This window comes from Alternaria novae-zelandiae (assembly GCF_023758075.1).
Source record: "Alternaria novae-zelandiae strain BMP 2774 chromosome Unknown scaffold_10, whole genome shotgun sequence".
NCBI classification, from domain to species: Eukaryota; Fungi; Ascomycota; class Dothideomycetes; order Pleosporales; family Pleosporaceae; genus Alternaria; species Alternaria novae-zelandiae.
Window position 1 is genome coordinate 655,117 of NW_026056970.1, and position 271,079 is coordinate 926,195.

General features: G+C 50.3%; 85 protein-coding genes and 1 non-coding gene across 86 annotated transcripts in view; 38 read left to right on the forward strand and 48 right to left on the reverse strand.

Annotated features, from left to right (window-relative positions):
• Window positions 1-2,074: 2,074 nt before the first annotated feature.
• Window positions 2,075-6,144, reverse strand: J4E88_005582 (uncharacterized protein; the record flags this gene model as incomplete). Its single annotated transcript, XM_049399217.1, has 5 exons — window positions 2,075-2,087; window positions 2,146-3,493; window positions 3,546-3,712; window positions 4,200-6,006; window positions 6,057-6,144. The coding sequence occupies 5 exons, from the start codon at window positions 6,142-6,144 to the stop codon at window positions 2,075-2,077; spliced, it is 3,423 nt and encodes a 1,140-aa protein (XP_049255008.1).
• Window positions 6,145-8,493: 2,349 nt separating this feature from the next.
• J4E88_005583 (uncharacterized protein) lies at window positions 8,494-9,417 on the reverse strand (the record flags this gene model as incomplete). The annotated part of the gene is made up of 1 exon (XM_049399218.1): window positions 8,494-9,417. The coding sequence occupies one exon, from the start codon at window positions 9,415-9,417 to the stop codon at window positions 8,494-8,496; it is 924 nt and encodes a 307-aa protein (XP_049255009.1).
• Window positions 9,418-10,538: 1,121 nt separating this feature from the next.
• Window positions 10,539-11,818, reverse strand: J4E88_005584 (uncharacterized protein; the record flags this gene model as incomplete). The annotated part of the gene is made up of 6 exons (XM_049399219.1): window positions 10,539-10,679; window positions 10,761-10,901; window positions 10,977-11,194; window positions 11,244-11,412; window positions 11,478-11,618; window positions 11,738-11,818. 6 exons carry the CDS (start codon window positions 11,816-11,818, stop codon window positions 10,539-10,541), a joined length of 891 nt encoding a protein of 296 aa, XP_049255010.1.
• A 1,219-nt stretch (window positions 11,819-13,037) lies between these two features.
• On the reverse strand, window positions 13,038-15,107 carry J4E88_005585 (uncharacterized protein; the record flags this gene model as incomplete). Its single annotated transcript, XM_049399220.1, has 2 exons — window positions 13,038-14,731; window positions 14,792-15,107. The coding sequence occupies 2 exons, from the start codon at window positions 15,105-15,107 to the stop codon at window positions 13,038-13,040; spliced, it is 2,010 nt and encodes a 669-aa protein (XP_049255011.1).
• Window positions 15,108-15,281: 174 nt separating this feature from the next.
• J4E88_005586 (uncharacterized protein) lies at window positions 15,282-16,580 on the forward strand (the record flags this gene model as incomplete). The annotated part of the gene is made up of 1 exon (XM_049399221.1): window positions 15,282-16,580. The coding sequence occupies one exon, from the start codon at window positions 15,282-15,284 to the stop codon at window positions 16,578-16,580; it is 1,299 nt and encodes a 432-aa protein (XP_049255012.1).
• Window positions 16,581-28,801: 12,221 nt separating this feature from the next.
• Window positions 28,802-34,569, forward strand: J4E88_005587 (uncharacterized protein; the record flags this gene model as incomplete). The annotated part of the gene is made up of 5 exons (XM_049399222.1): window positions 28,802-28,901; window positions 28,953-29,077; window positions 29,138-29,287; window positions 29,338-33,231; window positions 33,280-34,569. 5 exons carry the CDS (start codon window positions 28,802-28,804, stop codon window positions 34,567-34,569), a joined length of 5,559 nt encoding a protein of 1,852 aa, XP_049255013.1.
• Window positions 34,570-35,076: 507 nt separating this feature from the next.
• On the reverse strand, window positions 35,077-35,957 carry J4E88_005588 (uncharacterized protein; the record flags this gene model as incomplete). The annotated part of the gene is made up of 2 exons (XM_049399223.1): window positions 35,077-35,561; window positions 35,618-35,957. The coding sequence occupies 2 exons, from the start codon at window positions 35,955-35,957 to the stop codon at window positions 35,077-35,079; spliced, it is 825 nt and encodes a 274-aa protein (XP_049255014.1).
• A 212-nt stretch (window positions 35,958-36,169) lies between these two features.
• On the forward strand, window positions 36,170-36,847 carry J4E88_005589 (uncharacterized protein; the record flags this gene model as incomplete). The annotated part of the gene is made up of 1 exon (XM_049399224.1): window positions 36,170-36,847. One exon carries the CDS (start codon window positions 36,170-36,172, stop codon window positions 36,845-36,847), a length of 678 nt encoding a protein of 225 aa, XP_049255015.1.
• A 2,649-nt stretch (window positions 36,848-39,496) lies between these two features.
• J4E88_005590 (uncharacterized protein) lies at window positions 39,497-40,249 on the forward strand (the record flags this gene model as incomplete). Its single annotated transcript, XM_049399225.1, has 1 exon — window positions 39,497-40,249. The coding sequence occupies one exon, from the start codon at window positions 39,497-39,499 to the stop codon at window positions 40,247-40,249; it is 753 nt and encodes a 250-aa protein (XP_049255016.1).
• Window positions 40,250-44,688: 4,439 nt separating this feature from the next.
• J4E88_005591 (uncharacterized protein) lies at window positions 44,689-49,345 on the reverse strand (the record flags this gene model as incomplete). Its single annotated transcript, XM_049399226.1, has 4 exons — window positions 44,689-45,558; window positions 45,583-45,872; window positions 46,243-48,327; window positions 48,382-49,345. The coding sequence occupies 4 exons, from the start codon at window positions 49,343-49,345 to the stop codon at window positions 44,689-44,691; spliced, it is 4,209 nt and encodes a 1,402-aa protein (XP_049255017.1).
• A 1,447-nt stretch (window positions 49,346-50,792) lies between these two features.
• TVP18 (Golgi apparatus membrane protein tvp18) lies at window positions 50,793-51,412 on the reverse strand (the record flags this gene model as incomplete). The annotated part of the gene is made up of 4 exons (XM_049399227.1): window positions 50,793-51,093; window positions 51,147-51,239; window positions 51,306-51,321; window positions 51,376-51,412. 4 exons carry the CDS (start codon window positions 51,410-51,412, stop codon window positions 50,793-50,795), a joined length of 447 nt encoding a protein of 148 aa, XP_049255018.1.
• Window positions 51,413-51,869: 457 nt separating this feature from the next.
• On the forward strand, window positions 51,870-52,910 carry J4E88_005593 (uncharacterized protein; the record flags this gene model as incomplete). Its single annotated transcript, XM_049399228.1, has 3 exons — window positions 51,870-52,106; window positions 52,196-52,509; window positions 52,565-52,910. 3 exons carry the CDS (start codon window positions 51,870-51,872, stop codon window positions 52,908-52,910), a joined length of 897 nt encoding a protein of 298 aa, XP_049255019.1.
• Window positions 52,911-53,162: 252 nt separating this feature from the next.
• J4E88_005594 (uncharacterized protein) lies at window positions 53,163-53,772 on the reverse strand (the record flags this gene model as incomplete). Its single annotated transcript, XM_049399229.1, has 2 exons — window positions 53,163-53,229; window positions 53,282-53,772. The coding sequence occupies 2 exons, from the start codon at window positions 53,770-53,772 to the stop codon at window positions 53,163-53,165; spliced, it is 558 nt and encodes a 185-aa protein (XP_049255020.1).
• Window positions 53,773-54,373: 601 nt separating this feature from the next.
• On the forward strand, window positions 54,374-56,317 carry J4E88_005595 (uncharacterized protein; the record flags this gene model as incomplete). The annotated part of the gene is made up of 3 exons (XM_049399230.1): window positions 54,374-54,583; window positions 54,637-55,209; window positions 55,259-56,317. 3 exons carry the CDS (start codon window positions 54,374-54,376, stop codon window positions 56,315-56,317), a joined length of 1,842 nt encoding a protein of 613 aa, XP_049255021.1.
• Window positions 56,318-56,602: 285 nt separating this feature from the next.
• J4E88_005596 (uncharacterized protein) lies at window positions 56,603-57,515 on the reverse strand (the record flags this gene model as incomplete). The annotated part of the gene is made up of 2 exons (XM_049399231.1): window positions 56,603-56,815; window positions 56,871-57,515. The coding sequence occupies 2 exons, from the start codon at window positions 57,513-57,515 to the stop codon at window positions 56,603-56,605; spliced, it is 858 nt and encodes a 285-aa protein (XP_049255022.1).
• A 1,562-nt stretch (window positions 57,516-59,077) lies between these two features.
• On the forward strand, window positions 59,078-60,270 carry SFH5 (Non-classical phosphatidylinositol transfer protein (PITP); the record flags this gene model as incomplete). Its single annotated transcript, XM_049399232.1, has 2 exons — window positions 59,078-59,781; window positions 59,838-60,270. 2 exons carry the CDS (start codon window positions 59,078-59,080, stop codon window positions 60,268-60,270), a joined length of 1,137 nt encoding a protein of 378 aa, XP_049255023.1.
• Window positions 60,271-60,529: 259 nt separating this feature from the next.
• Window positions 60,530-62,173, reverse strand: J4E88_005598 (uncharacterized protein; the record flags this gene model as incomplete). Its single annotated transcript, XM_049399233.1, has 2 exons — window positions 60,530-61,805; window positions 61,857-62,173. The coding sequence occupies 2 exons, from the start codon at window positions 62,171-62,173 to the stop codon at window positions 60,530-60,532; spliced, it is 1,593 nt and encodes a 530-aa protein (XP_049255024.1).
• Window positions 62,174-62,670: 497 nt separating this feature from the next.
• J4E88_005599 (uncharacterized protein) lies at window positions 62,671-64,698 on the reverse strand (the record flags this gene model as incomplete). Its single annotated transcript, XM_049399234.1, has 1 exon — window positions 62,671-64,698. The coding sequence occupies one exon, from the start codon at window positions 64,696-64,698 to the stop codon at window positions 62,671-62,673; it is 2,028 nt and encodes a 675-aa protein (XP_049255025.1).
• Window positions 64,699-66,795: 2,097 nt separating this feature from the next.
• J4E88_005600 (uncharacterized protein) lies at window positions 66,796-68,648 on the reverse strand (the record flags this gene model as incomplete). Its single annotated transcript, XM_049399235.1, has 5 exons — window positions 66,796-67,479; window positions 67,533-67,966; window positions 68,019-68,072; window positions 68,120-68,485; window positions 68,555-68,648. 5 exons carry the CDS (start codon window positions 68,646-68,648, stop codon window positions 66,796-66,798), a joined length of 1,632 nt encoding a protein of 543 aa, XP_049255026.1.
• A 1,807-nt stretch (window positions 68,649-70,455) lies between these two features.
• J4E88_005601 (uncharacterized protein) lies at window positions 70,456-71,963 on the forward strand (the record flags this gene model as incomplete). Its single annotated transcript, XM_049399236.1, has 2 exons — window positions 70,456-71,505; window positions 71,556-71,963. The coding sequence occupies 2 exons, from the start codon at window positions 70,456-70,458 to the stop codon at window positions 71,961-71,963; spliced, it is 1,458 nt and encodes a 485-aa protein (XP_049255027.1).
• Window positions 71,964-73,109: 1,146 nt separating this feature from the next.
• J4E88_005602 (uncharacterized protein) lies at window positions 73,110-74,954 on the forward strand (the record flags this gene model as incomplete). The annotated part of the gene is made up of 4 exons (XM_049399237.1): window positions 73,110-73,352; window positions 73,401-73,436; window positions 73,498-73,822; window positions 73,873-74,954. The coding sequence occupies 4 exons, from the start codon at window positions 73,110-73,112 to the stop codon at window positions 74,952-74,954; spliced, it is 1,686 nt and encodes a 561-aa protein (XP_049255028.1).
• A 1,023-nt stretch (window positions 74,955-75,977) lies between these two features.
• On the forward strand, window positions 75,978-78,709 carry J4E88_005603 (uncharacterized protein; the record flags this gene model as incomplete). Its single annotated transcript, XM_049399238.1, has 6 exons — window positions 75,978-75,981; window positions 76,037-76,285; window positions 76,338-76,746; window positions 77,083-77,626; window positions 77,674-78,063; window positions 78,128-78,709. The coding sequence occupies 6 exons, from the start codon at window positions 75,978-75,980 to the stop codon at window positions 78,707-78,709; spliced, it is 2,178 nt and encodes a 725-aa protein (XP_049255029.1).
• Window positions 78,710-79,079: 370 nt separating this feature from the next.
• Window positions 79,080-81,261, reverse strand: J4E88_005604 (uncharacterized protein; the record flags this gene model as incomplete). Its single annotated transcript, XM_049399239.1, has 4 exons — window positions 79,080-79,910; window positions 79,960-80,565; window positions 80,633-80,872; window positions 80,932-81,261. 4 exons carry the CDS (start codon window positions 81,259-81,261, stop codon window positions 79,080-79,082), a joined length of 2,007 nt encoding a protein of 668 aa, XP_049255030.1.
• A 1,592-nt stretch (window positions 81,262-82,853) lies between these two features.
• Window positions 82,854-84,576, reverse strand: J4E88_005605 (uncharacterized protein; the record flags this gene model as incomplete). Its single annotated transcript, XM_049399240.1, has 8 exons — window positions 82,854-83,065; window positions 83,123-83,170; window positions 83,217-83,725; window positions 83,779-84,026; window positions 84,075-84,157; window positions 84,209-84,246; window positions 84,322-84,353; window positions 84,403-84,576. The coding sequence occupies 8 exons, from the start codon at window positions 84,574-84,576 to the stop codon at window positions 82,854-82,856; spliced, it is 1,344 nt and encodes a 447-aa protein (XP_049255031.1).
• A 169-nt stretch (window positions 84,577-84,745) lies between these two features.
• Window positions 84,746-85,553, forward strand: J4E88_005606 (uncharacterized protein; the record flags this gene model as incomplete). The annotated part of the gene is made up of 3 exons (XM_049399241.1): window positions 84,746-84,776; window positions 84,828-84,950; window positions 84,997-85,553. 3 exons carry the CDS (start codon window positions 84,746-84,748, stop codon window positions 85,551-85,553), a joined length of 711 nt encoding a protein of 236 aa, XP_049255032.1.
• Window positions 85,554-86,629: 1,076 nt separating this feature from the next.
• J4E88_005607 (uncharacterized protein) lies at window positions 86,630-88,386 on the forward strand (the record flags this gene model as incomplete). Its single annotated transcript, XM_049399242.1, has 5 exons — window positions 86,630-87,066; window positions 87,115-87,206; window positions 87,417-87,875; window positions 87,925-88,036; window positions 88,083-88,386. 5 exons carry the CDS (start codon window positions 86,630-86,632, stop codon window positions 88,384-88,386), a joined length of 1,404 nt encoding a protein of 467 aa, XP_049255033.1.
• A 622-nt stretch (window positions 88,387-89,008) lies between these two features.
• On the forward strand, window positions 89,009-90,316 carry RMT1 (type I protein arginine N-methyltransferase Rmt1; the record flags this gene model as incomplete). Its single annotated transcript, XM_049399243.1, has 6 exons — window positions 89,009-89,085; window positions 89,144-89,157; window positions 89,210-89,229; window positions 89,287-89,396; window positions 89,458-89,789; window positions 89,838-90,316. 6 exons carry the CDS (start codon window positions 89,009-89,011, stop codon window positions 90,314-90,316), a joined length of 1,032 nt encoding a protein of 343 aa, XP_049255034.1.
• Window positions 90,317-90,842: 526 nt separating this feature from the next.
• J4E88_005609 (uncharacterized protein) lies at window positions 90,843-92,999 on the reverse strand (the record flags this gene model as incomplete). The annotated part of the gene is made up of 1 exon (XM_049399244.1): window positions 90,843-92,999. The coding sequence occupies one exon, from the start codon at window positions 92,997-92,999 to the stop codon at window positions 90,843-90,845; it is 2,157 nt and encodes a 718-aa protein (XP_049255035.1).
• An 831-nt stretch (window positions 93,000-93,830) lies between these two features.
• Window positions 93,831-94,607, forward strand: J4E88_005610 (uncharacterized protein; the record flags this gene model as incomplete). The annotated part of the gene is made up of 3 exons (XM_049399245.1): window positions 93,831-93,907; window positions 94,246-94,304; window positions 94,363-94,607. 3 exons carry the CDS (start codon window positions 93,831-93,833, stop codon window positions 94,605-94,607), a joined length of 381 nt encoding a protein of 126 aa, XP_049255036.1.
• Window positions 94,608-95,158: 551 nt separating this feature from the next.
• On the forward strand, window positions 95,159-96,166 carry J4E88_005611 (uncharacterized protein; the record flags this gene model as incomplete). Its single annotated transcript, XM_049399246.1, has 2 exons — window positions 95,159-95,305; window positions 95,363-96,166. 2 exons carry the CDS (start codon window positions 95,159-95,161, stop codon window positions 96,164-96,166), a joined length of 951 nt encoding a protein of 316 aa, XP_049255037.1.
• A 358-nt stretch (window positions 96,167-96,524) lies between these two features.
• Window positions 96,525-98,114, reverse strand: J4E88_005612 (uncharacterized protein; the record flags this gene model as incomplete). The annotated part of the gene is made up of 1 exon (XM_049399247.1): window positions 96,525-98,114. One exon carries the CDS (start codon window positions 98,112-98,114, stop codon window positions 96,525-96,527), a length of 1,590 nt encoding a protein of 529 aa, XP_049255038.1.
• Window positions 98,115-100,161: 2,047 nt separating this feature from the next.
• J4E88_005613 (uncharacterized protein) lies at window positions 100,162-101,424 on the reverse strand (the record flags this gene model as incomplete). The annotated part of the gene is made up of 4 exons (XM_049399248.1): window positions 100,162-100,243; window positions 100,395-101,098; window positions 101,149-101,267; window positions 101,325-101,424. 4 exons carry the CDS (start codon window positions 101,422-101,424, stop codon window positions 100,162-100,164), a joined length of 1,005 nt encoding a protein of 334 aa, XP_049255039.1.
• A 232-nt stretch (window positions 101,425-101,656) lies between these two features.
• Window positions 101,657-103,131, reverse strand: J4E88_005614 (uncharacterized protein; the record flags this gene model as incomplete). The annotated part of the gene is made up of 4 exons (XM_049399249.1): window positions 101,657-101,884; window positions 101,937-102,328; window positions 102,382-102,846; window positions 102,930-103,131. 4 exons carry the CDS (start codon window positions 103,129-103,131, stop codon window positions 101,657-101,659), a joined length of 1,287 nt encoding a protein of 428 aa, XP_049255040.1.
• A 653-nt stretch (window positions 103,132-103,784) lies between these two features.
• Window positions 103,785-105,426, reverse strand: J4E88_005615 (uncharacterized protein; the record flags this gene model as incomplete). The annotated part of the gene is made up of 3 exons (XM_049399250.1): window positions 103,785-105,050; window positions 105,104-105,362; window positions 105,413-105,426. The coding sequence occupies 3 exons, from the start codon at window positions 105,424-105,426 to the stop codon at window positions 103,785-103,787; spliced, it is 1,539 nt and encodes a 512-aa protein (XP_049255041.1).
• An 833-nt stretch (window positions 105,427-106,259) lies between these two features.
• J4E88_005616 (uncharacterized protein) lies at window positions 106,260-107,781 on the forward strand (the record flags this gene model as incomplete). Its single annotated transcript, XM_049399251.1, has 2 exons — window positions 106,260-107,299; window positions 107,352-107,781. 2 exons carry the CDS (start codon window positions 106,260-106,262, stop codon window positions 107,779-107,781), a joined length of 1,470 nt encoding a protein of 489 aa, XP_049255042.1.
• A 2,628-nt stretch (window positions 107,782-110,409) lies between these two features.
• On the forward strand, window positions 110,410-111,476 carry J4E88_005617 (uncharacterized protein; the record flags this gene model as incomplete). The annotated part of the gene is made up of 2 exons (XM_049399252.1): window positions 110,410-111,136; window positions 111,208-111,476. 2 exons carry the CDS (start codon window positions 110,410-110,412, stop codon window positions 111,474-111,476), a joined length of 996 nt encoding a protein of 331 aa, XP_049255043.1.
• A 1,229-nt stretch (window positions 111,477-112,705) lies between these two features.
• J4E88_005618 (uncharacterized protein) lies at window positions 112,706-113,131 on the reverse strand (the record flags this gene model as incomplete). The annotated part of the gene is made up of 3 exons (XM_049399253.1): window positions 112,706-112,824; window positions 112,935-112,995; window positions 113,051-113,131. The coding sequence occupies 3 exons, from the start codon at window positions 113,129-113,131 to the stop codon at window positions 112,706-112,708; spliced, it is 261 nt and encodes an 86-aa protein (XP_049255044.1).
• Window positions 113,132-113,951: 820 nt separating this feature from the next.
• Window positions 113,952-117,213, reverse strand: J4E88_005619 (uncharacterized protein; the record flags this gene model as incomplete). Its single annotated transcript, XM_049399254.1, has 3 exons — window positions 113,952-115,163; window positions 115,212-117,032; window positions 117,085-117,213. The coding sequence occupies 3 exons, from the start codon at window positions 117,211-117,213 to the stop codon at window positions 113,952-113,954; spliced, it is 3,162 nt and encodes a 1,053-aa protein (XP_049255045.1).
• A 674-nt stretch (window positions 117,214-117,887) lies between these two features.
• Window positions 117,888-122,698, forward strand: J4E88_005620 (uncharacterized protein; the record flags this gene model as incomplete). Its single annotated transcript, XM_049399255.1, has 4 exons — window positions 117,888-118,383; window positions 118,475-122,198; window positions 122,251-122,355; window positions 122,413-122,698. 4 exons carry the CDS (start codon window positions 117,888-117,890, stop codon window positions 122,696-122,698), a joined length of 4,611 nt encoding a protein of 1,536 aa, XP_049255046.1.
• A 1,888-nt stretch (window positions 122,699-124,586) lies between these two features.
• On the reverse strand, window positions 124,587-125,222 carry J4E88_005621 (uncharacterized protein; the record flags this gene model as incomplete). Its single annotated transcript, XM_049399256.1, has 3 exons — window positions 124,587-124,759; window positions 124,819-125,050; window positions 125,103-125,222. 3 exons carry the CDS (start codon window positions 125,220-125,222, stop codon window positions 124,587-124,589), a joined length of 525 nt encoding a protein of 174 aa, XP_049255047.1.
• A 7,375-nt stretch (window positions 125,223-132,597) lies between these two features.
• J4E88_005622 (uncharacterized protein) lies at window positions 132,598-134,180 on the forward strand (the record flags this gene model as incomplete). Its single annotated transcript, XM_049399257.1, has 5 exons — window positions 132,598-132,601; window positions 132,805-133,426; window positions 133,482-133,777; window positions 133,833-134,030; window positions 134,086-134,180. The coding sequence occupies 5 exons, from the start codon at window positions 132,598-132,600 to the stop codon at window positions 134,178-134,180; spliced, it is 1,215 nt and encodes a 404-aa protein (XP_049255048.1).
• Window positions 134,181-134,853: 673 nt separating this feature from the next.
• On the reverse strand, window positions 134,854-135,812 carry J4E88_005623 (uncharacterized protein; the record flags this gene model as incomplete). Its single annotated transcript, XM_049399258.1, has 2 exons — window positions 134,854-135,745; window positions 135,796-135,812. The coding sequence occupies 2 exons, from the start codon at window positions 135,810-135,812 to the stop codon at window positions 134,854-134,856; spliced, it is 909 nt and encodes a 302-aa protein (XP_049255049.1).
• Window positions 135,813-136,793: 981 nt separating this feature from the next.
• Window positions 136,794-138,121, reverse strand: J4E88_005624 (uncharacterized protein; the record flags this gene model as incomplete). The annotated part of the gene is made up of 3 exons (XM_049399259.1): window positions 136,794-137,420; window positions 137,468-137,782; window positions 137,924-138,121. The coding sequence occupies 3 exons, from the start codon at window positions 138,119-138,121 to the stop codon at window positions 136,794-136,796; spliced, it is 1,140 nt and encodes a 379-aa protein (XP_049255050.1).
• Window positions 138,122-138,877: 756 nt separating this feature from the next.
• J4E88_005625 (uncharacterized protein) lies at window positions 138,878-140,153 on the reverse strand (the record flags this gene model as incomplete). Its single annotated transcript, XM_049399260.1, has 3 exons — window positions 138,878-139,048; window positions 139,103-139,857; window positions 139,955-140,153. 3 exons carry the CDS (start codon window positions 140,151-140,153, stop codon window positions 138,878-138,880), a joined length of 1,125 nt encoding a protein of 374 aa, XP_049255051.1.
• Window positions 140,154-143,384: 3,231 nt separating this feature from the next.
• J4E88_005626 (uncharacterized protein) lies at window positions 143,385-145,212 on the forward strand (the record flags this gene model as incomplete). The annotated part of the gene is made up of 4 exons (XM_049399261.1): window positions 143,385-143,660; window positions 143,713-144,339; window positions 144,393-144,820; window positions 144,870-145,212. The coding sequence occupies 4 exons, from the start codon at window positions 143,385-143,387 to the stop codon at window positions 145,210-145,212; spliced, it is 1,674 nt and encodes a 557-aa protein (XP_049255052.1).
• A 426-nt stretch (window positions 145,213-145,638) lies between these two features.
• J4E88_005627 (uncharacterized protein) lies at window positions 145,639-147,859 on the forward strand (the record flags this gene model as incomplete). The annotated part of the gene is made up of 4 exons (XM_049399262.1): window positions 145,639-146,190; window positions 146,246-147,588; window positions 147,636-147,765; window positions 147,815-147,859. The coding sequence occupies 4 exons, from the start codon at window positions 145,639-145,641 to the stop codon at window positions 147,857-147,859; spliced, it is 2,070 nt and encodes a 689-aa protein (XP_049255053.1).
• A 436-nt stretch (window positions 147,860-148,295) lies between these two features.
• J4E88_005628 (uncharacterized protein) lies at window positions 148,296-149,709 on the forward strand (the record flags this gene model as incomplete). Its single annotated transcript, XM_049399263.1, has 2 exons — window positions 148,296-149,172; window positions 149,237-149,709. The coding sequence occupies 2 exons, from the start codon at window positions 148,296-148,298 to the stop codon at window positions 149,707-149,709; spliced, it is 1,350 nt and encodes a 449-aa protein (XP_049255054.1).
• Window positions 149,710-150,596: 887 nt separating this feature from the next.
• Window positions 150,597-151,945, forward strand: J4E88_005629 (uncharacterized protein; the record flags this gene model as incomplete). Its single annotated transcript, XM_049399264.1, has 3 exons — window positions 150,597-150,600; window positions 150,672-150,773; window positions 150,822-151,945. 3 exons carry the CDS (start codon window positions 150,597-150,599, stop codon window positions 151,943-151,945), a joined length of 1,230 nt encoding a protein of 409 aa, XP_049255055.1.
• A 3,384-nt stretch (window positions 151,946-155,329) lies between these two features.
• Window positions 155,330-157,158, forward strand: J4E88_005630 (uncharacterized protein; the record flags this gene model as incomplete). The annotated part of the gene is made up of 2 exons (XM_049399265.1): window positions 155,330-156,178; window positions 156,232-157,158. 2 exons carry the CDS (start codon window positions 155,330-155,332, stop codon window positions 157,156-157,158), a joined length of 1,776 nt encoding a protein of 591 aa, XP_049255056.1.
• Window positions 157,159-157,792: 634 nt separating this feature from the next.
• Window positions 157,793-158,161, reverse strand: J4E88_005631 (uncharacterized protein; the record flags this gene model as incomplete). Its single annotated transcript, XM_049399266.1, has 2 exons — window positions 157,793-157,864; window positions 157,916-158,161. The coding sequence occupies 2 exons, from the start codon at window positions 158,159-158,161 to the stop codon at window positions 157,793-157,795; spliced, it is 318 nt and encodes a 105-aa protein (XP_049255057.1).
• A 28,786-nt stretch (window positions 158,162-186,947) lies between these two features.
• Window positions 186,948-187,075, reverse strand: J4E88_005632. The gene has a single exon. It is a non-coding gene; the product is annotated as a tRNA-Thr (tRNA).
• A 1,181-nt stretch (window positions 187,076-188,256) lies between these two features.
• Window positions 188,257-190,339, forward strand: J4E88_005633 (uncharacterized protein; the record flags this gene model as incomplete). Its single annotated transcript, XM_049399267.1, has 2 exons — window positions 188,257-188,397; window positions 188,594-190,339. The coding sequence occupies 2 exons, from the start codon at window positions 188,257-188,259 to the stop codon at window positions 190,337-190,339; spliced, it is 1,887 nt and encodes a 628-aa protein (XP_049255058.1).
• A 302-nt stretch (window positions 190,340-190,641) lies between these two features.
• On the reverse strand, window positions 190,642-191,415 carry J4E88_005634 (uncharacterized protein; the record flags this gene model as incomplete). The annotated part of the gene is made up of 1 exon (XM_049399268.1): window positions 190,642-191,415. One exon carries the CDS (start codon window positions 191,413-191,415, stop codon window positions 190,642-190,644), a length of 774 nt encoding a protein of 257 aa, XP_049255059.1.
• A 661-nt stretch (window positions 191,416-192,076) lies between these two features.
• Window positions 192,077-193,294, forward strand: J4E88_005635 (uncharacterized protein; the record flags this gene model as incomplete). The annotated part of the gene is made up of 1 exon (XM_049399269.1): window positions 192,077-193,294. One exon carries the CDS (start codon window positions 192,077-192,079, stop codon window positions 193,292-193,294), a length of 1,218 nt encoding a protein of 405 aa, XP_049255060.1.
• A 92-nt stretch (window positions 193,295-193,386) lies between these two features.
• On the reverse strand, window positions 193,387-194,755 carry J4E88_005636 (uncharacterized protein; the record flags this gene model as incomplete). The annotated part of the gene is made up of 3 exons (XM_049399270.1): window positions 193,387-193,538; window positions 193,596-194,564; window positions 194,620-194,755. 3 exons carry the CDS (start codon window positions 194,753-194,755, stop codon window positions 193,387-193,389), a joined length of 1,257 nt encoding a protein of 418 aa, XP_049255061.1.
• Window positions 194,756-195,172: 417 nt separating this feature from the next.
• Window positions 195,173-197,253, reverse strand: J4E88_005637 (uncharacterized protein; the record flags this gene model as incomplete). Its single annotated transcript, XM_049399271.1, has 3 exons — window positions 195,173-196,425; window positions 196,478-196,911; window positions 196,964-197,253. 3 exons carry the CDS (start codon window positions 197,251-197,253, stop codon window positions 195,173-195,175), a joined length of 1,977 nt encoding a protein of 658 aa, XP_049255062.1.
• A 506-nt stretch (window positions 197,254-197,759) lies between these two features.
• J4E88_005638 (uncharacterized protein) lies at window positions 197,760-199,297 on the forward strand (the record flags this gene model as incomplete). The annotated part of the gene is made up of 6 exons (XM_049399272.1): window positions 197,760-197,789; window positions 197,848-197,868; window positions 197,920-197,934; window positions 197,990-198,137; window positions 198,212-198,957; window positions 199,004-199,297. 6 exons carry the CDS (start codon window positions 197,760-197,762, stop codon window positions 199,295-199,297), a joined length of 1,254 nt encoding a protein of 417 aa, XP_049255063.1.
• A 703-nt stretch (window positions 199,298-200,000) lies between these two features.
• J4E88_005639 (uncharacterized protein) lies at window positions 200,001-200,693 on the forward strand (the record flags this gene model as incomplete). The annotated part of the gene is made up of 1 exon (XM_049399273.1): window positions 200,001-200,693. One exon carries the CDS (start codon window positions 200,001-200,003, stop codon window positions 200,691-200,693), a length of 693 nt encoding a protein of 230 aa, XP_049255064.1.
• Window positions 200,694-201,302: 609 nt separating this feature from the next.
• Window positions 201,303-203,663, forward strand: J4E88_005640 (uncharacterized protein; the record flags this gene model as incomplete). Its single annotated transcript, XM_049399274.1, has 3 exons — window positions 201,303-201,338; window positions 201,391-203,387; window positions 203,450-203,663. 3 exons carry the CDS (start codon window positions 201,303-201,305, stop codon window positions 203,661-203,663), a joined length of 2,247 nt encoding a protein of 748 aa, XP_049255065.1.
• A 328-nt stretch (window positions 203,664-203,991) lies between these two features.
• On the reverse strand, window positions 203,992-205,581 carry J4E88_005641 (uncharacterized protein; the record flags this gene model as incomplete). Its single annotated transcript, XM_049399275.1, has 1 exon — window positions 203,992-205,581. The coding sequence occupies one exon, from the start codon at window positions 205,579-205,581 to the stop codon at window positions 203,992-203,994; it is 1,590 nt and encodes a 529-aa protein (XP_049255066.1).
• A 373-nt stretch (window positions 205,582-205,954) lies between these two features.
• J4E88_005642 (uncharacterized protein) lies at window positions 205,955-207,808 on the reverse strand (the record flags this gene model as incomplete). The annotated part of the gene is made up of 5 exons (XM_049399276.1): window positions 205,955-206,398; window positions 206,468-206,694; window positions 206,755-207,223; window positions 207,319-207,518; window positions 207,583-207,808. 5 exons carry the CDS (start codon window positions 207,806-207,808, stop codon window positions 205,955-205,957), a joined length of 1,566 nt encoding a protein of 521 aa, XP_049255067.1.
• Window positions 207,809-208,569: 761 nt separating this feature from the next.
• J4E88_005643 (uncharacterized protein) lies at window positions 208,570-210,305 on the forward strand (the record flags this gene model as incomplete). Its single annotated transcript, XM_049399277.1, has 4 exons — window positions 208,570-208,577; window positions 209,032-209,206; window positions 209,314-209,614; window positions 209,665-210,305. The coding sequence occupies 4 exons, from the start codon at window positions 208,570-208,572 to the stop codon at window positions 210,303-210,305; spliced, it is 1,125 nt and encodes a 374-aa protein (XP_049255068.1).
• Window positions 210,306-210,514: 209 nt separating this feature from the next.
• J4E88_005644 (uncharacterized protein) lies at window positions 210,515-212,088 on the reverse strand (the record flags this gene model as incomplete). Its single annotated transcript, XM_049399278.1, has 2 exons — window positions 210,515-210,861; window positions 210,912-212,088. 2 exons carry the CDS (start codon window positions 212,086-212,088, stop codon window positions 210,515-210,517), a joined length of 1,524 nt encoding a protein of 507 aa, XP_049255069.1.
• A 1,563-nt stretch (window positions 212,089-213,651) lies between these two features.
• On the forward strand, window positions 213,652-215,404 carry J4E88_005645 (uncharacterized protein; the record flags this gene model as incomplete). Its single annotated transcript, XM_049399279.1, has 4 exons — window positions 213,652-213,679; window positions 213,733-213,854; window positions 213,899-214,435; window positions 214,493-215,404. The coding sequence occupies 4 exons, from the start codon at window positions 213,652-213,654 to the stop codon at window positions 215,402-215,404; spliced, it is 1,599 nt and encodes a 532-aa protein (XP_049255070.1).
• A 241-nt stretch (window positions 215,405-215,645) lies between these two features.
• Window positions 215,646-217,844, reverse strand: J4E88_005646 (uncharacterized protein; the record flags this gene model as incomplete). The annotated part of the gene is made up of 4 exons (XM_049399280.1): window positions 215,646-216,678; window positions 216,729-217,324; window positions 217,376-217,501; window positions 217,554-217,844. The coding sequence occupies 4 exons, from the start codon at window positions 217,842-217,844 to the stop codon at window positions 215,646-215,648; spliced, it is 2,046 nt and encodes a 681-aa protein (XP_049255071.1).
• Window positions 217,845-218,721: 877 nt separating this feature from the next.
• J4E88_005647 (uncharacterized protein) lies at window positions 218,722-219,297 on the reverse strand (the record flags this gene model as incomplete). Its single annotated transcript, XM_049399281.1, has 2 exons — window positions 218,722-219,035; window positions 219,084-219,297. 2 exons carry the CDS (start codon window positions 219,295-219,297, stop codon window positions 218,722-218,724), a joined length of 528 nt encoding a protein of 175 aa, XP_049255072.1.
• A 2,142-nt stretch (window positions 219,298-221,439) lies between these two features.
• Window positions 221,440-223,090, forward strand: J4E88_005648 (uncharacterized protein; the record flags this gene model as incomplete). Its single annotated transcript, XM_049399282.1, has 2 exons — window positions 221,440-221,625; window positions 221,681-223,090. 2 exons carry the CDS (start codon window positions 221,440-221,442, stop codon window positions 223,088-223,090), a joined length of 1,596 nt encoding a protein of 531 aa, XP_049255073.1.
• Window positions 223,091-228,447: 5,357 nt separating this feature from the next.
• Window positions 228,448-228,819, forward strand: J4E88_005649 (uncharacterized protein; the record flags this gene model as incomplete). The annotated part of the gene is made up of 1 exon (XM_049399283.1): window positions 228,448-228,819. The coding sequence occupies one exon, from the start codon at window positions 228,448-228,450 to the stop codon at window positions 228,817-228,819; it is 372 nt and encodes a 123-aa protein (XP_049255074.1).
• Window positions 228,820-232,473: 3,654 nt separating this feature from the next.
• Window positions 232,474-234,753, reverse strand: J4E88_005650 (uncharacterized protein; the record flags this gene model as incomplete). The annotated part of the gene is made up of 4 exons (XM_049399284.1): window positions 232,474-233,475; window positions 233,524-234,300; window positions 234,564-234,656; window positions 234,748-234,753. 4 exons carry the CDS (start codon window positions 234,751-234,753, stop codon window positions 232,474-232,476), a joined length of 1,878 nt encoding a protein of 625 aa, XP_049255075.1.
• A 1,614-nt stretch (window positions 234,754-236,367) lies between these two features.
• J4E88_005651 (uncharacterized protein) lies at window positions 236,368-237,833 on the reverse strand (the record flags this gene model as incomplete). The annotated part of the gene is made up of 2 exons (XM_049399285.1): window positions 236,368-236,581; window positions 236,632-237,833. 2 exons carry the CDS (start codon window positions 237,831-237,833, stop codon window positions 236,368-236,370), a joined length of 1,416 nt encoding a protein of 471 aa, XP_049255076.1.
• Window positions 237,834-238,331: 498 nt separating this feature from the next.
• On the forward strand, window positions 238,332-240,213 carry J4E88_005652 (uncharacterized protein; the record flags this gene model as incomplete). Its single annotated transcript, XM_049399286.1, has 3 exons — window positions 238,332-238,432; window positions 238,483-238,618; window positions 238,672-240,213. The coding sequence occupies 3 exons, from the start codon at window positions 238,332-238,334 to the stop codon at window positions 240,211-240,213; spliced, it is 1,779 nt and encodes a 592-aa protein (XP_049255077.1).
• A 482-nt stretch (window positions 240,214-240,695) lies between these two features.
• Window positions 240,696-241,787, forward strand: J4E88_005653 (uncharacterized protein; the record flags this gene model as incomplete). The annotated part of the gene is made up of 3 exons (XM_049399287.1): window positions 240,696-240,706; window positions 240,771-241,000; window positions 241,054-241,787. The coding sequence occupies 3 exons, from the start codon at window positions 240,696-240,698 to the stop codon at window positions 241,785-241,787; spliced, it is 975 nt and encodes a 324-aa protein (XP_049255078.1).
• A 451-nt stretch (window positions 241,788-242,238) lies between these two features.
• Window positions 242,239-242,807, reverse strand: J4E88_005654 (uncharacterized protein; the record flags this gene model as incomplete). The annotated part of the gene is made up of 3 exons (XM_049399288.1): window positions 242,239-242,276; window positions 242,324-242,374; window positions 242,423-242,807. 3 exons carry the CDS (start codon window positions 242,805-242,807, stop codon window positions 242,239-242,241), a joined length of 474 nt encoding a protein of 157 aa, XP_049255079.1.
• Window positions 242,808-244,499: 1,692 nt separating this feature from the next.
• Window positions 244,500-245,291, forward strand: J4E88_005655 (uncharacterized protein; the record flags this gene model as incomplete). The annotated part of the gene is made up of 1 exon (XM_049399289.1): window positions 244,500-245,291. One exon carries the CDS (start codon window positions 244,500-244,502, stop codon window positions 245,289-245,291), a length of 792 nt encoding a protein of 263 aa, XP_049255080.1.
• A 2,411-nt stretch (window positions 245,292-247,702) lies between these two features.
• Window positions 247,703-249,163, reverse strand: J4E88_005656 (uncharacterized protein; the record flags this gene model as incomplete). The annotated part of the gene is made up of 1 exon (XM_049399290.1): window positions 247,703-249,163. The coding sequence occupies one exon, from the start codon at window positions 249,161-249,163 to the stop codon at window positions 247,703-247,705; it is 1,461 nt and encodes a 486-aa protein (XP_049255081.1).
• Window positions 249,164-249,429: 266 nt separating this feature from the next.
• Window positions 249,430-250,011, forward strand: VMA7 (H(+)-transporting V1 sector ATPase subunit F; the record flags this gene model as incomplete). Its single annotated transcript, XM_049399291.1, has 4 exons — window positions 249,430-249,489; window positions 249,545-249,580; window positions 249,638-249,775; window positions 249,871-250,011. The coding sequence occupies 4 exons, from the start codon at window positions 249,430-249,432 to the stop codon at window positions 250,009-250,011; spliced, it is 375 nt and encodes a 124-aa protein (XP_049255082.1).
• Window positions 250,012-250,674: 663 nt separating this feature from the next.
• On the reverse strand, window positions 250,675-251,327 carry J4E88_005658 (uncharacterized protein; the record flags this gene model as incomplete). Its single annotated transcript, XM_049399292.1, has 3 exons — window positions 250,675-250,761; window positions 250,811-251,027; window positions 251,128-251,327. 3 exons carry the CDS (start codon window positions 251,325-251,327, stop codon window positions 250,675-250,677), a joined length of 504 nt encoding a protein of 167 aa, XP_049255083.1.
• A 543-nt stretch (window positions 251,328-251,870) lies between these two features.
• Window positions 251,871-252,999, reverse strand: J4E88_005659 (uncharacterized protein; the record flags this gene model as incomplete). The annotated part of the gene is made up of 4 exons (XM_049399293.1): window positions 251,871-252,101; window positions 252,163-252,486; window positions 252,543-252,897; window positions 252,947-252,999. The coding sequence occupies 4 exons, from the start codon at window positions 252,997-252,999 to the stop codon at window positions 251,871-251,873; spliced, it is 963 nt and encodes a 320-aa protein (XP_049255084.1).
• Window positions 253,000-253,393: 394 nt separating this feature from the next.
• Window positions 253,394-254,638, reverse strand: J4E88_005660 (uncharacterized protein; the record flags this gene model as incomplete). The annotated part of the gene is made up of 1 exon (XM_049399294.1): window positions 253,394-254,638. The coding sequence occupies one exon, from the start codon at window positions 254,636-254,638 to the stop codon at window positions 253,394-253,396; it is 1,245 nt and encodes a 414-aa protein (XP_049255085.1).
• Window positions 254,639-255,071: 433 nt separating this feature from the next.
• Window positions 255,072-256,055, forward strand: J4E88_005661 (uncharacterized protein; the record flags this gene model as incomplete). Its single annotated transcript, XM_049399295.1, has 1 exon — window positions 255,072-256,055. The coding sequence occupies one exon, from the start codon at window positions 255,072-255,074 to the stop codon at window positions 256,053-256,055; it is 984 nt and encodes a 327-aa protein (XP_049255086.1).
• A 406-nt stretch (window positions 256,056-256,461) lies between these two features.
• J4E88_005662 (uncharacterized protein) lies at window positions 256,462-257,951 on the reverse strand (the record flags this gene model as incomplete). The annotated part of the gene is made up of 4 exons (XM_049399296.1): window positions 256,462-256,979; window positions 257,307-257,375; window positions 257,432-257,614; window positions 257,660-257,951. The coding sequence occupies 4 exons, from the start codon at window positions 257,949-257,951 to the stop codon at window positions 256,462-256,464; spliced, it is 1,062 nt and encodes a 353-aa protein (XP_049255087.1).
• Window positions 257,952-259,660: 1,709 nt separating this feature from the next.
• Window positions 259,661-260,613, reverse strand: J4E88_005663 (uncharacterized protein; the record flags this gene model as incomplete). The annotated part of the gene is made up of 2 exons (XM_049399297.1): window positions 259,661-259,695; window positions 259,908-260,613. The coding sequence occupies 2 exons, from the start codon at window positions 260,611-260,613 to the stop codon at window positions 259,661-259,663; spliced, it is 741 nt and encodes a 246-aa protein (XP_049255088.1).
• A 292-nt stretch (window positions 260,614-260,905) lies between these two features.
• J4E88_005664 (uncharacterized protein) lies at window positions 260,906-262,856 on the reverse strand (the record flags this gene model as incomplete). Its single annotated transcript, XM_049399298.1, has 4 exons — window positions 260,906-261,993; window positions 262,046-262,075; window positions 262,122-262,608; window positions 262,659-262,856. The coding sequence occupies 4 exons, from the start codon at window positions 262,854-262,856 to the stop codon at window positions 260,906-260,908; spliced, it is 1,803 nt and encodes a 600-aa protein (XP_049255089.1).
• A 1,186-nt stretch (window positions 262,857-264,042) lies between these two features.
• J4E88_005665 (uncharacterized protein) lies at window positions 264,043-266,649 on the reverse strand (the record flags this gene model as incomplete). The annotated part of the gene is made up of 5 exons (XM_049399299.1): window positions 264,043-264,162; window positions 264,419-265,315; window positions 265,365-266,304; window positions 266,351-266,495; window positions 266,547-266,649. The coding sequence occupies 5 exons, from the start codon at window positions 266,647-266,649 to the stop codon at window positions 264,043-264,045; spliced, it is 2,205 nt and encodes a 734-aa protein (XP_049255090.1).
• Window positions 266,650-267,860: 1,211 nt separating this feature from the next.
• J4E88_005666 (uncharacterized protein) lies at window positions 267,861-268,643 on the reverse strand (the record flags this gene model as incomplete). Its single annotated transcript, XM_049399300.1, has 1 exon — window positions 267,861-268,643. One exon carries the CDS (start codon window positions 268,641-268,643, stop codon window positions 267,861-267,863), a length of 783 nt encoding a protein of 260 aa, XP_049255091.1.
• Window positions 268,644-269,864: 1,221 nt separating this feature from the next.
• J4E88_005667 (uncharacterized protein) overlaps window positions 269,865-271,079 on the reverse strand; it is a gene marked incomplete at both ends in the record, with an annotated part of 1,458 nt that continues 243 nt past the window's right edge. The window contains one exon of the mRNA XM_049399301.1: window positions 269,865-271,079. This exon is cut by the window's right edge and continues 243 nt beyond it. Coding sequence (XP_049255092.1) covers window positions 269,865-271,079 — 1,215 coding nt within the window.

The following is a 271,079-nucleotide window of genomic DNA, read 5'->3' on the forward strand; positions in this document are numbered from 1 at the left end:
CTTATACTACTTCTCTTTATAGATATTATAACGTAAACTCTTTTTAAAAGTATTTTAATAGTATTACTTACGCCTACTTCTATATTAAGAGAATATAAGATATTAGTATAATATATTCTAGATAGAAACTACGCTTTATTAGATATATAGATATAGACTAAGTAGAATATAAGAACTTATATTACTTTACTACTAGCTATATATTTATACTAGCTAATAGCTCTATTTTCTAAGCCTTTACTAAATAGAAAGTTATTATATAATTTACTTATAAAGCTAAATATATTACTTTAGATAAAGCTATTAAGAAAGCTATTTAGCTTAAAAGCTTTATTAATAACTTAGGCCTTAGTATTTACTTCTTTACTATTCTAATTTATATTAATAATTAGTTTATAATTAAGCTTTTTAAGAATTCTAAGTTTTACTACTATAGTAAATATATTAATATATACTACTACTTTCTCTAAGACTATATCTAAAATAGTACTATATTAATTAAGTAGATTAGTAGTAAGAATAATTCTACTAATATACTTATAAAGCTACTTAATATAATAAAGTTTAAAGCTATTTACTAAACTCTTAGCCTTATTCTATAGTATTTTACTTAGCTTACTCTTAGTGTATTTATATATTTACTATAAATCTATATATCTAATAAGAGTAGAAATATTACTTTATAAACTATTTTTTTCTAAAACTTTTATAAAAATACTAACTATATAAATACTCTTACTTATATATAACTACTTCTACTCTATATATCTAATATTAATAAAAATATTATATTATAGTGTTACTTTCTTTAGAACTTATATAAAGACGCTAACTATATAGAAGCTTTTACTTCTAAGTAGCTTACTATTAACTTTAGTATAACTCTAGAGTATAAAAAGATATAAAATAAATATATAAACTTTTATTTATACTAGATATACTAGAAGAAGCTTAAGAATTATAAGAAGAAAAAGCTTATTACTTTATTTAGTAGTATCTAGACTAACTTATATTTTAAGTATACTATATTATATAAAAGTAAAAATAGCTATATATAGTAGCTCTACTATAGTAAGTAGCTAAGTAATATTTATAACTTTAATATAGACTACTCTTACTATAGTATAATACTTTAAAGTAGTCTTATTTTTAGTAACTAGTTTTTTCTTTTTTTTTTTTTTTTTTTTTTTTTTTTTTTATATATTTACTTTATAATAGGTTTTAGAAAGGCTATTAGTTAGAATTTTATTACGTAATTTACCTACGCTAGCACTAGCGTTGCTCTAGTATTATTTATACAGGGCTTCCTCTCTCTTCTATAGAACAATTACATCTTTTCTTGTTCTACACTCTAGGTCGACCGTAAAAGCCAGAAGTAAGATTTAGAACAACACAACCTTATCTTCTTTCTCTGCACAACAACGCGACACACAAAAAATCTAAAAAATCTAATATATAGAGTAAGCTACTGCGAATAATTCTATCTTTTTAGAATTCTCTTAAAAGATGTTGTTGTAGAGTTATTAGGGTTGCCTACCTTCTCGCTATTTCCGGCTTTCACGGTCGACGTAGAGACGGCATCTCGGCAGATACATACCTCTTGACTATCTAGCGCTACCTTCCCTAGGGCTCGGTGTCCACGTTTGTTGCCTCTACTATAGCTTAGTTGTAAAAAAAAAAACGATTCCTCTCTAATACTACGATTGCGCTTTTCTCCATGGAATCCAACCCCGCCTCGAACCATCCTGCGCATGCCAACCGGTCTTTGGGGCGTCTACCCACTCTGCTGCATCTCTGCCCCCAACAACCTCAATACCCCAACGCACCTCTCCGTTTCTGTCTTTGAACCACCCTAGCATGGTTTTGACGTCATTCGCGTTCTTTAGTGCTACACCTCGTTCTTCTACCAATCGCGAAAGATGATCGCTCCCTGCGACAAGTACAAGTACGTCGGCGATGAGTTGCACGTCTCGAAGCAAGGGACTCGTGCATCTTCTCTGTAGAGAACTGACTACGGCTGTAGTGCCTATAAGCCAGATGATTATTGCCACCGACAGATACGTAGCGATTGCATTCATATGAAGAACCTGGGTTCGGTGGGATACCAGTGCCTCAACTGTTCGATTGGTGTGGAGACTTGCGTACTTGCGTCGCGGAAGAACCCTGCCATCCAATGTCAATGGCTCTCCTAACGCATGTGTACTGTTGTCGCCGATCTTTTGGTACCCCCAACCGCCTTGCTCTAGAGATAGACCATTGCTGATGAAGTGCTGGAAGAAAGTTTGGAAGGTATGGTTTGCGTGTGTGACAAGTGTTGCGTAGTCGAGCAAAGCCTGCGGATCCTTGTTGGCGAGGCTATACATGCTGTATGTCATCAGGTCCATGTTCATGCCGGTTTCAGCGTCGCGCATGATGAAGGCATTGTCGCGAAGAGATTCCATGAATAATGTCCCTTCTGGCCCAAGATTCGGGTCAGCGGCCTTGAACATGGATCCCATGAATAAGACCCCATAACTCGTGGTGACGTTCAACGGTCCTCGGTATTTTTTGTCGTATTGCTGCGTTGCGTTGCCATGGGTCGGCGCGTGTCGGACAAACACTTCGGACCATGCTGATTTTGCAGGGCCGACAGGGCTGATGATCTCATAGGATTGGACCATGCCCGTTTCCACGTCCACGACCACTTTGGCATCTGACGTCTCCACTATCGGCATGCAACGAGCGGCTTGTAAATCGGGTACATCTTTGAAAAGCAGCATTGGTCCTTGGTTCTCGTCTCTGCCTGGTACTGTTACAGGCTTACCAACGATCCATTTCGTAACAAATGGAACCGGCCACTGACTGTCTGCGTTTGGAAACTCTTCGACATTTACTGGGGACCAGTATCCTATCACTGCTGAGTCCGGATCGTCTTTGGTTCCGTTTGAGCAACACGACAGCATAGCGCTGGTGCCAAATGCTGAAGTGTTTGACGGGCTGCCGCCAAACATCGTATGATTGAAGGAATAGTAATTTCCCAGGCCCTCCAGATCCGTCGGTGTGACCTGGGAATCAATTTCATCGGGATGAATGAGCCATGTCGATGTGTTCGCTACTTCGGGTACTTGCTCGCATTCTAGCCGAGCTCGTAGAGCAGATGTTGTGATTGTTACGTTATTCGGAAACGTTATCGTTTCTTTGGCATCCACTTGGGAAATACTGGTAAGATTGAAGGGTATGAAACTCCAACCATCTTGAGTCCAAGAAGGCTTAGTGCCATTGAGTGATAGCTGAATGGCAGCGCCGGGAAGCCAATTTTTAGGCGGATTCAGCAGAAGATCGTTGAGTACTTCAAATGGAGGCAGACCCGGAATAGCTGCACCCATTCGTTGTTCGTAGGTCTTCACCGTAGTTATAATGGGTATCTCTCGAGGTTCCAGCGTCCTCTCGATAATCGCTCGATGCGATACGTTCGCAGCTTGTCGTTCGAAGAGCGCTGACATCGAAACGGTGACTGGCAAATTGAAGTCAGCAAGCTAGAAGACCATCGATCATGAAATTCTTACGAATTTGGCAGAGAACGCTTCCAGTAGCGACTAGGAACAGCATCCAATGCTTGTTGCGGGCGGCTTTGATAGCCGCACCAGCCCAGGTTTTGGAACGGTACGTAAGACCCGCTCCATTGGTGATGGGTGTTGGCCGTTGCGACATCGCAAAATAGGGTTGGAGGATTCTGAATGTCGAATCCAATTGATCCCACCACAAGCCGATCACAATACTGACAACTGTGGGTGCGATAGATATAGGAGCAAAAGTGGAGAAGCTCAAGCCCAACTTAGAAACATCGGCTTCGTAAACGAATGCAAGCTGAGAAAGTCGAGATCTCGCAGAGAAAGCGTTCAGTACTAACACCGCAACCAGGATCAGGATAAGAAAGCTTGAAAGAGCAAACAGCATACGAAGTCGGATGACCAACGGCTGCCAAAAGCTTGAAGACTTAGTGGTTGTGGGAGCTATTGAAGACATTTATCAGCTCACGGCTTCGATTACATGGCATTGCTGACTTACATGTGCTTGCGAGGCAATCACTGCTTGCAGTATGTATAGCACCATCCCGCATGTAAAATGTGTCGTTCCTTATTCTTTGGCGGAAATCGTGATGCGCTATACGATGACCTTCTCGAAATGTTGATGATTGTGTCGGATGCGATTGAACTAACATAGCATGTCCAAGGGTACTGCCGGGGTCCATGCTGAGGTCGAGCGGCCGAAATGATAGTCGTGAGACCCAAAATACCATGATGAGTAGCAAGAAGGAGACCAAGAAGAGGGTAGCCAAAGCGATTCCGATCTCTTGGAGTACCATGATTCTATTTTCGACCACTGTTGCCTTCCCTTTTGTAACTTCGACGCGTGTTACGTCGGGGTCGTTCAAGGCCTCGCGAAGACACTCCGTGAAGAATCTTCCTTTGACTCTTTCTGCGCGGGAAACAAACTCCCTGTCGTTCAACATTTCGGTAACGTTGAATGAATAGAGAGCGCCAAGCAGCGGACCAAGCCCAAAGAACTCTGGAGCGTTGGTCGTCATGTTCGGATCGGAGTAAGGGCCAAGCTGGCCGCCCAGAGCACGGTCCGCATCAGTCGCTATGCTTTCGGCGTTAAAATAGTATTTCCAAGTGTCTTGTAGTGCCATCTCTTCAAATTTAGGGATGTCTATCATATCTTTCGTGATTGACACGGGCTGAATATGGTCCGACTCCATGGACGTAATGTTCGGCTCTTTGCCTTGGCCTATTGAAGTAGAAGTGTTGTGTGTTTCCATAGAATACTGAGATTTGCAAAGCAATGCCTTCATGCGAAAGTCAGGCGAGCGTTCATAGGTCCTGTTGAGCTCAAGTCCTGTCCCTGCCGCTTCACTCAGCTCCAACCTGACGGGCTTGGTCCACGGGGTGTTGAGAATGATGATATCCCGGTCTGCACATTCTGGAGAGGCATAGTGGCGCGCATACGGACTGGTCGAGGAGACGTTACTGGGAAACGGCATTCTACCGAGGGGCAGCAGCTCATCCTCAATGTAAAAAGTAGAAGTGTTTGACCATGTCAAGCCTCCACGCATTGCCAGATTAACCGCAGGGTGAACGGTTATTTCGTGTCTGCAACCGTCGTCCGATGCTAAAGCAAAGACTACCATGGGTTCTACGCCCTTGTATGGCCCGTGGCCCATGATATCGTACTCTTTGTATTCCATCGGCACAAGATCAGCGCTTTCTAGCGTCATGTCCCGACAACCTAGGTTCGCATGTATTGTCGTTGTCTCTGCCGTCCAGGAGTTGAAGCTTGATACCAGATCGGGGCCGAGTTGTGCTGTATCTGTAGACGGCCAATTCGGAAAGGTGATAGAAGTATCTTTTATCCATGCTGAAGTAGAGAGATTCCTCATCAGCGCAGACGTAGTTCTGAAATAGGTTTCTCTACTGGCGACAATGGGCAGTTGGAGACCAATCCTAGGAACGCTTCTGCTGATGTCAAGCGCTTTGGTGATTACAATCTCTTCGGATGTAAGAAGGGCGGATGACAAAGGAGATATAGCGAGAAGGGCCACCACATTGATTACAGCCGTGCAGATGAGACACCAACTGGTTTTACCGACCGACTTGCGCTTGAGGACGATATCCAGTAAGATAGCCCACCAGGCCCTGGGCGTTTGGAGTAATGTACCGTAGGCACTGGCGCCTTCTGAAGGTGCTCGAGCTAATCGAGCGAACGGCTCCGTTCTCTTGGCATCTTCAAATAGGATAACCGTGGATTGTGTGTACAGCACTGCTAGCAGAGTTGGTGTGAAGCGCCATCCAAACAGTACTGCAGAAGATCCGTCATCGGCACCGAGTCCGTAGTGGTGTTGCGAGTACCAAACAAGTAGCGATATTGTTATGCCCAGGATGGCGGTGGCACTTATCGGGATCAATAGAGAATACCATCTAAAGGTAAATGGCAGCCAGCTCCCTTTCCGATCCGTTGGAGCTTGTGCTGGCAAGTTTGTTAGCCGCCTAGATCTTCAGAGGTAATTGATTACTAACCTGTGCCCAAAGTCATGGTATCTGTCGTAGACTGAGCAGACGAGTCCGCTTGGACTGAAGGCACATGACCTCCTAATGTTCGATCCATAACGACAGATGCTCCAAGTGCGCTCAAGCGGGGTTGGCCCAAAAGAAAACTCACAGCGACTCGGTGGCTGTATCCAAGGTTATCGCACAGAGAAGCGCATACATAGAGGCTACTTAAGCCATCTTCGTCTGCTGTTCAAGCTGTACCTGCATCGATCGTCCACGCAGATAGATTGCGGCACAGCACTGCTGATGCCACTTTCATATTTGATCCGGTACCGACATAGCGGATGCACGGAGTTCTTGAGGCTATCGTGCAATAACATAGTTGGCTAAGCGCCCGGGTGGACATTGGGATTGTTGCAGCGGTTCGCGCCAACACTTCAGCGTTAAGCACGCGCCGCGGTGGAGGGATCTTCCGTAAAACCTTCGAATGGGCGGCAGGATCTGGGATCCCCGTTGCGCATGACAGAGAACCAGTCGAAACGCCAGGTAAAAGAATGCAGGTAGACGCGCGATTGTCATATGAAGTGAAAGCCTGCCCCGAACCTTCCGTCGCGTCTTCCGTTCCCCTCACGGGTGGGAGCTCCCGTTCTTCACGTGGGGGCTAACTAACTGTATCGGGAGTAGCGTCGCGATTGTGATAGGGATAAAATCGATCCAATCATACGTGATTAATCTGAAGGCGCTGTAGCATGAAACAATTACCCCGTTTATCTTGTCTACATATGCGAAAAAAAAATTAAGTTCTGGTGTTGAAGCCAGACACATTGTAGCTGGAGGTTTGGCCACCTGGACAAGATCCAATGCCTACTACCTAGGTAAGCTAGACTCTCGCTAAAGCCGAGAGGGAGAAGGACGCGATGTAGACAAGCATGTTGTATATCTGATATAATGAAGTCTCAATAGATGGGATGAGCAGTGTCTGCTTAGGCAGGCATGCCTAAGTACCTTCCAAAGTTCTCTCTTCCAGGGATGTGAGCAAGAGTTTTAGTCCAAGAACATTCGTAGAGGCGCATCTTCAAGATGGAAAAGACCGATGTCGTTTCATTCAGTCCAATTTCTAGCCGGCTGTCGAAGGTGTTTTCATATCTCAAGAGTCACTGTTCAAAGGTGCACCGCGTGCGACTACCTGTCGACACAAATACCTCGGTACCCCTGCCTTGCCTACAGCCTTTCCCCTACCCCGTTGTCTACGCCAGGCCGCTGCCGCCCGTCACTTACATGCGTAGCGAGATTCCAGCAACTTACGACTCCGAAGAACATCGGTCCGCAACGCGTCGTCTATCTTCGCCTACCCCTCTCGAACGCTACTCCCAATGCAGCGCCATCAAGCGAGTCTGCACGCGAATGATTGGTGGGTGCCTTTCTACAGTCTACCCATTATACCTAGGTACGTTATCAGAGACAGGGGTGAGCGAGAAGGAGCATTCGGGCATGTGGTGGGCTCAGGCGCCCTCGCAAGGGTAGCCGATTCATAGCATGTGCAGAACCTTAGGTACGTAGGTACTTGGATACGTGGCTAACGTGTCGACAAAGACAAATCAACGTAGAGGGCGGAACATCAGCCACGTCCGCTTCGAAATCTGTGGGTTTGATGTGCGAATGGTATATTCCTCGCGTATCCATGTGTCTTCAGATTGGGCGACTTACAGCGCCAGGATGTTGCTTCGGATCGCAACGTTCGCTTACCCTGGTTGCTGCACATTCGCATCATTTGCCAAAGTGTACGATGGAGTCAAGACGGTATTTGCATCCGCTTTCTTTCAAATTTCTATCACTCGTTTTGGCCACCAGCTTCTTTGACGACTGAAAATACATGTACTCAACTACTTGGACGACAGTGTCCTGAAGATTGCAAACGGGAGAGGGGAATATCAGATAATGTAAGCTTACACCATGCTCGACTCTATGCCGTGGAACTCAGTTTTGCGCGCCCTTTCGCATCCGATCTAAGCGGTACAGCAACATCGTTACACCGCCCGCTACACTTAGCCGCACGCAATTAACCGATGGTCATGCGTGAACAGCGAGCGTTTTTCTCACTATACTCAATGTTTCATAGTACAGAACCCGAACGCCTTACGCCTTGAATTCCAATACTTGAGACCCAAAAACACGATACCCTTCCGCTCGGAACTCCATTCTTATAGCACAATGTGTTGCTCGGCACTCGATTCGCTTGTAGCAAGGCGCTACGAGAGCTCGCTCGTAGAATCTAGCTGCCTCGCTAGTACGATTCAGATAGCTGCGAGGTCGTTGAGTGCACAGCTCAGCTCTCGTCTCGCACCGAGCTCATCAATGCCGTCATGCGGCCGGTAATGGTGTGCGACGATCCGCACCGTGGCCCGGTAAGTCTTGTACCTATTACGGTCAGCATTGCGGCCTTCTAATTACCCGCACTTGGTACTTACATCAGCATCCTGACCCTCGCGCCCCCAGTCTTCACAGGGTAATCTCCCAAGCCGGCGAAGAACGCTTCATTGCCATCCGCGATACCGCCGCTCATGAGAGGGTCGCCCCAGATGACGTTCGAAAATCCGACAAGACCTATGACCTGCTTGGTACGTTCGTCGATGAGCACGTTCTCCGGGTCGCAGAGATTGAGCGCTACAAGGCGCGGTTCGGTAACTTCTTCCAGGCAGTGTGCGTGTTTGCCAACCCAGAAACGTATACTTTCGGAGTGTGCGTTAACAAGCATATCCTCAGCATCGCGTAGTGCGGCTTCGAGGAGAGCAAAGAAAGCCTCGCGCCAGGAGTTGCTGCCCTTTTTGACGAAGACACGGTGTGTCATACCAAATTGGGTGGCAGATAGTGCAGTCAGAGCGCGGACATGTGTGCCTAGTGTGTGGTCGATGGAGTTTCTCTCGCTGGTCGAGATGTATGGCGCGATTTCCGAGAGCTTGCGACCAGGCATGTGGCTCATCATAAGAAATGGTGCACCAAGCGGTCCACCATGGCTATCATATTTGATGATTTGGGGCACAGGTACTTGTGTATACTCGTGCAGTGTCTCGAGTGCTTTGCGTTCTGTCTCCAGGAAGTGCTTCTCATGCCGGAGGAGTCGGATGTTATAAGCTGGTGGGCATTTGAGTATCAAACAGCTGCCATCTTGAAGTCTTGCGAGATAAACCTGGTGTATGCACCCTTGCTGGACTTCAATTTGCTGAACATTGATTCTTGAGGACCGAAAGACTGCTCTGATGACTCTTTGTATGCTGGGATAGTCGACTGTTGTGATAGCAGTCCGCGAAGATGCTGATGAAGACGAAGATGAAGACGAAGTGGTCGAAGAGGGCCGAACGGGCTTTAGAGCGTACGTTCCACGGCTCATACTGGTGAGGGGAAAGATTGCAACATCCAGTGGGGGAAGATGCATTATGAAGGGCCGAGCAGCGACGTCCTAGATTCCGGCGGGGAGCTTAGCGTGATTCGATAGTGGAGGCCTGGAGCTGACTGAATGCTGCATGTCGAGGACATCGCTATGCATTAAGAATGTTTTGACGATTGCGCAAACAAAGTCAATGCCAGCTCTTTTCTCATAGAATCATGGATGCTCGATCTGAACGCAAAAATGTCCCGACGAATGTCGGAAACAAAAGCATAGTAACGCCAGCCCGAGCAAGACCGACTCTGATAGATCTCAATTGATGAAGCCATCTCCTTGGTTCGGCCATACCGAATCGCATGACAGTCGACACTTAGTAGCACATCTGAAAGTCCCAACCAGTCCCCGAGCCATATCGACTATCCTCTCGCCGATGCACTGCTCAGCCGAAAAGCAAAAGTCTATCATGCGCGTACGGAACTGGTAAGTAAGCGGCGTATTCTAAGCGAATTGTTTAGCGAAGGCGGATGTAGAGGCGGAGAAGGACGCGTGAGGCGTTCAGATTGGCGCTCTCAGCGTTCGTCAAGGATACCCACAAGTGGCTAGGCACCCGATGAGGATATCGCGTATCGCGAATTATGATTGGTTCTGCCGAGAGACGGCTGAAGGATACCATTGACCGACATCTTTCGATAGCATATCCTTAGGAATCTGAGAGACGATTGGATGTAGGTTTGACAGTGCAAAAAATAATGCTGTGATTAACGCAGTGTCATGTCTGTACGGGCCCTCAACTCGCCCGGCCCAATATTTTACGTAGCTAGTCAACTACTTCCACACATCCCACGCCTGTGTGCCATTGCTGTGGCGGCTATGTAAGCCCGCACCCAGTATGCACCCGGCAGTTCGGAGACGAGTAGTAGCAACACGCCGGATGTCAGGTCGATGAGTAGGTGGCTACTGTGCTCACTCTGATGATCCACTAGACGTTTGCCTCATCCCGCGAGCAAACGTATGCAAGCCACGGTGGTCCCGATCGGAGATTTTTTCAGTTTGTGGAAATTGCTGCGCGAGGCGTTCTAGCACCACGACGGCTGCCCCACGCACCGATTCCACTCGTCTCCTTCTCAGACACGTCCATTCTCGATGTTCCCTGACTGATCATCGACCTGAGGTTTGACAGAGTGCAACGGCTGACGAAGCTCCTCGATATTGAAACGTTTGAGCTGCTCGAAGTCAGGACCGACCACACTCATACCTAAGACATTCTGTCGGATGTAAGCAGCTGTCAAGATCTCATTATGCGGTGCATGTGAGACGTGTGATCACCACGTGGGGTATGACTATACCTTGTAAATTTCCACGAGAATGAGAAGATCGTAGTTTTTCAGGTCGACCTTGTGCCCAGGACCAACTGCAGCTGCGATTGTATTGATGACGCCATCTCTCAAAAACTCCTTATTGTTGCGGATCGATGGGCGTATCGCAAACTTGGGTAACCACACGTTAGCGGAGATCTTTGCACGACGACACTACATCATCTGATAGAAGAAGCTAATGCTCACTTTTTTCCCCGCTTGATCTGATCCATGGAAGTGAGGCGCAAGGACTTGTTTTGCAACAGCCTCAAGACCCTGTGGCGTGGCTTTGTCGGTCGCAGTAATTGGTGTTAGTCGCTTGACATAGCGCAAGTTTTTCGGCTGAGCGCCATCTGCAATATCTTGACAGATCTTATGTACGAAGGAGACAGGTTCGAGAGGTGAGCGTGTCCTAAAAAATATCACTTTCTTGGGTCAGCCCGAGCGGTCGGAAGTGTGATTGGCTATCCTCACAGCACTGGGTGTCGAGTTTGAGAGATGTGAACAAGGGTTTCGTAGTCGGCTTACGAATATCGGCGAGCTCTTTCTGGATCTCAGCTTCGATATCACCTCCTTCCGAGTCAGAGCTGTCTTCTGCAGCCGTCCCATTGGAACCGGCGGCGCCGTGCAGGGTAGTAGCGTACTATCATGAATCAGCATCACCAGCACTGTCGCTCGCGGATGGTGCAGCATCAAGATATCGCTAACCTCTTGGAATAGATCCCGCAGATCAGAGACAGATTTTGCTTCCTTCTTCATAGCGCATGTTGCCCATATGCCCGCATCACCGGGTTTGATAGTACGAGACTGACTGCCGTCCCTGCGGGGCATATCCCAATTTCTTTTGCTCTGATGTCTCGGATCAGCCTGATGAATCTCACTGCAGCTGCATGACGAAAATGGAACTGGGGAGCCAAGAATGCAAGTACGGGAGGAGTTTTGACAGTGGTACGAAGAAAAGAACTCACCTTAGCTCGTTTGTCGCCGCCGTCGTGCCGCTCGCGGGGCTCGGCTTTCCGCTTCCTCGGGTTACTCTCCGCTCCGGACATTTCAAATTATACGGGTGAAGCTGTAGGGTGGGCGTGATGTGATGGTAATTGGAAGGCTCGATCGAAGCCACCTGCACCCGACATCTGGATGCACGGGAAGAAAAAAGAGGCTAGGCTTGTTTCGTCCACTAGCGCGCCTACTACCGCGTTGGCTAGTACCTAGGTACCAAGGGACATCTCCACCCACCTTGCAAAGTGCCTCGCTCTCACCAGCGCATGCAGCCTCGCGCGGTCTACCCTCTAATGTCTTCTAGAGACACACTCGACGGGTGGCGTCAATTCTAATTTTACTTTCCGGGATGCATGTCGGCGACCTTGCACGTCTGGCGGTTCAATGACGCCTCTAATTAAGCCTTCACCCTGTCCATCGATTGCCGCAGCAATGCGACCTACCATGTTATCGCTGATCATCCCGTCGTTCTTGTGTCAGACGAAAGCCAGATCCTGTCCACTCAAATCGCAGATGCTGTCAGATGCAAGCCTGCTGATTATATGGTCCACGAATTCAAGGGTGCTCGTCGACGGCTTGCGCCAAACGTTCAATTTATTCTGCGCTTCTCAATCGCCGTGTAGACAGTACGATATGGGGGTGTTCCGTTATATTGGAGAGATGAGCTATCAATAGGAATGAGGATCGATCTCAGAGATGACTAGATAGGGATCCTGCGCCATCTCTGGCTGTCTTTGCACAGCACGAAGGAGGATTCCCAACGACCTAGTTGACCGCCGAGAAGTAAAGGGACTATGCGAACAAGTACGACATGCCTCTATTGGAGCTCACTACTAGTTCTAGGGAATTCCAACAGTCTTCAACATTCTGACACCTTCGATCTCATACAGAGACACGACAGCTAGCACCCTCGGCTTTGTGCAAGAACGGCAACCCAGCTGCACCGCTTTGGCGAGAAAGCTCCAGACCACAAGAGCTTTAATAGGAGGATACTCGGAGAAGGTTTGTACAAAAATTTTCCAAATTGGAAAGTAAGAAAGCTCACTTTATGGAATCAAAGCTGCTCGAGATATGCTCACCCGAGAGGGCGAGGTAACAAGGCGTAAGCTCGCTCTTGTCATTGCAATCGGTTGCCAATATGCACACCATGTTGTCGGAGACACTGTTACACACGTAGCGTGATGCTGAACTTCAGAATGATCGATACGATATCGTGTTGTACTTGTGTCTCAAAGAAGCAGTGACAATATGATGTGTATTCAATATCCCTCATCGATCCGCAGACTGTCCAATCCACGTTTGTCCAGCATGCTTGTACTTGAAGTACTGATTGCTATCACTGCCTGGCTCTTTGAACGGCCAGGTCCTGTACGCTTCCACAAGCTCCAGAATCATCTCGGATGTTAGCATCCTAACCCTGAGATGCTCCATTTGCAGTCTACCACCTTTCTTCGGATCTTTCAAACTGGGACAATCTTTTATAATGTCGCTGAGGCCATGTTGCAGCTTGTCGAGAGCATGATTGATACCATCGGAGGGGTGCGCGAAGAGTCCGAAGATAAAATCTCGCGCCCACTCGTAGAAGTCGGGGGATCCGCCGACAGGCCTAGGGAAGGGCTCAGCAGAGACGAGGGCCAGCCGGCTCTGGGGCCAAGCCTCATTCTTACGCATGACGAGGGGCTCGAAAGGACGGGAGTCGGATTGGAGACGAGGTGAGGGCGGCGAGCGTATAGCGAGGCGGTCATCGATCTCTGTTGCAGGTACCTTAGCATAGTTGGCATTTTGACTGTCGAGGCCCTGCTTCCACTGAGTTTCAAGATCGCTTAGCTCGGCCATTGCAGCAGCTTTTTCAGGGCCGTCTGGCATGTCAACAATCTTGCATTCGAGCTTGTATATAGCCTCGCCAATGTCTGCTATGGATGCTGCCAACAGTTTCTTTCTCTGAGTCAGCGCCATACCAGTACTTTCTCTGTAGAATTTCCGTATGTCGTCCTTGTAAGGGTGGTCAGGGGGTACCGGCCGTTTGGTTCTTTTGCCTTTTGCATCTGTCGGATCGTTAAGATCGACTTGTGGAAAGACGTTGATTACACGTCTCATGAAATCGTAGTACTCGATGAGACCAGGTGAAAGCAGGCCAATGGGGTTTCTACCCGCCAACTGTTGCGTGCGAAGGTAATCTTGAATTGTTTGAAAACTGGTCACGCCTGTGCCATTGGAAATCTGGTCGACTTCTTCAGCAAAGTCGTGGATGTGGTCGCGCCGATGTGATGGTAGCTCCATCCCATTCTCTTTCCCTTTCTTCAGAGCGCGGACAATGGCCTCGATCTCGTACTGTGGTTCACGGCCCGAAGAGGCTCTGCCCGTGCTGCGCGAGGCGCGCTCTGGTTGGATGAAGAGGGTTGTGTCTTGTAACATTTGCATGAGGCGGTTTGTTTTGGTCATTTCGTTGATAGATTGGGCAATCATGCCGCTAAAGTCGTCGTGCTGTACCCACAGTAAGGTACGAACCATGCCATAGGCATGAAATAGATCGTTTGTCCAAGCAGCAGAGGCAAAGTGGTAGGCGAGCTGTTTCGCCATTGAGTCAAAACCAAGGCCGGGAAGTCTTGGATCCCATGCCAGAGAGCCAGTCACTAACAGGGTGTTGTTTGGTTCCTGTGCTTTGGGGTCTTCAGCGTCCAGCACAGTCTGGTGTGGGAACACACCGTTTGCAACCATGTCCCGGTATGTCTGGAGTACGGTCGGATCTTGGTCGACGAGTGAATACTTGGAGCCGGGTGCAGTGAGAAGAGGGTCAAGAAAGTCTTTAAACTTTTCGTGTCGCGGTTCGAGGAGCACGTGGCTGCGCGGTTGGAGGTATTCGTGCAGCTTCTGTGACCAGAGCCCGGCGCCAGGGTTGATGTCGAGGATATCGCAGCCTTTGTGCTTATCTAACGTATGGCCGGCGTATTTGAGGACGTCATCTAAGGGTATCTTGCGTTAGTCCCGCTCAGCGAAGATGGTTGTTCCGGGACTTGACGTACCGCATAGGTCGGGACTTACGATCTGTGTTCTGACGTGAACGCCGCCTTTTACTATCGCTGCGCCTTCGTTCCGTGTTCTCCTCTTCTTCGGCGCTGCTTCTTCCTTGTTGGGATGTATCCTTTCCGCCATGGCCGCACTCAAGGGATACTCGGCAGGTGTAGATAGTTTCTCATCGGTCCAGTAGTGGTGCTGCTCCTTTGAGCGCGCCCGCTTACCGCCAGGTGCAGTGGCGACGGAGCGCGCCTGGTTCCATTGGCGGACAGATATGTTTCCTCGCCAGACATTGCGCGGTATTATAGGGCGTATGCGCATCATCAGGGGGTACGAGGTTGTCGCTCAGCCATCAAAGTACCATCGCGCAAGTTTCGCCGCGGGGATCCCAGCCGCTTCGAGATAGCGTGCTTATCTCCACGTGCTCACGCGTCCTGGCTTGGCAGGCTTCATCGTCGGCTAATGTCATTCTCGATGACGCATAGCTGGGCGTCCACCATGTTGCCGACGAGCAGCAATATCCTCATCGTAGGTGCTGGAACATGGGGCTGCTCCATTGCCCTCGAGCTCGCTCGTCGCGGTCACACCTCCATCAAAGTCCTCGACGGCAGCTCCTTCCCCTCGCCCATCTCCGCAGGAAATGACCTTAATAAGATCGCGGAAGAGAGTAACGACCCCTCCGAGTCTGACTCTCTCCAAGACTTCTTCTGGAATCGACTGGCCCAGCTTGCAATGCATGCATGGAAATGCGATCCACTGTTCTCGCCCTTTTACCATGACACGGGTTTTATCATGGCCGCTGTTGGCGAGGAAGCCTACCAGCGTTGTCTAGAGTATGCCAAAGGCGAGAAAGAATTCCCAGCAGGTCTAAATACGAAACATGATTTCCAGCAAACGATGCCAGGAGGGTTGCTACAAGGCGACTTTCCAGGTTGGAGGGGCTTTTGGAAAAAGAAAGGCGCAGGGTGGGTGTTCGCTAGTGGAGCTCTACGAGCTATGCATCAAGAAGCCGTGAAATTGAGTGTGGAATTCGTAACCGGCAGCATGGAGGGCAGTGTCGAAGAGCTACTGTATAATTCGGACAGTAGCGCAGTATTGGGGGTGAAGACGAGAAACGGCACAGAGCACAAGGCTCAGCACATCATTGTATCCGCTGGTGCGAACAGTGACCTACTCTTAGACTTCGAGAGTCAACTTCGACCCACAGCCTGGACACTTGCACATCTACCCCTCTCAGCCGAAGAAGCGAAGCAGTACCGGAACCTACCTGTGCTGTATGGTGTGGATCGCGGTTTCTTCATCGAACCCGACACCGAGAGACACGAAATAAAGCTCTGCGATGAACATCCGGGATACATCAATCCAGTCATCAACGACAGTGGCAAGATGCGCTCCGTTCCGTTTGCGCGACAACAGATTCCGAGAGAAGCAGAAGCACGTATGCGCCTTCTTCTCTCTGACACAATGCCACAGTTTGCAACCCGAGACTTGAGCTTCGCGCGTTTATGCTGGGACGTAGATACTGTGGATCGCATCTTTCTCATCGACAAGCACCCTAATGTCCAAGGCTTGATTGTAGCGGTCGGAGGATCTGGAAACGGCTTCATGGCATGCCCTGCAATCGGCTCTCTGGTTGCAGACATAGTAGAGAACAAGAGTGAAGGGAAGATGAGGGAAGCGATGCGTTGGCGACCAGAGATTTGCGCCGAGAGGGATTTGTGGGATGCGCAAGGGAGATATGGTGCTGAAGGCAAGGTTATGGATATCCGACAGGTAACAGAGTGGACAACGATATGAGTCCAGCAGGCCTTTGCACGTCTCAGCTGCTCAAGTGGTTTTTTTCTAGACATGGGTTTTTCTATCATAGGCTTCTTGTCATCACTGATGCTGGTGTATAATCAAGAGAATGGCGGTGGAGGGCCCGAGAACCACGCACTTTGATCTAAGGTTAAAATCGCTTTCTCGACCAAGCCTCTCGTGCACCGGTGGGTATCCATCAGACCGTCTCGGGGGGAACTGGCGCCCAAAAATAGAGATTCCTACTGTGATCATGCATATTTCACATTCTTGTCATGGATGTTGCCTATCAAGCCGATGCTGGGAAATTGGTCAACTCGGTGCTGGATGGAATCATCAACATAGCCTCTAAACGTCATTGTGTGAAGTTTAATTGCAGATGTGAGGCTGAAGGTTTCAGGCATCCTGCGGTAGAATTTCGCCGCTCGCATCTTAGGCATCCCGTCCCATCATCGGTAGTTATCACGGTGTACCCACCGCTACGGCTCAACTGCGACTCCCAGCATTGACATGCGTTCCCACGTGGGAAAGATTCCTAGCGTTGTAGCCACTGTGGGGTCCGATGCTGGATGCTGGGGATTTTGTAGGTCGGCGATTATGGATCTGCAGGTCGGCGATTGAAGATGATGTCGGCGATTTGAGGCTGTGTTAACAAGCACTGCCACGTTTCACCCCTCGACATTCCTTCCGATTTCCAACGCCTTTCGAAAGAAGTGTTTGCTGTAGAGTCGCGATACCTAATAATAGATTTGGTAGGAATGAAGTTAACAGGTTGGTGTGAATGAGGGAAGCCGGCCCTCTTCGACAGTTAGATGAAGACTGGAGGCCCCACTAACCACACATCGTACAATGTCTTGGGTTCTGGCTAGAAATGGACTGATGCAGTATACAGATCCAGAGCTGCGATGTTGGGACCGAATATGCTTCCTGGTAAGTACATTCGGCTTATGCCGCTGTCGAGTATGGGATGAAGGTTCCTAGGGCCATTGCACGCCATTCGGACGGGACGTTAGGTCTTGATGCTTGACATACTGGGATAGCCGGTAGTCTTGATGGTCGCCTAGACGGTCCATACCGGTGCGGCATCAACAAACACCCCTGACACTTTATTCATCCAATCGTATGACATCCTCAGTATGGTTAGTCTCATTGCATGATCGACTTCGGGCCGAGTCTTACAATGCTTGAACATGAGTTCTAGAAATGTTGATATGACTGTTGCATGACTCTTTAAAGAAAGTTGTCATGGAAAGCCTGAGAGCGGTTCAAATCCTTCGTTTGCGTGTATGCAGATCATCGCCTGTCACGGTGACTATTGCCAGCTAGTCTTCACATCGAATGACAGCTTGTGCCGGGCTCCTCGAAACAAATGATGAATAGAGACTAGTGTTTGTCTGTCGACACGGTGCAGGCTTTTGTCGGCTGTATGTTAGATTTGCGATGACATTCTGTCCTTTGCAGAGCGGAATCAGCCTTGCCTTAGTGCCTGATGACCACCATTTGCACTGTCATTGACAGCATCGTTCGATTGATTGTCCATGGCCCCATCACTGCGACACACTGGCTTTGTTTAGCTTGAGATCAAGTGCGTTAGTGGACGCTGTCTATTTCTGAGCGACTGCGGATGAACTAGCGTGTGAGCTGTTGTTGGTCCATACAGGCAGTGCGGATGGTAGCTCCCGTGTTGGACATGTCACTGGACAGTGGAGCTATGGAGGCAACGACGGAATTGAGCGAAGATGAAGGTGACGAGAATGTGCAGTGTGACGCAAGCCCCGATTCTTGACTGTCAGTCAATTTGCAGTGAGTGCTCGCCTGGCAGTCACCGATCGAGTACATGGTCAACGCTACCTACCGCAAGTGTTGTCTGGCACTCGACCGTTCTTCCGACTGGTAAGGAAGCGGAGGTGATTGTCAGCCATCCCGGGCCTTCACAGTGTTTGAAGAAGGCAGTGCGTAGGAATATACAGCCTCCAAGTCGTCGCTCTCCATACACAGGTGTGTTGGCTTGAACATACGGTCCATATAGCGCAGTGTCTGAAGCGCCGGACAGCGCATGCTGACTGCTGCTCGCGATGCAGCCCGGGTACTGCCTGGGTATCCGTTATTACACGGGCGTTTTCCGTGCTGTGATGGGGCCGTCTGATGTTTGACATCCAGACCTCCTTGATCATCTGGGAAAAGCTTCTCCGATCCTGCTCCTCGACGTGTTGCCCAAGAGTCTTGATGCAGATCTCGGACGAAACAGTCTACGTCCGGCGGTCCGAAGGCAACGCGGTGTAGATACTTCGTGGTCGCAAAACCCGATCAAGAAGAACCATGTACTAGTCTTTGCAAAGCAAGTTTAACCGCTTTGGAACAACGGGCGCTTCGAAGACTGTCGTTGGCTTTGGCCAGCATGTGGATCCGTCTTTCCATCTATCACGCTCGTTGGTCATGTTTCGTCCTTCGCTCTTTAGCCACGTCAAAGACAACAGGCTCACTGCATGCTACGCAGTGGAGCTAGGTGTCCAGGTCGAGAAACGCAATCAAACCGTTGCTGTCAGGAGCTGTCTTGGCAAACACGGCTCGCTTGTCTAGAGCGCGACGTTGGTGTTATTGGAGGGACAAAGCTGGTGAAAGCTGTAGAATTGCTGGCAGACAGACCGCTTGAAACGTCGCTTACTCAGACCCTGCCCTATGATTCCTGGCTGTATGTAGGTTGCTGTGCTCCAGGCGGCAGGGGTTAAAAATATCTCACGGCACCCGGCCCAAGAGTAGCGCGGGGCGTATAATCCCCATGCGCTACGCCCAAAAATTTTGCCGGCGTAAGCGACCACCCAAGGCCGCTTCTCGTCGCTTTGCTACCATGCTGCGATCGGCAGCCCATCATCTCCAACGCCATGGGGAGCGCTCATTTGCCCCTCATCTGTTACCGCCTCTGATGTTGGTCCGCAGCCCGTGGGACTAGTCTGAAGGGTGCCCAGGTGGCTGTCGTTGTGGTTGCGCCCTGCACACATCGCCCGGTCGCTCTGTACGTACCATCTCAGCCCAGACGAGACATCGCTGGAGGTTGCAGAGAACTCGGTAGCCGAAGCGCTGCTGGCCGTTTGCAAGGTATCGCATTAATCGCTCGAAGGATCGTTCACAGGCGAAAGCGAAACGGCAGAAGCTTTCCTGGGACTAACCCTAGTAGGCCACTCCTCAGACCAGCGCTAGAGCGGTGCGGTCGCCATGTTGGCGGTACCTTCACCCACAAGGATTAGCTAGCCGGCCCGCGAGGCTCACTCGCTCTCCACCGCAATTGTGAATGGATTATGCACCCGGTCTGAACTGGGACCATGAACTACGGACGGTATCTCATTGGGACGAGCGCAGCAAGCGTTAGTCAAATTACCCACGTCCCATTATGACCAGCAGCAGCGACTACTCCTCTATCGGATGTCTGACCCGACGTAGCTATCTATCCTCTTGGGCATTGCAAACTTCGTCTGCGCCCCGGATCTACATTGACCAGTCGATGCCACATGGTCCACCGCTCAGCGTTCGCAATTTCTAACTTGGTTCCTTTCAGGCCGTCCTCCAGGGCCCGGTGGAGTTTCAGGCACTGCAAGATATGACAACACCGCCACTGCCCGCTACGCTTTCTCGACAAATCTGACGCCCCAGCCTTACCGTTGTGGAGTGGTCCCTAGTGCGCTCCCGGGCTAATCCTGTACACCCCGGACTAGCAGCCTTACCATACCCTAATCCCTAGAGTTTGGGTCTGTGCCTTAAGACTGGTCATTCTCACCCATCTGTTGTACTTCCCGCTTAAGACGCACTGGCCTTCTCTCTGCATGATATACAACCCGTGTTGGCTTCGACTTGCGGCCACTTGACGACCACCAGATACCCCTTCCTGTTATATCACCACCATCCTGCGAACCACTCCAGAACAACACGACACCTGGCGTCACCCACGATGACTTTCTTTTCGTCCGAAGCAGAACTAGCACTCATGGCGCCGGTTGACGGCATGGGTCACCTCTACCCCTCTAGCACATGTCAATCACCCCCCAGCATCATGTACTCACCACCACTACACCACATGGCTCATCGACCCCAAACGACCATGTCCGCACACGCAGGAATGTACACTCCACCTCAAGATTACAGACCGGTCATGGAGTCTCCATACCCACCTCACGCACTCTGGTCGACACAACCATCATCAATACCGCTACCTCAAGTAACGTCGTATTCCTACCCATCGTTCTCCGAGATGGCATCTCCTCCGATGCTTGCGCATGACTCGACGTTGCTCTCACAATCTTTCGGTGCGTCTCGACCGTCAAGATCGCACTCCACATCGTCGTCCGTAGGTCATGGCATGCCGTCCAACGTCCCCTCTGAAAGATCACCACCTGCACTGTCACGGTCGCTCTCTCCTTCCTCGCCGGATCTTCGATCCTATGGTATCCCGAACAAGAATGGTACATGGAGCTGTGCTTTCCCAGGATGCACTTCAAGAGCAGTTTTCACCCGCGGCTGCGATCTCAGGAAGCACTATAAGAGGCATACAAAGTCCTTCTTCTGCCGCCATGGCGACTGCCCACAGTCTACAGGAGGAGGCTTTTCGAGTAAAAAGGATCTTGCGAGACATGAGGCCAAGCACAACCCGGGCGTGTTGTGTGACTGGGACGGATGCGACAGGGTCTTCAGTCGTGTGGACAATATGGTAAGTCTGACATGCTTCACATGCGCAGAGCATTACTGACAATTTGCAGAGAGATCATGTCAAGCGGATTCATCTTAAAGCGTCCAGGAAATCTTCGACAACGTCCTCCTAGTTGTTGCGCTTCTGATACGACTACCGACTGTCACGTCCCACAAAACCATTGTTTCATCGCCTACGTCGTCCATACCTCTTACTTTGGTTCGAGTCATCGCCTTAAACCTTCGCTAGGAGCGTCTACGGCGAAAGACAGGAGATTTACTCGCCAAGAAAAGGTCACAGACCGTTAAGACCACAAACCCTTCACTTTCGTTCATGATACCCTTATTTTGCATTTGCATTTGCGTTCCCATTCTCATTCATCTATCACTGCAGCATTTTCTGCGTCGTCGCATTGCTATGGCGTTTCTTAAAACTAGAGAAGTTTGAGCAGAGTCAATTGGCTCATCCAAGGAGGATACAGCACGGTTGGAACGCTTGTTGGGAATTGGTGTGCATAGATGCAGATGGCGCCGCTGTTGCCTACACTAGCTTGGAATGAGTGTCGGTCAATAGCGACAATGATTTCAACATTTGGCTCATACGATTCTTTGCAACTCTTCAATTTTTCGATCGTCTCTCTAAATACGACGTCATACATAAAGCCAAAACCCATTCTCGACAACATGGCCGGCGCGATCGAGTCTACCACAGGTTGTCACGCCAGATGTCGACATGGTCGGGGGTTAATGGTCTGCGACTCCGGCCTGCTAGTGGGAGGCCTTACGGCCTTAACAAGGCTGACTTGCGGTGCCGTCCACTCATGTGGGCCGGGACCCTGTGACAAGGTGGCTGGAATGTCTCTGCGAATCACCTCTGTGCACACTACTTAGGTACGCAGGGATGATTGGCGGGCGTTCTGCTCCGTCCAGCATAGGATCGAAATGCGAATATGGCATGTTCAGCGATCGAGAGCGATGGTCGCCCCACATCGGACCAAACGACGGCATGCCGCAAGCATTCCTGTTTCGCAGCCAGTTTCGAGGAAGATGTCACCCGATGACATGGCGGTGCTATGCGGCTGCACCCTATATTCGCGATGGTGGCTATCGTCATGGTTCAGCACCAAGCCAAGCTGTTTCAAGAGTCTGGTACATGCATGCTTCCAGTCAGACCTGCACGTCAATGGATCAATAAGACGCATTACGTTAGATGAAGGCTGTTGCTACAGCTTCCAATCACATTTCATCACATGCATTGGAAGGCAGGACGCCCAAGCGGTTCCATCCCGCGAGCTTACATACGGCAGAGGACCACATGCACGATGAGGTCGACCCCATCGCGGACGCCGAGCATCCATCGATCAAAAACTCATGGTGGTTGCTCGTGACAAAAGGTGCGTCACGCTTTGCTGCTTCTCGTGCCGCGCTAGTGCACAAACAACACGATGGAGCGACTAAGTCCAATAGATTCGACGTTACGGTAACGCTTGCATATCCTGTTATTGTCTGAACATATGCGAGCTTACGGCATATGTTCCGAGCGGCAATCCTGCGGCCCTGACATGGCGCCGTTTGATGCGGCCGTTCAGCAACCAACCACGCGATTTCCATGGCCGCGGCATGGCGACGGCATGGGAGACAAGGGTCCAAGTCACAAGCACTCTGTCATTGCTCGGACAAATTGCGACCCGTGAAGTTGGATCTGCTCGACATGGTGCTGTTGCCAGGGGTTTAGCTGTGCCGCCACGAGGTGGCTGTCCCATCTCGACATGGAGCTTACCGTACTTGTCTCCTTGTCAAGGTGTCCAACTCAAGGTGATCGGGTTGGATGCTTTCCCCTGTTCCACCGGTCAAAATTGTGGACAGGGACGTGGACCACCAGTGGCTTAGTGTGCTCCACTCTTCTCCAGTAGCTTATCTTTCTGCTGGGAAGGGTCGATCTGGGTCGCGCTACAACGAACCCTCATTTCTTCCCTCTGCGCCCTTACACGGCCCCCACGATCCGTTCTAACCTCCTCGTTACGCGCATATAGCCCTGGACCTTTGCTTTCTAGTGCGCGTTTCATCAAGGTCCCGTCACAATTGCAAGGCGCACACGACATGCCTGCGATACCGTTATTTTGAACAGCTCTCTGATGGCCTGCTCCTTTCCAGTCAACAGGTTATTGTCCGAGTGCTCCAAATCCTTCGCGGGCCATCTGCATGTTGAGTGGCCTGGCCAGTCAACCGACCGTGCATGAATATGGGGTTCCCAGCATCCTCTCGGACCCTGCCGATGATCAACGGCTTTGGGAAGGCATTGCGATGGTTGCACCGTGCGATCTTCCAGCCCTTGACGAACCAGCGTTAATCTCACTGCTTTCTAGTAAGACACCACCATGCTTCATGACGTATCCGTCTGCCTTTGTTTCTGTACTCCTCCTACATCGAACGTCGGAACTCAAGAAGAGAAATAGAGGGCCCCGTCGATACTGCTAATACCCACCAGAATCCACATTTTACAGGCTGACAGATATCTTTCAAATCACAAAGCACCTATTACCATCGGATATAATGGAGACGAGTCAGGAGCCGACCCGAATTATCCAACAACCCGATTGACTCGTGCACCAGCCAGACGGCCCCAAGTATCGCAATTCCGCGCTCGCACGCTACTAGGCTGTATGTACTAGATGTTACGCTACAAAAGACGTTTAGTGTACGCTTATAGGCTTATTAATTACTAGTCTATACTATTAATCTTTCTATTATTTTCTCTTAAATTAGAACTAAGATACGTCTTACTTAACTTAATACTTCTCTTTAGCCTTATACTATAAGCTTAGTAATAATTAGCTTATTACTAGAAGTAGTAGTATTAGTAAGAACTCTCTTATAGAGTTATTTAAAAGCTTATAGCTTTTTACGTATAAAAAGCTTAATATTAGAGTTAATAAAGATATTAGCGTAGATAAAGATAGTAGCTACTATATCTAGAATAACTATCTAAAGCACACTTATTTAAGTATAATTAATAGTATTTATATATATAGTAGTGTATTTTACTAGCTTCTATTTATAAAAGTTAATAAGTATATATTTAATATATTTAAAACTACTAAAATATAATAATAGCGTATAAGTAGCTTATAGAGTAATTATTATTATTATTACTATTTTAGAGTATATAGATAAAGATAGAGAAAGAAGAAATAATATATAAGTATAAAGTTTTTATACTTCTATTTTATTTAAGTATTAGCTATAGTATATAACTATAGTGTACTTTAGTTGTTAAGTTAAGATTTTTCTAAATTTCTATAGTTAAGAAACACTAAAGCTAAGGCTTACTTAGACACGTGATACTAGGCCGTAGTGAAGTTGTGGCGCTGGTCTGAAGCGGAAAGGGGCGGCATACGCAAGCAAAGCGCGGAATAGCCGCACTCGTTCCTGAATGCTAACCTCGAAAGTCTCCTGCGCCTGCAGACATGCGAGCTAACGCTTTGGTGATGCACAATGGCACGGACATCTGCATCTTGTCTACAAAGGAAGGTGCAAGGGGAGGGAGTCGTGATCTGGAACACCCAACTCCGCCCGGCAACGTATGTCTCAAATTGTGCATATCGCGCGATCATGACAACCCAACGTCGCCGACTTGAGGGCGCTATAGGCAGTGCTCTGAATGGTCCTCCGAAGGTGCATGCAGCCGCGTGCATCAGCCCTGTACATTGTTCGGACCGAAACGAGCCAGGACCTTGCAACATCGAACGGCAAAAATTCGCCGTGCGTTTTCCGATCGTCAACCTGACAAGAACGCCCTTTGGATGTGTCTTCACATGCTGTTGGAAAGAAAAAAGCAAAGACAATTCAGCATGAAGAGTTCATGCTCTGTCCAATCAACCAACGGCATTTTGAATAATACCATCTTGCCGGAGTCAGCATGCTTCCCTAACACGACGGAGAAACGCAAAATTCGACAGCCCCCATTGTGATATTACGAACGCGTATACTATGGAGAACTATGTCTCGGCGCCTGAGCTGTACCTTCTGCTTCTACGTGTGTCCCTTGACAGAAGCTACGAGGCAATTGAAGGTAAAATCTGGAAGCCTCTCTGCATGTACTTCGAGAGGTATAAGCATGTTTTTGCAGTACAATGTACGATACGGCTTTATCATGGAGCTTTGAATCTAAAACGCATAAAAAGTTCAAATGGCTGATACATAGCAAATATGGCAATGACCTACGATTCTATACCAAGTACAACAATCTTTTCTCTGAATGTCATTGAAAATGAGCCCTTCAAAACCATTCCGTGTTACATGACGAAGCACTTACAAGAGAGAAAGTTCTCGGGGTGTCTGCAAAGAAGCGACATTGGTCTTGGATAAGATCCAGATCTTTGACAGTATCTAGAAGTTGCGGTTTCCCACTGTCACCGTATTGATGAGATTAAAGTTGGATTAAAGCTCGACGACTTCGTTAGCGTCTTTGCATATTTCGACATCGAGGAATCACTCGACTGCAGCATGAGATCATATCATGCCATTTTATTAGCCGGGGAAGAGGACGACACGGTGTAAGATCGGGTATAATACCACTATCTAGAGTGGACGAATCTGTGTTTCAAGGACAGAACAAGGCCTTTGCGATAGTAGACCTACTACCTGTTCGTCACCCTCACGAACACCTGGTCTTGGAGCGAATGTGCCGCCAGGGGCAACGGCACTTACCACACACGAGGTGAGCCATTCGGTGCTTTCCAAGCATGTCTAGACACAATCCAGTCTTCTCCGTTTGCACAAGATGGCTGAACCCCTCCACCTCCAGAATCATACACACGATACCCACAAGCAAAGTCACACTACGGTTAAACCCAACGGTCGGGATCCCGGATCACGCACCGAACTAGCGGTTAGTGTAGCGCGGCGTGGGGTCCAAAAGCTGCGCCAGCACGCGCCTCCGAAGCTTTCCTGCTTGGAAGAAAATCCAGCTGAGCCGTGCGGCGTGCTAACCCCTGCTGGCGTGCCCTGGCCGCGAAGAATGCCGCAATGGGTATGATGCTGCGAGCCAGGTGCACATGTGGGTTCTGACGAGCAGGCTAGACTCGAGTGGATAATGCCTGCGCACTCGATGGGGAACTGCACTGGGTACAGGGGTAAGCGGAGCCCGCGTGTCGTGAGTTCCGATCCTGGAGCGCATGCTTGTTGCCGCCTTGGATCGTCTTTGTCGGGATGGACAGGACTGGGCTGGGACCGGAGTTAGGTTTGTGTGAGCGAGATTGAAGTGGTCGGGATTTTTCTCGGGCACAGGCGGAGGGAGCGTTGTCGGGTCGCTTGTCGCGTATCGCTTGGACTTGCTTGCGCAGGAGGAATTTAGCTTTGCTTTGTGCATGTGGGATACTTCTTACTGTGATTGCGTTGGTGCAGTGTGTGGATAGCAGAGACACACTTTGCTGTGTCCACTGTTCGGAGAACGGCGACTTGAGATGTGGCGTAGTCAGGTAGTGGCTCTCGCATATTCGCATAACGCATATCTTCAACAACAGACGTACCTAGGTACCTCGCCGATACTCAGAGTTCGTCCAACATGACCATCTCCGACAACGAGTAGCCTTTTCGACGGCGGATCGGTCCCAAAATGGGAATCCGTCATCCAAGATCTACCACATCGACTCGAAAACACACTAGAACATCATGCACCTTCTTCGCTACACATGTAGTCTAACAAGGACCATAACTCTGTCGGACAGACAGCACCACTTGGGCATACCCAACTGCGACATCAACGCCAACACTATTCCCGGCGCCACACTATCAGGAACCACCTACCAGGCGGGCGTGCGATGAGCGCCGCTATCCTCGGCCACGCTCCGCTATGGTGTAGAGCTAATATACGACTGAGCCACTGACCTTCGCTTCTTCGGATCACGACCGTGTGGCTCAAACTCGCCCGCACTCGCCCGCTAGACGCGTAGCTTGAACTACGACGCCAGATTTAAGTTTCACTTCGATATACTATATCTTCTAGCGAGCGTCGCAGGGATTGGTACACTGGTTCTGTAGAACAGCATTTGGGAAGCATATAGGCCCGATGCAGAAAGCCATGCGTGATGAATCGCGAAATCGACATTGCAGTAGTGTGAACAGACGCGAACGATGGCCTTTAGGTTGTATGCTTGATCTGTGCTAACATGACGAGCGCAGTGTTGAAAGGAGGGGTTGGAACGCAGGTCTGTGATAAGGTTCAAGGGAGTAGTTGGCGAGTTTGCAAAAGATTGACGATCGGGTTCGCAATCGCTATATTCATGCCCTCGTGATAGTAGATTCCACTTCACATGCATCCTCGCATGTCTAGTTCAGCTCGTTAAACTCCCTATCTTCAGTCCGTGGTGAGCCAGACGAAGCAGGCCAACGGAATTTAACTGCAGGGTGTGCAGTTACAATTGCATGTGAACGGAGCTAACAAATTCCTGCATGCAATGGTATGTCTGTCACATGGAGTCTCCCAGGACCATCGACAGAAACCACTTCAAGGAACTAGGAACTGGCACCCTTCTCCTACATGGACCATGTATGAGTACTGGTCCTGATACGCGGCCCAGCATCCGCCTGGTCAACAGCTGCTTCGCCTGAGTGGTTGCTACCTCGCTGGCTCCTTGTATCTTTAGATATGCCCCGACGACCTGTTCGCTCCTTCCTTGGATGGCCGTGCTAGGGCGTGATAGCTGTTGCGCATGATAGGTATGTGTATCTTCGGACAACCGACGCCTGCAAAGCGGCAGTCTGTTGTCGTCGTGGAGAACGAGGTTGTAGGTTTGTTATTCATCTGCGTGACTTCAGGTCAAGTGCCTGACGGTCTGAACCGCCCATGGCCTGGCCACGGCTCAGAAGGTACATCAGGCGCGTTGATGAATTCCCAAAATCCGTACATGAGGCATAGGAAGACAAACACGACCAATACCTGTCCGAACCATTCTGGTAGTGCGCGATGTGTGGATTCGACTTCGCTGCTCGCTATCGAGGAATCATCGCTATACGGTCGGAACGTGCCATAACCCGGGGGTGCACCCGTTAGGCCAACTGCGTCGTCGTAGGAAGGTGGAGGCTCATCATATGGGGGATGTTCGGGAGGCGGCACATGGATGCGTGGATCATGGTGAGGGTGGTGGTGGTGATGGAGATCAGATGCGAACGTGTCGGCTGGTGGGGCAGATGGCGCATCATGTGAGGCCTGCCACAGTCAGTCATGATAGGCAGAACATGACAATCACGCATGGTTTACCGATCCTGCGTCGTGCATATTGCGCTGGCCCCGGCGGTATCTAGGGCAACTGTAGAGGCTTCATGGTGTTGCAGTCGGGCACTTGGGGTCGCGTGCGGCGCGCGTCATCACGCCGGAGCGAGCATGTGAAACGGGCCGTCAGTGCTCCGTGTCGGAATGCCATGTCTCGTAAACGTAGGCAACAAATGAAGCGCCCAACACCACCACCTGGGCACCACCAAGAGCAGCATGTCCAGCGCGCTGTCATTGATACCCGGACACATTATTCTCTGCCAGGCACAGCATGTCCGCTGATCCCACTGCTAACCCGCAGGTCTTCTCCCCAACGGCTTCTGGCCGCTCCAGTCCCGTACCACGGTCCGCGCGCACTGCTGTACAAGAGCGTATGTTGTCGCATTGTGCATGCAATCCCAGGTTACTGACTCGGAGAACAGCGCTGTATAAAAAAGATAAAAACTTCCGTCGCTATGCCGCCGGAGTCGAACGCGCCCTCGCCCTCTGGGACACTGCACAGCAGGAATGGGCCGACTACATATCTTTCCTGGGCCGGCTGCTGAAGGTCAATCCCGCCATGCTACCGCGACTATGAGACAATGCGCTTATACAAGTTACCCTCCAGGCCCTGCAAGCGCACCCTCCAGAGATACCCGTCATACCACATAGCGATACTGTCGCACTGCGATTAGCGCAGTGCTTGAATCCAACATTGCCCTCGGGCGTTCACCAGAAAGCCCTCGACGTCTATGACTACATCTTCTCCACCATCGGTGTATGCCCGTCTCCCCCAAGCCAGCTTATGCCAAGCTGACCCATGTCCAGAAAGATGCCCTCGCTCGTGACCTCAACCTCTACTTCCCCGGCCTTGCCTCTGTGCTTTCCTTCGCCTCGCTCTCGGTCCGCCCACTCTACCTCTCCGTCTTCGAGAAGCATATACTAAAGCTCGACGGAGCCGCACTTCGCCCGGCCTTGAAGGCCATCATACTGTCAATCCTGCCTGGTCTGGAAGATGAGACAAGCGAGGATTTTGAGCGCATGGTCTCGGCAATGGAGAAGTTGCGGAGCGCAGTGCAGGACAACTCGGACGACATAGTCGAGGCCAAGACTGCGGGTGCTTCATCTCACTTTTGGCAGTGCTTCTTCCTGGCGACCATCACCAACCCATCCAGGAGGCAAGGTGCACTTGCTTTCCTCGTACGACGATTGCCTAAATTCGGACGGCCAGAGAGGCGCAGCTCTCCTCCAGATGTCTCCAGACCTTCTGACGCGCTATCGGGCGAGGCCGAGGCAGCGACTTCCCCAGAGCCAGGTCTCCTCATTCGCTGCTTTGAATCAGGCCTGTCGGACCCTCAGATACTCATACAGCGAGGATTTCTCGATCTTTTGGTTAGTCATCTGCCTCTCGACTCACCCGTCTTGCAGGAGCGCGTTGGAAAGGGGGATTTGGAGCGACTAGTAGCTGCAGCCGCAGGCGTTGTGTCGCGAAGAGACATGAGCTTGAATCGCCGGCTCTGGGCATGGTTCCTAGGTCCAGAGCCCACTGCGTCTGAAGTAAACGACAGCACCACATCCCCAACAGCAGACAGACACAACGTGTCTGCAGATCCGTCGGCACATCAAGCTGCTTTCTTTTCGCGGTACGGTCTTGAAGCGCTTACCAACAGCGTCCTCAAGATGATCAACCGTCGTAGTACATTACCTTCCGAGCGAGCACGTCCTTTCAGAGTCTGTCTATCTCTCATGGACCGTTGGGAAGTAGGTGGTTTGATTGTACCCGAGATATTCCTGCCAGCGTTACAGAGCGTATATGCGTACAGCGAAACTGCATCCAAGGAACAAGTCGACGAAGTCATGAGAAGTGCGAGTGCATTCTTCGATGGCGTCGATAGCGGCCTCATCTGGGGCAAGCTCATTCATCTCATAACGTCTTCCCTGCAGACGGATGATGACGAAGCACTACAAAAGATGAAGCTGGCCAAGTTTGTTCTGGCCCGATTCAATCTCAAAGAGGAAGACATGCTATTGCATCACATGCCTCTAATGGTACTATCGACACTTGTTGCTTTGAATGAGACCTCTGGCAAGACCGACAGCTCATCAAAAGACGCACAAGTTGTGAGCCTTGCCCTCGAGATCACAGACTCGCTTGTTCAGATAGTCCCAGATCGGTCATTTCAACGTGATCAAGCAACGGAGCAGCAGCTATTGGCAACTCTCAAAACACCGCGAGCCACAGTGTCCAGGAAGATACGTGCATTCTATGAAGAATCTCAAGGAAGCTTGGATGCAGCTGACCCGCCTTTCGATCCGCCACTGCTTGGTCAGATTGCGCTTCGTGAGGCCTCTTGCATGTTCACCGCATCTATGCAGTCGAACGATTCCAGTATCACTGCCGAGATGCCTTCCAAAATTCTATCCAATTTGGTCTTCAAAACACAGTGTCTTAAGGCCGTTGAAGACATTGACCTAGTCACTATGCTTGCAAATGTCCTTCAGACATCGGACAAGACAGACACAGATCCTTCATTTCCGCACCTGGGCGCTATAACAGCCGTCTTACTCGCACTCCAGACCGCACTCCCATCAAGACCTCACATCGCCTCAAGCCAATTACCTGAGCTCATCCACCCCTTGGTTCGATACTTCTGGCGGTACCTTTCGCCAACATCACCCAAATACCATGTCGAAACAGCGCGTTCCTTGTTACAATTACATGCCATTGCACCTGCCAGTCGGATGGTCGAAAGTGCCATCGCTTCGATCATCGTAGAGCAGACCGGCCAAGATTCCGTTTCGAGGAGCTCATCAGATTGTGCCCGACGTTTTGCGACACTATGGACGCATGTTATGCACGAACTGAATCTGCAGTCAGAAAAGCGTGTTAATATTACTCGCCGACCAAGTGGTAACATTCTACAAGCCTCGTCAACAGCAAGCGACTTCCACTCTGTCTTGACAAGGCCGCTGCTCTTGCTCCTTGACACTCTCGCAGAAGAAGGGTCGGAAACCTCTACGTTCTTGCAAAATTGGCTACCAGATACGCCAAGCTTGAACAGAGTCTTTGAGATCCTTGCAGTTCACATCCAATCACTCAACTGTTTGGCAGCTTTAAGCAATTTGGCACCTAATACGACATCCCAGGGACCACCAGCACGTTCCAGAAGAGACGACACAAAGGAATGCCTGTACTACCTCAGGCATGTCTTTAATGTCATCAAGCGGCCATCACATTTCACGTGGGTAACTCTTGCTGAGGTCACTCTGTCCTGGCCAGAACCCTCCTCACCGCGTATCTCCATCCAGGAGTGGCTCACACGTACATGTTTGACGACACTGTCACTTCAAATCGGCTCGTCAGATACAGTTATAGGGCCTCACATACATGAGCTACACCGGTTATCGGTCTCTATGATATCGCAAATTTATCGAAGTCCATTTGCTGCACCACTTCGAGAGTTGGAGCTTGAAGTACCTCTAATGGCAAGGTTAAGATCAGCGAGTCCGCCCTTGCAGAGTCTCTTGTTAAGTGCAGAGTTGGCGGCACTGAAACTCCGCCTTACTCGTCCACCAGAACCAACAGCAGAGCCAAAATCTTCGAATCATCCTGCCAATCGGTCGCGCCTTTCACTAGCGATCAACAGAGACTCGGAAGATCAGACACCTGCGCCGATTCCTCCACCTCCACAACTTGTTGAGTGCTTGAAGTTCGGATTCTCCTCCTCTACCAGTCGCCTAGTCCTTGACGACTGGATTCAGTTCCTTGTTGAAGTTCTACCAATGTTTCCTGATACGATATTCCAAAACCTCCTGCCACTTGTAGAGTGTCTTTGCAAGCAGATCAATCTTACATTCGAGCAGCTCAAGGTTACGTTCGCAAAGACACAACCCGTACCTACTGTCTCTCCCGAGTCGACTCTGATCTCGCTCATGAACGGATTAGAGCAGATCTTGGCCAAGGCGCACGAGCGTTTGACTACGCAGGAGACAAAAGTGTCTGCCAACAAGTCTCCAGAACAACCCCAGGGTTTCTTCAGCAATGTCGTATCTGGGCTGATTTCCTCTGATACGAACCAGGCTCGCACTCCGACCGCGAATAGTAGACTCACGGTTTTGCTTTGCTTCCAAGACACTGTTCGCATATGCTTCGCGATATGGTCTTGGGGTGGCTATGGGAATATGCTCGAACTACAGGATCACACGTCAGCGTCATCATTCGCTTACACCTCTTTACGCATGCGCAATCGGGCTCGCCGCACGTTGGAGCATCTCTTCGCTGCGGAAGCTTTGGAGTGTTTGGAGACGTTGGTAGTTCTATGGGCGCATGCGGAAGTTGACGATGTGCGAGGAGCAGCCATTACAGGGCTCCTAAACGTCCTCAATGGCTCAAAGCCAAAGCATACCATCCCAGCGATATTCAACGCTGTATACAGCCGGACGGATCCTGGGGCGTTGGACACCAATCGACTATCAACATTGACCTCTGATCTTACTGATGCTGAACTGGTCGCCTTCCTCGTCGAATATACGAACTCTCTGGAAGATGACGCCATGGACGAGATCTGGCAGGACTGTACTTTGTTCCTGCGAGATGTGCTCGCAAACCCCCTTCCTCATCGACAGATATTACCTACATTGCTGGAGTTTACCGCCGTCATAGGGCAGAAGGTTGATAATACCAACTTTGGGGAGCAACGGAAGATGAGACGGGAGCTTGCCGTGAGTGGATATGTTCTTTCGAGTGAATTGTACTGACTATTCCAACAGGATATATTTGCCAGGATATTGACTGCCATTTTCACAACGCGTTCCATGGGCTATCTACAAGACACGAACCACGCGGTAAACGAAAAGTCAGCTGCTGTGACAAATGGCAATCGCGCGCAGAAGCGAGCAATCGATGTCGTTTCCATTCTGACTACCATCGTACCGAAACTATCGATCATCCTCGTCGAGAATGACCGTGTTGCGAAGGTCGTCTCAGACATATCAGCATCCGTCATCGGACCAACCTTCCGCGCCAAAGCATTCCCTGAAAACGTATCGAGAAACACGTTGGATCTACTCCAAGGCCTGACCAAGATCTCGCCAGGCAACAAACTTCTCAAGAAAGACATCTTTGATGCTTTCAATGACCCCAAATTCTTCAACACACCGCTTCAACTGTTAAGAGAAGCTTGGCTGCCTATACTTGCGCAATGGACGCAATCAGACAAGGAGCGACTGCCTGAGCTACTTGCACGACTGTCTGCGCCAACAACGGCTGGCATCATGTTTGGAGTTGGTGCAACATCTGCGCGGCAGGAAGCCGACCGTAAAACCCAGCTTACTTTACGTCGCATTGCCCTGCTCATCCTTGCGAGTCCCGAAGATGCTTTCACACCAAACATACCACAAGTTCTGGAGAAGGTCGTCGAATTGCTTACCGCCACGCCAGCGTCGTCTCCGTCTTCAGTCACCCGCACAGACGTCATCGTACTACTGCGTGCCATCATCTTGAAGACGTCGCCCGTCCACCTGGCGTCGCTTTGGCCCGTCGTCAATGGCGAGTTGACATCCGGACTCTCTGCACTCCTACCAGACGCTCCAAACAAGGAGCACTACAACAACGCCGGCATCATTCAGACGTGCAAGCTGTTAGACGAACTCGTCGTACTAGACCCTGACGACTTCCAGCTCATGGAGTGGCTCTTCATCTCCGACACCATTGACGCGGTATACAAGCCCGATACCCCGCCAACACTCATATCTCTTACCGATGAGATCAACGAGGTCCTCACAAGATCATCGATAGCACCTCCGGCTCCTGTAACTGCACTGAACGGGTCAGACACGGATGAGCCCAAGAGGACGTTATTCTTAGACCCGCTTATCGAGGCTCTTGAAAAGGAAGAAGGTGCTGCGGTGTTGGAGATGACCAGGGGAGAGCTGGTGAATCGGTTGGTGAGGCCGTTCTTGGGCAATCTGGCAATGAACGCATTTGAGGCTAGGTATGGGGGTGGAGAAGCGGACTGGCAGGGTATTTGGGAGAGTGTGGTCAGCGACTCGGGGGCTTGAGCTCGATCAAGCTTGCTTTGCATTCATGGCATGTAGTGATATCGTAAATTATACAGCTGATTCCATCATGCATTTCATGACCCAAGATGCTCGAACGGTTACACTTCAATGTCCTCGGTCTACCCAAGTGTCCTGATATCCTTTTGTAGGAGTGGGACAGATATTACGTATATCTGTGTTGTGAGGCTTTGAGAGCTGCTGTAACGTCGACAAGCTTTTAGGCAACGGAGTCGCAACAAACATGCGTCTCTTGGTGTGCAGGTGGTGGCCTTCTCATCCAACCTTCGGGTTTACTTCGTCCAGTATGGCCAGGTACAAGACAGCCAGATGGTTGCAGGCATCAAGCTCGACATTGAAGCGCGACCATGGGCGACACCAGCATACTATTCCTTCTGCGCCTTGGTCTCCGGTATAAGTTGGGCCAGCCAGCTAACCAGCCAATCTCGTGGGCAAGGGTACGCGGCGCAGTCAGGCAGAAGTCCGAACTTCCGTGAGTCGAATTCGAGTTCACTCTGAGTCGTCCTCCTCTTCCTCTTGCATAATAGCTTCGCACTGCTCCCTAAGCTCCTGCACGCCAGCAACGCCCTTCCATTTATCCAATATCCTGCTAACCTCTTCCCACTCCTTCTCCGCCTTCTCGTCTTGTTCCTGGTCTACCATGTCCTGCAGCCGTCGTGGTGTGTCCAGAACCCATCTTACAGTATCCTGCTGTCTCCGCTTCTTATCCGCATCTGATTTATCTTCGTCGTCCTGCTCGACCCGTATGCTTATGCCCAGTCCCTGTTCTTTGGACTGGTGGCTGTCCTGTAGCGAGGATGACAAGGACGCAGCTGTCTCGGCGATGTGGGAGATGGCAGGACCGAGGGTGTGGGTTGTGGGGGCGAGGGGGTCCATGTTTCCGCGCATGCGTCGGATGGTGCTTGTTGCGGAGAGGAGTTTGGAGTAGTTGTCGTAGACGAGGGACTTGCGGTCGCTGTCTAGATTTCTGATCTCTGTTTCTATGTCAGCACTCAAGATGTCCGCTTATATGCGTCGAGTGACTGCTTACGAGACACCAAATCTGCTTCGACCTTCAATACGCCTTTCAGTCCCTCTTTGGCAAGCAATGCCTCTACAAAGGCTTCTGCATTGAAGTCGGCAGCATCGAGTTCTGTGAGCGTCTCGTCTTCTTCTGGCCCTAACTGTGTTCTCGAAGATTCTTCGGATATTCTGGCATCTGGCGTGGCATCGCGGGGCGCGTTCTTGAGGCCATAGAACTCGCGAAGGGCCGCGCGGTTTCGGCGTGCAGCTGGGGGTGGGCGATGCGATGAGCTGCTGTCGATTGAGGTACGAGTCAAGGAGGGGCTGCGGACCGAGGAACTGGCGCGGGGTGAGGCTATCGTCGACATGCCGTGGTATCGTTCGCTATGCTGTTATCTGCTATGTTGTGAGGTTTGGTGGTTGGAGTGCTGGAGCTTGAGCTTCATGTGAAGGGCCGAGGCCACCGTTGGCGAAAGAGCGCCCCACGTCATTCGGCGCGTCGCGTCTCCCACATCGCGCCGCCTTATTCGCGAACAAGCAAAACCGCGCATCCCCAAGAAGGGTGCAGTTGATCACCAACATGGCAGCTAATCTCGCAGCCGAGCTAACGCAGCACCTACATGCCCGCCATCTATACCCTACCGCCGCCTGGCTGCAGGGCTTCCTCTCCACAACCCGACCCAATACGCCGTTGCCCGCCGTCAAGCAGACAGCCCACTTCCGCCTACTAGCTACCGACATAACCACGTCGCTAAGCCAGCCTGCAGGCTCCATATTTCCCGACGATGTGCTAAAGGGTACTACAAAATCCCGCATCCTCCCTGGTCCAGTCGTCTGCCAAGTGCTCGACGTCGAAGATATAGGCCACTCGCGCTGGTCGCAGGTCGAATCTATCGAAGCGCAGGAGCGGGGCGAGATGACAAAAGGAAGGGAGATTGTGCGCGTTGTAGAGCAGGAGAATGAGGGCACTGCTGAAGCTGCGGCTCCTGTGCTGAGCAAAGGGCCATTCAAGCTGCTACTGCAAGATGCCAAAGGCCTCAAGATCTACGCAATGGAGCTGAGAGGCATAGACGGGCTCAATACCAACATGGCTATGGGTGTCAAACTCCTCCTGAAGAACTTTGACGTCAGGAGAGGCGTCATCATGCTTGAGCCCGGCAATGTGCAAGTGCTAGGCGGAAAATTGGAGGCACTGGATAAGGCTTGGAAAGAGGGAAGAAAGGAAAGGCTCATGGCAGCTGCCAGGGTGACAGGGTAGGCCGAGGGTGCTGGTGTTGTATGTGTTGAACCACTATATAGTTTTAACAAAGTATCTATGGGTTGTCGTTTTCCATCTCTTCTTACATAGAGGCCTGCCGTATGGCAGCGAACGATCAAAACCGAGGCACTTTGTTATATATCCTTCATGCTCTAATGAAAATAACACCAATTGCTACGTATCTGTTTAAAAGTAGTCTTGTTGATATCAAAGCGTTGGTCTCGATCTTACTAAGCGCTGTCATGCACTCCTCATGCGAATGTCGCGTCATAGAGAGATGTTGAGAAAGACGCAAACATCGGTCATCAGCAGCAGCGGCATCGCTGCTTACTGATGCATGAAGCTACTCGGCTATTTGCTTAGAATCATGACGGGAATATGAAAAGATATCGTGCAAAGTTAGACATGATGTTCTCGGAATTGGCTCGGACTTGCGAGGCAGGCGCTGATACATGCGAGCCAGCGCGGTCGTCGTTTAGTGAGTGCTTTTCCGAAGTCTTGCGGACCGGAATTCTGCTAGGGGAGAGGATGGTGAAGTCGATATTCCCGCAAGTGTAATGGTATATGCCGCAATTGAGTCTAAATGAATATGCCTCATTCGAAGGTATACCCAAAGCGGTAACGTTGTAGCGAAGACCCGCGTCGACGTTAAGCTAAACATTGTGGAGGACAAAGCGTGGCTGAGCAAGCTTTGGTCTGCGTGAGGCGTACACGTTTGCAACGCGTCGCGAAGTGAGCTACTTACGCGGGGTTATAGTGATTGTAGACGTGTGGTGGCTGAGGCTGTTGATAGCGCACGCTGGGCTTAGTACGTAGTCGACTCATACTCTCTCAGTCGACGCGGAGTCGCATTGCAGCATTGCGTTGCCATGGCACCGCAGCATGCATATATGCCACCGCCAGATTCGCGGCGTTGGCGGTCTCCTGATCAGCCTCGTACAGCTCAGCGGTGAAGTCGACCCGACGGAAACGTGTCGAACCGAGTCGTACCTTGATTGGGCCAATGTAAATCGGACGACTCAAGGGCAGCAAAGGGCTGTGCGTATGTAGATGAAGGTAGACGGTAAACGCAATTCGGTATGCGTAGCGACGGCTGAGAGCGCCACGAGATGCACTTTCCTCTTTTGGGATCGTTCGTCCTGGAAGCACGCCCTCACCGGAGCCGGAGTAGTGGAAAAGGGCGGAGCGGAGACGGATGCTATGAACGCACTGTTCACCGTTTTTTGTTTGTGCCTGACAATAAACGCACAGATGCCATAAACTCAATACCTTGGACAGTCGGGCTGTAGGAGCGCAAAAGTAATCAAACTGTTCAGCCATCAGGCATGACGACGGTGCAAAGTTGCTGGTCGCAGATTGACTGCCTCGGAGCACGCAATAGCGACGCTCCAGAGAAGCGCATGATCGTGTCATCAAATTATACTGGTTCATGCAGGGTCGTTAGCGGGTTTGTCAGAGAGTATTTTTCAGCATCTCTGACAAAGCCAGCTTGATCTACCAATGGCGCAATTGATGCCCAGGTGTGATTGGTACCCTGGGTCATTTCACGATGGTTTGCTTGGGCGCGGGGGTCAGACTGAGCGACAGGTCCGCGTGGCCCGCCCAGCCAGACATCGACGGGTCGCTTGTGACGACGCGGACGAAAGCTGTGAGGGAGCGAAAAGCCGATGTGCTAGGCAGCCGGAAAACCAAGGTCCCAAGGCGTCGGCCGAAGCGACGACTCTATACGACGGTACGAAGGGTGCCGGACGTCAGCCTGTGGCTGAACTGCTGTCGTGAGCCAAACCAACCTCGCGCAATGGAGGGATTGGTGACCCCTTAGGCGAGACGGTGGACACGTTTGACAGGCACAGATTCAGGGCTGACCGCTCTGCCTGTACAGAGGTCCGTGGCTTAGCCCTGACGACAGCGCATCCTGGAACCGCAGGCAGCCAGGCAGCGCAGGTTCGCCCAAGCACCCTCTAGCTCGAACAACGCACCGCGAGGATATTAGCAGGGGAAACGCGAAAAGCGAAGAGCCCAAAAAGAAAAAACCCTGACGGCGCGATGTGGGCGGACGATGAGTGATGCAATGCATCGTGGGTTAGTAAACGCCGACAAGAGCGAGACCCCGATTACCCAGCGCCGTGGCATGTGAGCATGGGCAGACTGTATATCCGCGCAACGTCCGGCGTCCGCTTCGTAACGCCCGTATGTGCATGCGGGCGAAAGTCTCTACGACCGACCGGGCTGTATCGTAAGCCGCGCTAGCACCCCTGCAGTCGTGCCCAGGTGTGAATCATAGTGTGTTAGCTCACCGCATCCGTCCTTGCTCGGCCAAGAGCGGTGGAAACATGCCAATAATTCCGAGCACCCGTTATCCATCCTCCATGCGCCAGCGAAACATAAGAAACACGCCTGTCCTCGCTTCAGATTCCATCATCATCAGCTCACACACCAGTCCACCACTCCTCGGCGAATTATAACATCACTCGACAATCAGAGTCGATCAACATTACATCACACATCTCGGAATCTAACTACGCTCGGATCACCTTCCCTCCATTGGCTGCTGCTTTAAGGTTTGTACCCTCGTTCTCGACAGTCATAAAACCAACCTGACTCACAATTTTTAGGCTCTCATATACTACTGCCTTATACACACCAAACATGCCTTCTTCATCACACCTCCGCATTCAAACTTCCTTCGAGCCCTTTACGGCTGAGACTACCCGCTCCCACTTCATCTCATCACCACCGCAAAAGAAGCAGAAGATGTCTCTCACCCAAACCTACTACATTGCTGCCTCTGCCCGCTCCAAGCTCGGCAAGGAGGCATGCAGGGCCGACCACAACCTCCGCCTTCTCGTTGGACACGCAAACCTCCTCGACAGCCTCATGGTCGAACTCCAAGATGCCGAACGCCAGCAAGAACAATGGTTCAACCAGACCATGGCCAAGGCCTCCAAGACTGAAGAGTCCCGACACATCCAATGGGCCGACAGCATCGCTGAGGAGGAAGAGGACGACGACTCGGAATCAGACTCCGAGTCCGAGAACGAGGACGACTTCGACATGATCGCACTCCCTCGCCGCATCGCTCAATCACCGGTTCAGATCAGCACAATGGAGGTGGACGAGGATGAGGACGACGAGGAGGAGTTCTACGACGACATGGAGGACGACTCAGAACTGGCTCTTACCCGGGTACCATCGCAATTACAATCACCACCCGAGCTCACCTACGAGGAAGAGTCCGACGACGAGTCTCCACCCACATCGCCCCCGCAAGCGTCCTTCAACTTCACCGAGAAAGAAGCCATGCTCACAACAACCTTCTACGACGCCAAACCACAATCGCAAAACATCGAAGACCACCCGCTATTCATGGATACCACCGCTCCGCTCATCTCAAGTTATTAGGCCAGCACACCACCATGTTCCGACCTTTTGATTTTTGATCCAGCGTTTTCAGCGAGCGAGTCCTTTACAGCATAGCGTAGCATTTTCGAGCATTATATCCTCTGTTTTCTTTTGTTGGCATATACCGCAGGGCGGTCGGGATCTTCACGGAGCATCTCACGAACAACTCTACTCAGAAATTATTGGATGGATACGGGATAGGAGGATTTGGGATATTGGTCTCGAGCGGTTCGACGTCTCCCGAAGGCAGTGGTCGAGACTCCCGCCATAGCTAGAAATTTCAATGATGATCATTACACCCACAAAAACAATCTCCACGCTTTTCTCAGGTGATGCGCTGCTATCGCTGCAGGCTGCATGCTAATCGACCCTTAGCAGGTCACAGGTACACTCCCCATGCATGACTGATGAACTGTCAACAGCACACGACACAGTAACAAACCCCACGCATTACAGTTTCCTGTCAACATGCCCAGTCACACATTTGGTGCTGGGAAATTCCTAGGGTTGACCGACTTTTGGCCAGTGCGTCAGACCCTGGCCCCTCGCATGCATCCCGCATAGGGCGGGCACTTCGCATCGCGGACGCGGCTGCTTTTCGCCGAGCGCGCCTTGCATGGCTGAGCGATCTGTCGTCGCAACGCTTGCCTGGTGAAAGTGCACTTCCGGTCAATCACCTTCGTGTCCCCGCATACACAGAGCAGGCGTTGCGAGCTTGATTGCGTACACCGATCGCACCGCCCCACGCACCGCCGAGTGACCATCTGCGTCTGCCTGGGAAGATCTGGTGTGTATGCAAGGCATGCAGCCGCAAGCAGCCGGGTCAACTCGGCGTTTGGTTCTGCCCACGTCCGAAAAGTGTGCGCAGGCAGACAGGCTGCTCGGGGTTTGAATGTATCCGATCGGACACAACAGGAGCTCGCGTACGACGGTCACGTTTGGTTCCGCTCGGGCGAAACGCGGACACATGAGCCAGACTCGAGCGGATTAGCTGGAAGTAGACTATCCGTCGCATGCAGACATGCATCCTCTATTCGCACTCGCATCTTGATGCACTTGACAGCTGTAGGATGAGCGGTCTATGGCAATCTGTTGCGAAACCCACTCGTCGAGGGCTTCTGGACCGCGAAAGCTTTGATCTGAGCAAGGTCTCCCGTCTCCACACTGTCAGAAGTTGAAGACGGAAGTTACAGCGTCGATCTCTCCTTTTCCCCACGCTCCACTGCTGTCGCGGCGATACCGGCACTGACCCTCCACGATGCTCGTCTCGAAACGCTACCATGGCGCGAGAGATGATCAAATCTCATATCAGACTCGGTACCAAACATCGAGTCAAAACATGTCCATGCCCGCAATCTCGAGGTTTCAACATCTCGTTTCGACATGGCGGTGGACGAAACGATTCATACAGCTAATCTTCTCATAGCCATCGTCGATTTTGCTTTTACTAAAGACGGACTGCCTCAGTCACACCCGCTAGCTGATGCTGCGCTGTGGTTCGCGAGGCCTAGTGAAACAGGTACGAATCTAGCTTGCGCGTAGCCCGCTCTACGCAATCCGCTTGAATGAAGCGAAACCCTGTTTCCAAGTTACGGAGGTTTCTTGCGATAACGTGTCATCTCGAACATTGCTGAGCTGGCATGCCAACTCAACTCCTTGGATGTTTCTGGGCCGCGTCGTGCCTAGCAACGCCTCACGTCCCAAACATGCTGCCCTGTTCCTGAGCGTTCTCCCATCCAGGGAAGTTGGGGCTCAAACAGGGAAATGGGGCGCGCCTTAGGCAGCCACGATCTGACGATCTGATCATCCACGCCAACATCGTCCGCGGTTACGGCGTGGTGGCTGCGCAACCAAGTAACACAATATTGTCACTGAAACCTACCTTGGTAGCTATCATCAACAGTGTCGCTGATGTCATGCGCACGACCTGGACCCCATACAACTTGGACCCTATGCTGTGTGCATCTCACTCAGCACGATATGCTGGTCATCGTTTGACAATGGTGACAGAACGGTGAGTGAGTGAGGCTTTAGATGATCGTCAATAGTTCACCAATAAGAGTGAACCATGCTGCGATGTTGATCATCCGGGGCGGAGCGGACGTATGTAGAAAGCCGGCGATAAGATAAGATAGATTGAGCCACATCATCAGCCACGTGCAGCATCTAACGAGCGGTCATGGCCTCCGTATTTCCCCTTCTCTCGCAGGTTTGCGATAACCGTTGCTTTTCTTCCGAGGTTGCTTGCATCATCACTCCCTGATCGAGTTCTGGACTCATCCGCTTCGATAAGCTGGTTCATATGATGACGCTATCAACGGTCAGGGCGGAACCAGGGTCTATGACATAGTCATGTCGAGCCGGACTCCTCGGACGCGCTCTCCTCGCGCGCCGGGGAGCGGAATCTTATCTTTCCATCTCGACGGATCGACGGCCATACCGGATACGGTGCGCATCATGCCGATCAGTCTCGTCACGACAGCAACGGCTTCCGCGATTTGCCAAGCACTCCGTCGTACTTCGTATCTTTGTCCCAGATTGCAAACGCAAACCTCTCTCACACAGTTTCGAGATTTCGAAACAGAGTCTTCAACGGCCAAGTTGCCCGTCGGCTAACGCTTCCCTTCTCAGCGCACGCAACGTATCCAGAAGCGGACGTACGTCCGGATCCGCTCGAGAACCTCGCGCCGACCCGCACCGAGGCAGCACATGTTGTGCAGGAAGCTTCTAGCAGCTAGCACGGAACAAAAGAGCCCTGGAGTCGTTTGGGCAAACCCAACGGCCACAGGAAGAAAATTTGACGGAAAGAAAAGCCATGGCAGATGGTGACTACTATCCAGGTACATCCCAGCTCCCGAGGTCAACGCGTTCCCCTCATACCAGCACGTGTTCTGTGAGTTTGCCCATGGAGAATTTTCTGCCTAGTATGCCCGGTACACCAGCACCAGTGGACAAGGAAATTCTTACACAAATCTACGAAGATCCACGAGGGAAAAACTTTTCTTCGTGTGTGCGAGTACCGAAATCTGCACTTAGCGTATTGTGTAGGTGTCACGCCATGGTCGGGGCTAGCACCTCGGGAGGCTGGTACCTGGATGTTAGCCTCGTCCGAGCCTCGGGTGGGGTACACCGTATCATCGTGACATTTCTGCGTTGGTGTTGAGGCGCGCGCATGCCGTGGTGTGGGTCGGTCTGCGGTAGCACGTGCCGTGGCAATGCAAAGGTAAGTAGGTAGTACGCGCACAATACGCTTGGGGAAATTTGGATACGCAGCCTGGTTTCCCGTTGCTGCTGTAAAGCGGCGAGGGATTCAGGGTCTTGCAGAAGTTTCTTCTAGCAGCTTATTCATACTTTCGTATTCTTCTCGAATGGTCGGTAGTATGGTGTGGTACGCTTCGGCTTTACCGACATGAAGCCACTGTGGCGCCTTGATCAGGATAAGGCGTTGTTGAGGTCAAGCTCAGCTGGTCTTCACGGCAAACACCGTTTTCAGGGGACTATTTCGAGCTGAAGAGTGAAGATTAGCATTGCCTGCTTGGAGAATAGTCTTCCAATCTGCTTTTGAGCCCATTTCTAGCGGAATCGAATGTTTCAGGTACGCGCAGGTTCCGGGAACGTATTTGATATGGTGCAAGTTATGAACCAACGCTGCCAATTTGATCACTATATCTTGTTTATCTGGCATAAAGTTGAAGACTGTGTTTCTTAACGAATACCTCTCTTTCTGACACATGCTGCGTTAACCGGTCTGCTAATAGATCATGCGTATACTGTACGATGCCTATATATATCTGCTCTTATAAAGGCTAGCAGTGGCTCATAAACAGTCTGATTCAGGTTATCTATAAATCGGTATACAGTGAAGACGAAGTCTTGGGCAAGACCGACATTGTCATTTGTACAGCGTGCCTTCTCACCACACCTGTGCACCTACCGGATAGAATAACGATGGTAGGATTTGATGCTAGTGTACAATGATTTCGTGACAGCACACATATTCGAAATTGTATTCTCGAGATATTGGTCAGCTGATGGGCTTCTACCTTTATTATGTAATGCTACAGCGGCGTACATTGGGCAGAGAAGAATGGCATTGGCCTAGAACACTCGCACATCAAGACATACGTAGGCCATGACGTTTTAAAACAAGCATATCGCAATCAAGAAGCTACAGATATGCCATGACTCCAGTGGCTGGAACAGTATTTTATTGCAACTGATAAGAAACTGGCTACGACACGAAGAAATAGTACAGTGATATCTCCGGCTCCAGCTTGTCAGAGGAAAAGAAGGTAACAAGCTTGCCCTTATATTCCATTTCGAGTGCGTGGAATAACAACCTGGGTGAGCTATTTAGATCTGGGATGCTAAACCCAAGACACTAAGATCAATTACAAGTCTTCTTCCGTCGAAGTAAATCCAAGCAATGCATTAATCAATCACGCATACTTATCCCATGGTGCCGGTTCCCGTTGGTTCATGAACCTCTGGAATTCGTAGTCTATCCTGGCCTGAGTCATCCCCGGTGGTTCAGGGCGATCGTCGTATAAATCGCTCTCAGACATATCGTCCCATGTACGAAGGCATCTTTCGCATCCGCATTCGCTGCCGTTGCTGTAGTTTCTGCAATACAGGTCGTCGCTTTCATGACTCCATTCTTCTTCGCTGCCGGTGTGTTCTTCGTCTTCTTCTTCGTCGTCTTCTTCATCTTCTTCAGAGTCTGATTCTTCAGTGGCGTCGCTTCCCGAGTCATGTTCATCGGTGTCCTCTTGTATACAGGACATCATTAGCCTTCCCGGTTTCATCAGCCTTCCCACCTGGCCCATGAGGAATGTAGTATTCCATTCCATCCTCGCATACCCATTACCCAAGAACCATATTTTCAGATCGCTCCCAGTGTACCTTAGGCTCACGATCACGGGGTCTAAGCTTGCATATTCTGGTCTCTCAAAGGGATAACTCGTAGCTATACCAGGTGAGGCGCTTTGCTTCATCCAGAATTGATCCACCACCATTTGCTGCTTTGTGGTCTTCACACCCGGTGCTTTTTTCTGGAATACGAGCATTCGTTCATCCTCGGGATTAATCCAGCAGTGGTCCGGGCCAATGTATTGCTCCCAATACTCGCGGCAGGCTACGTGCCATTTCGTGTTGCCAAGGCTCCCAATGGGTATCTGCTCGCCGGCCTCCAGACGTGGGGTGACCTGCTCCAGCCATTTGTCTACCTCCGCTTCGAGTTGTATGTCTTCTTCCAGGATCTTTGTCTTGAACGCATCGTGTGCTCTGTCGTCGTGGGGAGATGTACAGAGCTGTAAATATTGTTGATCGCGCACCCTGCCACTCGTATGTCTTGATAGATCCTTGATGGGGAGGTTGAAATCTTTGAAATGCAAAGTATTGGTACGCTTGTCAGTGGCTGCTGTTGTGCCATGTTGGTCGTCGTGTGGCCGCTTCCTCTTTAGGCGCCCAGGGTCGTTCGCAGGCTTGCAGGAGGACGTTAAGTGAGGCTCTGTCATATCTGGAGAGCGGACGGAAGAGATGGTAGTTTGAGTGAATGAGTGTTTGATGATGGTCTGCGAGCCATAGATAGCTTGTCTTGAAGCTTGGACGACGTTCCTGACCGCTAATTAGTCAGTACAGAATAGCCGATAACAGTAACCCTCGGAGCGACAACACAGACAACCAACACAACACATTTGATAGTTTGCCTATCGCGCCGACAACATCAAATGGGCTTCAGTATGGGTGCTCATGCCAAACAGAGTGTGTACAACGGATTACTAGCACACAACAACGTCGCTATCACCTTGCACATAAAGGCACACAGTCACAACGCACAACTAAATATTGGAGGCGTATTCTAACAACGAATTGGAAAATATCTACGTGCACACTAGTACTGGAAATGTGTAGCAATACAGCCCATCCTACCACTCAACTCGATCTTTTTTGAAGTATTGCTTAACAAGCAAGAGTCTACAAGGAACTCTCACCCTCCTTCAGCGAGGTAGATTCATCAACCTTCTTCTCTTCAGTGGAAACACCGACGGGCTTGTCCTGAGATTGCTTTTGTTCTAAAGGTGCACCCTTCACATCAGCGTCGTTGTCTAGGTCCGGACCAGAACCAGGGAAGGCACCAGGCGCATCGGTAGAGCCGGGTGCAGTCTTGGAGACCAAGGGTTCTTCTGGCGAGAGGGCGGCTGATACCTTGGAAGCGACGGATCCAAACGCTTCCGACACTTGAGAAGTGGCCTGCTCGAGAGTCGATGGGACTTTGTCCTTACCCGCTTCGGTCGCGGAAGCAGGTTCACTCCCCTCCTTTGACGTAGTCGGTGCAAGCTCGGGCTCTTTTGGCTCTGCTGCAACATTCCGATCCGCTTCACCCTCAGTGAGAGTAGGTTCGGCTGGCTTGATCGAAGCACTGAGTGACTGCTGAATCTGGGCTGCCATCTTCGCAGCAGGCACCTCGAGATTACCATCCTGTCCAAAACTCCAGACATGTGTCACAGGACCGAAGCTCAACGACTGCCTTGGTACAGCAACTTCAGCAGTAACAGTAGCGGCAGCAGCGGGTGACGGAGATGCAGCAGGCTTCCTCCGTTGCGGACCCTTGGCCCTACCCTTGCGAGCATCTGGAAGTGGTGCTGTTTCTCTTTGCGCCTCTTCTTCTTCCTCGGGTTCACGGACCTTAGGCGGTGGATGAGGGCCAACTCCAAGTTTGCTGTTGAGGTCTTTCAGGAAACCAGCCTGGAGGGCCGCAATCTTCGAGCCAGCAGGTCGGGCGGGAACGGGCGGTTTCGCCTTCGTCTGGGGAGAGTCGTTCTCGCCAGTCTGCGAGTCGACAGTTGGAACCTTCTCCGCAGAGCCAGTAGATGGCTTGCTTGGGCGTGCAGGTATCTGTGGCTTCGGTCGGTCTGGGATAATGGGTGCTTTCTTGTCATCGGCAGATGGTTCCCTCTTGGCTGGTCGTGCTGGAATACTGGGGCGAGCCGGCACCGGGGGCTTTTGGTCGATTGGGGAGTCGTCGGCATACTCATTCGTATCCTCCATCTGAGGTGTGCTAACAGTAGTCTCGTATAATCCGTGGGATGGCGCATCCTCCCAAATATCTTGACTTGGGAAGCGTTGCTGCATTCCAGGGCGGCCCATGGTCTCGTCACGTACTTTTCCGAGGATCTTGTTGTCTGCGGCGAACTGTCTAGTGTGGTCGGGGAGGAAAGACTTCTGGTCTTCCTTGTTGATCTGAGTCTTACGCTGCTCCTCGGTGTTCGGGTCTTCAAAGACCTTCGCAGGACTCACGCTATCGTTACCACCAGCAGTCTTTGGCTCTTCTGGCTCTTGAGGAGTATCCACAGTAGTTTCGAGCTGTAAGCTGCCAGGGGTATCCTCCCAGACATCTTGACTAGGGAAGTGGTGTCGGGCGACACTGGGACGCTTGAGCTTGTCGACCTGAGATTTGGGCTTCTTGGTGTCCTCCTCATCCTCCGGAAACAGGGGCTCATACTCCTTGTGCGACTCTAGTGGAGTACTGCCACGATCGTATTGTGCTGGGCTGGGAATAACACGTTGCTGCTGCGTGCTGTTGTTACGACTCGAGCTCCTGCTGTGCGTGCGCGGCTTTGTGACATATTGCGGATTGCCATCTTCATTGAGCGTGTATTCGTTGCCATGGCGCTCCATTTCAGGCGATACAGCAGGCTGTCTCCATTCGGCGTCTGGGTGTTTCTTCAGCTCATCGGAAGCTAGAATGGGCGTGCCATATCCGCGCTCAGTAACCCATCCACCTTTCTCAGCTGTGTTTCCGCCCTCCGGGCCAAGGTCTTCGGTTGGTGGGTCGTAGCCTCCGCCGTGAACCTTGCTGGAGCGATGCGCAGGAGGGTCGATGTGGATGACCTCGCCTTTGTCATTGACCTCTTGGCCAGCTTCGTTACGTAGGGGTGAGTCGACGTAGCCGCCCTTGATCGAAGCAGGGCGACCCGATGATTGTGGTCGAGGAGAGGCCATGCGCGAAGCATATTCCTCTGTGGCCCTGTAGCCAATCTGTTCGTCAGGTGTACTGACTGCATCCCGACTCGTGCCTGTAAAGCATGATCAGCAACAGCTGATGAATAATGACGCTGCAATCAACTTACCCATTCCAACATCCTGAGCCCTAGTGTGTACCAGCTTGTCGAGGTTATCGGCACGCCAGTGGTAATCCTTCCTGTTCTCCTGGATGTGAGGCCCGTACTCGCCGGCCTTCTCGCGCTTCAGATCGTCCGGGTGCTTTTCGTACCACTTTTGCTCAAAGTCGTCTGTTGAGATCTTGCCGTGGCCGTGCATGCCGTAGCTGCCAGGAGGGCCATGGAAGATTTCACGGCCACTCTTGGTGCGCCCGTGATGGCGACCACCGGCCTTCTGGTGGAAACCTATTCCTTGAGCTCCGGGCTGTTGCGCATAGGGCGAAGGGCTGGGTGCTTGAACGTCTCCAGCATTTCGGAACATGGGTACTTGAACACCAATTTCAGGAATGCCATGTTCGTCCTTGTCATTGTAGAGCGAGCTGGGGCGCGATCCAGCGGAAGATCCTGAACGTCCAGTCTTGGCCTGAGAGACCCTATCGTCGACGGACAGCTGCGAGCCGACGCCAGCAGCGAGCGCTGTCTGTGAATCGGTCCGCGTCACCGCCTGGATCCTACTTTTGGCAGTCGAGCTTGGGACCGAGGCTGTAGGAGCATGCAGAGGCAAGTCTCCTGCCACGTTCTTCATATGTTGTGGAGAGCCGCCCTGGTTCTCCGGTGTGAGAGTCTTTGACAGATCCTCGAAGCTGGCGTATTCATTGCCTTCTTCTCCGAGGGAGGGCATGGACACGCTCGGTGGGCGGGAGGGCAGATCGGTGCTAAGGCGACCGCCCTCTCTAGGCGGTCCACCATGTACGTAGGTCGGGTCGTTGAGCGGGGAGCGGGCGTATCTGTCTCCCGCGGGAGAGACGGAGCGTTCGACACCGCGCTTCGGGCGTGGAGGAATCTTGGGGACATCCATATGGGTACCCTGCGCAGGAGAAGAGCTGTTCTGGGCCCGCGCTGGGCGTGGAGGTATTGTTGGTGGAGCACTCATTGCTTCTGTGTCGGTTGCTCGGCGGGGATGTGGGGTGTAGGTGTGGTAGAAACTACAAGTCGTTCAATGTCAGTGACAGGTCCCGGCCATTGAATGATGGAGATGTGCAGCGCGAGCGAGCTGAGAAAAGTGCTCAGGTCTGGCTCGGGCAGTTTCCTGCACGTCAGGCCAATAAGCGCGGCTGCGACTTGAGAGCCCAATGATGCTGTACAAAGCGGATGTGCTGTACTGACCTCGGAATCCGCAATTGAAGTGGAGACTAGAAGTGAGGCTGGCAAGAGGGGCAGATAGCTTGGTCGGATACAGCCAAAATGGCGCAAATGAATCGGTCCTGGAGCTGGGACGGGGCACTTATGTAGCAGAGAGCTCCAGGGCCTGCGACCCGCATTATGGCGTATGGGCCTGCACGCGGCCATCATCGTCACCCCCACAACCTGCATAGGTACCTACCACACGTTGTTTGACTGCTTTCTTCCATGGTCCAGTAGTCGTTGCCACACATGCAATTGTTGTAGTGGAGATGTTTGACACGTCCACGTCCACTTCGCTGTTGACAGATGCATTGAATCCATGTCCCACATGCTCGCTGACGCTATCCTAGATTGGGGACTATGCGACCGCATCAACGTGTTTCGCAGCCTGGGACTTCCAACATTGATCAAGAGTCGCACAAGTCAAATTGCAAAGCTCAGCACATCACATGTGCATTGTTTGACTTACATCCATCAGCTGCGCTTGGTGTGGCAGGGTGGCAGGATCTTCAACGCCTCGCAAGCTCCGGCACGCTAGCGTTCCCCGCGCCTAACAAGTGTGGTTCCTGGCGAGATTCTGGCAGCCAGTTATCGTCATCCTAAAAGCGAGCAGATGCCAGGCCAAGTTTGGCGTTTCCGCTGTCGTGGTCTGACACTGCTTGTGCTTGTCACGGCTTTTCTAGCAGCGATAGAATCGCATTCGAATGGTTGCTGAGCAGACAAGTGCTGCACCCTACAGAATGTACGCTTGAGAGAATGACACCCATAGCTTCTAGAACATCGTCATAGGGACTCATGTGGGTCCTGCGCTCGTCTCTATCAATCAATTTCTGTGTAGAATTACGTAGATGCCCCCACACAGCAAGATGACATCGTACACGACAAATGCACAATTGTCACGGGAACGCGATGAGTACGGAGAAAGCATGTCGCATTGAACCGCCTAGCAGTTTGGCCAAGCGCTTCCATATCCAAGAGGCTCTCTTACAAAACACGGCCCCAGAACGCCCAGCTGCTGAATGATGCTACAAAGAAGTCAAATCATCTCCTCTAATCGCTTTCCAATCGGCTAAGCTCATCATCTCCGTCCTTGTGATATCAACCGGCTCCTCCGTCGGCCCTTCTTTCTATACGCGTGTCGTTCGTTCGGAATCGTCGCACATGGCTGTTGCTCGTTGCCTAGTTCTGCCTCCACTTTATATGATCATCTGTGCGACTCCCTGTCCACCGAGCGTCTTGCTGCCCTGGAATTGCTGGCCCTTGAAACCGGCAAGCGCATAGAAGACGGCTGCGAGCAGAAGGAAGACGGCCGCGACGATCAGACTTGTAGCCCGGGCAGCGATGCTGGCCCATTGTATGGCGCTCATCGCCGCGTAGATGGCCGCGCGCATGTAGTTGGAGCTGAATTTGCGAATAAAGGTATCGAACTTGGGTGAAGTCGGGCAGATGCGGAGGAGCAGCGGTATTTCGATGAAGATAATGATGAAGGAGCACACTCTGCGAACTGATTAGCCATATTCCCAGCGAAGATATGGGCGCGGAGAACGTACAAGCACACGATACTAAACGCGATGACCCAGTTGGCGTTGAAGATGTTGGCGATGCCCAGCGCAAAGCAGAGGACTATACACAGTACTCCGGTCCTGCCGAAGAGTTAGTATGACATGCTGCGAGCCGTGGGCATATGCATAGCAGCTGGCGTGACTGACCATTGTCCGTAGATACCTGCAAAGATGCCAAGTCAGCAACAAGTTACAGGTCCAGCAGCGGGTGTCTTACTGAAATTCCTCGACTTGAATTCTTCTGCGAGCGTCATCTTCGCGGTGTGATTGACTGCGGTATGCTTCTAGCTTTTCGAGGTTACGCGCAAAGTGGTGGTTTGGCGATGTGTAGATTGCGGTTCCGGTAGCTTTGTTGCTGGCGCGGGCTGAGTGAAGCTCTGGCACAAAGTATCAGGCGAGGTTTGATATCCTTTGTTGGAATGCCGTGCGCCGCGTTGGTGTACGTTGCGCTGCGTAATGTGATTGTGGCTGTGCAGTGAATCGGATTGGGTCGAGTGAATGTTGGTCGGTGCCTGGCGTTGCGATGGCAATGGCTGCGTTGCGTGCTTCTTGGTAGCTCAGCCCTCGGTCGGATCGCGGCTTCCACGTCTACGTAAACTACGCGCTAGTGCTTGCCGAAACCGTCTTGGGCCGGCACTCTGCGCCTGAGAACTCGGACCTGCACCTTCAGTTTCAGAACATTGTGTATGGCCGCGACTGCCTCACCTTGGAATGACTGGAATTTGGAAAGCGAAGGAATCATGGACGCCTCTCGTGCTTGCGTCTGCCGCGCTCGGGCTGGCGCTTTACTACCTACATGCCCAGCAAACAGCCACTTTGACAACTGCGGACCCTGCGCAGGTGAATACAGAACCGTGCCAAGACGACGAAGCGATTCACGTACCAGACGCCATGGATCCGAAGGAGAGAGCGTATCATGAAGGCTTCATGCGCGAGGCTATTGCCATGGTGAGCCACGTCCTTCACTTTGTACATATTCAGCTATCTGCTGAGTTTACTCCATGTTTGATCCCTCTGCTGACTCATCATCACTGCAGGCTGAACTTGCACTCAAGAGCGATGAGACCCCCGTCGGCTGTGTCTTCGTCAAGGACGGCGAGGTCATTGGACGAGGCATGAACGAGACAAATCGGACCCTGAACGGTACCCGCCACGCCGAGTTCGTCGCCATCGCTGGCATCTTGTCAAAGCACCCCATCAGCATCCTCAACGAGACAGACCTCTATGTCACCGTTGAGCCATGCGTCATGTGCGCGTCCATGCTGCGCCAGTACGGCATTCGAGCCGTCTACTTCGGATGCTGGAACGAGCGTTTTGGCGGCACCGGAGGTGTTCTGAACATTCACTCTGAGTACGCATCCTTCTTTTCGCACAGATACATGCATTGCAAGTACTGACTTCAACAGTGCTAGCGTCGACAAGCCCTATCCAGTCACCGGCGGCATCTTCCGAGAGGAAGCAATCATGTTGCTCCGGAAATTCTACGTCCAAGAGAACGAAAAGGCCCCCGAGCCCAAACAGAAGAAGACGAGGGAGCTGAAGACAGAGATCCTGCCCATGGACGTTCATCAGCCCAAGTCGACCCCATCACCTGCTATTCGTGCTCCGGCTAATGCGACCTCGACCGGATCCATCCCGACACTGTCTTCTTTGAGCGCATCCGCCGCCGCTGCAGCTGTCGCGGTCCCCAAGACTGTGTTTCCCACGCCCGGCCAGGCTCGACCCAGCTCTGCCAGCACAGCTCTTGCTTGAAGCACTTACGATAATGCATACTTATACCCAACCATAGACGCTAGGATGAAGGAGTGAAACCGAATGTATAATACCTTATGACTTTTTACCTCAATAAAAACTTGTTGTTCACCGAGACACGTAACTGATTTGAGATGGCTGAGAGTACAATACCTGCATCGTGATTTTGAAAGGAAGCAGAAACGGCAATAGATGGTCGGTACTGAGTTTGGTATTGAAACGGGATCGGGGAGGCTTTTATCCACCTGTATCTTATTTCTCTCCTCCACCACCTGCAACCAACTGCACTACCATGAAGAGAGCAATGGCCCACCAGTATCTGTATAATAATCAGCAAAACCTCTAATAATGAACCTTGTCCCCCTACGTACTTTTGCAAGAAGGTCTTCTCCGGCTCTTTTCCGTCGAGCTTCCCCTCCGCATTGAGCACGATGGGCTTGTTCAAGACCGGCTTTGGCCCAACATTCCTCTTCCTTATCTCCACCTCCACTTCATCTTCGCTGCCTTTTGCGCTTGTTCCGAATCCAATATGGAAAGGCTCCCCCTTCTCATCAACGTGAATGATGAACTTCTTGTGGTATTGGTCGGAGAAACTGGCCGCTGACGTGACAATGCCTCGCCATGAGCCAGATTTAGGGTCGGTGAGGCCAACGCGAAGAAGGTGATCAGAGGCGTAGGAGCCTGTGGGTGGTGTGAAGGAGGCTAAAGTGCCAACGGGTTGGTCTGCGTCGTATTCGATCTGCGCAAGCGGAATCGGCGAGGGGATGACGGCGCTGTCCCCCGAGGCTGGAACGGGGGAGACGTAAAGCGTGACCGACGATGCGACCGCAAATGGCAGCAGTAGAAGTCTTGACAGTAGCATCTTGGCGCGATGGTGCGGTCTGTTGCTATCTGTACCAATGCAATGGTGTTGGTAACGGGAGCTGGCTAGCCGCCCGAGAGCAACGGCGAATTGTATCACCGATGGACATTCACTCAAGCGAGCCGTGCTTCCACAACCCCTCCTCCTCAAACCATATCTCCTGAGACTTACATACGGTAAAATAATCCTGCACCTCCGCTTGATCCGGAATCGCACCGATAGCCATGATCAGCCGTGATCCAAGACCTCAACTTGCTTTGCGTGGCGTTGCTTGACCAGCCAACACTGGCCCAACAGCATCCGGTATGCCTGAAAAGGTGGATCCGGTGCTCACGATGCCCACATTTCTCAGTCTGATCTGTGAGCAGATCGACGCTCAGGCTCGAGACGACCCTGACGACTGGTAGCCCGATTGCACAAAGGCTGGGGTTGCTGCCCCACCCCCACCATACTAGAGCTCCCCAGAGCTCTTATGAGCTCATCCCGCATTGACAGCTGTATTGTAGCTCAACATTATTTCTCGCGTCCTCGGGCTTTCAATTAGCTTTTCTTCAATTCAAAATACCACACCTCTCTCACTTTCCCATACTCATACGCAGCAATGTCGATTCCCTTCCGCCAGACCCAGCGCAAGCAGTCGCGTCAACTGTCAACAGATCCCCGCAATGAGCTCCACCCTCAAGTCGACCACTACATCGGTATCGATGTTGGTACCGGTAGTGCCAGAGCCTGTATCATGAATGATCAGGGAGACATTGTTGGACTGGCCTCAGAGAACATTGGCCTATGGCAACCACAGACTGGCTACTACGTATTTAACCCGCAACAGGCAAATTGCGAGAGTCAAAACTAAAGCGAACCCAGGAACAATCCACAACAGACATCTGGCGATGCATCTGCTCCTCAGTTCGCCGAGCCATGGATCAGCACAACATCGACTCAAGCACTATCCGTGGTATCGGTTTCGATGCGACCTGCTCGCTCGCAGTATTCAGAGACGACACAGATGAGCCTGTCGCCGTTACTGGACCAAACTTTGACAACAAGGACGGCAACGACCGCAACGTCATTCTGTGGCTCGACCACCGACCTGTCGAGGAAACAAACAAGATCAACGCCACCAAGCACAACCTGCTTCGCTACGTCGGAGGCAAGATGTCCATCGAGATGGAGATCCCCAAGGTATTGTGGCTGAAGAACAACATGCCGAAGGAGCTATTCGATCGTTGCAAGTTCTACGATCTGACTGATGCTCTCACACATCTGGCTACTGGCAGTGAGAGCAGAAGCTACTGCAGTGTGGTCTGCAAGCAGGGCTTTGTACCTGTTGGAGTCGATGGTAGCGTCAAAGGATGGCAGGAAGACTTCCTCAAGGAGATTGGCCTCGAAGATCTGTGCGAAGACAACTTCAAGCGCATGGGAGGCGTTGACAATGTGGTTTGTCCTTCGCTACTATTCTTGACGGTCCCGGCTAACAAGCACACAGAACGGACGCTACCTCACTGCGGGCGAGCTCGTCGGCACACTCAGCGAGAAGGCGGCACAGGAGATGGGCCTGCAACCCGGTATTGCAGTCGGAAGTGGAGTCATCGACGCCTACGCTGGCTGGATCGGTACCGTTGGCGCCAAAGTCAAGCTCGATGGGGATACTCTTGACATGGACCAGCCTAAGAACGATGTTTCGCAAGCCTTCACGCGTCTCGCAGCCGTAGCTGGGACATCGACCTGCCACCTTGCCATGTCACGCGAGCCCGTCTTCGTCGACGGTGTCTGGGGCCCATACAGAGACGTCCTACTACCAGACTACTGGATGGCAGAAGGAGGGCAAAGTGCGACAGGTGAACTACTCAAGCATGTTATTGAGACACACCCAGCCTTCAACGAAGCCGTGTCTGTCGCCGAAACGTACAACACCAACATCTACGACTACCTCAACGAACATCTCCGCGAGATGGCAGACGCGGAGAAAGCCCCACACATCGCCTGGCTTGGACGTCACTTCTTCTTCTATGGTGACCTCTTCGGCAACCGCTCCCCTATCGCCGACCCCAACATGAAGGGATCTGTCATCGGTCTGAGCTCCGACAAGAGCCTCGACGGCCTGGCATTATACTACTACGCGACCATGGAGTTCATTGCCCTCCAGACACACCAGATTGTTTCTGCGATGAACGCCTCTGGCCACGTCATCTCTTCCATCTTCATGTCCGGTTCGCAGTGCCAGAACAGTCTGCTGATGCAGCTCATGGCCACTGCGTGCGACATGCCGGTCCTGATTCCACGATACGTACACGCAGCTGTAGTGCACGGCGCGGCTATGTTGGGTGCAAAGGCGGCCAGTACCGACAAGGACGGAAACAGCGAGCCGCTCTGGGATATCATGGACAGACTGAGCAAGCCCGGTAAGACTGTGAAGCCACTGGCTGATAAGACGGTCAAGAAGCTGTTGGACGCCAAATACAAGGTGTTCTTGGAGCAGTGTGAGGGCCAGCAGAGGTACAGGAAGGAGGTTGATGCCGCCATTGAAGGATGGGCTAGCAAGTAAATATCACAAGTGGTAGTAGTCAAGGACACGACGATGAAGGGGATGATATCCATCATTAATTAGAAATTTGTTCCGGCCACAAGACACTTGCCGAGGAGCTCGTTGGTGCATGTTGTTTATATAACCCAACTCCCCGCTTATGCCATCGGATACGGAAACTGCATGGCTGCTCCGAGTGTTGTAAGTCTTGAAACGCGGCTGCATGCAGTCTGCTCGTTGCTATCGTCTGTAAAAGGGTATATCGTACAGGGGAAATTGAAGAAGATGTGTGCCGGCCGTTGAGCTCTAGTATCGTCGGCGGGGTCCACGTGGTGGTTCTCTGCGACTAGCGTCGTTGAAGCCGTATCGTCCATCTTGGAAGCTACCAGCGCGTGCGCCCGCACCGGTGTCGATGTCCATGTCATCCATGGACTGCGTAAGGCGGGCAGGCGGTGCTCGTGCCACGTGGGTGCTCGCGGGGACATCCTTCATGTAGACGTAGAGGAGTCTGCCATCAGCCTGTTGATGGAGTTAGTTTCAGTCCAGCAAAGAAGAAGCTCGCCGGAACACTGACCTTCTGGTTGTTGAACGTCGCGATGACATTCTCGGCGCCCTCCCTGCTCACAAACTGCAGCTCGACCATGACCGTCGGGCTGGAAGATAAGAGCCTGCAGCCCAACGTCTCTCCTCCAATCGGGGTCATGACGGCCTCGATATCAGCGGCCGTTGTTCCAGGTGCAAAGTTGCTAGCAATGACGGTACACGGACCGCCCGTCGCGGCACCTCGAATGCTGATGCCCGGTGCAGCGTCATTGCTGCGTGTAGCCGCAGCGCGACCAAGGACGGGAGCAAATTTGGTGTACGCTTTGCTGTTGCGCTCGACCTGCGATGCTGACGCCGTCCGAGCGAGGTTGTTCCTGTTGTTGGCGGCACCGCGGGGGTTGTTCAGCTTGTGCAGATCGTGTTGCCATTTCCCGTCGACGTTGCCGGCTGGCTTCGCGCTCGCTGATCGCTTCTGGACGCCAGCACCACCGTTTATCCGACTGAGCAGCGATGGCTTTTCAGATTCAACTCGCGCGCGGCCGCCGGCGCCTGGTGCATTCGCTTTCCGGCCTCGGCTGCCAGCTCCGAGGAACTGTTGCGCGAGGGCTTCGTTCTTCTTCTTCTCGCGGGTCTGCTTGACGAAACTCTCGAAAGACGCGGTGGTTGAGGCGACCATGTTGAGCGACGGTGGAAATGGAGAGTAGTGGTGGTGGTCTGGTATCGAGTGGAAGCGCGTAAGTGTCGGCCTAAGGACAACCAGCGAGCGCGTCTACGAGAACCTTGACCCGCTTGGATCAAAGCACGGGCCACGACCCGCCCGGCGAAATGAAACACCGCCGCGAAAAGTTCCCGTACAAAACTTGAGCCTGCAGCTTCTCTCTCTCACTCCAACAACGCGCCCAACTTTTGGTAAGTCAACACACCCGCTCTTCCTTTGTTTCCTGTTGCTATCATGATGAACACTTGTGTCGCCCCTATCATACATTCTATGGTGATCCGACCACTCAAGCCAAACGAGAATACTGATCTTTCGCAACATCTATCAATTTGTTACTAGAAGTTTTTTCAGGACATCAGCTAACAAATTATAAAGGTCTCAATGTTCTCAGTCACAGTATGACTTCGCGATCATGATGCGCCATTAGATGCGCTGCCGCCGACGTGCGGTCCGTAGCTCCACGAAGCCTTCCGTCCATCGCATATCCTCTACGTCCGTTGGTTACAAGCGATAGCAGACCTCGACATGATATGGTCGAAACGGCAAGGCTTTCGTGGGCTGCGATAGAGTTTGAAAGGTTAGACCACACCCCCGTACCCCAAGCACCCATCCTTAGATGATGAGCAACAAATGTATTATCAAATACCGACCACTTCGTGGGGAATAAACTAGTTCGATTACCTGAATATCTTTCCACCATCGAGCCTTCGTCAAAACGTCTTCTTCTGGAATCGTTACTGACATAGCTCTAGGTATGCACTAAATAGAAAGTCTACTTGATACAGCTACCAGCTTTCATTGAAAAGGTACATAACCATTCTCTTTTCTTTCCCTTTGCAATGATGAACACCAATTCATGCTAACTCAGACGGGGTTCGCCTCACTGATTGAAAACACATTCGAGACTTTTCATCTTTCGGCTGATTGCTCTCTCACCTGCATCTTTGTTCAGAATCATAGTCTACGTTCTATGCTAACTGTCAATCGCAGATTACTCAATGTCGATACGATCCATACCAACTGCGCTCCTCTGTCGACCGAACAGGTGGCATCAACGCGAGATGAATGATGTCAAGGGATTGTTTAGGGACATGAGTGGAGACCAGCTCGTTCGGTCGATGGACGTTCTTCGGCATGTATATAGCTACATATGTCCATCACTCTTAATTAGTATGAGACATTCACTATTGCAAATCTTCATGTGATCATGCAACCGGTACGCTGAGGACGTAAGGTTCTCCTGCATGCTGTCCATGTATTGAGATAGTAGAATGAAACAGCTAGCAGACAATCCAGACATCTGCAGTAATGCTGTATTAATTCATATGGTTACTTTGTTGTCGTGAAACTGCAAAAGGAAGTTACGCGGTCTCTTCCTTGTCCAAGCGGATACCAGGACTGGGGACGCGCAGCGGTTCCGGAGTTTGGGGAACGATCTCGAATGATCTCCGGACACTTGAAACAATTCCCCAACCCAACGTTGACAGCACAGTTAACACGCACTCGTAACGCACATCAAGATGGCAGCGAAGCCCGAAGACGTAAGCACAGCACCCACGGAAGGCGCCGGTCTCTTCAGTGGAGCAGGCCCGGAGAAGCAGCCCGAGCCTAATCCTGTAGCCGACTCTGCCGACAAGAAGGACGATGGAGATGCCGTCGACAGCGCAACCGCAGCGGTAGCGGATCTTTCGGTCAACGAGAAGAAAGAGGAAGCAAAGCCGACAGAAGTCTCACCTGAAGTTACTGCCCCAGCTCCCGAGGCCGCTCCCGTCGCCGCATCCAGCGACGCCAAAGCCGAGCCCAGCACTGTAACACCCACCCAAGGTCCCATCTGGCCCGAGACCGCACCCGACCACCCGCTCACGAAGTTCTACGATGCCTTCGAAGCCCTCACCACCGAAGCTCAGCACAATGAAGTCTACGGCATCGAGCTGAGCAAGTCGAAGCCTTTCCATACCAAGCTCATACTACAAAAGTTCCTCCGGGCCAACCAGAATGATTTGGACAAAGCCAAGTCACAGCTGCTTGACACGCTGAAGTGGAGGAAGGAGTTTGATCCAATCAAGGCAGCAAGAGAGACATTCCCGAAGAACAAGTTCGATGGACTAGGATACGTGCTGGACGTTGAGGGTGTACCGGAGAGCCCGAACAAGAAAGACATTGTTACCTTCAACATCTACGGAGCTGTCAAGGATAACAAGGCTACCTTTGGCGATCTGGATGGGTATGTTTCCCCCAACCTCATGCAATGAACAAGACCATGCTAACAGAAACCCACAGCTTCCTCCGCTGGCGCGTAGGACTCATGGAGAAGTCCGTCCAAGCGCTCAACCTGCCCGCCGCCACAACGCCCATCCCCAACTTCGGCGAAGGCCCCGACCCATACCAAGGGTTCCAAATCCACGACTACCTCCAAGTCTCCTTCCTCCGCCGTGACCCCCTCGTCAAGACCGCGACCAACAAGACTATCGAGATACTAGGGCGCCACTACCCTGAGACGCTGAGCAGGAAGTTCTTTGTCAATGTACCTGTGGTCATGGGCTGGCTGTTCAATGCGATGAAGTTGGTTGTGGCCAAGGAGACGAGCAAGAAGTTTGTTGTGTTGAGCTACGGTAATCAGCTTGCTGCTGAGCTGGGCAAGGGTGTTCCGAAGAGCTATGGTGGTGAGAGGGGGGAGTTGGCTGAGTGTGCTGAGGGTATGAAGATGGAGTGATCACACGAGTCGCATACACTGGTGCTATGGGGAGGGGAAGATCGTAATGGTAGGAGACGAAAGAAAGGGCTCAGCGTGCTTGTTTGACTTAGGCCTAGTTATACCCCACTCACAATTGTTCAGTCCTTTCGAGAACAATGTAGTCAAGAATAAATGTTTTCATACTAAACTAAAATACTGCATATGTACTTGTGACTTCGAAACGCATTGTCATCATGCTCAGTGAGCAAAAGCTGTATGCGTAAACAGCTGGATATCATTACTCTTCTTTGCCTTCATCTTCTCTCGGCACCACCGCTCTGTCAACCCAGCCCTCACCCCTCAACACACCCAAGCCCTTCCTCGCAACGCCACTATTGACCGATCTGGGCGATACCTCGTACAGAGCATTAACCGTCGCCAAACTAACAACAAAGAGCAGAACATCCCCATTCTTCATACCCTTCCACCACCCCCTCTTAACACCCACCTTCCACATGGAATCAATCGACATTCTCGCTGTATAAAGGAAGTTACTTCTTCCACCTTTCCTCTCCAAGAAGGCCCAGAGTCCGCCTATGAAACCACCCAGGAACCAGCGTTGTGTTGACAAGAAGGCTCGAGGAAGTATGTTTTGGAAGAGACAGATGGATCCCCAGCTCGTTCCTATAGCGCCAGAGAGGAAGAGCGACATGCGCAGTATGCGCTTGGCTAGACTGTTCAACGAGGCAATGGGAGCGGAGAGGAAGGCTTTGTATTTCGTGATGCTCATGGCTGTGAAGAAGAGCGTGAAGAAGCGGGCGATTTTGGGGAAGGCTTGGATCCAGTATTGGACGTAGGTGCGTAGACAGGACGGGTCTTGCGGGTGGAGTAAGGCGCATGACAGGGACTTGATCGCTGGATGCGCGGGAGACGTTATCGGAGAGATGGATGTCAACCGTTTTGGTAGCGTTTCAGCGTTGGGGAAGAGAATCGGCGAGACGAAGGGTGGCCAGCGCTGTCGCGAGATCTCTGCCAGGTTGTCCACTATGTCAAATGTGCCTGGCCAGGGTGCGGTGCTGGGATAGTCTTCGGGGCGTTTCTGTATATACTCTGGCGAGTTCTTCAAGATATGGTCTCCGAATCCAGAGGGGAAGCAGTCGCGGTCGAAGACAAAAGCGTGCAGTAGCTGTCCGCAAGCGACTGGCATGATCATCCAGGAGCCGAACCAACTGGGCCTGTTCTTCATGTATCCCAGCTCATCCAGGTAGTTGTAGCCAAATTCCAGGGCCCTTGTCATGATGTAGATGGCGATTGTGACGCGCAGCTGATCCCCTGGGTACACGGCGAGGAAGAAGCCTGCTAAGCTGGATCCAATGGCCGGTGCCAACTTGGATGTCAAAGAACGTGCTATGCGTGGGTTCCGCCGCCGGAACGACTTGCCTTCATGGCTGAGTAGGCTCTCGCGGATGCGCACGAAGATGCGCCGGAGGAGGCGGTGGAAAAGGAGTATGAGGGCGAGGGAGCTGCTGAGGCGGACGTTGGGTGACTTGAAGACGGAGGTTCTGGGTTGGTTCCTAAGGGGTTGTTAATGCACGTCGATTAAACGTGACCAGATGTATGCCCACCTATTCGCTGGCCCCCGCGACAGAAGCCTGGTCTTCACGACTTCCCATGCCTTCAGCCCCGAGAAGGTCACGATGCCCAAACGCAGTGCCGCGCGGAAGGCGGCTACATTGTAATCATCCGGGCCCTTGACAATGGCGTCATATCGCTTCGGGGTTATGGTGCGCTTCTTGACGACTGGGGCGCGCGAAAGGAGGTATTGATGCAGCAGCTGGTACTCCTTTGCTGAGATGGTGTAGCGGAGCGCATTGCGCAGAATCGGGTCGATTGGTTGCGATTTAGCGGGGCCCGGCGTGGGCTGCGATGCGCCAGACGACATGGTGGGCGTCTGCGATTGTATTCGGGCTCATAGTTTGAGGGGCTGTTGTTATTGTCATTAGACGGCACACGCGGAGTCTGGGGAAGCTAGCATTGATGACGATCCCTGGAGGTTGCGCACAGGAGCCGCTCTTGACGGACCTCGGCAGTTTGGCCATGTACCCCAATCTTCTCACATGCGAACGACATTTCTTAGTCTGGGGCTACCTTAGCCTAGAGAGCTATCCCGTGGTCCACAAATTGGTGTCTAATAAGACTTGGTTTGTACGCGCATCTCTTGGTACACGTTGCGCAAACAAACACAATCACGATATGGGCTACGGATTATAAATCACATATGTATACTTGTCTATATACTCTATGGTTCCAAGGAAAACCCATGTATTACACCATCGCTTCTTCAGATGCGGACTGTGTATCATGTTTCGCACCAACCGCTAAATACAAACAGTGAAGACATAGAAAAGAAAAGCTGCACTACATTAAAATGTATAGCGTCTACAATGCGAACAAGGCAAGAGCCGCACCGAACAGAGCACCCTTGGGCACGACGTTGAAGGGCGAGGCGGCGCCAGTGAACTCGGCTGGCGAAGAGGGACGGACGGCACCAGTACCCGTGGCAGTGCCCATCGGGACAGTGGCGGTTCCCATGGTAGAGGGGATGGGGTATGGCGCACCACCGGCAGGTGTGGTGGCAGCTGGGGTTTGAGGAGGCTCAGCAGTGCCGGGCACAAGAGCAACGGGCTCAGTTGGGTTGGCGCCAGCAGAGGCGGGCTGAGTGGTGAAGTGAACTTGAGGGACGGTGAGGGTAGTTGTGCCGAATGTGATGGTAGTGCAAGGTGTCTCTTCAGCAGGGGTCTCGCCAGCAGCAGTGGTAGTGCCAACGACCTCAGTCATGGTGACAGAAGAAACAGCGGTAGTGATGGCAGGAGTCTCGCCGGCAGCAGTGGTGGTGCTAGCAGCGGGAGTCTCATCAGGGTAACCAGGGCCGTACGCGCTGGAAGCAGGGGCAGAGGGAGCGGCGGAGCTCTCACCACCAGCAGGGGGAGCGGGAGGAGCAGAAGGAGCAGCAGGAGTAGGGTTCAAAGGAATGTACGAAGGGCAGTCTCCGACAATGGAAGGGTTTTCGGGGACATGCTGGGCACAGATACCGATGAAGTATTGCAGACCCTTACTAATTTCGTCGTCACTACCGCAGCGGGCAGAGATACAGTCGATAACATTCTTGGTGAACTCAGGCTTGAGGCAGTAACAGCTGGAGTCGGTGTTGTCCTTGCAGTCTGGGGCAGAGATCTGGAGCCACGAGTTCATGCACTTGGGAACCGAGTCGGTGATGTCGACGGGAGGGTAGCTGGGGCTGGAAGGCTGAGGAGCGGCTGAGCTGGTAGCAGGGACAGCAGATGTGACAACGGCAGACGAAACAACGGCAGAAGAGACAACAACGGAAGAGGCTACAACAGTGGATGACTGCTCGCAAGACTCTCCGTATCCGCAGCCAGCAGCAGCAGAGCTCTCAGATGTGGGTGGCACAACAACAGTGGAAGACTCCGGTTGGGGGGTAGCGGTGCTGATGGAAGGAACCGACGCAGGGTAGCTGGTGATCTCCACGGCGGAGGAAGCTGGAGGAGTGTAGGCGGGCATGGAGCTGTTGGTGTAGGGAGCAGCTGAAGAGGCAGGGGTCTCGGCGGGTGGGCATCCCTCTCCACCGTACTGTCCACACTCGTTGGCCGAAGTGGCGGGAGTCTCGACAGCGGATGAAGAAGCAGGGGTCTCAACAGCAGATGAGACGACGGTAGTCTCGATGGCAGAGTAAGCCGTAGTCTCAACAGCGGAAGAAACGGCGCTGGAGGCTGGGGCAGTCGACGACTCGATGGCGATGGTGGAAGACTGAACCTCGCTTGAGGCGGGGACCTCAGGTGGAGGGGGCGGCGAAGGGGGCGAAGGAGGAGTGTATGGTTTCTCAGCGTCACAGTCGAAGCCGATGTTGTGGAAACCGATCTCGCAAGACTCCTTGTCACCCTTGTAGTGAGATCCAAGGTAGACCTCGACGGACTTTGCGCCACCACACTGGGTGTTCTGCAGTGTTGATCCACCAGCCGAGCAGCTGCTGTGCTGCTTGCAGATGGATCCGTCTCCCATCTTGTAGTGGAGCTCGAGCTCAGCGTCGAACTCAGCCGAGACGTCCATGTGAGTAATGGAGAAACCGCGCTGGGCACAGCCAAATGCAGCGGGCTTGTTCTTCTGGATGGTGTTCTTGATGCACTTGTTTCCAAAGGTTCGCTTGCTCAGAGAGTCCCGCTTGCCGAAGGAGTTTGAGCATTTCCAGCCCCCAGAGAAGTCGAAGTCTCCATAGTTGCCAACATCCTGGCCATCGATGAGATCGGCCCAGTTGAAGCCGCCCTTCTGCTTATCGTCGCAGACGTTGTTACTGTAGTCGGGAGTGCCGAAGTTGTCGAAGAAGTTCCAGGTGGCCGCGGCTTGTTGAGCGGCGAGGCCAGTGACCAAGAGAGCGTAGGTAGACTTCATGGTGATATATGAACGTCGAAATCGAATTTAGGTAGTAAAGCGAATATCAATGTATGTTGTAGTTGGACCTTAACGAATGACGGTCTAACAAGAGAACAAAGTCAAAAAGAGTGCGACTATGTTCGTCTTGGGAAGCGAAAGTAGCAGCAAATGCAATGCTGAGATTAGAAAACAAAGCGTGTGTAGATGCACTGAGGGGAAGGACGAAGGGTCAAGATATACTTCTACCACCAGCGCTCGTTCGAAACAAGCCGTCTCGAAACATTTCTAAAGGATTGGTCCGCCGAGGGCCTCCGACTCGCGTGCTCAGCCACGATCAGAACGAGTCGCCCAAGGAGGTTCCATGTCGGTCGTTGTCGCGCGCTCTGCAGGCCCACTCGGCAGTAGGGTCGTCGGTTACAAGATGGCCTGGCTAAAGATGGTGGATCCCAGTCAGATGGCTTTGGCGTGAGCACATCGTAAGCGAACAGGGGCGCTTTCCGAAACGCCCTAAATAGCCCACCGGAGTAGACTATCATGCAGGTACGAGCCAATGGCGTTGGCAGTGTGTATTTTGGCAAGCCAAGAGCGTCAAGTATATTGTGCGACAGGCCAACGACTGGTCGGGGTCCAGTGTCAGTCGTACGGGTAGAAACGCAGAGCCGCAGGCTGTCGACAGGTCATCGCACCCAGCTCTGTTGCCTTTCGGATCACCTTCAGTAGCGATACTTCGAATGCGCCAATGTCTTACATACGGGCATCTGGAGGGTTCCATTCTTGCCCACCTCCTGCATCTTCTCCACTCCGTTCATTCTCCTGCATCCGTCCAGAGCCGTATCGCCTAGCCAAGTCGATCTCCGTTGCCTGTATTTCCTTTTTGGGCGGAGCCGCCGACCAACTATAGCCATGACGCTGTCGTTCTGAAGAATATGCACGAGCGTGTTTCATGGGTGTTCCGCCATCGCTGCGGCCAACGAGCGTCAGGAACAACAAGCTTCGAGTGACATACATCCTAGGCCCATCGGAAGGTCGTGTCTCAAAGGCTTGGTTGCTTTATTGGAAGGAGCGCGGCATGAACGAGAGCTTTGGAGTGTCGTGGGAAAGCCATCGGCTCGTAGTGTTAACACCTCAGGTACTTCTTGTCGAGTTGGGCGGGCAAGCGAGCCCATGTCAGGAAATGCGCGATTCATCGGCCGCAAACAACTCAACATCCCTCTGCAAATCAATACTGTGCACTATCGAAAAGCTGATCTGACTTCTAAATGGAGGTTGCGGTTGCCTGCCTCTCAGACATTGCGCATCATGCAAGGATAAGACAACAAGCTTTAGAGACATGGCGCACGGGTACCTTGCAGCGTGTGGAACAGGGCAAAAAGATGTCGTGAACGGCCGGGAGTGGCGGTGTCAGCTCGGAACACAGGCGCAGACGATTGCTTCGTGAGCGCGGGAATGACGGCACCACCTTGTGTTCGCGACTCGCGATGGACCGTGCTACGAGCTGTCACGACACGAGTACACAAGCGAACTCGGCTATGTGATGAACTTGGGTTTATCGAAGGCTTTCAGAGTATTATGAAGTAAAATAGCAGATGGCAACAACCCTCCATCCTTCAGCCGAAAAGCTGTTTCGATTACATCTCACTACCTCGGGGTATTATTGTCGGGTTGCCCTTTCGGAGAGCCCTGACACGTTGCTATTCTCGTATTCCCCGTGTCCATGGCATCCCAGCCGTTTCAAGAATTCATCCGTGATGGAGGACCTCGCATGAACGACTGACTTTATGCTATGTTCTACCCTAGTGCTCTCAGCTGCACACTCGACAACGGCAGTTACTGTGACTTGGGCCTGTGGAAAATGTGTCGTATTGTTCTTGTTGCAAATCATGTAAATGGTAACTGTGATCTATGCCAATGTAAATACAGTAAACGCCAAAAGACCTATGCTAAACGCCAATGCCTTGTATTCTGGTATCGTTGCCGTTGTACCCAAGACGCCGAGGATCAAGCTCGCTTTTTACAAGCAAGTCGATATGGAAAAACGAACAAACAAAAACGCCATGCCAACTGCTCGTCTATAATCAAACTGATGCTTATCATGCGCGAGACCTGCTGCACCGATTACTCTTGATCTTCTACTACAATGCGAACCACTTCGCTCCGACGACGCTCCTTGGTCAGATAGTCGCTAGCCACGTTACGCACTCGAGCGTGACACTCATGCGCTGCGCGATTGAGAAAGGGCACCTGAAGAGCTCCGCAAATTGCAACCAAAGCGGAACCCCACCAAGCTAAAGGCGTGAAGTGAAGCTCGAGAGAGAGGCCGTAGAGCAAACCGGCGATGGGACTTGCTACTGTGCGGCAGGCAGCACCGGTAGATGCAGCCAACCCGTTGATTCTTCCAAGATGCGATCTATCGGGCGTAGCTTCTTTGATCATGATCAGAAGGAGGGGGAAGGCGAGAATCGACGTCAAGTTCCGTACGGTCAAGCAAGCGAACAGACCAGGATAGACCAAGTTCTCAGGAAGAAGCTGTAAGAAAGGAACAATAAAGTATGCGATCGGATGTGCCAGTGTGACCATGAGAAGCAGACGCCATACACCAAAGCAATCCGCCAGTAGAGGGAAGACGAAACCCTGGATCACGAGCTGGATGATGCCGTTGAGGGATAGAATAATGCCCACATTCTGGATGGGTATGCCAAGCCCACCTCCCAATGACGAAGGCGAAAGGTCGAGCGCGTTCATGTCATCGTCGGCGCGTTTGTCTTGGAGGAAGATGGGGAGCAAGTGATCGTATGTCATCTAGGATACAATTAGCCGGCTGTTCGTTCGTTGTGATGGACTAGGAGACTTACGGAATGGTACGTGAAGATACCTAGGGCGACGACGAACATGATGACTGGACGTGTGAAGACCTTCTCGCTCGTCGGAGATTCAACCCAGTCGCCGTTGGAGCGCACCCGCCAGATCTCGTCGTGTTCGACTTCCACGGCGTTGAAGGTGCCGTAAGATTCCGCGGTCAGGTTTGCCGACGCATCGGCCGTCGCGCCTTGAGCTGGCAAAAGAGGTGTCTCTGCGACGGCCGCATCGTATTGTTCGAAGTAGCCTCGTGGCTGCTTGTCCGGGTGAGTTTCCTCTAGAAGGAAGTATGCCATGAAGATGGAGAGCAGAAGCAAGGAAGCGCAGATGATATTTGGGAGTAGGTAAGGGAACTTCGCAAAAAGGCCTGTGGGGCTGAAGACAGATGGGAAGTTACGAGCGGGCTCAGCAAAGTATCCACCAATCGACGCTGTTGTAGTTAGTACAAATAAGCAGGAGTCGATGGATTGATCTTGTCTTACGGCCAATGATAGTACCAATGCTCCAGACGAATGGCATGACTGCGTACGCCTTTGCTGTTTCTAGTTAGCAACGCCCGACAGAAGTAGTTGTGGTCACTTACGTTCATGCTCTGGTCGCTTGACCAACTCTCCAACCATGGTCTGGATGACGCCAATGTTGCCATTGAGTGCGCCGCCGATGATTCGCCCAAGGAGCGCGACCCAAAAGTTTGGAGCTAAGCCAACAAGTAGCAACGAGGACATTGTCCCAAGACATCCAAGTATGACAACGGGTTTTCTACCTATACGGTCGGAGACTGAGCCCCAATACATGCCTGAACATGCCTCGGCGAGCGAGAAGGCAGAGATGAGCAGACCGGCAAAGAACGGTGCGCTCGTTTCGGACCCAACTTGGAAGTTGGTGACGAGTTTCCAGGCGTATGGGAGTATCGAAGTAAGGGCAATTGGCTCTGCGACTCGAACCAGCGCTGGAGTGTGTTGTCAGTGCGAGGCTCGGGCGAACAACAACTAGTGTCGGTGGCATGGGAAAACCATACCTAGGAGGCCGAGCTGAGCGGCGGGAAATTTGTCTTGGGTGGCTTCGGGGGCATCTTGAGGGCTTGTTCTTCGGTTCTTGGTAAGAAATGACATTCTGCAACCTGATTTGGTTCTTACGGCTTCGCCAACACGCAGTCGTCGTCTAGCTCGGGGGTGGCTTGCTATGTGAGTAGAGCTTTCTCTGCGTTTGGCCTTGAATCACCCAGTAACAAACAAAATGAGACGCACGAAGGCCGTGAACAAAGGTTGTGCGATGGCGGTGTGTGGTACAGAAAGCAGAGAGTAGAAGAGGGAAAGTTCTGGCACCTGGGTCGGTGCAACCTGCCGTCCAACCAGCGGGTGCACTAGAAACGGGACGATCGGCAGTCCTTGGCGAGCATATTTCTCTGCTTTTTCATCTACACTCATCGGCCTGCTCAACACAAGACCTTCTCCCTCGCGATTGTCCATCTCGATGTCTACTTAACTTTCACATACCCGCTGATTTTCCCGCAAAGATGCCGCTGGAGCGACATTGGGGAACCTTGTTGTTCTATTCCCCGGTGAGCCCCACAAGGCGCGGTGGCAATAGTCAAACGCTAAACTTGGAAGCGACTTAGTGTGAATGGCCGTTTCCGCGGCTCAGTTTGTTCGGGTGCCATCAACTGATCATCCGTCGAACGTCATCTTTGCTATGACAATCGCTTTCCCAGTTTTGCATCGTCTCCCGAAGTCTTGTCTCCAGGCATTCCACGAACCGGGTACCACGCACAACGTGGAATGTCCAGACACCAAAACCACCCTCAGGCCCCGGACGGCCAAGGACGAGCTAATTCTTGCCCTGCATTCGAGCCAATCAAGACCCAGCCGTACCTTTTTGCAACACCACCAGCTTAGATGTAGTGCTACCGCCTCGATACGCTATCTTCTCGCGATGAGAAGTTTGCATACAGTCTCCCAAACATTTCGCAGCCCTCGGAGCTGTACCATCATGCGTTCGGGTGTCAACGCAAATGTGTGCGCTTGCGAGTGATCGCAGCTACCAGCCACTCAGTTCAACGGACGAGAAGCTCTCATTGCAATTCGTAAGTGTCGTGTTAACATTGATGAGTCAGAAGGGAGGCTAGTCCATCGAATCCGCTACGATAACTACACGTTCTGAAAGTATTGAATTCCGTGCAACAGAAAGCATTACGACTGCGCGCTTTGTCGCGTGCCTCGTGCCGCCTCACATGCAGCCTTGGTGGGAGCACCAGCCTAGTGTCTAGCGCCCGCTTTGGTCCCCACCTCCCTCCCGCTGACCACGGCATCACCTTGTCGACTGCATCTCTCACACTACTCAGACGAACTCTTTGATGACAGACATCTAGCATGCTCAGCTAATACGTCACACCTAGCACCGCTTTTCGGGTGGCTCCAGGACGTTGCCAAGCGGCCAATCCCGGCACGAAGAATTTCTCGAAGACTTTTACGTGATATGTGGAGCTCGCGACGACACGGTCACGTCTCAGCGCAAACTATTACTCACGATGACCCACACTTCTCACAAAAGTTCAGGACCCTTTCTGCACTGGCACTACGCAGCGAGGATGTTTTCTGATGCCTATGCCGCATGTAGCCTCCTCGTGCTCATTCCCCCACAAACTACACTCCGCTATGGCAGGCTTGACAGCGGATCCATTTGAGGTGCGTCATGCTACCCAGAATTCAAGTCAATATGTGCATTAGTCGCCGGGAGGCGATCACCCAGGATCTGCTCGGCCACTAGCACACGTTACGTCTTAGGATGATGACCCAGAGGTCCGATACAGGAGGCGAGGAGATTCAAAAGACCCAGCGTCGCCGCTCTTCGCTACCGAGCTATATTTCGTTCATTGCATTTTGAGACCCTGTAACACGTTGTTACGGTCAAACCTCAACCATGGGTCTAAAAGCCTTTCTCAAGAAAGAGCCCCAGGCGCCTTCCAACGGCGATGTTGCTTCTCACACGACCGCATCGGATAAAGACGATATGGAGGCATACGGACACAACACCGATATAACGACCGGATGGACAGGCGACGGGTTTGCCGGAGCGACCGAGTATCCCAATGCTCCGGGAGAGAACTACCGTACGCTGGGCCGATGGCGAGCGTGTGTGATCCTGATCACCATCGAAGTCGGAATCGGAATCCTCAGCTTGCCCTCCGCTTTAAAGACGCTCGGTCTGATCCCCGGAATTATCGCGATCCTCGGATTCGGTGGTCTGACGACCTATTGCGGTTACATCCTTCTTCAGTTCTACAGAAGATATCCCATGGTCACGAATCTGGTAGACTGCGCGTTGTACGTCGGAGGCAAGCCATTCGAGTGCTTCCTTGGAATCGCTTTCGTTTTCAACCTCGTCCTTATCTGCGCTTCGGCAAACATCACTTTGTCGGTCGCACTCAACACGCTTTCGCGTCACGCCCTCTGCACGGTGGCTTTCTTGGCTTTCCCTCATATTCTCTGCTGGCTGCTCTGCATTCCACGAAAGCTCTCTTTTGCAGCCGCAGCTAGCTGGGTCTGTACGATTTCTATCGTAGCTGCAGTTCTGATCGTCATGATCGCGCTTGGTGTCGGTGGACCACAAGCTCCGCCAGGTTTCGAGGCCAAGATCGTTCTGGTCGGAAAGCCTAGCTTTGTCGAGGCTGTCAATGCTCTGCTCAATGTCGCCTTTGCTTTCGCGGGAAACCAAAGCTTCATCAGCGTTATGGCCGAGATGCGAGACCCATCCAAGGACTTCGCGCCTGCTCTTTTTATGCAGAAGTCCTTCGAGGTCGTAATCTACATCGTGGTCGCCTGTGTCATCTACGGCCTGGCAGGCGATGCAGTTACATCTCCCGCGCTTGGTTCTGCGCCAGAGTTGACAGCTAAGATTGCCTACGGCATTCTTATCCCTTCTGTGCTGGGAACTGGCCTGATCATCGGTATTACTGCCATCAAGTTTATGGTACGATCTCTTCTCCCATGAGAAAGAAGACAAAGCTGACCTCAATATAGTACATCACTATCATGCGTAACATGAAGCCCGAGGCTGTCAACGTACACAACGCCCTTACATGGACCCTTTGGATTGGCCTCGGTGCCCTCTTCTGGATTGTCTCCTTCGTCATCTCCAACGCGATACCCATCTTCTCATCTATCCTCAACATTTCGTCTGCCATCTTCATCTCGTGGTTCACCTTTGGTCTCACGAGCATTTTCTGGCTACATCTGAACTGGAAGACACAATGGAGTTCACCACGGAAGAAGGCGGTAGCCGCTGTCAACTACGGCATCATGATGGTGACGTTGTTCCTAATGATAGGAGGACTGTACACATCATTGAAGGCTCTCATTGACATCTACAATGATCCCAACAGCACTTTGAACGGACCGTTCACTTGCGCGGATAATAGTATATTCTAGATGATACCACGTAATTAAACTGATGATCTGTCAGTACACACAAAAGTACTCACTACACACGATCCACGGCGAGTTCTTTCGAGACTGATTTGATGTGTGATGGAATAGACTCGAAACAACTCTACATTATGGGCTATGCTTCGAAGGGACCAGCGGCCGCTTGTAGTTCGGAGGTACATGGGGTCGGCACTCCAAGCTCCCTGGGAGAAGTAGGCTGGCGGAGCCCTCACCCATTCTCATGCGGTCGCTACCCGGGACCATTGATGGCAAGCTCAATCAAAACGCCGCATATGTATCTGCCTGTGTCAAGTCGCACGGATGGTAGACCGAATGGAGTTGTCGCGGCGACAAAATTCTCACCCACCGAATGAGGAGAAAGGACTAGGACACTTTTGGTGAGGCGGTTCTGGATGGATCGCGATATGTACCACAATTACCAATACTACCGAGTAAGGACCTTGGCGATAGCATAGAAAGCTGAGTCGCTAGAAGAGCCTCATGAAGCGGACTCCTGTTCCGGTGGTAGAATGCCGTAGTGCCTCCGATGGAATTGCCGAGTGCTTTTGTAGACCTTCTGTCTTGTGTATTCATCGCAGCATATACTGCGCATTTAGTATGTGCGTCTTCACTCAATGCCATGAGAGTATCTCAAAGATCCCGTGTATCGTGTGCCGTGATCAAAGTAGAAAGGAGAGGATTTCTGGGGACCAAAACACCGGGGAAAGTCTGAGCCCCAGACTCAGAAATGCCGTTGGCGTGTGCCTTTCCTGCACCCCACAGCATCGCCCAGATTGCTACGCTAGGAGACATCTAGAGGTCTGCGGGTAAACACCGGGCTGGAGCAGTCCAATAGCAAGTCCGGTCGCGCACGCTTCTCCACCTCCCGAGAAAACCAACGAGCGTCACGATGTCATGATCCCCGCAAAACTCCATCCTCGGTTCGGACCATTTTCATTTTTGGCGTGCAAAACCGTCATACCCCGGATTCAAGGACGGAGCGGCAGATGTCTAGTCGCGCTGTTCGACACGACCTTTATCCCCCGAGACGAGGCTACCGAGCGACAGCGAGCTAAGGCTTGTCACTATAAAGCATGGCTGAGGTTACCGATTGCTTGGGCTTGATCCCATCTGTCATCGCTTGTCAAGATGTTGCGCAACTCTCTAGCGGCCGCGCTGTTCCTCGGCCTAGCAGCTTCGGAAGCTGCTACGCCCACCGCTCAGACGAAGAACGGAACGTATGTCGGCACACACTCTGCCGAATATGATCAGGACTTCTTCTTGGGTATTCCGTATGCTCAACCGCCCGTTGGGAGTCTTCGCTTTAGAAACCCTGTCAGCCTCAATGCTACTTGGGATGAGGCAAAGCCGGCGACGCAATACTCTACTGAGGTACATAACCTTGCCTGACGTATGAGACATGGCTAACAGACCTTGCAGTGCTACGGATATGGGTCTGATCAATGGAACTACCCGGTAAGTTTCGAGAAAACCAGATAGCCAGTTCGCATGCACTGACCTGGTTTCCTTATGTTAGATATCGGAAGACTGCCTCTACCTGAACGTTATCCGCCCGGCAGGATGCAGTGCAGAGGACAAGCTTCCAGTCGCATTCTGGATCCATGGAGGCGGTTTCTTCCAAGGAGGAGGTATCGATCAGCGCTACAACATGTCCTTCACCGTAGAGAACGCCCAAAAGATTGGAAAGCCCATCATTGGGGTTACCATCAACTACCGACTATCTGCCTGGGGTTTCCTGAGTGGAAGTGAAGAAGTCAGGGACACTGGCAACCTCAATCTCGGCCTGAGGGATCAACGCCTGGCACTGCAATGGGTACAGGAGAACATTGAAGCTTTTGGAGGTAAGTTTTTCTATTGAAACACTTGGAGCCCACGAATTGACAGGAGACAGGTGACCCAGAGAAAGTTACAATATACGGCGAGAGCGCTGGTGGAGCGTCCGTTGGCTTCCACTTGACAGCCTACAGTGGACGTGATGACAAGCTCTTCCGTGGTGCTATCCTGCAGAGTGGTAACCCTGTTAACTTCGGCCGTCTTCCCGACCCAGCAGTAGGATACGCCGACATGTACAACGAGCTCACTCGCCGAACAAACTGTGCAAACACCACCAGCCCACTCGAATGTCTCCGCCAGCTGCCCGCAGAGCAGCTCAACACTGCACTCAACACGACAACCCCGACTTTCAACATCACGAACTTCATGCCTTGTCTGGATGGTGACTTCATCCAGAAGCGCACTTCGCTCCAGCTCAACACAGGCGAATTCGTTCATGTCCCAATCATTTCGGGTGCCAACTCGGATGAGGGCTCGGCCTTCAGCCCTGCGCCTGTGAACTCCACCGAGGGTCTTCGTACCTTCATCATGGCAGACGGAGTTCCTGCCAACTTGACAGAGCAACTGCTTGCAGCGTACCCTAACGATCCTTCGGTCAACGTGATTCAAAGCTTGGGTAACCTCACGCTGGGCCCTGAATGGGGACCGGAGTATCGCCGCTCAGCGTCCTACTTTGGTGATCAGGTCTTCATCGCCAACCGCAGGTTGACCTGCGAGACATGGGCTGCTGCCAACGTTTCTGCATACTGCTACCGTTTCAACGCCATCCCGGCTGGCCTTCCCGCCGCAGTCGGTGTCACGCATTTCCAGGAGGTTTCCTTCGTGTTCCTCAACCTACAGGGTGTCGGCTACCTGCCTGCTGCCGCTCCTCCGTTCGAGAACAAGACGGAGAGCTACAGCGATCTTTCCAGGTTCATGAACAGCAACTGGGTCAGCTTCATCCACGACCTTGACCCCAACGCATGGAGGGAGACGTACGACTACAACGGAACAGAAGCCATTTGGGCTCCGTACGACAACGCCAACCCAATGGACATGGTCTTCGACGCCAATGTCACGAGTTACTTGGAGCCGGACACATACAGGAAAGAGGGTATGGCACTGATCAATGCCCATAACTATGATGTATATGGTCGATGAGCAGCCACAGGCTGTAGTATATAGCGACTACCGTACATAACTGCACATAATCACACCGAATCAAGAAACCGTCTAATTATTTCTCGCTCCTTCTGAATCTGTCTGTCGTATGCTCACATAGAATAGCGAGGCATCTTGACGTGAAAGCCATTTGGTCGCCTACACCGACGCACACGCGTTACTGTGATCTTATACGAAGGAAGCGTTGGATGTCTCGCCTGACGCCCTATAAGGAGTTAGTACCATGTCAAGCCCTCAGCCTTGGCTATAGAGCTGAAAGTTGATCAACGTAAGCTGACCTGAGACGAACGAAAGCTGCTTCGCCTGCGCCACGGCCCGTTAGGCCTCCCGACTCCTAAGGCAGGCAACGTGCGAATCCCGCTCAGCCATCATATTCCCAGGCAGAGACGAAGCTCCAAGCCATAATCATCCGAAAAGTGGAGCAGGGATTCCTGCGACTTACGCCCCGCGTCGCAAGATGGCCCATAATGGGCATACGCGACTCGACATGCGACTCCTGATTTAGAATTGCAAGCAGTCCGTACAGGAACAGGCGATGATGGATGAGTATCACAATGGCAGTGCAAGCCACCAACTCGATTATCTGTGCATCTCGAGTAGTACATATATGAGTAGATGGATGTGTCATTCAAGGCATGCTCATCTGAAACTCTTTCTTGAACGTTACAACCATTCGATAAGACAAATCTAACTTTACATCGGCTCCTACCTACCAAAACAATAACAATGGGCGACACCGAACTCTGCATTGATGTCTCGCCTGAGTGCCCCGTTGAAGCCACCATTTACGGGTACACACCAAATCTCGCCGCCAACACGTTTTTCGCGGGTTTCTTCGGTCTTGCTCTCGTCGCTCAGCTTTACTTTGGTATCCGCCACAAGACATGGACGTATATGATTGGCGTGGGACTGGGATGTTTGGCAGAATGCCTTGGGTACATTGGCAGGATTATGCTCAATAGAAATCCTTGGGACAATACTGGATTCATAATCCAGATTGTCATGCGTAAGTAACTATGCCCTTTGACTTGGAAAGAAATTGTCGCTAACAGTTGGGGTAGTCATCTTTGCGCCGGCCTTCTTGGCTGCTGGTATCTATTTGACACTCAAGCATGTGGTCATCCAGTTTGGCGAGGAGTGGAGCAGAGTCAGACCGAACTGGTACACGTATATCTTCATCGCTTGCGACATCTCTTCGTTGGTCATGCAGAGTGCGGGTGGAGCGCTGGCGGCCACGGCAGACCCGGGAGAGAGCATTGGAGACGTCGGGACGGATCTCATGATTGCGGGTATTATCTGGCAGGTTGTTGGTAAGTTTGACCTCGCATGCTTTACCATAAGAATCAGCTGACAACCGAATAGTACTGGTGATATTCGGCCTCCTCGTACTGGAGTACAGTGTCCGCACCTACCACCGTCGCGATCAGCTCTCTGCTTCGGCGCTCAGGCTCTGGTCAAACCGACGCTTCCGATTCTTCTGCGGCGCTGTTGTAGTCGCATACACCGCTATATTCGTTCGATGCGTGTATCGCATTCCTGAACTGCTCGGAGGCTGGGGAGGTGAACTCATGCGTAACGAGATTGAGTTCATCATACTAGAGGGCGTGATGATTGCGATTACGGTGGCGGCGCAAACAGTATTCCACCCGGGACTGTGCTTCCCTGCGCTGGGCAATACCATGGGCAAGCAGAAGTATGTCAAGGCCGGTAAATCGGAGTCGGAAATTGAGATGATGACGCCGGGCGAGACGGCATCTAGGAGGGATATATCGTACGAGGCTTCTAGGGCATAGTGTGAGACTGGAAGAGGGGAGACAATGAACGTTGTATAGTCGAACGTCAAGATAGAGTCATGTTAGGATCCGGCGCAAACCATACAGGCAAAAATCACATTTCGAGAGGAATAGATGAATGCTTTAGATGGTGTAGAAGCAACAGCGACCAGTGATGCAATGCGCTTTCTTACTCGCGCTAGCGTCAAGCTAGGCCAGAACCGCGGCCTCTCACGAATTGATTGTCAACTTGCAGCATGCCATCTACTTGCTCCACAAACATAATCGCGTCATTCTTAGCTACGTAGCTACAGTCGCGGGACTGGCTAGAGCAGGATGAACCCGCCCAACCCACCGAACGACGAATCTAGCGCTGGCAATGGCGCGCCAACTGCGATCGGCGGCGCAGCCACTATGTCCGCACCTCCGCATCCACATGCAGAACCGCAGTCGGCAGCACCCACTGCATGGTCGTCGCAAATGTCTACCTTTCCTACGAACAGCGGCGCTGCTGGAAGCCCCAACTTCGGCCAGTACTCGGCATCTACGGCAGCGATTCTCGAACGCATCCAAGGGAAGAACGGCCATGCCGCCGGCAGTGCTGCCTTTGAGGCGAAGCGGGCAGAGATCTTGCAGAGTTACGTGACTAGCGACAAACTGCCGACGCCCCCGCCAGCGGCGAGTACGGGACGTAGGGGGAGAGGGGGACGAGTTAGCACACCAAGTGGACTGAAGACGGAAGTCGGCGCATCGCCGTCGGGCCCTTCTTCTGGTCGCGGATCTGGTAGAGGGCGAGGAAGGGGTCGTGGTCGCGGTCGCGGAGGACGTGGAGGCAGAGGCGGCAAGCGGAAGCGATCTGAGAGCGACGAGGAGAGCAATGTCAGTCGCTGTGGAGTGCTCTGCGACTGTGTGCTGACATGATGTAGAACGACAACGACGACTCAGACGTCTCAGACTCGTACACCCCACTACCCACACAAACCAAGTCCGGCCGAAGCGTCAACAAGCCCGTCACATTTGTACCCGTCATCCCAGAGCCAGCCAAGGGGGTCAAGCGGAGGAAGTCCACCAAGACACTACTTGCTGCGAAGTGCAAGACCTGTCACCGAGAGACCGACCCGTCGAACAACCGGATAGTATTTTGTGATGCGTGTAGTACCGCGTATCACCAGTACTGCCATAACCCGCCCATCGACAACGAGGTCGTCACAGTGCTGGAGAAGGAGTGGCTGTGTGGACCATGTATACGGGCCAAGCAGTCTGTCGTAGACGGCGCACAGGATCTGGTCGCTGCGGAGGACCTGACTATAGATGAGGTAGGTCCACGCGGCCGCTCAAATCGGGCATCTTTGCCAGGACTTGGTATACTAACTTTAGCAGAAACGCGCATACTTCAATACCCTCCCACAAAACCAGCTAGTTGGCCTCCTCCTGACTGCTACGATCCGACATCCAGAACTACCCATATTCCCTCCGAACGTAAAGAGCCTTATACCCGAGACCTCAGCCATCAAGTCAGAAACGCCGCAACAACAGCCCTTATCCACCCAACACTACACCAGCTACCAACCCCCACCATCTTTTAATCTTGGTCAGATATCCTCGACTCCAAACGGCCACACAACTTCAAGCCACACACCGCAGTTCTCATCACATTCTCATTCCGAGATGGACGCTGCAGAAGCACAACTCCTCGGCGAGAGCAGCCACCAGCCGCGCACAACGATAGATCTCGCAGGCAACCAGTACGAAGAAGACGACGGCTACGACACCGACCCACCCGCACACTACCCCAAAGCTGGCAACGGTCTCGCACGAACACTACGGCCAGAGAGCGAAGATCTTAATTGGCTTGTCGACGACAACTTTGAGGTGTTCAGCCATAGTTACCAGGGGGACGGGACAGGGCTGGGCGCTGATGGCACACTGGATGGCATGGGAGATGGACAGAAAGTAGTTTAGGATGCTGCTGGAGAAGCCTCTGCTAAGGTTACCGGTGATGACGAACTGTCAGATATGGATAGCGAGGATGTGGAGCGCTTGGTTGCTTTCACTAAGGGCAACGAGCAACCTTCACTAAGGGACCTCTTGACGCAGCGAAAGTGAAGCTCGAGAAGCATGCATACAGTAATACAAGTTAGCGTTATGGTCAGTCACCCTGCAATTGAATAGTTCAGGTAAAGGAAAGGACCTTGTATTATCCAGGAAAATTAAACAGAAAGCGTGGTATCTCGAGAAGTATAGCTAAGCAAGAACCGGGCCTAAAACGGCCACATTAATCCAAAACGCCAACCCGTGCATAACCTCGTTACGAAGCCATTAACGTCGTCACTCATTCATCGTCGATGCCATATCCCCCCAACGTGCTTTCAGGATCTTGCCACTTCTTGCTCTTCAGAATCCTCATCTTCTTGATCGGACTCGCAGAGCGCTGCATCGTCTCGCGCTCACTGGCCTCTAATCTGGCCCGCAGCATCTCGTTTTCTCGCTCCAGTTCGTCGACCCGGTCGCGGAGTTCTGGGTCTGGGTCTTCGTACACCTTGATCTCTTGCTTCATCTGTGCCTTGGTCGCGCGGATGACGACGTCGATCTTGGAGTCGATGTGTGCTTGCTGGTTGTCTTGTTCGTTGTCTAGTGCCGTCTGCCATCTTCGGCGTTCTTGCTCGACAGCAGCTTCCATTTCGAGATAGCATTCGTCGCGGATCTCTTGCTCGAGGTCTACCATGTGGTCTTCGGCTGCGGCCCAGGAAAATTCAGCTGCTTTCCTGCGAGCTGTCTCCTCGGTGAGGCGCAGAGCGAAGATTTCGATTTCCGAGGTAAGGCGTGCGATTTCGGCGTTGGCATATTCAAGCTCTTCCATTACAGCCGAGGGTGTTGTGCGACCTGAAGGGGTCGCGCGTCCTGAGGAGGCTGTACCAGGGCGCTTGAGTGGTACACCGATTGTGTCGGAGGTGGATGGCATTCGTGGCACGGTGACCTCGCGAGCGAGGGCGGAGTAGCGGAGAATCTGCGACGTGGCGTTGTAGTCGCCTTTGGGATCTGCCGTTACGACCATAATGGACTTTTGAGGCTGACGGTGCGATTGTGCTTGACGGGCGGAGGCAGGGAACGAATTCGAGAAGAGGAGCTCCGTGAGTTTGCACTGGCGGAAGGGCACAATGTTCTGAGAGCATGTTAGTTGAAGAAACGATGAGATGGGCGGGTACACGCACCTTTGAACCTCCTTGGTTGTCAGACTGCATCTGCATGCACTGACCCAGATACATGAGGGACTCGTTGATCTTGCCAGCTTCCGCAAGCGTCTCACCCGCGGTCTTAGCATTTCGGGCACGCTCTGAACCTGCCAGGTCGACGATGGTAAGGTTACTGCTGGACCATGGATCTTGGCGTTCTGCGTCTCTCTTCTTGATCTCAATGTGAAAAAAGCCATGACTCCGCGAGCTCACAGCATTGCTTCCAGTGCCAGTGACCTTGCGCTCCATGAGACCTGTTTCCAGCACCATCATAGCTTCCTCGAAGCTTCCGCATATGATCTTGGTGAGGCCAGCGACGACCTTTCGGTCTGGACTCTTCTCGGTGCTCTTGAAGAGGAGCGCCCTGCGCTTCACGTTTGGCTGTTTGTTCTTCAAGGCGTTTCCGCTCAACAGGTCGAAGATGCGGTCGTTGTAGACTTCGTACATTGACATGACGATTGCGTATTCTGCGCTCGGATCTGTAGGTATCTGGATATCGGCCACCGAGGGTGATTGTGGGAGTGTAGACGGACGTGGCATTTTGTTTGACTTGTATGTGCTTCCTGTGGAGAATATACTACAATCCTATCGTTTTGTTAGCACGCGTTCCTCAAGTTCTGCATTCTCCAGTATCAAATGGGGTTGGACTTACTGCCACGGGGGTTTGCGCTCGTGAATAGCGACCCGACTGGTTGTTGTCGCCATACATATTTTCGATGTATGCGGTCGCAGTGTACATTTGTGCTTCTGACACATCTGCATTTGCGAGCGAGGAGTACGCCGGGGCGCCATAGAGGGATTGTACGAGCTGCTCGTCGCATGCTTGGAAAATGACGTCCAGTGTCATCTGAACGAGGCCGCGCTGGGATTTGGTGCCAAGGATCGTGTGACTCTGTGAGCGCATTAACATGTGAGATACAGACTTGCAGGCTTCGTTCAAGAGATGCATACCTTTCCAGAGCCAGTGCAACCCAGCGTTGCAAGAAGTCCATCTCGGCCGTGGTGGCCTGGTGCGCCCATGACACCTTCAATCATGGGAACCACACCAGTGCCCTTGAACAAATCCATTTGCCGCGCATCTTCTTCGAAGACTTGCGTGAAAGCGAACCGTTCAACAGCGCGCTTGCGTTTATCTTGCGTAGGCGGTTGTATCGTTATATGAGTTGGATGATGGTTCTCGCTCTCTTCGACGCTGAGGAAGCGCGCACTTCCCGAGTTGGAAGGGCGCAGGCGCAGAAAGACATCGAACAGCGAACTCGAGGGTCGTGGTGGCGGCTCCATTGTGACTATGTTTTGTTTCTGGTTTGGCGATGCAGGCAAAATGTCAGTCGACGTTGGTGTACCAGATGCATGTGGAGCCGCTCGTGCACGCGCCCGTGTCGGTCAACATGGCCAGAACGCCGTTGCCCTGGACAACCGTCGCGTCGCTCATGGAACGCGGTGACGTAAGCCATGCGATCGCGCGGGGATGCGGAGTACAAAGAAGCTCGCCCTTTAGTCTCGACCTACTCTACTTTACAACCTACTAGCCGCCAACCTAAAATAGTGCAAATTCATTTCCTCCACTATGGACAACCTCCCAGCCGAAATACTTCTCTGCATCGCCGAGTGTAGCACCACCCTGCCAGAATTGCTCAAGTACAGACGCATCTCGCGCCGTTTCAAGCAAGTTGTCGACGACAACTGCAAACCTCATGCTTTCTACCTGCTGCACCAGAGACCCTGTCCAGTAGCAGTTGACGATGCACTGCTTGCTATCCGCTTGAAGCGTATACCCTGGGAATCATGCTGCCATTACGACCACGTACGGGGCGACTATTCTTTCTACCCTTCAAAAGACTTCTTCGAGGCTGTTCAGAATGAGACTGAAGTGCCGCCAGGCTGTCCCTCAATCCCAGCCGCAACTTGGTTTCAAGAGGTGGAGGCTGTCATGGACCTGTACCTGTTGGTATTGGCCTATATGTCTACCGGCAAGCATTGTCATTTGAACTTTCAACAGACCTACCCTGGCGGCTATGATCTTGACCAAATTGACTCGCCCGACGAATGGCCAAAGCCCCAGACAGAAGCCATAATCCGGTCACACTTCCGTCTGTTTGTCTTCACAACTGTATACGCACCACGTGTTTTTGTTGAGCCTCTTGCCAACATTTCAGCTATAATAAACAACACTTCGACACCGAAATGGTCTACTACGCATCAACACTGGATATCTTTATCAATGCAAGGAACGGCGAAATACCCTGTGTTTGAGATGTTTGGACTGCCCTTGGAGGAAAGAACTACAGACCCACTCTTTGATGGCTTTTTTGAGTGGCTGTACGCCCAGTCTGAACCCCGCGAATTCCTCGTGCTCCCTGATGGCTTCCAAGATCCAGCCGGGGACCACCCAAACGACCGCTTAGTAAGGACTTTTCCAGGAGAAGAACGTCACCAGGTTGCCCTCATGCAGCTGTGGAAAGTACACAAGATAATGGATGATCGAAATTGCGATAACAAACCAGCACGTGGGTATCATATTGCGTCCCAATTCAACCCGATCCAGCCTGGTCTCACTGATCAAGCTACCGTCTATCGCCAACCCCTTCAAATTTCGATTTGGTCTGAACCCCAACTCATCATCAACAATTGGACAGAAGGTGACGATTTCTCATTGGTTTTAGAGGTACCTAAGGGGACGCGTAACGATCACATCAACAGATTCGTTCAACTGGAGATGGGTTGTTCGGGAGAATACAATTCCTTTGACAGGATATTTGGGACTGAACTCAAGAACAGATTTGGCTTGGAATACATTCCTCAAAAGGCTTCGTTTCTAGATATTGACTATGGCGTGTTGGACCCAAGACCTGAGTTGAAGGAATGGGTATAGGTTATGCAACGACACCTTCACTGCGTAAATTCGCCACTTCCTCCTTACTCATCCCCAATGTATCACCGAGTATCTCGTCCGTATGCTGGCCTAGTGTGGGTGGAGGTAGTCGTATGCCTGGAGTTGAGTCTGACCATTTCACGGGCGTGTTGACTAGTTTAATCGGTCCACATGCCGGGTGCTCTATCTCTTTGACCATGTCTCTTGCGAGGACTACTCCAGATTAGCATCGATAAGAAACACTTATTCCAGCAGGAATAATATACATACCGTGTTCGTGGTTCAATGTATCCTGCACATCGTTGATAGCGGCGTACGCTGGAATCGTTAGCTAAGAACCCCAAGGCATACAGCTGTTACTTACGCATTCCACTTCCCTCGAGCACGTCGAGCAATTCCTGTGTAGTCTTCTTCTTCGTCTCCGTCTCAATCAAATCCTCTAGCTCGTCCCTATGCTGCACCCTCAACGCGTTCGTTTTGAACCTCTCATCGAGAATCCATTCGGGCCTTTCCAACCTGTTGCACAAAACTCCATACAACCTATCGTTTCCACCTCCCAGTAAGATATCTCCATCCGCCGTCTTGAACGCCTTGTACGGTACAATCGATGGATGCGAAGTTCCCCAGCGTCCAGTGTCACGTTTTCCGCTAATGAGAGTGGAGCTGGCAATATTCGCCAGAGTGGCGACTTGGCAGTCTGAAAGCGCGACGTCGATGTGTTGGCCTTTGGATTTGGGGTTTCTGAGGCGCCGGAAGAGAGCTGCCATGATGGAGTTGGAGGTGTAGAGACCGGTTGTCAGATCGGTTACTGCTACACCGACCTTGACGGGTGGGCCATCGCGGGTTCCGGTGATGTGCATTAGGCCAAATTCGCTGGTTTGTATTAGCATTGACATGGTGTTAGAAAGATGAGTGGGGGGATGTACGCTTCAACCATGACGTCGTAACCTGCTCTGTTTCTGTAGGGGCCTGTCTGGCCGTAACCTGTGATACTGGCGTAGATGATACCGGGGTTGATCTTTGACACGGTGTCATAGTCCATGGCGTACTTTGCTAGAGATCCTGGAAGATAGTTCTCGACAAGAACATCACATTCTTTGACTAGGCGATGCAAGATGTCTACACCAGCTGGGTGCTGGAAAGACAGGCCTATCGATCGTTTGTTGCGGTTGACCTACTCTTAGTCAGCTTCAGATAGCCATGAAAACGAAGTCGTACTGACACCCAAGTAGTAAGCACTCTCTCCCGGACCTTCTTGGTTGTCGTTATACTTCGCGTAAGGTGGTCCCCATGCTCGTGTGTCGTCTAGGCAAATTAGTTGGGTCAGAAAGCAGGATGAAATACCTCTCTACTCACCTCCTCTTGTTGGATGTTCAATCTTGATCACGTCTGCTCTAACAAAATGTCAATTCCTGAGTCTTTAATCTCGCCAACCTCGGTTGGGTCGTACAGGGTCATCCATCGCATACCCAAGATCACCCAAAATTTGCGTGCAATATGGCTACTAGAAGTCAGTCGAGTTTCTCGCGAGTTCATGAATCATGACTCACTCCAGCAAGTACTCTTGTCATATCAAGCACTTTAATGCCGGCTAGAGGCAGGTTGTTCGCATCTGCATTCGATGCCTCAGTTGCTAGCCGTCGAACATGGCTGGGTCGTGCCCAATTGGACCGTGAACATGTCACCGTCGCCTGGAAAGCGCGTCTCGAGCTTCTCAGCAACATGTTTGCCATTTCGATGTGGTGTATGTAGAATCACGATATGTGCCGGGTAACGGAATGCTTCCACGGCATACCTATTCCCGACGATGGGCTAGCTCCAGTTCGGTGATCCGAGGCTCATCGTTAGCTGCAGAACCCCACCAAGTTTCTCTCTCCAATTACCCACCCCACCATGTTTACTGGTCTCGTTGAAACCATTGGCAGTAAGCTACCATGCATTGTCTTTTCTGCGCGGCTCGGCTGACGATGGCTAGCTGTTGCCGCCCTTGAGAAGCTCGACCAGACGGCCTCGGGAGGCGGCGGCACATCGTTGACCATCTCCGGATGTGAGGACATACTGGGTGACGCCCATCTGGGCGACAGTATCAGCGTCAATGGTACGTTGGCACTACTATACTTCATCTCGTGGTCTAATCCAACCAGGCACCTGTCTCACCGTCACGGAATTCACCAAGTCATCGTTCAAGATCGGATGCGCTCCCGAAACCCTCCGACGGACAAACTTGGGGTCGCTGAAGGAGGGCTCCAATGTCAACCTAGAGCGCGCGGTCTCTGCCAACACACGCATGGGCGGTCACTTCGTGCAAGGACATGTCGACACCATCGCCACCATCGAGTCGGTAACGCCGGACGGCAACGCGCTTACCTTCCGCTTCAAGCCTCGCGATACCTCGGTCCTGCGATACATTGTCGAAAAGGGTTACGTCACGATAGACGGTGCTAGCTTGACGGTTACAAAGGTGCAGGATGGTCCTGAGGGTTGGTGGGAGGTCATGTTGATTGCCTACACGCAAGAGAAAGTCGTCACGGCAAGCAAGAAGCCGGGCGAGGACGTCAATGTCGAGGTGGACCAGGTTGGTAAGTATGTTGAGAAGAGCGTAGCTGGATACTTCGAAGGGTCATCGAATGGAGAATTCGCGATACTGGAGAAGATGGTTTCGAAGCTGGTGGACGAGAGGCTGAAGGCACTTGGAAAGTGATGGACATATGCTGGACCATCAGCTGCTACGCGTATGGGCGCGTAGGCTCTCGTTGCCAAGATCGAGGGTTTGCCGTCAATGCCGCAGAAGTCATGGCCCCACATTAGTAACCAACCAAAACAAATCATTCAACTTCAGTTATATGGTTGCCTCGAAAGGGGCTCATGGGTGAGACTTGCAGCCCCATTGCGGTGGTGGCTTGGATAGAGTGAGGCGCAGCCTTGGTCTCGTCCAATACATATATATCTACATGTCTATCCCATCATTTCACAAGACACTTCCTACCATTCCACACCTACACATTAAAGGGCGAGCAGATTGATATTCATGATCTGAGGCTCGTCGTTGCAATGCTTGGTTCGAGTGTGGCGGCTCTCACATCGATCCCCTCATGGTTGACAGTTGTCAAGAGGCATATCATCGCACAATCCGGAGTGGCGGCGTCGAAGGTCTCCTCAACCGTTGAACAATCATTGCTTACATTGCAGGACTAGTCCATGCTATAGTGGAGAGAGTTAGGCAGAACACCATGCCGCGGCGCCGACATGCAGACCAACGATGTCATTAGGCCGAAAGCTCTGGACATTTTGATACTTTTTGTGCTGCGAGCCGGTACGATAGGAATGATCTTCCACTGACAGCGCAGACGTGCAGCTATCGGGGTGGCGTCTCCGCCTGTCCAGAACAGCATCTTGCCCAGCGGTGCAGCGCAATTGCATGCCGCAGGCTGGCCGACACTAACAGAATCTAACTCTAGAAGATTGGGGGCCAAACTGATTGCACAGAAAAATTGTGTGAAAGAGGAAGCGAAGACCGCGGGTTACATGCAGGCTTGGTAAGGGATTCTGTCGGCATAGGTCATTGGCGTTTCTCACCGGCGTGCTGCTGCATAAACACGTCAAGAGCCGACCCTCTTCAAGCGCGCATGCCACCAGACGTCTACCCCAGACGCTCATCTCGTAGCGCCATCGCTTGAGCGATTTCTCTTCCCTTTCCCCGCCGATTCCCAGGCGTCTAAAGCATGCGTTGCTACTAAACCTTTGTCTTCGGCTATCTATCCCCGGTACGCACCTGTCATGGACTGGCGACTACTCGACTACGCCAAGGAAGCTGAGGAGACCGCAACGGGCCTACTCTCCTTCGAGAGTGAGATCCCCCAATATCGCAAAGACGTCAGGAGCCATATCGCAGAGTTGTTTGCCATATCGCACGCTCTACTCGAGCTGAACGAGGCGCTGGAGTCGTCCCGCTATGGCAGATATGCAGGCTTCATACGAACGGACCTGGAGGTTTGCCTCCCGAGCTTAGGACACACGCTTGACGATGTTCAAGAAATATTCACCAGGTCCAAGAAGAGCAGGCACGCTGCGCCCGGTGCTTTCCCCGGCACACCACCGTACGCACTCATCTGGGAAGATGCGCTTACGGATTTCACGGCGGAAGGCATGTCTTTACCCAAAAGATTCGAGATTGTTAGGACATATCTACAGTGCATGCACGACGCTCTGAAGGGGTATGTAACATTGGCGACATGTTCAACGGGATGGCTGACGGGTTCTAGAAACGAGGATGAGGCCGCATTGGCTAAATTCAAAGTCACGCTATCCAGGCTGCTCAAGAAACAAAAGCCAACGCCGATTGAATCTTACTTCAGTAAGCTCTCAGTGCATGGCAATGGGAAGAGTGGTGCTAGAACACCAAAACCGCCTTCCCCCAAAGTGTCTAGACCGAAGATACACCAACACCCCACGTATCCGGCGGCCCAGTACGGGTACCAGCCAGCCCCGCTACCGCTACCTCATCGATCTCATATTGCACCAACGTGGGGAGGCATAGGGGACATACCGTATATTCCTCCCCCAGTGCCAGAAATCCCTCAGTCGCCCACGTATTCGTCCGCATCATCACAGGCCTACTCGAACCAGTCGACGGATTCAGAGCCAGTCGCTCATTGGGCAATGAAGATCTTCGATGGACGACACGGCTCTACACCATCTCAAAGCCCCTCGGAGCCTACTGAGTGCTTCGGGAGAGATGAACCAAGAGTGATTGAGCTGTTAGACACCGATGGCTTTGAAAGGATCCTCGAACTGCCGTTCGAAGCAACTGAGGTCTGGATAAGAATTTACTGGAGGGCCGACGACAACCGTGCACGAATACTCTTCCTTACTACGGATCACAATGGCAATCGTGTGAGGTACCAGGTCCCAATCACCGCATTAGCAGTACGGCGCGCAGGATCGTGCTTGCAGCTCTGTCGCATCAATCGCCAAGATGGTCAACTTGACCTGTGGGCTAGACTACGCTTCCCTCTATATGAACGTAGGTACATTTGAGTCGCTCCTGCAAACACATTCTAATGTTCCTTCAGGTATGGTACTTTTCTATTGTACCGCCATAGCTATGAAGCGCCAGGACCACACTCCCATTGCAGAGGGGCTCGAAGATGTTTTCCTGCCAGGAGAAAGGATTATGTTCGCAGGGTAAGTGATTGTCACTAATCTCTTGTTTCATGCTGACGCTACTCAGCGAGACCGTTGACGGCAAGTATCTCCACGTCTTCCGCGTCAAATACGATACGGACTCGGGCTGTGTACGGTTCGAAGCCACTGCTCGTCGCGGGCCTATGAAGGACATACCTATCTGGACGGCGTTCGTCACGCCATATGTCGGACGCGGTGACTGGATGAAGCGCGTCGGTCCAGAAACAATCCAGTTCGAGAAGCTGCATCCGTATGTCTTCAGTGATAGCTACAGGCTACCCAAAGGCCCTACGGGCAAGTACCGGTTGAGCTTTACTTCACCAGAAGGTATTTTAATTTCCATCACCTAGACGTGTCCGATGCTGATACATAAGTTAGACGCGAAACAGTTCAAAGAAAACTTTTACCGTATGAGAGTCCGCTAGGCTTCCTGACGAGCTCAATAGAGCAATCCCGTTCGACCAAAATGTACGACACTCTCCTAATGTATGACGACATCACGACCAAAATCTATTAACGACTTCACGACATAACGCAAACAAAACTCTCACGCCGTAACGACGAGGGCGGATTCTGCTTTTGGCACGATATACCCCTCTCACTACTTTCTCTGGTTGGATGTTGCAAATTGACACTATGCTGTTCTTGATGCTGTATTTGTCTTGAAGCTTTGGCCTTTATTTATCGCACGTAGGTGTAATGGTAAAGAAAATTGGTTGCATGAACCTTGGGATCGACAGCAAAAAAAGTGAACTTCTTCGTGTCACGCCTCATTGGGCCTAGCGTCCAAAGTCTCAGATGCCCCGCTTCCCACCGAGATTGCCCTGGTGAGACCCTGGACCGAGCGAGTCTGTGCTTGGTACTACCAAAACCAAAATTTCCCTATCCTACTTGGACCGGAGCAACGCCAGTCTCTCTTCCTCTACTTTCAACCGCTTGCACCTCCTCCTCTCCTCACACTCTACTCTCAATATGGCGAACCAGCAAGAAGCCGGAAAGAAGGACCCCCTCACGGGCATGGCGCACTCTGAGGCGCATTACTTCAACAGGTAGGCATCATTGAGGGTCCAGATACACGTAGAGTTTCGCTAACATTGTTGCGTGCAGCTACAACCACCATGGTCCGTACAAGTACACTCTGATGAGATGAACGATACTAATGCGCGAATACAGGTATCCACGAGGAGATGCTGGTACGATTGCCCCTCCCTGCCCTTACCTTTACTACGACGACTAACAATGCGCTTTAGAAAGATGAAGTCCGAACCAAGAGCTACCGCGACGCTATCTACCAAAACCCTCACCTGTTCAAGGACAAGGTCGTCCTCGATGTCGGATGCGGCACCTCCATCCTGAGCATGTATGCGCTCCTCGCCCCCCTACATACCACACACGAGCACGCGCTGATATGCTGGCTATAGGTTCGCCGTAAAGGCTGGCGCAAAGCACGTCATTGGTGTTGACATGTCAACCATCATCGACAAGGCGAAGGAGATCGTCGAGGTCAACGGCATGTCGGACAAGATTACCCTGCTCCAGGGCAAGATGGAGGAGGTTGTCCTACCCTTCGACAAGGTCGACATAATAATATCCGAGTGGATGGGCTACTTCCTGCTCTACGAGTCCATGTTGGACACGGTTCTCTACGCCCGCGACAAGTACCTGGTCAAGGACGGCTTGATCTTCCCCGACAAGGCTACCATCTTCATGGCTGGTATTGAGGATGGCGAGTACAAGGAGGAGAAGATTGGATGTAAGTACAGCAAAGCTCTGATTTGCTGCAACACTGCTAACAGAACAGTCTGGGATAACGTCTGGGGCTTCGACTACTCTCCTCTCAAGGCAACCGCCATCACCGAGCCCCTCGTCGACACCGTCGACATCAAGGCCGTTGTCACCGACCCCTCCCCCGTCATCACCCTTGACCTTTACACCTGCACCGTCGCCGACCTCGCTTTCCGGTTACCGTACGAGCTCAAGGCGCGCCGCAGCGACTTCATCCACGCCGTCATCGCATGGTTCGACATCGAGTTCGCCGCCTGCCACAAGCCCATCCGCTTCTCCACCGGTCCCCACACCAAGTACACCCACTGGAAGCAGACAGTCTTCTACCTGAAGGACGTACTGACGGTCGAGGAGGGTGAGACCATCAGCGGCATACTAGAGAACAAGCCAAATGAGAAGAACCACCGCGATTTGGACATCAGCATCTCATACAAGCTCGAGGCGAACGACATGCACAGGCAAGCATCAGGCGAGTCACAGTACAAGATGTGCTAGTTTGTCTCTTGCGTGTAGAGTGAGGTTTGGGACGGCGTCAACCACCGTTCGGGAAATGAGGCGCCTGTGTCTTCCATGATAGACTTTTTCGGCGTTTTATGGCAAGGGTTTCGCATACCAAAAATTTAGGGTAGCATGAGCATGTGTGAACGAGTTACGAAGCAGGGACCAATCTATCATTGGGAATTCCTCCCCTACAAACAATATTCGTCGCCTCTGACTTTGATATGCGCGAAGACTGGAACGTGTAAAAGAGAAGGATATTGATCTGAATGTTCATTGATGAATGCTAAACGCCATTGCCATGATGCTATGCTGCGCTCGCAAGCGGGGGTATATATGCAAAGTCTCAACCCCAAGATACTCCGCATCTAATTTCCAGCCAACGCGGCTGTAAAAGCAAGCTCCAATACTTCGTGAAAGATAGCCGACCAAGGTCGTGATATCTAGTAAACTTTTCGCCATGTAAATGCAAAACCAATCGCCAACCTCTTGATGCTCCCAAAAAGAACCACGGACAAGACTTCTAGTAGTCGTAGCTTTCGTTAGCAAAGCCTTCATCATCGTCTTCCAAGTAGTTGTGCTCCAAATCTTCCTCTTCTTCTTCTACCTCTTCCATTTCTTCCTCCTCCTCCTCTTCCTCGCCTTCCGCATCGACATCCGCAGGCTGCTGCACGACAGCTTGAGGGGTTGAGGCTGAACTAGCACCCTGACCGCTGGCAGATGGGCTCGCAGAATGGTGACCGCCGGGGAACAACTCCTTGAGTCGGTCGTAGTTGATGTGGTTACTGAAAGCTTTGGCGCGCTTCTTGAGCATCTTGTGGGCAGCGTCCGCCGCGCTAGCCGCAGGCTGACCCTCAAGAACATTGCCATCACCCATTTGGTGGTGTTTGCGCTTTTGCTTGGGTTTCTTGGGTTTATCCTCTGCGGCTTCGAGTTCGGCCTGCAACATCTTCGTCTGTTGGTCGCGCAGCCACTGTTCATTCTCCGTGATCCAGATGGCTTCCTTGCGGCGGACTTCCTCGGGGTTGAGGATGCAGGTGGCAACGTCGGGGTCGTCGTTGAACTCGTCTTCACCAATCTCAGGATCTGTGTTTACGGGGACGGCATCGCGGGTGTCGGCGGCGACGCGGGCCATCTCTGCTGCTGTCCAGCCAGAACGCCTGAGTAGCTCGTGGTCTTCGCTGTTGGCAATTTCCTTGAAGATACCCTCCCAGTCCTTGATGGTATTTGTGACTTCGTCTTCAAGCTCGTGCTCAATTTCGAGATCCTCTTCGGCGATCACGACGGGCACTCGCGGCTTCTTTGGTGGTCGGCCACGCTTCTTAGGCATGACAAAGTCTGGGTCGATGGTCTCACCGGCCTCGACTTCCTCGACTGCACTAACAACAGACTCCAGGACCGCCTCCGTGTTGCCGTCAAGAGCCGCTAACTCCGAGGATGGATCGCTATTCTGTGTACCAGAAGCTTCCGTCTGGGTCGCAACTGGCTGAGATGAACCGTCATTTGACTTGCGCCTCTTGCTCGTGCGTTTTGGTGCGGTATCCGAACCTCCTTCTGCCTCGCTATCTCCCGACTGGTTCTCCGTAGTATCCGGGTCGCCACCCTCAATTGCTCGTTGCCTCCTCTTTTCCCTTCGCTCTTCCTTTTCTGCGCGCCTCCAAATGGCAGGAGGCTGAGCCTTGACCTTGAGACGGGGTCCGAACTCTCGGAACTGGTTGACCGTGAGAGCCGCGCTCTGTGTCCTCTTGTATTCGTATAGACGGGAGGTGATGGTGGAGTCGGCGACCTTGACAACGTAGACGACCTCTCGGATGGTCCGGCGGAAGTTGTTCATGCGGGCGGCTATGATGATACAGGCGCCGCACAACCCAGCCGGCTGACGACCTTGCACCATCCAGTCGCGGTTCATGCGCTTCAGGACCCTACAGGCGTCGTCGGCGACCCTGTGAGAATCCTCTCCAAACTCGAGCTTTCGACAGTACTTCAGCATCAACGGCTCGATCTCCTGAACGGCTTTTGTGCCCACGAGCTGTGCGGGGTCGTCCTCCTTCAACATCTCCAGAAACTGTTTGTACGTGTCTCCGAGCTGCCAGACGTTGGTCTGAATCTTCTCGGCCAGATCGATGAGCATGAGCGTGTTCTCGGGTTGTCTCCGTGCCGCCATGTAGATCGCGACAGCGGCAACGGTCCTCATGCGGCGACCCTGGATGAATCGGTGGTTCATGGCGAGCTTGTACCAGCTGTAAGCCTGTTCTACGACGGCCTCGCGCTGGTTGAGAGATGCGCCTAGAGCTACGATGGAGTTCTTGCCATTCATCGCAGCTTGGTCCCTGCTCCCCATGCCCTCCAGACCCCGCATAGTGCCGCCCATGGAATTCGCGTGACGCTGGTTGGCGTGGATGAAGCCACCCTCGACAATGGCTGCTCCGCCCGAAGTTTCGCCAAAAGTAACCTCGGAGACGATGTTGTTTTCGCCGTGGACAGCACCGCAGTTGTAGCACAAGACTTCATTGTCGGAAGTATCTATCTCGGGTTTCTCGCAGCAGGTGTATGTACGTTTCGCGGTTTTGGTGGCAGCCACCACGGGCGCCTTGCTTCGTTGCGTTGCTTTGGATTGATAGTGGTAAGGATCGCTCAGACCTTTGATCCGCGGTCCCCTTGCGACCTGAGCTGCCGACATATTGGGCGTGTGGGAACGTAGGGCGCGGGTGCGAACGAGCGTTGTGTCGGGTCGGTTGGGGAACGATCGAGAGTAAGAAAGTAAAGTCGGCAAGGCAGCACGAATGAGACGCGGTACCGCGGGAGGGGCACTAGCGATGACTGGCGCTAAGTGGGGTGAGCTTGACCGTTTTGGGCAGAGAGCTCTGCACCTTGAGCTGCGAACACATGGCCAACACCGTGACTATGGGAGCCTGCTGCCTTCAACGCTGTATCGGATCGCTAGCCGTCGAAGGAATCTCATATGCAATCCTATATATATAGATCAAATACGAGCTGCATTTGACGCATTTCTATAGTTACAAATGATTTGACGTAACAGAGCACACTGCGCAGCTATTCTTGTGTCCCTTCTATACCGTGGAGGCTGGTTGGATGCACAATGTTCACGATTACCTATCCAAACAATTGCTGTTAAGACGTATGTCTTTGCGACCCTCTCGATGGATCTCTCATGTCAACAGACATTGAGCGGTACCTGCAGCAAAGTAACACCAGCGCAACGCTTGTGTGCCCCCGTCCCGGTGCTCCCATGCGGGTGATGACCACATGGCCAATGATTGGCTAACCTGGACACACCCGAACAGCCCGAACTAAGCCATTGAGCAAAAGCCCGCAAGAGCCCTGGCTTCCCAGCCTCCTTGGTAGGGCCTGCGTAGGTGGTGTCTATTTCATCCGGGCGCCCGTCCCTGGGTCCCCGCTCGCAAGCTTCTCCATAGCTCTCAGCTCTCGCCCTACCCCAAAACACTACCTTGACCTACCAACCTTTGTCAAATTTCCCCAGCACGACACAATGTCCACAAGAAAAAGGAAGAACCAGGAGGAGGAGCTTGTCGCTCTCCCAAGCGATGAGAGCGAAGAGGAAGAAGAGTAAGTCGGCGCTTCCTTGACGTCATGGCCCTTGCACTTCGCGTCGCATGCATCCCCTCTTGAAGGCATCGCAATCGCCTTCCTTCTTCAAAGTGATAGGATCTTTGGGCTTGTTACCAAGTTCTACGAAAGTTTGACAGGCGCGGAGTCGCTGTTACGCCCGGGCTTTCGGGATGGAGAAACGGTTGACGCGACGGCGCTTCGCAACAATCCCCACAACGCTCTCAACTTGGATTCGCTCGGCGGTCACGTCTCTCCTTTGAGTGTCGAGGACTTCTGGGCTGCGCTTTACTTTCGATTATGGAACTTTCATCACAGTGCTAACACATGTCACGTAGATATGACGAGTCTGACGGATCAAACTTCAATTCAGACGACTCCGACGCCGAAGAGCCTCGTAAGCCAATACCTTCACCCAATATCATCGAACATAAGTTTCTCACACTCGATTGCAGCACCAAAGAAGAAGACCAAGCGCACCAAGCCCAAAGATGATGAGGATGATGAAGAGGAGGAGGAAGACGACGTGAGCGACGACGATGATGACGACGCCGCGGTGCCCGAGGAAGACGACGACGAGGATGAAGACGCCAACCCAAAAGGCAAGAAGCCAGCCGGTGCGGAGAAGGACCGGAAGGTTAAGACCACAGGCAAAGCTGACCCTGTACCTGTTGTCGACGACGACGACGACGACGAGTAGAGATGTAATTTCGAGGTGCCCAGCATGTTAGTAGTGCTAGCTGATCAACGAGAATATACAAAGTATCAGTTGATAGTCTTGTTCTTGACTATCTTCAGTTGTTCTACTTAACTCGTGGTGGGCGGTAGTGCAAGCATGTCTGTATCCAGCCGATGCATCTCTCGACGAAGCTGTTCGAGGTGCCACACAAAAACCTCGACTCAGTCTAGAATTCAGCTGGCAGTGCCATTACAACAGGACTGCCCAGGTGTGCAGCTTTGGGTGACCAGGCCGGATGAGTTCTAGTGTGATAGCCTTAGCGCGCCGCCTCTACGTACATATGTAGGTACCCAGACATTTCACGCGACTACCTCGTTCACCAGAGTTGGAAGTACTCTGCAGACTACGACGCTACCGCTGTCAGCCGCAACAACGTGAGAGAGCGCGCCGAACAACATCCTCCGTTACTTCCCAATTCTGGTCGCTCTTGCCTTCCAAAGTCTGTGGTGAACGCACTCCGCTCTTACCACGCGTGTTTCACCCGCTCGACACGCCTCACCTCCAACGACACCATGGCGCCGGCTTTGAATGATGCGACCAATTGTCTGGACGTCGACGATGCGCAAGATGGTTTTGAAGAGCTCCTGATCGCGTTCAACCCATATGTTGAGGAGCTACTTCACCAACCCGCATTCCACCCCTTCATGACTTTACCTGCTGTACGTGTTATCATCGTACCGGTTCTGACTGTGACATTAGCTGACGATTTTGACTAGGAGCTTCGATGCATGGTCTACGAGCAGTACTTCCTGGACGAAAAGCAATCGATAGCCTGTCAGGATTGGCCACACTTGCGATTCTCTGAGGACCATGAGCAGTCTATCCGACTTAAGAGGAAGCACTCACCGTTTCTGCCGTCTCTTTGTCTCACCAGTAAGAGCCTGCGAAGTGATCTGCTCTCTTGTTTGTTGGAGGCAGCGCGTTTCGAGTTCGACGACTGTACAGCTCTCAGTAGGATCATGGTTTCACTGGAGACAAGATCCCTGCATCTCTATGTTCGAAAGGCGAAAACAAGGAACGTGAACGGGCAGCGAGGGATTGTATTCCTCAAAGACGAGCCCGGCGGAAGTGAAGAGGACGCCCGCGAGCTCACGCAAAGGTGCAATAAAGTCAACTCCTCCACGATCAAGCGCTTCTCACGACTTCGCGAGCTTAACGTCACACTTTACTCGCCATTGTTGTGTACGCATGGGAGTGGCAATACAACGTTCTCCATCCGTCCAATTTCATTCGACATGTTCTTGCATGACTTCCAACTCCAAGGTATCCTGGGCTTGGAAGAGCTACAAAAGCTCACCATTACAAAGATCAGCGGCGCAGCCGGCACTTACGACACCCGCAAGCAGATGAAACTCAACAATGACGGCCTGGTCGAAGACGATAAGTCAAGCAATCTCACCGCTGTATTGGATTTCTGTCGACAGATCAAACATGGGTTCACTACTCAAGGACGCAACGTGGTAGTCAAAGCCTATCTTCAGTATGGCCAGGATGTATATGAGGAAAGGATCTTTCCTTGAATGATTGCGGAAGGAGACCGAGCCATGCAGACTGGGATGAGGCGAGCCGCCGTCGGACGTGGTCACAGAGGTAGATGCATAGGATGGCAATATGTGCAAAAAGGGCATTTGGGACACGCGTGAAAGACACTGGTCCCACAAAGACGTTCCTGCATCAGGTACATTGTTACATATCTGGGGCGTCTGAGAGCGTTTACCATTCTTCACGTACTCCGCTGATGTAGTCATTTGGTCGGCGGAGGTAGCTTTAGTCATAATGATATTGTTTTCGCGATAACCCAGGTTTTGCCAAGATCCATGCGTGCTGAATACTAGGATACAGCACGTACACACCCAGCATCTCTGCCTAGGCATGATTTCATGCCGAAGAGCAGATATTGTGATCAACCACGACACGTGTGCGATGAATGAACGTGCTTTTCGTCTCAAATTTGACACCCTTGACATCGACGAGTGTACCAAGAGAAAATCGCAAGGTGTAGAACTCGCCTTCGACCTCTTCGCGGTTGATCTCGATTCCTTGTCCTGGCCTACACAGCACGCGCGGCTCGCGGAGATCATATCTGGCTAACCATAGGAGACCAGCACGACGCCGAAAGCGATCTACTACGTCGTCACGACGAGTGTTATCCCAAAAGAGATGCCCCTGAGAGTGTTGGCAAACATCGGAACTGCAGTGCAAGCAAAAGTACACACCAGGTCGGGATTGAGTAACCTGCTGAGAGCATGATGGACATATTTCGAGGTCCGAGCTGTATGCGTGAAGCTTGAAGTCATGCGTTACAGTGATGGCGTAAGTTTCTTGTTCTGGATGGGAGAAGTCAGGCCCTTTCACAATGCGAGCAACGATGGCGGCAGTGCAGAAGCACATCTCTTCTTTGCATGCATCCAGGACTTGCATGATGAGCTCGGTATCTGGACCATCATAGTCGACCCTGACCTTGTCGCCACCCTTGCAAAGCGCTAGCAAAGAGTAAATGCGGTCCCGTCGAAGTGTGCAACATTTTCCTTGGAACCATCGTAGGAGGTAGATCAATCCATGGGTGGCCTGCCGCCTTTCGTTCTGCAAGATCGAGCAGCTGGGGCCATTCTCGAGGTAGTCGTCCTGTGACCAGTACAACAAATACGCATATTCCATGATAGAACTAAAATGTAACTCCTTTGTCGAGTGCACACAGTAGTACGCGAGTGGCAGGAAGTCGATGACGTGTTCTCCAGCCATCACTACTAGCGCGTTTGCTAGCATCATTTCCTGTGCGACCCAGGCCCTTTGCCAGTACGCATTGTTTGCAATGAGATCGTAATGTTTCTTAATGAGTGAAGAGTCCGAGATCTCGGAGTCGTACGTATTCTCTTGACTGAGATCGTAAGCTGGGACGGAGCGACTGCTGGAGTCCGGCTCTGCGTTCTGAGAGCTGCTCCCCTGAGGTGAATCACCGTGCTTGCTGTGATAAAAATCCTCCCAAGTCTTCCAGGCCTGGCGGTCGAACTTCTGCCCCACCGCTTGAACGAATTCTTGCGTCTCGAAATTATTGCCTAGCCACGACACGACCAATCTCGCGCCAGCAAAGATATCACCCATCTGCTGAACTTGATGATTTCGTTCTTCGATATCGGCTTGATTTATGCACAACGCGTCTATCCACAATGTGCAGAAAGTGAGACGCTGGCGTGCCGCTTGGAGGAAGTCGTAGAGGTTTTGGCGCACATAGTGTAGCTTTCCATCGAGCTTGATAGGGAACTCGTGCCCTGGTTCGCCCCAGGTATATGAAAGACAGACATAGTTCGATTCTTGAACTAGCGCATTTTGTAGGTAGCAGTCGGGGAGGCCGTCGACGGAGAAATCAGGTCTGACTTGTATCAATCTGAAGGAGCCCTTCACTTTTGGTAAAGGGAAGTGCTGGAATATTTCTGGCTGGGTCTTCGGGTTGGCCTCGATGCCCGTCATGATTGATATGGTTGATGTGGCTGATACTGCCGGGCAGACTGTTGGCCTTGGTATTGAGCTGAGCGATGTCTCAAAACAGTGAATGACTGAGCGTTATAGGTATCAGCAATGCCGATCCTCGCGATGTGCGGCGGAGCGCTGTCATGGACTGTGTTTCGGATCGTTGCAATTTATGCTGAAGAGCAAATTAATGGCAGGTAATGTCATCTTGAAGACGTGGTGTGTTAATGCAAGGTACCTGCCGCGGGGCATCGTAGGCGGCACGGGACGCTAACCTCAGCCTAGACGCGTCATGTTCACGGTCGCGACGCGACCATCCCGCCACCCATTATCGCCCAACGACGAAGTCTCTGCTTCATAGAGCACGCTTCTGTTTCAGATAGAAAAGTATGGGTACACACAAAAGTCCCAAGCCACCAAAGACGGTAAAAGTCCACCCGTATCCTATCTGGCGCACCATGGTCTCCAAAGCCGCCACGCCAGCACCACTGAGAGCGCATCTCACGAGGCTATAACTCGCTTGTACAGTCGAACTTCTCCCGGGATTCAGATCTGTGAGCAGCGTCCCGCATGTCGCGAAAATACATACCTGAGCCGCTCCGGAGAAGAACTGGACCACTAGCAGTATAGCGATGTGCGACCTCGTGTGCAATACCCAACCGTACCCCATGGTAGCCACCGCACTGGCGATTACCACCGGAACTATCGATCGCAGTCTAGCCTTTGCAAAGGGGAAGTCGTTGCCCAAATGAGATGTGTATGGGAGGCCTAGTCTGCGCGCAGTGACTTTGTGGTCGTGATCGAGGAGTTTGCCGGACGCATACGACGAGAGGATACCGCCAATGCCGTTCGGAAGGTAGGTCAATCCCGCCGTAAGGTAATTCATCCCATACTCTGCGATGACTGCCGCTGAGAGGGAAGCCGCGAGACACGTATACATAGTGTAAGTGATGCCGCCAGCTAAGATGACGATGAAGTTGGCTTGGTTCCTGAGAGCCGACAGTGATTTGAAAGGCCCTAAGAAGGCGGAACCACGACTACGAGAAGATGTAGCTGCCGGAGGCCTGGTACTACGCCGGCATACGAGCGAATATATGGATCTGTTCATGAGGCGCGCTGGTTGGAGACTTCCGTTTCCTACAAGGCATCTTTCGGTCTCCGGAAGGAACAGCGCAAGTGTCACCAGCAAAGTTCCGGCAACGATGACCAAGAGCCAGAAGATCCATTTCCACGATAGCTTTTCTGAAACTACTCCACCAATGACAGGCCCCAAGCATGGTGCAGCGTTGGTAGCACCCATTAACACACCCACGTAAGATCCTCTTTCTGCAGGTATCGAGATGTCTGCGATGATACCGAAGGCGATCGCGATGGTACTTGAAGCACCAGCACTTTGCAGACATCTCATCACTATGAGAGTCGCATAGTGCTGCGTAAGAGCCAGTCCTATGTTTGCCCCGACGTAAATGCAGAGGGTCAAAAGAAGTACGGGTCGTCTACCGATGTCGTCAGCCAGACTGCCGAAGACCGAGGGTGCAATTCCCGATACTATCAAGTACGAGGTGATAGACCAGTTGACTTGTTCGATTGAAACGCCTAACGAGTTTGCGATGGCTGTGACTGCGGGGAAGTATATGAACGAAGAGATTGTTGAGAATACCGCTGCTGTGGAGCAGGCACCTAGTAATAGTCGCTTTTGAGTAGTAGTGAACGTGGTGTATGGGGTATCCTCGTCATTTGCGTTCTCTTTTCCTTGATCTGCGAGCGCACTCGCGACCCCTTCTTCTTCTGCGGCCCCGTTACTTTCGTTCTTGACCATTCTGATCGGGAAGCCGTGTTATTCAGAGCCGAATGCCTCCAAGAGGGTACAACAGAGAAAAGTGACACCTGACTCATAAGACACGCTTTGACGTCTCTGCAGTCTAGTCTTGCGGCACAGTTGCTTCGAGCACATCAAACGCGGGGTAAGCAGTCACTCTGAAAAGTGCAAACGAACGGACCTGAAGCCAGCCATTGACGAGATCGCGTTTGAATTCCAGAGGCCACGTTATGAAGACGCTTGTCGGGCTTGCCGGTCTTCGTAGCCGCCAGGAAACTTCTTGACGAGTGTTCTCATCTCAGCTTTGGCTCTGGCACCAGTCAGCCTAATATCAGAGGTAAACCTTCTTACACATACCTATCGTGAAATTCGGGCTTGTCGGGATAAAGCGCGGAGACTAGAAGATCATAGCGACTAATCCTCGTGAGCAAAACAACCCCCTTGTATGGGATAGTACTTACATGGCGTAAAGTCTGTTACGATCGTCCCAGTCCCCCTTCGGCTGCGAAGGCTCTACGACTTTCTTATAGCAAGTAAAGAACTTCTCGCCCATATTGTACCGGGGAGCACGCCAACTACCCAAGTCACACTCGTTATGACCCCAGAAAGCACACGAATCAAAGATAATGATCTTGCCAGTCTCTTTCTCCAGCACGCAGTTTCCAGGCCAAAGATCTGAATGCAATAGGCAGGGTTTGATCGAGCGACCGCCGGTTTCCAGAGGACGGAGCAACCTAGGTATGACTTTTGAGCAGAGAGCTTCGAAGATGATCTCTAATTCTTCATCTACTCCGTACTTGCTCTTCTCTAGATCATACATGGTCTGCATGGCTTTGGTGTACCAGAATTCCCATGAGTCTTCCCATGTGTTGTCATTCGGTACGTGAGCAAGGTGAGTTGGAATGTGGAATCCGTATTTGCCGAGCGATGATTTTCCCATACTTGCTTTGTGCACCCCAGTAATGATGTCGACAAAGGCACTTGGATCCAGTTTCTCCATCGCCATGTCGTGGAAGTCGCAGATGTAGAACCATGTGTCCGGGTGGTCTTTATAGGCTCCCCAGGCAATCGGTGTTGGAACATGTTCGGGGCAGTAAGAGTGATAAAGTAGTTCGGATTCGTAGGTACCTTGCATCATTCGCTTTCCTAGTTCGCCTGTTTTGATCTGCGGTCCTATTAGATGGGATCTTTCGTGTGACAAGACACACAACCTACCTTGACGAAGTACTGCCTTTCCGAGCCATCTTGTAGGTTTGCATCGATGCGGAAACTCTCACACCACGCGCTTTCACCGGACTGTCTGATTGATAGTATCTTCACATCCTTTGGTAGTGCTGCGTATGGTCTTTAGCTGCAAGGAAGTCGAAGTAGTTGTTTGACTAGAAACGTACCAGCCAACACGCTTGCGTCCAGTTGTTCGATATGGATGGGGTTCTTCTCACGCTCAGCTCGTTTCCTTGCGGCCACCTCGTCGGCGGGATTCGTAGACATTATTTTTGCTTGGGATTGCTATAGTAGCATTGTGTGACGATTCGATAAGACCAACTGCGGAGTCATCGTGCGAACGTGCGGCGCAGTCCTGCGCTAACTCCAAGGATATCGTGCACTGGATTACGTCAGAGACAAGAAGCCCGATTCCATACTCGTCACAGGGCCAGCACGTTTGTTTCGATATGACCAGTTGATGAGTACCCAATACACATTTTGTTTGAGTAAGAGCACTTTACGTTGGTAATTGCAACGCCTCAATATTCGCGCTTGCTTCCCGCCCTTCTATCAGCTCCGACAGCACAAGTCCAGTACCAGGCGCATGCGATATGCCCCAGGCACCATGACCCGCCGCTATATAAACACCGCCAGTTCTTTCATCTTTCGTCCTGATGCCTCCGAGCTTTTCGTCCGGTATCCGCGATACGATGGGTCGGCCGCTAGATGTGACTGGACGGAAGCACTGCCTGGGATTAGCAAACCAGTTCACCATTCCACTCTCAGTATCAACTTACCAAGCCTTCCCTCAAAATCTCCATGTCTCTGCCTGGGACGTTCACCATCATAGCCTTCGCACACTGTTTCAACTGCTCGATAGCCTTCGCACTAGCTTGAACGTCTGTTGCAACCTCCGGTAGAGGTATGTTTGTGCTATTGAGCCCGGCCAGGTACAGCTCTCCACCCAATCTCGCGAACCATTCTGGCGAGAAGCCAAGTGTATCTGTCGCGAAGACTGCGTGGCAGACTTCCTTGTCGAGCTCTTCGGGTTTGTGGTGTGGGTTTCGAACGAGCAGCGAGTGGCCAGCTAACGAGGAGACGGGGATGCGCGCTTTCGAGGATGGGAAGAGGGTGCTGAAGACGCGTGGAGACCACGCACCGGAGGTTATGACGAGACGGCTACATGGTACTGTTGTAGTTGGTTAGTAAGTGTGGAGTTGGGTGGTATGGATTGGGCCTTACACTCTGTCTCCGACTGTGTGCCATCACCCTCTGATATCCTCACACCGCGCAACACGTCTTCTGAGTCCTTGATGATGGCTGTCGCCGTCGCAGGCTGATGTATCGTGACCCCCCTTCTCTGAACTTCTTTCAGAAGCCACTGGCAGAATCTCAACGGATCGATTTGTGCGGTCGTCCCATCCCTACTTATAACCTCCATGATGCCTTCCTGTGTGCGCCGAAGCCATTCTGGTCCGGCAGCCTGTTCTTCCCAGGGCTTATTGTGATTCGCTAATTGTGCTCGACTCGTTCCATTCTCAAGCCAGTCTTCGCCGCTACCGCCAATGGCTGATTCGCTGTCTTGTGAAAGGGAGATTCCGGTGGACTGCGAGTATCCCCATGTTGTACGTCCGGAATGCGCGTTGGCGAGGTCGGCGTGAAGTTTGAAGGATAACGCGCCGAGGGAAGCTACGGATGGTGCGAACCCTACTTCGTAGTTAGACAAAGTGTTCAGGTGTTGAACGACGCGCCGCGCTGATGTTGCACGCGTCGTACGCTGCCAAACGTACAGTCGGCACTCAAGAAGCCCGCAGCAAGGCCAGACGCGCAATGGAATAACTTCGGACTCGAATCAACCAGATGAATACTCTTTGGATCTGTATTTCCACTTTCTGTGAGATAGTACGCGGTACACAAGCCGATGATGCCGCAGCCAAGGATAACGACGTCGTTGGCGTTCTCCCCACAAGAAGCATGGATTTGGCCTGGCATTCTGAACTTCACGCGGGGCAAACCGAGGGACACGGCAACAGCCTCGAAGCCGCCCGCCACCACGCCTTTAAGCACGCCAGCAAGTACTCTCGCGCAAGGCCGGCACACCAGCGGCGTCTCACATCACAGCATAATCATCATGTGTTAGATCATGTTGCTGCCCACCCAAAATACTAAACATCGTACGAGCTGTTCCGCACATCTTCGCTAACTCCACTGCACACCCCAGTCACCGTCCCAGACTCGGGTAAGTCGCATGAGCCGACATGGCCTGATTTCCCTCCTACACCTTCTGGAGCCCGGATCTTCGCTGCTTTCGATTACCGTTGGTTGGACTAACTGATGCAACACTCGGATGATCTGCGGACTGGAACTTTGATTACATGTACGGCTATTGGGTACAGTGGTGCCATCATGAGAGTTGGGGCACGCGAACGCCCCGCTACGCATGTGTGGAATGAGCTGTAAGACGCGTATGTGGAAGAAACTTGTGGGCTGCATTGATAACTATGGAGACTCTATCGATGGAATACTGTTTGCTGGGAAGGATGCCGGATGTACCGTTCCTGATCGGTCACTGTCACACTTTTCAGGGCCCGACCCGACCCAGCGAATTTAAACGACCCTGCATAACGAAGTGCGTACCCGATGATCTATGCACTGCCACCAAGATCCAACATGCCCTGGAAGGCTTCGTAGTCTTGCAAGGGGTTGTTGTGCTGCTCTTGCGCTGCGGAGATTGCGGGATCAGCCACGATAGCCTTCACAGGCGAGTCCGTATCCGGGCTGTGCGGATAGGTATTGTCCCACAGCCTGCGGATGATCATAGGCGCTTCGTTTTCGTGGTCGACGAATGCTCCAGGGATACGTGTACGAGGTACGTCGGCCGTCTCAGTCACACCAGTCACATGTCGGGAGCTGGAGCTTGACCCATAGCCGCTACCGTCGTAGAGCCCAGTATGCTCGCCCCAGGAACTATCACGCTTTCCCATCTTCACTTCCTCGGCGACGTGCCAACTTGGGTCAACATCCAGATATGCTGGAAGTTTTCCAGTAGCAAACGCCTCATTGAGCTCGCTGTCAGACACAGAGGTAAGCCCCGCATCCCGAATAATAGCGCTCAATTGTGATGCCAGCTTCTCTTCTTCTGCGGCAGCATACCTGATTGGCGTTTCATTGTTCCATCCACTGTCGTCGTCGTCATCTTCATTGCAAAAGGCAAGCAGCTTGATTTTCATGCGACACTCTCCGTCTGCTCGACGGTAGACGCTTGCCTGGTAGCCATTCTCAAGGATAAGCTGTGCATGCTCCTTTGGTGTCCTGTCTGTATTCGTTTCATTGGAGACCTTGGTGGTCGCATCCTCTGATGGCTTATCCGGGTTGTTGTAGACTGGCGAGTTATCGATACGATCTACCCCAGACGGATCCTCTCGGGCTGATGTCTGACCTAAGTCTTCGCTCTTAGCAGGAAGTGAAAAGCAATCGTCGATAGGCAGATAGTCGGATCCTGGGTTTGGAAAGCGAACGAGGGGCTCATTGAAGTAGACTGCAGCTTCCCGAAGACTGTCAGACAGAGCGCTTTTTGTTGAAGCTGGTTTTCTCATCGCTTCCAAACTTGGTTCGTACGCTTGGGTGTATGCTGGTGGCGAATGAATCATGGTCTTTTCTGAGTCCAGAATTTTCTGGATAGGTGCTGGTGATAGTGGAACAGTTCCATCTGGTATGAGCGATGAATCCGCAGGCGATTGCGGGATCTGTTCATAGGATGGTGGGACCGGTACCGGCGAGGAATGGTGGACATAAAGACTCGAGGTTCGGGGGTCCATGCGGTCAAGATCGAATATTGGTCTGTCTGGGGGAGACTCCTCGAAGTAGAGTAAAAGCGATGAGTTGAGGCGGTGCTTCGGGGTCAGCGGACTCTAGAGGACAGAGAGTCAGTGGTCGTTTCTCTGTTGTGGGGAAAGATACTTACACTATCCATGAGGCACTCTGATATATCAGACTGCTTGGTCTTGGTAGGTGAGCGCAAGCTGCGTAAAGAACCGATGCTCCGCAGCTTTTGCTTTCGCAACGAGCCCATTAGACCTTTGCGCATTGATGGACTCTCCCTGATAGGCGATTCGTCGCTAGAATCAGGTATAGTTGAGCTCGCGACAGGCGAGGACGGTCCTGGAGTCTCACAGCTTGGTGCATTGTTCTCGTTGTGCTTAGCGGAGCAGGGTGGCGAGGGACTTGACAATGTCAGCATAGCAAAGCAGAGATAGGAACATCTCCGACTCACGGAGCTATACTCATTCGAGAGAAGATACCGGTAAAGCTCCTCTTGGCACTGATGATGCGATCAAAAGGCATGGTGGCTGTTCGTCACTATCCCAGTCCTGCACTGTAGGTTCGGCAGTGTGGTTGAGGCTACGGGGTTAGTCGAACGGATGAGGCCACGAGTGTGTGGAAGCTGTTGGAGTCGGCGCTCTTGACATCTGATCCATGTTTGTTGATATACACGTCTGGTCCTGCCGGGTTGACTCTGTGTACTTCAAGGTGGCAAGTTCCAAGAGCGTATGGTGGTTTTGGCAGGATCAACCCCTCTACAGATCGAGCGGATGCAGACGACGCGCTCATAAAATACTCTGAACCCGTTTGTTCTAAGAGAAATAACTCCAGGCATCATGTTCGCTGGTATGATGTTGAAGAGACCTGTTCAACGAGCTCGTTTCTCATGATTCCCGTAATACCTAGGTGGAGATGCGGTATGCTTGGGGCTTCCCGAGGTCGTGCCGTTGCTTGGACATGACAGGTATTGACATCGTTTACTGCAGTGGGTATGATTGCTTGATCAACGATGGCCACTTGTGAGGTATTGGAGAATGTACGTTTAGTCTGGGGAAGACGTTGACGAAAACGCCTGGCTTGAGCTTGCACGTGATGACTGTGGGCCGTGCGCGGGACCCTTGCTTAGCTCTTTCACGTCGCGGTCCTTAGCATTCCTGGAGTGCAAGAGCATCGCTAACCACCGACACCGCCCTTCACCCAATTTGCATCCGAATCCCGAAGTTGTAGTTGCAAACACATCGCGACAACTGCTGCTAGCTTGAGCTGCGCCACATCAACGCCGTTTTCGACCAGCCACAATGGCGCGCGGCCGCCCATCGCGAGCTGCAGCGCGTCGCAGCACGCCTGTTCGCAGCGCAACACCCCAGCAAGACAGCGACGAGGATATGATAGATGCACCAGAATCGCGCGCCGACACACCCAAGGAAGAGGAAGAGGATGCTGAATCAGCAGCTCAGGGAAGCGACGAGGAAGCCGCACCCTCTGAGCGTTCACCTTCTCCAGCAGTTATCCAGCCGTTTCCGCGCAAGAAGCGTCTTGGTCGCCCTCCTAAGAACAGGCCACCGGACTGGAATGTCATCGAGCCCGACAACTCCGAAGGCGGCACGCCCGTCAAGCGCAAGCGGGGACGACCGTCTGGTGGAGGTCGAGGAAGGCCTCCAAAGGGAGGGCCGTCGCATACCACGCGCGTTCCTATAGACAAAGAGGGCAACATGATGGACGTAGTCAACGATGAGGTTGACCTACCAGAAGATGAAGAGGGCGAGCAGAAGGTCGACAAGCTGGGTAACCTCATGGGTGGACGAGACTATCGCGTGCGCATATTCACCATCAAGGGCAGGGGCGACAGACAGTACATGTTGTCGACTGAACCGGCTCGATGCTGTGGGTTTAGGGACAGTTATCTGTTCTTCACCAAGCACATGAAGCTCTACAAGATCATCATCGACGACGCTGAGAAAAGGGACCTGATCGACCGCGACATCATACCTCATTCCTACAAGGGTCGTGCCATCGGTGTCGTCACAGCACGATCTGTCTTCCGCGAGTTTGGCGCGCGCATCATCATCGGCGGCAAGAGGGTCATTGACGATTACTACGTTACAGCAGCAAAGGAAAGTGGCGCAGTAGAGGGTGAACTTGCAGACCCTAACGACAGGCTTCCACCTCCAGGAGAGCCATACAACAAGAACCAATACGTCGCTTGGCATGGTGCCAGTAGTGTCTATCACACCGGTGTGCCCAGTGTACCTACTGCAAATGGCAAGCCTGCCCCTGGAAAACGGAAGGTCAACATCACCTCTGCTAACTGGCAATTTGAGCATGGTCGCGCTGCAAGGTATGCATAAATTTTACACCAATCTATGACTACCAGGACTAACATACCCTAGTCGATTCAACTCGAACCTCTCCAAGCTACGGAAAGCAAATCTCACGGGCGTATACGACCCACATACCAACCTGATGTGTTATCCCAAGGTCACACAACCCACCCATGCACGTTGGGAGGAGGTTCCTGCGGAAGAGACCGACGTACCTCCACTCGTTCGTCGCAAGTATCTCGTGGTCGACTCGGTCTTCCAACAACCTCCCTTCGCCGGCCTGGGCATACCTGGGCCCGACGGTGACTTCGTTGACGTCGGTACCAACGGTCTACCGACCCTGGACGACGAGGACAAGTCGAACATGAAGCCCGAAGAACTACAAGCGTTTGAGCAGATCAAGGCTGAAGAACAAGAGTGGCGCAGCCAATGGGGCGGAGAGAGCACTGACGGTGCGAGAGTGAAACCGAAGATTGGTTTCGTGGGCGTTCCGGTTTGAGACATTCAAACTACATTGATGTCCCAAAACTGTTGTGCTCACATAATTCCATTAGATACCACTGCTGCTTCCAGGACGGGGCGAGGTTGCGAACGATGTAAAAATAGTTGCCATACCTGAGGCTGGGGGTACGACTCGATACACCTCAGTATATGCTTCCTCTTAACAGCAACAACCTCATCGGTCATGGTTATCAGTCTTTTACCTTCGGCGCATCTCGATTCATTGTTAATCATGTCGGTGTTCGACTGATATACTACGTTTATGTCGGAGCTCTACGGTGACCATAGACGGAGCACCAGGCGCTCCTTGATAGAGAACTTCCGACATATCTTCCATCATCTTTTTGTTCACTGCCTGGTCGTATACGCCTTTTTGATGTCATGCGACAGCGAGTGACCGCCTTTGCACACAACATGTCCCGTTTCTTGAGGTCGATACTTGACTGGCTTTGCGTATACGAGTTTGAGAAAATGATAGGTCACTCTTTATTCGTGTACGTATCTAAGCTGAACCTGCATCTTTAAGCATCATCTTACTCTTAATGCTTAGCCTGGCGATTGCCCTAGGTGACTCTTGCTTACTTCATGAGTATCCCGAGCTGGCATAGGCAGCAGTTTGACGCTGCTTGCTTTGCGACCATCCGGCATACAAACGCTTGTCGAAGTGATCTAGGCATCAATGCTCGGAATCTCAAGAACACATATTGCACATGAAACATAGGCACACATGACGATGGTGATGACGAAGACTATCGTAATGACTTTTGTGGTTATATTGGTTTCTCGTTTTGTGCTGCGGCCTGAAAATGTACGCGTGACAATGAGACTTCTTTAATGATGCTTAGCATAGTTGCTGGCACTGTGTGCGTGGCAGCAATGGTCTTGATGGAGATATCGGCGCCTAGATCAGCTCTGCTTTGGTTGATTAGGTTCGATATACACGAGAGCCGGTTCATCCATAAGCTTCTTGGTTGTCGCCATTACGTGGCCCGCATTGAACGAGGACGCGTAGGCGGCAGTATCATTGCTGTGATGATCTGGTACTGAGACAGCTACCCAGGGGGCAATGATCGCGGTCGTCGTGAGCATGCTCTCCTTTTCGTATCTCGGATCGTGCCGTATTGGCTTCATGAAGGTCAGCCGACATCCTTATGATTTCTCACGATGAACAGGAGCCATTTCCCATGGGAATACTAATCAGAGCCGCACGTAGTCCTGTACAGCTCATTGGAGCATGCCGTGTAGGCGGTAGTATTACTGAGGTAGATCCCATGTACTGAGTCAAGAACGCGACGAGTAAGATCTGGACCGTTGGATTGGAAGCGGTTCCGATGCGATAGGTCCGAATTCTGGTGCCTGAAACGGTGACGAGTCGGCCTGTGGAGCAGCGCACGATGTCCACGACAAAGCACGCTCGAGACGCTAGCCTAGTATTACGCAACCCGTCTTTATTCGAGACTGGAATCCTGTTCTCGAAATCCTGCGCATTCAGTCCATTGCGTAGTGGCAACGGACAATGGGACGACCAGACGACGATAAGGCAAAAGTAATTTCGGTGCCGCATGATGATGAGTGCGGCTTAACGAACCACCGGCTTGTCATTTCTTACTACCGGAGAGCCTCCGTCTTACAAGTTCGTGAAGTCCGAATGGATACAGCCAGAAACCCACCAGGGATGCTTTACTTGAATAAAGCCGGAAACCAAGGGCCTCGTGTGACGCTTCAGTTTGCAGCAGCAATAAAGAAAGGAAGCTAAGGCTAAGCTTCTATGCACATTCCCGGTGCTTCCACGAACAAAGGAACTTTACCCCAGGTTGCGCAAATCTTCCGGCAGTAGGTCGCACTATGGAAGGTGGTTGTAGATTGCAAGGTTGTGTGGGGATATGAAGATGTGTGGGTGGAATGCTTAGCGACGCGGCCAAATAGATTGCAACTATGGGGTGCAGATGCTTCGAGAAGGAATGGCTTCGGGCCTTCATCTACACGTGCCGTGGGTGAAGTATACGAGCATATTGCACGCAATAATTTGGGGGGTGTGCGTGACTGTGAAGACGCTCCGGAGGGAGATGGATGCAGCGCGGCGTAAGGGCGTATTGGGTTTGGCTGACGGCATCTTACGACATGCTACATTGAACTTGTTTCGTGTCGCCACTGAGGTGCAGCGAGTGATACAGGTGGGTCGGTGAGAAGGCTAATATCAGCTTGTGCTACGCCGCGACTGCACGTCGGAGTTGGATGAGGCCGTTTACGCCTGCTTCAGACGGGGGCAGAAGGCCGTGGAGGAGCGGCGCCGCCATCTGAGACTGGTAGCGACGGCACAGCGACACAGGAACGAAATCCGGGCAGCTGTAAGACGACTGCAACACACTCCCCTGACTTGGGTCGTGAAACGATGGACGGCCCGCGGCTGATGGCTGAGTTCCTAGCGTAGGGGGGCGTGTGTCGGAGTGGGCACAATTAGCTCGGCCCCGATGCGGGCAAGCGTTCAAGGGGTCCAGAAGTGCGCTTGGCAGCTGCCTATTAAAGGGTCCGTAGATGCCACCTGTCCTCAGCGCCGCACAGCCCGGGTCCTAGTGATAATCACCCACTATGCCCACTCAGACCTCCATCCTACATCGACTTCACCATGGCTCAGTACACCTTCGACTCTAGTCTCTTTTCCCAGACCATCAACAACTCCGCCATGACTTCCACGCCCCTTCCCCTACCATCAGTCGAGGCCATGCCTACTACTATCAAAATGGAGATGATCGAGAACTACGACCACTCACCCTCACCCGCACACCACTCGTCCAACTCGTCGGAAGCATCACAAACACCAGCGCCCGAGAGCAATGGCTCAAAACCCGTCAAGAAGCGCAAGTCGTGGGGGCAGGTGCTCCCCGAGCCCAAGACCAGCCTGCCTCCACGGAAGCGGGCCAAGACCGAGGACGAGAAGGAGCAACGACGCATCGAGCGCGTAAAGCGCAACCGCCTCGCCGCCCACAACTCCCGCGAACGGAAGCGCCAAGAATACGAAGTCCTCCAGACCGAGAAGGACGAGCTCGAGGCCAACATGCAAGCCTATAAACAAAAGATGGCTGAGATGGAGGCCGAGCTGAGATATTTCCGCTCCAAGTACCCCGGCGAAGCACCTCAACCTGTCTTCGACCTCGCTACACCACCCCGCGACACCTTTGACACCATCTGCCCCGCGCAGATCCCCACCTCCTTCCCCAGCCCAGAGTCAATGGACTCGATGGACTCACCCCGTGACTCATCGTGCCAACCTGAGACTCCCCCATCAAGCTTTGAGGCTTCTCCCGAATTCGACTCGACACAATATCCTGCCGCGATATTGTGCGACCTGCCGTGTCAGTCGACTTCGGGGGCCTCTCTACGGGCGACCTGGGCCTACCTCTCTCTCTTCAACCTTACGCTCCAGTCGACGAAAAGTCTGTCGTCATGGAGAACTTCTTCGACTTCGACCCGTTCCCAAAGTGCAGTCCAACATCGACTGCTCCCATGGAACCCCCTTTTAGCATGGTCGATTCTTCTTCAGTCGATGCCTTCGGTCCAACATCCTTTGACCACGGTTCTTACTCAAACTCTTACGGCTTTCTTGACGGCTTTGATGCAAAGTTCAACGACTTGCAGAGTGCCTCTGGCGCAACTTCGGTTAGCGACGAGGCCCTCGCAGCGGGACAACTTTAGCACTGACGCCATCAAGAGATCCACCAAGGGGGCGAAGAAGCAAACCGAGTTGGTGGATGGTGGCTGTGGATCACGAATGATGAGGTCTTCCAGGCCTAGACAATTGGGTCGGCGTAAGGTTCGGTCATTGAGGTTAACAGGGGCACTGGGTTGGGAAAATATGGAGTGTGGCATCACTACCGGGCGTCGGACGGCGTCATGAGCGTGTACACTCTTGTAGCAACAGTTTCGTTTTAGACTTGGTAACCATTCTGGATATCGCTTCCTGGATAGGCTATGGCGGACAAAATTCACCAAGGGCTGGTGCCTTTATCTAGCCAAATACCACGATCTACCACTTCACAGTACTTCCTCCCATCGTGATGTTTCCTCAATGTTGTTGATGCTCTACCCTTTCACATGTGCTTTTTGTTGAGAACCAAAGTTCCCCACTGCCGCTCCACCAGGGCCACCGATTCTCCACGATTCTGCCCCCTTCCAGCTTCCCACGCTAAGCATCCCAACCCTCCGCTTCGGACTCCGGCTCAGCTGAGGCGAGACTGACTTCGCATGCAGGCTGACGCCAGCCGCCTCCACTCAAAACTACTTGCCCAGCAGCCACGATGACATGAGAACCAACTTATCTCTAGGTCGCCTAATGACGTGACCGGAGTACGTACACAGGGTCTATTCATAGGCCTTTACGGATGTCTGGCTTCCGTGGACTCCGTCAATACGAACGGCGCAGTCATGTATTTTCACACGACTCAGCTCGTCCCGTACATAGACAGAAGGACGAACGTGAAATTCGGCCTTCGCGATTGTGCGTGAGGTTTATCGGCCTTCGCTTATGAAGTCTACTATCTACTAAGCCATCAACACCATTTTGGCGTCGCAGGGAACATGGCATGCGAGAACAGCATGTACACCGCACGAACATTCACACCGCGTTTTGGCCCCACCAACACAGGAATCTAGAACCACATGCTGTTAAGAAGATCGTCTTTGAGTTATTTGACTTCCATTCGTTACTTTCGTAGCTATCTAGGGGCCCACGCCGCTTGCAAGCATGCAATGCAATGCAACGCAACTACCGATGTTACTCGCAAAAGTCCGTTGTCACTTGTAGATGTTACTCCCTTGCTTTGCTTTACTAGCTAGCTAGCTAGCCAAGCCCCTTGCTGGTACCGGGGATGTTCTCCCTAGAGGCCGAGCGCATGGCTGTCGCTCTTCGCTCTGGTGCTGATAGCTTATTTGGTGACCTCGTCAACAGGCGCGGGCTTGTTCGAGTCGGTGGCGGGGGCGCCCTGACCGGTGTGGCCTTTCTTTGGTGCAAGGCCGCCGCCGGAGGCGTTCATGCCTTCGATAGCTGCGTCGTGTCAGTGCTTGCGTCTTTTGCAGTTATGTTTTCTTCCTTCGTTGTGGTTTGGAAAAGAGCTTGGGACGCGGAGAGGGGTAGGTGGGGCAGCCGGGTCGTACCTTCGCCCTTCTCGATTTCAGGCATGGGAGCGACGTTGTTCTTGGTGTGCTCGAGGGTTGACTGGTATCTGTTAGTCTCAAGCTTGAGATGTGCGATGGTAGATGAGGGTACGTACGTCTCCAGAGGCGCCGTGGACAGCGTCCTTGCCGACCTCGATGGGGCCGTTGTCTGAGGATCCGTCTCCGTTGCGAGGCATGATGAAGTATGTGAGTAAGGTTTGGTTGGTGTAGTAGTAGTTGGGCTTGAGCTGAAAGTAAGAGCAGTGGAAGATTTGTGAGTGTGAGTATGAGGGGTAAGAAGTTCTCGTCGCGATCAATTTGTGTCATCGCGATGATGTATTTTGCTGTGATGTCATGGTGGAGAAACGTACCTGCAGAGCGGGTCACAACCACGTACAACACTGCCTCACGATCATCATGAGCTCGAGTTTGTTTAGTGAAGACTTCATGAAATTAGGTAATAGAACTCGCAGTGGTGGCTGCATAGGCATGTATCTGCAACGGCTTGTAGAGCATGATTGCATCGTGTTCTTTGAATCATGCGTATGTAGCCCGGGCAACTCAGGCGTCCTTGTGAAACATCAAACCCTAGGAAAACTCTTCGAGAGACTGAAGCTCTGCTTAGTATTTCTTGATCGTCTAGAAACCGATTTCCTTGATTAAGCCCTGCCATGGCTTTCCAGGTGGTCCAAGTACGATGGGTTCTGGGGTTGGGTGAGGCACGGTGCAGCCATGTGACGAAACTGCTACGCTGGAAGCCAGCTGGGATGTTGCTGGGTGCGGAAGGCATGGCTGCGCAGATCTCAATGTCTGTAGCGGGCGCAACACGTGCTCTATATCAGACGACAGTGGGGCAAGATACGTCTGAGATACGACCGAAGTCATGCTGGAGAGCATCGAAAGTTCTTAACTTGAAACTGTAAGGAGTACCGTAATCATTGATTTTATGTCAATTGGTAGGCCAAGAACAAGGCGACAGCTGCGAAATATGCTAGACATGCACATGCAACCAGAAGCCTATCTTGCGCTTCTGACCCATCCGACCACACCAACACTATATCCTACTAACCCACCGACCCTTTCACGTTCCCTCTTTGCCTCCTCTTGCCACTTCCTCAATTCGCCCACAAGCTCAGGATCCTTGACCACGATGTCTCCATGTAGTCGCAGGAACACACTCATCCAAGCCTGCACCAGCTCGTAGTCTCGACGTTCTTGTAGTCTCGCGGTCAACGCCTCAATGAACGTTCGTAGCTCAGTGTAAGGCTCCGTCGTGTCAAGGGTGCGAATTGCGATGTCAGCGGCCGATGGAGGAAGGGAAGAGAGGTGGCTTAGGAGAGGTGTATATTGGCCAGTCTCGGTCGCATGTGCAAGGTGACGGCTGAACACATCGGTAGCCGTGGCGGCGCTAGAACGCGAAGCAAGCGCGGAGCTGGAGATGCGAGATTTGGGGTCTTGGTCGAGTGGTGCGAGAGCAGCGTTATCTGCTCCTTGAATCTGATTTTGACCAAGAGACGGAAGGAAGAAAGGCGCCTTCTCTGGGGCTTTGGGAGCTTCCTTGGGCTTGTTGCGGGCACGGATGACATCGAGATGCAACAGTGTCTGCCAGCGAGACTTCGGTACCAAGCTGAGTGTTGTGATCTTGTCGCTGAGTTGGTCCATGACTGGCACTGTGACTTCATCCTGATCCTCGTCTTCTGCTTGCTCTTCAGTCGCAGCGTCAACGACGGCGATACCGCCCTCGCCAGATGCTGTCGGTGCATTCACTTCGACAACATCATTTTCTGTTATTTGGCGGGTTGAAACATGGGTGAAGAGTGTTCGGTTTGTCCAAATGTGCACACCAACCTCGCCATCCAGTCCGGTAGCGAGGAACTCGCCCGAAGGTGAAAAGGCCACTGTGTTAACCTTTCGGCGAAGTTTCATGGCGTCGATAAGATGGCCCGTCGGTAAGTCCCATACCCTGACTGTGGAGTCAGAGGCTGCAGAAATGATCCATCGGCCGTCGCTTGAAAATGTGTAGTCGAGAGTCTGCAACGCGGCATGGGACTTTGATGCCCATAACTCTCGAATGAGTTTCTTGGTGGTAATGTCCAATACACGGATAGAGCCATCGTCACAGCTCAGTGCTATCAGATCACTGTTCCGGTGGTAGCGTAGACCGTGAATCTTCGTCATGGGGTACCAGTCGATCTCGTGAAGTAAAATGCCGGTAGCAAAGTCCCAGAACTAAAAGATATTTAGTGTTGACCAGCAGTGGGAGAAAAAGTTACTCACCTTAACTTTACCATCATCGGAGCAGCTTATCAGCGTACGGTTCAGGCCATCTACGGCAAGACCAGTGATAGCTCCTTTGTGTTTGCCTTCGCCCTTTGCAAACTTCCGTGGCGAATCTTCTGCAAAGTCCATAGCCTCCTCGGCCTGTAGCTGTCGGAGTTTGTATTGTTTGGCTTCCGCCGGAGTGAGTCGAGCGGGAAACCTGCGACGGAATTGGCCAGACTGCAAGTTGTACATATCAATGGAGCCACCAGCGGAACCTATCACAGCAAACGTGCCGCAGGACGAGATTGCGACGCTCTTGACCTCTGTAGCGTCGCCTGTCTCGAATGCCCATCTACCAGCCCGTTTGCGCCCCCAGAACCAGGTTCTCGCAGTCTTGTCACCAGCGTGTCCTGTGACAATGCTCTCCCATCCAGTCATGTTGACCTCTGTAGCTTTCTTGTCCTGGCCCTTGACCTTGGATGAATTGGTCCAGATGCCAGATACGCCAGGCATCGCGCCCATGCCGCCGTCGCGGTTGAGAGAACAAGCCATGCAGGTGATGGCTGGCGCTTTCAGGTCTTCCAACTTGATATGGTGCTTGGAAGTCTCGGCGTTTCCGTTCAAGAGGCCCATCTTCTTCGCTTTCTTCTGAAGAGCACCCTGGCTGAGCTCTGTGCTTTGCCCGTCGCGTCGCAAACTCCAGCCCCACAAGCTTCGGTCTTGACTCGAGCTAAGAAGCCATTTGCCGACATCGTCGGAGCCATCTGAATTGGAAGGGAGGAAGCGAAGAGTCGAAACTGGCGCAGCATGGCCGCCACGGGAATGCAAGATACGCGGTAGGGGCGAGAAGGGGGTTTCGTCGAAAATCCATGTCTTTAAAGAGTTGTCCAAGCCACTCGACACAATTACAGCCTGTCCAGCGAGGAATTCGATCTTGCTGATGCCGCCGCCTACGCCTCCACTGACAGCCGGGGGTGGGCCATGAGCTCCGCGCAGAGTACCGGTCTTACGACCGCCTTTGTTCAGGTCCCAGAAGGTAATGTCGCCGCTCTGAGTACTGGCCGTGGCCATGACACCGTCTTCACGACCATCGTCGCCAGCACCCAGTCCGTCGGTCCGGAAGGAAATTGATGTCACTGGGTATTTCTGCGAGCCACCTGTGTTCAGGCGCATAACCTCCTTGTCGGCGCGAATGTCGTGGATTGTAATTGGGCCGGACTTGTATGCGATAGCGAGGAGGGACAAAGCTGGCGTCGGCTGTAGGGCGGTCACAGAGCCGAAGTCTGCGGCTGGCGGGAGAAGCGTGTATAGCAGCTTGGCAGTGCTGATGTTCCAAATCTCGACAGAGCCGTCCTTTCGGCCTACGAATATCTTGTTCAGATACGTGGGCATGTTGCAGATGCAGCCCGAGAGGTCACTGGACGATGCGCCGTGGAGGGTCGTGTAGTGCTCGCGGGTAGCTGTCCTCCAAACCTCGATCTTGTACTTGCCGCATCCTACTATCCATTCTCCGAGGACGACCAATTTTCTGATGCGCTGTATGCCGCCGCGTGGTATCTCGAGCTCAGCAATCTTTTTCCCGCGCTGGTATACCCACACGCCGCGCTCGTGTTCTTTCTTGTAGCTTGACCAAGCTGCAAAGACGACCTTGTTCCATGCTACTGTTGCAGTAATCTCCTCGGGGGTTTGCGGTCGAGTTATGAAGACGAGATTGAGTCCGCGCTTGAGGTCGTACGTTTGGAGAGAGCGGCCGACCGAGGTAGTGATCTGGAAGGTCGTCTTACCGAGCGGGAGTGCTGTAAATGGAACACTTGTAGGCGACACAAGGCCAACAGTCTATCATGGAGTCAGTCGTGCGCGAGTGCTTGGTCGCGCCATGGAAGCTTACTCGGAACGGCGCAAATATCTTGGACTGGCGGATCTGTGTTGCGACGTGCTTTTCACCTTCGTGCCGTGTCCTCTGACGCTTGGTCACTGGGCCGCTGCTGGCACTCTGCTGTACCTTGGGGCCTGCCATGTTGGGTGTAGGTTGGGAAAGGACGACCGGGGCGCATGCATCAACTGGCTGGTGTTGCAGCCGCGAACGCGACCAGAACTTTTTTTGCGGAGATGAGATGATCAGATAAGATTAGATTAGATCGCGTGACGGCGCCAAGCGATCGACTCAGGGTCCACCGCCTTGCATAGCAAAAAGAATACCCATAAGCTTCCATGCTGGCTGGTGAGTTATGCTTCAAATTGCAGCTCAGAACCACGTCAGCGATAACGCGCTCACAAGACATCTGGATTACCTCAACTATGACCGGCATCGTCTGATCATCTTCCAAAAACATGGGGACGCGGAACGGGGTACCCCCGAAGCCTAGGTACAAGTCAACCTGGGCGGGCGCCGTTCCGATGTGATGTGCAACACGTGGCGCGCGTGTAGCCTCGCTGCAGCCCGAAGGTGGACATCTAGAGCTCGAAACGGCACAGCATATGCAAGTCTGTCCATTCAGATTGTGGTATTCGACCATGCTGCCAAGTTGCGCTGAGTGACGTACCGTGTCGTGAAAGTGTTTCGCATTCTTGACGTCCAGAGACTCAACTTCTACTGCGCTCCGGAGAATGAAGACGTTGTGAGGATACTGTCGCCAAACGTCCACTGTCCACTTCCCCCACGGCGCACGGGTGCAAGGCGTACCGCGAAACATGGAGCAGCCACTATCCCGCACAGCCAGTTCCGAGAGCACACGATCATGGCGACAGCTCTCCAGTGCGAGCGGCGCGTCCGCAGGCGGCCAAAAGGCAAGATCGAGCGAGCCTGAGACGGGCGGGCGCAATGTAGAGCGTCCCAGCGTGTCCGTCCCCTCGCTCGGTGCCGCAGCGATTCGACAGAGCTTGCCCGCACGCCGCCCGTCCAAGGCATCTGATAGCAGCATCTTTGAATATTTTGGACAAGCCTGGTCTGGCTCCGCTCTCGACGACTCGGATGCCACGCCCACGCTAGAGAGCACCCGGGGAAGTCTTGCAAGCGCCCCAGTTAATCCTCTGCTGCTGCCGGATTCCTTCCGACAGCCGCGATCTGACGCGGGCACTGCAGCAACAGAGTCGAAGCGACTATCAATATCCTCATTCGTTTCTGCCATTTCCAACCGCGGATACAGTTGGAGTGGAAAAAGTTCCGTGGCGGGCTCAGAACCAGACGGTACGTACGTCATGGGCCATCACGGCCGCGCCATGATCTTTTTCACATGCACACTCCAGACATTCAAAGTTGACCCACTAACTCTACCCAGCCAGAATGGACAACCCACACGGCACCACGACGGCCACCTCGTCGCTCTCCGTCACTACCTCGAGCCAGAATGGCAGTCTCGGCACCAAAACCTCGCCCACGCAATTGCTCTTCCCCCAAGACCAGCCCGCCAACGGCCAGACGGCGAGCCCCAACACCGCGCCGGCCCACCCCGCCTCTCCTCACGCCGGGCAGCCCCCTCTGTCGACGCAGCCCCGCCGCTCAAGAAGCCGGACAGCCCAGAGACGCATCAGCGGAAGCACGGCGACCAGCAGCAGTCCGGCAAGCCGGGAGATGAGAGAGAAGAAGCCGACCAAGGGCATAATCGGCGTGTGTGCGCTCGAGTCAAAGGCACGCAGCAAGCCTGCGCGCAACATCTTCGGCAAGCTGGTGGACGAGTTTGAAGTCAAGATCTTTGGCGATAAGATCATCTTGGACGAGGCCGTCGAGAACTGGCCTGTCTGCGATTTCCTCATCTCCTTCTTCTCCGATGGCTTCCCACTGGACAAGGCAATTGCCTACACCAAATTGCGAAAGCCCTTCTGCGTAAACGACCTGCCCATGCAGCAGGTGCTGTGGGATCGCCGTCTGTGTCTTGGTATACTGGATAAGCTCAACGTTCCTACGCCGAAACGTATTGATGTCAGTCGCGACGGTGGACCCAAGCTGCCATCGGCCGAGTTTGCGAAAGCCCTGTACGAAAGAACAGGCCTGAGGCTGGAAGGACCCGAAGACGGCACTGGTGGAGGCTCCCCGGCACCGAAATCCGTTGAACTCATCGACGACAACAACACGATCCGCGTCGACGGCGTTACCCTCACCAAACCATTCGTTGAGAAGCCAGTGAGCGGCGAAGACCATAACATACACATCTACTTCCACAAGAAAGATGGAGGCGGCGGCCGGAGGCTGTTCAGGAAGATCAACAACAAGAGCTCAGAAAAGGATGAAACTCTCGAAGTACCCAGGGGCATCCTTGAACCGACAGGCAGTTACATCTATGAGCAATTTCTTCAGGTAGAAAACTCTGAGGATGTGAAAGCATATACGGTCGGACCAACCTTCTGCCATGCCGAAACAAGAAAGTCACCTGTCGTTGACGGTCTTGTTAAGCGCAATCCTAGCGGCAAGGAAGTCCGCTATGTTACAAAACTCAGCGAGTCCGAGGCTGCAATAGCAGCCAAGATCTCAGAAGGTTTTGGACAACGAGTGTGTGGGTTTGATCTACTGCGCACTGGAGACCAGAGCTATGTTATCGACGTCAACGGGTGGAGCTTCGTTAAAGACAACGGTGACTATTACGATAAGGCGGCCAACATTCTTAAGGAGATGTTTTTGAAGGAAATTGCGCGAAAACAACGCAAGGACGCCGCTCAACACGCGGCTGCAGATGCCCAAGCTGGTACAGATAGTGCTGGCAATTCTACAAAGGGCGCCTCGGGCCATCGCAAGACGCTTGGAAAGCTGTTCAAGAGTCCGAGCATGTCAAGGGTGGGCAATCATGCTCACAACCTCCAACATATGCGGCAGTCCAACACGATGCCTTCGTCACCTGACACGTCACTCAGCTCTACGCCCATCGCATCCTCACCTAGTTTCGAGAAGCCCAACCCCGCCTCAGTACTAAGTCCTGCAACAATCACTACCACCTCTACCTCGACTCCAGAAGGGCCAATGTCGGAACCCGAAATTACGCTTCCGCCTGCCTTCGATGACGATGACGACCTGCATCTTGAACAGGAAAGGTCAATGTCGGAAGATCATCTGGAAGTGCCTCCTCCGGCAACTGCGGCGCAATGGAAGCTCAAAGGTGTCGTGTCAGTCATTCGCCATGCGGACAGGACCCCGAAACAGAAGTTCAAATACACCTTCCATTCTAAACCATTCGTCGACTTGCTCAAGGGCCACCAGGCTGAAGTATTGCTGATCGGAGAGATAGCGTTGCAGAGCGTGAGTGATGCAGTCAAGGTAGCTCTAGATGAAGGTCTCGAGGATACTAAGAAGCTGCGCGAGCTGCAACTCTATCTGAATAAAAAAGGCGCTTGGCCTGGAACCAAAGTTCAAATCAAGCCCATGTTCCGCAAACGCCGGAAGGAAGAGTTGCTACCGGGAGAGACTCTACCCGAAGAGGTACCGGAAGCTCCAAAGCCAGAGTCAACAACTGCTGAGGGCACGGAAAAGACTGCCGCTGCCGGCGAGGACGAACCAGAGCTACTCAAAAACCGAAGCGATTCCATGTCTGGGGTCACATTGTCTCGCATCACTGCGCAAGATAACAACATGGTCCTTGATAAGCTCCAACTGATTATCAAGTGGGGAGGTGAACCGACGCATTCCGCTCGGCATCAAACGCAGGACATGGGCGCGAACTTCCGCAATGATCTGTTGTTGATGAACAGGGACGTATTAGATGATGTTCACATCTTCAGCAGTTCAGAGCGACGAGTGACCACCAGCGCACAAATATTCGGAGCGTCGTTCTTGGAGAAGGAGCAGTACCAGTCTGAACACATATCAGTACGCAAGGACCTTCTGGATGACTCGAACGCGGCAAAGGACGTTATGGACAAAGTTAAGAAGAAGCTCAAGACCTTGCTACGCGCAGGCGACAAGGCTCCGCCTCAGTTTGCATGGCCAAAGGACGTACCAGAGCCATACATTGTCGTTCGGCAGGTTGTGGATTTGATCAAGTTCCATCAGCGTGTCATGAACCACAACTTCAAGAAGATCGAGTCAGAAGCCATTTCTTCACTAGCTGCGTTGAACTCTCCACCATCGGAAGGACAAACGTCAGGACAGTCCCAGTACACTAACGTCAATCACATCCAAACACGCTGGTGCTGTAATGAAGGACCAGAGTTGTTCAAGGAGCGATGGGAGAAGCTGTTCAAGGAATTTGGAGACGCAGACAAAGTCGATCCAAGCAAGATTTCTGAGCTATACGACACCATGAAGTTCGACGCTCTCCACAACCGCGCCTTCCTTGAATGGGTGTTTACTCCCGATGCCAGCTTTGTGGATGAAGACTCGGTTGCAGACGGATCCAAGCAGACCACACCCGACAACAGCTCAGCCAAGTCTATACCCGTCGGTCCGACACCGTCAGATGCCCAGCTTAAGGCCGAGGCAAAGGAGCAGAGCGCGGAGAAGACCCATGACCGCGGTAGCCTCTCCCACCGTATGGGTTTCAGGCGCAAGTCTGAGATTACCGTCAAAGCCCCAGCGCCTCCGTCCTATGTACACGAGTCTTATTTCAAGCTGTACTCGGGTCTGGGTACTGCAGCCTCCAAAGCGCAAACCGATGCGAGACTGGTCAAGCTGCGCGAGATGTATCACTTGTGCAAGGTTCTGTTCGATTACATCGGGCCACAGGAGTACGGTATCGAGAGTGAGGAGAAGCTAGAAATTGGCTTGCTCACATCGTTACCACTTCTTAAAGAGATTGTTGGAGACCTAGAAGAGCTGCAGGCATCGGACATGCCCAAGTGTTTCTTCTACTTCACCAAGGAGTCGCATATCTACACACTGCTCAACTGCATCCTGGAGGGCGGTATCAAGACCAAGATCGAACGCAATGCTATCCCAGAGCTCGACTACTTGTCACAGATCAACTTCGAGCTGTACGAATCAGAGAATGCTAGTATTGACGACAAGCCGCATACTTTCAACTACAGCATTCGCATTACTCTATCGCCAGGATGCCACGCCTTTGCTCCGCTCGATGTGTAAGTCAAATGATTCTACGCAATGCAATGCGACAATCGCTAACATGGGCAGACAACTGGACTCACGCCATATGATCGGTTTTGCACCACGTCGCAGTCTCACTCTCCACCAAGACTGGAAAGAAGTCCTCGAGACTCTTCGGGCAAAATTCCACACGTACGCGCATTCCACCTCCCCCAATTTACGTTGGGAAACCATACTGATGTGTTCTAGTGTCAAACTACCCAAATCCTTCGTCGCCATTGACCTCAGCGAGAAGGTTCCCGAAGCTTTTGAGCGTAGCAGCAGCGCGAAAGGCAAAGAGCATAACATGACCGAGAGCGAAGAGCGCGGTAGATCAGATGAGAGAGACGAAGATGCCTCTCACATTCCTATTGCAGATGCACATGGCAACATCGTCAGCCTAGGAGAAATCGTGAGTCCGGAGCGCCTGGCGCTAAACAAGGAAATCAGCCCCGCCGGCTTGCCGCCGCCGGCGATGGATGCCGAGAAAGAGTAGAGATGGAAGGAGTCATTCGCTTTTAGATTGGGACGCTGTTTAAGCATTTCACATTCGCATTCGCATTCGCGTTCGCTGCATGGCTTGGTGTTCGTGGGTATGTTTGTCAGAGTGGGTGGCGTGTGGAGTCTCTGTACAGTATGTGGCTTCTACCGCAGTTCTAACCGCATCGCTAGTATTTTACCATATCAAGCTGCATACTGAGAAATGAACTCTGGTTCCCGCTCAGCCCGGTTCGGCGCTCGCAATCATCTTCGAGAATATCAAGCTCCATACTGCCATCTGTCTTGCCTGAAGCGCGTCCTTGTACATGGCCGGATACTGCCACTTGGGAACACTCCAGAAAAAGAACGCGAAAACCCATGTTCGTCCGATGAACACGCCGAACCAACTCTCTTTGACTGACTTCAGCTCTCTCTGATAACCAAATGCAGGCAGGAAGTGCTGCAAGAAGATCGTCTCCGCCAAACAAGCGAAGAAGTTGATCATAAACCACCAGATTTCTGTCCGTCCATCACGACCTATCTGCCAACTCACAACCCCATGAGATACCCCAGAAAGCCCAAACACGACAAGAGCAACAAACGCTTTGCATTCGTAGGAGTCGGAACGGAAGCTAAGCTGGTGAGCAAGAGCTCTCCCGATACACGTATACGGCTGAAGAGCAATTTTATGCCAGAACCGAGACCAGAATGTTCTCAGCGAAGTAATGGAAGAAGGATAGCCAAAGAGAGGAGGCCAATCACAAGGACGGTCCAAGCCGATGCTGACAATGAAACTGGCCAGTATAGCGTTGCTTCCGTCTAGGTACACGACGCTTTGCCAGACCCAGAGGACCGAAATGTAGGCCCGGATCAATAAGTCTCGGGTGGTGACGTCGTACCAGCGTCGGAGTAGCATTTGTTTCTCTTCAGAGACGTCCTCGGGATATATCTCGCCGAAGACTGCGGCGACAAGAGCGGGTAGGATTTCGAAGTTGATGCAGTAGTATATCGACAGTTTTACTAGTCGTAAGAACAGGAAGACTGAAATAGGCTGACTAGACTTGTCTGTATCGCTGGTAGTGTTGGAGTCCGGACTAACACGGATGAGTTGCGGGTTACCCCACAAGCGATACGTTGCTTCCCACTGGTGTCGCAACCGAGCAAACCGACTGAGGGGTGGTGAAGTAGCAGGTAGGCGCGGAACGGGCCATTTCCGTATGTAAAGTAGACAGAACACGTGAGGAATGTTCAGCACCATGGCTTGGGTCCAGAGACTTGTTAGGCCGGGTATCCATATGAAGTGCGTGGAGGATGTGATGGATAGTGAGGCGAAGAGGAGGAAGAAGGGTAGGAAGCAGTATCGATGGGCTTGGCTGTGGCAGTGTAAAGCGAGGTGGAATATGAGGATTGAAGTGGCTAGGTAGAGGATGGGAGTGAGGAGATGGAGAAGCATGGTGGTGTGGTGTGGACGAGGTTGGTGGAGGAAAGAGCGAAGTCGTCTGGGGCTTTCTTCCTTCTTATCGGCAGGACATCCTCGCAAGCTGACGCGGATAATGTCAGCATGCCATGAGGCGTCACCCAGACGGAAAGAGATCCTCACATGCTAAAGCTGACAAATGTATCTGAGCATGTATCTGGACATACAGGGACACGCACGTCGCTCTTGATGCATCTCCATCACTTCCACACCATTATCAAGAGTCTTCAGTGTCTAACTGCCTTATGACATTAGGGACTGTTACATCATAACTGACGGACGAGCATATCTTGGCCAAGATTCTTTTTCTACTTCAGTGCATGTACGTACAACTAAACGAGTGTGTGATCAACCGAAAAGAAAGCTACAACAGTTCAACCAAGCGCACTTCCATCGAGAGCTTGAGAGTGAGATCTGGGCGTTACATCTAAGTAGGCCTGGCATCAAGCGCATCCTGGATAGCCTGAACATCTTCGTTGGAAAGACCAGTGAAGGAGATCGAGTCAGTTCCCTGGGGTACAGGGTTTCCAGCGTTGAACTTGCCAGTAATGACAGTGGCCAAAGTCATGCACGCAGGGGGAATACCGCTGACGAGAATGACTGGAGGACACGACGTTAGTACACACACATGTCGCTGTAATAGAGCAGATCGGACTTACCACCAGGACCGGTGCCCTCGAAAGTCACGTCAGCTCCCTTGAGCTGATCGGCGCAGTCTTGCCACGCGGTTCCAGTGCCAAATTCCTCATCCTGGCGCTTGGAGACGTAGCTGTGAAGTCCAGCCCAGTTGTCGCGGGCGTGAATGACCTGGGTGCCATCGCGGGCCCTCTTGCCGTTAATTGCAGTCACGACGGTGCCGGCGACGGTGCCAGCTGCGGAAACAGCTGCACTCTACATCATGTCAGTTTTGTTTACATTCGTGGTAGCGAATGGATGGACTTACGGCAGCGCCAATACCAGCAGCGGTAGCAGCGGGAATGGCGGCGAGGAAGGGCGCGGGGCAGTGCTGAGCCAGTGCCAAAAGGGCAATGGGAGCAATGAGGCTTTTGGCGTTGGAAAGCATATTGATGATGTTGGAATGAAGAGTTCTTTGTTGAACTTGTTACCTTGGATGATGAGAAGATATGCGTGCTGGAAACACAGTTGTACGGTGGATCAGGCAGGCTTTATACCTGGTCCGGCTTCCTGGACGAAATATTTCCAAGAGCTTTGCTTCAAGCTATCCGTCAGATTTCGATCAAGAAGATTACTTGCATGTGAGACAGGTGCTTCGATTAGTGCAGCAATTGGGGGCTATTTAGTCAAAAAACTCCGCCGATGAGGTGATTCAGTAGTTGTAACCTATCAAGAATAGAACCGATGAGCTTTGTAAGACCATCCACCCGTATCAATCATGTTGAGAGGTGATCGTGGGACGCCCAAGCCTGGGATCGTGCAGGAATGAAGTAAAACATTCCCGAGATCCCTTTCCGGCGAGGCATTATCCAGATGGGCTTCAACTTGCGTGATGTGATTATGTCTCACCATCCTTGATAGATTGCGCGTGATACAATCGTATCATAGCTGTAGAACAATGGTTACAAAGATGGGGCGGAGCTGCATCCCTTTACCAATATAAGTCTTAACAAGCTACACGGCGATTGCAACACTTGCAATTTGTGTGCGTATCACTATACTTTGCTTGAATACCCATCAATTGAGCAGTGTCCATGCCTAGGTACTTTCAAGTGGCATCTTCATGCTCGGTTGACAAACGTCTCATACGTCCAATCGGTGTTGCCGCGAAGCATGTCATCTCATCAGAATAGTATAAACGAATGTCGCTCAGGTAAAGGATCTGTCTTACATGAGTACAGTTCGGCAAATTCCTTGGGTTAGTACGCACGACAGTATCCCCCTACAAGGTCTATGATCGTGTATCATCTTACGTTGGAGGTGCCTGATGCGCCCCACCCCACCAAACAGGCCATCAAATTTATCCATGGCATCTACATGCGTATACGAGACACACAGACTTGTGCAAAAGATCATGGCTAAGACTGAACTAGTACGCTGATATTAGGGCGTGCGGAGACACAGATACCGAGAAGTGAAGCCGGGGGTGAGCTACTGTTGAGCTAGCCGGCAAATGTAACAGCGACTACGAGCAACAGTATGAGATATTTTGCCTCGAGGATCTTCTGAAGTGCAATGGAAACCCATCCAAGGTACGGTATGTATCCCACGATCAGGCCCATGATCTCGTCTCTCGTTACAAAGGTTCGCCCATCAGGATACATGGAAACGTCATCGACTTCATTATTGTCACCTTTAGTGACTATAAACTGCCTATGTTACGTTAGATGTGATGTCGCCATGCCGAAGCTGTGAGAATATCTTACCTTGGCGAGGAATTATCATCATCTCCACCAATGTCAGAGACTTTGATCGCCCGATGAACCATCGGCAAAGCTCTGCCAGCAAACCACACGACTGGTATTTCGCCAGCTTGGATGTGGTTGCTCCGATTGGAGAGAAAGAGCAAATCCCCTCTATGAAAAGCGGGTGCCATCGATTCCGAGATGACACATACCATTGGCACTGAAGAAGCGGTAAGAGCCGAAAGCCCTTTCCACATCATCAATGGTGTGCTCAAAGTGGTCAAGATGGGTAAGAGGCGCAGCAAGTAGCAGCGTAATCGTCCGCTTTGGGATTGCTTGGCCGTTCGTCGAGAAGATGCTGGCATCTCCATCGTCCAATGCAAGCGGTCGATGAGAAGTCGTGTTGGCGATCACTTGTTCGAGAAGGTGCGTATCAAGAGAGAGCTGGAGTTGCATACCAGAATGAAGCGATGGCAAGGACATGATGTACGAAAGGCCCAGGGCTATTGTACCTGCTCATTCCCGAGAAGCGATGAGCACGATGAATGAGGCTGTAGTCTGAGGTGAAATCGCTGACTCATCTCCGCTTCTGGTACCCGCAGGTGGTATGGATATGGCGTAGCTAGAGAATACCATCACCATAATGGAGAAACTAGAACAAGGATTGGATTCAGAATCCCGAATTGGGCGAGACACCGGTGCAGTGGTATTCTCCGTCTCCAGACAAGATCTGCGTTGAAGCACAAATAGGAAAGCGTCTGGGTAAATGCAGCTGACAGCCGGTCAGCGTGACATGGCTTGCAGCAACATGAAATTTATAATCACCGAGACATTACCCTTGCGCTATCCTTGATACCAGACGCATGCCGCGACTTCAAGTCGTCTGCCGAGGAGGCAACAAGAGGTGTATGTGGATAGTTCTGCCCTGGCGGCTTATGCCGAGACCACGTGCTGATGGACAAGCCGTCCAGGCAGCGGTTAAACCCGATCACGATGCTTCGAGGGGTTTCTTGTGTAAGGGATGACATTGCAGATCGCGTATAGCGAGTCACATTGTCTTAGACAAGAGCTGCTGAGTTGCGCAGTTAGTTCTCATGGCGCATGCGTGTTCCGACCTGCATTCCCTCTCATTCTTCACCCAGCGGTTGACGAGGCCTACCCATCTATCTTGTCGCATTGTTCAGCTTTTGCAACTGCAAATACTCGCACCCAGCTTACCCCTGAAACCTTTCGAAATCCATTGTTCAGTTGGCAGTCGACATGTCGGCAGTTCTCGAGTTCTGCTCGCTTCCTTTCAAGATCTCTGATGCCCCCATCGCGAATGAAGAGACCAGCATCTATGTCAAATGCCACGATCGGTTGTTTTCAAACGTCACCGTTGTGGATGAGAAAGGCCAAGAGCTCTTCGTGGGAGGAGGACCTGGGCCAATGAAGTCTTGGTCATGGCGTCGACAGGTGAAAGACACTTCGGGTGTGCCTATCTTCGACCTACGACATCACGGGTCGGCAATGAAGAACCTCTGGACGGTGGAAAGTCCAGATGGTCAGCGCATAGCGGAGCTGAAACATGTCTCTTCTGGGCGCCGATCGGATCTTGATATGGTCGTTCCCACCGGAAAAGACAAGGAAGACGACGTGGTGCTGCAGGTTCGGCAGAAGGACCAGAGCGCAATTACGACTAGGGTATTCTCCAAAGACGTCTGTATCGCCGAACTGCTGTTGCAGGAGTCAAACGATATCTCCAACCTCAGTCAAGTTGACAGAAGCTCTTGGAAGGTTCGGATTGCTGGTGGTATAGATCCAGCAGTGGTAAGGTCTCTATCGACCGCGGATATGGGTTGAAGCTAATCAGTGACTCAGATCTTGATTATAGCCCTATGTCGGGCTGAGATGCATCATGTGTGGAGACAGTAGTACATCGTATGAGAGCATCGTCGCTCGATATGTGGAGGATGTGATGGGCTCCTTGCTGGGGAAGTATCAAACTCGCCATGGCGTTCCGCTTGCGCTAGTGTATCTGTGAGGCCTTATTGTTCCTTCCGACCCTCGTTTCGCTGCCCTGCATGAGACGCAGCCACCTACGCAGATGTTTAACGACGGTTTCGCATAGTTAGTGAAGTTTACCGGTCTAGCCACTCATTTACCAATCTACCAAATTCGCTGGAGCGTTCTCTCTCATTGACGAGCCTTGTGTATGTAGATTTCGTTTTAGACGTTGGTCGAGCGATTGTTGGGTGAGGTGAGTCAGATGGATCGGAACCAGGTCACAGTATGATCGCAGGTGTGCCATTAGTCCTTCCCACTCTTCAATCGCATAACAATGCGACTTGCGATGAACTCTTCCTTCCTGGCCATATGTCTACGCGCGATGTCTTCGCACGTAGACTCGACTGAACAAGCGACAGACCCATACTCGAGGAGACGTTTCGCATGTACCCCAAAGATCTTGCGAAGAATAAGTCGTTGTGAAACTGCTGAATAACCGGGAAATGCACGCTTTGAACGAAGGAGGGGTTTAGAAGGGTCTCATCAAGTGATAAGATAATGGCGTTCGTGGATAAGAAGGTCCGAGAATAGCTCCGATTTGTAGCCCACCTTGAACTAGCAGCCCCGGATCTCCAATACAAGCTCGAAGTTGTAGTGGAGCACACTTGTTCCATTTGAGAATATGTAAACCACTCTACATCTAGGCGCTGAAGGATCACAACATTGCTGAATGGATGCTTCGTGTTCAGAATGGCTGAATTTCGATTCAAACTCACATTTTCGAGAACACGACCGTGCGCCTTCCTGCCTTCAGTAACCACCCCCAGCGAGCTGAATGAAAACTAGACCGATTTGCTCTCTCCTCGTGGCACAAACATCAAACTGAAGAAAGTAGCCTAGTCTGCGAAGTCTGCAACATGCCGGCCTCCGACTAGTTATTGACTGCCATCGCATGCTGGCGCCCACCCTCTCGCCCACCGTCGCTTACTCCTTACCGCTGGAACACTCTGAAGCGCGCGATCAAGATCCGCACGGCTTACCAACATAAACCATTCCAGAATGCCAGAAATCGTCAGCTTCGGCATAACGGACGTCATCCTGTGAGGTCTCCTAACAACAATCGCTCGCCCTAAGCCATTTGCGCTAATCGCAATCTTAATCACGACCGTCTTCTATGTTTTTCTCCGAAAACCCCGGCCCCTAAGCCTCGCCGAGGCCGGTTTTGATAGCATCAAGAGTCTATAATCTTACTGTTGAGGTTTTTGGCGACATTTAGAATGAGTTGCATTGCACTTGCCATTATTTATCTGCTAAGGCGCCGGGGGTCGAAGTATTGGATGCAATTATTGTAGGGGAGGCTGTCGGTGATCAAAGCTCCTACGGCGAACGCTCTGTCCTCTCACTTCCAAAGTTTACTCACGAAGTGTTAACTTGTGGGCTTCCGGTGATGCCCTTACCGTGTTTAAGTTTTTGCGTTTGCAGTCCGCATTAGGTGGCGTGCGGCAACCTACGTGGTACAATGCTCGCCCAAAGTCATACAGTGCTCGGCATTCATATTGTTTGACGAGGGTGATTGAGTTTGCTGCAGGTGTCCTCAAAATTATCAACGTCCCCAACGTCACTTTCTTGCACCGTCTCACAACTGAGAACGTGCTGGTATCGACTTGGGTTTATTCGGACCGTGCTCGGGTATGAACAGAACACGGCGGTCGCTTTCGCGACAATAGAGTGCGCCTTTGGTTCAGATTAGTGCCTGCCCAGGTGGTCTTGAGTCGGGCTGGGACGCCAGTACCAATCAGCAGTCTCTCCAGCAATTGCGCCGATCCCCGGCTTACTTCCGATCTCAGCCCAGCCCAAGCCCTATGGAGGGACGTGCGCGCCGGATTTGGGATCAAGCATGTGAATCGGCTTGTCTGTGGAGAAGTCTGCCAATCGGGAAGTCAAATGGTGGAACGAACCGCCAATCAGGTAGGGACCAAGCATGCTTCAGCTGTAAATTGGCAGCCATCGTAGGTCTAGGTCTCTCTCAGGGCGCTGCCACAGGCCGGCGGATACTTCAAAACCATGCTTCCCCTCGCGGGTTCCGTCGCGTATCAGTCTAAAGCAAACCTCGTCGTTAATCATACTTCACAGTCAAGTAACCAAACTTTGCCAACATGCGCTTCCTCATTATCGCCGCTGCCGCTGCCTTGAGCTCTACAGCTCTGGCACAAGGTCTTCTTGACCAGATCCCGCAATGTGCTGTGAGTTATTGACCATAACTACCGGCGAACGAAAGCTAATGAAAACGCAGCAAGCCTGCTTCGGTGGCAACTTGGGCAGCTGCGGTGCTACTGACATTGCATGCATTTGCGAGAGCAAGATCATCGACGCTGTGTCTTGCTGTGTGTTCGCTACTTGCTCACAGTCGGATATCGCTGGTATGTCGCTTGCCATTTCGCGTCCCGTGCCAGCTAACAAGTATCACAGCGACCACTCAGTTCGGCGTCGAGATATGCAAACTTCAGAACATCGACGTAAACACCCAACCCTCATGCCCGTCTGGCAGCGCGACAGCATCTGGCAGTGCGACCCCTTCTGCCGGCAACTCCTCTGTCACACAAGTGTCTGGCACCGCCTCCATGACCCCTTCAGGAAGCGCCTCCGCCACTTCAGCATCAGCGGCTGGCAACACTGGAGCAGCACCCATCCAGACTGCAGGCGCGGGAGTTGGTCTTGGACTTGCCATGGTCGGGCTGCTCGCTGCTTTGTAGGAGAACACCGTTATCACTGTACGCTGTTGGATACTTGCCCAGCGCCCGTTGTTCGAACGGTAGCCCCAGCCATGCACCTGACGGGCCGTGTACCAGACAACTTCCCGACTCGCGCCTCAAGAAAACCTTCCTGCAATTATCGATTGTCCACACCGAAGACATGGCCTGGTTTATTTGTAGTGTATTCCCGCAGTTTGGAAACTTCTTTGTTTAATAACATAATCTATTTCGTCATTTACAACTGTTAGTAGATCTCTAGCATTAGTGCTAACCTGTAATAACAAGTAACTGTGAATGCATCCTCTTTGGAGACATTTGATTGATGTATCCTCTTAAAGGGAGGTGCTATGAAACTACATACATCGATGACACCAGGCTGGAAAGCCTGCCCAGCTTATTTGGCGTGAAACCACTTCAACTCTCTTCCTTTAGAACGCGCTGGTAATGATTACAGTCTTCCAGACGCACACAATGACTGACTCCATCTTTTGTTCGCGACTGCACGACGTGCTGCGGAATAATCCAGCTGATCCGCCCAATCCCGTGCCCGTGCGGCTTATTCTTGAACACTCGAAGTTGAAGCCTCGTCGGCCCCTAGTCGGGACGCGCTCGGCCGCTACTATTTGCCATTAGCTGCCTTCCACCGAAGCATGTTCAGCTCCCGCGGCCCATTGGACGATCTGCACACCCCAGATCTTCGACCCTTCAACATCCCCGGCATCCGTCACTGTCAGCCTTCATCATCAGTCCTCACTTCCAGCCTACTTCCTTTTTTCCTTACATTTTTTTGCGCATGCATTCCACGTAGCTGTTGCGACGCTCTACCGCAATCAGCACTCATAAGGTCGTGCGACAATGGGTCTCGGCATCCTCTCTGACCATGCGCTCGAACAGGTCCCTGGGACCGCGCAGGTATTGGAAGGCGAGCAGCGGAGGGAAATCGAAAGAAATGCAGGAAATATCATAGGGAGGTCAGGCTTGAAGTACGACAAAACTGGGACAATACTGCTTGTTCCGCAGCCGAGTGATGATCCGAATGATCCGCTTGTACGTCTTTCAAACGTCCCATTTTGGCACAAAATCCAGGCAAGTGCACATAGTTGACTGATACTCCAGAACTGGTCGCTTCGTCGTCGCGACACCATTCTCCTTCTTCTATCTTCCATATCAGTCATCGCAAGCACCCTCTCTCCCATTCTTGCCGCCAATACTGTCTCCCTCGCCATTTACTTTGGTCACAACCTAACCGACATGGCTCTATTGACCGGCTACCACCTCTTGGGTGTCGGAGTCGCAGGCTTTCTTTTCGTGCCATCAGCGCGTATCTGGGGAAAACGACATGTGTACATTCTAGGAACTGTGATAGTCGTGGTGAGTTGTGCGTGGGGTGGCGCGATAGGAAACAATTATGCTGGGTTTCTATGGGCGAGGGTGTTTCAAGGCGTGGGCCTAGCGCCATTTGAAGCGCTCGTCAATGGTGAGTTCAAGCGTGGATATCTTCGAATCCTACTTGAAGCATGCACTAACTTTGTATCTCGATTCAAAGCCAGTGTTGGCGATATGTATCACGTCCACGAGCGCGGAGTCCGCATGGCGCTGTCAAACTTCGCCGTCTTCGGAGGCGCGTTCCTTACCCCAGTTTTGGTAGGAGTGATTGCAGATTCAATCGGATATCAGTGGACATTCTATTTTGTCGCCATATTCTCGGGGATCATGCTACCGCTGATCATACTCTTCTGCCCGGAAACGGCGTTCAGGAGGGAAGAGAAATTTGACACCGACACTATGGGGAACTTGCTGGTTAAGGATGGAGAAGAGATGAAAATCCTGGGTAATCGGGGGTCGAGTAGCACATCTGCTGAACACGAAGCAGCTGGAAACACGGATGAAAAGGGAGCAGGAAACTCTGCGGACGAGCAGTCGGTGGGTGATTTGCCACGCAAGGCTACTTTTCTCGAAAGTATGAAGCCGTTCAATGGGCGGAAAACAGATGACCGGTATCTGCACCTCCTTCTGCGGCCGTTCTCGCTGTTCTTGCATCCGGGTATACTATGGGCCTGTCTCATCCAAGGCAGTCTAATCGGTTTCACGGTCCTTATCGGTGTTGTGCTTGCAGCAATTATGCTTGGCCCACCGCTTTGGTTTGGAGAGAAGGAGACAGGATACATGTAAGTTGATACATTCCGTTCATATTTTGCACCTACATGTCCTAACCCCATCAAGGTATACAGGCGCCTTCATCGGTGCACTCCTCGGCTTCGGCCTCACCGGTCTGATTAGCGACTGGTCCGCCAATCTGCTCACGCGTCTCAATAACGGCGTCTACGAACCCGAGTTCCGCATGGTGCTCGTGGTCCCACAACTCATATTAGGTTGTGCTGGTATCTATGGTTTCGGTTGGACCAGCGCAGATACGGCAACGTACGGCTGGTTTTGGCCTGATTTCTTCTTCGCGCTCGTAGTTATGGGTATGGTGTGTGGTGCTGTCGCCAGTGCGCTATACATTGTCGATGCGCATCGTAAGTCTCCGAGACCATTCCATGCTTTGAGATGCCTAGGTACTGACGTATATAGGCGGCATGTCCATCGAAGCTTTCACGTGCCTCCTCGTTTTCAAGAACGTGTTCTCCTTCGCCCTGACGTTTAAAGGCTTCGACTGGGTCGTTGAAGCTGGACGGCGGAGTGGGGTAGGTGGTGGTGGGGGAATCAAGACCCTTTTTATCGCCGTTGGGAGTGCGCAGGTCGCTGTTTGTGCGTTGACGATTCCGATGTGTAAGTCTCAGAGAGAAGGCGAGATGAGGGCAGTGGCTAATCCGTGCTTTTGTAGATATCCTCGGCAAGAAAAACCGGAGCTTCTTCCACCGCCACAATGTTTTCTTTGCGGTAACGGATTGGGTGGCGGACAAACTGACATTTTGGTAAGAGGTTATGAGAAGGCCATTGTTGGAGAGGATCGCTTGGGGTGTATTAATGTGGACTTCGATTCCTACACTGTCGTTTACTATGTTTGTTTCTATCTTCTGTTGTTCTTGTCGGATTAGAGCCATCTATCCCTGTCATTGTCGCATTGATCCTGCTTCGGTTACATGAGGTTTTGGTCACGGTGTACTGGCGGATTAGTAGGCTGTTGTATGTTTTGCTCTTTTTTGCGCCATGGTGGTGGTTATATCTTTTTGCCCGCGTTCGCCCCACCAGCCTAAGGCCCATCAGGACAAGCTCTCAAGCTACCGAGATACCAATATTTAGAGCAAGGAACTCGAAACCATAGGTTTTCTTAAGGATCGTGGTTTCTTCATACCATCATAAGCTCTGCATTCCCCTTGTTGAGCATGTGTACGTGATCTACGGGTACCGGATGAGCAGCTAGAGATGATTTGATATATGATGAAGCTTCCGTATCCATCTTATGTGAGCTTTGAGCAACACACCCCGCTCACACCCAGCGGGCTCAATCAGAGTCTATACATTTCATATTACGCTTTCGGTGGACACTGGTAGAGGGGAATTACCAGATTTCGGCTGCTTTATATACCCAATTCTTCTTCTCGGATCTATAGCTTCTTAATGAGCAACACTTCAAGGTACCTAGGCACCCCTAATCATCTCCATCCATCATGACATCCACAATGGCCTTTGCCTCCTCGAGATCCTCTTCACGGTAGAACTTGAGTCCATACGAAATCATAAACTGCTCCGAATTGCCATAGTACTGTTCGATCCAATCAAGCTGGCGTTCCGTGAAGTTGTAGTCTGCCTGATGGCCTTCGAGACGTGACACATCAAAATCATCCTCCTCATCCCCGGACCCTCCCAGCTCGGACATCTCGTCCTCACGCATGATGGCGCGTAAAATCACCCGTCCCTCTTCGCGGTCTTCCTCTTTGTAGATACTGAGCCCGTGCTGTCTCAAGAAGTGATATTCAGAGCGATAGTGTTTCTTGAGGAACGAAGTTTCTTCGGCCGTGTAAGGCGCAGCATTTGGCTCCGGAGTGATGAGTCCATCTCTGGCTTTGAATTCTTCCCACTTACGCCTCTCGGCATCGTCCCATCGGCAGCCTAGCATGTACATCACGTCCTTCTTGAGCGCGTACGGACCGAGCCTTGGCCCGTTCGGTGACCGGCGCACTTTGATTCCGAACAATGGGCTTTTAGAGGCGAAATAGGCAGCGTTTTTACCCTTGCTGTCTTTGATGGTGCCTTTGTGCTTTCCGCTTTTGCCGCCGAATGTCACTACGTTGTATCCATCAGTGTACATGAGTGGTTGCCCAATGGTGTTGCAAATAAAGTCAGGCACGTGCAAGACCTCGTGGAGAACGAGAGAACGATGCGAAGATACACCGGAAGCATTCGGAGAGCGTTTGGTTGGAATTTCGACGGTACCTATTCCCAGCACGGGAGTTTGCGTGTGCGGGCCGAAGAAGGGCGAGGAATCCACTGTTGATTTGAAGGGCGTGTACGTTTTGAACCAGCCTCTGTCCTTTGCGACGCTGACAGCCAGATGTTAACGTTTGATGCTTTCAAATCAGTGGTAGCTCACCTACTGTACGTTGGCATTGTTTAGAAAGACCCAGTCGGGACAGAGGCGTGAATTGGTATCCGGATTCATCTTGTTATTAGACTACTTGCTGTAGGTTTCCACACGGGTACTTCTGGTGATCGGGGCTAGATGGACAGGAGCTGCTCGATGCGTGTCCTCCTATGCGGGGTGATGCGGCTGGGAGATTGGGTATATGTATTTGCGCGATTCTACGGCGGCTGTTTGCTGCGCGCGATTGTTCCGAGGTAATGCCGCATTGACCAGGGGCAACCACGCTAACGAACAGTCCTACCCATGGACTCCACCTAGGCACCTGTAGCTGGGCATTGGCGAGTTGCCCCCACAGTTGCTCAGTTGAACCGACTTCACGCGTAGACTGCATGCGCAGACAGTACGCGCAAAGCAAGAAATTTCGACAATATCAAACAGAAAATCGTTTTCGAGCTTTCTGAGGCAGTCGCGCGACAGTCTCCCCCATGGCTCGCAGCTGGAGCTTATCCGGCAAATCCCTTTTGCGAGGTGCCCAATCTTGGCCGAACACGTTCCCCAAAGGTCTTCGGGGGCTCTAACTGGAAATCGGCCGCTATGATTCGCGTCCACTCATCCCTGTACAATCAGAATACCGGTGTGCTAGTAACGAATGGATGACTACTGGCGATTTTCGCTGTTATAAGCTTCTGGCTTCGTTTGTGCGCCGAAACTTAACACATCTTTTGCGCTCAGATTACATCCATTAGACTACGACCCGCTACTACAATCTCTCAAGATCATAACAAAGTTGGCTAACTGATGCTCAAGACGACTTAACAACTCACGAGAGTCCCCTCTCTCTCAGCCGTGCCTCCGCCCAAGCTCCAAGGTCGCCAAAGAACTTTTCAGATGCACCACCACGCCAGTCGCGCAACGCAAACCACAGATACCGTACGTCCCGTCCTGCTTTGATAGCGGCCTCGAAGTCTGGCGCATGCGTGTACAATTCCTGTTCATTGTACCAGGTATTAGCGCACCATCATGGTAAGCAGGATTCGGTACAGACGAACCTTGATGTAATGTCGCGACCAGGTAGCATATGCTTCTAGTTCTGCACCTGTCGATGATCCAGGTATTCTAGTAACAGCTGGCTCAGCATGCTCGTTCGTAATCAGATCCACAGGACCAGCCGCGACAAGTGGGTCAGCTAGTAGAGCTGGAACGATGCATGCTGTCTCCCAATCATATAGCGACGTGACTCCGGGCATACAGCTTTCGTCTGTGATGATCGAAGTGTTGTGTATCCCATAGTCACCGTGATCAAGCACTAGCCTGTACAAGATGTCGGAGTTCTCTTGCGGCAGTAGATGTGGTATCGCTTTGAGGAGAGACTGCTTTGCTACTAGTGCAACAGGTCCCACAGTTTCTTCATCATCTTCCCATCCAATCATGTCACCGTCGTTCTTGATTGTGGCTTCAATCTTTGACTTCATTACGTGTGTCCAGAATTCGCGAGTAGGTGCTACGGGCAAGGTGAAAGCATCTGGTTTGAAGTCAAAGATGCGGCTATGTAGGTACTCGGTCGTGAACTCCGACGGTGGGCAATAGTTGAATAAGGCAGCACGCATGCGTGCAAGCTGATCAAGCAGCGACTCCTAGAAGCTCTTAGTATACGACGAACACTTTGAGTATTATTTCTCACCTTTCCTCCGGCATCAAGCTCTTCCCATACGTTATTAGTTCCATCAGATCGTTCGAACACAAACATGCGTCGACCAGACAGATCATCTGGAACCTGCGTCCTAGAGCCTGGTTTCAGGAGTGGTGCGCGAGAGTAGATTAGACGAGAGGCGCGGACTTCGGCTTCGTTGCGCAAAAGAGTGTACGTGGCTGCTTCGAACAAAACCTCGGGGATCTGCTGCTCGATAGCGAAGCCATCAAAGTCTGGCATATTGACGTCGCCACGAGCTAGACGAACCACCATATCTGGTCCACTTCGGACCTTCAAGTGGAATCCCTGATCAACAGTCAGTCAGGTGTAGTCGGCAAGATCGCCTTAGTTGATTACTGGGCGACGTTTCCATCTTCGTTTCCCTGGTGATAAAGGGCTGCAGGGCTAGATAGGTTGGTCGGAGAGCAGGTGCGAAGATACACGTACATAGTTGTTGGAGCCTTTATCGATAGTCGGGATATCTGTTACTTTAACTTGGAGCTTCTCTTCAATCTCATCGATGAGCGACTGCACGTTCCAGACGTCTTTGAAAGGACTAGCATTGTCCCGCACTAGTGTCAGAATATGTTTGCCATCGTACTCTTCTCCATTCAATTCAACGGGCCACTCATCGCGCCAGGGCATACTTTCTTAGAGTTTGACGTGACTTCGCGATTTCTTCGTGTGGTCGATATTCGTGAGACAGGTGGAAGGTGAGTGATCAGTTTAGCATTACTCGATGCCAATTCGTGTTTGCCTTCGCTCGCTAATTGTTACACAAAGGCGTCTAGACGGCGAACGCCCCGTGCGTTGCATGATGCAAGGGTACGCCATATAACAGCAATAGATATGAGAAGACCTTTGTATACTACTTATACCGAGCCTCATCCGTCCCGCTTTCTCCTCTGTTGAGAAGCAGAGGTCAAAGACCGTTGAGCAAAGTCGTTATGTCTGGAGTAATCTGTTGTGTCATGAGTACACGAGACCGACAGAGCACTATAGCGCCTAGAGGATGCGTTTTGCGCTCTGAGGTTTCGCAACCTTCGGGTGCTGCGCGCACGCGTGGGAGGCGCGCCAGTAGAAAAATGGGTCTTGTGACGTCACATCGACGCGTCGACGGTGCGTGGAGTTTTGGCAAGTGCAACGCGCATCCTGGATTTCCACCACGCAGCGCCATAACAGCAAGAACCCTGAAGGAGCAACGCATTTAGTCCAAAAGTTATGAAGTAAGCAACTCACTCCGATGGGTTAGGTCGTGTATCTATGAATAACGTGATCGATTTAAAGAGTGGCACGAGGAAATGGCACGCGCTTGCCAAACCCTACATTTTCAAAATTGGAGAAATACATCAACGAAAGGAAGCGCAACTACGAAAACACTCGCGAGCCAAATTGGCTTCTTCACAAATAACCCGCCCAAGATTGCGCTGCCGAAGCCGCGTTCGCTGCAGCAATCCCTCCGGCGACATCGCCCTTCGAGCTACCCAAGCCAATCTCGAAGCTATCATATCCACAGCTGGTGGGCGCGCCTGCTTCAGAGCCGTCTAAGCCAGGGACGATCTGCCAATACAACTACAATGTACGTCAGTATGCGTTTCATCTGATATTCACAGCTGTTATGCTTACCCAAGGAACTCCAGCATCATTGAACACTTGAACCTGCGTATCGAAAGAGTCCTGGTAGTCGACCGAGACGCCCCACTCTTCCATCATGATGTTCTTGCCTGCAGCCCTCGCCCCGCTCAAGACTTCCCTGTCGCCGGTGATGTAGTAGGCCCAATCAGACGCCTTGCTCATGTATCCGTGCATGCTGATGATGTCGATGGCATCGCATTGCATAGCCTTCTCCAACGTGTTGAACTCGTGGTCACAGCAGTAGTGAGAACCGCCGACACCACCTGTGGCAACCTTGATGTTGGAGGATCCAAGAGCACTGCGCAATGCTCCAGCACGGCCACACAGCCAGTCGTCCGGGTCATTGGCGTTCAAAAGGTCGATCTGCCCGATCAGCGGCTCGTTCTGAAGGTCGAAAGCCATGATGACCTCTTCCATATCTTTCCAGGCTTTGCCGAAGTTCGGTGACTGGTAGTTGAGCATCTCGTTGAGTCTGTTGTCGTAGTCTGCTTTGGCGTTGGATGAAGAATAGAAGGTAGGTGCGTCGCCATACTTTTGGCAGTACGCGTCGCACCCCGCGCTACCTCCCAGTGTATTGGCGTTATGGGGAGATATGATCGCCTTCATTCCGTTGTCGTGCAGGAGTTTGAGAGTGTCGTCGAGCTTATCTAGAACGGTGGTATCGTAAACACCGACCGTCGATTCGAAAGCTGGCACGGAATTTTCGATGGTGCTGCCCTTCAAGCACCCTGTAGCAACGTTCGTCGCTGCACAATGATTGTCAGTACTGTAGATCTTCCATCCATTGCTAAGAGGATGCAGAATTATTCCAAAGGTGTTTGCAACTGTTCAAATGCTACTCACCCCACAACCTCAGGACCTTGGCGCCCCATCCAGCAAGAGTTTCAACATACTCCTTCTGCTCGGATGCAGAAAGGGCGTGGAGAAAGTACTCATTACTTCCTGCGAATGATGTTGAAGCTTGCCTGCGAGTTGGTACCAAACCGTTGACTACCGTTGTCGATAGCCCCAGCAAGGAAGTGATAGCCATAAGGCTGCGCATCGTGAAAGTTGGTGGTGCGTAGATGTATACGATTTATAAACAGATGTGGGTAGTAGTTAGTGAGTAATTTAGTCTTTGCATGCCAAAGACTATATATGCCATGGTGGCCGTCCAGGTCAACCTTGCGAGGGGCCGAATACAGTTGAATGCGCCTGTGTTGATGGTTTGGAGACATATGGGGCCAGCCTTGCCAGCCACGTTCGCCGTGGCATCACCTCAAATTACCAGCTAATTTTATCGCATCGAAAGTTTACGGGTGAGCTAGCCTTGATTGTGGTGGCTGTCTGTGACAGCTGCGGGAGTGTACCCACGGACGCTGTGCATGCAGCTGGGCCGCCCCAAAGGCCGCCCCTATTGGCCCGATCGAAACTCTAGAGATAAATGGCGACGCACCCGCCGGATTCAGTCAATGGCAGGCACCGAAGAGAACGCCATGTTCTCACCCGTCACTATCAGACCCCGATCATTTCTCGTTCGGCGTCGTTGCTGCTGCACAATTCTTCAGCCTTGCCGGTGTGTTGAGGTGAAAGTCTATTTATGCGTACGTGGGCGTCCAATCAGAGTTCAGCCGTCTCGGGTTCAAGTATGTGCATACACATGCCCGTGCTATCACATCAAGACATCCATTTCCAGCGAAGGAAGGCTGGGGTAATTTGCGACATGTGCGAAAACGCCCTGCGTACAAGATACGCCGGTCCGCTGCCAACCCAGCTTTCTCCACAACTCTTCCCTTAGCCTTCCCGCTGTGAAAAAAGAAGGCTTGTATCGATTTATCTCCCCAGTAAGATACGCTAGCATACACCAAGATGTTTGGCAGCCGAGGCTTTCCCGCTCTTGCTTTTCTCCTAGCCCTGGTCAGCGTAGCAGGCGCTAGTGGTCCTACGAGTATCTTCATTGATCAGATTGAAGAATACAAGCTCCTCGCAACATGTGCCGAGCTCGAGTTGTCGACTATCGTGCGTAACATGAAATGGGGGTGTGGGGATGGCGGCTCATACCAGTCGTTTACTTGCTGTAAGTTGACATTATGAAACAAAGCTTGCGTCTGCGACATGCGCTGACCTCGTAATTTCCGTCTCATAGTCTGTTACGAGAGCTCTGCCAAGTTCTCCAGCATGATTGGAGCTCATGTCATGACCCAGTGTCCAGATGACCCTTCGCAAAACACGACGGCGCTGGAGGTATTTAGCAGCTACTGTGATATCGGCGGATCTAAGTTGGCTGAAATTTCCGGTGAGTAGTCCCTTGTTCTGAGGTGAGAAAGCGACGAGCTGACATGGCGATAGCGGCTACAACATCGGTGCCAGCAACAACGTCATCGCCATCATCATCTTCAGCGTCTCCAGCATCGACGCTACAATCGGCTTTCTCAACTCCCACCTCGACAACACCTATCTCATCACTTGAGCCCACTACGTCACCTGAGTCGACGCCTGCTCCCCAGAATACCTCTCGGAAAGTCGCGATAGCCACAGGTATCACTGTTCCGGTAGTCGTCCTAGCTTCAGCCTTCGCGGCCTTCTTCTTGTTCCGCCGCTACAGGAATACGCATAGTAAACCTGAGCTGTATGAAGCCGACGGTTCTTCCTTGGACGCATCAAGGGGTGGCACATGTCATGAGGTGAGTGAGAAAGGGCAAATTCCCGCAGAACTGGCAGATCACGATCGCCACGATCCTCACGAGTTGGATGCTCAAAGCGATAGTAAGGTTTGATGAAACGCGTCTTTAGTGGATGCAGTCTTGTGGAACTCCAGTTAGAAAGTTGGCATGGTCTCGAGTAAAGATCGCTTGAACGATTTGCTATGTTCCGCGTTAGTGCAACAGTATGGGAGTCTCTTAGCGAAAATTAGAAGAACGGAGAAGCTCTAGCCAGAACATCCACTTGCCGCTCGGTCATTCATCATGACAACCATGTTGAGTCAAACGTGAACAGATACTATTGGGTGGATAATGCCTTAATAGTCCATTCGAAATGTAGCCAGGACAGTTAGGTAGGCCGAGTATAAAGTGGACATCCTACTCCACCCCAGCTCTTCATTGACGCGATCGGGATCGCACCTTGCCACGACGAATATGGCAAAGCTCTTGGTGTATGGCAGTCGTCTCTTCTTTGATGCTTAGTAGATGCATCGTCAAGCTGCGCCCATGCTTCGTGACTAGTACAACTCTTCCAAAACTTTGCCCAAAGATCGATGTACGAAGTCAGTAAATGGCTCGCAACATTTCGTACACGAATATACCTATGTGAGAAGGTACCAGAAGTTTGTTTGTCCGTTGAGGAGGATATCAGGTGAGTTTCCTTTCATCCAGTCCTATAAACAGTCCGGGTGGCTTCAGGAAGCCGTGTATGTGTCCAAATTCGATCGTTGTAAGATGCGGTTCCGCAGATATCCTTCGGACCGGGCGGTAACATCTAGATGCCCTCCATTTGCGCATGTTGAGACATCCAAATTTCCATGCATCACTGGAACGGCTAGACGACGATCCGATCGTCAGGCTTATTTGGTCCCATGTGATGCGGGTTAGTGCATACTAAGCACGCTTGAAGCTTACGACTCCAAACACGAGTCATTGACTCTGTATGTGTTTGCATAGTGAATACTACCACTTGGATGCGACTTGGGGTCGAAAGCGTTTCCAAATGCAGCTCCATGAATGACAGAACCGTGATACGGCCACATTTAGAGTAGAATCCCGACAACACCGACATTTGTTCTGTTCGAATTACCAAAATCGGCAAGCCGGCGTTTCCGTCGGCATCATGTTCGCCTTGACAGAACGGTGTTATGCGGGGTACCGGGGTAGCTGTATCTACCCCGCAAACTAGACATTCGGAGAGCAACCGTATCGACCGCCTGTGCGTGGCGTTGCCGCGGAGTGTTTCCGCATTCAGACACATCCAGTACCAGGCCTTCACACGCGACATCTCCGTTGATTCCCTTAGGGCGTCCGGTCGGATGGCATACTAGAGGAGATCGACACGGTCTCGAAATGTTACTGGAGTGTGGCAGCGTCCACAGGCGAAACGCAATTCGCCCTGGTTATCGGGTGCGAGACGGTGGCAGGATCGCGAATAGCGTGGCGGTCATGCAGGATCCGCCCAGGAGGGGTATGTCGTGCGTTGACGTATATATAGAGAGTGTATCGCCCACGATGTGTCTATCCAAAGGATCGACAGTAACTTTTCAGTCTCACAACTTCCTCTTCATTCAACAATCATTCCTCCCACAATGGTCCACTTCCGGACAGACATCGGTGCGACGAACGAAGCGGCGGATCCGAATAATGAGAACTATGCAAAAGAGCTCGAGACCGATGTTGTGATTGTAGGCGCCGGTTTCGGCGGCGTCTACCTGATGCACAAACTCCGCCAGCAGGGCTTCAAGTGCAAGATTATGGAGGCTGGTTCCAACATTGGTGGTATCTGGCACTGGAACTGCTATCCCGGAGCTAGGGTCGATTCCCAGGTCCCCATCTACGAATACAGTATGCCTGAGATCTGGAAGGTATGTGACAATTTTATCGTATCGCTATACGAAGACTGACATTGGCGGATAGGACTGGAATTGGTCCTGCAGATACCCCGGTACGGAAGAGCTCCAACAGTATTTCGACCATGTCGAGCGAAAGCTGGATATCAAGAAAGATTGCGCATTCAACACCAGAGTTGTCGAGGCTCAGTTCGACAAACCCTCCTCGAAATGGGTCGTAAAGACCGAAGATGGCCGGACAGCGCGCTGCAAATATTTCCTTTTGGCTCTGGGCTTCGCGGCGAAGCGCCATTTCCCCGACTGGCCAGGAATGGACAAGTTCGAGGGCGAGATCCATCACAGCTCGTTCTGGCCAGCATCTGGAGTAGACGTTAAGGGCAAACGTGTTGCCGTCATTGGCACTGGGTCGACAGGTGTTCAGATCGCCCAGGAGACATCGAAGACGGCCGCCAGTATAACCCAGTTTGTTCGCACGCCCAACCTTTGCCTTCCGATGCAACAGAAAGCTCTCACGAAGGAGGAGCAGGACAGAAGGAAGCAGGGCGAATACCAGGAAATCTTCAAGAAAAGATTGACAACGTTCGCTGGCTTCCAGTACGACTACATCGAGAAGAACACCTTCGATGACTCACCCGAGGAGCGCGAGACATTCTACGAGAAGATGTGGGAGAACGGTGGTTTCGAGTTCTGGCTGGTAAGCGATAGATGTGAAGCCCCTACATCAGCAGACACTTACTGTGATCACAGGCAAACTACAAGGATCTGTTGTTCGACAACAAAGCCAACCGCGAAGCCTACAACTTCTGGGCTAAGAAGACGCGAGCCCGGATAACGGATCCTGAGAAGCGTGAGATTCTTGCGCCTCTGGAGCCACCGCATGCCTTTGGTACCAAGCGACCGAGTCTGGAGCAGAACTACTACGAGATGCTCGACAAGCCCGAGAACAAGGTCATCGACGTAAACAAGAACCCGATCAAGGAGGTTACTGAAAAGGGCATTGTGCTGGCTGACGGTACCCTACACGAGTTCGACGTCATCGCCCTTGCAACCGGCTTCGATTCAGTGACGGGTGGTATGAAGAACATGGGACTGAAGGATGTCGACGGTGTTGAGCTGTCAGAAAAGTGGAAGAACGGTACCTACTCGTACCTGGGCATGAGCCTGAGCGGTTTCCCGTAAGTTCTCAAGTGCTTCCAACTACTGCAGATACTGACTGGACTGCAGCAACTGCTTCTTCCTCTACGGTGCTCAGGGACCGACGGCGTTTTCCAACGGACCCACGTGCGTTGAGGTTCAGGGAGACTGGATCGTCGATGCCATGGTCAAGCTTCGAGAGCAAGGCATCAACTACTGTGATGCCACACACGAAGCAGAGAAGGAGTGGCGGGAGAAGATCACCGAGCTCTCGGACAAGACACTGTTCCCGCAGACCAAGTCATGGTACATGGGTGACAACGTGCCGGGCAAACTCCGAGAGCAGTTGAACTTCGCCGGCGGGTTCCCACTGTACAGCGAAATGACGCGAAGTGCACTGGACAAGGGCTTCGAGGGCTTCATTACTGCGTAGATATCCACTGGCGAAGGAAGGGGCCGTTTTGCCTGTTGTAATTAATTGTATATCAATCATCCGCTTTCAACAACTGTCCCGTTTTCGTCGTGTGCGTCAGGTACTGCATTGAAAGGCAGGAAGCCTCGACTAGTGCGACATGTCTTGTACTGCTCGGAACGGCACGTGCAGATATGGAGCGAAACCTTGGAACTTGACCGCATGGCTCGGGCGTGGGGGATATGCGATGTGACGGGCGTGGTGGGAGGAGAGGGGCAGCGTGGCGTGGGTGGCCGCGGAGGAGCCCGCGGGCAGCAGATCAGAGATGGCCTGATCGGCGTCACATGGAATTTACGCCGACCGACGTCACGACGGGCGCCAGGTCAAGCAGCGCATTGCTACCTGCCTTATGGAAGCCGCACGCGCATCTGCCCACCACCCGGTACCATGAGGACGGCGTTCCTTTTTGGTCGCCAATGCTGTCGCCCAGGCCTGCCCAAACTCGCAACCCGCGCCTTCACGCGTCCATCCACCGCCGCCTCCCGCTTCCGCCGTCAATTTGCGACTCCAAACTTCAAAGGCCGAACGATACTATGGTCCGGTGCAGCCGCGGGAGCTGCCGGCGGCGCGATACTCAGCCCACTTGCCTTCGTCGACGTCGCCAATGACAAATCCGGCCATGGAGAGAAGACGCATGAGGAGGCCATGCTGGAGGCGTCGCGGAAGGAGCTCGACGAGCAGGTGCCCCATGCGCTGAGGCACTCTACAAAGTACAGGCGAGGCATCTATTTCTTCATCGAGGACTACATAATCGAGCCCATAGCCACCGGGTTCCGCTTCCTCCACCTGATCATCATCTTCGTGCCGGTCATCGTGACAATACCTGCGATATGGCTTGGTTCACGACAGCCTGAGAGAGACAACGAGCGGAGTGGGACACTATGGTGGTATGGCTTTCTGGTCGGGTCTATGGAGAGGGCTGGTGCGGCCTTCATCAAGGTATGTGCCGTCACGTTAGACTCAGAAGATATCAAGTAGACTGACTCTATGATAGCTCGGACAATGGGCTGCCTCCCGAACAGATGTCTTTCCAACCGAAATGTGTTCAATCATGTCGACCCTCCACTCCAACGCCCCGGCGCACACATTACAAGTCACGAAGCGAACGATTGAGGCGGCTTTTGACGGACAGAGCTTTGACGACATCTTCGAGGAGTTCGACGAGAAGCCATTGGGTGTTGGCGCAATAGCACAGGTATACAAGGCGAAGCTGAAGCCGCACCTTGCGACTCTGGAAGACAACAGCATCGACCGAGAGGAACTCAATCTGGCGCGGCGGATCAAGAAGAATGTCGATGTGACGCTCAAGAGCTCACCCTCGAGGGTACCATCTAGCCATGTTGCCATCAAGGTTCTGCACCCCAACATTGAGAAGATCGTCCGGAGAGACTTGCGCATCATGGGCTTCTTCGCGGCTGTCATCAACGCTATACCCACGATGGAGTGGCTGTCGTTTCCCGACGAAGTGGAACAATTTGGCGAGATGATGAGGCTGCAACTGGATCTGCGCATCGAAGCCGCGAATCTCACGCTGTTCCGACGTAACTTCAAGGACCGGACGACAGCCTGGTTCCCGTACCCTTACACTGACTACACCACGCGCAATGTCCTTATCGAGGAGTTCGCCCAAGGCATCCCCATGGAAGACTTTCTACAAAATGGAGGCGGAGTGTTCCAAAAGGACATTGCAGACGAAGGATTAGATGCGTTCCTCACCATGCTCCTCATCGACAATTTCATCCATGCCGACCTACACCCGGGAAATATCATGGTTCGTTTCTATAAGCCTGAGCAGTTGGACGTCTCAATATTCGCCAAGAAGGAGGACCGGACGACCGGCCCCAAAGAGTCGCTTGATGTTACTGAAGAGGTACTCGAGCGTCTGCGACCACACAAGAAGAACCCGAAGCAGTGGAAAGCGAAGTTGCAGGAGATTGACAACGAGGGGTATCGACCACAGCTCATTTTCATCGACACAGGTCTTGTAACGGAGCTCAATGCGAAGAACCGCGCCAACTTCCTTGATCTCTTCAAGGCTGTCGCCGAGTTTGATGGTTACAAAGCAGGTCATCTCATGGTTGAGAGGTGCAGACAACCAGACGCAGTACTTGACGGGGAAGTTTTTGCTTTGCGCATGCAACATCTGGTGCTCGGAGTCAAGAGCCGTACTTTTGCTCTCGGCAACATCAAGATTGGAGACATTCTCAACGAGGTTCTTTCCATGGTACGAACACATCATGTCCGCCTCGAAGGCGACTTTGTCAATGTCGTTCTTAGCATCCTCCTCTTGGAAGGTATCGGAAGGAGCTTGAACCCTAACTTGGATCTCTTCGCCGGGTAAGTGATATTATAACATGCATCTAGCCATCTGCTAACGTAATCAGTGCTCTACCAATACTGCGACAACTTGGTGCACAGAGTGGCTCGTCGATGATTCGTGGAGGCGACTTTTCGATGCTCAAGGTTTGGGTTGGTCTTGAGGCGCGCAGCTTCTTGCAGGCCTCCATTGATACGGTATGCAACATGACACATGTGTTGCGCTGCATCACTAACAATCTCTTAGGTCGAGCGATACGTCAAATCCGATCAACTATCACCCAATGTATAATAGGAAGACGGGCGGTTGTCTATTACATGGGATTCCCTTCGTTGTTAATACTTCCACACGTGTGTTAGCGGTTGTGACTGGCTGGTATGAAGGACGCAGGCTGTGCTTGGAACTGTGAAGCAACGGTACAGTGCATTGTCGTCTGAAGGTCTTGATCTATAATGTGCAGACACGGCGGATGCTCTGAATCTGTAGACAGCTTTCTTTTTTGTTTGGCTTGCCGTGAAGGGTACGCGTAAGGGCGACAAGGGTCTCGCGTGATGACGTCACCCTCGTGTTAAGCTTCACAGCTACAACGCAATACAACATCCCTCCTCTCAATCACACTACACTTTCCACTCGTATTAGTTGAACTTGTGACATATTCGCTTCTCAATTTGCTCATTCGAACCCCACAATCCCCATTCACCCGAATATAGCTCTTTCCTAAGCAACGATGGAAGCCGGAGCAGCCGGTGTGCTCTACGCAGCCGAGAACCTCCTGGAGGCTGGTGTAGCTCTCGTCAAGGGCATAACTCATCCGACATTGCCGATCAAGGCAAACCTCACGCGCATATCCTCCGTCCCGCTCCCTCGCTCGCATCACACGGTTTCGGTAGTCAAAGGCCGCGCATACATCTTTGGTGGAGAGACGGAAGCTGGCAACCTCGCAGACAATGACATGCACGTTGTCATCTTGCCGTCGAGCGGTGTTCTCGACGCCGACTACACCAAATACTCAGCCCGCGCGGCAAATGGCCTGGACGATGTACCGAACTCGAGAAGGGGACACACGGCTGCGGTCATTGGGGATAGCATCTATATGTTTGGTGGCGAAGGAAATGGTGTAACAGATGAGAAGGGGCGGGTCTGGGTTTACGATACGATATCAAACACCTGGACCTATCTTGATCCAGCTGAGGGCACGCTGTTTCCCAGCCAGCGAACTGGCCACGCTTCGGCGAGCTCAGACCTCCCAGGCCCCAAGACGACGACGTACGTTGAGAAGGCACCGCAAGCCCCCGCCGATCCTGCGAAACACGTTCCCGAGCCGCCAGAAGCAAACTCATACGGAACCATCTTTGTGGTTGGAGGGCGCGAATGTTCGAGCAGCAATCTTGCCAACGATGCACTTGCGTTCGACGTCAAGACACGAACGTGGACCAACATACCTTCCCCATCAGGTCAGCCACGGGATGGTGCAAGCCTCGCGCTCGTTGGCAGTCGCCTCTATCGGTTTGGTGGGAAGGGCATAGAGACATTTGCGTCAGGTGCGACCGAGTACGTGGACGCATCACATGTGTGGACACATGCAGAGCGCGGGACTACACCAGGTAAGTTCTGACTTTACGAAGTGCATGTGAGACATATACTGACTTCGTACCTCTACCTCTGCAGTGACTAGTGGGTGGGGCTGGGAAGAAGTGAAGCACACCGAAGGTAGCACCGCTACAGCACCGCAGGCGCGCGCAAATGCAGGACTTGTGGGCGTCACCACAGGGCAAGGGCGACACTACTTGCTAGCTGTCGGCGGAGAGACTGAGAACGGAGATTACCTCGACGACATATGGGCACTGCAGCTCGCACCTGAGCGCTCCACGGCCGCAGCGACTAAGGATAATATACGCGCGGGTTTGAAGAGAGATACGCATGAATCGCAATGGGCTGAGGCGATATATCGATACGTAGACACAAAAGGCGAAGAGGAAAAAGAGATTCCAGGAAAGCCAAAGCGAGGCCTTGGAGCGAGGGGGCATTTCGGTATCGCCAAGGGTACCGAAGTCGATGGCGCGACGTGTGTAGTCTGGGGTGGAGTCGATGCGAATGGCAGTGTGCTAAACGACGGTTGGATGATTACTGTTGACAGGTAGTCCGTCACGTTGTGCGCTTATGGCTATAAATGAAGAACTTGGTCGACACGCGTCTGCGACCAACAATGCCTGGCTGTCAAGCACGTGGCAAACCTATGGATCGTCGCCACTTCTTGCTCTCCACCATTCCATACTGTTCTTGTCTTTCTGACTTTCTAGCTTCCTCTCTTGTGTGTGCGCATGACCTTGGGCGAGGATTTCGCTATCTCAAGCGCCTTGCCGTTGATAGTGCCGTGGAACAGACGCTTGGAGCAAGTATCGGCGCTGCCATGCGCGACCAGGGCAACCGAAACCCCAACAACCTGTCGAAGCCACACTGCACCACATGTCACCTCGCCTTGGTGATTTTCGCGCATCGCATTGGATGCTGTCAAGCGCAATTGGTGCCTTGTAACCGTCTTCTCGTGGCCATCGCGATCTTGTTGGTGGGTGGGTACGAAGGTGAAACAACAGAGCTGGCCCAATCAGGAAAGTGGCAGCAACAACACCACCAATTCGCCGCTCTTCCCATTTGATGAAGCAAGTACCCGCTTACAGCGATATAGACAGCCCTGCGAGGGTTTGGGACCTGTTTTAACAGCCACTAGCTACCATCGAGTGGCTGACAGCGGCACGAGGCCTGTAATGACGGGAGGGCCGACCCAGTAGAGTGCCGTTAGTAGACAGGACAGGGCCTGGGGCTTCTAGGCGCTATGCGTCCGTTTTATAGGTCATGGGGAGGATGGGGGTTAAGTATATTGCTTGCCCGGGATGTTGTGCGAGCGACTGAACCCAAAGACGGGTTTACGGGTTACGCTGCGGTTGAAGAGCGCGTACAACAGCAACGACTACAGTCAGCTCATTACAATCTTTCAAGGAGCCAAGAAGATTCGGAAGAGTTGTCAATCATGGGTTGGGGTAAGTCACTACTAAGCCGACTGTGCAGATGAACGAAAAGCGCTAAACATATTATGCATCGATAGGTGGAGACTTGACACTGGTGAATGGTTCGCCGTTCAGTTGGACCTTGAATGGCCAGCACTCGTATCAAATGGATACATGGAAATGGCCAACAATCAACGCTGGTATGTATGTCATTGATCAGAAGGAGTACCTCGACTGACCACGCAAAGGCCAGGCATCAAGAATATACGTCGAGTTTGGGACGAGAGGAAACACCCGCGACGATGCAGGCGAGGCGTACTACAATATTGACGGAACATCGGATAGGTTCACGGTACTCGGACGGAAGCCTTCGGACTATGCACTTACCATATCTCTGGATGACATGTCGACAAAGCAGAGCTCGAAAGGATCAAGCGTCACCTTAGGATTCCGGCATAATGCTGCTGTAAACTGGATCATGTCCACTGACGAGGCAGGAACCTGGTGGTCAAATAGCGGTACCTACGCAGATTGGATGCAGCAAAGCATGGGCTCGCTGGCAAACAGAACGCTAAAACACATCTGCATGCCAGGCTCCCATGATGCCGGGATGGGAACATTCAAACCTGGCACTATCGGCGCACACTTTGCCAACACTCAGACCCAGTATCTGGATTTCTACCAGCAACTCGAAGCCGGCTCACGGTATTTCGACCTCCGCCCAGTGCTCTCAAGAGGCGAATGGGTAGCTGGTCATTACGGCCAAGTCGGCGACATCTGGCTCGGTGGGAACGGACAGTCTCTCGCAGACATCATACAACAGATCAACGACTTCACTGCAAAACATCAGGAACTCATCATCATAAATCTTAGCCACACTCTCGATACAGACAACCAGTACAAAGACCTCACGCAAACGCAATGGAACGATCTTTTCACAACACTAAAGCGTATCAACAATCGCTACACGTTCAACAATCCCGGCGGCACCGATCTCTCCACGCGCCGTCTGGGTGACTTCATCACAGACCGCGCATCCGTTCTCATCATCGCGCAGATACCAGATGATGTGACACTAGGCGACTTTGCGAACCAAGGATTCTACTCAGGCCGCAATCTTCCTTTCTACGACGAATACAGCAACAGCAACAATCTCGCCACGATGAAGAGCGACCAACTAGCGAAGCTGAAGCAGAACCGGAATATCGTCGCGGAGCAAAGTCAGAGGAAAGATATGTTTCATATCTTCTCATGGACGTTGACGCAACAACCGGAGGATGTGTTGATCTTTGATAAAGCCATTATGTTCGTTCCCCTGTACCCTTCTCCGTCTACAAATGCAAGCTTTCTCCGGACACTAATATACCATTAGGAACATGGCAGCCTCCGCTTTCGACGACCTGATAAGCGAGACGTGGAACGCGTTCACACCGCAAAGCTTTCCAAACGTGCTGTTTGTAGATAGTCTAGGGGTCAGGGATAAGAGTGTTGTCTTCCCGTTCGATAAGCCAAAGCAAGGATTACCAACGAACTCTGATATCGCTGCGTTTGCAGTGGCTGTGAATAATGGGATCGCGGGGAGGAATGGAGTTGTGACTGGGAGATGATGGTGAATAGAGCTTTACCTGCCGCGATCTAGAGCACATGAGTTTCGGAATGTCACGCGTTTGATCAATGACGAATGATCTCATCTTGGATTTTGTTGTTTCCAGTAGTAGAGGTCGGTTGTTTGCCATCTACCCAGCCGGCATGAGATGTTGTCGTACGAGGGAAGATCTGTATGGGTACGTAGTATGCCATACACTATTGTCTAGATTGTTGGCCAATGCTTCTGCGTAGAGTTGGCTCGTTCGCCTGATCAAACCGGACTATTGGTATTGTGGGGAATGGAAAGGTTCGGAAAAGTGGAGGTTCTGATAACCAGATCTTTCTCCTGTCTCAGTGGCTTCACGGCTTTGCATTCGAGTTGTAAAGCATATCGAACTCGCTTGTATCAGTCTATGATGTATTTTGCGCATGAGGATATGTATGACTGAAACAAAGACGTGTAGTTTGTAAGTATCCATTTGGCGTGCTCTTCGTCAGGCCTTCCTGGCATGATTGGCCTGGTGTGCGCCCTAAAGCGAGATGGTCACCATGAAACTTTGTTTGGAGGCGCAAAAGTCGGTCAAACAGCCATAGTGGATCCAGGTAAACGATTTCCGCTCTCTTCTTCTTCATCGCATCTCGATCTCGGCTGGACGTTACAATGATCTACATTTGGAATACTGATCATCGCTTTTTCGTGCAGGTACCCGTCGTCGAGGATCTGCGACTGATCAGCAGCGGGGTGCCAACCCTCTGTGCGACAACCAAGTGTGCCGTTCGCGCAGGTTACCGATGCTTGCTTATGGGCATAGGACAATGTTTGGTTCGACCTATCGCCTAGTAGTTCAGGCGTCGTACGAAAGACATGTGCGCTGGCGGAAGAAAGCATCTATGTTAGTGGGGAGAAAAGGAAGGTGTCTCCTAGCACGTCAGATGCTCAGTCGGACTCTGACCCCTGAGGCGTCATGTGGGTTGACTTTCCAAAGCTGCAGCCGTCATGCTCATCCTGCAATACGAGTACTTGCGGAACTACGGCATGCGCCAAGTGCCATGGGATGGAGCAGGTGCTTGTTCTTGCTTAGCAAGAGAAGCCATACGGGTGGTGGACGCCTTGCTTCTCCACATAGTTTGCTTGGCTCAATCGCCCCTTGAGGATGCTTGATCGGACGTAAGAGGAGAAAAAGTATACAAAACGGCAGTCAATATTGACTGTTCGGATGGCTAACCGTGCTATCCGATTGTTGCCATTTTGTCAGGGTAGATTACTAGCTCCGAGGTGGAGTACGTGTGACTGTCTGAGTCGAACAAGGGTCGTGATTCTTAGAATCCCAGCTCGCGCGGCGTCGGGAAGTGGAAGTTTTCGATTCGCGACCGGTAGTCTACCTGTCGCAGTACTGGCTACAAACGATCATCGCAGCCGTTGAACGCAGAAGGCCTAAGATTTGCTAAGGATCGGTCGTGCTGTTGCTTACTCCTCCGCACGAGAAGGGTTTGTCTATCGCAATCTCGTTTCGTCGAGTCAAGCGATCGGGACGAGGCTGAAGAACCTAGTCATCTTCAGCAAAAGCTTGTCTCATAACAGAAAAGCAATATATTAAAATAGACTCGGTCTTTATTCCTTGCGATATTCCCGAGGCATATACAGCTCCATTTCTGCATGCCATGGTGGAGTGGAGGTTTTGGAGTTGCTGCCTGAATCAGACGTGCGAGTGGTTAGCTGCATGAAAACGAAGAGGGATACGAGGTCTTCCCGTGCCCCTTGAATCCAATTGCATTGTCGCAAGAGTTTCTGTATCCTGCGCGGCTTGCAACAGTGGTTGCGTGCTGCACGCCACCATCATGTGGCATGAAATTTCTGCGCCGGTAAGCAGTAGTGGTTCGTGATGAGTATTGATAAATCGAGACATGTGTTGGCGGAAGCAAGCATGCTGTAAAGTGCTGAGGGTGGGAGCGCTTAGATGGGCCTCGCTTGACAGCGCACGTGATTGGCTCATCTTGGCCATCGGAAAGCCCACTTGACTCCAATTTTCCTCGGAAGTGCGGGTGCCTGGGCCAGAAGGGCCAGAAGAGACATCCTCCACCGCAGCGGAATTGCGCATCATGCTACCGTTCGCGGACGAATCTTCATGCAATTGCATGGCTGTGCGACAGAGACTCGGACTCAAACGACAACTTACACGATGGCTTGTTGGTGATGCGGGGTGGATCTCTTAACCCGAACAAGCTCTCTCCAAGAGATGTAACCGTCGGTTGGGCGTGCTCGGCAGCTGTTGCCAATGCGCCAGTGCAGGTCGATGCTTTCGTGGCTCGACGCCATGGCTGAAGGGCCGTCTACTGAGTGCGGCACCGTCAGACCGTCCGACCGATGGAAGACGTCACATCGTCTCGCCCGTGGGGTCCTCCAACAGCTAAGTGATAATTTTCTAGCGTCTCACAGCAACATCATCGCAACATGTTGAACAGCGACCGCGCGAAACCGATATGCGCCAAGCAACTGGATAGTGACAGGCGGCAGTGGAGACCGGCTGCTTGAATCACTCGATGTTTCGAGCAATTACCGGTCGACAGCCGTCACGTCAGAGGCGTTCAAGAATAACATTTCGGAAGGCACTGATAGCAAAACACGTTTCAAACGGCTCGGATCAACAATCACGTTCTATTTTCGCTCCACGACGTGACAGCAATGCGGTTCCTGCATGGCAAAGGAGCGCGTGCCACCAACAAGCCATGAGGAAAGCTCCCAATCGCGCATCATGTCCGCCCGAAGCGAAGCCGGCGCCGCGGGTCGAGAGCTTGAATCTGCCAGTGCCAGGGGCCCGCGGCACACCAAGCTTTCTTTTCTACGCTGACCGGCATCTGCAGGCAAGAGTCGAGAGCGCTAGTCGTAACGCGAGTCAACCTTAGCACCAGGCCTTTACGGGGATTGCTGGCTAACCGTCGATCATTCTTACCCTTCATAAGATGATTCTACCCGCATGCCGTGATGACTTTTCTTGGTACCTTCTGTTCGAAGTCCTAATCTTACCTTCTTGTGATCCGTCTTTCGTTCCGGTCCAAGGTCCTTCAGTGTGTCGTCGTTATTGACCACCACTATCCACTCGCTCATCTCTTAATCCGACTATCAGAACAACTTTAATTCCATAATTCGAACCGACCGCATTCTTACAACATGCACTACTCCGCGGCTCTCGCTGCCGTTGCAGCCATCACTCCTCTCGTCAACGCCCATGGCGCCGGTCTGCCCAACATCATTGGCTTGAACCCAAGGGACCTCCGGGCCCGCGACCTACTTTCTCGCACTGGAGCTCGATTCACCGGAGTTAACGAGCTTCTGCAACCCAAGACTCAGGTTAAGAACAAGGTCGTGGCTCGTCAGGACGATCGCCAATGTGGTGCGGGTGTCGGCAACTGTCCCGCTGGCCAGTGCTGCTCAGGTGCTGGCTACTGTGGCACAGAAGATGACTACTGCTACTCTCCTGGATGCGATTACGAGCACGGCTCTGGCTGCCCCGAGAACGCCACCCCAGGTGGCACCAACACCTCTTCCATCGCCCGTACCAAGGTCGGCAATGTCGAGTACGGTGGCGCTGGTATCTACGGCTGCACCACCCCCGGCACAGTTGCCATCACCTACGACGACGGCCCACAAAAGGTCTTCACCAGCCACATTCTCGATGTCATGGCTTCCTACAACGCCAAGGCTACTTTCTTCATCACTGGAAACAACATCAACAAGGGACAGATTGACATCACTCCCGAGTTCAGCAGTGTTCTCAAGCGCATGGACTCTGAGGGCCACCAGCTTGCTTCTCACACCTGGACTCACTTGGACCTGAGCGCCGTCTCCCAGCAGGACCGTTACAATCAGATGATCAAGAACGAGATGGCTCTTCGCAACATCGTCGGCAAGATCCCCACCTACATGCGTCCCCCGTACTCCAGCTGCACTGCTGAGTCAGGCTGCGAGAAGGACATGGCTGACCTCGGTTACCACGTCACATACTTCAACCTTGATACCGTATGCACTTCCTTGACCCCTTCAAATGGCTCAATTGCTAACACTACAAACAGGATGATTACGAACACGACAGCACCACCCTCATCCAATACTCTAAGGATGTTTTCCTGGGCAACGTCACCAGCGGTCCCGCCGCCAGCAACCAGTGGCTCGAGATTGGTCACGACATCCACGAGCAGACTGCCATGAACCTGACCGAGTACATGCTCTCCACCCTCACTCAGCTCGGATACAAGGCTGTTACTGTCGGTGACTGCCTTGGCGACCCCAAGGAGAACTGGTACCGCACTGCTGGTGGTGCCGGCTCTGGCAACGCGCCCAACCCCGCCACCTCTGCCGGTGCTCCCGCTGCCACTGGAACCAAACAGGTTACCACTGATGCTACTTGCGGCGGTACCAAGGGATACACCTGCTTGGGATCTACCTTCGGTAACTGCTGCAGCTCTGCTGGTTACTGCGGCACCACTTCGGCCTACTGCGGAACTGGCTGCCAATCTGGCTTCGGTAACTGCGGCAGCAACGGTGTTGCCCCTACCAGCACCACCACTAAGGCTGCTACGCCTACCAAGGCTACTACCTCCAAGGCTCCCGTCGCCTCTGCTGCTGGCAAGGTCTCCACTGACGGCTCATGCGGTGGTATTTCTGGCTTCACCTGCGCTGGCTCATCCTTCGGCAACTGCTGCTCTCAGTACGGCTGGTGCGGAAGCACTACTGACCACTGCTCCACTGGCTGCAACTCTGCCTTCGGTACCTGCTCTGGCACTGGAGCGTCTGCCACCAAGCAGGCCGCTACCACTACTAGCAAGGCCGCTGCTGCGCCTACCAAGAAGGCATCTACTGACGGATCATGCGCTGGAACCTCTGGCTTCACATGCTCAGGCTCCTCATTCGGAAACTGCTGCTCCCAGTACGGCTGGTGTGGAAGCACCACCGGTCACTGCGGTGCTGGCTGCCAGGGCACTTTCGGTACCTGCAACTAAGGTCACCAATTGGTGACTTTCCCTTTCTGTTTCGTTAGAAGTAGTGCGCCCACACGAGGGGACGAGCTGTACATTTGTATCAACATAGGGCGGCGTGAAGCCTATCAATGACATGACGAGGTCAAAAAAGGAGCGATTCTGCGTTCATATCCGTGTTTTCATACAATGAAACCTTTGTACTTCATTAGATGAAAACCACTGCACAAACCTGTACCCCAGGTGTTGCGAGTGGACTAGCAACGAGGAGTAGATGTAGAGATTCGCATTATCGAAGCATGAAAAAGCATAAAAACGATCAATACACAATAAACATTCAGTACCTTTCATGCAATCCCTCATTCGGCCACTCAAGACGAGCTTATCGCAAGATTTGTAACACTGTCGGCTTACTGCCACATCACTGGTTCCTGCACCAAAGGCGCTGAGAATATTTAAGCTGGCCAGCGATTTCATTGAGGAGCGAGTGTGTTTAAACTACCACCAAGGAGATACATGCAAGTCGCTCGTGAGAGCCGTCATCCCAGTCTACACCAGACACTGCAGGTCTAATGTTGATGGACCATGTCCCTCCGAACACTCCATTCTCGTCCATTCTCCAACCCGAAATGGGCATCAGAATGTCAGCTATCGTCGTTTACTCGGGGCAAAGGCCGTTCTCGGTCAAGAAGTCGCCGAGAGCATCGACGCACCCAGCGCAGCCGCAGAGCTGAGTTAAGTCAGTGGGACTGGGTACTGGAAAGACAATGGGAGGAAATACCGAAGGAGCACCACCGGAAACACAGGCAACGACTGCGGCAACGCCAGCGGGTCCGGTTGCAATACCTGCTGCAATGCAGAAAGCGGCACCGACAACAGCAGCGCAGTCGAAGATGCTGCAGTCGGCTTGCTGGGCAGCGAACTGAATGGCACTGGTCATCTGTTGGTTCTCGCGCTTGGCGATCTCGTTGGGAGCGGCGGCAGCGAGGCCAGCAAGGGCGGCAATGGTGATGGTGGAGAAACGCATGTTGATGGGTTGAGGAGGTGTTGAGCGAAAGGCTGGTAATGTAGTGAAGGTAATGATGTTGTGATGTTGAAGCGTGATGAGTACTTTCAGGTCGACTTCTGGCCGTCCTTTATACTTTCTCGTCCTCACTCAGTCCTCTTTCTTTCTTCATCACCGCTGACTTCGACCGGTCAACTCTTCCAGTCCTCTCGGACGCACACAAAGTTATCACTGTCCCGAACTGGATCACTGTCTCGGGGTTGAGAGCCTTCCTGAGCCTATTACCACATAACTGGCTGTCATTTTGCCCACTCAGCGTTCTGCGACTACTCACCGCAGAGCTTGAGTGGCATTCATGAGGTGCACACGGTGTTTCTCGACTGGCAATGACGGTGGTGGTAAGCTGATCGCATCAGGCTTGGAGGTGTTCGGACGTCGAGACACAAAGACAGTGTTCTGGGGGATGACTATGTGCATGCATCAACCGGCATATGGTGTTCGCAGAATAGAACTACTATGATGATTCGTCGTCGTGATGATCTCAAGGACCTTGGCGGGATTAATGTAGTGAAGATCGTCCTAGGTTACACGACAGTTAATATGGCTATATTACTAGGGCTGGCCTGGTCAGACACTTACTAACTTCTTCTCTAGTACATCGTATGTCTTACATCGGCCTGCGGGGGAGGTTCTGCTTGCCCCGAAACGGTTGTGGCTGGGGAATCTGCTACCGAAAGCGGCCGGAGTAAGGCTGACCGCACATGCTGGCTGACTACTGATTGAAGCCATTTGCCAGTACTAGGCAGTTAAAAGAAGATAGGCTGCTTAGTTATCTTGGCTCTTATGCAGCCAGCACTTTAAGAATATTAAGCTTTAAGAACTGCGAGTTTAAGCAGTAAGATTATACAGCTCTACACACAAAAGCTTTGTAGAGCTTTACTTATCTAGTTCTATGCTAGCCTTACTACATCGTCTTAATACAATGCGTTAATGTACTGCTACTTCGTCTTTAGTAGTAGCTAGAGGAGTTTGCGTGCTATGTATTTAACCTAGAGCTTATTTTAAGTAGGACTCTTAGCAGTTGTACTTCTTCCCGCTTCTTCTTCTTTACTACTACCGCTAACCTCTTTAGATATAGCATTTATATTAATCTAATTCTTGTCCTTCTCTTCCTTAAAATAAGAAAGAAACTATATCTCTTACCTAGACATGTTTAAGAAAGACCTAGAGTAATAGATGCTGCTAATAAGACTATATTCTAGGTTTTTACAGAGAACAGAATCTATAGTTACTATAGTTCTCGCCTATATAGTCTTTTAGAATATCTTAAAGTTGCATTTATATAGCTCTAAGCCTACTATATTATAATAGAGCGTAATATTCTTATATAGTAGAAATGTTAATAATAAAGTAAGTGCGCTCTTAAATTTAATAGTCTTAGACATATTAGCAAAATTATTCTTAGTAGTATTTATATTCTATCTTCTATTCTAGTGTGCCTACTCTAACGCGTAGAAGAACTTGTTCTATAGAATCTTAAGATAGATAGACGTAACGTTATTACTCTACTTCTAGTACTTTACTAACGCTAATACGCAAGTAGAAAACCTATTATCTAGCTATAAGAATATAGTAAACTTATTAATAATATTGTAGAACCTGTTGCAGTATTTTAGTTCTACTTTCTTGTAAGTACGTTAGAGAGACTAGATGTTATAAGAGAATACACTATTATTGTTAATAACCTAGGTAAAGAGTTCTATTAGTAGGTTTAGAAGTAATGTAGCAGAATATAGCAATAAAGTTAGAACTACTTAATAATTATAGCAGAGAAAGTCTACTAAGAGAATAATATCTAGTCTGCTTATGCAATCTACAAGTATAGTAGTAATAGTCTCTATAGTGTGCTTAGTAACGTAGATAAACTTCTTAACTATAGATCTGCGTAGCCTGTTAAAGAGAATAAGGCTAGCTAGAAGAGGTTCTAGATAACTAGAAGAGATTGTAAGTAGCTAGAACTAGATCTTAACAACGTAGCAGAGGTTAAAAAAGCTATACATAGGTAGCGTAAAGGTAGGTATCTTGCAAATTTCTTCTGTAATCTATACGCAATACAACAGTATATAAATATATAATACAAGAAGTAGTATACGTTTATTCTTCTTGCCTATAGTCTTAAGCATATTAAGAAGGGCCTAGAGCTTAGTAGGCAACATTCTAACGTAGATAGTAATACGTTTTAATTAAAAAGACAGAAGAACAACGCGCAGAATAGAGTAAGAGGTTGTTAATAGTATATAAGTATTATAGATAGAGGATAATTGCTTCTAATGTAGATTAGTAGCGCTTAGTAATATCGCGTTTCTAAGGTTATCTTTACTTTACTACTGTCTTTTACTACATTAACGCTAGGTTGCTAGAGTAACCTGTTAACTTACTATTATTTAGAACAACTCTAGCCTGCTGCCTAGAAGCTACTACGCTAGTTCTTCTCTTCTACCTTTAACGTTTCTAGTTCTAACCCTTCTATACTCTAACTACAACACAATAGTTCTAAAAATACTAACGCTTTATAACTTATATTCTAGAAAACTTAAAGTAAGAAATAAGGCTAGACTATAGCTATAGGCAGGTTAAGAAAAGGCTTGCGATAACTAGTACTGCTAAAATTATAATACTAGCACTATATTAAGAAAAGATATTCTCTAGAGCTTTAACATCTACTACACGCTCTACAAAGAGGTAGAGTTTTTTACAGTATAGTAGATAATTAATAACAATGCGTATACGCTAGACTTTACTAAGAAAGAGAATCTATTTATCTAAGACAACCTAATTAACGCACTAGAAAACTACTACTTACTCTTTACTACGCGCAATATTCTCTAAGTATAGCAAGACTATGCTATATAAGGCTTTATTACTAAGATTTACTATAAGTTTAAAGAGTATTCTAACCTAGCTAACTAGTTATTAGGCTGTAAGCAACAGCGCTACAATATAGTGTTTAAGAATAGCTTACTACGCAAGCAACTTCTACGCTCTGCCTAGAAAAGTATTCTAGTATACTATAAAATTATTATTTAGTACTACTATAGTAGTACAAATAAGAAAGTTATGTATTTACGTAATATTATTAACAAGAAAGAGAATAATATTCTAGACAATAACTATAACCTTAAGATTAAGTAGGTACAAGCAATCTTCTCTTTTTAAGCGCTAACAAGCATAGCTGTATCTACTATAATAGATTTCTCGCCTAGCTTACTACCTTAGACCTAATTAACTTTAATAAAGCCTATAATAAGCTATTTAGCGTATTTAACAATAGCTGTAATTCTATTAATAACCTCTTAGATCTTCTTTAGTTTATATATAACGCGTATCTAGTTAATAGAGTATATAGCGTAGTTATTAGTTAATAGTTTAAAGGCTAGAGTTAATAGAATAGCAGCAAACTAGAGAGGCGTATAGAGAAATAATACTAGCTATAGCTATAGTAGATAGAGACAAGGGTCTAGAGCACAAGAGTATATCTATTCTACGTTAATTGTATTTAGTTATTAGACAGGTTCTTTAGACTACATAAAAGGTAGGCTTAGAAGTAGAATTAACCTTAGACTCTTCTCTATACTCGCAGCTCTAAGTCTTACGTGTATATACTTCTATTTACATATTTAACGTATAGTAAGAAGCTTAGTAGTTAGCTAGAAGAACTAGAGTGCCTATTGCCTTTACTATCTTCTAATGCAAAGTTGTCTAGCTCTTTACTAATAAGTTATAGTAGAGGCTACTCTAGTACTATAGAAGAGCGCCTATACTAGCGTTATTAACTACTTTAATCTATATACTATATAAAGCTCTATAAATTCTATTCTAAAATAAGTTCGCGTATAGAGCTTTATAGTTATAGTTGTATAAGCTAGCTCTAACTTCTCTTTATAGAACTTTTCTTCTATATAATAAGTTTAACGCCTACGCGCAGCCTAGGACTATATACTACTAAAAGAATACCTCTTCTTCTTAGATGTTTAAGCATCTTAACATAGCTATACAGAGACTATAGCGCTATAGTATAATTCTATATATTTATTCTACAAAGTAGATAGAGTTAAGAAACTAAAGAATATATAGATACTATTATTATAACTTATCTCTTATAGGCGCACAAGCTTAAAGTATATCTAGCTACTTAGTTACTAATAATAATAACTCTACCTCTATTCTCTATCTCTTTGTCTTTCTCTAATACTACCTATCTACGCCTACGTAGCTTTGCCTTGTTAGCGTTCTTATCTTCTACTTTAGAGTCTGTAGTTACAGTAGATAGTGTTTTATTCTTTCTAAGTCTTCTTATATGCTTTATAGTCTTCTCTAGTAAATTTATTACTATCTTATCTATTCTCTCTTATATAATTAGCTAGGCTACTAGCACTTACTTACTAGTAGCTTTTATTATAGTTCTCTTTACCTCTTTCTAGATAAGGTAGAAGTTCTCTAAGACAAACTTTCTTAAAAAGACCCTTAACTCTAATCTCTTATTCTTAGTAAAGTTAATTAGGTAGACTATTAAGTTAGCTAGTAGCGAAGAGAATATTACGCTCTATCTACCTAGTGTATAGTAAACTTTATTATATATAATATTAATCTTAGCTATAACTTTAGCTATAATAGTAGCTTTAGCTATAATAGTAGCCTAATCTATTTTCGCGCTGTTATATTCTAACTCTACCTCTAGTATAGGTAACGTACTATTCTTAGCTTTATTGTCTTAGATAATAGTAAAGCTTAGACTCTCTAGAAAAAGTTTAAGATAGCGTAGCGCAGCAACTAGGTACTTACAGAGCTTAGCCTCTAGCTAACTAAAGTTGTCCGCGTAGTTGTAAGTTACAGTAATTACGTTTTTAGCCTTAATAATAGCTATAATAGACTTGCCTAGTAGCTAAAGCTTATTTAATACATCTTAAGCGCTACTCTTTTATGTTACTATAGAAAAGAGTAGAGAATTAAGCGTATCTAGGCACTCTAAAGTAGTTCTTAATACGCTAATAGTCTACGCAACAAACAGCTGTAATAGCATACTTAATATGCTTTCTTTAGCGTTGCTATTAGTCTCTACTTAACTACTATCTTAGGCGTTACTATTAGTTTTTGCAACCTTATCTATTCTTACTTACTTTACTACTACTAGCTACGTAGTAGTTGCTAGGCGCTTTGCTAATAACGCTAAGAGAGACTATAAGAGAAGTAGGTTAGTAGGTAAGTAGTATATACAGCAGCGCGAGGTTATACCTTCTCTAAGTATGCCTAGTATTAAGCCTTAAGGTTAGCAATATTACCTAAGAGTTAGATCTAATATTTGTATAAGAAAATGTTAGCGTTTAGGTTAATAAGAAACTACTTTATTATTGCTTTAGTTAGAGTATTAAATACTGTAATCTTCTTATTAATGCTATTATTGCTACACTTAAGCGCCTTATTATTAACTAGTCTCTTAATAGTAGGTTCTAATATTATAGAATTAGAAAGAAGTAGAATAGAAAGAGGTAGAGATCTAATTTAGTGCTTTACAGAAACGTAAAGCAGCAAAACACAGAGATATAAGATATAGTTATTAGTAATAAGAAGAAGAAGCTAAGAGCGCTAAATTAAGGTTTAGAGTACCTATCTACGCGTAGCGTGTGTAAGAATAAGCAGTTACGTAGTAGCGTAAGAAAGAGAAGAGAACAAAAAGAGAATAAAAAGAGAAGTTATAGTAGAGACGCAGAGAATACGCAGAGAATACATAAAGAATATATAGAGAATACGCGTATAATAAAGAAGATTAATAGAAGAAAGAAGAGAGGAGAAGATACTACAAGGTAAGAAAGATGTAGTGCTCTTGCATCTTTCTAACCTACTACGCTAAGTAAACCTTACCTCTTAAACACTATATATACGCTTACTACTACTTACTACTAGTCTCTTATAGTTGCTTCTATTAGTTTCTTAGCGTTCTACTCTTCTCTTCTAATAGCACTAACACACACAAGCGTTCTAACAGCCTAATACTATACTAGTTAAAGTTATCTCTACTACCTAGCGTTCTATAACTATTGTTAATAACTAGCACCTACCTAAGTAGGCCTTTTACCTAACTAAACTATTAATCGCTTTAGAAGATACTTCTCTGCACCTCTACCCCTCTAAAATCTCTACCTCTTCTTTACTCTCTATAGTCTACCTAGAAAGTAGAACGCTATAGCAACGCTACTACTACCTACGCTGCTCTTCTTGCGTATAGTATTATAACTAGCTAGACTAACTAATAAGTGTAAGAAGAAGCTTAGAATTACTACTAAGCAATCTAAATTCTATAATAAGGCAGCGCCTGCAACTATTAACTATCGCAAACTTACGTAGAGTAACTTTTACAAGTACTATAAAACTATTTATAATATTAACTATAAACTAATAATATATACCTATAAGACTCTTATTAATTATGTATATAGTTTTCTAGAGTGTATAGCAACTATTTATAAAGAGACACTATTAGAGAAGATTATAGTATATATTATCTATATCTCTATATTAGATAGAGACTAACTTATTCTAGGCTAGAACGCTGTATAGTTATAAATACGCGCTTTAGTACTAGATTAATACCTACATACCTAACTTCGCAATAATAGAACATAAGTATCTCTCTAGAGTGCTAAGGCATATCTATATAATAGCTATTAAGTAGAATCTTTTAACACAACACTATAAAAAGAACAAGTTAAAAGAGTTTAAGTTAGGCCTTTTATTTGTAGAGGTAATATTACTATATAAAGGTGTCTTTAACACAAAATAACACTATATTATATAAGTACTCTTATATATTACGTCTACGCAACCTAGTAGTATTACTATTAGACATAGCTACTAAAAAGGTATACTACTTAGAGGTATAATTAGCGCCTCTATGCCTACTCGCGCTAAGTCTTATATATTAAAGTAGTTAGACTTTAAGTTTAAAAAGTTTAATTAAGAATATTATTATATTATTATCTTCTACTATCTTAAAGAAAGTAACAATCTGTACAGCTAGAGTAATAAGCAAAGCGCCTACTAATTCTTCTTTGCGCCTAAATAAGAACGCCTTTACTTTAACTTAAGCGCTCTCCTCTTTACTAAAGGTAAGGCGTAGACGCTAAGAAACTAGATTTATATACTAACTATCTATAGCCTATACCTACAGCCTATTTATAGACAACTTTAATATTCTTCTTAGCAAAGAGTTAGATTAATTCTCTATAGTTAGACTAGAAGTAGCTAAGTAGGCTGTACTTATCGCAGTAAATACTAAGTGTAAGCTTATTATTAGATAGAAGATGCAATTAAGAGCCCTTAATAGAAAGCTTTAGTAGCTCTATCTTTCTATTAGAATTCTCTACTATATCTCTATATACGCGTTTAGATAATAGGCTACGTAAGAAGCTAAGAGTATGCACTTAACTAAAGAGGCTATAGCACTACTTAACTATACCTCTACTAACCTAACTACAATACTTAACTATAATTACTATAGTTTTAGAAGGCAAGACGTAACCTTCTTTAGGCTAGGTAGTAAGAGCCTTACTAGCGCGTTAATCTATAAGTTTTTTTCGCTATTAAATAAACTAGTAAGTACTTATTCTTTGCATTTTCTTCTGTCTGTCTAGCCTTCTTACGTATAAATAACGTTTACTAATCTTATAGACCTATAGTAGAATAGAAACATATTAGTAGAATTATTAAGCTAGTTACTAAAAGAGAAGATTAACGCACACGCACAGTAGCTTATTATATTAGACCTATAGTACAAGAGCCTTAAAGCTAAACTCTACTACATCCTTAAATAAACACACAAGACGCTCTAAGCCTATAGCTACCTTCTTTATAATAAGCTATACTAGATAATAGCTAAGAACATAGTTAGGTACAGAGCGCTAACAGAGAGTACTAACTAACTTAATCTAGTAGAGATAAGAAAGAAGCTTAAAGAGCACTTTGTTCTACGCAGAAATAAGTAGAGAGGTATTACCTAACGCGCTAAAGATAAGTTACGTAAGATACTATTAGAGAATATATTAGAGCGTAGCTAATAGATAGCTAGGTAAGTAGAAAGAATAGAGCTTAGAGAAGATAATAATAAAAAAATGCTCGCTAAAGAGATAGATGCTAGAGTAGTAAGATATAAATAAGACAAGTCTAAGATATAGAAGGTATTCTTATAGAGCTAAATGCTTATAGCTAACTCTAAAGAAGCTAACACATTATTTAAGAAATAGAGGGTCTTTATTAGGCGCTAAGTTAATAAGGTAGATAAACTAATTAGTAGCGCAGAGCTGCGTTGTCTACTATACGCAGCTAATCTAACTATATCTTAGAGTATATTTACCTCTATCTTTACAAAGTATATTTACTAACTTTATATAGCTATAAAGAACAAAATATAGCTTAGACTATATCTTAACTTACACCTTAAGAGAACTATGTATACACGTAATAAGTAGGTAATTTAAGTATTTAAGATTAACTTAGCTAACTCTAAGAAAGAAAAGGTTATATACCTACTGTACAAAAGAATAACTATTAAGAACTAAAGGTAGTTTCTAGATTATGTTTAAAGGCTCTATAGAAAGTAGATCTAGACTATAGTTAAGCTAGAAGTAGAGAAGAAGTTAGAAGTAGAAGAGAAGTAGCTAGTTATAGCTACAGCACAAGAGCTAAGTAGATAGTAATATTATTAACGTGCTTCTTGTTAAGCACCTAGTGCTACCTTACTTATCTATAGCTCTATACACTTAATTATACTTATACAAAGATTTAATTACGCTAGTCTCTTTATCTTTCTTAATATATTTACACGTTTATATTAATAGCTTTATAGACTCTTTTATAGTAGTCTATTTGTACATATATATCTATATATATATATCTATAGCTTTAAAGACCTTCTATATTAGTTAATTTATGTATATCTATCTATATATCTACTTATTTATTTCTATAGTACTATAATAACCTAGAGATAACAAGATAGCTATATCTTCTACATCTTATACAACTTATGCGCAAGAAGATACTATATAAAAGAGAAAAGTATATTATATTTCTACAAACCTCTATTTATTTATTAGAGTTACTGTTAAGCTCTTAGATAGTATAAAATAGGTAAAGTAAAAGACATTATATACTTATATAAGCTAGAAGAAAGAGCTAGCAGTTAGTGTATCTATTCTAATAGTACTTAGTGCTAGCTACCTTTTATGTCTGTTGCTCTAGTGTTAACTCTAGCACTACCTAGTACTACCTAGCACTACCTAGCACTACCTAGCACTAATTTCTAGAATATATAGACTCTAAGCGCTCTAAGGTCTTAGTATATTGTTTAGTACACTTCTTAGACTATCTTAGACTTATCTCTTCTATATACTACTATAAACAAAACTACATTCTAGTCTAATATGTCTATGCCTTAGAATTAGTTCTCTTTAATAGTGTAGGCATTGTAGTACTTAGAGAGATAAGTAATATAGAAGGTTAAGGTATAGAGAATAATAAGAGGTGTATTAGTAGCAGTCTCTTTAATAGCCTATTTACAGTTATTAGAGAAGAGAAAGCGCGCGTAAATATCTTAGCTAACTTTCTTAATAGAGTTCTTAGTGTTGCAGATAATTATTAGGTAGTTTAGGTAAGTTAGATAAAAGTTCTTAATATTAAGAGTAGAAAGCTTAGAGGTGTAATAGCTAGTCTAGTAGAAGTATATAGTCTCTATATGTATTGCATAGTTGTTAACTTAATAGTTAAAGGTATTTGCGTTAGCGTTATTAAGCTCGCTAGCTAGTAGATTAGAGATTAGCCTAAATAAGAGGGGACTATAGAGAGGTAGAATAGAGGTCTAATTCTGTGCTTCTTATTAGTATACACTAAGAAAGTAATACAATTCTTCTTATAGAGGAGAGAAGGTTATTAACCTAGAGCTATTGCTTAACGCCTTAAGTCTAATTGCGAGATTTAATAGACATTTTGCGAATGCTTAGAGTTAGTTATTAAGTTTAGTGTACTATTGTAGTTAAATAATTATTACTTATTAGAAGTAGGTTAATAAATAAAGAATTTAAGGCGTAGAGAATAAAGAGAGAGACTAAGAGGTCTAGGTCTCTTTATAGTTCTATTAGAGTGCTTATAGTTACTAATATTACGTAAACTTACCTAGTAGTTATTATTACTCTCTTTACTATAGCTATTACTACAGCCTTAATATTTAATAGAAAACTACTAAACAACAACGTCCGCGTAAGAAGAAATACCTAGGCCCTGCCTTCTAACCTAGCGTATACTTATATTCTAGCTAATTACTACTATAACTAAGGTTTATGTTAGTAGAAGATAACAGCACGTAGATATATAATAGGTTTAGTTAGCACTATAAGAGCACAGAAGTGCGCAGAGTAGAATAAATATAATAGATAACTAATATTAACACGTTAAATGTACAAACGCAATAATGCTATACACACGCTCTAGGCTCTTAGCTTCTAGCCTAGTTAATCTACTAGCATAAAGATTCTACGCAACCTTAGAAAGCTGTTAATACACGCTACCTAGTCCTGCATCTAACTCTAAGTTAAAGTTATCTAGTAAGAAAGTATAGCAATAGATTAAAGTCTATATTAGGCGTAGTAGTAGTTAAACTATCTAACGTGCAGCTATAAACTTAGTAGATAATAATAAGAGTAGCATTGCACCTTAAGTGCTAATAGTAGCTATAGTATTATGCAGCTTTGCCTTGTTCTCTACCTTGCTTTCTATCTTCTTACTATTACCTCTATTTAACTCTTTATGTCTATTATCTTTCTCTTCTACTATAGTAGACAGGTCTATTACGTATATACTATTCTCTACGTCTAACTTAAACTTAGGTCTAAAACCTTTAGTGTTTTGTATAGCTATCTAGGTAGCAAGAGCTACTAGTTGCGTACAAGACTCTGTCTACTTAGAGCTTAGACTACTTATATCTAAGACTAGCTACTAGTATAAAGTAGAAATGTATAGTAAAAGTCTAATAGGCGTAGGCGTAAGTAGTTTCTACTCTTACAACTAGTAAGCCTACGCTTAAGATGCATAAGCTATATAGGTTGCTTATGTCTATATATAGCTGTAGATTGCTATACTAGAGGTTATTACTACTATAGTGCTTTCTTTAGATACTATACTTTGTTTACAAGGTAGCTAGTACAAAGTTAGTACTTATAGATGTAGAGATAATAGACTAAAGTCTACTAAGATAGAGGCTTAACGTTAGTATAGTACTATAGGTATTAGTTATCTATACTTAGCTTACGCGCTTATTATAAATTAAGACATACCTTACTACTAATCTAAGTAGGCTAACGCTAGCGCTAGCGCTGTAGACTAGAAAGTAAAGCTTATCTTTATAGTAGAGTATATTGCGCGTATAATAGAAGAGAAGTTACTATTACTATATATTTTATCTTTAAGTAATCTCTTTATAGGTATCTTTACTATAGCGTAGTACTAGTAGAGATATATAGTAGTATATAAAGAAGAGCGTATAATATTATTTACTTTAAAAGCTATAAGAGCTATATTATACTTAAAATTATAAAGTAGCTCTTAGTATTCTCTATATCTTCTTTTCTTCTAAAAGCTTCTACTTATTATCTTTTATACTAATTATCTATAATATAGATATATATAGTCTTATAGTATTTTTATTTAATTACTTTATTTCTATTTTCTAGTAGAAAGACTAGATCTAATTAAAGCTTAAAACCTATATTTATATTAGTAATATAGCTTTTATATTACTAAAACTTTTATTTTAATAAGTTTAAGTAATTTATATATATTACTTACTACTTTTATAATTTACTTTAATATTTTTAACTTTTTTTTATAAAAAGAAATATTTTAGTAAAATTATTTAATATTCTATACTTATATTTTCTTTATATATATACTATAATTAAAGTTTAGTAAATAAAAGTAACTTTACTAAAAGAAAAAAACTTTATATATATTAGTAAAATAGTTTATTACTAGATAGTTTAGTTAAGATTATTAATAAAGTATAATTACTATACTTCTTTTTCTACTATACTTTTAGAAGTATATTTTATATTTTATTCTAGTATTTTATAATAATATAAATACTATAGAAATAGTTCTAATTATATATTTCTATTAGTATAATAAGTTTTTAAAAACTATACTTATTAAAGTATTAAAAAAATAGAATATAGTCTTTTATTAATATAAATATTATTAGCTTTTTTTATATTTCTATTCTACACTATCTATATATATATATATTATTTCTATTTTTAATTAGTATATATATATAGTAATATAGTTTTTTATATTAGTAAACTTTTATATAGCTATAAATATATTTCTTTACTAATATATTACTACTAAAGCTTAGTATTTTAGAAATCTACTTAGATATTAATATATATACTACTAAGCTAATATATCTACTATATTATAAAGCTTTAAAGCTATAGATCTAGTAACTTTTAAAAATATATACTTCTTAAGATAGAAATATTCTACTTAAAGTATAAAGATTAAGACTAGATTTTAAAATTACTATTTTAATATATTTAAAATTTATTATAACACTAATATTCTAAAATATAACTAAAATATAAGAATATTATAATTATATATAGTTTTATAAAAGTATAATACTTTCTATATACTATATTACTTACTTCTAAAACTAATTTTATATATAGTTATTAATATAAAGTATTACTAAGATATAAAGCTACTTATATATAAAGTTAGCTATTAATAAAATTACTAATATATAAACTTACTTATAAATAAAATTACTCTTATAGTAATATACTTATATATTAAGTTTATAGTAAAGAAAAATACTAATCTAAATATTTATTAATATACTATATTAGTAGTAAGCTATATTACTTATATATTATTATATATTTATATTATACTATATATATCTTATATTACTAGTATACTAACCTATAAAGATACTATATTACTCGTGCACTAACTCGCCCGCGCACTAAGTTATCTACGCACTAACCTACTCGCCTACTAAGTTATCTACGCACTAACTTACTCGCGTACTAACTTATCTACGCACTAACTTACTTGCGCACTAAGTTTCTTGCGCACTATATTTCTTGTACACTATATTTCTCGCACACTATATTTCTCGCGCACTAAGTTTCTTACGCACTATATTTCTTGCGCACTATATTCCTCGCGCACTATATTTCTTGCGCACTATATTTCTTACGTACTATATTTCTCGCGCACTATATTTCTCGCGCACTATATTTCTTGCGCACTATATTCTCTCTACGCACTCTTCTTCTCTTATAAACTTCTCTACGCGTAAACTTCTCTACGCGCAAGGCTACTTACATCTAAAGCTACTTACCTCTAACCTTACTTACCTCTAGAATTACCTGCCTCTAAAGTTACTTACCTCTAACGTTACTTACATCTAAACCTACTTAAGCGTAACGTTACTAACGCGCAACCCTACACGCGCGTAAGAATATTTACCTACTATCTTATATACTTTAGTAATTAACTATAGGTAAAGTTATTAATATATAAACGTATTCGCGTATAAGATTATTTCTCTACTACGTTATTTATATCTAAAACTACGTCTTTATAAAATCTCTACTCTATTAATCTACTTACGTATATAGCTACTTATATATTAACTACTCTTTTTATAAGAATACTAATATATAAAGTAATATACGTAAAAGATTACTTATATATAAAGATCTTTAACTAGAAATCTATCTATAAATATAAAAAACTATATATTAGTTTAATTAATTATAATATTTCTTATATAAGAGAATTATCTAGATAAAGTTTAAATTTAAGTTATTATACTTATATATAAAATATCTAGCTTATAAAATTAGTTTCTAATAATAACATAAGTTTATTAAATATTTATAAATATAAACTTATCTTCTATATTTATACTTATATATATTATTCTTTACTATTAAAGCTATATATCTAAAATATATATCTAAGAATATAAAATAAAATACTTAATAAAATCTATACCTAAAAGATTCTTCTAGTAGATAAGTAGCTATAGTAGTATAGCTATAGTTTAAATCTTTAGAGTTTATATAAATTAGATTAAAGTATTATAGTATTTCTAGATAGCTCTAAAATTACTATACTATAGTTTAAAGTAAAGTTTAGTTATATAGTAAAGATATTTCTTATAGAATAAGTATAATTTAAAATTTAATAGTTTAAAATAGCTATTTCTTCTTTACTACTACTAACCTCTTATAGTTAGAAATAAATTCTAATATAGCTTTTACTTTTCTTTATATTATAAGAGAAAAGAAAGTATTTATAATATATAGCTATATTTAAAATAGATATAGAGTAATAGATACTTCTAATAAGACTTTATAATAGGTTCTTACAAAGAATAGAAATCTAGAGCTTATTTTAAGTAGAACTCTTAGAGTCTTAGTAGTTGTACTTCTTTCCGCCTCTTCTTCTTTACTACTACTACTTACCTCTTTAAATGTAGTATCTATATTAATTTAATTCTTATTCTTCTCTTTCTTAAAATAAGAACAAAACTATATCTCTTACCTAGATATATTTAACAAAGACCTAGAGCAATAAATACTACTAACAAGACTATACTCTAAGTTCTCGCAGAGAACAGAATCTATAGTTACTATAGTTCTTGCCTGTATAGTCTTTTAGAATATCTTAAAGTTGCATTTATATAGCTCTAAGCCTACTATATTATAATAGAGCGTAACATTCTTACATAGCAGAAATATTAATAATAAGGCAAGTGCGCTCTTAAATTTAATAGTCTTAGACATATTAGCAAAATTATTCTTAGTAGTATTTATATTCTATCTTCTATTCTAGTGTATCTACTCTAATGCGTAGAAGAACTTATTCTATAGAATTTTAAGATAGACAGACGTAACGTTATTACTCTACTTCTAGTACTTTACTAACACTAACGCGCAAGTAGAAAACCTATAGTCTAGCTATAAGAATATAGTAGACTTATTAGTAGTCTTATAGAACCTATTACAGCATTTTAGTTCTACTTTCTTATAAGTACGTTAGAGAGACTAGATATTATAAGAGAATATACTCTTATTTCTAATAGTTAAAAGAAAGAGTTCTATTATAAGATTTAGAAGTAATGCATTAGAACGTTGTAAGAAACCTAGTATTACTTAATAATTATAGCGGGTAAAGTCTACCTAGGTACTAAGAGAATAATATCTAGTCTGCTAATGCAATCTATAAGTATAGTAGTAATAGTCTCTGTGTTATACTTAGTAATGTAGACAAACTTTTTAACTATAGATCTGCGTAGACTATTAAAGAGAATAAGGCTAACTAGAAGAAGTTCTAGAAAACTAGAAGAAATTAATAGTAGCCTACGCAAGATCTTAGTAATATAGTAGAGATTAGAGGCGCTGTGTATAGGTAGCGTAAAGGCAGGTATTCTGCAAATATTTTCTATAATCTACACGCAACATAATAGCATATAAAGATATAATACAAGAAGTAGTATATATTTATTCTCTTTGCCTATAATCTTAAGCGTATTAACAAGAGCCTAGAGCTTATTAGGCAACATTCTAACGTAGATAGTAATGCGTTTTAATTAAAAAGATAGAGAGATAACGCAAGAGATAGATTAAGTAGTTACTACAAGTATATAGTATAAGTATGTAGTAGTAAATTATAAGTTCTAATTAATGTTGTTATATACGTATAGGCGCTAATTTTACCTAGAACTAGCGCGTACTGTTTAATCTTACCTATATATAAAGTCTCTATCTTACTCTACTAACTTCTAATCTATAAAGCGCTAACTACAATAAGATAGTCTTAAAAATACTAACGCCTTGTAACCTATATTCTAGAAAACTTAAAGTAAGAAATAAGGCTAGACTATAGCTATAGGTAGGTTAGAAAAAGGCTTATAATAACTAGTACCGCTAAAATTATAATACTAGCACTGTATTAAAGAAGAACATTCTCTAGAGCTTTAACATCTACTACGCGCTTTATAAGAAAGTAGAGTTTTTTGTAGTATAGTAGATAATTAATAATAATGCGAATACGCTAGACTTTACTAAGAAAGAGAACCTGTTTATCTAAGCTAACCTAATAGACTAGCTTAAAGACTACTACCTATTCTTTACTACACATAATATTCTCTAAGTATAGCGAGATTATACTATATAAGGCTTTATTACTAAGGTCTACTATAAGTTTAAAGAGTATTCTAACCTAGCTAACTAATTATTAGAACGTAAGTAATAGCGCTATAATACTATATTTAAAGACAGCTTACTCTGTAAGCAACTCTAACGCTCTACCTAGAAGAGTATACTAGCATACTATAAAATTATTATTTAGCACTATTATAGTAGTGCAGATAAGAAAGTTATGTGCTTACAGAATATTATTAATAAGAAAGAGAATAATGTTCTAGACAATAACTACAACCTTAAGACTAAGTAGATACAACTAATCTTCTTAATGCAAAAGCTAATAGACATAGCTATATCTACTATAATAGATTCTTAGCTTAGCTTACTGCCTTAGACGTAATTAACTTTAACAAGGTTTGTAATAAGCTATTTAGCGTGTTTAACAAGACTTATAATTATATTAATAACCTCTTAGATCTTCTTTAGTTTATATATAACGCTTATCTAGTTAATAGAGTGTATAAAGTAACTATACGTTAACTAGTTAATAGCTAGAGATAATAGAATAGTAGTAAGCTAGAGTAGCGTATAGAGAAGTAATACTAGCTGCAGCTTTAGTAGATAGAGAGAATATTTTAGAGTATAAGAGCATACTAGTTAAAAGTTAATAGAGTTTAGATATTAGAAAGGTTCTTTAAGGTAGTATAAAAGGCAGCCTTAGAAGTAGAATTAACCTTAGACTCTCTTTTATACTTATAGCTCTAAGTCTTACCTATATATACCTTTATTTATATATTTAACGTATAGTTAGAAGCCTAGTAGTTAGCTAGAAGAACTAGAGTGCCTATTACCTTTACTATCTTCTAATGCAAAGTTGTCTAGCTCTTTGCTAATAAGTTATAGTAAAAGCTGCTCTAGTACTATAGAAGAGCGCCTACACTAGCGTTATTAACTACTCTAATCTATATACTATATAAAGCTCTATAAATTCTATTCTAAAATAAGTTTATGTATAGAGCTCTACAGTTATAGTTATATAAGCTAGCTCTAACTTCTCTCTATAGAACTTCTCTTCTATATAATAAGTTTAACGCCTACGCGCAGCCTAGAACTATATACTACTAAAAGAATACCTCTTCTTCTTAGATATTTAAGCATCTTAATATAGCTATATAGAGACTATAGCGCTATAGTATAATTCTATATATTTATTCTACAAAGTAGATAAAGTTAAGAAACTAAAGAATATGTAGATACTATTATTACAACTTGTCTTCTATAGGCGCGTAAGCTTAAGGTATATCTAGCTACCTAGTTACTAATAACAATAACTCTACCTCTATTCTCTATCTCTTTATCTTTTTCTAACACTATCTGCCTACGCCTGCGCAGCTTTGTCTTATTAGCGTTCTTATCTTCTACTTTAGAGTCTATAGTTATAGTAGATAGCGTTCTATTCTTTACAAGTCTTCTTACATGCTTTATAGCCTTCTCTAGTAGATTTATTACTATTTTATCTATTTTCTCTTGTATAATTAGCTAAGCTGCTAGCACTTACTTACTAGCAGCTTTTACTATAGTTCTCTTTACCTCTTTCTAGATAAAGTAGAAGTTCTCTAAGACAAACTTTCTTAAAAAGACTCTTAACTCTAATCTCTTATTCTTAGTAAAGTTAATTAGGTAGACTATTAAGTTAGCTAGCAGTAAAGAGAATATTACGCTCTATCTACCTAGTGTATAGTAAACTTTATTATATATAATATTAATCTTAGTTATAACTTTAGCTATAATAGTAGCTTTAGCTATAATAGTAGTCTAATCTATTTTCGCGCTGTTATGTTCTAACTCTACCTCTAGTATAGGCAACGCACTATTCTTAGCTTTATTATCTTAGATAATAGTAAAGCTTAGACTCTTTAGAAAAAGTTTAAGATAGCGCAGCGCAGTAACTAGGTACTTACAGAGCTTAGCGCTTAGCTAACTAAGATTATCTGCGTAGTTATAAGTTGCAGTAATTACATTCTTAGCCTTAATAATAGCTACAATAGACTTACCTAGTAGCTAAAGCTTGTTTAATACGTCTTAAGCGCTACTCTTTTATATTACTATAGAGAAGAGTAGAGAATTAAGCGCATCTAGATACTCTAAGGTAGTTCTTAATACGCTAATAGTCTACGCAATAAACAGCCGCAATAGTATACTTAATATACTCTCTTTAGCGTTACTATTAGTCTCTACTTAACTACTGTCTTCAGCGTTACTATTAATCTCTAGTTTAGTGCTTACTTAGGCGTTGCTATTAGTCTCTGCAGCCTTATCTATTTTTGCTTACTTTACTACTACTAGCTACGTAGTAGTTACTAGGCGCTTTACTAATAACGCTAAGAGAGACTATAAGAGAAGTAGGTTAGCAGGTAAGTAGTACATACAGCAGCGTAAGGTTATACCTTCTCTAAGTATACCTAGTATTAAGCCTTAAGGTTAGCGATATTGCCTAAGAGTTAGATCTAATATTTATACAAGAGAATGTTAGCGTTTAGGTTAATAAAGAACTACTTTATTATTACTTTAGTTAGAGTATTAAATGCTGCAATCTTCTTATTAATGCTATTATTACTGCGCTTAAGCGCCTTATTATTAACTAGTCTCTTAATAGTAGGTTCTAATATTATAGAATTAGAAAGAAGTAGAATAGAAAGAGGTAGAGATCTAATATAGTAATTTACAGAAACGTAATACAGCAAAACACAGAGATATAAGATATAGTTATTAGTAATAAGAAGAAGAGGCTAAGAGCGCTAAATTAAGATTTAGAGTGTCTATCTACGCGCAGCGTATATAAGAATAAGTAGTTATATAGCAGCGCAAGAGAAAGAAAAGAATAAAAAGAGAATAAAAAGAGAAGTTATAGTAGAGACGTAGAGAACACGTAGAGAGTATATAGAAGACACGCGTACAATAAAGAAGGTTAATAATAGAAGTAAAGAAGAAGAAGATGCTGCGAGGTAAGAAAGATATAGTGCCTTGCACCTTTCTAACCTACTATGCTAAGCAATTCTTACCTCTTAAACACTACCTAGGTGCTAGCTAGCATATATACTTACTAATTTTTACTACTAGTTATTTGCAGTTCTTCTTATTAGTTTCTTAGCGTTCTACTCTTCTTCTCTAACAACACTAATACACGTAAGCGTTCTAATAGCTTAACGCTGTACTAGTTAAAGTTATCTCTACTACCTAGCGTTCTACGCCTATTGTTAACAACTAGCATCTACCTAAGTAGGCCTCTTACCTAACTAAACTATTAATTACTTTAGAAGATACTCTTCTACACCTCTACCCTCTCTAAGACCTCTACCTCTTCTTTACTCTCTACAGTCTACCTAGAAAGTAGAACGCTATAGTAACGCTACTACTACTTACGCTGCCTACCTCGCGCATAGTATTAAGACTAGTAGAAATAACTAATAAGCGTAAGAAGGCGCTTAAAATTACTGCTAAGCAATCTAAATTTTACAATAAGGCAGCGTCTATAACTATTAACTATTATAAACTTGCGCAGAGCAACTATTTTAAGTACTATAAAACTATTTATAATATTAACTATAAACTAATAATGTACGTCTGCAAGACCCTTATTAATTATATATATAGTTTTCTAGAGTGCATAGTAACTGTCTTAGAAGAGGCACTATTAGAAAAGATTAAGGTATGTATTATCTATATATCTATATTAGATAGTAACTAACTTATTCTAGACTAGAACGCTGTATAGTTATAAATACGCGCTTTAGTACTAGATTAATCTCTATATACCTAACTTCGCAATAATAGAACGTAAGTATTGCACTTAAGTACTGTAGCACATCTATATAGTTACTATTAAGTAGAATCTTTTAACACTATACTATAAAAAGAACAAGTTAGAAGAGTTTAAGTTAGGCCTTCTATTTGTAGAGGTAATATTACTATATAAAGGTATTCTTAACATAAAGTAATACTATATTGCGTAGATACTCTTGTATATTACGTCTACGCAACTTACTAGCATTACTATTAGAAAAGAGTACTATAAGAGTGCACTACTTAGAGGTGTAATTAGCGCGTCTATGCTTACTTACGCTAAGTTTTATATATTAAAGTAGTTAGATCTTAAGTTTAAAAAGTTTAATTAAGAATATTATTATATTATTATCTTCTACTATTTTAAAGAAAGTACTAATCTATATAGCTAGAGTAATAAGTAAAGCGCTTACTAATTCTTCTTTGCGCCTAAACAAGAACGCCTCTACCTTAACTTAAGCGCCCTCCTCTTTACTAAAAGTAAGGCGTAGACGCTAAGAAACTAGATTTATACACTAACTATCTATAGTCTATACCTATAGCCTATTTATAGACGACCTTAATATCTTTCTTAGCGAAGAGTTAGATTAATTTTCTATAGTTAGACTAGAAGTAGCTAAGCAGGCTATACTTATTATAGTAAATACTAAGTGTAAGCTTATTATTAGATAGAAGATGCAATTAGAGTTCTTTAACTAGAAGCTTTAGTAGTTTTATCTCTTTATTAGAATTCTCTACTATATCTCTATGTACGCGTTTAGACAATAAGCTGCACTAGAAGCTAAGAGTATATACTTAACTAAAGAGGCTATAGCACTACTTAACTATGCCTCTGCTAACCTAACTATAATACTTAACTATAATTACTATAGTTTTAGAAGGTAAGACGTAACCTTCTTTAGGCTAGGTAGTAAGAGCCTTACTAGCGCGTTAATCTGCAAGTTTTTCTTACTATTAAATAGACTAGTAAGTACTTATTCTTTACATTTTCTTCTACCTGTCTAGCCTTCTTGCGTGTAAATAACGTTTACTAATCTTATAGGCCTATAGTAGAATAGAAACGCATTAGTAGAATTATTAGGCTAGTTACTAAAAGAGAAGATTAACGCACGCGCATAGTAGCTTATTATATTAGACCTATAGTATAAGAGCCTTAAAGCTAAACTCTACTATATTCTTAAATAAACACATAAGACGCTCTAAGCCTACAACTACCTTCTCTATAATAAGCTATACTAGATAATAGCTAAGAACGTAGTTAGGTACAGAGCGCTAATAGAGAGTGCTAACTAACCTAATCTAGTAGAGATAAGAAAGAAGCTTAAAGAGCACCTTATTCTACGTAGAAATAAGTAGAGAGGTATTACCTAACGCGCTAAAGATAAGTTGCGCAAAATACTATTAGAGAATATATTAGAGCGTAGCTAATAGATAGCTAGGCGAGTAAAGAGAATAAAGCTTAGAGAAGATAATAATAAAGAGATGCTTACTAAAGAGATAGATACTAAGGCAGTAAGGTATAAATAAGATAAGCCTAAGATATAAAAGGTATTCTTATAGAGCTAAATACTTATAGCTAACTCTAAAAAAGCTAATATATTATTTAAGAAATAGAGAGTCTTTGTTAGACGCTAGGTTAATAAGGTAGATAAACTAATTAGTAGTATAGAGCTGCGTTATCTACTATACGCAGCTAATCTAACTATACCTTAGAGTATGTTTACCTCTATCTTTACAAAGCATGTTTACTAACTCTATACAGCTACAAAGAATAAAATATAGCTTAGACTATATCTTAACTTATACCTTAAGAAGACTATGCATATATGTAATAAGTAGGTAATTTAAGTATTTAAAATTAACTTAGCTAACTCTAAAGAAAGAATAGTTATATACTTGCTATGCGAAGAAGTAGCCTATAAGAACTAAAGGCAGTTTCTAGAATATATCTAAAAGTACTATAGAAAGTAGATCTAGACTGTAGTAGAGTTAGAAGTAGAGAAGAAGTTAGAAGTAAAGAAGAAGTAGCTAGTTATAGCTGCAGCATAAGAGCTAAGTAAATAGCAATATTATTAACGTGCCTCTTATTAAGCACCTAGTACTACCTTACTTATCTATAGCTCTATACACTTAATTATGCTTATATAAAGATTTAATTACGCTAGTTTCTTTATCTCTCTTAATATATTTATACGTTTATATTAATAGCTTTATAGACTCTTTTATAGTAGTCTATCTATATATATATATCTATACATATATATCTATAGCTTTAAAGACCTTCTATATTAGTTAGTTTATGTATATCTATTTATCTATCTACTTATTAATTTCTGTAGTACTGCAATAACCTAGAGATAATACAATAATTATATCTTCTATATCTTATACAACTTATACGCAAGAAGATACTATATAAAAAAGAGAAGTATTACATTTCTAAGAACCTCTATTTATTTATTAGAGTTACTATTAAGCTCTTAGATAGTATAAAATAGATAAAGCAAAAGATATTACATACTTATATAAGCTAGAAGAAAGAACTAGTAGTTAGTGTATCTATTTTAATAGTACTTAGTGCTAGCTGCCTTCTATAGCTGTCGCTCTAGTATTAACTCTAGAACTATTTAGCACTACCTAGCACTAATTTCTAGAATATATAGACCTATAGAGCTCTAAGCTCTTAGTAGATTATTTAGTATACTTCTTAGACTGTCTTAGGCTTATCTCTTCTATATAATAGTAGAAACAAAACTATATTCTAGTCTAATATGTCTATGCCTTAAAATTACTTCTCTTTAATAGTGTACGCCTTATAGTACTTAGAGAGATAAGTAATATAGAAGATTAAGATGTAGAGAACAATAAGAGGTGTATTAGTAGCAGTCTCTCTAATAGCCTATTTATAGTTATTAGAGAAGAGAAAGCGCGTGTTAACATTCTAGCTAACTTTCTTAATAGAGTTCTTAGTGTTGCAGATAATTATTAGATAGTTTAGGTAAGTTAGATAAAAGTTCTTAATATTAAAAGCAAAAGGCTTAGAAGTGTAATAGCTAGCCTAGTAGAAGTACAAGATTTCTATATGTATAGCATAATTATTAACTTAATAGTTAAAGGTGTTTGCGTAGTTATTATTAAGCTTACTAGCTAGTAGGTTAGAGATAAGCCTAAATAATAGAGAACTGTAGAGAGGTAGAATAGAGGTCTAATCTTGTGCTTCTTATTAGTATACGCTAAGAAGGTAAAGCAAGTATACTTATAGCAAAGAGAAGGCTATTAACCTAGAGCTATTACTTAACGCCTTAAAATTAGTTATAAGATTAGATTAATATTTTACAGATACTTAGAGATAGTTATTAGGTTTAGTGTGTAATTATAGATAAGTTGTTGTTGCCTATTATAAGTAAGTTAAAGATAAGAGATTTAAGACGTAGAGAATAAAAGAAAAGATTAAAAGAGCTAGGTCTCTTTATAGTTCTATTAAAGTAATCGCAATTACTAATATTACACAGACTTATCTAGTAGTTATTATTACTCTCTCTACTACTGCTATTACTACTACATAGATATTTAATATAAAACTACTAAACAACTACGTCTGCCTAAGAAGAAATACCTAGACTTCTCTTTCTAACCTAGTGTATGCTTATATTCTAGCTAATTACTACTATAACTAAGGTTCGCGTTAGCAGAAAATAATAGTACGTAGACGTACAATAGGTTTAGTTAGCGCTACTAGAGCATAGAGGTGCGTAGAGTAGAATAAATATAGTAGATAACTAACATTAACACGTTAAATGTACAAACACAATAATGCTATATACACGCTCTAGGCTCTTAGCTTTTAGCCTAGTTAAACTACTAGTATAAAGAGTCTACGTAAAGCTATTAATACACGCTACCTAGTTCTATATCTAACTCTAAGTTAAAGTTATCTAGCAGAAAGGTATAGCAATAAATTAAGGTCTGTATTAGGCGCAGTAGTAGTTAAACTATCTAACGTGCGGCTATAAACTTAATAGATAATAATAAGAGTAGTATTACACCTTAAGTGCTAATAGTAGCTGTAGTATTATACAGCTCTGCCTTATTTTCTACCTTACTTTCTACCTTCTTGCTATTACCTCTATCTAACTCTTTATATCTATCTTCTTTATTACTATTCTCTTCTACTATAGTAGACTAGTCTATTACATATATACTATCTTCTACGTCTAACTTAAACTTAGGCCTAAAACCTTTAGTATTTTGTATAGCTACCTAGGTAGTAAGAGCCGCTAGTTGCGCGCGAGACTCTATCTACTTAGAGCTTAGACTGCTCTTATCTAAGACTAGCTACTAGTATAAAGTAGAAATGTATAGTAGAGGTCTAATAGGCGTAGGTATAGATAGTTTCTACTCTTATAACTAGTAAGCCTGCGCTTAGAATGCGTAAGCTATATTAGTTACTTATATCTATATATAGCTATAGATTGCTATACTAGAAGTTATTACTGCTATAGTACTTTCTTTAGATACTATACTTTCTTTACAAGGTAGCTAGTATAAAGTTAGTACTTATAGATATAAAGATAATAGACTAAAGTCTACTAAGATAGAGGCTTAACGTTAGTGTAGTACTATAGGTGTTAGTTATCTATACTTAGCTTACGCGCTTATTATAAATTAAGACATACCTTACTACTAATCTAAGTAAGCTAACGCTAGCGCTAGCGCTGTAGACTAGAAAGTAGAGCTTACTTCTATAGTAGAGTCTCTTGCGCGCTTAATAAGAGAGAAGTTGCTATTACTATTTATTATATCTTTAAGTAATCTCTTTGTAGGCATCTTTACTGCAGCGTAGTACTAGTAGAGATATATAGTAGTGTATAAAGTAGAGTGTATAACATTATTTAATAAAGAAGCTGCGTAAGCTAAAGTGCACGTGCTTTTGTAGAGAAGAACTTAACGCGTTCTATAATATCTTCTTACTCTAAACCTACTACTGTATATACATAATAACACGACGTAGTTATAGAGGACTTAATAATATACATAATATTTCTGTCTACAAAGATAAAGATCTTACGCGTTACTCTATAGTAAGTGTATATAAGCAGAGCTTTTGCGCGCTATATTTTTGCTCTTAAGGTTACTGCCTTTATTCTCTACAACTAGTTAAAGTTTTACTATTACTTAGAAATGCGACTAACACTAAATAAAGTGCTTCTAATCTGTTCTAATCTGTTTTAGAAATTAAAAATGTGTTATTAGCTATACTAGAACACTACGTCTCTGCTAGGCCTTATGTAATGTTCGCGCGTCTACTAAATTGCAAAGGCTTCTTAGCCTTAAAGTATTAGCTTGCAAAACACAGGTTCTTTTTCTATTCTATAGTCTTGCTACTACGTTATACTTATAAGTATAATAATAAGAGTATTAAGAAACTTTAGTATATCTCAACGTGTGTACAATTAAGACATACTACAAGAAGTTTCTTTTTCTAAACATACATTCCGCTAGCTTAATAAGAAAGACAGGTTTTAACAAATAAGCCTTTAGATTTTAACTTTATAATCTAGAGCTATAAGGTATTAGAATAACCGCTATACATATACAATACAATTTGCTTTTCTACTTCTAATATACGTATTTAGTATTGTATTACTACTACCTACAAACTACGCCTCTTTAGGCAAGATCTTACTAAGTCTATATTTCTATTCTTTAAGAATATACAAATCGCGAGGTCTAAAGAGCTATTAACAAGGTTACTATTCTCGTAGTATATACAATCTAGCAGGTTTTAAGGCTATTACGTCTACAATTCTAGTCTTGCACTATACAAATACCTGTATTTGCCTTACATTTCGTACCTAGATCGCTATACCCAAACCGCTATGTTTAAATCTTAACATCTAAACCGCTATACTAAATCGCTATATCTAAGCTACTATCAAGCATTAACTACAAAAGCTACGCAACTATTTAATCTCCGCGACTATTTAAGCTGCGCGACTATTCAAGCTGCGCAACTTCCTAAGTTGCAACTTCCTAAGTTGCGACTTCCTAGGCTGCGCGACTTCCTAAGCGGCGCGATAACTCCACTACAACAGCACAAGATTATGTAGAACACAACCTTAGCTATATAATCCACATATTCTAGGCTGTTTTCCATCAAGGGATAGCATAGTGCAGTGGCCGGTAATAACCATATAATATCGATTGACTACTAAGGCAACGGGTGCTAATAACGATAAACATAGCTAAGGCATGTACGCGCATCCTATTTTTTTGCCATTCTTTTCGCCAATGTTGTGTTAGCTAACCAGGTATCCAGTTCAATCCCTGACTGTCTCATCTTCCACATCACGCCGCCACGCCGTCTTTTTGCCCGCTTCCCCCCCCCTCCCCCCCCAATCTAACACCCTAACACCCCAAGAAGATCACAACATCGCGCAAGCGCGGGGCCAATGCTGACGATGGCAACGACACCGAAGTGACATCCCAGAAGTTTGCACCAACCGCAAGCGCGAGACCAAAGCTAGGCAAGAGGCTCGCGGCCGCCCCAAGAAGAGGCTGCCAGCCCTGGAGCTGATGAAGCACCTCAACCGTCGCACACTATCACTGTAGGTGTCCGCCACCTGTATTATCCTCTGTAGACGCTTCACCAGCTCCTCGATGTCCAGCACCGGAGCCGGCGCCTTACATACACTGAACAAACACAAAAGATTGCGCGTTGAGCCAAATCTGCAATACTTGATTAAACAACAATTGCCGCAGAGTGTAATTATATAGAACCTCCTTAGCTGGCTCCTCCTTCATACCTTCTCCATCACAACGACCTGCAAGACTCAGACGGCTGGAGAATCTTTCGATACCACATCTGGATGAGAGCCGCCTGTGCCAACTTGACTGCTAGATACGCACAATATCCAGACAAGTTATCTAGCGACGTAATATCTTGCATTGATATGAAGTGGTCGCGTAAGCATGTAGGCATGATGGCAACCACTTTATCATCGTAGAATCAGCCGTTGTTGGCGAACATGCTGGGGTCAACATCTATGTTATCGGCAACTCTTAAAACGTGCGTTTCGGGAACAGGATACCGAGTGAGTTTGCTTTGGGAGGGTGTGTATCCTTACGTTTGTGCGACTTCTGCAGCGTGCTGACTTTGTCGTTGCTATTTACCAACAGATAAGTTCCAGGTTTCGCAAATGTATATTCATCAGCAAGCTACTTAGCTTTACGAGCGGTATCCTGATTACGTTCGCAACTAACGTCTTGTTAGTTTGTAGAGAGTAAATAGAATATGCAAGGTAGAAGTCTTAGAGGTATAGCGCGTAGAGAATATTATACTAACGCTAAAGTCTGCGTTAAGCTGCTAGAAGGCTTAGTGGCGTAGGTACAGTTTTTAACAAGGTAGAGAGCTAGTATCGCGAAGACCTTGGAACAGTGCGACATTGCACCGCTGCATCTACTTCTTATCCGCTAACTAACCTTTATTATAGTCCGCCAAATCGCTTGGAACAAAGACACCCACAACACCCTCAGTAAAGCGCCCAGCAGCGGCACCACAACCAGCGGCACCACAACCAGCGGCATCACAGCCAGCGGCACCAAAGCGTGTAAAGCGCGCAACGCAAACGAAAGACAGCGGAGAGAACAGCAAGCAGACAGTAACGACCTCCAAGACACCATGCCAAGTATGCTCTCCGGGCTGTTTATAACAGACGCGGTGCAGCTGTCGGGACCCATACTAGCCTGCCTCAACACTCTAGAGTCTCAGCTAGGTGCCGTCGCGGTGCAGAAGCAGCACAACAAAGATTTGTCAAGCAGACTTTAGTCGCTAATCGACCCCATCTCCACTCTCATCTTAGTTCAAGATTCAGTCATCCCAACATGCAGCTACCTCAATCACTTCAGTTATTTAGCTACTGCAATTCGCAAACGCCTAGCTACTACCCTAGCCTGCTTCGGCTTATTCCTTACTAGCATACACTCTACTGCCGTCGTGGACCGAGAAGACACAGAAGATACGTTATTCGTGCCAGGAATAGAGTCGGTAAACAACAGCATGCGTCCAGAAGAGGCTGCAGTTATAGACAAGGTAGACATCATGTAGAACAAAGTAAACTACGCCCTAAGCAAGTAGAGTTTGTTGTTCTCTTCGCTGCTGTTAGATTCGATGATATATCCGGTAGACTTCAACCAGACGGAGAGGACAGAACTTAGAACCTTCTCCAGGAAGCTAGAGGTAGCGAGAGAAATGCCGCTTACTACCAGTAAAGACATTCTGGCAGCCTAAGCAATCAGACGAGGGGAAAGGTTAACGACAGCGATAAACGTGTTGGTCGAGGCAAGAAAGAACGTTACTCTTGTTAAGAGCAAGCCTCTATCTATCAAGAGTCCTAACCGCGAGGTAGGTATTAAGAACAACAAAGGCGAGAAGACGGACAAGCCGAAAGCGCGAAAACGGATGCTAGTAGTAGTTAAGGAGGAGAAAGAGGTAGAAACTGAAGGTAGACTTATCATCGCTAGGAATTAGAGACTGGGACGTCAAGAGCTGTAAAAAGGTACGATAGATCTCGCTGCAGGCTGCCGAAGTTGAAAGGGTCTCCAAACGCGTTCAGGAGCCCAGGGAGCGAAGAACAACGAAGGCAAAAAGTGGGACGCCGTGAACATCCAACAAAAAGAACGTTCACGTTAAGTGCCTTCCGCCGGAATTGAACCTAATTCGGATAAGCTGTTGTGCCTTTGATGCAATCTGTATACGGACACAACATACTGACGACCTCGTCATTACTAGTGACGCGCTCTACCACTGAGCTAGGAAGGCTTTGATGAAAAATTTGCGGCTCAATGTAATTATAATTGACGTTGCGCTTCTATGCCATGCAGTAGCTACCAAGAACGCCGAAATTACAGCTGCAGCATCCGCTTAGCTTCGGATAGCGGATTCGCATATTCCGGCCGGCGGCAGGGTCACGAAGCTAGTACTTGGAACGAGCAGCGACGTGGGCGTGAGATGCGACAGTCACGTGACGTCCTGATTGGGACTAGCACGACTCGAATCGAGTCTAGCGTTACTAGTGACGCGCTCTACCACTGAGCTAGGAAGGCGACGATGGAAATTTTTGAAATTGAGGAGAATATGTAAGTCGTTTTCTTCTGCGCTCTTTCTATCCAGGTCAGAACGGGCTGGAATAGACGCAGTAGTAGTGGTAGTTGTGCTCTTTCTTTGTGACGGATGTCGGAACACAAAACCCACAGCAGTCCCACTCGCTTAGCTTCGGGTGGGGAAGTCACATATTTCAGAAAGAGGCAACACCTGAGGGGCGCGAATGAGTCTTTCTACTAAGCAGGGCGATGGGCGCGAGATATAGCAGTTCAAGTTCGTGTACGTCTCGTGGCGCCCCCTATCCGTCAAGCGTCGCGCTTTGTTGTTCTATAGGCACGTTTGACAAAGGAGGAACACGCTAGCTCTCACTCAGGGCTACTGCTGGTAGCTTCATTTCGCGATAATCATAGTCGGAGTTACTTCACAGCAGCGAATAGATACCCTTGCCACGTAGACTCGTTCGCGAAGAGAGTCGCGTTGGATCAGCGTCGCGCTGTCTTTGTCGAGTGAGACGCGATCGCAGTTTCAGTGCCAGCGCCCGTGGCAGCGAACGACATCAACACGATCGCATCAGCGACGCAAGCGCATGACATTAGCAAGACATGCAAATATGATGTAAATGAAAGCACGGGGTGGATCTCCGAGTTTGTGTGGAGGTGGATCTGGGGCGGATGACCAGTTAAGCGCAAGCTCATTCACATGCCACCGCGAGCCCGCCAAGGCACCAAATTAAGAAGCTGGCGATTGAGCCTCTCCCGCTGATCGCGTTCCTTTCTGCCAAAACCCCTTCAAACACGACTTCTCCCAACACCGCGACACTTCCACTAGACAGATTTACTGCCGGGCCCCGAATCCTGGCTCCGACCATTACCATTCCCAATATTCCACTACAACCATCTATGGGCTCTGCTTCCTTCGCCGCGACCGCTTTCCTACCCACCGCTCAGCTTACCGCAGTTGGCTCCTTCTTCCCCTACACCGCACTGAGCTCAGGCCTGAACAAGACGGACGCCTCTTTCGCATCGCTGGTCCGGCTAGGGGTAGGAGTTCCGCCGTGAATCCTCGCGGCGGACTGTAATATTGGTTTGCCCAAGACCGGCGTTGGATGTGCGCGGACTCCTCTCCAAAGCGTGCGCAAATGCTGACTTGACCAGAATACGGGCGCAGCTTGGAGAGTGACAACTCTTTATCGCATTACCCCTCACTACCGTTACCATGGTTTTCGCATTCGACCAGAACGATGCCCAACTTCCGGCCAACGCGCCGCGAAACCCTGAGCCTGCCATGCCCGAAGACGACATGTTCGCTTCGGGACCCATGGACATGAGCCCGCCCAAAGCGCCCCTCCACGTAGGAACCCCGCCGATCAACATCGTCAGCCCTATGCCACAGCGCGCAGTGCAGCCCGGCCCCGAAGGCAAGCAGCAGGGACCTGACAAATTGGATTTCGATGCCGTGTTCAAGAAGGCCCAGAAGAACAAGAAGAAGAAAAAGAAGGGTCTGAAAGCAGGACTACAAGCTACTAGCGTCACCCGGGGCTTTCACACCCCAGTCACGTCTGGTGGGGAGGAGTCGGACTACTCTCTGGCCACTACACCGCGCTTCGGACCTGTGCGCTCTGGACTTCCCAGCGTCACCAGCAGCCCAGCGCTTAGACCCCAGTCTACTGCGGGAGGTATTAGCAACCTCAAAGCCCAGCTGGAGGCGCTGAACCTAGGCCCAAGGAGCGATTCACCCATGAAGGATTCCCCAGGAAAGGGTGTCGCTATGAGCAGGGTCACGTCGCAGTTGTCGAGTAACACCAGCATGTCCGGCCGGGAGAGTGACAGTGACCGCACGGAGATGGAGAGCTACGAAATCGACCTCAACGCAGAAGACTTTAGCATCGACACGCTCTCTAAGACTTCGACCATGTTGAACAGTGGCATGGCGCGCAAGATGACGGCCGAGGATTTTGAGCCGTTGATGTGTCTGGGCAAGGGCAGCTATGGCACCGTCTTGCTGGTCAGGCAGCGCGCGACAGGCCGCCTTTTCGCGCAGAAGCAATTCAAGAAGGCGTCGATCACCGTGCATAAGAAGCTCATCGAGCAGACCAAGACGGAGCGCAACGTGCTCGAGAGTGTGAACCGACATCCCTTCATCGTCAACTTCTATTATGCCTTCCAGGACCAGGAAAAGCTGTACCTCATTCTGGAGTATGCCCAAGGAGGCGAGCTGTTCCACCACCTCGCTGCTGAGCGCATGTTCTCCGAGGACGTAGCCGCCTTCTACATGGCTGAAATGGTACTTGCGCTTGACCACCTTCACCGCACAGTCGGCGTCATCTACCGCGACCTCAAGCCCGAGAACTGCCTCCTAGACTCCGAGGGCCACCTGCTCCTTACCGACTTCGGCCTCAGCAAAGTCAGTCTTGACGAAGACAGCCCCTGCCGCTCTATCCTCGGTACTGTAGAATACATGGCTCCGGAGGTTGTTCAGGGCCACGAGTATGGCGCGGCAGTGGACTGGTGGTCCCTGGGTGCACTTGGCTTCGATCTTCTCACCGGCGCTCCTCCCTTCACTGGCAACAACAACGCCAAAATCCAGGAAAGGATCGTAAAGCAGAAACTCGCACTGCCCTACTACCTCAGCGCCGACGCCAAGGACCTTCTCACTCGCCTCCTCCGCAAAGACCCCAAGAAGCGACTAGGCTTCAACATGGCCAAGGATCTGCCGAATATCAAGAAACACAGGTTCTTCCGCAAGATCAATTGGAAGAAGTTGGAAGCGAGGGAATTGGAGCCGCCGATCCAGCCACTCATCACGGACCCGGAGTTGGCGGAGAACTTTGCCCAGGACTTCACCGACCTGCCACTGAGCCCTGTTTTGACGAAGAAGTTTGACGACTTGATGTTTGAGAGCCAGGCTTCTAGCAACCCTTTTGGGGGTTTCAGCTTTGTGGCTAGCCAGAGCCTGTTGGACAGTGGAGAGTGGGGATATTAGAGGGATAGGAGGAACATTGGCTTTCATGATTTTGCTTTCTGCATGCTTGTTTATATCGTTGTTCGACAGAAGGTCGTAATAGAGCTCCATCACTACGTGATAATGCAGGTTTCAAGATCAATGGTTACTAGATAGAATTGTGTTTTCGTAGGTTGTTGAACCATCTTATTCCAAACTCCGTGCTCGTGCCGTCATCGGTATCATGCGCAAGTATTCATACAGACTGTAAACCAAGTGGGAATCGTTGAATCGAAAGAAATGCCGTTCCAGTCCTCCGCCGTGAGCACTTAAGGTGTTCGTATCTAGGAGGTAGGGGCAGCAGCGGCGGCGTAGGACTCGCCGCTCTTCTCGTTGCTACCCTCGGCGGTCTTCTCACTGCTCTCAGTAGCGACACCGCCCTCGCTGGCGGGCTTCTGCTTCTTAAGGTCGGCCAAATGCCTAGCCTCGTTGTGGACGTCCATAACGGTCTTGTTACCCTGCTCGTAGAAAGCACGGAGCTTCTGTCCGGTGGGTGTGGAAGCAGCCTTGTCGAAGTAGCTGGTCATCATGTTGAAGGCAGCGTAGCCCTTGTTTGTTATGCCCAACTTCTGGTCGACGACCTGCGCCTTCTGTGTAGCCTGGGTCTTCTGGTCGAAGTTGTTGAGAACGTTCATGAACTTGGTGCTGTAGCCGTTCTGCTTGTCCGCTGCGAGGGCCTTCTCGATGGCGGTGTCGGAGATGGCATAGCCGTGGGCGAGGTACTCGGCGATGATGCGTGCGCGGGGCTTCTGCTCTTGCTCGATGTGGTGGTCGCCGTCCTTGGCGTCGTCTGCGGAGGCAGACTTCTCGCCGGCAATCTCGTCGATGCTCTTAGCGGACGTGACCTGGACCGAGTTGTGGCCGAGCTGTGTGTTGTCGAGGAGGAGGGCCGTCTTTGCGGCGGCGGCCTTCTCGAAGGTGACCGAGGCAGACTGGGTGTCATCGCCTGAGGGCTTTACGCTGAGCGACTGGATCTTTCCGCAGAAGGAGAAGAAGCTCTTGATCTCATCCTCGCTGGTCTTGGTGGAGATGTTCTCGACGTTGACGGTGGCAGCCATGTTGATGTGTGTTGGATGTTTTGAGGGGGTTTTGAATGTAGTGGTGTAGTGGTTGAGAGGTGTTGTGAGTCTTTGAGTGATGCGGTGGACAGGGTGTGTTGGCGAGAGGGACTATTTGTAGCAAGAGGGGTATGCAGCAACCTGCCAGTTCAAGGAGGGCGCAGCCTAGCAACACGCATGGCCGATGACGTACGCGGGGCGGTGCTAGTGGCGTCTAGATGCCCACAGCTGGCGGGAACCTTCACGAAGCGCCTCTTGGGCCGTCTTGCATGTGAATGTCTACCAGTGCTTCTTCCTACGTAGTTTATGGCGCAGGCTGTGGCGCATCGTCGCCCTATGCGATGATTCTTGCGAGCTTTTGAGAAACAGTGGATCAGAGCACCACATGACATCTAAAGACTTGGGCTGAAGGCAAGACTCGGAACCCGCGTTACCTTAGCATGTAGAATGTGAATCCATCCCGTTAAAACCGTCGCGCGTCAATAATTGTTACAGACATGCACTGTATGTACTGTGTCGAAAGTCATGCGTGTTATGAGCTCCATTGCTCCACCAAACCTCGGCTTTAGCAAACGTCATAGCTCCGTCTTTCCAAAACATCTTCCATGAGCTCCGCAGGCTTCCAATCCACATCACTTCCATAGTGTCTACGCCACTCACAATGGCTACCAAACTCATCTCGCCGTCTCCGCGACTAGCGCAGTCATGTCTGCGCCGCACACGACACCTAGCCCCGGCCGTATCGCGACTTCCGCAGCGCCGCTACATCTCCGCATACGGCTACGAACAAGCCAAAGCCCTCACGTTCTCCGAATATGGCGAGCCTCCCGCTGTGCTCTCTCTGCACGGTCATTCCATCTCGCCGCCACACAGCAACTTTATGACATTGCGCTTCCTCGCTTCGCCCATCAATCCCGCCGACATCAACCAGATCCAAGGCGTATACCCTTCGAAGCCTACCTTCACCACCAACCTAGGCACACCCAACCCAATCGCTGTCGCTGGAAATGAAGGAGTGGCGGAGATAATAGCATTGGGCGAAGGAGTCAAGAAGGAAGGCTTCAAGAAGGGCGACTGGGTCTTCATGAAAGGTCCTGGCTTCGGTACATGGCGAACACACGCAAGCGCCACCACGAACGATGTCGTAAAGCTCGACGATGAGATGCGCAAAGGTATCACCGCGATCCAAGCCGGCACCGTATCCATAAACCCGTGCACAGCATACCGCATGCTTCGCGACTTCACAACGCTCTCCGAAGGCGAATGGTTCATACAGAATGGAGCGAACTCGGGTGTCGGACGTGCCGCCATACAACTAGGCAAGAAGTGGGGTTACAAGAGCATCAACGTGATCCGTAGCCGGGAAGACAAGAGCAAAGAAGAAGCCATGAAGAAAGAACTTCAAGAGCTGGGTGCAGACGTCGTCATTACGGATGCAGAATTACAATCCCAGGGCATCAAGGATCAGGCCAAAGAATGGACGAATGGCGGTCGCGCACCCATCCGCTTGGCACTGAACTGCGTGAACGGAAAGGCCGCTACCGCAATGGCCAAACTACTTTCTTCCTCTTCGCACTTCGTTACCTACGGCGCCATGTCGAAGCAGCCTTTGACTATTCCCGCGTCGATGCTCATCTTCAAGGACATTCACTTCCACGGCTTTTGGGTAAGCAGGTGGGCGGAGAAGCATCCTGAGGAGAAGCAGAAGACGGTTGCTGATGTACTGGATATGACACGCAAGGGCGAGTTTAGAGACATGCCTGTTGACGAGATCAAGTGGGAGTGGGACACCAAGGGTGATGAGTTGATTGGTAAGGTTAAGGATACTCTGGAAGGATACAGGGACGGCAAGGGGATTTTCGTGTTTGGTAAGACGTAGACTTTGCAATTTCCAGAGCTATATACGTTCTATGGCATATGTACATCTTTCAAGTCGTGGATTCGTGAGACCGTGGTATTATCCATGACCCTCTATTGCAAGAACGCTCTTGATCCATTGTTAGGTAAAGGTGCCCTAAACAGCACGAAGGGTCTCACTCTATCGTCCGTACCAGGATAGAACGACGAACTGAAAGCAAGCTGGTTGTCGGTGAAGTAAAGATAGCCATCGCTTCCAACGGACACTGTAACACGTCAGTTTCTCATCCAGACATCACCAGCAAAATGGAAGCAAGACTTACTAGTATCCACCCAACTGATCCTCGGGTCCCTCACAAACAACGTCATAGACGCATTCTTCGGGTTATGAAACCCAATCTCATTCTGCTCCATGTTCCCCGCGTAGATGAAGCCATTCGTATCCGTCTCAAACCCATCGCTCACACCCCTCTCACCCCGGTTGTTCACCGCACCCAGCGCCAAAAGCTCAGACGCTTGGCTGCGGTCCCGCAGACGCTCAGTGGGAATACTGTACAGAGTGCGTCCACCAACAGGGCCAAAGTACAAGTGCTCTCCATCAGCAGATAACGCAATACCATCACTTCCCAGCGGGACTGTGGTAAGCGGCAGACCAGGGCCGGGGATGTAGTATTTCGGTTCGCCCCAGACATATGGCACGAATCCACGCTCTGCTCGCGACTCTTGTGCGCCGTCGAGGTGGCGCCAGCTCTCGCCTGTGCCTAGATCTACAATGACGATGCCATTGCGACCCTCGGATGAGGAGTCGGTGATGTAAGCGACTCCCTTTCCAGATTCAGTGATGTGAGGACGCAGGTCGAAGCGCACGTCATTGAGGTATGAGTCTGGATACGCGACTGTGGGTGGGAAAACGATAGTTTGAATGACCGTGTCGGATTCAATGTCTACGCCAACGAGCTTAGGGCCACCGGTGGATGCCAGAACGAGGGTACCTTCTTCAGTTAATGCGCGGCCTGTGTCTAGGATCCAGAGTCGGTCGAGGGGGTCGAGGACGACGCTTTGAACGCCGATGAGGTAGTTTTGGTAGTTTGCACCTGTTGGTGGGGTGGTCGTGTAGTTGATGGCTCCGTTCGGCGGGTTGTTAATCTCGACACTTGGGTACGGTGTCTCGGTGCCGTTGGCGGTGAGCTCTGCTACGGCATGTCTGTTGTTGGTGCCTGTGTTGGTGTTGTTGGGATCGAGACCTGCTGGGTAGTTTGAGAATTTACGACCGCCTTTTGAGACGGTGATACCTGGGATTGGTGTTAGTCGTTGTGCATTCGTGAGTCTGGTACGGCGTGTTGGTACCGGTAGGCCATTGATCGTTGTAGAGATGAACGATTTCAAGAGGTGGGCCGGCAACACCGGGGTCAGAACGAATGCGCTGTGCGCTGGAAAGCGCAGGAAGCAGAGCGCTCAGTGTTAACACAGAAAGAGGCAGCATGTTGTACGCGACGACAATCTAATGGTGGGTATCAAGAACGGTGGCATGATGCTTGACATGGTGGCTTATATAGCTTCGAGCACGCAAGCGCGAACTGTAAACATTACCTCAGAAGGTACCTGGACGTCAGTTTGCGGCTCGGCGTTCTTAGTCTTCAACGTCATCAACATGTCAGGTACCAGGATAAAATTGAGGAGCTATTGACCTCGGGACGATCTGATGTGATTTGAGGCTGCACGTAGGGAAGCTATCCGCTTGTGGCCAAGTTTGTCGGCGGCTCACCCCGCTTCTGCTGGGTGCAGGTGTGATGCAACGCCATTGGCGCTATGTAATGCACGTTGCAGATGGTAATAGTTCCGCCTGATCTGATATGATTTCTTACGGAAGTACATTCACTACTTTTTCTCCCGACGTTGTCTAACCAACCCACTCCTTGATGACTTCTTTCAGAGAAGCATTATCGCCTGTCTCATTCCAAGTATGCGAATGCTCACCGTCTTCTGCTTCCGATGTTGCATCAATCGCAAGCACAGTTACCTTTAGCTCTCCGTCATTGAGGTCAACTCTGATGTCCCTTGTAGACTTCGTGCCTTTCTTGGTTTCCCTGCTTTGACGAATCGAGAGCCGTGGATTCTGAGTTCTCGTCTGCGCACGCGAGGCATACTCACTCTTCAAAAGTCTATGCGCAATATGTAGGGACAGGATCCAGTCCAGATATGACTTCAGCTCCTCGACGGTAGCAAATTTATGCTGCTGGAACAAGCCAAGATCGGAACTCAGAGTGGATGGAAGGGTCAGCTTGTGCTCTGTGCCAAACGTCGGTTGGCCGATGATCGTGCGTGTAACGATGATCAGACTCTCTGGTTGTGTGCCATTTGGGGTGGGTATGGTCAAAGTCGCTTTTCCATCGAACGGCTTCATGAAAATTTCAAGCAGCTGATCGGTTGCGGACATGCCTTTCTTCGGTGTCGTCTTCAAACTCTCCGAAAGGTTCGCCCAAGACGTCTCACGCGTAGTGTCCAGGCTCGCATCCAGGCCTGCGTTGTTCAGTGTTTTGGCGACGACACCAAGATAGACGTAGAGCGAGTCGACACCTGCAATGTGATTCGATACGGCAAGAAGCGTGCGCAGCAAAGGTGGAGGAGGCTTATCCCGCTTTTGGCCTGTCAAGGGAGGTGGAAGCTGCGATCTCCTATAGAGACGCATGCTGTGCTCATGGGCTAGGAGCAGTCGGAGCGCCTCGGCGATGTTGCGAGCCAGCCAATCGTACTCATGCCCTTGGTTGCTCGCTATAGGATCGTCCCGGGGTACGCAATCGATGAGCAGCTTTCGATCTTGCGATGCATTGCCCATGCTAGGCACGTCTATCTGAATGACAGAATCCCGAAACTCAACACCGTAGGCTCGCAGTTGCCGAGTTTCGAGACTCATTTCATAGTACAGTTCTTCCTCTAGTAATGAATCACGGGCATGTTGTATAGACTTTTCCAGAGACTGAGCGGAGTTTTCGCCGTCGAGAGGGAGTTGTGATGTGCCTGTCATTTTGCCATTGACACTGATTCGCACGCGGAATGTCTTTGGTTTGAGCGCGAGACTCGGATCGAGAATGATGCTGCCGTCCTTGTCCATCTGAAGAGGGGCAAAGCCACGCGCTTTAAAATGGCCGCTTGCTGATAAATTGTTAGCTTGAGGAAAGCGACGCGACGAATGAGCAGTCTTTACCTTCGGGAAGTCCATAACGCACGGCAAAGGGCGAATGGCGTACATTCTGGCGCAGTCGCTGAATGGGCCATCCCTTGTCGGAGACGGACACTATCTCATGCCAGTACTTCGTCTCTCGCCGTATCTCCTTCTCCAAGTGTTTTGCGGCCTTCAATATTTCGTCCACCGAGGAGTCGAGCGCCCCCATGCGTGCTCCCTGGGCAGCTATCTCTTGTTTCGAGGCGAGATCTTGGAGCCGTTGTACTTCGTCTGGCTTACGAGTGCGATGTTCGTGGTTTTCCTTGCTCATGCCGAAAGAGCCGAGTGGTATGCCCTGGTTCAGGCCTTGCTCTCGAAACGTCGGGCTGAAGAAGTTGAGGGCGCGCTTGTTGGGGTCTTGGGAGAGTATGAGGGAAACGAGATCGAGCGCGTTGGTAGCAGCGAATTTAGCCCATCTGTCTTTGGTCAATATGAACCCCCGTACAACGCGATCGCGTTCAGACGTACTCCAGATGACTATACATCTCCTGCCCGGCTTTGAACACCTTCTCTAGCTGCTCCTGCCGCGAAGGTGCCTCCTTTTCCTTCTTTTCCTTATCAGCTCCCTCCGCAGCGTCATCCGGTACATCTTTGCCCGCGTCAATGTCCTCCTGTAGCGACTGTTCGGTGATGTTGCGCAAATGCCCGCGTTCGCTCGCTAGCTGCTCGATCTTGAACAGCAGGTCATCCTGCGTCAGCTCCTCCTTCTTTGGGGCCGGCCATGGGCGCAGGGCCACGTCGTTCAGTGATGAGTCCATCTGGACTGCGACTCTGGAGGCAGCCGGGTAGCTTGGGTGAAGCTGGCTGGGTTCCTGTGGTTTGTCCGACACGGTGGGCCCTTGCATAAAAGCCGTCCCCCAGTAGCGGCCGTTGCAGATCGCCGCTTATCGATTGCGGCTTCACCCATGCAACCCACGAATGGCACACGTTGCACGCGCAATCGTGGATCAAAAGCAAGGTAGCTGTAGCTTTGGAGAGGGGGAACAAGCAGCTTACAGGTGTTAGTGTACCGTCGCGCGGGGATGTCACCGGGTCACATGTGCATGGCCCCTTCCCTCTCCAGCCACTAACGGCGGTCTCCGATAAGCTTGGACAGACAGCTTAGGTTACAGTGACAACTCAGTCACAGTGTCCTTCACTTCTCCTCATTCCTCCTTCACCGATTGAGACTTTGCAAGATGACTACCAGATACCGCGTAGAATGTAAGTCCCAACCACGGCTACAGTCCCCAAAGGTCGACTCAGAGACAAGACCGCTGACTTGATGGTTTCCCGTGTGGCAGATGCCCTCAAGGTGTGTACAAGTTACAGTGACAACCATCTACCTTCAAATAACTGACATATCCCAAAAGACCCACAGGAGAGACCAGCTCGTAAGTATCCTGTGATACCCATCCAGAGTGCCTAGCTAATGCAGGATACAGATAGAGTGGATCAAGGTAATTATCTCTCTGCTTGCTAGAGGACACGAGCTACGTACTTATACTATCTCAGGGTCTACTAGCCGTTCCTTTCGTCTTACACTCCCATCCAACAGCAGTATTCGAGCCCAGCGATGAGTCAGTCGAGCACCAAGCCAACATCGCTCAACGGCGGTATGCCGAGATCCTGCGCGACGTTGAAGAGATCATCAACGACCACAGTATGTCATGAAGCCATTGAAGCCGCGCGAGGCCGGGCGGTCCACGGTGAAATCGCAGGGCTAACGCAACTTAGTCCAACACCAGAAAGACGGCAAACCCGACAGATCAAAGTTGAAGCTTCTCGTTCCAACAGTAGCGAACTTCTTCACGTCCTTAGCATTGCATGACGCTTTCATCTGGCAAGATCAGCGGCGCTTCATCAGCCACCGACGTTTCGTCCCCCCTTCTTTCAACGATGTGCGTCTAGTTCTCAACACAGCCCAAGTAATGAGTCTCATCCGCAACGGTCCCCTCGAACTCGTGACGTTTGACGGAGATGTCACTTTGTATGACGACGGCAAAGACTTGACAGAAGACAACCCGATCATTCCCAAGATTCTGCAGCTCATGCGTCGTGGATCAAAGATTGGCATTGTCACAGCCGCAGGGTACACAGAGGCGAAGCCATACTATGGCAGACTTTACGGGCTTCTAGACGCCATCCAGGCATCCGATCTGCCCCTAGAGGCTCGACAGAATCTGATCATCATGGGCGGTGAAAGTAATTTCTGTTTCAAGTTCGACGAGAACAGTCCAGTTCTACTGCGCCTGATTCCCAGAGAAGAATGGCTGCTTAAGGAGATGCTTTCGTGGACTGAGTCGGACATCAAGGACCTGCTTGACTTGGCGGAAGTGTCTTTGAGGGACACTGTCAAAAACTTCCGCATGGAGGCAAATGTCGTCCGGAAGGAAAGAGCGGTTGGTATTGTACCAAAGGACGGGCACAAATTCTGCCGAGAGACACTGGAAGAAACCGTTTTGATCGTGCAGAAGATACTCGTAGGTTTGAGACCATGTGCAATGCTTGCAATGCTGACGTGGCTAGGAAATATCCGAGGTCGGCCAGCGTCTCCCCTTTTGCGCGTTCAACGGCGGAAACGACGTATTCGTCGACATCGGAGATAAGTCCTGGGGTGTCCTTGCCTGTCAGCGGATCTTCGGCGGGATTGAGGGCAGCAAAACATTGCACGTTGGCGACCAGTTCTTGAGTGCTGGGGCGAACGACTTCAAGGCTCGGTTGGCATGTACGACGGCGTGGATCGCGAATCCGCAAGAGACGTGCCAACTGCTCGATGAGATTACCGAATTGGACGAGGTGCATCAGCGAAAGACAAGATAAGAGTGGCCCGGATCAGGTTGTGCATAGCGATGACATCAGGGTGCTTCGGAAGCTACGGCAATAGGGGTCGTCCATGTGGCGGATAAACTTTGGAGGGGTACACGGCTGCAGTGCGTGTTTGAAGCATGTCGCAGCGAGAGGAATATGGGCCTAGATAGCCGTTGAAGATCACAGAAAGGGTCTCAATCAAATCGATATGCGGAGGCAGATGGCGACATGCGATGCGCGTCCGGCACGGCTCTCCTGCATTATGCCTTGACGCTGACTCGGGTGGCTGACCCACTGCATTCTCTGGTACAATTGTCGCGCTAGAAGCTCGAAGGTGACGCGCTGCAGGCACGCATTCATGCAGCGCTGCACGACGGTTGCTGACGCGCGCGTGTTTGGCTCACGTCTTGTTCCTTTTGAAGTCGGGGCAGCAGGCAGGGCGTGTCCCTGGGGAAGGTCGAGGCTGGCGCGCCGTATCCGCAGCGCCTCTGGGTGGTGCAGGGCGCTGATCCCTGCTAACCGTCGTGTAATCCCTGGCCCGTACTCCGCTTCACGAAAGCACCTCCTGAGCTTCCACCCGCCTGCGGCTTCTGCGAGACTCTCTCATCTGCTGCCGCGTCGCTCCCAGCCTTCAATTGCCTCCACTCCACCACAACTTGGGTTTATTGATCGCCCACCGCAATTTACCACACGAGTCTCCCACCACGACACTGCAATGGGCTCCAACAAGTTCTCCTTCAAGCCACTGACGCTTTCGCCCATCAACTTCTCTCTGACCGAGGGCACGTCGATACCCGCGCCGCTCGACAGCCCGCCCGAGTCACCTCGCCCGCCCACGCCTGGAAAAGGCCCACTGTCGTCGCATCCCACCCCAAAGTCGCCTGGCTCCCCGCCGCAGACAGAGTCGCCGCCGCCAGGCAAAGCGTCAGAGGACTCGGCTGATGGCCACCTCCAGCAGAGCCGCACCAGCGATGCGACCAGCGCCATGTCCCCCACGAGCCCTTCGAGCAAGCGGCCTGCATCCGTCCGCAAGTTCCTCGGCATTCGAACGCTGTCGTCCAACGACAGCTTGAAGTCGGACCAGAGGCCGGGCTCGCCGGCTACAATCAACAGCCAAGCGCCCAGTCTCAGCAGGAGGAAGAGCGGCAGCTGGTTCGGCAAGAGGAAGACATTCATCTCCGGATCTGTTCCAGAAGGCACTGTGGATTCCACGACCTACTCGAACGGTCGCACCGTCTCTCAACCTGCCGTACAGGCTGCGCAACCACCCAAGCCCAAGGGCCCACCGCCTCCAGCTCTGCCCGGCCTGAGCTCCTTCGGTGTCAACGAAGACACGCTGAGTCTCGGCGCCGATGACATGTTCAAGAACATAGGAAAGGCAGACGCCCCAAAGTCGACACGGTGGTAGACGCATAAAACACACTTTCAACGGGGGCATGTTGACGATGCATTTCTAACGGGTTTCGAGTTTAATGTCCTTATTGTTTATACCTTTCACGGGCCACAGGTTGGAGTTTTGAAAATTTGTGGCATCATTATTTTGGCTTGCATGTGCACAACGATACCCCAGTCGATACAGTATAGCGATGAAGTGGCACGTATGAGTGCGTCCGAGATGAGATCTTGTGGCGACTGGGGAGGACGACGGGGTTGGCAGCCTTCCTTTACTCTGGCTTTACATATCACTACCTGCTAGCGTTCCCTTCAACAGTGCGTCTTTGGCCGTGGCATCTCTCGCTGCCGGTCGCTATAAATAAACACTCTTACCTTACTACCGCCTCCACCTGCCTCGTATTCGAGATAATCAGACGTCAACAATGCAAGATACGTACCCCACGTGGCGCGGACCAGGCGCGTTGCTGCGGTGGGCTAGCGCGAAACCCTGATCACAACAAACATTGCATAGGCGGGTGCGGGTGCATCAACACCAGCCCTACCCCCCTCGGCCTCCCGCCTTGCTGACCCGCGACGTCGCGAACAGACCGACAAGCGCTGCATAATTGTCACAACACATACTATGGCCGACCCGGGAATGTTCTCGGTCCGCCGTCAGGTCAGTATCGTGTGCGACCCCCTCTCGTCGCATCTCCTAACCACGCGCGCAGACTCTAGGACCAGTAAACAACAACTCCTCCGCGATTCCCATGCCCGCTTCCGCCATGAAGCGCTCGAGCTCCATCAACAACATGAACCAACCCCAATTCCCTCCGAACCATGCCCGGTCGAAGAGTGGGAGTAGAATGTCCCTCGCGCCCGGTCGCCCGAGCCAGCCGCTCTTCCCACGCTCATCCTCCGGAACAGACCTTGCGCAAGGCTTCCAGTCAGTACATCGCAACTCGACGAGCAACTTCGGCGCAAGCAGTGCGCGCAAGAGTTTTGCGCCTGGCGCCTCCATATTCCAGACACCCGCTCCCCCTTCCGGGCCGAACTTTGAGCAGAGCGCACAACGGCGGAGCAGCGTGTTCAAATCGCGAGCCTCGCATGTAACTGGACAATCTGGTGTGAAACAATCCTTCTTCCAACAGGCGCCCATGCCATCCGTCCCCCCTACGGACCCGCGCCGACTCAAAGATGCGAGCACCCGTCAGCACATGGCTCAGGAGCTGCTCGAGTTCCTGACCCAAAACAACTTTGAGATGGAATCGAAACATGTCCTCTCGGCAAAAGCCATGACTTCGCCAACGCAGAAGGACTTCAACTGCATGTTCCAATGGCTCTACAACCGCATTGATCCCAGCTATCGCTTCCAGAAATCAATTGATCAGGAGGTGCCAGTACTGCTGAAGCAGATGCGCTACCCTTTTGAGAAGTCGATCATGAAGTCCCAGATCGCGGCTGTTGGCGGAAACAACTGGTACACATTCTTGGGTCTTTTGCACTGGATGATGCAATTGGCACGCCTGATGCAGGCTTACGAGGCCGGTACATACGACGACGCTTGCTTTGAGGCTGGCTTCGACGTCTCTGGAGACCGCATCATCTTTGACTTCTTGTCAGACGCCTACAGCACTTGGCTTTCCGCAGAAGATGACGATGACGATGAAGAGGCACAGAAGAAGCACATGGAGCCTCATATCCGGACAATGGCCGCCAAGTTCGACGCCGCCAATGCCCAGCATCACGAGCAGGTCTCCCTCCTTGAGGCCGAGCACAAATACCTACAGGATCAGATCGAAGAACTAGGAAAGTCCGGCCCCCGGATCCAAAAGCTGGAGGAGCAGATCCGCATCCTCGAAGAAGATCGTGTCAAGTTTGAGAACTACAACAACTCCATGGACGCTAAGGTCAAGAAGTACAGTGACCGCTGCTCATTCCTAGAGAAGTCCATTGAAGAGATTGAGGCTGAACTTGAGGCCTCAGAGAAGGAGCAGCAAGAGCTCCAAGCTATCATTGACGGTCGAGGCATGACCATTGCGGATATCGACCGTATGGCAAATGAAAGAGACCGCCTTGATACTTCTCTCCAAGCAACGACAGTCCGCTTGGAGGAGTCCAAGAAGCGGGTTGCAGAGAAGGAAATCGCTGCATCTCGCAAATTGGATGAACTCGAACAAACAATGGAGCGGTACAACAATCTGGGCTACCAGATCGGCGTCATCCCTTCTACGGCCGTCAACGCCAAGGGGCAAGACTATGAACTTGTCCTCACTATCACAGATGGCCCCAACTTCTCAGGGTCACAAATGGGTGGCTCGTCACAAGACGCATCAGACCGTCTTCTGCACGACGCAGGCACAGGGTACTCGCCAGCACATCTCCTCAACCTGGACCTCCGTGGTACAGTCAAAGCCAACATAATTGCACTCCGCAAAGAGATTGCCGAACGACGCAACCAAGCCCTAGAAGCCGACATGAACAACCACGATCTCCTCGACAAGATCAAAGAAGCCATGGACGACAAGCAAGCCGAAGTCGAAGCTCTCGGTCACCGCGTAGCTCAAGCAGAGGAGGAGCTAGAAAAGCTCCGCGAAATAACAAATACGCAAAAGAGCCAATCTGACGCACAGATTGAGCGAATGGAGAAGGAATTGGGCCGCATGCGTAGCGGTCTGGGAGAAAGCGTACAACTCATGGTACAACGAGAGATGGCCGTCAACATCGAGTAAGACCTTCAGCCCTAAACCTCCGTACCCAGCATACAGTAAAGCTAACAGCACTAATCAGGTACGAACAACTCCAACTCCGCGCCAACGCCCTCCGCGAAGAACTCCACACCGAAATCGAGCGCATGCTTGACGACATCGTGCGCTTCAAACTCCACGTACAGAAGAGTTTGGAGGAGTACGAGCAGTTCATCGCTGATGAAGTGGAGCGTAGCTGTGAAGAGCAGGATATGCTCGCCGAGGGTGAGGACGAGGACATGGTCGAGGAGGCGTGAAACACGTCGCCGAAACCGTGATTGATATGAGCGACGGGTTAACGAGTTGGCTATGAGCTTATGATGGAGTTTCTGGTGCTGGATACCACGCTGATGTTGTTGATTGGGTGTTTGCAAAGGGACCTTTTTGGGAGGGTTGTTTTTACGGATACCTTTCTGAGATACCTCTTGGCTTTTTTGTTTAGCTTATTCGATTGTTCGTTGTTTACGATTATATATGTAAATCTGAGTACCTTTGCATATCTCCATATCTCTTCTTCGTACAATATATGGGTTGTACATACCCTTCTCATTACCCATCCCCTCAATCTCCCAATACATACATTCACTACCCCCCAATCAAACCCCTCCCACTCGTCATCATCATATTACTCAACAGCTCCACCTGACTCTTCAGCGCCGCCATCTCCGTAGTCTTATCCTTGATCTCCTTTGCCCTCTCCGCCAACTCCGTCGTCTTCTCTTTGACCTGCTTCGTCCGCTCCGTCAACATGCGTCTTAGCTCTGCATTTTCCCGCCTTAGCTGATCAACTTCTATATCAACGGCCTCGGGGGGATTCAGTGGTGGCGGACAGCGATTGTCCAGTGTGGGGTCGATGCGTGAATCTTTTCGGACGAGTGGGAAGGGCGCGGGCGGTTTGAGGGTGTGGGAGGTGGGGTGTTGGTATGTGTTTTGCTGGTGGGGAGCGGGTCGTTGGGCTGATTGAGAAGTACTGGTGTCAGCGTTGAGTTGGGCGGTATCGTGGATATCGACTTCGGCTTCACCCTCAGCCTCGTCGTCTGAGCTATTGAGACCGTCGCCGACTTGTTGGCCTGCTGCTTTCCGGGCTCTCTTGATCTGCGCTCGTATGTTGTAAACGTCACGCTTAAAGATGTGTATACCCGGTAGTCTTGCTTGTAGCACTTCGACTGTTCTTCCAACCCCTCGGTCGCGGCCCTGGTTCGGTTCACCCTTTCGTAGCATCTCTTGTTCGACGATCCTCCACACGAGACCTCCACGCTCGAGGCTGTGTTGGGGCTTCTTCGGTGCCTGTGTAGGTGCGCTGGTTGTGTCTTCGTCGCCGTCGGCTTCCGCGTCCACGTCTTCGAGGGTTTCCTGATTTTGCGTCAGGCTCGACTTAGCGAGTTCCTCTTTCGCTGTGACGCCTCCAACCCCGATGCGCCCTCCTACTACACCCCAAGTCCTCTTCCGTTGTACAGCCCATCCGGCACTCTCGCGCCCGGGGTGGTTGTGCTGTGGTTCGCCCACGCGCAAGAGCCACGTGCCGTCGTCCTGTTTCTTGCCCTCGATCCACATCTTGCATCCTGTCTTATAGCTGACCCTGTTCTTCCTGACTCTCGTCTCGGCCGTAAGCTTGTGTGTATTCTTCGGCTGGCCGTAGCAGACGCAGGCGAGTTTGATGCGCGACCGGTTTTTAGCCGTCGTATTGATAGATAGCGCATATCCGTTTTCGGCGGCGTGCGACTGCGCGTAATCGTGGAGGGATTGCCACGAAGGGTGTATCGAGTTGGAAGGCGGAAGCATAGCGAACTGGCGGTCAGACGCGTCATTGTCTAGGGGTGCTTGTGCCGAATTGTGCTGGATGCCAATGTAAGATGCTTCGGACGTAGGGCTGTGGATCCTGTAGTCGTGATGTTGGCCGGCTAAGCCATGCTGAAAGCTCTCGCGCTTTCCAGACGTGTCGTCTGGGGAGTAGCTGTGATCGTGCTGTTGCCCGTGGTCGTTCATACTGGCAGCATGGTGGGCGTTGGCGGTGGTAGGCTCGCAATAGGCTGCCATGTTGCTGTGGCGGGCTGCGACATGATGATGCGACGCGGCATAGGCATCGTAAGGCGGCTGTTGGTTCGCGATGGCGTTACCGTGATTGTACGTGGGGACTTGGTCGAAGTTGTGATGGCGGGCGAAGGTGGCTGCCATGGTTGGTTTGATATGGAGCGCTCTCGCCATGTTCCGGATTACTTCAGCCACGGCCGTTTGTCGCTGTTGGAGATATCCGTCAAGTCTGCGCACATGGCGATTATCTCCAGAATATGAGCTATGCGACTTTGGTCAATGCTGCCATATTTGGGTGGAGAGGTCCCAGGCTCAGACATATTCGTCGCTGGTACGTCGCTGTCTGCGCTTCAGCCGATTGGCTGCTCGGAACTCGAGCATCAATGTTGCCCTCACAACCAAGCAAAGCAAAACGCGTCAGAACATCATTCTACTATCATTTTGACTACACCAGACGAGGCGTGCGACGGATGCGCCCATCGCATATTTAATATACCCCACGGAGACCACAGTAGCCTTACTCTCTTAAGGTGACATCCACCCACATGTCCTTGATCTCCCATAACCCAAGCGAGTTGAACGTCTTCCATGGTTCCAGCGGGTTGGTCAACGACAGATCAAAGTGCCTCAACAACTCAAAGATGCACTTGTGTATCTCAATCAACGCGATGTTGCGTCCCAGGCAGAGCCATCGACCGTACCCAAATATCATATCGTTGGTTTTCGTCATTTTGGTTAGACGGTCTTTCGCCTCCTCATCGCTTGTATCAATCAGCCAGCGTTCAGGACGGAAGGTACCACAGTCCTCGCCGTAGAGAGCGCGGTTGTTGCGGTGCATCGTCCAGGCTGAGTAGCCGACCAAGGTGCCGCCGGGGATGTGATACTCCTTGTTGTCGATAGTCACGACATCTCCTTCATCCGGAGTGACTCTTGAGAAAATGTTGGCAACTGGTGGATGTATCTGCAGGGTATACTGTTAGCGCATACTGGCTCAAAAACCCATGTCCTTTCCAGAAAGGACAAGACTTACTCGCATTCCTTCACGGACGACAGCGCCTAAATATGGCAGGCGGCGCACTTCTGCATCTGAGATGATGCCAGGAGATGCGGGAGCCGTGCCGTTTCTGACAGCGTCATCTATCTCAGATTGCAGCTTTGCATACACCCGCGGATGGCTCATGATATAAAGCAGAATAGTCCGAATGGCAGCAGCCGTAGTGTCAGACCCAGCGAGAATCTGCTCGAAAACTTCTTGGACTGAGGATGGTGGGTCAGTCGACGCCTAGAATCATTGGTTACAACACTCATGTCACTTACAAAGATCGTTTCCCGAGAGACCATGGCGGACGAATGATGCGAACATATCAGACTTATCTTCAGTCGACTTCAACATCCTGGAGTCGACTATCTTTCGTGCTTGAGCCATCATGTTACCGAACCCAGTGGCATCCTTCTCCGATGGACTGATGGCGGGGCCAATGATGGGCGTGTCTCTGAGCCAGGCTATACCCATTGCGAAGGCCGTGTTTCCAATCTTGAGACCCTCTTCGCTCGATTTCAGGTAGTCTTTGAGGTCTTTGTCGGCATTCAAGTCACCGAATGCTTCTCCCAGACCTACGTGACTGATTACGTCCAATGTAAAGAAGGGGATCTTCTGAGCTAGATCCATGGCCTGGGATGGTTTCGTTGACGCTTTCGAGGCCGCATACTTGCGCACCAAATTCACAAGTTCTTTCACATGGATGTCTATTGAAGGCTCTAGTGTTGGATTCTCTTTACCAGAATACTGCAATACGTTAGTAAGTGCAGATCGGTCACGCAGCTGCTCAAATTTCCGCTAGAGGTGCGCAACCTCATCATCCAGATTGTGTATCCACGTACCCCGGCTGTCATCTTCTTCCGTCTGGCATCATGGCTATCGTTGTCGCAATCTGTAAAGACATTGTCTTTCCCCGTCTCAAACCGAGCACTATGGTAGTACCATGATGATCGCTTATACGGTGAGCGCACTGCATTGATCCGTGCCCAGTATTCTGGGTCTGATGTTATGAGGTGGTTCGGTGCGATCCTGGCAATCGGCCCTTATGAGGAGTATCAGTATAAGGCCGCCAGATCGCGTAGCACTTTTGCCTTCCTGACACGTACCGTACTTCTCGCAAACCTCGCCGTAGTACCTAGGAGATTGGCCACCGATAACAGCTTTGGAATGCCACAGCCAAGAGAATCCCGTCGTCCTGGGTCCGGCGAAATGTCTCAGACGCAAGTACTGTCGTATGCGGCCGATAGCGAAGAACGCCACAGCGACGAATGCGATGGCGTACAGGCGCTGTGAGACGCTGTCAAGCAATGACTCGGGCGGAACAGACTCCATGGCTTGCCTGAAGTGATGTCAGAGCGCAAGGATTTGAAGTTGCAAATGATGAATGGGAGTTCTTCCCATCAGTGGGGCAACCCTTCCTGAAAGCGCGGGCGCCGTTGTGCGCTACAGAAACTAGCGGAGAGCGTTGCTGCAAGCTCCTATTGAACCATTGTTACTGGCCCTGATCGGTCAAGCACCAATTTGGAGGATTGGAGAAGATGCGGAGCTCGCAGCTGCATGGTGACCAAGCCATGTGTTGTCCATACCTTCCTCGGTGCGCCCCACCAACGAGCAACGTTTGACGGAAGTCATGGCGACATCTGGAACCAAGTCCAATCCCTCACAGAGGATAGCGGGAACCGGAGTGGTTTGCAAGCGCCGCGGCACGTCAAGACTACTTGCGCTAGCGTCGTGTCGTTGATTGTCAAGGTTCCCCAGCTGGGCGATTGAGGCACGCAACAAGCTGATAGGGCAAGTTAGTACAGCAGCAATGCAGCGTCAAGTGACTCAAGTCTCATCTTACACGAAGCAGTAACCGACTCTTGATGTTTTCGCAATCAAATCTCATCCGATCGCGAAACTTACTCCAGCGAATCATTCGGTGGAGAACACTCCGGTCGAAAACAGGCTACGATGCGTCGTGTCGAGCCTGCAGGAAGCTCCCGCGATCTCGGTCCACAACCACGTTTTTGCCCTTGTATGCACGTTGGTGTGAAGCATTTCGGACCTCAGCGCCAGTTTGTTCTAGCCCTGTGGAGAGGCGCAGTTTATTCATGTTACTGTCTGGGCAGGGTCTTCGTGACGGCACCTGCCGTTATTAACCACTCCTTCTTCTCTTAGTTGTCGTCTTGAACTTTTCCGAACTTTTTCCGCCCGTCTGAAGTCATTCGAGACCCATCAAACGACGTCATAGTGGTTTTTGTATACTCGCTTATCTATTTGCCCCATTTCGTTCCGTGCCGTTGCTGTACGATTGAGGCACAGTCGCGGCTATTGTCACTGACATTGATAGCCGCGCTAACAGCCGCTCGAAGAACACTTGAGACATACAAAACTTGTGCCGGCCAGTTTGCCATCAGCCAAGTTATTCAGCTTACAGAGTGAAACACAATCTCTACGATGGCAACTCTTGGAAAAGGAAAAGAGAAGGCAATTGAGGGCGAGTCAACAACAGCATCATCTAATAATACAATTTCTGGAGATGACCCCACGAACGTTGCGCCACAAAATGCTAGGGCATCATCACCGCTGAAAGACCTTACTGCATCATCTAACGCACCAGAAGAGGCGACCACCTCAACAGATCCAGCGGAAGCATCTGCTGGTCAAGCAATCCCAATAGGGCTTCCCTCAGAAACAGTGGAAGGCCCTGCACCAACAGCGGAAGTTGTCAATCCACTTGTGTTAGTTGTAAGTATACCAAACTTGCCTTCACAGAGTTTGATCATTCAGACATGATGCGCCGCGGAACAAACGTTGCGACTCAGTATTTCTCAAGAAGCTTCTAACATCAGCAGGATAGTACAGACGCCGACTCGGCTCTAGGCGACGACGACGCTGCAAGCGACACAACCTCCATCGCTTCAACCATACATAAAGGTCGTTTCGAAAACGGCCGCCGTTACCACAAGTACCGTGAGGGCGAAAATGATTACTGGGGCCCCAACGATGAGATCCAGAATGATCAACTCGACATTGCGCATCATATGTTTCTGATCATGTTGAACCAGAAGCTGCATCTGGCACCTATCAAAGAGCCAAAGAAGGTGTTGGATCTTGGGTGCGGAACAGGGATTTGGTGTATGGACATGGCCGACGGTATGTCTCTTACTCCATCTCTTGAATGCCATAACTAACTTATTACCCAGAGTACCCCGGCGCCGAGATCCTCGGCGTAGACCTCTCCCCCATCCAACCGCAATTCACCCCTCCCAACTGCAAATTCGAAATCGACGACGTGACTCTCCCATGGACATATACCCAGCCCTTCGACTTCATCAACATCCGCTCCTTATACGGCTCCATCGGCGACTGGCCAGCACTCTACACACAAGTCTATGACAACCTCGAGCCAGGCGGCTACCTCCACGAAATGGAAATGAGCATCCAGTTCAAATCCGACGATGGCACGTTGACCAAAGAGCACGTCTTGTCTCAGTGGAGCGATCTCTTCCATGAAGCATCTGAGCGTTTTGGTAAGTCGTTCTACGAGGTTTGGAATTTGTCGACGTATATTCGTAACGCGGGTTTCAAGGATGTCGAAGAGCGAGTGTACAAGGTTCCTGTCAATGGGTGGCCGGCAGACCCCCATATGAAAGAGTTGGGAAGGTGGAATTTGCTGCATATCACTCAAGGAGCGGAGGGCTGGGGACTGTATCTGCTGACAAAAGTCATGGGGTGGTCGGTCGAAGAGGCTCAAATATTCTTTGCCAAGTTCAGATCGGGGGTGAAGGAGAGGAAGGTGCATGCGTACTTTGAAGTCGTGGTAATTCACGCGAGGAAATCTTGAGAGAGGGAGAGACGACAATCATTGTGGGATCAGTACTATCATGCGTCATTGAGAGAACAGGATACAGTGCATCATAATAGTGTTGCAAACTGAACTGGTAGCGTCATTATGCGTCGTTAATTAAAGTATTACTTAAAGCCAGGGTATACGCATAGGGAATATCAATCTGAACCAAATACCTCGGCTTCATCTCCGCTCCTTCACGGTGCCTACTTGCGATCAGGAGGTGGAGTGGCTGTGCGGGGTACCTCTCCCGACTTTGGATCGGGAAGATGCGACACACTCGGGAGATCAGCTACCGACGCAGACTGCTCTTCCTCCTTCTCTTTGTTGTCCTTGATGATGAGTGGTTCTTGAGGCGGAGAAGCAGGCGTGATCTTTCCGCTGTCCTTTGTTTTCGCCTTGGACTGATCACCGAAGATAGAGTCGGTCTCCTCGTTGATGGAGGAGGCGCTGCTAATACGTCCAGCTTGGCCGTCTTCAGCAGCGAGGCGCTCCTTCTCGAGGCGGGTCTCGCGACCGCGCTTGTGGCAGTACCAGAATACGAACAGCAGTACTGAATAGAGTCAGCTTGTGTTCCAAACGCGATACAAACATGTTACGTACCGAATACTGCCAAACTCATGATGACATTGGTCCCAGTTGCCAGAGCAGGGAACCTGAACTTCAAGAAGTTCACGATGCTCCTCAGCGCCGTCGCAACAGCACCTTGAGCGGACACCAGCGACTTCAGACTCGGTACTTTGGGCACTTGAGGAAGCATAGACCTCTTGCCCTTGGGCTTGCTGGAAGCCTGTGCATCGAATCCTGGCTTCTCGGACGATGCAGCCATGAGCTCTGGGCCGAGAGTGGCTGTGAGCTTGGCAGGCAAACTCTTGACCAGGTTCTGCAGGAAAGGCGGTAGGTTGCCGTACATCTTCTTGAGTTGGTTGTCGTAATCTGTAAACAACTTCTCGAGGTCGTTGTAGGCTGTCGGTACCCCGTTTATGAGATCTTTTAGAACCTGCGTGAACTTGTTGAGAAGCTCCTCCGACTCTTTACTGAAGCTGAAGACGCGGTTGTTGACAGCTGAAAGGTTGAGTTGATCTAAAATATCCGTCAACTCTTTGTCCTCCTTCTGCGCATCGGTGAGCTCGGCAGCCTTGGCGGATTCGGCGGCAGCGAGCAGGTCGTCTGCAAATTGGGTCCTGTCCTTCTCCGTGACTACGATCTTCTTGTCTTTGGAGCCCTTCTCCCCGTCCTTCTTGGCGAACTTGGGCAGCTGGAAGTAGGACATGACACTCTTCTTCCTACCCAGTCCACCCTCAGCGGCCTTCCCTTTGCCCTTGTCGCTAGCGTCAGCAGTGGTCTCGGGTGGACTCATGGGGAGCGGCACTTTGTCTGCATTGTCCATGAGGGCTGTTTGCGCATCCCTGCCGACCTTCTTCTCGCCATTGTCGTCGACTATTTCGGTACGCTGAGGGAGAGGCGGGGGCGTGCCTTCGGGCTCCGCGGCGATGGCGGCAAGTCGCTCAAGGAATTGCTGGTCTTCGGCGTCAAGGACAGGCTCGCTTCCTACTTCTTCGCTGGCGTTGGCGACAGTTGGTGCTGGTGGAGAGGGGACGGGGCCGCTAGGGCCAGCAGCGGGTTCTTCGATCTTTGGGACGGCAGCATCCTCGACTTTCGGTACGGCGGATTCCGAGACTTTGGGAGGGTCTTCGATGGGAGGGGCGCCGGGTTTCTGTTTTGACTGAGGGAACAGCTGCTTTGACTGGCGGCGCACTTTCTCCAGATAGGATGCCATGTTGGATATGCGCGTCTGCCTTGGGTGTTGGTGGCAGGTACGGATGTGGTGAGAGACGCGTTAGGAGATTGGGCGTTTGTAGGATATATGTCGCACTCTAGATTTGACGTGGAACGCTTGGGGGCGATCTTCAGGCTCGGCGGTGCTCGCTATGTCGTCGTCGGCGCTGTAGAAGCCCTGATTTGATGTCCCGCGTTTACACGTGCTACGTCATGGGCAGGGGTGTCGATCTAGAGCTCGCGCCACGCCACGAGGGGCCACTAGCGCGACTCCTGACTTCTCACACCGTTACGCGTCAAACCTCGCCCCGACAGCACGAAGTTGGAAAGATTCTGGAACACGCCAATTCCTGGTAGGATCTGAATGCAAACTCTCGGCAACCCTCTTCACAGCTTCGGTCGCTGATATCCCGATATCCTCTGCGAGATTAGCCTTCGACGGATCCGCCACTGCAAACAATCGCCATGCATGCCTAAGCATTGCACTCGGAAAGAACTACGTGGATTTGGAAGACGTCGAATACTCATAATCGCTAGATTAGTGTCTGTTGTAGCTGTTTCGATTATGGAACAGCAACCGCGATCACACCATCAATCTCCGTTGGAACTACATTCGGCTCGTGACTTTCCGCTACTATGTAGTGGCATTTCTTCCGCCTTAGCTTTCATTCAGGTTGATGCTGTAGATAAGTTCACCTCTGACCTACTTTCGGTCCACCGATTAGCCAGATCCAATAGGTGTTTAAGAACTGCAGTACAATGGCATATCGTTCACGCGCCGATCATTCCTGGCTTCGAGGTTCCCTCGGAAGATACGCTTGTTTCCGATCGATACGTGGTTTCGCCTGCTTGTCGAATTTCTGAGTATCAGGAGACCGGTCACCCCAGCATATAGCACAGCTCCCAAATCAAGCGACAACGTTAGTCACGCACCGTTAATGAGCGATATTGGGTAAACTTCATCGATGTTGTCGCGGTTATTCACATATTTTGGTTTGCCTCCTGATTACTCTCAAGCTGACCAAATCCGAGCATTCAAGGAGAGCACTTCCATTAGTAACGGGGACCTACACCTCATTCATGTCTTAGATATCAGATATCATATCTTAAAGCTGCATTCTCACCACCGTCCCTCTCTCTTACATATAGGTAGCCCGGAGGACTCGCAATCACGTGCTTTCGTTGACCACGTCTACCGACCGCACTCCTCCCCACCCCCACTATATAAGCAGTATATCACTTCATTCCTCCATCTTTTCTCCACCATCTTAATCGCCTACAATAACTTTGAAGTAAGTCAATCCATTTCTTGTCTGCGCGAATTATCTGCTTTGGGCTCACTGAAGCCTCCGGCCGCACACCGTGCGCAATCGGACTACCCACCTTTACCTTTGGCGCCTACAGTGGGCTAACGTGTTTGTTCTTTTGCAGCCCCGACAGATTACCCCGCGGTGCTTCAGTACACCGAAACGATAAAGCCCGTCACGCAATCAATCACTGTGTCGCGCTTCACAGTACCAACACTACACATATCTCCGCCGTACTCATCACTGTAGTCTGCAACATGGCTAATGACGCCTTCAACTTCTACGGTAAGTACTGTTATGATTATCGTGTCTGCGCATTATCTAACAAGAAACCATAGGCGACGAGTCAGACGACGCGAAGCCCGTTCAGAACAACTTGGACGACTTGAACGACGCAGTCGGCAGTGCTAGTGGTGAGGACGACGACTACATCGAGGACGCTGCTCAAGCAGCTGACGATGTAAGTATACAACTTGCTCATTCTGATATCGCTAACTTGAATAGTCCGACGATGGCGACTTCAAGCTCGATGGCTATGAAGATCTTGGTATCCCAGAAGAAGAGGTCGAGGACGAGGTAGACGACTACGATCCTGAGTACGACGACAACATGACCGGTCAGAAGCGCAAGCGCGTCCGAACCAACAACGCCTCCAAGACCAAGGGTCTTCAGCGGTCCGTCATTGGTGTCCCAACTGGCGACGCTGAAGCTTTCATATTGGATGAAGACAACAGCTTCCTCTACAGCAAGCCTTCGCGCAAGCCCGGTACCTTTGGCCGTCATGACCGTCGCAAGGGCGAGAGTCTTCCAGCTTACCACAAGCGTGTCACTCACGAGTTGGACTCTGATGACGAACTCATGATGACGATGCGTGAGAAGGGCTTCAGTGATCGCCAGATCGCCGACAAGCTTGCCAAGGATGGCCGTGTTCGCTACGACCAGAAGTCCATCTCCACGCGTATCATGCGCATCCGCCTTGCTCAATGTGAGAACGTTGACTTCCTTCTTAAGGAGGGATACAAGGAGTGGGAATACGCTGATGTAAGTGCCTGGTCAAGTGACAACCCCCTTTTTAATTTGGCTAATTTGAACTTTTAGGATGAACGTCTGGTTCAGGCTTACGCACTTGCCGACATCGAGGTCAACTACGAGTTGGAGCGCATTCGCGCCTGGCGCTTCCGCAAAGTCTCCGATTACATGCGTCGCCTGGACAAGAACGCACTCTTTTCTGCCAAGGCCTGCCGTAGCCGTTACAATGAACTTGTCGAAGGCACAGCCCGCATTCCTACCGATATGGATGACGACCCCGACGCCCGCCGCATGGATATGGAAGAGTACCGCATGATGCGTGAGAAGACCCGTATCAAGGAGCAAGCCGACAAGGACGCCCTGGAAGCTGCGGAGGCTAAGATCAAGAACGATGCCAGGGTGCTCAACGCTCAGAAGGCAGAGGAGATCGCCGAGAAGCGCCAGGCCAAAGAGCAAGCAAAGGCTCATCGCGCCATGACCCGTGCAGCCCAAGCTCAGATCCGCCTTGCCCGAGCCAACGCGAATAGGATCTCGAAGACTCAGCGCAACACCCAGATCAAGACCAAGGGCAAAGCCCAGGAAACAAAGAAGAACGAGGACGCCTCTCCGGCCCCGACCAAGACCAAGACTAAGAAAGTAGACCCCAACTACACCGATCCGCGTTCTTACCTCTCCTTCCTTGATCTGAAGAAGATTTGTGAGAGTCGTGGTATTGATCTTCCGCGTAGGGTGGACAAGGACACCCTGCTGCAGGCTATAGTTGATGCTGATGACGAGTACAACCAGAACGAGCTCAAGAAGATGTGTCGCTCCAAGGGCTTGAATGCTAACACCAGTAAGCTGGTGATGAAACGGTCGCTGGCTTTGGCTTCGGCAAAGGCTTGTGACTCGTACGATGCAGGAGTTGCCGCTGCCAATGGCACTGCCATTACTACTGTTGAGAACGACGGTGACGATGAGATGGACATGGAGGAGGAGTAGGTGGGGGCGAGGCGACTTCACGGTATTGAATGTGGAGGAAGGTGGGACTAAAAGTGGTTTGACTCACGTCACGGTGGAATATGCCTGCAGTGCCTGAGCACAGTGGATGGGATGTATCCCTCAGGGTGGGATGAAAAGTGGGAGTCCGCGGCTAGATAAAGATACTTATTCTCCAAGCAATGAGATCATCATGGAACGAACTCTTTCATAAACATTAGACCATGTGAACATCGTGAAACCTCTACCAACACTCCCACTTCTGACCACCCATGGCCACCAGCCGATTGAACAACTCGTCTCTCAAAGGAAGCGCCATTATGCGGTATTCGTTGAGCTGCCTGTCAGTGATGATCAATCCATCAGCGACCTCCCGTCCCATAGCCCATCCAACAACCAACTTCGCCTTCCAGCCAAAGCCACCGACCTTCTTCATCTCCATGATTTCTCCAACCGGTAAACTCCAGGACGGGTGCAGATCCTCTCTATCTGCGCTACCAATTTTCTCGATAGTCTTGTCTGTGGAAAAGGCAATAGATGGAATCGTGGACTTGGTAGCGATGTACACATGTCCTTTCTTGCCATCATGTCGGGCTTTGAATTCGACTGGACCGGATGTGAGATCAACTCCCCTGCGTGGTACAGCACCCAGTCTGTTTTTGGCATGGGTCGAGCCGGCGGCAGCTTTGACTTTGTCGGCTGTCATGGTGGTCTCGACGCCGCCCTTGACGGTGCCGCGGAAGAAGTTGAGGATCTTAGTTCCCTTCTTGCCGTGCTTGCTGTCTTTGGCTTGATCGATATCTTCGCCGCCGGTTTCGTGCGCAGTAGTAGGGTCGTGGGCCATGGCTTCATCAAGTTCTTCTTGGGTTGCGTTGAGTGGCCAGTCGGCACCTGTGGCGCGCAACTCTTCCTCGTTGATATCGACGGGCTTCTCTTCTGGTGCTTGCGCTACGTGAGGCGGTGGTGGCAGTGGGGCTTTATTCGCTTCGCCGAGTCTAAGAAGAGTAACGGTGAGTTGGGCGTTGGTAGGGACACCCTTGAGTAGCGTATTACGGAGCTCGAGCAGCTTTTGCCAGTTGGGAAACTTCTTGTTAAGAAGCGCTAGTCCTCGCTGTATGACAGGGTCACCGAAGAAGCCAAAGCCAGCACCGAAAGTGACACCCTTCATGAACATGTACGATGTTACAAATAGTGACACAAGAACGAGTGGTGCCACTACGACTGCGAGTCGAAGATGAGACCTGTTCTTTGGAAATGGGGGAGTCGGTTCAAGCATACTGTGATCATGTCAGTAATTTCATGTAAACGCCGAGAAACGGTTGCTTACTTCGCGAACCGCTCCCATGTGTCTGTGACATCTGCGATACCGTGCATAATAGGCCTCATTTTCGTCCACATGGCAGTCTCCATGGGAACTTTAGTCTTGTCGTGGTGCTTGCTGGGCTTGGCGCCAGCAGCCTGATCCCTTGCATCCGCAGCACCGATGGCGAGCCTAGTAGGGTCCGGTACACTACTGTCAGGAGAGTCTTCATCTGGAGGCTCTCCCTGTGGGTGCTTGCCAGTCGCGCTCGATAGCGCTATCGACGCAAACCCGTTGACGAAATTCGAGGCCTCTTGCTCAACAGCCTCACCCTTGTGGTTTTCAGGTGCTCCAGTAGCACTGTCTGTACTGCCTAGAGTTCCAGACTTCGGCTTCTGTACACCTCCCGTAGAGCTGACAAGAGCGATAGGTGCTGGTGGGAACATGGCACCGCGAGCCGGGGGGTAGACAATGAGCGTAACCAAAGTCACCGTTATCAAGGGCACGATCATGTCGAAAATCCAGGCGGCAAAGTATGCGGAGCAGAACCATGCAGTGCGACGCGTCTCTCTCCATGAGCGGATGCGAACGATGTGCTTGCCGAATCCGATTAGACCGATGCCCTATGCGCGGTTAAACCAAGCGCGTTCGTTACTTGCTCTGCGAATGCTTACTATAGTCATATATAAGCGTTCGATGTTGGCGCGAAGCTTGTCTGGCGAGAACTCTTCCTCATCCGCGATGTTCATGTCCAAGCCCCCAGGAGGCGCTGTTGGAATTTCTTTGACATGGTACATTTGCTACTCACTGTCAGTACCCGATTGTAGGGTTGCAGTTACACCTTGCTCTCACCTTATTGAAACGTCGGACCAACAGCCACAAGTCCTCGTTACCCAGACCTCCGACGAGCGGCTTCGCGACGAGTTCCTTTGGCTCATTCCATCCAAGGTCCACCACTTCATCTCCGTGAGCTATCTGCGCTGCACCCTTCTCTTCCGGAGGCGCTGACTTAGCAGCCTCTAGAGCTAGCGCATGGCTCTCCGTAGGCGCATTCCGTAGCGTGGTAGACTTCCCCTCATGTTCTGTAGGGTCCGTATCCGGGATAGGCAGGAGGTCCTTGTAGACCACACCTCCGGTCGACATGTTGACGTTCAGTATTAGGCGTCAGATGTGCGTAGGTGTGAATGTATCGAGGCAAAGGGTAAAGGGTGGAGGGTAGCCTTGCAATGTATTGGCCTTCATACGGCAAGAAAGACGCCTAGGGCCGCAATTGCCCTCTACGTCATGTACGCACTAACGAGTGGACGGCAAGCCACACGCATCAGTGGCGATCAGAAGCCGCGCGACGCTAGATTAAACTCCTAACTTGAACACCGTTGAGGCTCGTAACCGTGCGCTAAATGCTAGCAATTAAGTATTCATCGTGCCTCTGCATGCGCCTCACCACGTTGTCTTGATGCTATCCCAAAGTCTGGGTGAACGTGTGGAGCTGACAGAATCTATGGTTTCCAGGTCCGCAGAGAGCGATCATGATCGCCAAACCCCACCACATCTGGCCTCCCGTGTTTTCCCTGCTTCGATCCTTTCCAAATCAGGTGCGCCATGCCTTTCCAGGCCGAAGGCATGCCAAAAAGGTGGCTCGCAGCAATTTTGCGATGACTGGAAAGAAGTGCCGTATTGCGCGCCAACACAGGTGTGGGCGTGTGACGTCATCGAACGCTTTGCAGCACCCAGTGGAGCAGCACGGGTGGACGCATAACAGAAACAGCTTTCTCTGTCTGTACCACATGGTTTGTGTGTAAGAGCTAGTGCTCTCAACTCGATTCAGCATTCCTTTGTTCAAGGCCAGAAGAGATCATCCAAGAGCACCACGAGAGAAACACTGCACATGACCCGTGATCGGAGAGTGGTGAAAGAAGCGAGGCATATGACTAACGGCCGCGCTAGATATCTATTTCTACGTGACAGCGAGCATTAATGTCTGGTGGTGGGAAGCGACATCCATGCGCAACATTATCCATTATGACCTCCTCAACATATCCATCAGGTCTTGTTCGTGCGTTACCGTGGTCGAAATCATGATGCCATCAAGCTTCGCTCTCAATTCCTCCTGGCTACTATGCGCGCCAGCCCAGTGTAGCTCCGCCAGTCCTTGCTCAAAGATTGGCTTTGGAGACCTGTTGTTTCCACTAGGTCTGAGCTCCAGTCTACTCCCCTTGCTTCTGTCCGCGAAGCCATCAGTCTGTCTTCGGTAACCGCGCGAATCGTAAGAGGTATTGACGCGGAAAGCGTTGAGAAGAACGGCGAATGCGGGGCAGCAGCCAATGATGACAGCTGGAACAAGATTAGTGATTGTATGTAATAGTTTCTGTCCCGACATACCAATGGAACACTCCACCATGCCCCAGATAGCGAGCCAAGTGGGATCAAGTGGTTGGGCTACAGCCTCGGGCTTTGATGCGTTGATCGCAACTTGCGTGACTCGGAGACAGGCGAAGAGGATACAAACGACACCCGTTGCGAACAGACACAAGATTGATATTTTCTTGCTTCGTGGCATCTGGAGATTCCAGGTGAGCCATGTTGGAAGCGCCATAACTATGAAAGCCGACAGTCAGCAGATAGAACAGACTTGTATAGATGCTATACGACATACTCATCATATTTGTTGAAGTATCTGCGGCAAAGGAGTAGTATAGGCTGACGAGCTGGGTGTGGTGCGGACCTTCGCCAGTCTAGAGCGGGATGTGGTTAGTAGGCAGCCCAGTATGTATCGTGTGCACAACAAGGACTTACACATCCTCCTGTCCAGAAGCCCGGTATGGTACCGCATGACTGAAAGTAGAAAACGTAATTGCCAGCAAAAGTCTGTCTCCAACGTCAGCCGTCGTCCAAGTGAGTGCTACCAAAGTCTGCACAACTGTGATATCTTACCACTAAGCAGATTCCAGCTATGCACCACCACACAAAGGTCCAGCGCGGAGATATGCCATTCAATAATCTCCGATAAAGCAGCAGCAAAGATAGTTTGATCGACCACAGCACTGCCCAAAACATGCAGAAGGCAATGAACACCATCTTCGCCATCATCATGCTATCATGCCGCAAGTCTGGATAAGGCGGAATTTCTCGATTCGAGACGGCATATACTCTCTGCATATAGGGAGACAATGCAATGTAGAGAGCGCACATTGTCACATAAATGGCGAAGGCGACAAATACAAAGTAATCAGAGGCTGTCAGCCTTCTCGGCTGGATGATGTTGAGACCAATCCTCGCAAGGACAACTGAGCTGGTCAAGCCAAGCATAGAGTATGCGACCTTCAGCACTGTTCCCTGGGCGAAACCGTTCGTTTTTGCCGACATCGTTGCTGATATGGTGTGAACCGGAAGTAAACAAAGACAACAAAGATACAATGGAGAGTATCGGTCATTGATTGTCGGAGCAAGCTCCGAGACGTGATAGTTATTCGATATCATTGTCGTGTCAGTGCATGCGAGCATGCGGCGTAAGACCACCCTCAGGTTTCGTGTCTACCGGTAGAGGGGATCACATTGACCAAAGGGCGATGACCAATTTCCAGCACCGGATCTACAATCGCTGATTGCTTGATCGTAGTCAGGGGTAGGCAGGGCTATCCAAGATCTCGCTGTTGTAAATTTAGGATACCTCCCTCGAACTTGCTCTTGCATGTTGACAGCAGCGTGGACTTGTCCATGACCGAATTAATAAGGTTGGTCAATTCTGGAAGAACGACGCAGAGTAAGAGCCATGCACCAAAGATACACGTTCCCCTCCTGTACAAGAGTAGGATAAGATGGATAGCGCACAAGACTCTCCGTGGATGAATAGTGGCACTGGAGATGTCGCTTGCGCCTGCCGAAAGCCGTGCCGTCGCTGTTCTACTCGCCTGCCTCCGGAGCATAAAACGCTCCTATGACACTGCGGTTCGTTTCGCTTGCGGCAGATCAAGATGCAGGTGTTATCGGGTAGAGCAATCCCTTTGCCAAGACAATGGATGAGTTGACGCGGAGTGGCGTGCAGGTGCCACCAGGCACAGTGTTGGAGGGCGCGGAGCGATCTAGCGCTTATTCAGCATCCGTGCGGCCCACTCTCCCCGAAACAAGGGCGTGATGGGCTGGAAGGGTCGCCCTTCAACTTTCATCTGGCCTACAATGTGCTACCCACCTTCTTTCGATAGGCACGCTACCTGTGCGCAACAATCAGAGCGACAGGTCGGATTGAAGCCGGCGATTTGAGCACCAATTACCTAGGACGCGTAGAGGGTGCTTCATCTACCACGTTGCATCTCGCTTCCATTCATGCTTAACTAGGTACAGACACCAAGGACTCCATCGCGTACGCGAGAATGGACTTGCATCTGCGTGTTCCATCGCACAAGCTCCTGCACATGCGCGTACCTGCACGCGACTCTTCTTGAGCCAATGCTCCGAGATTGAAGTATGCTCATTCGCCTCAGGCAGCGCCACCTCTTCGATGCAGGTTCCACGGCAGAACCGAATTGCGGCGCGGTATGCGGCTAAGCATGGTTTTCATACTGCGGCGCTTCTAGACAACAAATTATGATCCTTCGGATTCCCTTGAAGTCGCAAAGCGCAAGGAGACGTCTGCCCAGGTAAGGTTGCTAAACGACGCGCAGAATCAATGTCTTTCCAGCAATAAATAGCTCTGGAAAGCTCCAGCTTCTTTCCACCGAACCTACAATCCAAGCCCAACATGAAGGCTTTGTTCCTTGCCATATCTGGAGCCCTCGCTGGCAACGCAGTCGCCCAGGACGCCTTCGAGCCTACTGACTTCAACGTCACGGAAGCCCTCTTCGCCAATGGCGTCAACGTCTCTGCTCTTCCCGACTTGGCTGCTTTGGTCGAGAAGCGCTCACTCTCTAGCCCGTGTACCGCCGCTGTAAGGAATCTGTAACGCCATTTTTGTAGGAGACTCCAGCTAACATGCTCAACAGTGTAGCTCACTAAAGCTCATCTTCGGAAGCAAGCTACTTTCTAGCGGTTCAGAATCCTACGATACCTTCACGAGCGGATACTGGTCCAACCAGGCAGCCTTTGTCAACCCAGCCTGCGTTTTCCGGCCTTCGAAGGCGATCGACGTATCGACGACGATATTAGTATCCCGTCTCACACAATGTCCCTTTGCAGTCAAGGGTGGAGGACACACCGCGTTCCCGGGCGCATCTAGCATTGAGGGTGGCATAACCATTACCATGGAGGCGATGAACGAGATCACACTTTCCAGCAACAAAAAGACTGCATTCATCGGACCCGGAAACCGATGGGGGGCGGTATATACAAAGCTTGGAGAGCACAACCTCGCTGTCATTGGTGGGCGCGCATCGGATGTAGGCCTCGGTCTTGTTCTTGGTGGCGGCATCTCCCACCAGTCCAGTATCTACGGATACGCATGCGATAATGTTGCGTCTTACGAGGTTGTAACTGCATCGGGAATTATCTTGAAGGTCACGCCAACTCTGTTCCCTGATCTGTATTGGGCCCTTCGCGGAGGCGGCAACAACTTCGGTATCGTTACAAGATTTGAGCTGGAGACAATTCCCCAGGGTTTGATGTGGGGCGGCACCCGAGTTCATACGCAGGCCAGCTACCCAGCGCTGATCGACGCTTTTGCATCAATGGCTGAGGGCGCTACCGAAGACCCGAAATCAGCCCAGATCTTGTCATTTGCTGTGACAGCGGGCAACGCGGCAGCCCAAATCCAACTGGAGTATCTCGAGCCCGTTGACGAAACCAACCCACCTGCTATTCTGCAGAAGTACCTTGACATCCCTCCACTCATGGCAAATACTTTGAACAGAACCTTGGCAAACGACACGGTCATGCTCACCAACCAAATGCCTGGAGGCCGCCGCTATGCATTCTGGGCAGCCACATACAAGCTCGACAGGGAGTTCATGGCCTGGCTGCAAGCGCGTCACGAGAAGGACGTAGGCCCGCTGGCGGACCAGGGCGCTCTGGCGTTCCAAGCCTTCACCGTGCCGGCTATGAAGCAGATGAGCAAGAAGGGCGGCAACGCACTTGGTCTCTCCCCTGCCGACGGTCCACTCATGCATACTCTGCTTTACGTGGTCTGGGACGACGCGTCCAAGGATGAACAGCTAAACAAAGCCGCACTGGATTTGATGAACGCCGCCAAGGCTGAGGCGAAGGACCGGAATTTGTACACCGAATTCATCTACCTCAACTATGCTGGACCGTACCAGAATGTGATTCCGAGCTACGGAGACGAGAAGTTGGCAAAGCTCAAGTCGATTGCGAACAAGTACGATCCCGCTGCTGTCTTTCAAAAGTTGCAGCCCGGTGGGTTCAAACTTGAGGGCGCGCCCTACGGGGAGACTATCTAAATGGGAACTTATCTAGCATAGAGCTGATTAATCTACAAAATCTTCCTATCGTCCAGAGCCAGGCAACTCTTGAGGTCTAATTGGAACACCAGGCAATTCCACAGGCCTTTGCGGGACCGGAGCCTCGTGCAGGAAAACGTCCTTGGTAGGAGCTTCGTGCCTATACTCTGATGACAATTCTGATTTGACTGGCTCGTAGTAGGTTGTCGTCTCTGCGGTTTCCTTCTTCTTCTTATATGACCGTCTTCCGATCAAAGCACCCAGAGCAAGCAGCGCGATGACACCAAAAGCAGCACCCACACCAATCCCGGCTTTCGCGCCTGTCGAGAGGCCACCACTGTCGTCATTCGGTGGTGTTGTAGTGGACGATGGGGTTGGAGTGCTCGAGGAACTGGACGAGCTCAATGGAATCGAGGTGCTAGTAGACGACGCGATCGAAGACATCGAAGAAGTCGAGATTATGCCCAGGAACACACGATCGACTTTTTCCTTCCCAAAACTAGCATCGTCACCACAGCAAGCGGTCGAGTTGCCACAGCACCAGTACTCAGACGAATCGGTACCATCACAGGGAGTGACATTCACGTCTCCACTTCTTTGATTTGGCTGTGTGTTGATGTAAGCTTTCATAAAGTCAAGGTGTAGGGCGCGATCGTACTGTGTTCGTACATAGTTCCTGGCAGCCTCCGGCTTCCCAGTCCGACAATGTACAGGACTCTCTAAAATAGATGAAGTTATTGTCTCCAGTGCTAGCCCTGCATAGGCCGTTCGGAAGACAGCTGTCCCAGCCTCCCTCGCCATTGACTACGTTAATGTTGCAACAGATGTGGCTGAGCGGGTCTGAAGTGTCGTTGGAGCAGGGCTGGTACTGGGGATTTGGTTGCCCGCCGTCGCGCCAGTAACATGATTGCGCATAGACTACTGTGATGGAGGAAGAAAGAAGGAGAGCTTTTGAGAACATCCTGTACTAAGGTTGAGATAAGATAGATCTGCAAGGCGGAGGAGCAGACGCATGGCCATCCTAGTGCGAGGGGGGACCGAGGTTGGTTATAACGGGATTACAGCTGGCAGGTGCTTCTATACTTATTAAGTTAGTTGGCGGAGGATCTTTGGGGCCAGGCGTTTATCTCATCTTAGAGCCTGTCGTGGCTGTGTAACGCGTGCGGTGAGTGGTTGCCAAGCGATAGGGCGAAACCTGGGCAATTTGGGGGCGGAAAACCCGCGTTGGCGGCTCCAAAAAAAAAACGGTCTTTTTGACAAAAACATACAACAGCGCGTATTCCCCGGTGGTCACCCACCCGAGTACTAATGCGCCGGTATCTTGCTTAAGTACCGCTGAGCGAACGGGAAGCGCTGATTTCATGATCCTGTGGTCGTATGTGACAGATCTGGCTGTTTTCCATATTATAGACTGACTGGGTGCATCGAGATCGCCAAAACGCCGTGGTACAGCCGTAAGATCCATAGCCCGAGAAAACCGTCCGTACCTCAACAGAGCATGTACTTAGAAACTACTCTCCTCGGATCTCTTGCTTCCATTTGAGCCAGGGCTTCGCCGTGCATGTACCCGTCGATATAGACGTCACCCACGTACCTATACTCGTTGCGACGGCCCTCCGGGCGGAGCAGGATAGGTGCGGAACAACCAAACGGAACGACAACAACATCTTCTGCTTTCATGTAGCCCGAGCCCATACCAATCAAGCCGCCTTCTGTAATACACAGGCTACGTCCCATCATACGGTTACCGAGATGGTCTTGCAAGAACGTGCGCCGTAGTTTGGGCTCAATGAGCCCCGTTGTGCTCACGTGACGTTCAAGGTCTTTGTCCAGTGGTAGGCGAGGCATTCTTTCGCGAATAAGAGCTGCGAAGACGTGGTAACAGAGGCCGTGCCACATGCCTGACTGGCTCCATTCTAGCGGCACTTGTCCAAGACATAGCGTCCTACAGAAAGAGCTGTGAATTGGATCGGTATCATTGCCTTCTCCCACATTTAGTTCATGCAGCAGCATTGCGCGCCATTGTAGAAAGGCTGTCAGGTAGTCTTGAGCAGAACAGAACGTGCCTACAGCAACACCTGTTGCTATGATTGTGTCGATCCTGATTGCGGAGATTTCGAGCTTTCGCCGTTCATCGTGAAACCAATACTGAGCCTTAGTAGGGCCATTTACGTTACTGGAAGCTGCAAAGTTGAGAGTACGCCCGAGGCCAGGCACCTCTGGGATGTGCGACCAATCAGGGCACCAGCTGGGGAGACCTGTAGAATTGACGTGCAGGGGGAAGTGTATTGCTTCGCGGATCACATCGAGCTTTTCAGTAGTCGAGATCAGGTGGTCGACCACATCTGTGTAGACCGTCTTGACTGACTGACTGTAGTCGACTGGGAAAACGCGTTGTGTAGCGTCCGAAAGCAGACCCAGAATGCCGAAAACTTTGTCGCGGGGATTCTCGCTCAGCTTCTTCCTGCATGCTCGCATTACCTCTAATAGTGACTCATCTCCAATTTGCTCTAGGGTTTCGCGGTCTGGGAAGCTGGTTGGTCCTTGGCGGTTATGCGGGTCGCTCTCTTGGTCCCAGAAGATTTCCCCGGCCTTCAAGTATATTTCCCAGGGAAACACTGAATGCCCGCAATATACCAACTTGTTATGCCCGAGAAGCACCTCTTGAACGACTTAATCCTGGTCAGTACGAATCATTGACATATTGCAGCGTGGCTAGTTACCCCATAGCCGCTTCCAGTAATCTCTCTTGAATAAATTCAAGAGCGCCAGAGAGTCTGGGTTGCGGGTGGACCTGATATGTTGCGAGTCGATCGAATTTTCAGCCACACTGTGCAGTAGTTCTAGTGCCAATGCACTCTCGTCATGCTCCGGTCCTATCCAAATGGCTACTGACACTGCACCGCTGTAGATCTGACCCATCAATCGAACTTGTGTAGCTCTCTCGTCTCTGTTCTGCTGGTCGATGCAGAGCGCATCAACCCATACAAAGATGTCTTCTTTCTTGCGACGGACCGCCCTCAGCGCATCGTAAAGACTGACAGCAACAGGTATTGCAGCCCCCTCTACGATGAGGGATGTCGTGTCAATCCCGTCGCCCCAAGCATACTTTGCAAGCTCGATGTTAGTGGATGTTGCCAGACTGTGGCAATGACTTACCGAGATAGCAGTGTACTCTGGCAGGCTTTGAAGCGATGTGTGAGTGATTTCACATCTTAGCTTCGACATCGTCTCAGGTAGGATCTTGACTAATCGAATTTCAGCAGGCTGTAGTGACTGATACTGGTATGTTTTCGGGCCCAGTATTCCGGAGCTAGGTGACGATGAGGCCCACGACCGGATCCTTGACGAGGGAGTTGAAGCTGCCGAAGCCGCTCGAGGTCTGTGCCAATCTTCGCCTACTCCTGATTTTGATTCGTCAGGAATCTCAGCATTGGGCCGGATTTGTGAATATGCGGTAGGATATGGGGAGATAGAAAGGCGTGGGAGCTTTGCATTCACGTTGAAAGCCCGATTGTGACCTGATGAAGACGGACGACTGTCAAGTTCATCTAGCCGTATGCGCGCCTGAGAAGTAGAGACTGAGGGGGGAATTGATGAACCAGATAACGTTTGTTTTGGTGCAGGATTATGGCGGCGCTCATCCAAGAAATCATCAAAACGGTGCTCGCCGCAACGTTCTTTGGTCGAGCGAGTTCTCTCGCGCTCAACTTCGATTATTACCGGCACCGAATCATCTTCGGTATCGCTAGATGAGTCTTGTTTGCGGCGGTCGTGATCCTTTGGGTGGTGCGAAGAGCTGGCGCGATGTCGATTTTTGTCTCCGTCATGCCTATGTCGGCGCCTTGGTTCATCATCGGAACGATACCCTCGGATCGGTGGATCGTGTGTTCTCCCATTGTCACCCGAAGAAGTCTTGTGCCGCCTTCTGCGGGTTCGATCTGCGTCGGCGTCCTGGGGTGTAAGGTGGTGACCGTGGTGGCGTTTCGAGTCGCGTTGGAGGCCAAACATCTCACTGGTGTGCGAAACAGCTGTATTACGAGAGGGTATGTTGATCTAGTCGTGTACTTGTCCTGGAGATTGAGTAGTTATGGAGTATGAGTTTTGGATGGCATCAAGCTGAGCCTGGATAATGCGCGAACTGATGCCTTGGTGGGGTGATGAGTGCCACGGCTGCTCAGCCTCCGGTCATCAGCCATTGTCAGCTCGCTTCAGCTGGCAGGGATTCGATTGCATGGCCTGGCGGGTATCTAGGTATACATTTGGACATATTGAGAACGCTGAGGACTACCAGCCTCACAATGCTGTTGCAGTGTTAAGGTGCACATTGGCGTTCGCGAGGAAGTCGCGACTACGAGTAGAAGTGGCGTGTTCTGCTGCCCAGAGTTATTTGGCCCATGGCTGCGCACCTGGGCCATGTTCAAGATTGCGCTCGTGAAGTTATGTAGCTTAGAGAGCAGGAGATGTCGTGCGGACAGGAGCGTCTATTGTATGTTCTTGAGCGGCCCTTCTCCTACTACCGCTACCGTCCATGCGCAATGTGGGTCTGGCTGCGCTGTCATCGGCCCGCCGAATCGACTGCGACCATTGTCGCGCGTCTCGCATGTCTCCTTATCGATAAGTAACGATTTCAAAACATCCATGGATACCTACAATACTCGCCATTACCTTTCATGCCCGCTTACATCTTCGCACTCGGGTGTAATGCGCGTCTCTCTGCCACGTCTCCCAATTGTGCACCAATTGCCGCGATCCGGCCGCCGCCTTGGCCCCGCACTTTCGCGTACGCTCCTCAATCCAGCCTAGTCCGAGATCCTCTAGGAACGGTCAACAAAAGAACCGCCGCGACTGCGAGCGGAAACAACCCATCTCACAAGGATTCGTGGGTCGTAACATGATGTACGGAAGCGCGATTGCTCCGACAACTCCGATAATAGTGGAGTTGGATAACCCTCATGGTAACCTTGGAAATGTCTCGCCTCGCGATCCATCCCCGAAGCGACATAGGCATGGTATACTAGGCGTTCTAGCTGGGTATACGTTCTTGTATAATCGATACATTCGGAAAGCCCTCGGTGGTGGCGTCCGGCTGGAATGCTGGCTTATGCATTCTACCGAGAAGCCCCGTGGAATGTACGCTCGTGGCAGTTAGAGCCAACAGGGCATTTAAATGAACTTATCGCTCCTTCCAACGGCGTTGGGAGAAGATTGAGATAGCGATATAAGAAGGTACCATTCACTCCTCGATACCTCGGACGTACCCTCCTCACCATCACCATACCCATACACCTTCTATACTTCCTACGTTTTCTACGATAGCAGTCCCAACCTATCCCGCACTGCGAAAAACCTCCAAGATGGTGCTCCCCTACTTCACCGCCCTCGTCTTCGGCACCATGCTCCCGGGCCTCAACCTAACCCAATACGCCGACCACTACGACAACGTCCACATCCCACTCGTCAAGTCGCTCACGGGCTCAAACTTCCCCGTCATCCACACAAGATACTACGTTGGCGGTAACCCTGCCTTTGTAAACGCCAGCTCCCCCGTCGACTACGACTCCATGGCAACCATGCAGTTTCGAGACATGACGCATGCGTTGACGTTCATGAGCATCATCAGCGCACCGGAGGCGGCGAAGAAGATTGCGGAGGACGAGCATTTGTTTATGGCATGTGCACCGAGGACGGTGATTGTGGGGACGGATGGGAGTGTGACAGGGCCGTAGCGGGTGCAAAAGAAACGTGAATGGGGTATCGTGGCCATGATTAGGATTTGAAATACTGAATCATTACTACCATAAAGGTCAGGGCAAGATAAGCTAACGTGAAGACGTGAGACCACAAAGTTTTCCTTAGCCAAGGATTATAGTCTCCGGCTGGAAGTGATCCCACCAGCAGCAGTCTGGCATCGCAGTAGACGGAATTTCTGTTTCTGCGTAATAAGGTGAACCTTCTCTGAACTGTGGTCCAAAGATACGGTTGAACTTGTTCACGAGACCAAAGGTTGGAGTGTTATAGTTATCACAGTGCTCGCCAAAATTTGCGGGCAGTCGAGTGATACCTATTCGTTTGTAATGGTTTCCGTGTTGCTCAAGTATGAGAACATGAGCGTGCAACTTGTCCACGGTGGATTTGGTAAATTCTGCCCCGGGCAATAGAACACACTTCAACAACGTTTCGTTTCCCTTGTCCGGAGGAAGGTCCCAATACACCTCCGCGATAGCATTCCATCCATTACCCAGTGGTATTTCAATCCCTGATTGGTTTTTGCCATACCCCTTGTCCTGAGTTGCGAACTGGAAATTGCACATTGCGGTTCGTGCTTCTACTTTGAGGTACTGCGAGAGTTCTTCTGGTGTGTATTCGTCGGGGTTAGCTGGAGCATACAGCTTGTGGAAGTCCTTGTTGGACTTTACTTGTACAATTTTTGCTTCCGGTGAGACGTAGGTTGACCGGCCGCGTATGCTCCGAAAGTACCATCGGATTGGGTTTTTCCATCCGAGGGGCGACCAACTGGGGAAACCTTCGCGGCGCATGCCTGGCTCGTCGTGGTTCCACAATAATGCTATGTCGATATCCCGTCTAACACTGCGGCTAGTTGAGAGAAAGTCCTTTAAACCAGGTGAGTAGTCTGCCGAGGAGCGTTTCCAAGGGACTCCCCAGATGTGCTGAACACCGAATCTGGCGTAAGAGTTCATCGCACCAGTTATGGCGTTGAGCGCATCTGCTTCGAAGGATAATTTGCGAGCGCTGTATTGCCTCAATACCTCCATTGACGCAATCATCGTGGCAGCCGCCTCGAGTTTTGCGGTGTTGGCAAACCACCCTGGTAGTTCCCGGTGAGCGTCCTCGGAGGGGCCGCCGCCGCCATGGGGTCTATCTGCCTCGTAGTAGGAGTCTGTGCCACAAATGAAGATGACTTGTCTGTCGGTGAAAAAGAGACGCCGTTTTGAGAAGTAACACTCTTGGAAGGTCCTGAACGCATAGTCAGCTCGTTATGAGCATGGTGTGATGACCGGACGTCTTACCACGCTCGCGAAGCCCACGAAGATGATGCCAACTTTCGAAGGTTCCAGCTGGGGCTTGTTTGAGGTAAATGGTATAACCGCACAGATCTCGTGGATGCGCAATAGGAGGAGAAGCCCCGAGAGTGTGGCCGTACTCCAGGAAGCCCATGATTCGAGTCATTGCCAGCCGCAGCGAAGATGGTAAACTGCGCTGCTGCATATATATCTGCCATCTGCATAATTTGGTGTTGCTTCGCGTGTGCGTCGGACTGATCGATGCACTGAACATTTAGCAGACTGAAGCAGGGATTGCAAGGCACTGAGGTCTACCTACATATCGGTCGACCCAGAGGTATCTGTATCCCAATAATAAGGTTGTCTCAATAGCGTCTTCGACAGTTTTTGGGGTAATCTCCCGGGTGTTGGTCGAGCCGACCTTCTTGCCTTCTTGGCCCCAGACATACGACAATGCTGCGTATCGACATGCAGGCGGCGCAGGAACGACCCTTCGATGCTCACAATCAATGACTTCTAAATCCTTCAGACCATCGGTCGGTCTTGGGCGACACTGGTGGCCATGTTTTTCGATGCAGATATCCAGCCAAGACTTCAAGAGAGCAGCGTTAACGCCAGCTGGATATAGAGTTTGGCCAGTGTCTAGCAACGGCTTCTTCACCGTTGGTAGATCTTTAGGGATTGCATATCTAGAGAAGGCTTTCTCTAACACTTCTCGAGTCACCTGAGATGTTGGTTGGCAGGCAAGTACGATGCCACCGAAATGGTCGGCATGCTCGGGCGCCGAATGGTCGACTTCGAGAAATGCTGACGGAAGATCCAAGCCCAAACCAGCGGCATAATGAGGAGTTATCTCGAAGCGTCGTCCATTTTTGGTACCCAGGACGCAATCTTTGAGAACCTTTGCGAAGAATCGGCAGATTCGACACTCTGCTTTTTGGTCAACTTTGCTTCTGTGAAACACTAAATCATCCCAGACGTCGATTTCTGGCTCTAGACGGATCTCTGGGCCAAATAGCGTGTCCCAAGGTATTTTGGCACAGTTATAGCATATCCGATGGCTGCGCTTGATGTCGTTGTTGGCGCAGGAACCCATTGGTAACAAGGCGTTGACTGCTTCCATCGTGGATCTGGTGATGTTCAGTATCGTGATCTCTGTTGGTACACCATTGGGCAAAAAATGGCAGGTTTCCGATAATTTGTCGTCGCTCAAGCGCTATGTGATGTGAAGAGATGATGGACAAGGCTGAGGATAGAGGGGTAGAAGGCAGCAACCATGCAACTGTGCCACCCGAATGCAGCACGACTTCTCGGCCCATGTCCAAGACCGAGCTCATGACCATATTCCAACCCTGGTGGGCGTCAAGCTGTCGCGAGTAGACTCGTTGCCGGTACGCCATCTCATTATAAGTCGTAGTTATCCACGACTGCGAACTGGTGAGTCTATCTGTTCATAAGCCGAAGCATTGATGAACGAGCTTTCCCAAGCCCCACTCAGTGCTGGGGCCCCGGTGGCTTGTCAGCCTACGTAGTGGGGGAGATTCGCTTGCGATGTAACGAGATGACGGCTGTCTGTGATCGGGCTGTGGCACAAGGGTCGCAGGTTGGGCAGCGGCTGCCTAACAAGAAGTCTAGATAGAGAATCAGCCATCGTATCTTTGCATCGGAATGTCACCTCGCTGTAAGATTGCGTAGCAGTAAGCAATGGAGTTGAGGCCTAGATGGTTCACTGACAAGGAAGTTGCCTTGACCCAGTTCCGAACCACCCGGGGCTGCTCCTGCCACGCCAGCTAGCACGTGGGGACAGAAGTACCCCAAGATTCAAACGGTTAGCTCGCCGGAATCGCTTCGTGAGAGCTGCTGGCTACTCCAAACCTCACACATGCCAATGAAAGAATAAGATAAGCTGCACGCAAGATGTCTCTCATTTTGCCTCTCCCTCCTCACATCCCCATCCATCACGCTATCTCCCTCTCCCCGCATTTCATCCAATTGTGTATATCATCCAGAACCCTCCATGACGCAAGTCAAGCAATCCAACACCCCCCTATCCAAACAAATCGAACATCTTTGTGATAGATCCAAAGTCTCGAAAGAAACACAAATCCAGTAAAAATATCCCGCGCCTGCCGTCATGCACTTCATTGCTCCGCAGAACGCCCAACAACGCCAGTTAGACTGCTCTTTGGAAGCCGTGAAAACCTTTTGCAACGCCGAAAGTGGGGGAATAGAGAATAGTAGCCTTGAGAGAGCTACGGGGGAGAACAACGGTTGTTGTAAAAGAAGAAAACCAAGAGCAATTAAATAGAAGCGAAGTGAATTGAGGTGAAGATGGCCGGTTCCGTTGCTTATCCGTTACTACGCTGTCGTGACTCTGAGCTCCAGAAACTTGGGGTTGGGGTTTTTTTGAATTGCGTCCTGTAGCTCTTTGTCATCTCTAATCGGGTGGGGGGTTTCTCTTATGTTGTCCCCGTCGTCCTCGTCGTCCTCGTCGTACGTGTATTGGATCCATTGGACCCAAAGCTTGTTATGTGGCTCACCGGGGCGATCCATTACTGTTCTCTGGACAAGCTTACTGTAGAGGTCGGCGAACTTGTGCGAATTGATACGTATGACGACGCAATCGTTTTCTCCGATCCAGGCCTTGATCTTGAGACCAGAAGACGTGCCTGTGCTGGTAGCGGTGGATGAAGAGGAGTGGGTGTGATTCATGGGTGGGGGGTTCAGATTCGATGAGTATGCCTGCGAGGCCGTAGATTGACCACGCTGATGAGAGGGGTAGTTGGATCCAGTTGAATAGGGTGTGACGGGTGTTGTGGCCTGCAACTGATCTGCGGACGACTGCCTGCTCGTCCCGTGTGAGGGGTTCGATGACTGGTGTGATTGTTGCGAAAGGCGGTACTCTTCCGCATCAACGATGTCGGGGTCTATCTCGTAGTCGCCCTGTCTTGGCGCAAAAAAGCCCTTGACGAGGTGACCTTGTGTGATGTGCGGTCCTAGCTTGAGGAGGTTCTTTATGTATTCGTCGAGGTTGGCGCGGCGCCCATTGGAAATGTTGTCGGTTACGTAGGTGACAGGCCCAGGCATGAAGGGCAGCGTTCGCTCGCCAGAGCCACTTGTGCCCGCTTCGACTGGGTACGTTGCTATCAGCTGTATCTGCAGGTCGTAAAAGTCCTGGTACAGTCGCTGCAACTCCCAGTGCCGGCCGTCCTCCATCTGGCACTCGATGATGAACCAAAAGATATCGTCGGCGAAACAGTAGCGTGGCACGCATGCCCTCCAGGGTGCAAGCAGATTGTCGGATGTGCGGTATTGGTTTCTTGGCTGTTGCGCCACGGAGCCGTTGCGTGAGTGGGAGACCTGTACGCTGTCAGCCGTGAAAAGCACACCCGCATGTAGAGGACTTACCGAGCCAGCCTTGTTGTGCCCGCCGTTGCTCCGAACGCTCATGCGCTCCATGCCCTGCTGCAGCGACTGTCCAGAATTCGTCTCGAGCTTTCCGAGCGGTATGCTGCCGTTCTTGTAGTCGGCCGCCATCTTCTTCCACTCTTCGACCTTGGGGACGCCCGCGGCTGTGACTGCTGCCTGTGTGTCGGCGACGGCCTGACCGGTCGTCATATCGCGGATTTCGATGAAGGATACGGGGATGAGGCCAGGACCGCCGAGTCGCGTTATCGGCTTTGCGACAAACCATTCGGGGTTCGACTGTGCGATGACGATGATAGCCTCGCCCTCCTTGGCCTCTAGCTCGTCCGGCCTCTCTGCCTTGAAGTCGTAGATGACGATGCCGTAGACCATGGCGCCGCGGCCGCCTCCGCGCGACATGCGCATTTGCTGGGTCATGAAGTCCTGTGCCGAGGGCTGCGGGCTCGTGATGCGTTCTTGGTAGCCTGAGTCGTGGGGCTGTTGTTGCTGTTGTTGCTGCGGTTGCTGCTGGTGTTGCGGCTGCTGGGGAGTGGAGGAGCGCGGCGCGGAGCCACCACTGTCGCGCACTGTCTTGCCTACGCCCTCAAAGTAGGAAACGGGTACCAGTCCGCGGGTGCCGTGCAGGGGATTGCAGGCCTCGTACCAGTCGCTGTCGTCTTCGCGCCCGACGACGTGCAGAAAGTCGCCCTGGGAAAAGCCAAGGTAGCCAGAATTTGGGCTCGGGTCGGCGGGCTTGTAGTCGTAGAGGGCTTTTATGACCTGAAATGAGATGGCTGTTAGCTTCGCGCTCATCTGCCCTATCGGGAAGCGGGTGCCGGGGCGCGCGCATCATGATATAGCGACATGTCGCGGCTTGCTCTGTCGTCGACACAGGCGCATGTTTGCTGCGCAGGCGCAGGCGCCCACACAATGCGCCTGTGTCGACAACACCAAACGCCTGCCCTGCCCTCATGCGCGCACGCCGCGTGAAGAAGCAGAGTGGGGCCCAAGCACCCCAAGCACCCCAACGCTGATCTACGTACCTTTTTTGGCGGGACAATGGCTATAGCGTCCTTGGGCGGGATGGAAATGTGGTGCGGGCGGTTGTCCTTCTCACTCTTCATACTCCTGCGGAACTAGAGCAGCACCGTTAGCACGTACGTATGCGGAGCGTGACTCGACGGGCGCAGCGGCGGCCGTGGCGGCAAAAGCAAGCAGGCAACGCACCTTCATCGTGCAGAGTGAACGCAACCTTGCGCGGCAGCAGACGGGGAAGCAGAGGAGAGGTCAGGAGGCGAGCGCTCGACGTGGAACTCGGGGGTCCTGCTACTGTGACTGTCGCCCGGGAATGCGGCGTGTGCGTGCGGGGGCGAGTACGCGGCGGAGGAGGGTGAATTTGAATCGCGCACCGGCCCTCAGAGACAATGGTGAGGCTACTTAGATAGGCGGCCAACGTCGTCGTCGTCAGGTACTGCCAGAGGCGCAGTCACTAGAGGAACAAGAAATGAGTGGGTGCTTTCACGCCGCGAGGGATCCCAGCCCTGCCAGCTGCAACCACTTGGCGATTCGTCTCTCGCGTCACACTCTATGCCTGGCACGCTTCGGAACAAACGAACTGCGGCGGGTAGCGCAAGGCGGCGAATTCCTTCGACCTTTGTTTGCGTGCGCTGACTTGCTCCCGGCCAGGAATGTGGAATCTCTACTAAAATACAATTATGCCCGACACGGTGGAGCATCCCACACCATCAGCCTGCCAAACGCCTAGCTGCAGGTCCACCACATTTCCGCCTCTGTCACCGCACACCGGCGCAGCCCCCAACATCCGCGCTGCATTTATGCCTTCGCGACCAATCATCCACCGGGCTAGCCCACAATGCTAATGCCTACGTTGGCCGTGTCATCATTTCCACATGCAAACCCAATCTCGACGCCCCTCTCCTGTCAGTCATCCATACTCCTCTTCAAATGTTATCCTCATGGTTGATGCTGGACGCGGCCCGACTGAAACATTCTCGCCCTGCGTGGCGTCGTAGTCTCCCGTAATCCTCACCACGCGGTTCACACGCGCTCACACTCTCAACACAAACTTCGTGAACCAATGCATTAACAACTATACGAACGCCCTAGATACTTCCAGCGGGTGTGACTAGCGCCAACTGCCGCTGAACAATTGCACCCTACCCAATCACAGCCTCGGAACCCTCTTCCGCCATCTCATTGGCTCGCTCAGAGCGCCTCTAGCCAATCTTCCAAAAGGAGCAGACCCCGCCACAGCCCAGACAATGCATACTCCAAAACCCAGCAGTCGTCACCTGATGGCCCACGATATGACCACATTGTCGTTCGATCTTCGCACATCCGTAGAGCATGCCGTCGTAATGCCCGTCTTCCCAACCCCACGTGCACTCGGACGCACCCGAGCCGAACTCTCTGTGACACAGGGACCACCACAACCGAGCCAGTGGGCTCACATCCTACATAGCCATCTAGACCAAGTCCACTCTACCCCATTTTGTTTTCCAACCCACTTCCTTCATGCACGCCCATGACGTACCGTAAGTTTACCAAAATCCATTTTGGTAGGTGATGAACAACATCTGAGACGTTGCATGTATGAGAAGCACACTAGAAGATTCCGCGCATCCAACGCATGAGGCGGAAACCCCATGTTCCGACTACTGACATCGGGAAAGAAGCAATCGATACCGGAAGGTCGCAGTTCGAGACACGCGTGACGTGCCATATGGCGCAGGGTATCGTGGTGAATTAGTGCAAATGAATAACTCGGAATCGGGATAATGATACTGCAGAAGATGAAAAGAAGTTTGTGCTGGCTCCGATGTCGATTCATATTTGGCCCTTGATGTCTACTTTGCTGAATGCGGCGGCACGCAGGCTTTCGAATTGAGATGCGGCTTCTCGGATCCTGACACGATATTGACCGTCGCCTTTGTCTTCAATGACGTTTTGTGCACCGTGGGTTTCGAGGAATTCACGGCATATCTCATCGTTGTCGAAACCAAGTTCGTCAGTGAGGAAGCGGAGTGTGACATTTACATATCTACAGCTTGTTAGCAAAAGACCTGCACGATTTGGAATCTGTATACATACCCTCTGGACATATTAGCTAGAGCATTGAGGCGCTCACGCTCGACGAACATGTCCATGAGATAAGCGCCCATGTTCTCTGCTTCGAGGTACAGTCTGAAAAACTTATGATAATTGCCAAGGGCAAGCGAAGACCGAACATCCAGAGCATGCTTGATCCATGGGTGGGATTTGTCTGCGAGGGTTAATTCTGCCAACATGTCGTTCATGTCGGTCTTGTTGCACGTATATACGAAGTAGAGAATGCGGTACGCCTTGAACTCAGCCGGGTTGCCTCCCAAGTTCTGCGCATACAGTGCCTTCAGCTGCGTCTGGCACTGATTATACTCACCCAAATCCCCCTTTTCTAATGATATCCGGGCGTGGATCTCATACACCTTGACAGTAAAGGCGTTCTTGATGTGCTGAACAGTAAGATCCTGGCGGAGTGACTTGAATTGATTACAGATGTAGTTGTAGTTCTTTTCCGCCTTCCACTTCTCCACAAGCATGGCCAAGGTCTTCTTGAGCACATGGAGCGGTCGGACGGTTTCAGCTTTGGGCGGGGCCGTAAGGCGGAAGTAGCTTTTCTCGAGATTTTCGTTCGTTCCAACAACAGGTCCAGTGGGCATTTCGTCTTCATCCTTACGCGATGAGCCCCATGGGGGCGTCGTCTTGGTGCCATTGTTGCCGAGCTGGAAGCGCTGTCGTCGCTTGTCAAGCTCAGCCTGGTCAAACTTACTTGCGGCATCCGAGAGGGCGTTCTTCTTCTGGCGCTTTTCGTTGTGTCCGTCGGCAAAGGTCATACGAGATGCTAGGTTAGTTTTGCGCCACGGTGGAACATTGGCTTGTGTTTGCTCGACTTGTGCATCCTCAGCTTCGTGGGCATTGCGCTTCTTTGATTGCGTTGGAGATGTGTTAGTGTGTGCGGCTGAGCCATTCATGTATGCAGGGTGTATGCCGTTGGGAACAGCAGTAGCAGGCATTCCAAGAGCCGCCGCCCTTCGTTCCTCCATGAGAAGCTCTTGGGGAAGAGGGAATGTAGGCCAATGAACAGTGTCGTGCGAGTTGCGCTCGGCGAACCAACCGATGGTTGTCTTTAATCGCGCCTGCATGTCTGCTTGGGAGATGCCTGGGATGGCGTTTTGCGGATCGAAAGCACGCCTAACGTATTCGCGGACGGCGGGAGGCCACTCGACCTTCTTCTTCGGAGCTTCCGGGGCCATGACTGGCTGCTGGCGGGTGTGAGCGTGGATTGGAACTCTCGTATAAGTGAGGAGACTAACAGGCGCGGGCGCAGGTTGGAGTGTGGTGCGTGGGTTGACTGCGTTATACGCGGGTGACTGCATTGGCCGGGACCAGGCTACAGTGGCAGAGGGCAACGACATAAGCAGGCAAGCAAATCAAAAGAAGTGAAAACCAGGTTGACTGTTGTGTGAGTAGGTAAAGGCGAGAAAAAGAGATGTGGGAGAGATGGCGCGGGGATGGATCTATTGTTGTGGAGGTGAGAGAGAGTGAAGCGACGGCCCGCTCGACTGATTTGCGTCGCAGTGGTCGCGCTTTGCTTGGCGACAACTAGCGTGGGTCTAGCCGCAAGCAAGCTAGCCCTGGCCAATGACGACTGCTGGGCTCGGGCCTGGTGAATGCAGGCGGGATCGGGTCATCGTCGACTCGACCCAATGCGATGGACGTACCTCGCATTTTCCAACTTGCGAATGGTCTGAATGTTCCTGCATCAACTCGACCTCACAACCGCACTGCGCCCGTCGCTCCTGCCGGAGGAGACGCTGCTTTTCGTCCAAGACGCCGTAGGGCTCTATGAGGGGTACGCGCATGCTCCCCAGGGCTCTTATACGCCGCTGACCAGGCACATAGGAAATTCAAGATCCCCCAGTACCAGAATGGCCAGTCATACTTGACGTCGCATCGCGTCTGCTATGTCGATCATAGCGAGCCGCGCAAGAGCTCCGTCGCTATCTTCCTCAAGGACGTCGAGAAACCAGAATTCTATGTGTGCATCCCTCTGCGTGCAAAGTAGAGGCACCCGACACTAACGACATACAGGCCGGCTTCCTCAAGTCGTCGCCCAAGATCACATTATATCCAAAGCCCCTGAAGCAGTTGACGCGTGGCGCGTCCGTTCCCTCGCATCCTCAGGCCACATCGTCGTTAACTCTTCCGCGACACAGTAGTCCGGCACCGCCGCCCCCAGCGAGCGCGACCTGGGTGTGCCCTATCTGCTCTTTCTCGAACCCGGTCCCGTCCAACTTCGACCCCGCGCTCGCATCACGTACACCCATACCGCCTTGTCTAGCATGTGGAATTAAGCCGCCGACCGTGCATGTAGTCAAGGCAGCCATAGCAGCCATCTCAAATAGACCAGCGCCTGGGCCACCTCCCAAAGACACAAAGGGTAGCGTTCCTGCTCCCGCAAGCGCAGGAGGAACGTCGTCATGCCCAAGATGTACCTACCAGAATCATCCTTCTCTGCTCAACTGCGAGATATGTGGTGCATCCTTGACAACAGCCATAGATAAGAGGTTGGACATGCTTCAAGAACCTACTAGACCGCAATCTCCAGGCCCGACCTTGTCTTCACCTTTGCAGTCCGAGTCTGTCGAATGCATCAAGATATCTTTCCGCGCCGGTGGAGGACCGATATTTTTCGAGCGCCTGAAGAACGCATTAGTCCAGCGCAAGTGGCTGCTTCAAAGCGCCCCACCGATTCCCAAGCCACGGCCGTCTTCCGGTAATTTTAACGACAGCTACACAGCCAACTCTGACGCTTCATCAATGGAGGTCGAACGACCTCGCGTGGTCGGCATTGCGGGGCTGGAGCGAAGAGGCCTGGAGCAGAGACAGAATAACGAGGCTATGATTGGGAGCGCTTTCGAAGACCTCGATGCGCTTATGACTTCCGCGAAAGAGATCATAGCACTGGCAGAACAGTTTGCATCACAGGCCAATCTGGGGACTAACGGCAGCTCGGAAGCCAACGCTTTAGCATCTCAGTCCGCTTCCGCACTCGGCCTAGTGACAACAAAAGACATGCTCGGTACGGGGTCTGGCTCTGAGTCGCTATACGTATCGGAGCTGTCAAGAAACTTGGCAGAATGGCTCACAGACGACACTCGAGGTATACTCAGGAAAGAGGGCGGTATTATGACTTTGGTAGATTTATGGGCTGTCTTCAACCGCGCAAGAGGTGGTGTTGAGCTCGTAAGCCCGGCCGACTTTGAGAAGGCAGCTCGAATGTGGGATACGTTGAAACTTCCCGTGCGCCTCCGTCAGTTCAAGAGCGGGTTGCTCGTCGTACAAGGACGCGATCGCACCGATGAGAAGACCATTGCGAGTCTGCTGGCATGGCTCAAGACGCTACATCAAGCACCACCAAGCATGGAAGTCACCTGGGACTGGCAAGCATTTGGCAGGGGTGTCACTGCTCAAGAAACAGCAGAGCGATTCGGCTGGAGCGTTGGAGTCGCGACGGAAGAGTTGGAGATGACTGAAGAAGCCGGCGCACTGTGCCGCGAGCAGGGCATCGACGGTTTCAGATTTTGGGAGAACTGGCTGGTCGACATGCCAGAAGTCACTGCCGGCGTCTGATAACTTAGAAAGGTGGTTGTTCGTATCTCATAAAAAGAAATACCAGAAGCCCTAGCTAACACTGTATTGACAGTGGGTCCAATAAGACGTCTTACCTACCCTCAATGACTTCGCTTATGTCCTTCTCGTGAGATGAGAAATCCGAGCCATTTCGCGTTCATGTCGGTGGCTTATTATGAACAGTTTCGAGGAATAGAGTGCGAATATCCGCAAGTGTACGGTACCTACGGGTTGCATGTGCCAGCATCGTCACGCAACCGCTTGAGCAAACAGCTATCCCCACGAACAAGCGAATCAGAATTGCATACACCGATCACAATGCAACTAGGCACCAGCCGCGGGAGTGACCGCGTATCCACCGCCCTCTCTGACGGGGGTCCGAGCTCGGCCCATACCATGCCCACGCACCCCGCGACATCGAGCCTCACTCTTGCAACATCTCTCCTGCATCCACCAACCTTACACCACTAATGACGCCTCCCATGCCGGCCAAGTAAGTATTGTTGAGTGTTGCGATCGACTATGATCTGTTATAGTAGCTAATATATGTGATATAGGGCCCGTAGATGGAACGCGAAGACAGTACAGGCGGTCGACAGCAAAGGCGCAGGCAAGAGCGCTGGCATGAAGCGAGCCATTGGCAATAGCAGCTCCGAGCCCCCAAACAAACGGCGGAAGGCAGCAGCATCCACCAAGAAAGATGTCTCCGTACCGGAAGCCAACAAGGCGGACGATCCATGGGTTGTAAATCCGGATCAGGTGTTCAGATTCATGGACCTACCAGGAGGTTAGTCTCTACCATCGGCGTAGTGCTCGAGTTGTTGTACTGACCCCATACAGAGTTGCGCAACCGGATTTATGGAATGGCGATCGAATGGAGCTTCCGCTGCTTCCCTAATACCCATGAAAAGCCAAAGAAATCCAGACGCGGAAAAGCGATTGAGGAAAAAGCACCTGCCATCACCCAAGCGAAACCCCTTCCTTACATCGGCTTGACGCAAGTCTGTTCTCTCATCCGTACTGAGTTTCGTCCTTTGTGGCTATCCACCCATCAGTTCCCGCTCTTTGCACTGGATGGTTACTTCAAAGCGTTCTTTCCGGTGTTACGCGGAGGGTCACGATTAAGCGAAGACGTTCGGAAACGGATCAAGGGTTATTCCAAAACGACTGGCACCCTGCGTCTCTGGATCAGAATGGACTGCTTGAAACGCGTTGATGTCCTCCCACTTCTCAAGTTCAGGCACCGGTTCCCCGAGTACATCATAACGCCCAAAGCTGCCCAACCCAATGTTGAAAAGCTCACCATGGACTCGTTCACAGCTCTCATGAATACCGACAATGCGACCTGGGTCAGTTACATCAAACAACACCGCGTTACGCAGGTTAAGTTGCAAATCAGCCGTTACGAGGTCCGATCCTCCAACTTGCCCATGCGCATTGTTCTCAAGGAGAAGTACGCGCTCGACTGGATGGGATCGGGCTTCGTTCGCCTGCCCCATGTTGTGGAAGAGTACAAGGAATTCTTGGGGCTCGACCCAAGTTGGGGTGTTACTTTTGCCGTGGATTACTCATGAAGGGCCAATTGCGCGCGATGAGCAACAGAGGTGCCCAAAACCTCGGAATACTTCTGTTACGGCGTGCGGAGGAAGTGTAGGGTACACTTATCGATCTTTACGTGGTACGGCGGCCATGTCTCCTTTTGTTCTGAGACATGGTTTCACGTATGGCCGCTAGGCCTTTCCGTCATAGACCTACTAGTCGGGAATACTCCACTCTACTTTAACAGCCAAAGGTCTACAATTGAGACGGCGAGGAGAGCATGAAAGAATATATTCAATTATGAAAGATAGTCTAGATGCATACATCGTGTACCATGAAAAAATACGGCTGATCTGCAGGAATGCCGGTCGTGCAGCTGCTCAGCTGGTGACATGTCATGGCGCGTGACGTCATACCAAAACGCCTACCAGCACATGCCATAAACCTTAACCAGCATGTATACTTCCGCATTCCACCACTCCATGACTACGACTGCATCTTCAAGACCACTTTAGATGGGTTATCTGGGAATGTTAGAAGTCGTTTCGATACCAAAGTGGAGGATACTCACCCCCAAGAAGATCCGCAAAGACCCCTCCATCGTCTACCATCAGAGGCGCGTCTGCACGTTTTCAGTATGAGCATGATCACATCACCGCAATACACATACTGGAGAACTTCAGTTGGTAAGAATCACCATCCTGGCTTGCAGTAACTTTATGCACGGGCATATCGGTGTCTGCCTTGAACCACCACACTTGCTTTGGAAGGAAGCTACGGTCTTCTACCATGGCTCGTCCAAGAATGTGACCGTCGCACTGCAGACGGCTGCCCTTGAGTTCAAAGACGGCTGCGTCCGTGCCTGTTTTCGCATGCGTCTTGTCTTCGGCGTTGCCGTCGACCTTGGCGATGGGACTGCCATCGATTTCGATGGTGAAAGGGGCGGGGAGGCTATCCATCTCTTTTGACGAGAAGATGTGGAATGATATCAGGATCAGAGAAAATAATCCAAATGCCCACAAGAGGTTGCGACGACCTTTCGAATCAGCTGGCATTCGTTCTGGATGTGATGGGTATTGCAGTGCAGAGAGTTGAGATGGTGTCAGGAGTATTAGTAGCAGCTGCGCCACGCATAGTGTGCAGGCAAGGCAACAGTCGAAGTACCTTGCATATGACGCAGACTCCGGATGAGGCTGAAGGCACTGCGCTAGTATGTCTGCATGGCGTTATCTGGCATTCATGCTCGGCGCATCAAGAGACATGTTGACGAGAGCAATTTACGTATACAGTGGCCTTATCGAAGCAGAGTTATGTTGACTATGGTACCGAGGCTGGACGCGGACGCGGCCGGGCGCTGAACACAACGTTTCGACCGCCATTGTTTCTCGACCACTTCACATGCGGTGAACCACCGGCGAGCACTGGAGATCTCCATACCAGCCATACTATGTGCAGGTTTCAGCGCCGTTGTGTAGATCGATACTACCTCCGGCAGTCTGCCGGCTCACGCGCGCGTCGCCAAGACGTTAAAGCTCCGCCCTACCAATAGCTCCTCCATCTCCTGCCTTTCCTGGCCCAGAGCCGGTGTCACCCAGCGAACGCCATAATGCGACATCCTGAATGCTCGCCATCTCCGACGTCGCAATGTGCATGCCGGGGCCAAGTGCGCGAGTGTTTTGCTAGCAGCCCATGCGGACCTATCCGTTGTGGCAGGTCAATCCTCCTGCCTTTTCCCCACTGGCGTACTAGTCACGCCTAACCCAACATCAACACACTATTCGTCCCCCGACAAAATGGCACAAATCACGTACAATGCCGATCATGTAGGGCAATATACACAGCCTGCATCGTGGTTCGCCTACCACGAGATGTTACAGGAACCTGGTCGGCGCTTGTGTCGGTATGCACACCACATGTGGCAAAATCTCTTGCCTCTTCAGGAGACAACGCATGACGGCGCGATAAGATCGCGTCGATTCGATGGACTCTACGAGAACCAAGACTATGGCAAAGGAAATACGATGGTACTTCGGCTTTACTATAGCCAGGATATGGAACGGCGTCACAACCTCCTGCTGTCTAGGGAACAGCGTCGCTGTAACGGCCTTGTTGCGACATACCCCGAGTAGAAACAACCATGTTTGGCGGCTATGTTACGGTTGCCTGAGGCCGTGAGAGGAAACAGTCTTATTTCCGACATGTTTCAAGCACAAGAGATGGCTGAGATCGCAGCCCTAAGCTAGAATGAGACAGGGGCGAAAAAGCAACGATCTGGAGAAGCGGACCTGCAGACTGCAGCTGTGAGGCAAAACTCGCCTTGATCCTGGTATACGGGAGCAACCGCTAGATCAGCTTCGTCCTTCACATTCGTTGTGAGGTAAATAGCCGGAAAGCTTATACTACACGCAGATAACGTACCTACATGGACAGGGTCACCTAGCACGCACCGGCGCGCCAAAGGTACGATGGGCGGACTCTCGTTAAGACTTCGCCAAGCCGAAGCGGACCCCCAATTCGGAAGGACAAAGTGCACACCTAGTCGATCACGCTTGGCGACTCCGGACAACACGATGGAGACACTGCACTGGATTGCGTGTTTGATGATCAGGGGATGATGGTCTGTGTATAAGTATAGAGTCACTTCCCTTTCTTTTCATCATCAGCCAGCTCAGTCAGTCGCTTGTCTCTTCACTTTAATCACTTCACAGTCCTACTCCGTGTAGCCTCATTCACTCGAAACAATCATCATGCGTTTCCAATCCATCATCGCCATCGCGCTCCCTGCGCTCGTCCTTGCGGCTCCTACTCCTCAAGACCCCGAGTACGAGTTCCCCGAGGATGCTCCCGTTGACGACATTGTCGGTGGAACTGCCGCTGCCTCTGGTGACTTCCCCTTCATTGTCAGTCTTCAGAAGAACGGACAGCATCTCTGCGGTGGTTCGCTTTTGGACGCCACCACCGTCGTCACTGCTGCTCACTGCTCCGTGAGCTCAGTCATCGGCTCTGTCAGCACCCTCAAGATCCGTGCTGGTAGCCTGCAAAAGGCATCCGGCGGTACATTGGTTGGCGTCTCATCCGTCACCGTCCACCCCAACTACCGCAGCTCGGGCCAGGACTGGGACGTCGCCATCTGGAAGCTCTCTACTTCCGTCGCTGCCAGCGGCTCCATCGGCTATGCTCGCCTTCCTGCTGCTGGCTCCGACCCCGCTGCTGGATCCAACGCCGTCGTTGCCGGCTGGGGTGCTCTCACCGAGGGCGGCAGCAGCCCTGCTGCTCTCCAGAAGGTCACCGTCCCCATCGTTTCCCGCGCCAGCTGCCGCTCATCCTACGGAACCTCTGCCATCACCACCAACATGATCTGCGCTGGTTTCCCCCAGGGTGGAAAGGACTCCTGCCAGGGTGACTCTGGCGGCCCCATTGTCGACTCCTCCAAGACCCTCATTGGTCTCGTCTCCTTCGGCAACGGCTGCGCTCAGGAGGGTTTCCCCGGTGTCTACGCCCGCACCTCTGCTCTCCTCTCCTTCATCAACTCTGTTTAAGCGTTTGCTGAACGGATTCTTGCTCGCTACTGAATCACGACAATGGATGGATATGGCTCTTCAGCGAAGAGTCGGATGATTGTGAACGACGATGATATACCAAGTGGTCAGAGGTTTCATGAAGCCTCTTGCAAAACCATGTTTTGATACGCCTTTTTTGTATATATCCATTAGCTACGAAATGCATTCAATAACTTCAAACATTCCGCTCAAAATTCATTGTAACATGCCTGTGACATCATTTTCACATCAGCCGACACCAACGATCATGATTTTGTTAACACCATGTATTCTTTTTTCCTGGGACCCGAAAATACAATCTATACGAGACCAACGCATGCGAAGCCACGTGTGCTTTCCCAACACCATCCTATGACGTATAACTCAACGCTTCTGTACCAGCAATCGGATCCCCTCGAGCCTTTTAGACAAAACGGTGTGGGAAGAACAAAAGAAGTGCCCGTTGGGCGGGATGATGCTTGTGGGGCTGAGAACAACACAAGCTTCGCTGTCGCACATTGCTTTTTACTACTATGTTTAGACATGTTTTGACTCGTGTGTCAGAACACTGAGAGAAAGAAGAGCCACAGCTGGCGGTATAGGATAAACTGTTTGCGATCGCGATCGCGCAGTCATGATGCTGGTCTTTATCGTCTTTTGATCAGGCGCGCGGAAAAGCAAAACATAGGTTGTCACCATCTTGATTTGAAGTAAATTTTCTGGAAGCAAAACTCATCGGGTACACGTACCGCAGAAGAAGCAATCATGGTTTTGTGAACACTTCGGTATGGACACACCATGTGCGACGGCGTGTGCCTTTTCTATGTAGAACACTGGCTGTCACGATGATGTGAGACCTCTGGACATCTAACCACATGGCCAGGTATGCGGATAGTTTTGGCTCACAGCCCAGGAAAGACGTGTTTAGGTCGTGGTTATGTTTTCAATCTAGATATCCGGTGCATGAGAATCTCTTTGCAGCGCCTGGATCAAAGCGATCACTTTCTTTCAACATGACATTGTATCCGAGCTTTTTGGATAAAAGGGCAAGAACTCCATAAGTTGTCGAGATAACTGTTTGGAGTATGCAGTAGACACAAGGCGTGTAGCCTTGCGCTTTTTGGTAAAATCGGAATCAGTGTTAATGAAGAAGAAGACTTCGAGAGAGCATACGGGAGTCTTTTATATGCCCCGGTCGCAAGACCGGCTTCTAGCTCAACGGTATAACCGTTGCAAGACCGGGGTGCTTGTTGCACATGAAGTGATCGCTAAGGGTTTTGAAGTCAACGGCAACACACTGTACGGAAGCTGTTGTTCTTGCTCAATAATAAGGTCGCAACACATTACATTGATTCCCTGTGATTCTTGATATTTTGCAGTAATTGAATTTTTGGAAACGCGCTCCATAAAGAAGCCACCTGTCAACTTTGGAGAAAGCACACGCCATGTCTTGATATTGGTCTTCTTTTGGTCCACAGTGGTGGAACAATGTTATGAGGAGAAAAGAGAACCCCAGCACATAGAGCTGGAGCATTCAACCTTTTGAGCAAAGTAGGGGTGTACTGAACAAGAAGTCCAGTTGACAGCAGAGAACATTTAAGTACTGGCAGTAGTTTTATCGGCGACGGCCTCACATCCAGAACTTGTCCTTGGCTTTTTGATAATGGTAGATGAACACAGCAGCCGAATCAGCCGCACATGTGTATAGGTCCTGCTCTATTTTGAAAAGACAGGAAGCGGACATAGCCATGATACCTTGAAATTTTGGACAAGGCTCAGGGAGCATGAACAATAGAATGGTGGCTTTCCATCTGCTATCGACGTTTATATATCTTGAGCATCATGTCGGAGATGCATGTTGAAGGTCCATATCAATGGGTACGAAACATCGAACGGGTTTGTGGAATCTTCGGCGGTACGATCTTTCGATAATACATGTCCATAGACTGTTTATACTTTGAATAAATGAAGGGCATCGGACGTTGACGCATCAGTCTTTTGGCGGGCTGTTTTTGGAAACTCAGAAAACAGACATACTCACGTTCTATGGTTGTTTTCGAAACGGGTAAGGGAAACCGAAGAATATAGGAGGAACGTAGGTGAGCAGTAGGTTGACCTTTATATAGATGGACTGGCCAAGCGGAAACGTGACATGCATGATCGAGTGACTATTTTCAAAAACATATAATGATAGTCCCATGTTGATCGATGAGTGTTCAAAAGAAAGCACACATTGATTTATGTGATTGACGAGATTCTGTAATGGAAGAGCGCCTTGGTGGTCGCTCCTCTCGGGTATTGTAGATAGTAGAATATACATGAACTGAACGAACCCACATCTCACCATCGTACACGCACTTCTTCATTCCGACCTTCGTGTCTCACATGCATCCCCACTGAGTCGTACTTCTTCAGTACCTTCCGCTTTCCCTTCGTCCGACACCAAGGCTTCCATACGGGTTGCTTCTGCCCAAGCTCGCCGACTGGCCTAGAGTCTTCTCGCCGCTCTCCCTCGCAGCGCCCAAATTCCCGAGACTGATTCTCTTCAGAGGGCTAACGTCCCGCTTGCTTGGACTAGCCCTGCGCTCGAAAGCACCGCCGAGGCTATCCCTGCCGCGGCTCGCACTCCTGTCGCCATCTCGTGAGAAGTTTGCACTTGCTGACTTCCGTAAAGGAGACGCGGCATGAGTGTTGACCCCCAGGTATCCGCCGTCGGTAGGCTTGGTGTTGGTTCGGGGGATGGTGGGTGCTTGACGGAAGGGATTGGGCGTTTGCGAGGGTCGAATCGGAGAGGAGAAGTCGGCGTCTGTAGCTGTGGAGGTGGTTGTGTATTGTGAGGTGCCACGATCTTGGTGGACTGAGGATCGTCGTCTCGAGGAGCGCGTGACAGATGGTGATTCCATGTTGTCAGGGTCGTACTGCGAGGCGTAGCTTACATTCGGGTTCGTGCGGAAGGTTTTGCGGTTCACGATAGTAGTTGGTGTGTACGTGACGATTGAGCTCGCAAGACCGTGGCTACTGCCCTTGACGCCGACGCTCGAGTCTCGGGTTCGGTTTGTCGAGATGGTCTGGATTCCGACGTCGCGGCATGGCTTCTGTAGTGAAGGGTGGACGAATTTGCTATCGTACTCGTGAAGCACCTGGCGACTGATGAGAGAGTTGTCCTTGGCCTGCTGCATAAAGGAGCTCCTAAGCCACCAAAGATGAAGCGAGAGCGCGGCTCCGATGAAGATCGTCGTGGTCACCCTGACGCTCGGTCTAGGATCCAAGGGAGCAACTGGGAGGTTGAAGTAGTAGAGCACCACATGTAGCGGGCTGAACAAGCAGAACAGCTCCAGGCATAGCGGGTTTGGGTCCCAAACGGCAACTTCCCAGACGTCCCTGCCCTCGACAGGATGCGCTCTGCTCGCCGCGTTGTTCTGTACCAAGCCCCTCACGAACTGCATCGGACTCGCTGCGGCAGGCGATGAGTCGACTCGGACGCGCTTCGCGCTGGGCGTCTGTGGCGCAACATCCACACTCTGCTCGAAGAGGCGGTAATACCTCCTCTTACCCCAGACCATAAACGCGTTGGCAAAGCTGGCTGCACCCAGGACCAAGACCAGCAAGCCCATGATCCACTTTATCCATCCTGGACCCTGCACCTCGTTGAAGACGCCATCGTCGTCCGAAGCCGTGGATGCGCCGCTATTGGCTTGTGCGAGTACGAAGAGTAGGTTTGCGCCGAAGCCGATGTAAAGCGCATATGCGGATGCGAAGTCCTCCCAGTCAGAACTATTGAGTTCTTCCGAGATCCAGATGAGCCAGTCGGAGAGGTCGAAGTAGGCTTTGATGCGTTCCGAGAGCGGTGCGCGGCGCACGAGGGGAGGCATGGCGCGGTGGTATTACGATTATAAGTGCTAGGGCGATTCCCAGTTTGTAGAAGAGAGGAGAGAAGAAGTTGGGTAGCAGCAGGGCTCAAGTCATGGTGGTGCGGCGACAATGAAGAAAGCGCGAAGGGTGAAAGAAGCGACAGTACAAACAGTTGGCCTAACGCGGACTAGGCCCTGGTCCCGCCCATGACGACGGCGCGCGGGAGCTCCAGCTTCAGTGCAGCCAAGCTCCGACCTCACGACAGCTGCCTCTCTACACTCTCACTATGGCAGCACCCGCGGCACAGTACAAGGACAGGCAGTTCCTCGCCGTAATAGGCGATGAGGTGTGCATCTCGCGGCTTCCCCATCTGGCGGGTCAAAGGCGCTAACCGGTCGCAGGACACTTGCACGGGCATGCTGCTTGCAGGCGTAGGCGTGAGTTATCACTTACGGCGACACGCGACGTAGGCAGGAGACTGACGAGTACTATAGCATGTCACTCAGCCGCCGGACAGCCAAAAGAACTTCCTCGTTGTAGACGCAAAGACCGAGACCGCGACCATTGAAGCTGCATTCGACCGCTTCACCACCGAGCGCAAGGATATCGCGATTCTGCTCATCAACCAGCACGTACGTCTCATGCGCCCCGGATGTGGCGTTGGGATCTAGAAGAATACCAGAGCTTCTACGGACTCGTAGACTGAGACATGTCTAACCACCCATAGATCGCCGAGAAGATACGACACCGAGTCGAGACATACACCGCTGCCTTCCCCTCCCTCCTCGAGATCCCATCGAAAGATCACCCTTACGACCCCGAGAAGGACAGTGTGCTGAAGAGGGTGAGGAGGTTATTCGGAGAGTAGATTTTGGATTTAGGAGACTGGCGGAAGATGAGAGCACCAGCATATGTCGCATACACTACTCGTGGATGGGTACTAGGCATGTGCCGCCGGCAGTTATCTGCGCATACAAGCTACAACGTCAATGAATATGATATCCACCACTACAGATACAAGTCGTAGTATGGAAAGTGTTATGAAGTCGATGCGTGTCCTTCGTATGTACATTAATTCGTCATTATATCCTCGATTCACCGGCCACACATCAACCTTAAGCTGGCACTGTCATTGCGAGGTACCGGCAATGGACCAGCTCATCGGCCAACATACGAATTGGTACACTGCCGGTACCTCGTAATACCAATGCGAGTTTAAGTTCAATGTGTGGATCTTACTGGAACCCTTAGTTGGGAAGCATTAAAACCAAGGCCTACAATCGGCACATGCTGATATCGCGAGTCAAAACAAAGAGAAATCCGCCAAAGATGGCTTACAGCTCATTCCTCCGCCTTAAACGCTCCTGTACCAGACCAGCCAAAGGTCCACTCATCTGAACCCTAGGTTGCCCCATCTTGATCTTGCTGCCACTGCCTACATTAATCTCCTCCGCGTTTCCCCTGCATGGTTGAATATCAGACATCCTCGTTGCTCATCGCGTCTTGTAGAGTCGTTACGAAGTGAGGCAATTTACCGGTGGAAAGCGATCTTGGCGGTGAGGCAAGTAATCTTGTCGCCCTCTGCGGTGAAGACGTCGGCGAGGACGGTGTATGTGCCCTGTCGTGCTGTTAGTACTCTTCCATTCTCGCCGCAGCTTGAAACGTACCGGAGGAATCTCCCTGGGCAGATCAACGTCCTTGGTCAAGCTCATCTCGCCCTTCTCAAGCGGGCACTCGAGGTCTCCCTTCTTTATCGTTTCGCAACCATCCGCGTTCTGGTTGATGAGTGTGATGAGGCCGTACTTGACTTGCAGGTGCATCTTGAAACCCTCACCGACCTCCTCCTTGAAGTCGCCTGTGGCCTTGATGCTGAGCTTCTCGCCACTGTATATGAGTTAGCTTCCGACTGTACACTCTCGAGATTCGCGAAGCTTTCAAGCATGCGATTGCGCAGCTTCACGATGCTTCAACAAGGAACACGTACGGCTTGGGTGGGTTGGGGCTCAGGTCGACCTTCTCAATCTTCAGAAGGTCGTCGGCTGGGTCGCCGCAGAAGTACAGAGGGTTGTCGCCTGGGACCTTGTACTCCTCCTTAATCGTGACCTGGTCGCCACCCATCCATGAGGGCGATGCGGTGACAGAGACGGCGCTCAGCGCGGCGAGGAAGAGGGTGGTGAGCTGCATGGCGGCGGTGAAGACAGCTGCGGTACAAGAGACGAGCTGTGGTTGTGTTGTTGTTGCGCGATAAACACGACGGGAACAACTTCGAGGTGGATTCGAAGTTGGGGAAGGATGGTTGGGGTTGCTGTGGAGAATGGAGAGCTCTGGTAGTGGTCGAGGCTGGCGTCTAGATAGCGGCCGCGGTTGGATCTTGCTGAGGCTGGGGCTGGGGCGAAGCATGGACCCTGCAGCCAACGTCATCGCTGTTGGTCACGCAGCACGCGTGGGTCTTCCGCTAGCACCATCTGGGCTTGACATGTACACATGTACTGCACGCTGTGCCGTCGTGCATTCGTTTCGTGGAGATACAGCAACGGGACGGAATAGCAACGGACTTCTGAGCAACTCTCAATTGATCGATGAGCGACTGAGGATCGTGTTGAGCGAGTTCGGAGAATCCGAAACGCGACATCAGTATACCCACTTGCTGTCAACTCATGATGGAGGTACGTCTGGTGATGGTACGTATCTGAGATCGATTCAGATTCATGACAGCATCCCGACATTCTAGGCGGTGCCTGCGTGCTTAGAGTATCTCCGCGCAGCATCCAAAAACAGACGGTCCAGCTCAGCCGCAGCAGTCTCATTGCTGACCTTCAGTTTCAGAGTTCGCCGTCCATGCGAGACTCCGTCATTTATCCATTCGTTCATACCATCTTCAGGATTGATCTTATTGTAGCCACGGTCCTCTGCAACATCGAACATGTCCCCAAGACCATTCGCAGCATACATGATAGTCTACATATGGGCGCAAGAAGTCAGCGTATGCCTCGCAAGCAATTCGTAAAGGGACACTTACAAGTGGATCCCAACTAGGTAGCGGCTTCCCGAACCCATAGTAGATGTAAGCCATTCGGACTGGGTCGTCCTCCAGATCACTCGCCATGAGCGGTCCGCCTATTAATACCTCTCTGCCGACAGTGGTGCCTACAAACGTTATTGGGCCATTCCATGTCTCTAACACATGAGCGGCAAGGGCGGGCTTGGAGCCCCAGAAGTTCCAGCTACGACCTTTCGGATACTTGCCACCCATGACGACGAGCTCTGCCACTTTAGTCCTGGCAAGCTCGCGACCGTCAAGCTGAGAGTACTCATCGGGTTTGGAGTCGAGCAGTCCAGACAACTGTAGGATTTAGCAACTGGCTGTCAATAGACAAGAGCCATATTCTGAAAACGCACGTTATCGAGGAAGCCGATGGAAGCAATCGTCACGCTTCCGTCTTCTGATTCAGAGAGCAGCTTTCTGTACAAGACAACTGGATCCCATGCCTTGTCTGCTTTTCCCCATGGTAGAGTGCCTCCGGACCAGTGGTAGGCCACTTTACTCGTGTACTCGCCGCGCTTGTAGTCCCAGGCGTCAAAGAACCTTACGTCGTTCATTGGACGACGAATACCAATAGGTGTCTTCGGGTGTCCATAATGTGCCACAATAGCAGACGCTGCGAGGGCAGAGTATGAACAGGGATGGTTGACGTTGACACCAAGGAGGTTGACATTGGGGAGCGTTGCGCCTAGCAACAATGCGCCCGCATCACTAGTACACTAGTAAGCATCTTATGGTATGAGAACGGGGTTCTGCGTACTCAACATCGCTGTGCAAGTCGGTGTCGATGATGAGATTCTTGCGCGTTGTCATTGCCTGGAATTTGTCGAGAAGGGAAGCAATAGTATGTGAAGGTAAGTTGAGAGGCCCGCGATATACTGTGAATATTTAGCGTGTCTCTCGTAGGGAATGGAGAGGTGGGAATGTCTGGCCGTCAACCAAGCATGAGGGGTAGCTAGCAGCCTCAGGCCCACCGGTTCTACCAATCATGATCTAGTCCACAAGGCGCAGTCAGATAAACATCGGCGCCTACGTATCTGGAATGCCTGAGGGTTTGAACAAACAAGTGGGCCAAATATGGTTCAGGAAAGCCATGTGTGTTATAGATATCGCATCAATTACCCATGTTCTCTCGCTCATAGTAATGCTAGAAAGGTGCATGATAGATTCAGCCTTATAAACAACCTATTACTGAGGCTTACATAGTTTACATTGGCGGTGGGTTGAGATCAAGGCCCTCAACGCTGAGCTTGAAGCTGTCCATTCGCGAATAACTTCCCCCAGAGTCGAAGTCGAGTCTGCCGCGCTCACAATCGTCAAAATCGACATCTGCGACTAGCAATTCATCCTCTTTCTCCCATACTGGTCCAGCAAGCACCTCGCCCAAGGGTGATACTATCATAGAGCCGCCACGGGAAACATATTCCTCGCCGTCTGCTGACTGAGGCTGCGAGAAGGGTTGCTGCTTTGGGCTAAGCGCATCTTCTGCAGTGGATGAGGAGTCAATCGCCGATGAATCGCCCTCAGTCGCCTGTCCCTCTGGTATTGGTATACAGATCTCATGACCCTCTGGCGTTTTCGTGATGGTGCTTCGTCGTCTGCCAGCAACTCCATTACTCTGTTGCGAGAGGCTCCTGCCGACGCCGCTTCTACTCCCATTGCCCTGCGATTGTGCTTTGCCGGTGATCCATTCCGGGAGGTGTTTCTTCTTGACGCACTGGTTTGCGCTAACCACGAAGCATCGGCCTTCGCAGCCTACCGTGCGCATCAGCGACGACCAAGCATCACGCGCATCTGCTGTTGGCGCAAACCACAGATTGACGTTCTGGCTGTACAAGCTTTGCCTCAGCAATGGCATGTAGTTCTCCCAGCAAATCGCCGACCCCATACACAGCTTGACACCCTTGATTTCCGTTGTCACGGCCCTCAGTGTACTCGCACTTCCCATGCCCCAAATCAGCCTTTCGCTGCCTGTGGGCATGACTTTCCTCCTCTTGCCCAATACACCCATCTTTGGGTCGACGAACACAACTCCGCAGTATAGCGTGCCACCCGACTTCTCCACAATCCCCGTAACAACAAAGACCCCCGTCTCTCTTGCTATCCTCTCCAGCTCCTCTCGTGTCCCATCACCCCTGTATTCCTTCCCTCTCGGCAACTCGAGCTTCCGGTCTAGCCAATCTTGCCCAGCGCCGCTCGGTGTGTCGCCCATGTCGACAGCATCGTGGAAATAGTGCAAGAACTGCTCGCGACCTTCGGGTGCGCGACCGCCAACCGCAGCGCCAAAAGCGCAAGTACGAGGATATCCACCCAGGTATGCTTCGGGAAATAGGAGGACATCGATGTCTTGGGATGCGGCGCGCTTCGTGGTCGCTTCGAGAGCGGCGAGGGTCTCGGCGGTTGTGGAAAGCGTGCGGGATTGCGCGGATGCGATTTTGAGTGTTTGAGGCATTGTGAATAGATACAAGGAAACGAAATAAGCGGTGATAAATGGTGAAACCAATTTCAAGGGAAAGAACGAAGGAAAGAGATGGCGTATGAGCTTCCGAAGCTTGCCGTGATGGCAGCTGAGCTTCCCAAGCTACCCCGCTCGTGCCCCCACCTTGAACGAGCAAAAGAAAGCATCTCCAACACCAGAGTAGCTATTGACGCGTGACGCGTCGCGGTGTTGGGGAAGACGCGGATAGGACCGAGAAACGATGATGATCTCAGTGGATGCTTGTGGAGCTGCTAGATGGACGAAGCTTCCACAACTCCACACCACGACGTCACACTCCGATGAACACTAGCAGACGCAGAATTTCTTCTTTCCACATAGACAGCATCCAGCGTAATAGTCACTTCTACTTTTTCAATCAAACTCGATAAACTACAAACTTCCCAAAATGTCGCAACCCGTGGACGTACCAACCCATCTCAACTCCCTCATCACCTCTTCGCACCCCCAACTGCGCGATGCAGTCCTCCCAAAACTTCTCAGCTCCATCCACACAATAGCCGGCCACCTGCGCACCTCCCCATCCGTAACTCAAGTCGGAACCGCCAATGCCTTCGGCGACGACCAACTGAACGTAGACGTGCTGGCCGAAGAAGCGATCCGCAAAACCATCGATTCATGCCCATCCATCGTAACAGCATCCAGCGAAGAAGACCCCGTTGAGAAATCATCGAAATCCACCAGCAGCGAAGAGCAAGGCAAAGAAGTCTACACACTGGCCTTCGACCCGCTAGATGGCTCTTCTATTATCGCACCAAACTGGAGTGTAGGCACGATAATCGGAGTCTGGGAAGGAGCCTCAGCGCTGCATCAATCGCCCGACACGAAGCAAATCGCTTCGATACTGGGTGTACTAGGCCCACGTACAACCGCCATCGTCGCTCTACGTCTACCTGGTACCAAGGGCTCATGTTTCGAAGTCGGATATGCAGACGACGGCACCATGCAAGTCATCCGTCCAGACGTCCAATTGACGCAAGCCTCTGAAGTAAAGACGCGGTATTTCGCCCCGGCGAACATGCGCGCAGCAGCCGAAGACCAGAGGTATTTGAACCTGATCAACCGTTTCATCATGCAAAAGTATACGCTGCGATACAGCGGCGGCCTCGTTCCGGATGTTGTACATGCGCTGGTCAAGGGTCATGGTGTGTATATTTCTCCGGTTACGGAGCAGAGCAAAGCCAAGCTTAGGCGGCTTTATGAACTAGCGCCTATCGCGCTGATCTTGGAGTGTGCTGGAGGTGCGGCGCTGGACTCTGCGACCGGGAAGAGGGTGCTCGAGACAGCGATTGAGGATACGGACGAGAGGGGTGGCTTGATCTGTGGAAACAAGGAGGAGGTTGAGGCTGCTGCGAAGTCTTTACTTCAGTAGACGGAGTCATCGAGAGACTGATTTATCACGATGGATGCGCCAAGGGATGCATCTAGATGAGTGAATGAAGAGGGTCTAATATTAGGAGGCTCTAATCTAATTCGATCCATACTCGTCAACCTTCTACCAGTATCCAAAATGTTGCTCGTAAGAACAAGGAAAAAAGGGGGTATATGTCATGAAGAGCTCATGACGGAAGTGTGCAACGAGGCGTCATTGGCCATCGTGCCCTGAATGTGTGCGCTTCTCAAATTAGAAGCGGCTGTAATGTCGTAGCGTGCTCAAGGAATGTCTTGAGCCGTTGGAATAAAAACAAAGGGAAAGGTATATGGGTCTAGAAAACCAAAAGGTCGACGAAACGATGGTACGAGGCATGGAAGCAGTAAGACGAACGGCAAAAGTCCACTCAATAAGCGCGCCCGGCTTCGACGTCCCTCTCGCGACTCCGACCACGAGTTGTTGATGTGCCTCTGCTGCCCGGTCGGAGCGCTGCGCAGACTGTCTTGCAGCCATCCCGCCAACCAGGCTGCGATGACACGGGTAGCGCGGTGAGCTCCTTCGTGCTGTGGAGGCTCGCATGCTCGTAATAACCACGCTCTTCAACCTTGACATCCAACTTGTTGGTTATATGGATGCCTTCCAATGGAACATCGCCGCGAATCGATCCAGCAGTGCACTGTGATCGTTGTGTCGAGTGCTGGGATGCTTTCCCGGTGAAGCCTTGCGATAGCGCATTCGACGACGGACCGGACGTATGACCGGGGATTCCAGTCTGAGAGTAGCCGGCGCGCGAAGTGTACATGCTGAAGTAGCGACCGAGGAAGACTTTGAGCGAGGGTGCCGAGGCGCACATTACGGCTAACTGGGCTTCGAGTGTCGTCCAGATCCAGCCAGAATATGCTGCCCAGGTGATGTCGTAGGTGACTAGACCAGAGAATTAGTTTTGCTCGATGACGATTCAGAAAGATAGATCCTTACAGTAGTATAGCTTTGCGGCATAGAACGTTCGCATCATACCGCAGATGCATGTTATAAGGCCCACGCCAAAGATGGCACACAGACCAATCTTTTGGCGTTTGCTGATCTGGAGGTTCCAAATCAAAAGTACTGGTAGCAGGCAGATGATGAAGTCCTGAAACAATGAAATCACCGCGCATGCGACAATGAGGGCCCCCTCGTTGCGACACGTTAGTTCATTCTGCAGTCTCCAGGATATGTCGAAGAGGCGAAAGAATCCTATGACTGGTGTACATGTGAAGACAATGGCAATAGTGAAGGCTATTCCGTAGATGATGCAGAAGGCGATGGTGCCGTAGACCCCTGTGGAGCAACGTTAGCTTCTGCGTGGACCAGGCTGGCTTTGGCGAGATACTTACAGTAGATAAACTGATTCGTCAGACGATCACCGATTCGGCGGTAGAAGCAAAGGATCGAGACTTTGATCAGCGTCGAGGTTAACATGTAGTTAAGTTCGATTGCAAAAGCGATCTCTCTTGTCGTTACTAGCGTTTCTTTGGTCTGGTCCCAGACGTGCCATTGGAAGCCATAGATACGAATACCTGCGTTTGTTAGCAAAGACCACTTCGAAAGGAAGCGATACATACCAAGTACGCTTGATATGGTCAGACCGAATAGCGGCAGCATTGCCATGCTGACAAGTATGTCATCCAGCCCAAAGTTCTTCGATATGACCAGCCTTGCCCACATCCGCGCACAGTATACCAGGAAGGTGATGCCCAAGACGACCATGAGCAGTATTGGGGGTCCCCAACCTCGTTCCTCCGGGTCGACATAATTCGGTTTTGGCCAGCTGAGAAGGACTTCTGGTGGAGGATGTAAACCGCCTGCACGAGCGACGAGACTGCCGCCATAGGATCCCAGAGTGTTTCCGTCCATATTGGGAAATACCGGCGTAGTAGCAGCAGGCCTAGCTGTCGGGGTGAATGTGACACGAACTGACCATCGCAAACAGAAACGACGCCCGGGATATGAGCCAGATCTATACACACAAGAGTCGGGGGTCCACGACCAATGACTCCGCTAGTTGTTAGCGGGGTCCATATCTTCCCGCACCTCAAACACTGTGGAGTGATCTACGCCACAGTACGGGTCCCCTAGTCTTGCATGGCGTATATGGACTATTTCGCCGACTGCATCCATTATTAGGCTCTTTCCGTGAGAGCTTCCAAGAAAGTTGCGGTGAACATCGGGGGTACAAGGCGGAGCCATGTGCGGTCAGCTTCGCGACATAAACAAGTCGCTGTAGTTGTGCGCATAGCCCTGGCAAGCGTGGCGTTGTGTAGAAACCCGGGGGCGCGTAACAGTGAACGCAGCTGAAGGCTATACTGGCCCTGTAAACGCCTTGCATCGTGGGACGCTGATCTTTGATCACCATGAGGCAGGGAGGTTTGATCGCACACGTGGCATGTGTAACAGGACGTTTGTTGGCGTTGCTTCTGCAGGTGTTTGAAGATCGCGCGACCCGCTGTAGCGGTAAATGATCCACGCGAGCGTATGGAGCTTGAGCTTGCCCAGGTGCGAAGCGACACTTGGGGTAGGATTGCCGATACCACTTACTAGTAGTCGAGCTAGAATCATCAATTCTACCCGTGTGCCTGCAGATCTGCGACGTCCCCACAGGAAAACGGCTGGTGGTGGGTTGTGATCAGTGACCCTGGGTCATGAATTTTCGTCGAAAACGAGGAGAAGAATTCAAATGTGTTGAGACATCGATGTCCAAGAATCCATGTACAATCGTGCGCATACCTGCCTTACATCATCATGGTGATGCATGTCAAGGAAAGCTACTTCTGAACCCAACCTCGAGGCAAGATCCATGGCGATCATAGAGCGGTGCGCAATCATGGAAAGCTTCAATGACAAGACGCCATAGTGTGCGACTGCATTAGGTGAGCTTGTCACAACTACCGAGGATTTGCAACCGCAGTTCCAGATTAGCATTGAGGTGTCGAACATGTGCAGTCGCCCTACGAACGATTCCCGTCGCGAGTAAGAGGCGGACCTAGGCTAAGGCTAACGGACGTCTCAATAACGACTTGAGTACCGCTAAACGCGTAAAAGGCCCTACCAAGACCAACGGATGCTTGTCGTTTTACAAATGCTAACCGGGAATTTTGGCATTCTGCGAATAGGGTTGCGCTCGCTGCGGGACTTACCATGTCAAAACTCAATTTCGTGATCGACAGCCACGCGACTGAGGCGTTCGTGACGAGACGTTGTACGCGCAAAGTCGGCGATAGAAGTTTGTAAAGTGTCAATAACCGCTGCAAGGCTCGGGAATATGGATAAACGTGCGTGCTGATGATGAATGAACATGGTAGGTGCTGGAGATTGAGTCTGAGGAATCTATCGAAGAATGCCCAGGTGCTGACATCATCAGCAGCGCACAGACCCCAGCAAGAAAGCTACACTCTCCAGTCAAACACGTCCTCCCCGCATCCCTTTGACCCCTGTTTGGTTCACATCTCAGGCAGAGTTCTTAATATTCCAGGCAAACTTCGGCTTCCGCTATCGGGATGCCTCTGTCGAATTCCTCTATCGAGATCGGGCTTTGAGCGACGGTTTTCGTTATCAGCCGGCAACGTCTACTCCGAGATGACCTCTTGTCCGAGCTCAGGGACTATTCGAAATACAATTGAAGATCTCTTAACGCTACATCTCTAGGTACTAGAAGATCTGCCGTGCTCACTCACCACGTGGAAAGCCTAGCAAATGCTTCCATCGCCTTTAGTACAGCCTCGGCTGCTTCTGACTGCGGAACAAGATCGACACATGCATCAGCGGATTGTCCCGAATGCGCCACCTCCACAGCATCGCCTGTCATCCCCTTACCGCCTTCCATATCCTCGTTATTGTAATCGCCTGGATCTTCGCGCGCAGCTTTTGCCAGAACTGGTTCGCTTCCAGTCGGATCACGATAATCCCAAGTCCCAGGCTTCTTTCGATGTATTGCATGCAGCTTGGCAGGCTGTCTACGGCCACCACCCGCACCAGGACGCTTCCGTGGCTTCGTAATCATTCCGTCTGCAGGCTCATCCTCCACGCCTCCAAACCCGTCCTGTCGCATGAATTGATCGAAAAATTGCATGCGAGGTTCATCAATCTTGAGCACTGCCTTACATGCGCGATAACCCTTCTTCAGCATTGCTGCGACGTACTTGTTGGCGAAATGTTGTATCCTGTCCTCCTCGACTGGCCCGGTGCTGTCCATTGCGGCGTCATCACTGGAGCCAAGGGTGAGACTGTCGAGAGCTACTTCCGCACGTACTACATCGATCAGGCAAGCCGGGCAGACGAACGGCTGGCCTTGCATCGGTCGCACACAGGTCACACCACAGCTTGCGGTATACTCTGTTTGGATCCTGTGGCCACACTGTAGGTCATGGAACGTCGATGATGGGTTGCATGGACTGTACATGTCGTGGAAGTGCTGATCACTCTCTTGGATCTGCAGCTCACGCTGTTGCCTTTCGGTTTCAGCTACCTTGTTGTGGAAGGCATCGATGATAGCGCGAGCTTGTGCAGGAGCAGCGTGCATGTTTACCCGAGAATCACCCCGGGCAGCTGAATTGATGCAGTCGGTAGCCAGGCGTGTAGTTTTGATGTCGCATTCGAGCTGGCGATGAGATTGTCTACTTCAAGAGATGGTTGGTGTTGTACTTGGGTAGCGGAGGTTGTTGACTCGGAGGGAGAGTCATGTGTTGATGGGGGAACTCCGCGCGTGACAAGATGCGCAATGCCGAGGGCGGCTGACTAATACAGGAGCGGAGCCTTGTGTCAATAGCACCGACTGACGGTAAGACACCTGGACAGAAATTTGATGAGAAGTCTTATTTGTGTATCTTCATTCGACTCACAGTAATGTCGAATGGTGGGTAGTGCAGCTCGACCCCTTCCTCATTCTCAATTAGGACAACCTTGCTCACAGGCCATCCATTGCTGTCATGATAGCCGTCAAAGTCGAACCAATCGCACGATGCCAATCCTGGAAAGATCATCCTCCAAACCTGCGCTCCAGGTCCAAATTCATCTGTCTCGCCTACGCCCTCCGCCGGCTCCAAGACAACCCCTTCCGGTGTAGAGAAGTAGCGTGGCTGGGCATCCGCGGTCCAGGACAGGCGATCTATTGCTTCGAGCGCGGATGAACCGTTCACCAGGAGCGAGCGAATATACAAGATTTGGTCTTTGATCTCCAAGTTGGCGTAAGTGGAGGAGTTTGAGAGCGTGGTGGCGACTTCATCAGCAATGAGTCCAGTGTCTTCACCAGCGCTGTAGAACCCTGCAAATCGCTCCTTCGTTCTTGTGCTCAATGCTTCTGCGAAAGCAGGCGCAAGGATAGCATGTACTGTATCTCTGACAGTACTCGTCGAGATACCTGCGTAGTCGGCCAGACCGGAGCCTTGCACGAGCACGATTATTCCATACCCGAGATTTGGTATCGCGTCGATCCAGCTATGCCAGCCTCCTCCATCGCCGGACTTGCCAAAGATGCTATATGTCTTCATACTTTCCTCCGCCAGACTAGCATTCTCACTCGTCGGTAGATTCAAGATCTCAATCTCCCAGCCTGGGCCACTCTGCTGTTTGCCGTCTGCAAGTATGACACTTGGCTTCATAACCTGACGACGCTGGAAGGGTGTGATGAGTGTAGGCTCGGGCGTGAGCCATAAGCCATGCATATAACGGGCGAGATCGTTTGCAGAGCTCCACATGCCGGCTGCTGGATCGTAGCCTTCGCCTACGATCAAATCGACCCAACTGTCACCGCCCGGTACGGTTATGTCTGGTATAAGGTCCTGCGGGACAGTGCCAAAGAAGCTGTGAGTCATGTTCAATTGCAGAAGAAGCTCCTGAGATGTCAGCTCAGACCAGGTCAAAGACGAGGAAGTGACGTTATTGTAGTATGTGGCTACAGCGGCTGGGGGTCGATTAGTCAATGTTCTCATTAGTCGCATGGAATGTTCACTCACCACCTAGAATACCCAAACCGGCGTTTGAATCTGTTCGTGTCAGTACGCGTCTCATTCGTAGTATAAAGTCGCTTACAAGCCGCCCTCTGCCCTGGTGCAAACATCAAATTCTTCATCGCTATCCCATCAATTACATCTTGGGCAGTCTCACCCGCCCATGCGGCTCCAATGGTCGGCGAATCTGCTTTTCCGGTACTGAGAATCATGTTGAAGCCAGTACTGTAGCTCTCCCTTGGTATACCCGCTGTGTGGCTGGCAAGCATACGCAATGTGATCTCGCTGCCGCCGTCGTTCCAGTCTCTCTCCGGTAGACCGAAAGAAGGAAGCAGTTGGCGGACGGGCGTATCGATAGTTAGGAGAGATGACGATGATGAGGAGTTTTGTCTGAGCTGGTTTTCGATGACCAGAGCAGAGGCCATCGCGACGTTTTTCGAACAAGACATCAGGCGGAAGATCGAGTCGCTCGTCACCACATTTGCCTCGGTCGAGCCCACATCCGTCTCGTTGAACTTCAATGTTCCGTTGTTGAAAACATATGCTGGTTTCGGGCTTGACGCATGAACCTTGTGATTGTTAGTAATAAGCCTTTCGATGAGATTGGACCTGTACGCACAACGGCGAAGCTGAGTCCATCGCGAGTGGTGTTGATGTATAAAGCCGAGAGGTTGCGCTGGACTTGTTCAAATGCTGCAATTACTGCCGGATGTTGTAGTGTCAGCGGGTCAGACAGTATCTTGTCGGCGAAGTCGGGCACGCATGCACATGCTGCGAAGGAGACCAGGCATGGTGCAAATGCGAAGGTGATCCTCATAGTGAGGCTGTTGTTTTCGAAACTCAATCACAGAAGCGAATGTAGAATGCGCGCGAGGATGTCGGGCTTTGGGGATATTTGTACATTGCGATACAGAAGTATGTTGTGCACAGGTAGATACCGCTGTAACGGTCCAAGAGTTGCGTATGCGCCGAGACGGCATCAGGGATGCGACAAGCCAATGATGTGTTTGTGCTCCTGCAACCAGAGACACCTGCCTATCGGGGCCGATTTGTATGCATATGGCTGCAGATAATCCACAATGCTTCTGGTCATGCTTTTTCCATCTGGGCGACTCCGACCTCAACTAGGTACCGTCATCAACGAAGGTAGAGCAATTGTCAAGAGCCTGCGACCCTGAATAGTCGAAGCTTGTGGCGATGCTTACTACCGAAATGAGGGCGAGAAGGACCGAGAGGGAGCATCCATGAATGTTCGAAGAACGAAGTTTAGGTCAAGAGTGGGGTGACCCCATGTTGGTATTTGCGCCCCACATCAACGCCTATCTCTGAATCTAATAGCCTTGCGTTTACACCTTTCATCTCTTCGAACGCTTTTTTTTCCTCGATACCGACGACGTTTCGCTACAAGTATAACACCTGCTGCGCTTTTTCATTTTCTTGATTTGCGGGAAGGGGACGAAGTGTTCAAGAATGTAGTAGCGCCATAACCGGGTGTAACGTATACCGTATAAGGTCACAAGCTGGAAGTACCCTTCAATTGCATGCAAGACGACATGTAAGATGAGTGGAGTGTAATAAAACGTATATTGTTTGTAAAAGCAGAACCGAGAAGGTAAAAATAACGTATTCGGTCATGCCGCAGCTGGTCAAGTAAAACCAACCGTTGTATCATTATCGTAGAAAGAACGTATCTCTGGTCAATGCATCGCGCTCTAAGCGCCTCTGTCGCTCGCTCTCCTCTAAACGTTGGAGCTGATTTCTATCGATGGCAAATCCTTCCAGGTTACTTGATGTCCTATCGCCAGAGCCTCTCGCGGCGGGAGGTCGATGGTGCTGTTGCCATGGATTTCGGGACGTCAAGACTGGCATTGACGGTCTTGAGGCGAGAAACCGTTCGGGCAACACAGCTTGGTCTTGCTGTCGTCTCTTCACACGAGCACCCTCTTCTAGCGAGTCAAGTCTCAGTTGCAGAGACTCTAACTTCTGCCGTGTAGCTTCGGGTTCTAGAGCTTGCGGAGACGGTACAGGGTCGGGAAGTTTCCTATGAGTGCGACGCCTAAATCTCCCAGGTATTCCAGTGGCTGTGCGGTTTTGATGGTATGGTGGGACAGGATTGACTTGATCTAAGGACTCCTCGCCCCGAAAGTATGCTTGTGAAATCTGGCTGTCCAGAGTTTGGGCGCGAATTGGAGGTGCACAAGGAGTTGCGCCGGAGCGTCTAGCCCATTGCGCTGCTCTTGTATCTCCTGTCCTGCTAGCATTAGGCTGGGGTGGAGGAAGTGGAATTCTCTGGTTCTTATCGAGGTTTACGGTGCAAGCCGAAGCGCCGACAGACAACTCGCCAATGCGTGGTGGTATTGTTGGGTCGTCATAGCATACTCGCTTGGTGCTCTTGCTCTTCAGATCGGCTTCCGAAGTAGCCTTCACTTCAGGCTTTGAAGAGCTCCGAATAGAGGATGTGAGGTTTTGACGCAGCCGATCCAGCGTCTGTACCAGGATTGCGCAATTCTGGCACGGAGGTGTACTGTCGAATTGCGGAGTCGATTGTGATGAGAACGCCGGACTAGAAGCGTTGCTCATGTAAACATGCTGGAAGTTCGGATCCATCTCGCCACAGACAGGATTCGGTTGCTTCGCGTTGACCGAGGGGACGGGCGCGATCGGTACTGGGCTACGCTTATGCTGCCACTGCTGGATCTTTTCTTCCGTGGTCATTGAGCGTGAGAAGTTCGAGAAGAGCGAGGGCCCTGCAAAAGGCGCGAAGTCTGAGTTGCGTTGCTGAACGAAGTCTGCGGGAAGGGTTGCCGCTCTGGCGAGTGGCTTCTGTAAGTGTTGTGATGGTGTATGTGTAGAAATGCCGGGCGCGCGTCGCAGAGTTGGCTCAACGGGACCGCTCGGTCTTCGTAGTGGAGTGAAGTCGGAACTCGGCACGTCCACAGCACTTTTCTTTCCGTGCCGGATGACTTCAAGCATTGCGTCGCCTTTTGGGGCTGTAGTCAAGTTCTCGTAACCAGAGGAGGTGATGAGAATGTCGTCTTCTATGCGTACACCGCCCACGGGCATGTAGCGCTTCAAAACCTCAGTATTGATGTACTTGGAGTGAACGGGTGATGGGAGATAGAAATGTTGTAGAGCGTATGCGGAAAAGTAGATGCCAGGCTCGACAGTGACAACCATGCCTTCTTCGAGATGACTGCTCTGGGGATCGCTGGGCGCGAGGCAAGTCTCAGAATCATATACCGGGACATGGAAATCCTGTGGGTAAAGGGATGGTGCCTTGTCAGATTGTTAGCGACTGATCAATGTTCGGACTGATTGAACTTACCTGCTGGTACACTGGCTTTCCTCTTCTTACACTCATGAGTTGTGCCTGACCCACGTCATGCACTTCAAGGCCTATGTGATGTCCAAGACCATGGGGAAAGAATGCTCTACTTGTACCTGCCTTGTAGATTTCTTCTTTCGTTCCATGGTGAAGAATTCCCAGTTGCAGCAATCCGTCGATTGCGATCTGATGCGCCATAACGTGCAAATCCAGATATCTTACGCCGGGCTCTAGGCGTTTGATACATGTTTCCTGCATACGCTGGACCAGCTTGTAGATGTTCTCGGCTTCTTTGCTTGGCCAAAAAGTAGATAGCGGGAAAGTACGGGTAATGTCACTTGCATAGAGCTCATACTCGCATCCTGCATCTAAACACATGAGTTGACGACCCGCGAGATCTTCATCGTTCGCGGCATAGTGAAGAGTTCCGGCGTTCGGTCCGGAAGCAGCGATGGGATCGTAGGCCTGTTGCTTCGCTTGCTGCGATATGCATACATCCATGAACAATCCCTCAACCTGTGCCTCGTTCTTGAAGTTCGTGATGTTAGCAAGGATTTCTCGGTGCGCTTGCGAGCTGATGTCGTTCGCTTTCCGAATAAGCTTGATCTCGTGATCATCCTTGATCATGCGACATACGTTCATGGCTGATCGGAGGGCTATCGAATCAATACGGGGCTTCAGATTGTCGCAGCCGGGGAATTGCGATGACGGGTGCAGGACGTAGATGCCAGCCTGTCGGTTACCGATCGCCCATCCTTGCACGGCGTACTCAAGCTCATCTGCGTAGAAAACTTGATCGACATCGTATTTCAGGAGTGCCTCTGCTAGGGTGGAGCCACGGCCGTACCAGATAACGCGCTCAGGCTTGATGCGGGGAATGAACAAGGACAGTTCGTCGCGTCGCGTGTCGTAAGTCAGATGGCAGTCAGGTTCATTGCATCTTCATACCATCAGCACGGTCCTCATTTACTCCCAGATCAACGCACCCGCTCAAGTAATAGAAATATCGGCGTTGTCGGAAGGGTGCTGGCATATCGCTATCTTCGTTGTTCCTCGCTGGTTGACCCGGTAGGTAGATCAGGCCTTCTTCAACACCCAACTTCTCTTGCACCCTCCGCGCATGTTGTTTTGCTGCGCGACGTTAGCTGATTGCGCGACCCACACTCATCTTCCCAGACATACCGGGATACTTCTCAAACGGAGTCTCAGCCTCGAGGTGCAGCCAGTACTCATTGTCTTCCCATCTCAGGCGCTCAGAGAGACCTTTCGCATCGAGAACTTCCATCGTGTTACCTCGTAATGCCTCGGGGAAGAACTGCGATTGCGAAAGGCTTGAGCTCCGATTGAGATGTGACCGGCGTTTTAGTGTTGTCGAGGATCTCACCGGTAAAGCCACCGCATAGTGCACGTGCCAGCTCGAGCGCTCCGGTCAGTAAACCGGGAGCTACGATCGTGAACGCTGTCAACACATTCGGCCCCTTACATCTATAAACTGACTGGTGCCGTCGACGATAGTCTCTTTGAGTAGACTGGCATCAAGACTGCAGTGCGCCTCCAAACATGTAGGCCCGACGAAGATGCCCATGTTGCCTTACGACCCCGCGCCTGCGCCTGCTTCCGCTGCCCATCGACTGTGCGACACGAGGCGAGGTCGTGTCAAGCGTCAACCTCAACTCATGTGGACATCTGCAGCATGCTCACTGCATCTGATAGGTGACACGATGAGACGTACACCGATTTCGGGTCAATGCAAGAAAGAGAAAGGAAATCGCAAGGTGTCTGTTGCGAAAATGATGCTGATTGGCTAGAAATGTCTTGACCGGTGAACCGGTCAACACATAGCTAAGAGGCACGTACCCAATATGTCAGACTGAGTAATGTCGCACAGACATCCGACCGGCTTTGGGATCTCGTTTGTTTTAGCTAGCATATACATCGGATGTGTGCTCTCAGAAAAGATCGCCATTTTGGGGAGGGCGGGGAAGCTGACATCGCTCCATTGCCACCCAAGCAAAGGGCTTTGTGATATTCCTGGAGGATCTCACGTCTTCGTAGAAGCCTACGGGAAGTCCTATGGGCCTCGTAGAAAACAACATGCTGTCGTACTGCCCTTAACGTTGTCTTTCCTCTCATCATTTTGTTCATACATGTCATCAGGTCATTTGCCATTCACTCTTTTCGTAACCTTCAAAGTCTTCACATGAGTTTACTTGGTCATACTCCCCTGTGCAACGGTAGGTTTTCATTCGTACTAGTTAGACTACAAAGCAATGGGTATCGCGAAAGACTAACACCAGAACACCCTTCTTTCATAGCCTCCTAGGAGGATCTTAACGCCGTGTAAGCCAAGTAACACCATCCTTTAGTCTCTCGAGGAGGTTGTCGATGTCAACCCCAAACCCAAACCTATCACCACAGTCCACCCTGTAGGCTGTCAGCACTGGGTCGCTTCACTAAGCTCCTGTCAATAGCCGCTGAATACCCCGACAGCCATGTTCAGCGGCGCTGAGCTCGGTTCTCGGCAGCCTTGTTGGAGAAGAGAGTAGGGCGAATGGCAGCGAAACGCGCGCCTTGGGAACGGTGCCAGTAGGGACATGAAGTCTTGCGACAAGGCTTGCGCCTCTTCTCGCGAAGACACTGGTCGCCGTATGTCGGACGCTTGACCTCGGGCTCGCTGGGCTCGCTGGGTTTGGGCGCCTTGACGAAGCCACTGAAGGGGTTGCTATCCTGAGCCATGTTGATGTGGTAGTGGGTAGAGTTCGACTCGATCTTGAGGAAGTTGTTGTTACCGACGCTGTTGGTGTTGGCGCTGCCGGTAGAGCGAACCACTCCCATGTAGAGATCCCGGTAGTGGTCGCGCTCTTCGCGGAGCTTGGTGTTCTCGACAAGGCCAACCTCGATTGCGCCCTTGTATTGATCGCGTTGACGGGTGACGCCATCGAGGCGGAGGGCGAGCTGGGTGTCGGAGGTGTTAGAGAATATTGGAGCGACATCGCCGTCATCGTCGTCATCGCTGTCTTTGCTGTCATTGTCGTCGTCTTCGTCGTATTCGTTGCCGTTGTCGTTGTCGTCGTTGTAGTTGTCGTCATCGTTGTAGCTGCCGTTGTCGTTGTTGTAGTTGTTGTAGTTCTTGTTGTTGTCGTCGTCATCGGTGACCTCTCCTATCTTCAGCTTCTTCCGCAGGCGCATTTCGAGGACGATGATATGCTCTTGTAGGCTGACGATGATCTGGGCCTCGGTCTTCTTGGGCGACTCGTTCTTGATCTTTACAGGCGCCATCTTTGAGGTGATCACTTGGAAACGACTGGATGTGGAAATCGAATTGGTTGCCTTGCTGAGGGCGGTGCCTGACTTTATGGTAGAAGGGAATGCCAAGCATCGTGAAAGGTAGGGAAAGAGCTGTTATCGGGTGACAGGCAAGGTCTCGACTGTGTTGCCTCTAGGAACTACGTAATCGGGAGCTCAAAACACGGAGTGAAGGACGAGTTGCCGAAGAAAGCTTGCGTACTATTGGTCCATTCTGATAATCGAACAGTCTTCACGAGCGCGTGACTTGAGTCTAGCCTATCTAGGTACGAAGTGAGAGTGAGAACCGGCTGGCTGGCCGTAACCGCAAGCCCCACGGAGGTGACTGACGCCTAGCGCCGTACGATCTTGGCGCCGCCCTCTGGATATATAAACCGCTGCTCCCCACCCTCTTCGACTTCTTCTTTTCTCTTCAGTTGCTTCGCAGAACACTACTGCAATGAGAAGGTCTCATGTTCAACTCGCATGTCAGCTAAGCTGGTGCAACCGCCAAGTGGCTGTCAGCTAAGCTGGGTTACTGGAGGTCAAACTGTCGCGCCCGATTTACGTACGGGGTCCCACGCGGCAGGGTACGACGACACTCACTAGATGAGTTGGTTGTCAGCAACTTCAAGATCCGCCTTGAGCGCCTTGTCGTCCCAGCCAGGCCGGTCTCCGGTCTGGTATACTGGTGATGTCCGCTAAGCGGGTCAACAGGGAAAGATGAGAGGCCACCACAAAGATGAAAGGTGGAATCGCATTCAGTCTGGTCACAGACAGTCTATCTGACGCAGTGCTTGTCGCTTGCAGATACTGACCTCCGAGGGCTTTGGGATTTGGAGAGAGGACGAGGTGATTCTCGTTCTTCCAGGCATTCAACACGCACTGTTCGCAGTGCTTTTTGTGTACCGTGCGCATCAGTGATGCGTGTCTGTCAACGGTATCTTGTCATCTTTTTCATTGAGCTCTGAGCCTTGCGCCTAGACTTGAGGAAGGAGAGTTGTTTGGGCAGATGAGCGACATATGTAGTATCCACGGATGTAAAGCTAGTTGTACACCATGAAGCTTGAGTAAAGACGTCATTGCGACGGTTTCGAAGACATATGTTAGAACATGTATATGGAAGGCGACTTCATGCGACTATCGCCTAAAGAAGGAAGGGCTGGAACTAGGGACTATAGGTCGTAATATCATGAAAGCATCTAGAGACTTGTCTCACTCATCGCTATCATCCTCATCTTCATCTTCATCATCATCCATCTCTTCGTCTTCATCTTCATCTTCACTTTGTACGTCGCTTGCGTCAAGATCGACGGGTACCGTCGCCGGCCAATCCACGGTCACCTCTTCCTGTAATTCCTCCCAAAACTTGCTCACGTCTGCCCCAGCGTACTCCTTCACCTTCTTCGCTGGGACTGGGATGTTCGAATTGTTGTTTGCATCATCGCTCTTGAAAGTCACATACATGTGGTCTTGCTGCAACATGCCGACTTTAAGATGAGTAAGAGCAAGTCGCGGCGTCTTGGACAGCTTGCGGAAGAAGTCGCGCCAGAAATTGGGCTTGTGTCCGTGAGGTAGAGCGACTGCAGCGGGGATGTTCATCCTCCAAAGGCTTAGATCTTCTAGAGTCGGCGCAAACTTGGAGATAAAGTTGAACAGAATATCAGCCCGAGCGCTTAGCTGACCAAGCTCGAGGTTCTTTAAGAGCGGTAGAGCAACTGGGGCAGGGTCAAGAAAAGTCGCATTAATTGAGCTGGTGGCGGGTTTCGGAATAGCCAACCACTGCAGGAAGTCCTCGTTATTGGCTACCAGATGTTTCTCAAAGTTCAGGCGAAGATGAACGAGATTGGGAGTGAAATGGAGGAAGCGCCGAAGCGAGCGTCCCGCGTTTGGATCCACTGACGTTCCGTTGCTATGGGTGTGCAGGTAACGAGGCTTGAGGTCCACGTTCAAGAGTAGCGTGCTTGTGTTCTGCAGTATGGGCTCTACTGTAGGTCGGATATAGTCTGGAAGGAAGAATGCTGTGTCGGGCAGGCCGCGCTGACGAAGCAATACTTCAAACTCAGTAGGTCGTCGGTTAGCCTTGCCCAAAGCGTACAACACGCTGGAGAAGACGCGAGACGTGAAACGAGTGCCGACATCCTGTCCGAAGGAATCGCGATCGGCGAACCGTAGCTCAATACCGGTTTCGCGATGGACGGTAGTTGCGCCCCAGGAGCTCCAGCTCTTGCCGTCACGAACTCGATTGCCTGCGTTGAAGTCGCGGATCCCGACGGTGGTGAGGTTCTCGAGACGCTCGAAAGCTTCCGTGAGCATTTCGCGGTCGATCCCAGTACCCAAAAGTGCTTTCTGGTCCTCATAGCCCTGAATATAGCGTGTAGCGGCGTCGTCGTCCCTGAAGCGTAGTGGTATCTCGCTGTAGACGTTGGT